We start from the raw sequence: 243793 nt of genomic DNA, 5'->3' as shown, positions 1-243793 counted from the left end.
ACCAGAACAGACAGAAAATTGAACTGTATGGAAGTTCAACAACCAAGCAGTTAAAGAAGAAACATTCATCCAGACCTGTAGGAGGGGCAGAGGTGGGCAGCCGGACGGAGAGGACTCATGGCAAAGTGGTGGCTGGTGAACCAGACGGTCCCACATTCGTGCGCAGATAAACCTGGAGGAACAACTCAGGAGCGAGACAGACCCACAACCCAGGGCTCCAGCTCAGGGAAATAAAGCCTCAAACCTCTGATTGAAAGCACCTGTGGGGGTTGAGGAGGTGGTGGGAGAAACTCCCAGCCTCACAGGAGAGTTCGTTGGAGAGACCCACAGGGTCCTAGAATGTATACAAGCCCACCCACATGGGAATAAGCACCAGAAAGGCCCACTTTGCTTGGGGAAAGCAGGAGAAGTGACTGAAAGCCAGCAGAGAGCTGAGCAAGTGCCATGGTTCCCTCTGGGACCCCTCCCCACACACCCAGGGACTAGGTTGCCCCATCCTGGTGAATACCTAAGGTTCTGCCCTTCATTATGTAACAGGTGTGTCAAGACAAAAAAAGTGGCCAAAATGAGAGAACAGATCAAAGCATCCGGAAAAATACAACTAAGCAACGAAGAGATAGCCAACCTATCAGATACACAGTTCAAAATACTGGTAATCAGGATGCTCACAGAATTGATAGAATTGGGTCTCAAATTAGATGAATAAATGAAGGCTATGCTAAGTGAAATAAAGGAAAATGTACAGGGAGCCAATAGTGATGGGAAGGAAACTGGGACTCAAATCAATGGAGTGGGCCAGAAGGAAGAAGGAAACATCCAACCAGAAAAGAATGAAGAAACAAGAAATCAAGAAAACAAATGAGGAGAGGACATCTTTTAACGTTCCAACATCTGAGTTACAGGGGTTCCATTAGGTGAAGAGGAAGAACAACAAGTGGAAAAGTTATTTGAACAAATAATGAAGGAGAACTTCCCTAATCTTGCAAAGGAAATAGACTTCTAGGAAGTCCAGGAAGCTCAGAGAGTCCCAAGGAAGGTGGATCCAAGGAGGAATACATCAAGGCACATCATAATTACATTACCCAAGATTAAAATGAAGGAGAGAATTCTAGAAGCAGCAAGAGAAAAGGAGGCAGTTACCTACAAAGGAGTTTCCATCAGACTGTCAGCTGATTTCTCCAAAGAGACCTTACAGGCAAGAAGGGTCTGGAAAGAAGTATTCCAAGTCATGAAAGGCAAGGACCTACATCTGAGATTGCTCTATCCAGCAAAGCTTTCATTTAGAATGGAAGGGCAGATAAAGTGCTTCCCAGATAAGGTCAAGTTCAAGGAGTTTATCATCACCCAGCCCTTATTATGTGAAATGTTAAAGGGATTTATCTAAGAAAAAGAAGATAAAAAAACATATACAATAAAATGACAGCAAACTCACAATCGTTAGCAACCACACCTAAAACAAAACCAAAAACAAAGTAAACAAACAACTAGAACAGGAACAGAACCACAGAAATGGAGATCACATGGAGGGTTATCAGTGGGGTAATGGGAGGAGGAGGGGGAAGATACAGAGTATAAGTAACATAGAGGGTAGGTAGAAAATAGACAGGGGAGGGTAAGAATAGTATAAAAATGTAGAAGCCAAAGAACTTAAATGTATGACCCATGGGCATGAACTAAAGGGGGCAAGTGTGGGTGGGAGGGGGTGTGCAGGGCAGAGGGGAGTGAAGGGGGAAAATGGGACAACTGTAGCAGCATAATCAATAAAACATATTTTTTACCCATCACAAGGGGAAAACATCTTCTTCTTTTCTCTCTCTATTTTTTGTTTTTTTTGGTGTCCATATGAGATCATGGATGTTAACTAAACTTGTGGTGATCATTTCTCAGTGTGTGCAGTGCAAGTCATTATGAACACCTTAAGTTTATACGTAAGTGCTATATGTCAATTATACCTCAATAAAACTGAAAGAAAAATTAAAGTTAAAAAAAGAGAAATGGGAAGCTCAGGTAGCTATAATAGAGTGAGTAACCTTTAAAAAATTTTATTGATTGATTTTTAGAGAGAAACAGAGAGAGAGAGAGAGAGTGCCCAAGAGAGAGAGAGAAATGTCAATTCTTTGTTGCACTTATTGATACATTACCATTGGTTGATTCTTTATGTGCCCTGACCAAGGATCATTGGTTGATTCTTTATGTGCCCTGCAAACTTGGCATTGAAAGAGGGACAAACAAAGGAAGCAATTGACTAAGTAACAGCAGTGGCAGCCCTAGGAAAGTTCATGTTAGTCAAATAGAGGAATGGAAAGGAAACACAGAACAAGAACAGTGGTTTTCAATAAGACCAAAGTCACAGATGTGCGGGATATTCTACTGTGCCATGAATGGTGCATTTGTAACTCGTAACTCAGTGGGGATGCACAGAACAAGTGGCCGACATTTTATGGAAGAGGAAACTATCAGAGGCCGTGGTCATCTGATGGAGGGCATGATCGGAGGTACTGAGCGCCAGTCGGGTCTGGACTCAGCCCTGTCTCACCTCTATTCCAGCGGCCTTTCCACCAACGCTTCCTCCACTACCCGCTGCTTCCTCCGATGCCTCTGCTCTGTGCTGCTGGTTCTCGGATGCTCAGTGATTAAGAAGCAGCAGGAAGTCACAACACGCTGGTGTGACATGCCCACAATGCTGCTCGGCTTGCTCGGGCTGTAGGGTTTCCACGGCTTCCCCATTTCAAAGATGCACCAGCTCTTCTGCCAGCAGGGTGGGAAGAAGATGCGGCCTGACCCCGGTTTCCTGAGTACGTCGCAGTCACTTTCTAACTAGAAATAACTACACCTCACAGGCTGATCGTTGTGTGTGGTCAGTGAAATCCGAGGCTGTGTGCTCGGGGGTCTGTGACCAGCTTCCCTGATAGGAAGGCAACATTTTCCTTGCATCTTGGGTGTAGGTTTTTACTTTTAAAAATACTAAAATACTACATACTAAACCTGGAAGTTAGTATTTATTTACTGCATGATTTTAATTGTGATTTATCCCGCAACATTATAAGGTTAAGGATAGTGCTATAGGGTCATTACAACAGACAGCTAGGACTGTCTGAGGCAAATGAAGATGGGGGGGTGGTCATTCTAGCTATAAAGCTCCCAAGTGTTGTCCCATAAAACAAAACTCCACCTGGGATGAACTGCTAGGACGGGGGTGTCAAACTCCTTTTCACCGGGGGCCACATCAGTCTTGGGGTTGCCTTCAAAGGGCTGAATGTAATTTTAGGACTGTAGAAATGTAACTACTCCTTAACAGTTAAGCGAGAGCTTGGCACTGCCACCAGATAGAAACAAGGTGCCAGGCCAGATAAAACAAGGTGGAGGAACAGATTCGGGCCACGGGCCTTGTGTTTGCCACCCCACCTGTGTGCTAGAAGAGTAGCAAGGTCACCTGCACTGTCATCAAATACTTCTGGTCCTCTTACCTTAGTCCCATGACCCTGTCCCTTGGTTGTCTTCTCTGCTCCGTGTCACCAGAAACCCCACCTCCAGTCACCTGTTTAAAAGTTCGAGGGTTGTGTGAATTCCTGGCAACTTCCTGACTCCCTGATTATCTGGTCTTTTTCCTTGGGCTCCACCATCTTACCGCTCCTGGAACTCTTTCTGCTGCTCTAAATTTTAATGTATATAATTCCATATTTGTCTCTATCGTTCTTCACCGCCCTCTTCTCCTTTTCAGCCTCTGGGCTCTGTTTGTTGGTTTGGTTTTGTGTTTATACCTCTCTCTCCTCCTGAGACTTAGATCCAAAGCTACCAGTTATTTATCATTCTGTTTCCCATTAGTTAATCTCTGACCCTTCATAAACTAGACTTGACGACGTCCTTGATTCAGGCAAAGGAAATGCACAAGTCACAGTAAAAGGGACACATGGAAGCCAAATACACTTGGAGATGTGTCTATTCATCACACCGATTCCATAAAGATCTGGGAGAAATGGGATAACTCTGGGGAAAATGAAAAGAAAAACAAAAACAAACAAAACGGCCACAGAGTTAAGAGAACGGTGGTCTAATGTTTCAAATCCAGGCTTGAACACGTTTCCTGTTAGAGGAACTAAAATTCAGATCACGAGAAACATCGGAGCCGCTCTTCCTAGAAAATGTTTCTCCGAGGTATTTTCCTTAGAAGAGAGAATCTTTTATGGTTTTTATGGTAAAAATCCTGGAGAAGCTTGGAAACAGCCAAGCAAACAGGAAATAGAGCTCCGCTGGACAGGAAGGCTCGGGGAAGAAAAGCCGGTCTCTGAAAATGTGGCTCTCGCTGAAGCCGCTGAAGCAGGGCCTGCAAAAGCAGTGATAATAACAAAGCTGGCGTGGAGACTGATTGATGAGGTACCGGGTGCCAGCGCCGCACCGGGTGCTGGCGGGTGTCCGGGCTTTAACTTTTCACGCTCATCCCCCCTAAAAGCAAACACTCTGTTTCATGCGCTTTCAAACAAGTTGAGAATCCAGTTTACAGACATTTACCAGAAGCTACTCTGCCTAGAATAGCCAAAGAATTTTGAGTTCTAGGACATTTTAGACACACGTGAAGAACTGGGACAAGCCTGGAGCAGAAAGAGGATAAACTTTAAAAAATATTTATCTCTTGGGTTAAATATATTTTTCAGAGTGGGGGCCTTTGTTGTGAACACATTCTGAGGCACACTGACTTCTCTGTAGTCCTGGATCTGAGAGGTGACCGGGCTGGTGGAACGACCCAGGTCCACTATACTGGGACCAGGAGTGGGACCTCCCCCTGGGAGACTTCAGAGCAGGCTGAGAAAAATGCCAGAGTCCCACTCGGCTGATGTGGCCGGCTGGGAACGGTAAGAGGCTTTCAGAATTGTGTGGTGGCTGCCGTGTGGCCAGGAACCTGAAGAACCTTAAGAGTCCTAAGTCCGGTGATGGGGACGAGCATCCACAGTTATCTGACCCAGGGTCACCTTGGTCACCTTCATTGCAGGGTCCAGGGGTGGTGGGTGGGAGAGGAGCCAGTGGGGGGTGGCCAGGAGGCAGGGAGGTCACGTGGGAATACTTGCCTATGCGGCTATAACCGCATCCCCCCTCCCCAAACATTCAAATGTTTTCTTGGAGCTACCCTGCTGCCTCACCCATCTCACCTGGCTCATTGCCCCCAACAGAGGCTGTAAATCACCTAAAGAAAAAAGCAGCAGGGAAGACCAGTCTCTTATAGCCCCTGCTTCCTGTATTTGGTGCGTGTCCCGTGGTCCTCCGGATCTTCAGCAGTTTATTGCCGGTTCTCCTCCATGTTCTCAGCGGAAAGTGGTGGAAGTTTGTGGGACTAAGCCACAGGGCCACCAAGAAGAGTCAAGGGGATGGCCTGGCTCTATTGCCCTGTCATGTTTCTGAAGTGGGGCTGAATCTGCCCCAAGGACAGAGCGGAGCCCCAGGGGGCTCATGCACCTGAGCCACCTGAGTCTGCTGCGGAGGCTTGAGACCCGCTGGCCAAGGGCGACCCCTCCCGCCTCCTGTCCCATCAGGGCCCCATGGAAAAGGACAGCGAGGGCACTTCCTCTGCCACACAGGAAAGATGGGAAGAGTGCTGGTCACTTACCCTGTTCTGTGGGGGTGAGATGCCCCCCTTTATTGACTAACACCAAGGTCAGCAAGCTGCTTGCTATTATTGTAATTTTCACCTAGTTTCTTTCAAATAGAGTATTAACCCTTCTCCTGAAAAAAGCTCTGCCCTTTGGCAACTTTCTCTGCAGAGAATTAATGAATTAGTCTACTGGTAAGGGTCCTCTGAGGTCCCGGTTAAGGCCCGAGGAAGACAGAAACCGGATCTGGGAGATGTACTGGGAGATGTAACAGGAGGTGTACTGGGCTTCCCCCATCCCTCCTGGTGGAACAGCAGCTGTGTCTCTGAGTGGAAACAAGAGGTTATTTTAGGGCGCAGAGCATCTCTGCTGGGCTGCACCCAAGTGATGATGGTGATTTTGAAGGTGCACTTTACCCAAAGAAAAGCCTTACTATCGGCAAGCTCAGGGCCACCATAAACACGAGGTGAGATGTTTAGGAAATTCTGACGGAAGTGGGGACAAAGAATCAGGTTCACAGTGGCAGAGTTTCCCCGCTAGTCCTCTTTTTCAAAGAGCTGTGTGTGAAGCACCCGAATAAAGCACAGTAGGGGGCACTGAAAAGTGAAGAGTTTCCTCCTCTTAACAAGTGGACTCTCTCATGAGTGACTGACCCCACGTCTCCCAAGGGCATTGCGGGGCATTCTTCACTAATGTCTGCTTGACGCAGGGAAGCCTGTCAGCTCCTGGTGCCCCTGTCTCTGAGCAGAGGGCAGAAAGGCCCTCAAGGGCAGTGGAAGTGTAACTTAGGGTTACAGTCACGTGTGACAGGGGGAAGTTCAAAGGCAGAGCACAGCATGGCTGTTGACTGAGTTTCTAGAAAAAAGCTTTTATTGCAGCTTTACAAGATGGACTCTTCTTCATCCCTAATGATCCGAAAAGCCAACATGTCCAGAAAGGACAACTTAGAAACTTCGAGGTGGAGCTGGGGGCTTGGGGGGAGGGTGTGTGTGGAGGCAGAGCATAGTGAGTTGGTGCTGGGCCAAGCCCGGCCTGGAAGTTACTTGTTTCTCCAAATTCTGAACTGGGAAGGCACAGACCTAGTATATATTTTTTATCCTCAACTGAGGGCATGCTAGTTAATTTTAGAGAGGGGAAGAGAGGGAGAGAGGGAGAGAAATATTGATCAGTAGCCTCTCACATGTGCCCCAACTGGGGATCAAAACCAAAACCCAGGCATGTGCCCTGACCGGGAACCCAACCCATGACTTTTGGTTTATGGGACTACACCCAGCCGACTGAGCCACACTGCACACTGGCCAGGGCCACGCCTAATTTTTAACAGAAGTGATCAAGGCTTCCTATTTGATCGAGAAAACAGGATGACTATTAAGAGGATTCTTGGAAATAATTTCCATTTATATATAGGAACTGTGTGAAAAGAACCATAATACATGTTCGACATTAACTAGTATTATTTAAAAGGACTGTTAGGGAGTTACTGTTACTATAAACCTTGTCTTACAGATGGGGAAACTGAACTTGAACCCAAGGCATTGGACTCCGAAGCTCGTTGCCAGAACAAACGTGTGCCTCTTTGAATGGTTGAGCTAAACCATTTGCATGGGAAGGTGTACTGGGCACACTTCTCCTGGATTTGTGGCTGTAGTTTATGTCTCAAGTCTCGTCTGCTACCAGCTCCTTGGGCAGGTGTGTCCCGTTGGGCTGCCTGTTACCCAGGGTTGTCTAGTTCCCAGGACTAGGCTTGTGCTTGACTCCTGTCTTCAGGGGGCCCCACCCTATGGAGCGAAATTGTGCTCAGTCCCTGTGTGGGGCCTGTGTCCCGTCTACTCCCGAACAGGCCTGGGTAACACCTCACTGGGAGTCTAATTCATCCCAGAGAACCGACGGGTACCTATTTGTCCCAACGTCATCACTACTGTCTAAGTCATGGGACTCTATCCGATGCTTTGTCCCTCCCCTGTGAGCCAGCCCAGGTCTCAGGACCCATTCTGCCTTATCTAATAGGGGGGCTAGAGTTGCAGCTGTTGCATTTATACTAACGGTACCATTGGTGTAAACATCTCACTACCACCTGTCTTCTCTGTAGGCACACACCTGTGCATTTACCTGGTGAGATGCATATTATTTGATTATAATTGACTTTCTTCATATAATTATATATATGGCTGTATACATTAGGGATGTGCTTTTAAATGATGTGCATAAATAAGTTTCTTTAACTGTGACTTTCATTTCAGAATAATAAAAGGTTGCTAAGAAATGTTTTTGATGAAAACCAGGTTGGGGTAAGGCTGAGACCCCTGGAGTGGTGGGAAGAGCAAAGCTTTTAGACAGACATCAGTACAGGTTCTGGTTCAAGGTCAGAAGTGTGACGGGGGTCAAATCACTTCCTTGGGTCTGAGTCTCAATTTCTTTATCTACAAAAAGGAGGTATTAGCTACAGCCTAATTTTGGCCTGAATTGTAACCGAATTCAGGGCTGTTAATGACTATTCAGTGTTAGTACGTGTACAGTTCTTCTGCCCCGCGCATAGAAAACTGTTAGCTATTGTGATGGTTATTAAAATGAGGACAATCTATATACCTCATAAGGTTGTAAATATTAAGCAAGATGCTATCCTAAGTACCTCGTTAACAGATATCCAGTAATTATATTGCACTGAATCCTAATTTCGGAAAAAAAATAATAGCAAAGAAGAAATTAAACATTCAAGACAAGTTTTTGGTTATTTTATTTCCCTCAGTTAATATCCCTCTGTGGACATTAACTGGGGTACTTAAAAGTCATTTCAATTAGGAATCTTTTCAGTCCCTCATCAATTACTTCAAGTGTTCTAGTCTCGAATACATTCCTTTCTTCTACAAACTTCTGAAAGAGATGAATACCTCCTCCTACACCGAAATAATGTGCTTTGCTGGCCAAAAGCACTCGCCCGTTTTTATGTAACAGCCTACGGAACGTCTGGTGCAAAGAACCATAGTAATCCGGATTGTAAATGGTTTCTGAGGTAAGAATGAGATCGTATCTGTCAAAGACTCTTCCCCTGGTTAGTACCAGCTCACAAAACTCAGACCACTCTCCGGAGAAGAATCGGCACTTACAGAGCCCTTGTGCTGCTCTTGATCTCTTGCACCTTTTCCCATCTGGTTGGTCTCCATCACTTTCTTCATCCTCCGAAGCGGAGTTAGCTGCTGCATTAGGTATGGTTACTTCATCGATCACCATACTGTTATAATCTTGAAAATGAACTTCTTTGGCCCCTCCCTTGAGGGCAGTTATACCCAGCAACCCTGAGCCACAGCCCAGATCCAACACTTTTTTCCCCGCAAATTTCACTTGGGCCTTTGTGAAATAAGCCAGGAGGTCAAAGGTACATTCCCAGATTTTTAAGCCCCCTTCGTAAACACCGGTGATCAGATCAGAGTCAGAAGAAAAGCTTTTTGAAACGATGTTTTCTCCAGGGAAGTTCTCTTTCAACAAGATGGTTTTCACCACCGACATGTTAACCTGCTGGAGACCTGGTAACGTTTCTAAGACTTTATTTTCTATCACTTCCTTTACATTTTCAGGCACGGCATGCTCTCTGGCAAGTCTCAAGCAAGGCTGTTTTCCGTGAGGCTCCAAGTTACCTGAGCTGTTGGCTGCATCGAGGGAGCTGTCTGGGTCCTGAGAGGGGGCTGCATTTCCTGCTGACTCAGGGGTCCCCAAGGGGTCCCGAGGGCAGTCCCACTGTTCTCTAGAACAGCCTGTGTCCCTGTGTTTGCCTTTCTGACTTTCTGAGACTGAAGCCTCTTTTGAGTTCAGGGTCAAAGCTCCATCTCCAAGGGCTGTTGATTCATTGTCCAGCAGGCCTTCTACAGTGAAATTAAATTGAAAAGTCATCCTCCAGCAATCCTTCAATTAGAAGGAAGACTCCTCAGCTTCTGCTTGGAAGTGAAGACAGGATCATAAGCCTGTCTCAGTTATGTATGCAGTTTCGTTTGGGTCCATTTCTCTTTAGCTGCTTATACCGTTACAAATATTTAGAGATGTTTCCAAATGACTTCTTTGAGGTCTCTGCTTAACTCTGGAGAAAAAAAGAAGAAATAAAATTGTTATTGAAAAGCAAAATGAAATAGTCCCTTATAATATTAAACAGTAACACCCCCCCCCGCCCCCGCCCCGCCCCAACCCAGCAGCTTTTTCTATAAAATTTGTGAGGGAGATACAAAGATTTGGAAGCACACCCACCCCTCAGGGATCGAAAGCTGGAGAAGAGAATTAAGAGTAAAAAGAAATAGCCCTGGCTGGTGTAGCTCAGTGGATTGAGCGTGGGCCTGCGAACCAGACAATTGCAGTTCGATTCCCAGTCAGGGCACATACCAGGGTTGCAGGCCGGTTCCCTGCAGGCCAGTTCCCAGCAGGGGATGCATGAAAGGCAACCATACATTGGTGTTTCTCTCCCTCTCTCCTTCCCTTCCCCTCTAAAGATAAATAAATAAAATATTTAAAAAAGAGTTAAAAAATAAAAGAACAAGAGCAGCAACAACAACTAGAAATAAAAATGTAAAGTCCAAAATTTTCAGGCAGGAAATGACAAGCCTAGCTACTTGGCGTCTGTCACCTGCCATGACGCAGCCCAAACACATCACCTGCTAAACTCCAGGTGAGTAAATTCCAGGATCACTGCAGTCTGCTCCTGTTGCAGGTAACAGGGGTCCAAGAGCTTTATCTTGGTAAATGGGTAGCTCTGTAAAAACTTGGGCGGCTCTGCTTTGGTGCAAGGTCACCCAGCTGACCTCACTGCACTTAGGGGAGACAAGCAGCCCCAAGTGGATGGGCCTGGGGTGCTTTTGGAGTAATCGCTAAGGGTCAGTTTGGTGGCAGAACAAACACAAAATAAGGGCAGAACGTTTGGAAGAGACCCGTGAACGTGGAAGCAACTTTACTGGGATTCTTCTCTGTATCTACGGTGCTAGATCCGCTTCAAAACGCACAGTTCTGGCAGGTGGGGTCTTTATTCCCAGTACACAAGAGGTACAAAGCAGGGCCACACGGCTCAGTGGGTAGGAACGTGCCCTTTTGCACCCGCTGCAGGTCCCGGACACACCCCGCCCCAGATGTGCAATTTCAAAGCCCCCTGGGACCAGGGGTGGCAATTGGGGACGTTGGGCCCTCACCTCCCCAAAGCGCCTAGATGTAACGTTGACAGCGATTCAGATCTCGGGATGCACACAGCCGGCCAGTTTCCAGCTCCAGGCGCAGGGTAGGTAGTCAGGCGGGACGCTTGGGTCGGAGAGGGCGCACCAGCGAGTCGAGTCCTCCGCGGGCCAGACAAGCCCGTTTTCCCGCCCCCAGCCACTTGGGGCCCGGGCTCAACAGGACCGCAGCCCGCTCCCTCTCTATGGTTCGGGTGCCCGCCGGGAGCTCGCAAGGCCTGCCGGGAGGGCGGCGCTTCCGTTCTCGGCTGTGGCGGGAGTGTTCGGATGTTGGCTCCCGGGAGAAAACATGTCTGAGGAGCGCGCCGTCCCCGCGAGCGCCGTTCCCCTGGAGGAACTGAGTAGCTGGCCGGAGGAGCTGTGCCGCCGGGAACTGCCGACTGTCTTGCCCCGGCTCCTCATATCCTTGGCTGTCGCCGGCGCCTGGTCAGGGGCGTAGGGCCGGAGTCGCACCTCTCCCCTCGGCTCGGTCACACCCGCCGCCGGGTCGCGTTGTGTTCCCGCGGCTCGAACCCTCTCGGCTCGTTGTGGGCGAGCGAGTTGGAGCGGAGAGGGGACGGAGGGCGAGCGGGGGCCGCTGCTGGCGTCGGGACTGGGGGGGGGCTCGCTCAGGCGCCCCGTCCCACGCTCGCGGCGGTGAAAGTGGCGTTTTCGCCCTTTCCTCTGCCTTTTTTCTGTACTCGTCTCGTGTAATTACGTGTAAATAACTTTTGCCTGGGAGAGCGGGGGAGGCAAGGACTCGAATCTGAGCCCTGGGTTTCAGCTGCGGGGGGTGGGGGGGTGGAGAGGCGCCCTGAGCTGCTGCGTCCGAGGCGGGTGGTGGCTGTGAACCACGCTGTCTCCCGAACCGTGGGACGCAGTTCTGCCGTGGTGCCGAGCGTGTAAACGGTGTTAAAAGGTCCTCCCCCTTCCCTTTTCCCCCTCTTTTTTTTGTTCATTGCTGGTTAGGAGTTGCTAATCGTCGTTATTGGTTTCATCTGCTGGGTTTGAGCGGCCAGTGCCTCGGTCGTCCAGGTGCAGACCGTTCTGTCGTCCTCTCGCGCCTTTGGGATTGGAAATGTGCCCGAGTCCAGCCTTTCATGTTAAAATGTAATATATTTTTTTAAAGCCTTGGCGCTTACCTTCAACGTAAAACTACACTTCAAGAAGGAAAAAAAAAAGACCTTCTCTTGAGGGACTCTCAACACTGCACAACTGATTTTTACAGTTCAAGCCAAACACGAATGTGACCGCGTGCGTCGACGGCATTCGGCATTAGCACAGTCCCGCGAGCTGCGGAAGCCCTTTGTTAGTCGTGCAGATACAGAATCCCCGTCCTCGTGCACTTTGACTTTGGAAGGAAAATAGCTGTCCTCCTCAAAAACATTTCCTGGGTCCCGAACATGTTTGTGTCAGGCAGGGTGGCAGGCTTTGGAGTTACAAAGATCAGGGGCGTGGCTCCTCTTCTTCCCCCCAAACTTACAGGGGGACTTTAATAATTGGAAGGCGTCGTTCTTGCCTGTGACATCAGTGAACCTGTGACATCAGGTTCTTTGCACCTCAGGTGTAACCTGCAGAAGCACCCAAACCAGTTCTTCCCCCAGTTTTCTTTATTGAAACACAGCAGGTTTCCCAAGAACATAATTTTGTTCCAGGTCGTTTCATTGTAAAATAGAAGCCTAACTCTTGTTTATATTAATTAGCCTGTGGAAAAATGGGTTTTGTTGTGCATCGTGTTGCTTTAGGTCTGAGAACCTGTGGACAACGTTAAGGGAGGACTTAACTGTTTGTGAATGGTCCACAAACCTCGAATCCTCACCTCCGGTCAGCAAGTTCTGTTGTATCGTGAATCCGTCCACTTACCTCCATGCTCCCATTCCTACAACTCGTCCAGACCCCATAGTTTCCTCATGTTCTCTTATATGGGGAGGGTCCCCCCCCCCCCCCCCCCCGCAACTCAGCATCATCTCCTGGATGGCAGGCCCCTTGTAGCACAGGCTTCCCCTGCTGGGTGAGTGTTCTAGGAGCCCATCTGTATCAGTGCACCAGTTGGCGTTGTTGTGAGAGGCTGCATTGGCTTCCATGAATTTTTTATGAAGACTCAACGCGTTTGCCAGCTGCATGGTGGGTGATTTAAGAGTGCACCTGCCCACACCTGACTGAGTGTTCAGCAGTTTTTGATCAAAAACAACATGACCCCTGCCCTACCCTCCCCATTCACTCAGTCTCACCCCAAGTGACTGAACGAAAAAGTCCTTCAAGGGAAACATTTTGTCCATATAAATGGAAGAGGTGAAACAAAAAACAGAAGAACCAAAAGGCATCAAAACTGATGAGTTCAAAACTATTTTGAGCAGGGGAAAAAACGCAATAGGTATATTGCATCAAACAGAGTACTTTGAAGGTGACTGACGTTTAACATGTAAGAATAAATATATGATTTTTTATAGATAAATTTGGGGGAGGTTTTTTGAGTCCCCTTTCGAATCCATTTCCTAAAAGTAGTCCAGAGTGAAAGACGGATCATGTCATTTTCTTTTTAAATCCGCCCCCCCCCCCCAGTGGCTTCTTAACAAATTAGAAATAAAACCCAGACTTGCCTTCACTACCCCCTGTGATCTAAGCCTCGCCCTTTTCCTGGCCTCGCTTGCTGCCTTCCATTTGCGGTCTTTGGTTGCTGACCCCTCAGCCTCGGGTGTCCCCCAGCCTTTTGCACTACTCACTGGAGTCCTGGCTCAGCGTCACCTCACTTGGCCCTTTTCAGAGCCCTCAGTTTTAGGTCGTTGCACCACATCCAGTTGGCAACACTTTGTGTGTTTTTCTGAAGAGGACTTTGTCACTGACAGACAAATCCTTTTGCTGGTTCTGTTGCTGTTCCATGTTCCCTCCCCACAGAGTAAAGGTCCCAAAGGCAGAAAGAGAGGTGCTTGCCCTGCATCGTCCCTGCACCTGGAGCAGGGCCTGGCACGTGCCAGGCATTGAGTACGGGCTCAAACTACTGTTTTTTAAATGCCTGCAAGTCTCGTTAGACCATATTTCTTTTCAACAAATTTGCATTAAAGTTTGCACTAAAGCCGCTGTTGCATCACTGAAACAGTCATTTTCATGTTTTGCATTTCACATATTATTTTCCGCATGTCTTCATAATTATAATGCACGTTTAATTTTTGAAGGGGCTAGGATTTTTTTGACCTTTGCTGAAATTTTTTCTTAAGGCAAATTATGTCCTACCAGACTCAAATAAGTTGATGCCTGTACCTTGTTTTGAATGCTGCTGCATAAATATACATGCACCGTTGAGATTTCAGAAGAAAAATCAGCCTTGGCTGGGTGGCTCAGTTGGAGCATTGTCCCATGCACCACGCGGTTGCAGGTTCAACCCCTGGTCAGGGCACATTACCTGGCTTGCGGGTTGGATCCCAGGTCAGGGTGCATACAGGAGGCAACCGATCGACGTTTCTGTCAATGACATCACTGAACATATCCTAGGGTGAGAATTTAAAAATCAGTTTTATTAGTGTGATGGGGCTTGGGGATATCTGTTTTTCTCATTGACACATTTAATAGTTCTCACATTGTTTTTACATTGTAACATTTCTAACAGTTTTCGATGGTATACAAGTATGTGTTTCATAATATGATTTCTGTTAGGATTTACTGCGACTTTTGGTAAGCTCATGCACAGCAGCGTTTCAGTCTGATGAGGCTGGTACAGAAAGGTGTGCAGATGGTGTGGAAGGAAGGGGGAAGTGGTGAGTGACTCAGGACAGGCACAGACAGGATGGTAGGGATGCCGAGGAGGCAGACGTGCCTTCCTGCACGAGAAGCCAGAACCCATGGTTTGTCGTAGCACCGCCTGCCGTCTGTCAAAAGTGTTTTATGGCCACACATAGCTTGAAAAGGCAATTTTGAAAATATTTCTGTAATATTGGTCGTTTACCTAATTAGCATTAACTTTATAAAAGTGAAATTATGCCAGTAATTTGAGTCTGATTTCAGTCTCTTTAGGATCGTAGCTTAAACTTCAGGAACGGCCCTTGTAACTTAATTCTCAGTGGTGAGCCTCCTATTTCTGTGGTTTTCCTTAATTATCTCACTCCATGTGTCAGCATGCTGGCAGCTGGACCGAGCACGGCCGTAAGCGAAACTGTCTGGACTGCACGCTTTATTTCCACGTCATTAAGCTCTGAGTCGTACTTCCCTCGATCCAGTTTTATGTTCCCTTCACAATAAATCTTTTCCCGTGGTGGCGTTACTGCTTCTCTAACCGTCAGCTGCTCACAGTGCCCACACTCCTCTAATTACAGGGCGGTGCTTAGTTTAAATTCCATTTTCAGCAGATAGCGAATGTGTTCTGTTTAATAATGTGTGTGTGAGCACAGTGTCCACTTCAGATGTTGTTATACCGTGGTTAGACCTGTATGGAACAGTTTTGCAGTCGACTGCTTCCAGCCGCTCTCGTGTTAAGTCGCATTTAGAAAATAGTTTCCAGGTTGCAGAAAGCTGGTTTTTTAGATGATGACACATTTGTCATTTGGAACATGTTGACTTTCTCATGTTCCTCTGTCTTTGATGCTCTCACTTGATATGATTTACTCAGCCAGGAGTGGAGAGTAAAGACTAGACTTGGAGTTTACATTTATTTTGAGTTAGAATGGTTGTGGAATATTTGTTTATGATTTTGAATCTGCGTTGCCTGTTGGGGTCTAATTTTTTATATAACAAGTATTTTTTTATCCTGAGTATGAATTATACATATTCGTCATAGGGAATTTGAAACATACAGAAAAACAGAAGATTATGAAACACCTATGGATCCGAAATGGCTAAGATGTTAATATAGAGCATTCTCTTTAGAGCGTTTCTGTACATTCCTGTCAGACTGTTATTCCTTGTATGCACATGTTTACATCTGTTAAAACTGGGATACTATTTGGGGGCCTTTTTAATTTTAAAATACTGTAAACACTTTTCATGGTTTTAAATAATCACTGGGAATCGTTTCACTGATCACAGATCCTGTTCAGTGCAGGTGCCCGTATCCATTAACTGGTCCTTAGTTGCCGGGCACAGTTTCCCCTTTTTTGCTATTATTTCGGTTGATTAATAGTTTCTCTGCATAGACTATGGCTTTTGGAATGACAGTGCTTTCTGTTGGTGGGGCTCACGTAGTCTCCCGTCTGCGAAGAGCAGGGATCTCTGTCGGCTGCCGTGACTGAACGTTCCTCCAGAGTGTGTTCTGTTTGGCTTTGTAGAGATTCTGAAAGTCGTCGTCGAGATGTTTCTGCCTCATATGAACCTCCTGGCACTGGAGCAGACTTTCTTTTCACAAGTGCTCCCCAAGGTACAGTTACCTGAGTCGGCATACGGGCCACAGAGGCGGTTGGAATCCAGCCTCTGCTTCAGAGTGTTCCCAGCTGCGGTTCTGTTTTTAATGTATGAGCCATACTTGTCATTCCAATAAAGTAGTAAAAAATGGATCTCGTGTGAGAATATGGTGGTGTTGGAGTAATTAGGTGATTAAAAAGTTTTACATTTTCAGATAGTAGGGATCCTTTACTCATTGAATTTAAATTATTTGTAGTTAATTTTAAGTGCTCTTATATTTTAATGCTATTAAGTGAAAATTTGGGTTGGTGATAAAGTTAGCAAGTCCCTTTCGTGTGTCTTTTTTGTACCATTTACTAGTAATTGTTATCTTTTTAAAGAGACTATATTGCATGCAGAATTACTATAAATATTGATAATATACAAGGTTGGGCAGAAGTAGGTTTACCGTATGGAAGATAATACAGTAATTAACAAGTAATGATACAAGAATAAGCTGTTTCACATATTCACAACTATAACCCTACTTTTATACCACCTTGTATGTTTTATATGTAACATTATATATTTTAAACTAAATTAGGTGTAATTGGTAAGCTAGACAAATAAAAATCATCTGATTTTTTAAAAAGTTATCTTTCCTTTTCTAGTGATTTCTGTTCCTACTAATAACCTCCTTTGTATTTACAGACTGTGAAATTATTTGATGACATGATGTTTGAGTTAACCAGTCAAGCCAGAGAACTGTCCAGCCAAAACTTGGAAGCCCAGAGCTGTCTGAGGAGCACTTTACAAGTGAGTCAGGTGTCGGGACAGGAGGGGCGGAGGCAGCACCGAGCGTGAGGATCTTTGTGCTGATGTCAGTTCGCCTGTTTCCGGTGCACGGTGGCCGGTGCCGGGAGGCTCACTTACAGAATTAAAGGTGTGAGTGCAGAAACCTGAATTCTGGATTTTTTGTACAACTTCATGCTGAGTACACACCCAGACTCTTTAAGGATGGCAAGGAGTGGAGAGCACATGCCCTGCCTGTGGTTCCTGAGCACGTGGGCAGGGTGCCAAGTGCAGTTTTTGACGTGTGGGTGAGGATCCCAGCTCTCTCCTCTTTCACCACGTGGCTGGCTGGTTGCTCTGCGACCTGAGTAACAGAGGGCCCGTTTCATTCACAGCTCCCATCTCCAGCACCCAGCCCGCCCACTTTCCGTGGTGCAGCAAACATGTTCTGAGTTACCTTCCTCTCCTGTTCTCAGACCATGGTGCAGGTCCTAGGAGCTCTTACAGGGTGTGTGCAGCGTGTCTGCGCCTTGCAGGGGTCCGTCGTTCTCAGCGACGTCCAGAGTCTGCCCTCCTCGGTCCTGCACGTGGTCAGAAGTACCTTTGTGCACTGCAAGGTGAGCATCGGGTCCGGGTACACTCTAAATGGCCTAGAACCCGAGGGCAGAGGGGCTGAGTACATGGTCTTGGTACGTAAGAGTATGCACTTGAGTCCACATTATTGGAATAGACTTTGCCACAGAACTAGAAGCATGCATGTGCATATTGTTAAAATAGTTATAAAGAAGTGATAAAAGCAGCCTCTTGTCTTTGGTTTGTCTTATCCTGTTTCCTCTCTACGAAGAAAGAAGTGATAGAATTTGTTTAGTCACAAGGATCCTGAAATAGTTCTGTGATGACGTTGGTGAAAGGGATGAATTCCTTAATGAGCGGGTTCCTGTGCAGGGTCAGGAACCCTTGTTTGGTTCCTTTCTCTGTCCCTGAGGCAGCTTGAAGGCACAAAAGCTGTGGGCCATTTTGATGCTGCCGTGTGTTAGCTGACACCCCTCTTTGGTGATGGGGACGCACTATCATGCACCTGACCCAAGGTCCTTCACCCCCGTTTCAGCGCTGCCCTTGCAGGGTCTGGGAAGTCACTTCCTTTGGTGCCAGCTTGCTTCTCTTGAAGGGCACTGTATTTAACGGGAGTTCTTGAAACCTTTGTTCCATGTACAAATATGTGATTCGGTGGAAAGCATGAATTTGTGATCTCTGGTGGTACAAGTGAGAGTGAATTTGGCTTTTGAGCTTTTCATGATTTTTCTTTCCTTCTCTCATTTGAGCAGAACAGTGAGTCTGTGTATTCTGGGCGCTTACACCTCGTTTCAGACCTTCTCCAGGCTCTTTTCAAGGAGGCCTATTCTCTTCAAAAGCAGCTGATGGAACTGCTGGACATGGTGCGCACGGACCCTGCTGGTGACGAGGAGGGTGGCGCTCTGGACATGGTGATCGGTGAGTGAGGAGGGTGCTGCATGCCAACGTGAATGGTTGTCGTTACACACCCAAGCCACCGTTGTTTGCAGTGACTTGGCGCCTCCGCGTGTAAGATAAACCCTGCTGTGTAAATGTTTGGCCTTTAAGTCTTAGAGTTTAAATTTGCTATTTGATGCCCAGCATTGGCGTTGTGCTTTCAGATGATGTTCATAGTAGGTAGTTGCCCTCCAGTGATCACAGAGAGAGGTCTGCTGCGTCATCACAGTCGCACATGGGCCGCAGGGGTTCCAGAGCCATGGCCCGCAGGGGAGGGCAGTGTGCAGGCCCCTCTCGGAACACACAGAATCACCTGTGCCTGTGTGTGTGTCCGTGTGTGCACAGCACGTCACTGACTGTACGTGATTACCCAGGGCAGACTCCGTGATGTTCTGTGTCATGTTTGAAGAGCTGACTTCCCTCAGGAGCGGGCCGCGGCCCCCAGATTGGGGAGCTGTGTCGGCACCCCTCACTTCACTGTGAGGGGAAGCTGGTTCGGTGCGGGGTATTAGGTGCCCTTGTCTCTGCAGCAAACCTTCTCCAAACCTGGGGATTAGAACAACCACTGCTTTACTGACCCGTGGTTCGGTGAGCCAGCAGCTGGGCTGGGCTCCACTGGGACGGTGGTCCCTGCTCCACATGGCAGGGGGCTCCCTCGTGTGTGGGGTCCGTGGCCTCACTCAGTCTGGCCGTGGGAAGATGCAGGAGCACCGAGCCCCCTGTTGCAGTGAGTCCTCCAGCAGGGGGACTGGCTGGGCTCCGCCGCCTGGTGTGGCCTCGGGGTTTCTGAGAGCAGCAAGGGAGGGCAAGCCCCACGGATGCGCACTCTCAGGTCTCTGCTTGCCTTCCAGTTGTCACTGTCCCCGTGGACCAGAGCAGGTCGTGCGGCTAAGCCTAGAGCCCAGGGTGTGGTGTGGAAGGGCACCGCCCGAGAGTGTGGGCCCAGAGGGGAAGCCGCCGTAGCCATTTCTCTCAGTGTTCCGCCGCAGACAGCGTAGACGCCTTGCATGAGAACTGTGCAGATTAGTGCTAATTTTTCCTCGTTATGTTCTCTTGCCTTAGGTTCTTTTTGTCATTTTTGAGTAGAATTCCGCAAAGAGAATATCTCAGTTAGAACAGGGTACGACTTTATGCCCCTCAACATTTTCATTTTATTTAGGTCATGGGGTATTTGCAAACTTCAGCTGTTCCATAATTTATAAAAACCTTTAAAAGTGGGACACTTATCCAATTATTTGGACACCACTTTTGCAAACTGCCTCACCTGCTTTAGCAAACGTCTGGCTGTTGGGTAGACACTCTAAGCACAGGTGAGACTGCGGACACCGGGAGGTTCTGAGTGTTCTGTCGTCTCTCTTCGCAGTCATTCACTCGCTGCTGGACATCTGCTCTGTCATTTCCAGTATGGACCATGCATTTCATGCCAACACTTGGAAATGTATAATTAAGTAAGTGTTTTGTTTTTACTTTTTGTAATTTTCTGTGTCTCAAATCTTAATTTTTCATGTCAGACTGCATTTAAAACCTCTTCTGTGGGTGTATGAACCGTTCACTGGCTCTGCTGTCTGGTAGCCCAGGTAACCCCACACGTAGCTTCCAGAGCAAACTGTACTTCACCCTGCTGCCTCCAAAATTAAAAGTTCTCCCCAGTGAGCTGGTAATTCCGAATGATTGGACCACGGTTGGGCTAGACTCGAACCACTTGCCTGCTGCCACTGCTGTTGAAGAGACTATTATGCATCCCATTTCCAGGCTTAGATAAATTAGTAATTACAGTTAGAGCTGAGTATAATCCCTTCATTATGAGCTTTTGAGTCATTCATCTCTCATTGCCTTTACAGAGTGGCTTTGACTGGAGCATTGTGAAGGGTCACTAGGGAGAGTGCCCTCAGTGTTCATCAGTTTCCGGGGGGGCGGGGGATACACAGTCAAGGTGCAGACATGGGCGGGCACCCCCAGTTCACACACACGCATGGCCCATGAAAGGTCAGTGTAGTAGCACTTCCGTAGCTCGCAAAGTCGCCACCAGGTAATGGTGTGGTGGTGGGGATTGTCAGCTCAGAGCCCCCCGGCATGTCGCTTGGTTTGTTCTGAAGTGACTGGCCCTCTCAGCACTCGGGTGGTTTGGGAAACTTCTCTGCACCTTAGTTTGCTCATCTGGAAATAGGAGCAGTGGCTATGGCACTTTTACGGTGGGTTCTAGTGAGAGTTCAGTTCCCCAAGGTGAGATGCTTTGAAGGGGCCATGGCACATAGTAAGTGCTCAGTGAATTAGTTGTGTTACCGTCACCATCATCCCTGTCACGTCACCACCTTCACCACCACCCACCACTGTCACCACCACCCACCATCCTCACTGTCACCGCCATCCTCACTGTCACATCACCACCATCCTCACCATCACCACCACCATCACCACTGTCACCACCATCTTCACTATTACCACCCACCATCACCATCACCATCAATATCTTCCACTCTCAACCCCTTCTTAAATCACTACTACCCAGCATTCAGACTATTGTTTTAAAATGTAACCAGATAACCACTCGGCTGCTTAGAGTCCACCACGTTTTACTACGAGTAATGACTTAATAATCCTCCCTGGGCCCTGCCTTCTTCAGCAGCCTGTCTCTGCTGCCCTCCCTTGCTCTCAGTGCAGGGTGTCAGAAGTCATTTTCACGGGGGGCACATGGGCCTCGAGGTTGCCTTCCAAGGGCCAAATAACTCCAGGACTGTGTAGACGTGACTGCTCCTTGACTGTCAGGGAGTTGAAACTACACTCGGCCTTTGCAGGCAACTGCGCGGCTGGTGTGCCCCCCGTGAAGGTGGGTCTGACACCCCCGACTGACTTCCCCAGCGCACCGAACGCTCCTGTCCCGGAGCCTTGTCACAGCTTCTCCCTCTGCCAGGATGCTCCTCTTCATGTGTACGCCTTGCCGACCCCTGCACGTCTTTCAGTGCCAGCTTAACCCTGAGAATCCTGGTTGTGACATCACGTTCTCCCTCACGCTGGCCCGCGTGCTCTGTGGACAGGGCAGAGGCTGTCTCCCTTCGCCTATGCTCCCAGAGCCCAGCAGAGACTGGCACCTTTTGCATGGAGGAATTTAAAAAAAACAGCAACTTAAACTAACGTAGCTGCTTCCCGGGTAAAGGTGACACATCTTAACAGTGGCATGTCTCATATGTGTGCGCTGAGATGTTTGTCATGCTCCTTCATCATGGTTTTACCGACCGAAGTTCCCCGATGTGCTGCTCGTGGTGACCGCTCTTTTCTCTGTGATCCTCAGGCAGAGCCTGAAGCACCAGGCGGGTGTCAAGAGCCAGCTGAGGCACAGAGACATCGTCACCAGCTTGTGCGAGGACACCCTGTGCTCCTTCCAGGCCTGCCTGCAGCTAGCGGAGCAGTCGGCCCAGGCAGGGGCGCAGGTACGGGCTCTGCCACAGCACTTGCTTCCCAGCTGCTGAGCCGCACCGGGCTCTGCGGGGCACTGCACTCGAAGGGTTTTACTGTGTTTCAGTCGTGTTTGCCTGTCTCCGTCTGTGAGGTGGGATTACGGCCCGTCATCACTTTAACCCAGAACGTGGCGGTAGATGCCTCTCTGCTCTCATTCCCCCGATAGTCTGCCCGTCTGTCCTCATTCTGGACTAACCGGTTGGCCCAGGCCTTCTCGCCATCCTTTCATTCTTCTCCCCCAAAACACAAGTCCGACGCTTCAGCCCTGTGCTTGTTTACGACCGTCTTGATGGGACCACACCCGGCCTTTCTTCACTGACCCAGTGCAGCCGCAGTGACGCAACATGCAACTCTGTGTGTGTGTCTGTGTGTGTGCGTGCGCACTTGTGTGTTTTCTAAGGTAGATGTGAACTTGCATTTACTTTGCAAAGAATTACAGTGTTGAATTGGCTTCCCATTTATGAATCATCATAGTCTAAAAATTTATTTCTAACATGCTTACAGGGAATTGTTCATTTTCCAATGACAGTGTTACACATGGTGCCTTTTGTTGTCAGACAAGCCCTTTAAACTTATTTAACTCATAAAGCCCTACGTTATAGAGCTAATAGTACTCAGGACAGAACAGTTGCATATCTCAGTGGGAAAGGAGTCAAAGACTTCTCTGAGTGTGACTGTAACACGCTCCTCCTGCTGGAGACCTGCCGGCTGCCAGGGGAGCCCTTTGTGTCCCTGTCCTCCTGCCAAAGCCTTGAGAGGGAAAGAGGAGGGAGGACTTGCTGCTGAGGAGGTGAGGGCTAGCTCAGGAAGGGACTGGACTTTCCCCTCCTGCCTCTTTTTTCTCTTACCTGTCCTCCCCTTACTCCCCATCTCTCTCTCCCCTTTTCCTTCTGTCCTCCGGTTTCCTCCCTGTGCACTTTGTGGTTCCCCTTGACCTTGCTGAAAGGAGGTGTTGGTTGGTTGGCCCACCTGCTGTGGCAGGAGGGTCGGCAGGAGGGTCGTTGGCTCCTGACCTCTCTGGCACATCTGTATCCTCGGCCCCGGCCCCGTCTCCCCAGCTCCTTCTCTCTTTCCCTGACACCACCTCGCCCAGCTAGTTCAGGTGGCAGAGTAGGGGGGGCGTGGAAAGCCCAGGTACCAGCACAGTCAGCCGTAGGAGGGAAAGAAGGCCAGAGGGTGCCTGGCAGGGTGGCAGTCTGTACTAGGTACACAAGTTCACTTCTTACCACCTGTTTGCAGGTGAAAATCAGAGAATTAACAAAGTGAACTATCCTAACTTCCAAGCCGATTTTCACGTTCTTCCTTATTTGTGAACGTTTGGGACTGACAGCTTGACCATCTCTACTCACTGTCCCTGGTGGAAATGGAGCTTTGCTGTGTTCTTTGCAGCGGCTCCATTCGTTAAATGCTGACCGGCAGCGCCCTCTGCTGTTCACTCTTGGTATTTCTTGAGGGATCAAAGTTTTCCAAGTGCCAGTGTTTTCATATCTAAATAAAACCACTAGGCTTAATTGGTTGTATGCTATTAACAGAAGGGTCATGGGTCCGTCAGCCCCTGTTTTTACTTACCGGGCTGCCACAGCAAACGACCTTGAACGCGGTGGCCGGGCCCAGGTGAAAAGGCAGACCTCTGCTCCCTCACTGCCCTGCAGGGTGGATGCCTTAGAGGCGTCAGCAGGGCCTTGCTCCTAGAGTCTGGGGTGGGTGTGCTCCGCACCCGCTGCTCAGCTTCCGGTGTGGCTGACGTTCTGGGTGACCCCGGCCTCCACTTCCCTCGTCACGCGTGGGGTCTCCCTGTGCCTTCCCATGGTCCTCGCTGGGGACCCAGCCGACTGGATCTGGGCCCGTCCCACTCCCCACCTTCACGCAGCAGCTCTGCGGTGCCCGAGCTTCCCCTCCAGCCACGTTCTGTGGTGTTGGGTGAGGACTTCCGCACATCTGGGGACGTCGTCAGTCCGTAACAGGAGACTGACACGGTTCTGCTGTCTGCTGAGTCCTGACAGTGCCTTCTGAATGGGGGTGTTGTGTCGGACTCAGCATCTGGCCTTTTTCCCGTTTGGTCCCTCCTCCCTCCAGCGTGTAGTCTTTCATCTACCAGCCGTTTCGTTTTTCTGTGGCCATAGGGAGATTCATTTGGAAGGCTCTTTGATACAAATTTTCACTGCAATTCTTACCTTTGTTTACAGATTGCTTTCAGAAATTTTATTCTGAGAGCGAACATGCTTTCGTGTTTGGTGCCTACCGGAGCTTCATGGCCTGCTGCGTGTTGTTCGCAGTGTTTCTCTTGTCTCGTGTACAGAAAGGGAGCACGGGTGCTCTGTCTCCTGAGACACTGCGTGATGACCTTCCTTGGCTGCGCCCCGGCTCTTCCGTGCTGGCCCTGGGGTGTCGCTCTCTGGTCACACAGCTCAGGGAGCCGTGGAGGGGCAGGGCTCGTGCCCTGCTCCCGCTTCTGGGAGAAGTCAGGATGAAAGCAGCCTGCTTCGCCCTGGGACTGCCGCCTCCCATTGCCGTTTCGCGGGTCATGCTTTTCCTGGGCTGCGAGGCTTCGCTGCCGCCCGTCCGCACGGCGCGTGGGGCGTCTTTGTCCCTGCCGTGTTCTGATCAACCCAGAAGGTTCACCTCTCGTGCCGTTACATATGAAAGTTCATTTTCAGTAACATAGAGTTTAGTTTTTTGAATCTCTGTCATCATTTGGCATTTGTATTGCTCCCAGCAATTCAGAATAGAATTATGTTTTCTTGGAAATGTTTATACTCTAAGGGTGTTTTAAGAGATCTTTATAGAAAATGTTCTCATTTACAAATTAAGCTAATTTTAGATATTTTTATTTATTATGCTTTCTTCCTTTTTTTGAAACAGGATAGTGCCGACTATAAATTATTTCAAAAAACACTCAAATTATGTCGTTTCTTTGTCAACTCTCTCCTGCACTATATTAAGGTAAGGCTGATTTTTTATAATGCGTAAATGTGAATAAACTGAATTATCATGTTTGTATCATTCCTGCTAAGAGCAGTCTTATGAAGTTATTTTGTCAAGAGTATATTTTTTGGGTACTTATTTATCTTTTTGTTTAGTATTGTCAATTGTTACATATTGAGCATCTGATACTATTTAAGTGGCTACCATCACTGTTAATTGTTCAGTTATCTGAAAAAGCTATTTAATATAAATGTAGATAAGATTTCTGTAAGCGCAAATCAGTTTTCAGAAGATAATTCTATTTGTCTTCAAATACTGTGTGGTGTTCAAATCTGTAAAACTGTGGAGTAACGTTAAGAAAACCTGCGTGTCGAGGGTCTCCCGGGGAGCAGGGATGGTTGAGGGTGTGCGAGGAGAGCGGCTGGTGGCTCTGGGAAAAGACGATTCGTATAGAGAGGTGAGCAGAGCGCTCGCGGCCGTCACTGAGAGGAGCATCCGAGAAGTGGGTGTTAGCGATTAAAAAACAGGACGGCCATCCACAAGAACCTGTCTTTGGTCCTGCCCTGCACTGTGAGGAGCAGGCAGGCTCTCCAGTGACTGCTGACCGTGGTCAGTGCGGTTGGTGGCCAGCTCACTGGCTGCTGCAGCAGCTCCGTCGGTGCACATGCTGCCTGCCGGGGGCCCTGGCAGCTGCTGTTCTCTCCAGTCGGCCGCTCTCACCAGTCACCGGGTGTGTTTAGGTGGCAGTGCCCAGCCTGGATGGCAGTGTGCGGGCAGTTACCCGCCTAAGGGTTCCTTGGTGTGTAGCAGGCGAAAGTGCTCTGAACGACGCCACTGTAAGAAAACACAAACCTGTTTTCCAATTACAGTTGACAGGGAATGTCATGGTGCATTGGCGTGGTGACCAGACACTCACACCCCTTACGCAGTGACCCCGCAGCGCAGCCCAGTCTGGTGCCACGTGGCTGGTCAGCAGGTGCTCCTGAGCGCACTCCCATCTGGGCCTTCCAGCCCGGTGGCTGCTTTTGTGAGTGCCAGTTTGCACTTACTGAATTCTTTGGACTGGAAGACGTACCAGACCACAAGACGCACCTAGGTTTTAGCGGAGGGAAGTATGGCAGAAAATTTTGAGGCAAAAATGTGGTAAAATATTTAATAACATAAATAACATAGGCTGCCACCCCCTGCCCCCATCCCTTACAGCGAGCCAGGTAAGCTACATTCGGACTATAAGATGCACCCCCATGTCCCTCCAAATCTGGGGGGAAAGTGTGTCTCATAGTCCGAAGACTGCGATAGTTCCTGCCTTCCTGCCCGTCCCACCAACCTCTCCCATCTGGCAGCCATCAAAATGTTTTTGGGGTCTGTGAGTCTGTTTCTGTTCAGATGGTTCATTTAGTTTGTTTTCTTAGATTTCACATGGAAGTTAAATTGGCATTTGTCTTCCTCTGTCTGATTCATTTCACTTTGCGCAGTTTGCTCTAAGGCATCTGTGTTGGCACGGATAGCAAGACCCCACTCACCTCTTGGCTGCGCAGCACTCGGGGCAGCTCTGTGCCATGGCCTCTTGTGCACTTGCCTGTCAGTGGGCCCTCGGGCTGCTCCCATCACTGTGCCATCGAGGGAAAGGAGCATCGATGTGAGGGAGAGACCTTGACCGGTTGCCCTTTTTATGCACCAAACCTGCAGCCTAGGCCTGTGCCCTGACTGGGAATGGGACCTGCCACCTTCTGGTTTGCGGGACGATACCCACCCAGCTGAGCCCCACCGGCCAGGCCTGTTATGTTTCATATGAACAACTATAAACCTGCTTCTGCCCCACCCAGTATTTGGCACCAGCTGCCTGCTCTGGCACTGTGGGCGAGACAAAGGAACACTGATGCCTGCCAGAGAGCCCCTGACCTCTCTCCCTGCCGTCGTGCTCTGAAGTGAGTCACTTCAGTTCCTCCCTGTCTGTCCCCGGCCCTGGCACCTGCTACTCGGCTGCTGCCTCTGCCCTGGCTTCCGGAGTGAGTGAGCCTGTGTTCGGGCGAGGGAGTCTTTCGGGGGGAATGCCTTGGCCCCCAGCAGCCTTCGTCTTACTTGGGTACAGTCCCCTCTGGTTTGTGTCCGGATGTTACAGGGACTCCTCTTTCTGGCATTGATGCCCTTGGGCAGGGAGCTGGGTGTGGAGCTGGGACCCTCCGCTCCTCAGGGGGGACCTTCGCAGCCGAGGTGTCCCTCCTGGTGCTCTCCCAGCACAGGTGGGTGCAGGACCTGGCGGTTGCGTCTCTGCCCCTACCAGTCTCTGCGTGGCTCTTCCTTAGATCCTTAGCTCTTGGAGACCAGCTCAGCTCGGCCCCAGGTGGTCCTTCCTGGCGGTGGCTTCATGATTTAGTTGTGATTTTGACCTGGTCCAGGGAGGAGGTGGCACAGCGCAGGTCACTTCTATGCCGCCATCCTGACCTGGAAACCCTCGTTATACCATTTTTTAAATCAGTTCTTTTCTACCCGGGAATTTTTAATTTTTAAAACTTCATCATCAACTTTTTTTCTATGTCCTAACAATAAAGACAGTTTCTTTTACTTTCTGAGAGACAGCCTACCGTAATGGGGGTGGGGGCGAGGCCCGGCCTTGCTGGTGCTCAGGTGTGCAACTGGACTGCGGTGCTGGACACCCTCCTGGCCCCGCTCTCTGTGCTCCAGCAGCATGGCTGGGGTGTGAGGGGCCGGGACCATGCGACCCAACGGCACGAAGGCTCTCGCAGTGTCGCCCGAGCACGAAGTGGGGGCCATGCACGGAGAGTTCTGGTGACACTTTTAACGGGACTTTCAGGTGCTTAGCTTCATCCTCCTCATTCTCATGCAAGATTTTTTAAAATGTGGCGCGTCCAGGGTAGTGTTTCATTGTTTGCATGCGTTTGTGAGAGGATGTGTGTTGGTACGCTGTGTCTGGAGAGTGAATAGAGCTGTTCTGTTTCAGGAGTTTCTTCCCTTCCTCTCGGACTCCTGCTCTGCGCTGCACCAGCTGTACCTGCAGACGCACAGGTAAGAAGAATGCCGCGTCGCCACGCGAGCCAGGCAGAGACTGAATGTGTGTCCTTGTAAAGTGACACATCAGAGTCACTTCTTCCGGTGTTTCAGTGAATTTTTTACCTGTTTGATGAACATAGGTGGAAATGACAGGTTTTGAAAATAGATTCTGTGTGCGTTTGACATCTCTGTGGTCCGAACTAGGACCTGGTACCGAGTGAGGACGGCCCAGACGGTGACGCACACCCAAGGCCCGCAGAGGGGTCTGCACGCGCGTGTGCTTTCTGCCGGTGCGTCGCTGCCGGTCTGGGTTCGTTTCCATCTCACTGCTGCGAGACAGAGTCAGGTAGTAGGTGGCTCTACCTCAGAACAGTGGAGTTCCAGGGGGTGTCGATTCGGATCGAGGCTGACATTTGAGGTTGACGGCTACTCAGAAGAGCCCTCAGCCTGACACCGAAATGGTCTGTCACCTCACTCACCAGGTCCACTCTCTTCTTCCTCATTCACCCAGCTCCCTGACAGGGTCTGTGCACCACTCCCTGTCACCCTTTCCCTGCCACGTGTCCCCTGCTCCAGCACCTGCAGCCCCATTCCTCCTGCTCCTGGTCAGCCCTGTCCTCACCGTGTGTGCCCCGGGGGGGAGGCACGTGAAGGACAGTCTCTGAGAGCACATCCCGAACCTCACTCTCCTGTGATGCGCACCCTCTTCCCCGCCGCCTTCTTCCCGCGGGCAGGCAGGCCCAGGCTGCTCTCTTCCTGTCTGCAGAGCCACACAAAACTGTCTCAAAGGAGTGTCCTGCTGAAGACCCCTTCCCATTTCTGCCTCTGTTCACACTGGGACTGGAGGCCTCGTCTGGGTCCCCATCCCCACAGCTGCCCCTCGAATGCCACAGGTCGGAGCTGCGCAGGGCCGCTCCCACATGGGCTTTTTCCAGCAGGTGCTGCGAACGTATCTTGCTCGTGGTTTTCTTAATAACAAGTTCTTTTCTGTAGCTCGCTCCATTGTAAGGCTGCTTTACATACCACGCACAGTGGGAAAATTGGCATTAATCTGCTGCTCGTGTGCTGTCAGGGCTTCCGGTCAGCAGCAGGCCGGTTGCAGAGAAGTTCTCAGGTGTCTGAAACTATGGACTGTCTGGGGGTGGGTGTCCCTGTCCCTAACCCCTTCACTGCTCAGGGGTCACCGTGCTGCCTTTTTAAACCTGTTCCAGTCCACCTCTGCGTCCACCACTTCCCCAGGACGGCCCCGGTCAGGGCTGGCCGAGACTCCGTGCTGCTGCGTCCGGTGGGCAGTGCAGGCCTCGCAGCGTCACCCTGTCGGGTGCTCAGCCCTTCCTTTAGAACTCTGTCCCCTGACTTCCGGGACCTCCCTCCCTCCCGGTTCTCTTCTGGTCTCACTGGTGGCTCCTCCCCAGCAGGTGCCTCCCCTTTTCCCAGTTCTTTAGGGTGGGTCCCTGGCCCTCAGTCCTTGGGCCCCTTCTCTGTGGTCATTTTGTCTCAGGACCTTGCATTTCTCTCTCCTTGGGTGGATCTGCCAATCAGGGCGCGCACACTTACACTGACCCAAGCCAAGCTCTTGTTTCCTGCCGTGTCATCTCCATCTCCCTACCCTTCTTCCCACAGCCCAGACCGGCTCCTCTGGGGCTCCCTCCTTTCAGTTTCAGTGGCGGCTTCCTGCTTCCGACTGATCTGGTTCCACAGCCTGCCACCATCTTTAACGTTTTCCTCTGTTTGCGTCCCCCACATCCAGTTAATTAGCAGACTCTCTCAGGATCACCCTCAGTGTCAGTGTGTGTGTCCCCTGTGCATGCACAGGACCCAGCCACTGCTCCCTGCCGTACCTGTCCCCGTCCAGCCCTGTCTGCTTCCACCCCCGCCTTGCTCTCCTCTGTTCTCCGAGCAGTAGCCAGAGGGAGCGGTGGAACTTACCGAGACCGTGTGACTTCTGTGCAAACCCTCAGGTGCCTCCCATTCGCATGGAGTTCGGCAGAGCTTCCTGACCACCTTCCCTGCTGTGTTCTCTATGGCACGTGGCGACCTCTGCTCTGCTGTGAATTTACTTGCCCTCCTGTGTCTTAGCTGCCTCCCTTCATTAGCACAGGCACTCTGTAACGGTGGTGACTTTGTTAACTGCTATGTCCTGGAACAGAGCATGGCATACATGCACAGGCATTTGGTAAACGCTTGTCAAGTAAATAAACTAAAAATACATCACTTGCCCTGGCTGGTGTGGCTCAGTGGATTGAGCGTGGGCCTGTGAACAAAAGGATCGCAGTTCGATTCCCAGTCAGGGCACATGCCTGGGTTGCAGGCCAGGTTCCCACTTGGGTGCACAAAAGGCAACCACACATTGATGTTTCTCTCTCTCTTTCTCCCTTCCCCGCTCTCTAAAAATAAAATCTTTAAAAAATTTAAAAAATATATAATTTGATTGAGACATGAACCCTTGGGTGCTTCATAGCTGTGCTTCAAACCTAGAGTTGTTACCTGCATTTTGTCTGTTCTGCACCTCCCGAGTCACCAAACCCTCGGCTCCAGGGTGCAGTGTCACCAGCCAGGCAGCCGAGAGGCTCGGGGGCGGATGCAGGAGCCAAAGCCCCGCAGCCAGTGGTCGGTCAGCAGCGGTGCCTTTCTGTCGCAGCGCCGAGGCCCCCAGTGTCCGCTTCAGTGCGTCCTTTCAGATGTCACCGTCCCTGCAGGACAGGGTTCCCCAAGCACTGTCACCTGTCACGTGGCACCGATGCCGAACACACACCCTAGGTGCCGTGGGTTTTGATGGAAGTTGAGCGTAGCCCAGTCACTGAGGTGTTTCTCCACGAGACAGTCGCCCTCCCCGAGCAGGGTCCTGGCACGTTTAGACAACCTCTCGTAGGAGCGGTTACACCAGAATTCACCAGGAATATGTTTTTACACACTGTGTTTTTATTAGTTACTTAACTTCATGTTTTTACAGTACTTTTAAAAGACACCACTGGCAAAATGGTTTCATTAAAACGCATCAAAATAATCCAGAGATTTCACTAACATTCTAAACTTTCAATTTTGTGTTGAGTCATGTTGTTGCTAATTCTGAGTTCTTTGTACGATTATGGTGTCAGCTCCGTAATCTGACTTGCGTTTTGTACAAGGCGTGCCACTTATTTTGTACGTTTTTTCATTGTTAGACGAACATTGGCGTGCAGTGCTCACTCCTCCTGAAGCCGCAAGTAGCTGTTAACATGCAAGTGTTTCCCTTTCCAGCAGGTGTCCCCCCAGCCTGTTCGCTGCCGGCCTCTCCAGCGCCCAGCAGGAGGAAGTGGTGGCTTCATTCCTGGTGACCCTGGACCCTCTCGTCACTCAGCTGCTTGCCTTCCAGCCTTTCGTGCACGTGGTTTTGGACAGTGAACCAGGTGGGCATCAAGGCCGAGTCAGTGTCTGAGCAGCTCCTACCGCCCATGACACGGTAGAGGCAGGGACACCTCCCTTATGTAGTCGTCCCTTTTTGAAGTTTCAGAATTTTTATTTAAAATGTCATGGATGTCTTTTTTCTTGGAACATATTTTTCATTTTGAAAACTGACACCTCTGACTTCTTTGGACATCACATCAGATCTCTGTGGAAAGCACGCCGTGTGTTGCTGCGTGGTGCCACGTGTTTCCACCGGCGGGCCGCGTGTGACGGGCGTGTCCTCCTTGCCCCGCAGAGCTGCCCTGCGAGCTGCAGTTCCCGCAGTGTCTGCTGCTGCTGGCCGTCGTGGACAAGCTGCCCTCTGAGCCCGAGCACGTGCAGGCGCTGTGGTGCGAGGGGAGCCGGGGCTCAGGAGCCGCGTCCAGGTAGCAGGCGTGCCGTTCACGTCCAGCTGTGTTACGGGTGGTTCGGAATGCCCCTTGTTTGGGAAGATGGTCAGATTAAGTGTTTTGTTGTGTCAGGTATTTTAGTTACTAACGGCGGTGCGCCTCGGGTGTGTGTTGCTGCTTTATCAAAGTGCACACATAGAAATGCATCTGTCTAGATGCTGAACGTACTTGGGCCTTGTTCACTGTCTCAGAACGTTTTCCCTCGCAGGGCTGTGCAGATCGAGCACACAGGTGGAGGCGGCTGGCAACGGGGGCAGGGAGGCAGGGGGGCTCTGGTGGGTGGGGGCCAGGCCCTGTCAGCTCCCTCCTGGGGTTGGGGAGCTCCCAGATCCAGCCTTCTCCCCTGGGTGATTGCCTCACTCTGACTGTCTCCTTCTTCTGGCCCCTTGTCTGGGCCACTGTCTCTTCGGCCTCCTGGAAGCCCAGCTCCAGCTTCCTGCTCTCCTGCCCGGGAAGGAAAGCTCTGACTCCGGCTCCTGGGCCAGGCCATGCTGTTCTGTCCCTGTGCCTCCTCCTCCATGGCCTCCTTTTGCTCCTTTCCCGCCAGACCTCTCGCTCACACGTGCCTTGTCCTCATGTGAACGCTGTCTTCTGTTTCTGAAGCTGATGTATTTTTAGTTGTTATTTAACTCCTCTGTGCCGATTTCCTTAACCACTTCGATCACAAAATAATCTCTCCCTGTCTGAGCTGATGTTCTATTTCATGTGTGCTCTCTAGCCCTTTAAATACCAAGTTTCTTGATGACTTTTGTCTTTGACTTTGAATAGCTTAGTACTATGTAAACACTTGGTAAATGATACCAAGTGTACCAGCAGATTCCTGTCCTTTAAGGAATTTCTCAAACAGTGAGAAAATTTCTCAAACAGTGCGTTTTATTTTTAGTACTCATGTCCGCATATTGGAAATGTGTACCCCTTGAGACACTTAGCTTTGCTAAGACAACCTGTAATATGTTGTATTATCGTTATTATACTTGCTCATTATTAACAGTGTTGGGTCCTTGTTCTCGATTTCCCCGCAGGACGTCTCTCCTCAGAGCGGTTTTCTGCAGTTTGGAGCAGTGTTCTGGGGAGCTCTCTTTGCCCGTTCGCTTACAGGGGGTGAAGGGCGAAGGGCGAGCCGAGGCTGCGGTCACCTTGTACCAGCATGTCTGTGTCCGCCTGTGCGCCTTTGTCGTTTCCCTGCACCCGTCACTGTTTCCTGAACTGGTAAGTGTGTTACTCGTGGGCTACGGGGGGGTCACTCGTTTGCCTCGCCCCCCACCCCCATCGACACTGATCTACACACAGAAGAAAGTGGGACCACGAACGCACGTGCTTTTTGACTGTCACTGCCCCGGCTCACACATCTGACCCTTGAACTCAGTTGAACTGCAGGAAGTGGTAATCCCAGCGTCTTACGCTGTCGACATGTAGTAGCTAGCTAAAATATTGGAGGACATATTTTGGGTGGGAAGGTATGGAAAGACTGTGAGGAGAGGAAAAATGAGAAGGTTTTACCTGAGTTTCATAAAGAAAAGAAGTAAACTGTAGTAGGCATGGCCAGGGCTCCTGTAGATCCTAGCTATAACACAGATTCTTTTTTTAATGGAATTGGATGAGAAAAGATGATGAGGAAATTCCAGGGGGAAAAACTGTTAGAAACTGCGTAAGTACCATTATGATTTAATACGTTGTACAGTGGGTAACTTCAGCCACGTGAAAAACTGGGCAGTTCAAGGCAGAGACAGGGTGGAGGCTCCTGTGTCACGGACGTCGTCGTAAAGACTTAGGGCTGCATACGGGGAGCGTCCTGGTAGCCCCAGTAATTGAGTGGCCACCGTGACCGCTGGCCCAGGGTCCCCACGGCCTGGCCCGGGGTTGGCCGTGGCCGGGGCTGAGCAGATGAGGAGGGGCTGGCGGGCAGCCCGGCTCGCTTGGGCTCTAGGAGGTGGAGCCTTTCCTCGGAGGGTCTCTGCTGCGCGTTCAGAAGCTGGTGTTGAGGGCAGCTGACCGTGGGCCCTGTGCCTCTCCCCAGGAAGTGGCCCTGCTGGACGCCGTGCTGAGTGCCAGCGTGATCGCCGCCCTGCTGGCTGTAGACGTGTGGTGCTTCCTGGCTCGGTACGACGTGCTTTTCTGGTCTGGGGGTGGGTTTGGGTTTGGAATGGCTGGCAGTGGAGGGTTTAGCTCTCATGGAGACATTCTGGCTGGGTAACCTGTTAGCAGGCCCCAGATGGGTTGGTTTCATGTCGGGATTGGGGCTGCCTCTCCTGGCTTTGGCTCATGCTGGTGAGCACTGTTTGTTCTGGATTGGGGTCTCCCTTGGCTGTGGAAACACCTGCAGTTTAGAATACTTAGTGCTTTATGGAAGTTCATCTTATTGCTTTCCGGAATACTTGTGTAAGTGATTGTGTCCTGACCGCCTCCCTTGCGTTGCAGGTATGGGACCGCTGAGCTCTGTGCACACCACGTCGCCCTGGTGGCTCGCCTGGTGAGTGGCACCCTAGGTCCAGCACGGCCCTGCCCCCACAGCTCCTCTGCAGGGAAGCTCACCTACACTGGTGAATGTCCAGCGCAGATATAGGTGGCGGCTGCAGCTTGGCAGGTGTGGATGTTGTTGAGAAAGATGTGCCAGAAACACTAAAATTGGGGAAATTGTCTCATGTTTTTAGGATTTTATAGAGCTTCGTTAGTTGATCTGGGAAAGGAAGGCTAGGTTCACTGAGCATAAATTTAGTCGGACGCAGAGCAGGACATCAGAGGAGAGTGAGCTGTGGTGTTGGTGGCCAAGGGCCTCCCTCCCTGCGACTCAGACCAGCTGCCCCTGGAGCTTCTGTGTCTCTCACTGCCCTTTGACCCCACCAGCCAGACCCCACCAGCTGCGTGAGGAAGAGTGTAACACCAAGTGACTGCCCCTCTGGCCGTCGGAAATGGAGATTCCAGAGTGGTGTTTTTAAGTATGATGACAGAGTTGTTTTCATTGTAACAAGAATCTGGTTCATGGAAGAAAAAAATTGAAATTAGGTTTACCTACAGTCTTAGCTTCCAGAAAGGGCTACTGTTGACACTTGGCATATAAAAGTTTGCTAAGGCTGCTCGTTGAGGCCAGCCAACCTCTCCCGTCTCTTCCTAGATAAAATCTTGCCCCGGCGACTGTTACCAGCTCACCAACCTGTCGATACTGCTGAGGCGCCTCTTCTTCTTCATGGCCCCATCCCATCAGGCAAGGACATCCTCACTGTCACTGTCTTCCATGGCTGCTCAGGAAGGGCCCCAACTCTGGTGAAGGCTCCCTCCGCCCCTGTGCATTCTGCATTTAAATGTTGGCAGGATCTGAGTAGATTTCATTGTGGCGATTGATTGCTTTGCTTGCTGCTTTTAGATGGGTTTAGATTTGGATGATGTTAAAGAAAAAACAGCTACACAGAGAAAGGAGACCTCAGCGTGTGCTGGCTCGGCGCTGCCTTCAGCTCGGACAGGTGCGGGCTCCGAGTCTCCCGGGGAGCAGGGACGGCAGTCTGGGGAGGGGCGGTGCTGGCTGAACCGATAGGGTAAGACCCCTGCTGCACGCAGACCGGAGGTCAGACGGAAGGTGAGGCATTGTTTCTAAACCACCTGCGAGGACTCCTGCTGGCCCAGCATGGGGGCGTAAGCCCAAGGTCAAGGCTCAGTGGAGCCAGACTCCAGTCCGTCGGTGTCTTTTCTGCAAGTTACAGATAATCATTCTGCTTCTGTCTCTCACCCCCTTTAACTGATTTGAAGAGCTGGGATATTACCTAAACCCTTAACGATGGCTCCCGTTTCACAGTAAACAAGGAGGGCGAAGATGGCTTTCGCAGTTTGTTGTGGGGAGACCGGTTCTGTGGTGCGGGTGGGTCGCAGCAGCTGGGCCTGGGAGCCTGGCAGCCCCTCGCCCGGGCCACTGGCGCTGCCTGTAGAAGGAGGAGCTCTCTGCACAGCCCGGGCCCCTGGGCCGCCCTCCGTGAGCAGAGTGGCTGTGGCGTGGGGGTGAAGTGAGGCTCGGCTCGTTTCTGTTGCACTGCTCGGTTCCTAGTGAATGTGACGTGGATGCGTGCCCGGGAGCAGCCCGGTTCGCCGAGGGGTCACAGACTGAGGCAGGGAGGCCAGGGGTCAGTGTGCAGGCCCTTGAAGTCCCGAGATAGGAGCCCAGACCTGCGCTAGTGACGCAGCGGGAACGTGAGAGAGCCGCGGTGCAGCAGTGTTTCACGTGGCGGGTGTCTGTGGCGGTAGTTCAGGGGACAGCGCCAGTGTGTCGGGAGATGACAGTGTGTTCACTGTTTCCGTGTGGAGAGCAGCGGTCGAACGCCTATTTCTTTCACTGTGTAACTGGGCACAGTGGCCCCGTTTTACAGAGACGAGCAAAGTACGAGGAGGTCACCCAAGGGGTGTGGGTTCAACCCACGGTGATGGCTGTGCTGCCACTTCAGTGGAAAGTAAGCGTCAAACGCGACTGTGTTTACTCGAGTTTCCAGCGCACAGGTGTGGTCTCGCCCTCAGTGCTGAGGAGGAAAGCCGGTTCCCGTGACGGCTGGGTCCCCAGGCCTGCGCCCGGCACCAGCTGCCTCGGTCTGCAGCGCGTGCGTGGCGCGACCAGAGCCTTCGAGCGCGGGGTGGTACGCGCATGAGTCGCTCTTTCTCTGTGACGTGTTTGGCCGCACATTCCCTTTTATGGTGTCCAAGGCATTGTTTTTATCGTTTCTATGCCGGGACTGGACACAGGCCTTTCGGCTTCCTGGACGCTGTTTGGTTTCGTGCGTGAGGCCGCTGGTGATGGCAGACATGCAGCTTGTGAGGTCGGGGCTCTGGCTCTTGCAGCTGCCCCAGAAAAGAGCCTCGTGACTTCCCCTCATTTTGACAGCTGCGTGTCTTCTGCAAACAAAGTAGGGTTCAAATACAAATGCAGAACATGGAGAAAGTTCTGTCCAATTAGTATGGCATGCTTTTTAAAGTTTTTGATGTAGGAGAATCATTCAACAGGCAGATTTTGGATACTGTAGTAAATTGGATGATTGTGCTTAAAAATGACATTAATGTACCCTAGTTGGATTACACTTAATTTAATTATTAAGTACACTGTTGTTTTTCCACCAGGAACTAATTTAACATTTTTAACTGCTTTTCAGAACTTTTGTTTTCCATTTTTTTGTCTGGTGTGTTGACTCATTTTAACAAGCAGCACCGGTTTCCCAGTGGCCTGTTGGGCACTGGGGACTGCTGCCTCGGCGACAGGAGGCCCTGGGTGACAGGATGCCCCCAGCTTCTTTAAGTTCTTGTCGCCATGTTTTAGAATATTACTTTTGACTTCACTGTGCAAGGTGACAAGTATGTAAAGTCCTAGCAAGTCGGTAGGTGTCCTGGGGCTCATACAACAGCCGACCTGGTTCACAGGATGCCCTTCCTGCGACCTGCTCAGTGTGTCCCTGTCATTCCCCTTCAGCTCTGGTGTTTCCTGGAGACAAACTCAACAACAGGAACAGTGTGCGCTCACTCCGGCTACTGTGGTCTGGTCCCTGTGACCACACCCTTGCCTGGAAGCTTCGGCAGCAGCAGTCGTGGGGGCCGCCGCGCTCTTCTCTGCAGCCACCCCCACTCTCGCAGGTCACTCACGTGTCCCTGACGATGTGTTTCAGGTGCAGTTTGTCCAGGAGTTTTCCCCGCAACGAGCAGAAAACCTGCCTCTCTGGCAGCACATTTCTTTCCAGGCCTTTCCCGCGGAGCTGAGGAAGCAGGCTGCTCAGGAGGTCGCCAGCGCCAGCGCCGCGCAGAGCAGGAGCTGGCTGGCTGGCAGTCGCACGGCCGAGGAGCGCGTGTCGCTGGCAAGTGATCTGCTCAATGGGTGGGGTTCTCTCGGTGGCGCTGGGCAGAGTCCCTACTGGGTCCCCGAGGGCCTGGGGGCTGCAGTGGTGAGGTGGGCACAGCCTCCGCCTCAGGCCTGGGCTCCCAGAGACCCCTGTGCTGCTCGAGTGGTGGCTGACGCTATGGGCGGGCGTCTGAGGCCCACCGTGGAGCACAGGGCGAACGCTCCATTTGCGGTGTTTTTGCTGACGTGCCGCTGGTCAGGCGCTGCCCTCTGCTTGGCAGGACACCACCCCTTGAGTGCAGACCCCCCGGGCCTTTGTGGGCCTTCCTGTTAGGGCACCCACCTCAGACAAGGGAGTACGAAAGAAGTCCGTCTGGCAGAAGCAGACGTGTGACTTTGAGAAACTGACCGACCACGGTCCATGGGGTTGGGGTTTCCACGTAGCGTTCATGTGCTCACTCGTTGGCCGACTGGGACACGCTGGGAGTGCTCGCCCTGTGCCGCCTGCCCTGCTCTGGCCCCAGCCCCTCGGGTGGCACCGGGCCCTGCTTGTGAGCACTTGCCTCCTGGCCAAGTCAGGCAGTGTAGTCGGTGAGGTGTGTGTGTCTGTCTGTCTGTTTGTCTGTGAGACACAGGCAGAAACCAGGCAGGGTGGGAGCAGGGCCTTCAAGGGCTCAGCGCACGGGTCCAGGGTTTTCACAGGGCAGACGTTTCGGTCCCGCACACAGATGCCCAGACGCTCGACTGTTGAATGGCACTTGACCACGGTTTTCTTAATTAAAACATTTACGTATATCCAAAGGAAATATTTGGGGCAACCATTAAATAGGAATAGGCTAAGTTGTTTAGCTTTTGCATTTTTTGGTGCACTAATTATTTAGTAAAGACAAAAAAATATGTGTTGGGCAAATAAAACCACCTAGTTTCTAAAATTGAATAAATCTTTGATGTATGACCAAAACTGTAGCTCAGCGGGTCCCTCACCCTGTCTGTCTGTAAAGGGACAGTGAGTGTGGTTGTTGGCATAGGATGGGGACAGGCCTGGTCACTGCCTTCCGGTTGCCCTCCTCCCCCGACTCCCCACCACCTTTCTGTTAGGGAAAATTCTTTTAATAAAAGTACACTTACATTAAAGCAACAGCTGAAAGTTGGCTTTGGGTCCATGTGGGGCTTGAGGAAGAGTCCTGAGTTCCTTGCAGCCGTAGGGACGTGGGCTCGGTGTCCGGGGCTGTGGCCACACTCGGTCCTCGCCTGTCCCCCAGGATGCGGCGCTGTCTGCCATGCTTGCCGTCTGCAGCTCTGCTGGCGACGCCCTGGAGGTCCGACAGCAGGCTGAGCTCGTGGAAGTCAGCAGTCAGCTCTGGGCTTCTCTGCACGGTCACCTGGTAAGGGGACCAGCGGTCGTCTCCCTGGGAACAGACACCGTATGGAACATGAGACTGGCACTGAAGCTGCCCTGCCGGGTGGGAGGGACCTCGTCTCCTCAGTGCCGGTCCAGCTGGTGGTGGCGCTGGTCTGTGCGTGCAGACAGTTCTCTTCGAAGTGGCTGCGTTGGGTCAGTGAAGTGGCAGCGGTCCAGCTGCCTGTGTCCATGACCAGTTGGACCCACTCACTGCCCCTGTTCTCTTCTCAGGGTCTTCGTATCTTTTGGGCTTGTAGGTGGAAGGGGCAGGTGTGGCCAGTTTGTGTCCTTTTCCCCAAAGACAAAGCCGGGGCTGGGCTAGAATTGGAGTGACAGGTGCCCCGCGGGCAACGGCAGTATGAAAACAGAGCTTAGGAATCTGAACGTGACGTTGGTTTGCTTTAACTAAGTAGAAATAAACGTCAGCCTCTGGCTGCCCTGCCGGCTGACACAGACCTGCTTTCAGGAAGTGCCGCCATGGCGTCGTGTGTGTTTCAGCCTGAGGAGCGTGTGCGTGTGTGTGGGTGGCAGGCCCCTGCGCTGCTGCTTCCCCAGCCCCACAGACCGCTCGCTCCGTGAGTGGCCACTTGAGCCTTGCTCTGCGGTGGCAGCGCGCCGGGCGTGAGAGGAAGGGTGGGGGAGAGGCGTGGGGTTTCACGACGACCCGGGGACACTCTGCTGCCTCCTGGCTGTGTGGTCGTGAGTGGTGTGCCCACCACCCTGTGCTCCTTATGCACCGCGCACTGGCTGCACCGGGGAGGCAGCAGACCCTGCCGCAGTGCGGGGTGCGTGCCTGTGCAAAGGTGCTGCGTGCGTGTGCCTGATAACTTGCACTGAAACTACTCTCTTTCTTATTCGAGGCATCGGGCCAACCCTCTGTTCAGCAGACTCTCAGCCTTTTACTTCCGCTGCTGGGGTTCTTCACCCAGAGTCTCGACCCTCAGCTGGTGAGTCAGGTAAGAGCAGCAGCAGGCTGGCCCTCCGTGGAGGAGGTTGTTGAACCGGTACCTAGACCTGAATTAACCCTCTAGAAACAGCCCTGACAATTCATTGTGCGGTTTGCTCGCTGCCCGCCTTGTTGAACTGCTCCGGGGATGTCTCCTCGTTCCCCCTTCTGGTAACGGGCTGCCCACTTGGCCCGTGCCTGCCCTTCCTCGCCTCCCTGGTGCGGAGTGGTCAGAGCTGGCTCCTTGCTGTTACTGCCCCGGGAGCCCCTGGGGTGGAGTCCCCGTTGAAGTGTGGTCCGCCCAAGGCCCAGCAGATAGGGAGAGATCCCACGGGGATGGAGGGCTTGTCCTTGTCATTTCTTTGTGGACGTTAAGTGACCCCGCCAAGTTTTCTCTCGGACCTCAGCCTGCATGGTGGGCCGGGCGGGACCAGGTCCCCTGTCAGGTGGCTGTGGGGCCTCGCTCCTCTGCCCCACTGGGGAGGTTCCAGGCTGATGGGGAAGAAGGGGAAAGGGCCTTTCTCCCGTCTGAAGTGTTTCGGAGGCTTCGGAAAGGTCAGACTGGACAGAGTGACCCCTGGAGCAAGGGCTGGCTTGTGTTTACGGTCACAGGAGTGACCCACAGGAAGCCAAGCTGCTTGGGGCTAAAACGGTTGCTATGTAGGAGGGCGGACGGAGTGGTAGGATGGGGCACGCTGGGTTTTAGTAGCTCTGGTGAGTGGTTGTGATGTGAAAAACTTAAATATTTGTTAAGTATTTTTTAATTGTATGTGTAACATTGATTATTAAATTACAGAGAATGAGAATATGGTAAAATAATTGACTCAATTTCTACAGATGTGACACTTTGAATTTGTTGATTTTGAAGGTTCGAGTATTTTTTATGAAAAATTAAATATTGATAATTTGACGTAATTGTGCCTGCCTTTAAAAAAGCCAAGTAACTATAAAGCTCTAGGTGTCAGCGTGAGCTGCCCATTCTCGGCCTGGCTCCCGGGATGGAGGGCGTTTTCTCCTCTCGCTCCTTCAAGTCAGGGCTGGAGCCCAAGGCCTCGTGGCTGGGTTCTGGCCCGTTGTCAGCACAGCCTCTGAGGGTGGTTTTTTCCCTAAAAGGCTTGTAAGGTGAAAAATAAAATAAAACAGGCAACAGGGAACATGTGGCCTGCCAGGCCTAAAACGTTGCCCCCGGCCCTTGGCCATTTACAGAGAACTTGCCGGTCCTGCTTGTGAGCACGAACTCGTCTCACTGGGACCTGGGACGCAGACGCGGGTCAGACTTCAGTGAAGGGCGCCCCGCGCCGTTTCCCACGCGCTGGGTTTGGTGGCCAGTGGGAGGATGCAGGGGACGACGCAGGTCACTTGCTTCGTTCGGGTCCCATGTCAGGACGCGGAGGGTTGGGCTCCTCTGGGGTTTGTTCTGCCTCCCTTCCCTGTCTCCAGCAAAACCCGAGAATAGTAACTGTCCCCTGGTCTGTGCTCTTCAGGTGGTGGCTTTGCAGGCCACGCTCCTCCAGCCAGAGCCCCCCGACCACGTGCGCCTGGCAGTCCTCGACTTTGTGGCGTCCCTGGGGACACTCCTGATCCCGCCAGCTCTCCAGGTGATGCTCCGAGTCCCGTGTTGTTCTTACCAAAGACTCCGTGAGGCCGCCGGGGGTTCTCGGGCGCCACGTTTCTTCAGTTCTGTGGATTGTCGACAGTGCGAATGGGGGCAGGGGGTTTTTTGAGAGCAGACGGTGACTTTGTCAAACCGGCACATTTTAAGTTATTTTCTTTTAGGAAAATGTTGACGTGCGGAGTTTGGCTGCAGCCTGGACTCTTGTTGGGCATCAGCACAAAACAAAGTGTGTGGTTAGAGGTTAGGTGACTCACCGAAGTTGCTCTTTTAGTTTTGTATGTGAACGGAGACTGGAAAGACACTAGTTTGAGAATGTGACCAAGGACACATGGTTGACAAATGGGTGCGTGTTCACACAACCCGCTGTGGGGGCCTGGCAGGCAGGTGCCTGTGTTGAGGGAGGCGCCGCCTGGAGCAGCCTGTGTACCTGCTGCTGTGGCCCCTGCGTCGACCGCAGAGTCAGCGCCCCCACCTCACGGGAGAGAGCTCTCTGTCGGGGGCCCTTGGGGTGAGGGGAGCAGAACCACGAGGCACGTTACAAGTTGATTAACACCTTTGCAACCCCCAGATTTACCTGGTTAGCTTCCAAAGGGCTTTATTTTTCACAGGTGAACGATATCAAACCATTATTTTCATCACGTGAAGTTGTTTTCATGAGATAAGGGTAGATGTTGAGTTTGTTTCAACTGTGTGTGCAAAACACCCACGGACGATGTGCATTTGAGCCCCAGTCACACCTCCGTTCTGGGCCCAGCTTACGGAGAACGTGCTCAGCCGTCTGACGGAAGCTCGGGTCTCAGTGGCTGCCCGACAGCCTGTCCCTGCCGACGCCTGTGGGGTCTGTCATGCGCCTCTCAGGTGACTGAGGAGATTCCGTTTTTGAATGGATTGCTTCTTAAACAGTTTTCCGGGATGGATTACGTTCAAGAACCAATGTTCCACTGTATTTTCTTTTAGCAAAGGAGTGTTTTCCAAATTGCTGCTGCTTTTGGACCCCATTGGGTCCAGAACCCTCAGAATAGATGTTTTTGTTAGCAGAAATGACCTCATATACTCCTAGGAATATACATATAGTCCCAGGAGTGAAGTCAAGTCCTGAAAAAATTTGGAGGATTCATCAGCAAATGAGAGGCATTTAAAACCATGCTGTAAGATTGAGTGGTGTGTTCATTTAGGAAGAAAAATTACTGAGTTTTCTGTATGTGTCAGGCACTGTTGCAATCACTGGGGATTCCGTAATGAACCCCCCCGCTCCCACCCCCCGCCCTGCTGAGAGGCCAGACCAGCAAGGTGGTGGCGTGCGGTCTGTGTCATGGCGGTGGGCACTGTGGCAAGCACGCGTGCACACGGGCACAGCTGAGTGGGAGGCGGCATGGCCCTTGGTGACGTGTGAGCGAGAAGTGGTCTGGGAACAGGCCACGCAGCATTTGGGACGGGCGTCTGCCACGCAGGGGGGAGGCCCGGACACAGGCTCCTTGTGGGGAGCTTGTCTGGTTCAGAGGGTGGAGGTGGTGGCCTGCCGGCCCGGGTGGGCCCGGTCCCTGGGCTTTCGCCGGGGGAGGTGGAAGGTGTGAGCAGAGGAGCTGGCGGCCAGCCTGCGTTGGAAAGGACGCTGCTCACGGGGACGGAATCACGGACCCCACGGGGGGGTGCTGCTGCCATGTCCTGCTGAGGTTTCCCCGGCTAAGGCCGGGTTCTCTCTGCAGGACCAGGTTCTGCCCACCTTGTCATCTGTGTTCGCCTTGCTGCTGGCCGACAGGAGCTGGCTGCTGGAGCAGCACGCCTTGGAGGCATTCATGCGGTTTGCCGAGGTAAGACCGTGGCCGGTGGAGTGTTTCAGTGTGCCGGTGTCCCCACCCCCCAGACACGGGTGACAAGCTGCTCCCGTACCAGAGCCAGAGAGTTTACTGCCGCAGGGAGTCCCTGAAAACAGGGCACCAAGAAGCGAGGCAACCTTGCATCGGGTCTGCTGACTCAGGTGGCCTCCCGACACTGTGCTGAGGTTGGGTGACAGTGTGTGTCGTCCTCAACCAGCCTGGGGTCAGGCTGCCAGACACAGCCCTGGTGGTCGGTGCCCTGGAGATGGTGGCCCTGCCGTGGGCCACGCCCTCCCTGTCACCCTGAGCTGTGCAGTTGCACCTCTGCTCCTGAGGGGGCCCAGGAACCTGGGGACAGCTGGGCAGTTGAGCTTAATAAGCTGTGTGCCCAGCCTAATGTGGTTTCTGTGCGGCACTGGAAAGTGCTGCAAGCTAATCATCCCGAGTATCTTGGAACCATTGTGTTTGAAAATGCACTTTTGATTAAGGTAGCTCTTAAAATGCAGGTATATGGCTTTGCAGCTTATTAAAGTACATTAAAATCAGTCATCAATTTTTAAACAGGGTACAAACCATGAAGAGATAGTCCCACAGTGCCTCAGTTCTGAAGAAGTGAAGAACAAAGTGGTATCTTTTTTGGAGAAGGTACTTATTTTATACAGAATCCGAAGAACGGTGTCACTCACTGATGTTTACGTTGCTACATTGTTAGCGACTGTGGTGCTGTAACCAGGCAGACTGTCTCTGCAGCCTGCGTTCGTGCTCACGCGTGCGGGTGGGAGCACACTGCGTGGCGTCCCGGGAGGCAGGCGCCTCTGGACTGACCACTCCTGGAGTCACGCTGCCTGGAGCAGCGAGGAGCCTCCTGAGGACGCTGACGAGAGTCTCGGGGAACTGGTGGGCCCGAGAGGCCCGTGTTTCCCACTGGGAGGCAGGTGTGACCCCGGTACGGCTCTGCTGCGCTGATAGAGACCAGGACCCACTTTTCCAAGTGTGGCCTTTGTCAGGCTGTTTTTACATTTGGAAGCCAGCCGTTAGAGCAAGGCTGCCACCCCCACACTCGTGCATCCTGGGACACTTCCACGGGGACAGGACGTAAGGTCAGGTGGAGTGAGACACGGGCAGAGGCGTGCGTGACGCCACCACGCGAGAACGTGCAGAGCGTGAATTCCAGCATCGTGCCCAGGAGAGGCCAGGCAGCCATACACGGGCCGATCGGCTTTGGGAGGGTCGCAGGCAGGTCCCGGGGGGCGTGACTGTGTTGACCTGGCCTCTGTGGTCTCTGGCAGACGGGGCTCGTCAGCGAGACGGCAGCTGCCAGAGTGGAGCGTGTGAAGCGGGAGAAGGGGGCTTTCCGGAAGTCCCTGGCGCAGGTCACGTTAGCAGGAGCCCCGTCGTCGCCTGCGCAGGTATGGACTGCGGGCACGGCCACGCCTTCAGAGGGGAGGCGCTGCCCTGTCACTCGAGAGAGAGCACTGCGAACTAGTGTCGTTCCTGAGCTCATTGAGTGTCAGGACAATCAGAGACTGAGACATGTAAAATTCTACCATTCTATAGTAGCTGCTGCTTTAAAAATCCTTTTCCTGAAAGGTTATGAACACAAAAAATAGGTGGACTATAGAAAAACAAGTTTCAGACACTGCATTACATGTGATGTGGACACGCCTGTTACGTGTAGTGACCTTGGCAGGCAGTGTGGCAGCCACCTGCGGCCACAGAAGAAAGTGGCCTAATCATTTTTGGCCGTGTCTAGAAATCACATCTGCCTATTAAAAGGCAGAAATCTGACACCATTAAGGGTATTTAAAATATTTTTTGGAGCACTGACAGTATATTTGGAATTGTAATCCCTAAGAACAATGTTGTAAGTTTTCCTAAGTTAATCTCTTGTCTTCAAGACTCTCAGCCTGAAGTCTGTGAGGTCAAACACTCCCTCAGTGGTGCCAGTCAGTCCTCGAGAATGTGGGATGTCCTTCCTCAGGGAGTTGGCCATCGGAAAGGGTGTCCTGGCCCTTTGCCCCCCACGTGGCGACGGCTTACTAACCTGGCTCCAAAAGCCCTGGAAGGGCCCTCCTCAGTTTTAGATGTAGCGTTGAAAAGTGAGACGCACTGAGAAACATTCACACTTGGGCTTTGGGGTAAGGTCGCCGTGTGTGTCCAAAGTCTCCTTGGCCCCTGGGCATGGAGGGCGCCAGGTCCCTGAATCACTGGGACAGATGAAAAATGCTTCCACCTTGTACTTTGTCAGGTGAGCCGGGATCGTGTGTGCTGTGCAGCTCCGCTCCGGTGCAGAAGGGGTGTACTCGGTCGGTTTGCAGACGGGTGTGGGGTGCCACTCTCTCCACTCATCAGCTCGCTCTCGCTCCACAGCCTCATGCAAAGAGAGCCCGCGGCGAGCCCCACCTGGAGGAGGAGTACCGGTCGGCACTGCGGGCTGCCACAGGGGCCCTGGAGGCCATCGAGTCCCTGCTGCGCAGGTCCCCGGCTCCACACTGGCTTCCCCGGGAGATGCAGCTGCTCCAGGAGAAGATGGGTGAGCTGAGGTGTCACGGGCTCGCAGGTGACCAGACTGAGCACATTGTGGCCTAGAGCCGCTGGGGAGGGTTGTGCCATTTCTACGTTTTGTAAATGAGAACATTGGTGTAATTACGTCTGTGCCTTTCTAGCCCAGAAAAAGACTTCTGCAGAGTTGAATCTAGAGAAAATAATCTTTATTGGACATTTACAGAGCAGGGTCACAGGGTCTGTCTCCGGGAAGGACTTGGGCGCACATAACACCACAGGTGGGAACGGTCACTACTGGCCCAGGTCCCTCAGGGAAACTGCAGATAAATAAGCTGCTTGAGGAGACTTCAGCAATTTAAAGTCACTTGTACCCTTTACAGCTACATTCTGTTCAGTATTCCTAGTAGAGTCAATTCTTTTCACTGCTACAGAAGTGGCACAGAGTTAATCAGCTCGAAGTTCTGCGTTTATGCTCTTCACTTCCAGGGTTGCCTGGCCTTAGAGGCACTGCCCCCTCCTTAGCGGAGGGCCCCCACCCGAGGCACCTCTGTTGGCACAGACGCAAAAGCCCTCGCCTTGAGAAAACAGGGTCCTGCGGGGTGTTCTTGTCTGCAGAGCCTGCTGTTGAGGTATTAGTTTGATTTCTCTTATAAAAAGGAACCCTTTTCCCTAGAGTTTCACTCACAGCCATTGTCACCAGCTGCCGTCTCCCCAGTTCAGCTCCCCTGCATCGCCCCAGCCTTCGGACTCCGCCTGCAACGACACAGCACAGCGTGGGCAGCCGAGGGGGCCGCGAGGCCAGGACACGCTTTCTAAGCTGCTTCTAATCCAGCAGAGCCAGAAATGACACCTTTTCCCTGGGTTAATGCACAAAGGTGGTCACTCTTGAGCGGCCTTGCTGAGCACTGGGCCCGCACAGCTGCTGCCTTTCCTGGGGAAGGAGTGGTGGCAATGAGAAGTGGCCCTGGCTCGCCTCTACTGTGCTGACCAGTTGTGCACCGTCGTCTAGCCTCTTGGCAGGAAGACGGCTGGGGATCTGTTAGGAAGGGGACAGGGCAGCTGGGACCCACCAGGCAGTCCTTACCTCAGCGGTGTCTGCCGCAGCGAACTTGGAGGAAAACTGCATCCCCGGGGAGGCGGCATCTTCAGGGGGGCCCACCGGTCCTGCCCTCAGCTCCGGTAGAATGAGAACAGTGGCTGAAGGCTTGATCTCGGGGGTCATGTCAGCAAACCAGTCCAACTCGGGGTCCTGCCCCGGCTTCTTTTTCACTTGAATGGTGAACTCCTCTCCTAATCCCCATTCTGAGGGGGCCTGGGGGTGCCTTTCCTGTGATGACCCCTTTGGTGGCTTGGCCTGCTCTGGGTGGTCCACGCTTGGGGCAGGGCTGGTCTTTGGGGGTCGGCTGGATGCCAGAAGCTCAGCCGCCTCTGTGAGCAGAGGCACCACTGTGGGCGGGGCCTGGAGCTCCCCCGGGGTGGCTGTAGTTCTGCCTCCTGGACTCTCTGCAGGGCCGGGGCTGCCACGTTCCAGGCCATTCTGGGTCCCTGCTGCCGCCTGCTCATCTTGGAGCAGGGACCTGGCAGCCTCCCCGGGCCCTGGAGGCCACGCCCGCGTGCTCGCAGTTCTGCTCTCCGGCTCCTCAGGCTCACTCCAGTCAGGCCACTCCTCAGATGCCTGGGGGCTTGGCGGGACGTCGCCACCACCCGTGGAGGTACTTTTTACGTCTGAAAGGCCATTCACAGGACAGTCTGTAGTCTGAGTAAACTGGTCACCTGCGGTGACATGCAAGAAAGGGAAATGGTTAGCACCAAGGAAGGCAATGTTTGGGAAGTGTCCTCGCACACTGAAGCTCAAACGTGACAAGCAGAGCGCCCTTCCCTGAGCACTTGGAGATCACTGCCGTTGGCTCAGTTGTAATGTGCTCTGCTCCCACGGCTCCCTTGCCACATCCGTGTGTGCACACGAGGGAGTCTGCTGGCGTCGCCCAGCCTCCACTCGGATTTGCTGTGTGTGCTCCAGATGCTGACACGGCTGCCTGCCAGCCTGTCCCCAGACTCGGCGAATGCCCCCTTTCCTCCTGGCACACCCGTGCCGTCTCCAGAACGATGGCTCTGGCACAGTTTGGACCACGCTGCACGGAGGCATGGAAAGTCCCAAAGTAAAGTCCCTGCCGCAGGAAGGGGTTCAGTGTGACGCCCCGCCCCCCAGCTGCGAAGAGGCGACAGTGACGCCCCTGTAACCCAGGGAGGCCAGATGACACCCAGGCCGCGTCTCCTATAAGACCAGCCTCTGGGCTCCGGAATTCCCTCGGTGCTCAGGAGTCTGTCCACCCGCCTGAGTGACGGATGAGCTATTTGCACTCGCTCTTGCTGCCTGCCTGGGGGAGGCTGTCGGGGGACCTCACTGTCTGTGCTGCCCGCTGTCGCTGGAAAAGAAAATCTGTAGGGACGGTGCTGGAGGGGTTCTCGGGGCCAGGTGGGGCCTGCTGCGTGGGCCGCAGACCACGTGCAACTGACAGTGAACAGGACAGTGGGGTAGGGGCGCTGAGCTGCCTGTTAAAGGGAATGGTGTGTTTAAAGCAAAGTGTATGGGAAGCAGCTTCAGGTACCTGAGCAAGCGTGTGCCTGGCATGAGAACAGAGCCCGTGTCCTGGCACAGGGCAGACGCTGCCCCTGGTGGGCTGCAGTAGGGAGGGTCCAGCACCAGGAAAGGGCGTGGGTTAGACGGCACCCTACCTCGATGGGAAAGTCACGTCTGAACCCATTTTAGTGCTGATTTGAAGCCAGAAAGCTCACTGCTCAAAAGGATTCCAAACAAAATTTTGGCCAAGTACTTCCTCTGCCCTGAAAATTCAAGGGGACAAGCCTGGGCTGAGCCACCACAACCAGGCCACATGTTCCCTGCCCTCCAGTATCTGGTGTCCTCCTCTCTGCAGCCCTACTAAGTTCCAACCTGACGGGTCCCCTATGTGGAGGAGTCTGAGAAGGCCCCACCCTCTGCCCACCAAAGGACCCCAGCCCTTCAGGAAAAGGGCTTCCAGTGTGTGTCCAGTGTGCGGCTGGAGAGGGAGGCCACTCCCGCACCGCGGGGGGCCGACCTCAGGCCGCAGACGCAGGAAGCCTGTGTCACTACAGACTGGTGGGAAGTGGAAAGGCCATGGCCCTGCTGACCCCTAGGTCAGGACATCCTGTCCTTGACTCAATGGCCCGTCTACGTCAGGAGTTGCTGCTCCCTCCAGGGAACACCTGACAGACACCCCAGAAATGGGGGTCTCCCGAACTGCCTGAACACCCACAGCTTTTTCACCCAACATGCCGACAGAATGGAGGGAACTTGACCAGCGAATGTTGAGCACCACCACCACCTTTCAGACTGACATCAACTGAATTGCAAACACATGCTTGACCCCATAGGTCCACTTCCAGGACTTGACCTACAGGGGCCAAGCCAGGAACCGTGGCAAGGACATCAACTGCGGCGTGTGTGCGATGCCACCGAGTGAGCACCACTCGGGGGCGCAGGGAGCAGCCGTCTGGGGGTGGGCCTGAGCTCGGGTTGACCCAGACCCTGGTCCCCAAGAAGCTGCTGCTCACAGGCTGCACAGCTGCGTGTTGTTTCCTCCTGGTTTTTACAGACAGTGTGACTGTTTCGTGGCTTAAAGAAAGGGATGGAAGGATTCCTGCTGAACTACTGCAGTCGGCTTCCTGCCCCCAGGAGGTGGAGAGGGACGTCCCCGACTTTTATCTTACACGTCTCTGTATCACCTGACCGAACACAGTCCGCCTGCACCGCTGGTACAATGTCGGGAATCAAGAGAACAGCACAGTGAAGAGCAAGACCTTTTAAATTATCCTTACCTTCTGGGGAAAGGTCGGTGGGTTTTGTGAAGCCGGGGGCAGTGCGTTTGAAGATCTTGGTTCTTTCTCCTCCCACAACCACCTCTGGTCCAAGCAGGGAGACCAGCACGGCCAGGCTGTGCAGGGTGACGGCCACGATGGAGGTGCTAGTGTCCCGTAGGCCCAGCAACACCTAGGGGAGACAGGGTGTGAGTGCACTGGCTCAGGTGACCCTCCTCCGTCCACCGTGGGCTCAGGGCCTTCAGGCTGTCTGTGCCCCTCCCGACCCTCCTCCTGTGACCGCATCCGAGTGGGAACTGGCGGAGCCACACCTGACGCTGGGCCAGGTCTGGGGCTAGGATGCACAGAAGCCCAGATGAGCTGGAGGGATGGGGAAATGGAGGGTATCTCTGCATGGAGGACCCCGTGAGAAGGGGTCTCAGCACCAGGGAGGAGTCCCCCTGATGTCTGGCTATGAAAACCGGTGGGGACTATGCCCGCAAAGCAGGGCTGCTGAGTCCCTGGTGTGCTTTCAAACACCCAGCTCCCTTGTTCACAGAGGGACTGGCTCTGAGCTCCAGCGTTAGGGCCAATGAGCACCAGGGGCCGGGGGGAGAGTGGGGAGTAGCACTGGAGGGCAGGGGACCCAGGTGACCCCCTCTGGGTATGGCAGCCTCACCTCCACCCCTGGAGGTTGAGAGCTGGCAGGTGCCAAGCCTGAGTCTCCATTAACCTTGCTAACACCTTTCACCGGCCTGGTGATTCCCCGAGACCCCACCCACCTGGGCCTGGAGACCCTCTTCCAGCAGCTCCTCCACACAAGCAGCCGTCCCTGTTCACACTGCAGACTTTTGGAAACCTTTCAAGGTCTAACAAGCCCCAAACCAGCAGGCGCTGTCCTCAGTGTGCCCTGTGCCTCTGCCACACTGCCCCCAGCCTGACGAGAGCCTGCAGTGTGGCTCCCCTGAGGTGGCCCTCAAGCCCGGCATGAGCGGCAGCCAGACAGGACTTGGAACACAGCTCAGACTACAGAGCCACATGCCCAGTGGTGGCCTGGTGTGCAGCACGGCCCCGCCCAGGCAGTGCCTAGCCCTGCGCCCGCCACAGCCCACTGTGGAGTGGACCCCTCTGTAGCTCCCACTAGGTGGCCCCAAATTGAGAACACTCGGCAGTGGCCTCGACCTGCAGCGGAGCCCCTCACGGTGAGACAGGACGGGGGAAAGCTAAGAAAATCCTTGGTAGCAGGGACAGGAAAACAGAGACAGACTGCCGGACACACTGGCCCAGCAACTGACAGCCAGGTGCAGATGGTCCCCAGGGCGGAAGGAAGGCCCGGCGGGGCAAACGGGAACACAGGACCTCACCCCCGGGGTGACCTCTCCCCTCTGCCCCCAGCCTCTTTCCTCCCTGGAGACATCTAGGCCCCAGTGGTGGTTCAGCTCCAGGCCCAGAAAAGCAGCAGAACCAGGAGGGCAAGGCCAGGACCAGCTGCAACGACTAAGGACCCCCTGCCGCTGACCAATCAGGGGAGCCCGTGACCCTGAAAGGACACACCTGGGGAACTGACGAACGTTCTGCGGAGACCCTCCCCTGAGACCTCCCCCAGGACCCCCGCCTGCAGGAGAGAGACCAAGGCCGCAGGCCCCAGTCCCTTCTCCCCCGCACTTCTCTCCCCCCAGGCAGGCACCTCCTGAACTCCGAGGCAGCTGGTCCCAGGCTGATCCCCCGAACCCGTCCCCAAAGCCCCCTTTTCTCCGACTTCCCAGTGAGCTCAGGCAGCCCAGCAGCTCCTGTGGCGGCTCCCTCTGTGCCGGGCCCCCCGTTTCACTGCCCCAGCCTCAGCGGACAGACCCTCGTGGTCACCTGGACTCCTGTTGTGAAACCTTCCTACCCAGGCCCAGGCCCCTGTCCAGTGACGAAGAGGCTCCAGAACAAAATGAGCTCCACTCTGTCAACTCTACAAACAGCACCTGAAGGCAGACACCGCTGGCCCTGTCCTGCTGGAGACCCACGGGCCACCACAAAGGAGGAGGGGTCAGGGACTTGAGGCAAGCGAAACTACCTGACTAAAGAGGCAGCTTCTCCAGGACAGCATCCTTGGCACCAGTGATGTTCTGTCGAGCCCTCCCCAAGCCCAGCCGGCCAGCGGCACTGAGTCTGAATCCCTCCAGCGCCTCTCGCCCCACCATGCAGATTCCGAAACCCCACTGGAGCCCTCACCTGGCCCTCCCCCTGTGGCTGTTCCTCACCAGCGGCTGGCCTGGGCTTGTGGTGCGGACTTCTGTCTAGGCTTCGGTGGGACGATTCCATAGTCTATCACCCGTATTGTAGCATGTGCACCACCCAAAGTCAGGTCTCCTCCCATCAGCACTCATCACCCTTTACCCTCTTCTGCCCCCCCCCAACCCCTTCCCCTCTGGTCCTCACCCTAAAACCTCTCAAAGGCCCGCAACTGCAAAGAGGCACCACTGCCTTTGGCATGTCCTGTTCCTCTTGCTAAGTGGCCGCAGCCCTAGGTAAGGCACTCACAGCTGAGCACCGAGAAAACAATGTGATTGAGGTGGGCAGAGCCCAAACACACGCTTCTCCAAAGGGGACATACAGATGGGCAGCGGGTGCTCTATGCAATCACTAATGCTCAGAGATACAAATGAAAACCACACTGCGACCACAGAGAGGTGCCGCCTCACACCTTTCAGTGGTTGTCAACAAATCAACAGTCGAATGCGGCGAGAACCTGGAGATGGGAGCCCCGGTGCGTGGCAGGTGGGGTGCAGACTGGTGTGTAGCTGCTGGGGGAGACGGTGTGGAGGTTCTTCAAAGTTACAAACAACTACCGTCTGACTCAGCAGTTACTCTACTGGTGTTTATCCAAAGAAATACAAAACCCTAATTCAAAAACACACATGCACCCTATGTTCACTGCAGCATTACTGACAACAGCCAGGACATGGAAGCAGCCCAGGTGCCCACCAGCAGGTGTGTGGCTAAAACGGCTGTGGTGCATCTGGACAGTGAAATGCCCAGCCACAAGAAAGAAAAACCTTTCCACTTGCAACAACGTGGACGGACCCAGAGGGCATTATGCCTTGTGGTGGAACTCAAAGACAAATGCCACATGACTGCTTCTGTGTGGAATCTCATGGATGGACAGAAATGCATAGATGCAGAGAACAGAGGGACGGGGGGTGGGGGCCGGGTGGGAAGGGTAAAGGGACTTGGAGGCATGGGCGGGTTGTGACAGGATGCTCACGGGGGTGAACAGGGCGGCACCGGGCTTATCAGGGTTTGCTTAAGTTACAGAAACGTGTGATCACTGCATTGCACAATCACAGTTAATATAATACTCTATGAACTGTGATTGGAAAATAGTTTTTGAAAATACGGTAATAAGACTTCCACCAAGATGGAGGCATAGGTGGATGTGCCGTGCCTTCTCACACAACCAAGATTAGAGAAAACTAAATAATAGCAACAGAAAACACAGCCAGAACACGGAAAATTGAACTTTTCGGAAGTCTGTTAACAAATTCTTCAGCCTGACCGGTAAGGGGCGAAACCAGCGGCTGGTGAAGTGGGGTTGCACAGGAGGTCTCCGTCAGACGGACTCAGGCGTGGAATCCAGACGCGCGGAATCCAGGCTGCAGAATCCAGGAGCAGGGTCAGACCTAGTGAGCGACCCAGCGAGCGACCAGGCGAGCGACCGCGGGGGAGACAGCGGGGCAGCGGGGCTGCGTGTTGACTGAGGTCGCGCATTTGTGCGAGGGTGGACAGGCGAGGGAGTGGGCGGTTGGACCGGGCCGGCAGGTCCCCACATCAAGCGGCAGTGGAGGGCGCCGCCATTTCCCTGCTCTGACCCCACCTCCACATACAGCGTCATAACCCAGCGACTCTGCGTGGCCCGGCCCAGGTGAACCACCTAAGGCACTGCTCCTCCGCACCCAGCTGTGAGAAGCAGCAGAGGGGGCCGCCATTTCCCCGCTCTGGCCACGCCCCCACATACAGCGTCACAACCCAGCGACCTGGGAGTCCAAGGCGCCGCTTCTCACACTTAAAGGGCCCAAACAGACCAAGAATGGCACAGAAGGATCTCAGAGCCCCAGAGCCAATAGATCTAAGCGATGAAGAAATAGCAAAACTCACAGACGCACAGTTTAAAACATTGGTGATCAGGATCCTCACAGAACTGGTTGATTATACGGACAAATTAGACAAATATATGAAGGTGAAACTAATTGAAATGAATGGAATTACACAGGACACCAATAGCAATGAAAAGGAAACTGGGACTCAAATCAATGGAGTGGACCAGAAGAAAGCAAATAATGGCCAAACAGAAAAGAGTCAAGAAGCAAGAATTCAGAAAAATGAGGAGAGGCATAGGAACCTCCAGGACATCTTTAAACGCTCCAACATCTGAATTATAGGGGTACCAGAAGGGGGAAAGGCACAGCCACCAGTGGAAAACTTATTTGAACAAATAATAAAGGAGAATTTCCCCAATCTGGCAAAGGAAATAGACTTCCAGGAAATCCAGGAAGCTCAGAGAGTCCCAAAGAAGTTGGACCCAAGAAGGAACACACCAAGGCACATCATAATTACATTAGCCAAGATTAAAATGAAGGAGAGAATCCTAGAAGCAGCAAGAGCTAAGGGGACAGTCACCTACAAAGGAGTCCCCCATCAGACTGTCAGCGGATTTCTCAAAAGAGACCTTACAGGCAAGAAGGGGCTGGAAAGAGGTATTCCAAGTCATGAAATCTAAAGACCTACAACCAAGATTGATCTATCCAGCAAAACTTTCATTTAGAATGGAAGGACAGATAAAGTGCTTCTCAGAGAAGGTCAAATTCAAGGAGTTCATCATCACCAAGCCCTTATTATATGAAATGTTAAAGGGACTTATCTAAGAAAAAGAAGTTAAAGAAACATGAACAGTGAAAGGACAACAAACTCACAGTTATTAACAACCACACCTAAAACGAAAGCAAACTAAAAGGACAGCTAGATCAGGAGTGGAAACATAGAAATGAAGATCTCAAGGAGGGTTAGCAACAGGGGAGTGGGAGGAGGAGAAGGGGGGAGAAGGTACAGAAAATAAGTAGCATAGACAGTAGATAGAAAATAGATGGGGGGGGCAAGAATAGCATGGGAAATATAGAACCGAAAGAACTTGAGGCACATGGTCATAAACTAAAGGGGGGTGATGGTGGGGATGGGGGGTAGGGTGAAGGGGAATAAAGGGGGAATAGAACAACTGTAACAGCATAATCAATAAAAAAAATTTTGTGGCAAAAAAAAAAGGTAATAAAACTAGACAAACATACTGGAAATAACATTGCCATGAAGGCTTCAGATGCCGAATCTCCGGCCCGTTCTCACGGCACTGCCGGAGCAGCACAGTGCGGGGGCGGCAGGCTCCGCAGAGCACAGGGGGCTCTGTCGGGAAGGCAGATGCCCCCCGTCCTTGCTCACTTTCCTCAGCTTCAGACATGCACCAGCTTCGACCCTGACTCATTATGTCTCATGTGTAGAGTACCTGCCCCAAATGGGCCAATATGGTGTCTTGCCAGTACAAACTGGAGCTGAGAGAACCTGGTGGTTGATCTCGGTGGTTTGCTCAAGCCGGGAGCCACCAGGACGACCCGGCCCAGGTGGGAGATGGGCAGAGGGAGGACCCTACCTGTGGATTCCGGCCCGCCACCCCTTGGGCTCCAGGGGAGCAGCCTGACATTCCTTCATCAAGGTCTCTGATTGGCCAGAAGGCTTCGCTGGGCCACAGCAGCCGTCAGGAGAGGTTCTGTTCTGAGTGGCAAAGCCGTGCAGGAGGACGGTGGCGTGCAGCACACAGGTAGCCCCGGCCGGACCCGAGGCCTGGACGTTGTGGGGGAGGCAGCAGGGCCTCGTGGAACCAGGAAGCCCGGGCTCCTGGCCCGGCTCTGCTAGGAATTCCCAATGTAACTAAGCCGTTTTATTTTCCTGGTTTCCTCCTTTAGCTGAGGTCAAGGTTGCCAACAGGGGCTTACGATAACTTCCAGGTCCAATGCTAACAGAGCTGTGCAAATAAACTCAAGCACATTTCTGCTGCATATGATTAGAGTTCTAGCCACTGAACGTGATAACCCTAAAATAACAAACAACCCGAGGCCAAGTTCCAAGTCACCCTCAAACCACCCCCATCTTGTGAGAAACCGAGTGAGTCCCTCCCCCATCGCCTGCCACCACAGTGCCCAGCACTCTGTGACCTCTTAGGGTTGGGCTGTCCTTAGAGCTGCCTGCTTTCCAAAGCCCAGCACTGCCACCAAAGTGACCTGGCCCAGAGGAACGGGCCGAGTGACTCCCCTGCAGGGCAGGCGGCTCCCATGAGCCATCACGACCCCAGGTGCCGACTGACTGGGGGGTCTCTCTTCCATCTGAGCGCTCAGTGCCAGATCTGAGACCTATGGCGACCCCCCCCACCAAGGCTGGAGTGCTGCGCCCCCACTGACGTTCAGACACAAGCAGCCGCACAGCAGCCCCGGTGGCCCGCATCTGCCAGATGAGTGTGACAGAAGTGGCCGTCGGCTCCCATCACGCGCTGTATAGGCCACTGGCACTTCTCACAGCACCAGCCGTGAGCCCCGTGGGGCATCGTGGGGGGAGGTCCGGCTGTGCCCACTCCCTGCTGTGCCCCGCGTTCCTGTCGGACCCTCCAGGGTGCCACGGCGCCATCTGCACGTGTCGGCCCCGTGAGGTCCAGGTGACAGCGGTCTCAGCTGACCCTGCGTGGGTGGCACAGAACCCCGGCTGCACCTGGGCCACCCAGAGAGCTGTGAGGACAGCATGGCTGGGGTGCGAAGGCACCGGGGTGTGCTCTGGGGTGTCTCCCGCAGCAGACAGACCGCTGTCTTCCCCGCTCCCAGCCCCACCGGCCCCGCCCTCAGCACAGCACTTGGCCCTTCCCCGGGCCTCACAGCTTTTCAATAAACTAAACCTCTAGCAGAACAAGTTATCCGAAGGACTGCACGTGCTAACGCAACCTTCTAAAATGGCATACTGACTTGAAGAGTCGTAAATTCCTGTCCACCTGGAACGTGACCTTAAAACGAGGCCACACTGGGGTAGAAAGGCCCCCACCCCACGACTGGCCGAGGCTGCCCGGAGCAGCGAGGGAGGGCTCACCCCCAGGGCGGTCAGGGAGCACGGCCCACCGCCCCTTGAGTCTGCACTGCTACTTCCAGAACCTTCTGCCAGCCGCAGGGGACCAACACAGACCTGAAGCCCTGACGGGGCCTAACGAGGCTCCGGGGGCCCTGATGAGGCTGGAAGTGTGGGTGCCGCTGCCTCCTTCCCTCTCTGGTTCGGCAGTTGCTTCTCAAACACCTCGGACCCAGGTCTGTGCTCACGCGGCCTCCGCCTGCCTCGCCCCGGGGGGGCGGGGCACCGACTGGGGTTTCTCTGCGGACTGGCCTTTGGGGGGGAGGAGCCCAGTCCTCTGCGGCCTCTCGTGCCCGCCCGGCCGCCCGTGCTGACCTGGGGCAGGATGATGGTGCGCAGCTGCTCACGCGTGAAGTGCGCGGCGTAGGCCTCCAGGTGGGTCAGCAGCACCAGGCGCACGTGCTCCTCGTGCACCTCGAACAGCCGCAGCAACACGGGCACCACGCGCGCCCGGAACAGGGCCGGCGACAGCAGGCACGGGGTCCCTCCGGGCGCCCCGTCTGCCCGAGGGTGCAGGCAGACAAGGGGAAAGAACAGGCACGTGTCAGTGCGGGGGCACCACTGGCATCCGCCGGCCCCCCCTGAGTCTCAGGCCCCAAACCCGAGGGCAGCTAAGCTCCCCGTGGACCCCAAACTCCTCTCGAGGCTGAGTCATAAACGCTCTCTGACTTACAGAAGTGTTTCAATGATACAGTATCATTCTTCGTGGTGTACAAGAAAAGCTTGCGTTTAAGTAGATCCCGAATCAGTAACTTTTTACACATTTGCGCTTAATCAGAGGAATCTTATGGGCCTTAGGCGGAGGCTGTTTCAACTTGATCTGCAGAACCAGGAGGTGCGGCGGCCACCACCAGACTTGCTGCTGGCCAGCCCTGCCTGCCCCGCGGTTGTGGGGACGGAGACCTTTACAGCAGACGACACTGCTGCCCGCGCTGTCCCGGGACCAGGGCCCCCGGTGCACAGGCAAAGCTTTAAAAGCCTCCCGGGTGACTCAGAGGTACACCCCACCTCAGGCCTCCCGAGGAGTAATCGGAGGAAGAGCTGCAGAGCCAAGTTCGTGGCTAAAGAGCCGAAGGGAGCTCTGGTGCAACAGTCCCCGGCTCGCTGCCTGGCTGGACTGAGACCGTCTCAGCACAGAAGTTCTAAAGCAGGACTGTCCCCACCTCGAACTCCAGTCACATTGTGCTGTGCTCTCTCACCCGAGGAGGTGACCGTCTGCAGCACTCAGACTCTCAGTTTCAAAGAAACAGCCTCATCTCACACTCAGAACCAAACCCAAGTCCCCAGAACGGTCTCAGTGCTTTTCCCTCTTTCCCCCGAAAACAAGCGACTGCTTCGGGGGTCAGCGGGCGCCGGCCTACGCGATTCACTGCCGGTGTCCAAGTTCCCGAAGACGCAGCCTCTCCGTGTGGCAGCCTCGTGCGCCCCACTGAATTCGGCAAGTCTGACCCCAGGACGCTGCCACGCCCACGCTGTGGGCTCCGGCACCCGGGTTGGAGCCCCCACAGGTTTCGGGGCCACGCAGCCATCTCACCCTGCTGCCACTCGGGCCGGTAACCCCAAACCCCACGACACATAACAATGCAAAACAAGGCACCTTGTTTGGGGCCGAGCAGGTGAGGAAGGAAACTCCGAACGGCCACCGGCTCTGCGAACACCAGCTGGTTGAGCAGCAGGGGCACCAGCCGGGCGGCGACCAGCTCCTCGGGCAGGCAGCTAACTCTGTCCAGCAGGAACCTGCGGGCGGGGGAGTCGGGAGCTGCCTGTGACGCCGGCCAGCCCGTGCGTGTGCTTCCGACACCCGTGGCCCGCCTCCCACTCCATCCGAATGACGATTCGTAAGGAAGCCGGGGAGGGGACCAGGCCGGCCCGGGGCAGGTAAGAAGGCAGGAGGTGGCGCGGTGCTTTGGCAACGGCGGCTGCGTCCCTCCCCCCACAGCCCGGGGTCTGCTGGTCAGTGAAGGGGCATCCCGTTCACTGTGAAAGACGCAGCTGCTGGATTGTTTGAACTTTCCACAGCAATCAGAACACAGGCTTTTGTCACTGAACTCAGCGAAAACGCTGCCCGTAAAACCGCCCAGTGACGAAGCCGCAGATGTGAGGTGTTAACTTTCTGAACTTACTTAAAGAATTCAGTCTTTTCCTCTTCACTCTTCAATGTTAAACTTTTCAGGAAATTCACGACTTCTAGAAAATCGTTCCTAAATGCCAAAAAGAAAGGACAGGCAGAATGGATCAGAGGAGCCCGCTGACTGCAGCCACGACCCTGACCTCGCCGCGGGCCCGTCGCCGCGGGGCTGCTCCCGCCGTGAGCAGGGTCTGCAGTGACCTAGGGGCCACAGCAAGTCCAAGGTTCAGGCCATCGCAGAGGCGTGTGAAGGGGGCGCATGGCAAGCACACACGGGTGTGCGCGGAGAGGCTGACAACTACGTCTGTGGTTTGCATAATCACAAGCGGTTCCGCTGTAAGGAGGTGTGGCCACACGAGGCACCGGGGAGAAATGGTTATCGTCACAAAACAGCTGTTGACTCTCAAGTCTCCTGTGGACGTAAAGACGACTGGAGAGCCACGGGGGCCTCGTCTCTCCTGCTCCACGTCGTGGCCCCCCTTCCCTTGGGCAGGGCAGAGGGGGAGGGTGGTGGACTTCCCGCTGGGCCCCGGGCCTGCCCCCTGCCCTCCGGGAGCCCAGGGAGCGAGGCTGGGCATGCAGCCTGGAGCCCCCGCAGCACAGCCCCCCTCCGGGGTCCAATCCTGGGCTCACCCCCATTTCCTGCTGCCCACGTCTTAACTCGGGTCCCACCAGACTGGCTCAGCTGCCCCACCCGCTCTCGGGCTGGGCTCTCCCCAGTATGGGGAACGCCGGCTGCGGGAAGGGGCGCCCGCGTGTGTTCCCAGCTGTCCTCCGCGCCTGAAGCACTCTCGTCACACCGTGACCAGGGCACCGAGTTACGGCAGAGGCAGTCTCCTGTTTACCGAGACCACCCACCCCGCCTCCAGGTGACACCAGCTTTCCCGTCTCCCCGTGTCTCTCAGGCTCTGCCCGCAAACAAGTTGCAGTTTCAAAACTGACACAGGACCGGCTCTGCCAACGACGGCCATGACCATGGTGTTAGCCTGACCAGACTGCACGGAAGTAAGGAACCTGGGGCCACGGAACTGAGACCGACCTCCAGAGGCTCAGGAGCGGCGGCTGTCTGTGCCCCCCGCCCAGGCCCACTGCTCGGCTGTCCCCGAGATCCCACTACACTGAGACCGGTCTTCTGCCTGAAGAAAAGGAAGCTCACTTCCACCCCCAGAAAGAAAATTCCAACAGCAGACTCATCCCGATGATGCAAAGGCGGCAGAAGGGAGAAGCCACGTGGACTGACTGCTCCACCTACACAGCGAGCCCCGGGCCGCCTCGCTGCTGCCCCCCGGAAGCCCTCAGGACCCTCCGAGGACGCGACGACCGGTTTCCAGAGCCTCCTGCCTGTGGCCGCACTGAGAGGCAGCCCACTTCCGTCTCCCGGGGGCACGACAGTCTCCCCCGATGGACAAGGACGGGGGCGGCGCCCCCCAGCCAGCCCCTCACCTGAAGAAGCCGTGGGACAGGAGGGTGCGGAGCGCGGGCCGGCGCTGGGGGGCGGGCTGCAGCAAGGCTGAGTGCAGGGTCTGTCGGAAGCTGCAGAGAGCGTCCGCTGAAACTGAAATCCAGAGCGACAGTTAGTTCCCAAGGCTCCGCCTGCTTTCGGGCCTCTAGCTGCAGACTGACGAGAGCAAAGCCAACCTGCAAAAGCCCAAACAGACAGAGCCCCGCGGTCGACACAGCGTCCAGCCCCGAGCCAGACTCCGGGGCACACGCGGGCACCTGCCTGCCGACCGCGCCCAGGGAGGGACCCACCCCGCGGGCCTCCCCTGCGAGGCCGTTTTCTGATTGTCACTTTACTCAGCGGGGACTGAAAAGGCCACACGGGCAGGTTGAAGGACGACTTTCCCCACGGAACCACCTCCGTTCTGGACACGTGGGGAACAGGGGCTCCCCGCCCGCGGCGCCTGCCCGGGGCCTCGGCTCACTCCGAGTACGGAGGCCGGGACACCTGACGGCAGACCCGAGTGTGCCTGTCACCTCAGGCTGTGGTGGGGGCCTGGCGGTGGAGACTGGGGCAGGGCCGTGTGCAGCTGCGGCAGTGGGGACACGGGCCCGCGAGGGGCTAACGGGCGTGGGCCGGGGACGCCTAGCGGGCAACACTGAAGCCCAAGTGGCTGCAGGACAGCGACACAGGTGGCTGAGGGGCAACTAGAGGACTCAGAGGACAAACAGCCTGGGCTCCGAGGGCGACAACAGGGGCGAGTGAGTCACAGCAGGAAGAAACAGTTCAGGGGCCTGGAAGCGTAAAGACAACAAAGGTCGAGTTTGATCTAGAAATGAGTGACAAGGCGCCTGACTGCCACAGGTGACAGCGTCCCTGGGCCCCTGCTCGCTCCCCGGCCGTCTTCCAACCATCACTCGCCGCACCAGCTACTAAGGTGGGGACGTGGTGCCGGAGGCGAGTTCAAGGGCTTCGCGGGGTCTGCAGGCCTCTGAGCGCCCCCCCCCCCCCAGGCCGTGGCCGTGGCGGTGTAACCCACTCACCGTGCTCGCCGAGGGCCCTGAGCAGCCTCTCCGCCAGCTTCCCGAACGCGTAGGCGTCCCGGGCATGTCCGTGGGCCTCCGGCAGCGCCGCGAACTCTGGAGCCTGGAAGCAGGAGAGGCCGTCAGTGCCGGGGCGCCTGGCCACAGCTCCCTCACTCCGACTCACGGGCGCGGGCCGTCGGTGGCCACCAAGCACGTCTGACAGCACCCGACTGAACGGCCCATCGTCCTCATCACACGTGTAGGCGCACACGGAACACAGACCGGAGCCTCACGGGGCAGCGCCGGACACCACCACCCACCAGGCCTGGGACGCTCTGTCGCTCGCTGCCCCGCGAGTGCTCGTCAGAACCTTTACGCTGACTCGAAACCCCTCATGTCGGGTGCACACGGTGCCGACATGGCGGACCCGCTGCACCGCCAGGCCCTGCCCCCCGCTGCACGTGGGCTCCCGCAGAGCGCGGGGCGTGTCCCTGGGCCCACGGTCCGCTCACGGCGCTGGGAGACACGTTTAAGCAGCGGCTGCCCTCGGCTTCCCAGGCACATCCAGCGCCTCTGCCAGCAGCACCACAGATGGGGCGTCACTCCCTCTGTGTGGGTCTCGGGGTCCCACTCACGCCCGGACTGGCAGAGCGCCCCAGCCCGGGTTCCAGCGCAGGGGGACACCACGAACTGGGGGCGGTGGGGGGAAGCACCCGCACTGTTCACAGGGACGTCCCGCTCCCTGTCTTGTCGCGCTTCCCTTTTGGCTGCAGTGACGCTCCACGTCCTCTGTGTCAGTGGCAGGCGCTCCCAGGCCCCGCCCACACGGACACCGAATGTGGTCATTCGCAGGACAGACTGTGTCCCTGTGTCCCTGCGCCCAGTCCCCGCCCCCGCCTCCCCCGCCCCCGCCCCCCTGGCTGTTCTCCGCCTCTGCTGCTGCTTCCTCTCTCCACCGACTGTTCTTTACGTTCCACGCAACCGAGGTCCCTCCATCTTTAAACGATGTCACGGGTGTCTACCTAACCAACTGTCAGCTGGATGTCAAGAAAAGGCTCCCTGCGGTGATGACTCTCAGAAGCCTCCAGGGCCGGAGGAAGTGGGGGGCCTCTCGGACGCAGCACAGGACGAGGGGCAGGAGGGCACTTTGGTCTCACGCTGGGGCACAGAGAAGGGTGTGTGCCATCTTACCGTCTCCTCGGGAGGGACACACGCCGGGTCTCTGACGGACTGGATGCTCCTCAGGAACTGGAGAGAAGGACACAGGGAGGGAAGGGCTCGCTCTGACGCTGGCTGGACTGACCTCTGCCAGCGGGCCGCAAGGGCGCCGGAGATGCCACCAGGAAGCATCCCGCCATGGCCATGTGCCCGCCACGGCCACGTGTCAAATGCACACATTTAAAACCTTCCTAACGCAAAGTAAAGGCAGGCCTGGCCAAGCGCAAGGCTTCAGAGGGAGGTTAAGTGTTGGTCCCCTCCCCTCTGTGCCTGGCCGGACAGACCCCTCGCTGCCCGCAGGCACTGGGGCGCCCGACTTCCCACGCCGCAGGGACGTGAAGCAGCGGAGGGCCCCTCTGGCAGGGGGCCGGTCCGCACCGACCTCGCCGCGCTGCTGCCACGAGCCGCCCAGCCCACGCCCACATCGCGACCCTCTGGCACGGAAATCGAGGCCGCCTTCCGGGAGCCTGCGCGTCCCAGCAGCACCGGGCACTGGGAGTATGAAGCGCGTGCAGCCACCCCCCGTCCTGCACGTGGGCGCAGCCCAGCTCGGAAACCCCAAGGGTCAGCACCGTGCGCCCAGGGCGTGGCAGGGGCGCGGGAGCCTTGTCGTGACTCGGGCTCCTCTGCCGTTTCCCAGCGACAGGGCCACACGGGGCGAAGGGACCCGGTCCACCCGAGGGCCTGCGAGCCGCGTGGAGCAGGACCACACGGTGGGGCCCAGCAAGTGTGAGCTGCTGGGGAGCCCAGGGAGGGCCGGGGAGGAGATGCCCACGGGCCTCAGGGGGGAGGGTGTGGCGTGTGACCCACAGGGAACCGCACGCTGAGAGCCTGAGGAGACACGAGGGGAGTGCGAAAGCCACAGTGGGAAGAGGCCATGTTGCCAAAGCACAGGCCACCCCGTGAGTGTGGGAGGGAGACGCGGGGGGCGGGGCTCCCGCAGCTGCAGGAGTGTTTGCTTCTCTCAGAGAGCGAGTCTCGTGGCAGTGGGCGCGGAGGGGACACGAGGAGCCACACGGGGCACAGAGGTGTCCCCAGTTCATTCCACAGAATTGCCGGAAGGGTCCCAGGTGGCAGACACACCGCCCACGGGGGCGGGGGGGGGAGGCACTTGAGATGCACCGGTCCTACTTCCAGGCCTTGGGGCAGAACGGGTGACTTCGGAGACTCGGGTGCCTGTGCAGCGGACACTTCCTGAGTCCCTAACGCGCGCCCAGCACATTCCGGGCGGAGCTCCAGGGGTAAACGGGAGGCGCTGCCACCCGGGTAAAGGAGCCAGACGCGCACAGGCCGTTCCAGTGCCCAGCGGGACGTGGCGTCGCCGGCACGGGAGCGGGGGAGGGGCTCTGGACTGACAAGCGGACGGACTGTCCACCTCTCAGTCTCGGCCTCCTCAGCCAGCAAACCAGGTAAAGGCCCCGCCGCCCTGGGGAGAACCGACCCCGCGGTTCCAGGAAGATGAGCACCGACAAGGGACTGCGTCTCCGAAGGCAGGACCGCCCGACACCACAGGGAGGCCCGTGAGCCCCACGGCTCACCTCCGGGGTGGCCTGGGGCACCCGGCAGACGGTCTCCATGGCTCCCAGCTTCCAGTGTCCGTCCTCGCTCACAAACACGGATGACACGCAGACGTTGTTGTGCGTCAGGTGTCCCTGGAAAAAAGGGACAAGGAGAAGTCTGCCACCCCAACTTTGAAAGGCGAGGTTTTAGAAAACCAAATGCTAATCACCAAACAAGAGGCCCGGCAGGTCCTCCCACGGTGGCACACGACACGGAAGTCCCACGTCAGGGAGGGACAAGCTGGAAGAGCCGAAGGCACTGCACGAGCCCTGTGCTTCGAAGGGGGAAAGACGCCACGGGAAGGCCACTGTCACCCCTGGCGAGCTGGTCACCGCGCACCCTGTGCCCTCGGGTCAGGTCCGTGAGCAGAAATTCACTGACCTTTGGAACCTGTCCATTTGCTTCCAGTCTTTAACCCTGTGGAGGGCACGGCTGATCTGAGACACAAGCAAACTCTTTTCTTAAACATCACTATGTATATCGAGTGCATATGTGTTTGCATGTGACTGTTGCACCATAACATTCAGCTGGTCATGACCTTGAACCTATGCACCCGGTACAGGTAACAACATTCCAGAAAAGAGCCTGCACCTCTCAGATCGGCCGCGACCTCCGCTGGGTTAGCGACCACGTTCCTCTTTGTTCCAGTTAGTTTTCTCCTCTGTTCTTTCTCACCCATGTTCCCTTGCGACCCCAGCCCATGTCACTGCAATCTTGGGACTGCAGGGACTGAAAAAACTCTGTCCGAACAAGAGGGATGGCAGGGGAGGGCGACCAGAAGTTTCACAGACCAGAGCGGCCGGACTGAAAACTGGAACAGCTCGGTCAGCGAGCAGAGAGGGAGGAGGCCAAGGAGAAGGAGGCGGAAGCGCAGGTTTCTTTTCCAAACCCGGAATCATCCCAGTGGCCAAGTGCATTTTCAGTTTTTTACCGGGAGAAGAAACGTGTGCCAGTTTCCACGCAGAACACGGCAGGGTGTGTCCGTGTTGAGGGAGGTGCGTCTGCACCGGAGGGACACAGCAGCAGGTCAGCACGCCACGGCCCAGCCTGCCGCACACGGACCCCTCTGGACCAGCGGCCGAGCCCCGGCCGAGCAGGGACAACTGCACCCGGTGCCGGCGGGGGCGCCGGCCCCTCTGTGTCTGCCACACTGTTCAGCTCCTCACTGCCTGCGTGCACTTTCTCCAGCAAAGGCAACGCCCCCCACAGTGAAGAAGCATCAACTCTCCCACCTGCACCCCAGACACACTCTTAAGAGAAGATAAATCCAGAGTGATGCTTAGAGCGTTTATCTCCCATTAACAGAAAAATCTTTACAAATGCACATTCGGTCGAGTCCAATGCCAGCGTTTCCAACCTCCCACTGGTGTTCCACTCTCGGGGTGCCACTGGACCCCTGCGGAGTGTGACCTCCTCTGAGCAACAGAGTGCCCTCACCTGCCCAGCCATGGCCCAGAGGGACACAGGAAGGGCCCCTTTGTCCCCAAGGGCAAGCGTCCACAGACTGAGAAGGGTTCTCAGTGGCACCACCTGCTCAAATGGGAAGAGATGTGTAGAACTGCCTCTTTCTAACAAACAGTAGTTCCTTCAAAATCGCAAATGGAACGAAACTACCGAAAAAGAAGAGGAACCTCGCCCCACAGCGGTGCCAATGCTCACCTCTGTCCCTGTGACAAGTGTCAGCTGCAGCTGCGTGCACCCGTCTTTACGTACAGATGCCCGCAGACTGCAGGCCGCCTAGTAAACTGAAATGAAGCCTCTAACGAGCTGCCCTGGCTCCTCAGACCACCCCTGCCCGGGGTGGGGGGCGCTTTGCAGGGAGAACAGGAATGTGCAACTTCTGTGCGCAGGAGAACGTACAGCCACCTACCCCCCCGCCCCCCGCCCCGGCTCCTGTGCCGGCACTCACCCGGTCGTGAAGGAAGACCAGGGCCAGCAGGATGTCGTAGATGCCGGCGCAGACCTCGGCGGGGGACAGCGCTGCCAGGACCACCTCCAGCGGCTGCACGCGCTCGGTGACCAGATGGATGCCGTCCGCCTCCACCGAGCAGGACAGGAACCTCAGCAGGCACGGGTGCCGGAGCGTCTTCAAGTGCTTCCAATGCAAACAGAAGAGCCCGAGTCGATGCCTCAAAACCACACCCACCGCAGTTTCCCCTGCGTCCCAGGGAAGGGCAGGACACGTACACTTGCACTCAAGGTCCCTTCCAGGGCCCCCTTCCCCAGCTGCCCCCCAAATTTCCAGTAAGGCAGAGGAGACTCTGACTGGCTGACGCAGCCGACAGTACAGGGCGGACCGGCTCCACCAGGGCGGGGGGAGCTCGGCAGCCGGAGCACCCGGTGGCCGCTCAGAACCCTGAACCTGATGCCCAAACCGCTACCCGCAAACCCGGCAACGTGAGCGGAAGCCTGCAGACTATGGAGCGGGGTTGACACTGGGGGACGAGACACCGGGGGAGGGGGTTCTCCTTCACTGCTGCCTCCAGAAGCCCTCACTCGGCTCTTCAGTCCCGGGGCCCCTCACTGTCCTGGGGCCTGCGCTCCTTCCAGAGCTCGGGGCCACACCAAAGTTGGGGGGAGGCCGCCTGGCCCCATGTGGGCGAGAAACACCGTCTGCCAGTGCCCACCCGATTAATGACAGAACTTCCTTTTCTGTGTTTATTTTTTAACCCTGTGTGCCCACTCAGCCTTGGTCCAAAGGGACTCCGGGTTTGTTTCCTGGGTGAAGGACGCGCTGCCGAGTCTGAGCCGGAACGTGCTTGTGGCTCCGCCCCGGCACAGCCACGCCCGAATTCTGCCCGTGGACTCGAGGTGGCAAAGCTGACGGCGGCCTTTCTCAGTTCAAGTTTCTGCCCCTGTGACACAGGGGCCTCCTCTGTGGGCGTCGACGGAAGCCACAGCTCTGGCTCTGGGGTAGACGGGGGCTAAGACTGAACGGTGGCACCTTGAAAGTGCCCGTCCCAAGGTCCTGAACACCTGTCACGTGCCCCAGCACCGTGCCTGGGGGTCTGCGGAGGAGGAGCCTGAGAAAGGCCCTCCCGGGGCTGCACTGCATGACCGGGCAGGACGTGGCCGGCCTGAGCTGAGCTGACCTGGTGCCGACCACAACCGAGGCCTGCTTCTCGGGGTCCTTACAACTGGGGCGTGTAGAGTTACACCGAGGGGCTCGACTGTTCGTGACTGCTCTCCCTGACTGGCTACTTCCCACTGAACATGACTCGGGGCGCGGCCCTTATCTGCACTGCGGATTCACCGGCAGGTTCTCAGCCGGGAAGACAGCCATCACTTCAGGCAGTTCAAGAAACAACACAAAACCAAGGGCCTCGGTCGGCGAGCAGGACATTAAAGGGAGAAGCGCGCTCCCTCCCAGGCCGCACACCGGAGACAGGTGGACACGCGTTCTCTCTGTACATGCCTGCTGCACCGAGAAGCCTCAGGAAAAGAAAAGCCAGGAGTTGTGGTCCCTAAACTGTGTCATTCCCAGGCCACTGTCCCCAGGGTACGAAGATGCTGCCACCACTGCAGCCCTCGGGCCAGGCGAAGTTTCCTTGTCCCCAGCCGCCACCCTCTCCGCCAAGTGGCAGCAGACAAGGAATGCCACCCCTCTGCGCTCCGTGACGTCACTGACTGTCCCTGTGGCCCTGGACCGGGTCAGGCCAGCTGGGGGTCCTCCCCGGATGTCAGGACGACTGGGTTTTCAAAGGCGGTGGATGAAAACACGGCCCCCGGTCCCCCTTCATTCACTCCGTGTTTTCCGCAGTAACCACCACCGGCTGTGCCGGGGCCGCCCCACAGACCTTGGCGGCCTTGTCCACCTTGTCCTCGTTCTCCCTCTTGTACACGAAGACCGACGCGACTCGGCCATCCTGCAGCTCGGCGGGGAACACGGCGAGGCCGGAGGGCAGGGTGACCGGGGGCCCCTTCAGCACACAGCTCTGCAGGGCGCTGCTCTCTGCGCCCATCCCTCGGGCGGGGGCGGGTGCAGCCCCTCCCCAAAGCCACGGACCTGAAAGAAAACGGAGAACACAGTCGGACTCCAAGTCTCTGAACACCAGGCGAGGCCCCAGGCGAGGCCGGGCCAACCGGCCAGGGTCTGCCACGACCGAGGACACCTGGCAGGGGACGGCAAACGCACAGCAGGGCGCCCGTGACGCTGCAGGTGAGCAGCGGAGAGCTCCAGTCTGCATGGCAACCACACCCTGCCCCGCCAACCCCCCGGACGATCAGGGAGGATGACAGGCACCTCGGACTTGGGTCCCTCACGTTCCCTAAGGCAGTCGCACAACTGCCTCACAGGGGACAGAAACTCCATCAGGACTGAAGCTTCTCCAAGTCCAAGTGTGACTTACAAAGACGACAACACAGACTGCAGACTGCTTCTAACGAGAAACGTGGTAACAGGTGGGAGCTCAGAGAGGCCAGGCAAAGCCCTGGGGAGAGCTGGGACAGGAGACAAGACAACTCACCGGGTAGGAGTGACAACAAGTGTAGCGAGAGGGTGGCCTCCAGCTCGTCCCTGTCCTGCTGACATGGGGCAAATGCACATCTGCACGATCTCAGTGCTAAAGACAAACCCCACACACGAGATTCTAGAAAGTGCAAACTACTCTCTGTGGCATGGGCTTCCTGGCACGGCCGTCCGCGGGTGGGGGAGGGGACAGGCGGGGAACGAGGAGGAGGGACCTCGGGGGAACAGCACACTCGCTTCTCGACCAGAACAGTCGGGGGCACGGGGCTACGCACGCTGAAACTTGTGAAACTGTCCATTAGTTATGTTCCGCTTTACTGCGCGTCAGTCATACTTCACTCAAGGTGTTTTAAAAAGAAGCCTAGATTGTATGGCTACCCTGTGTCCGCAGGCACGGACGCACGGACGGGCTGACAGAGCATTGCTCTGGGGGTCAGGCTGGGGTGACTCCCACGCACACAGACATGCACAGTGCACCTGCTCTGTCCGGACCTGACGAACAGGGACACGACTCGCCTGGTCACCCGGCGCCGCCCAGGCCAGCACGGGCCCGGCCCGGCCCCGCCCCGGACTGAAGGCCCCAAGGGGCCAGGTGGTACCCTGGGTCAGAAGGGCCAAGGGCCTCAATGCTTACATGCAAATGTCCCTGTGGGTTGGCTTAAAACATTTTTTAAGCCCACACAGGTCAAACAATACGCCTAAAAATAGGCGGCAGACTCCAGCTCCGGCTTCTCCGCAGCTCAGAGCACACGGGCTGTTTCAGTCTCTGCCGTAAAATCCGCACCCTCTGGGTGACCGCTGCACACAGGCCCTCTGCTGGGCCCTCCCCTCACGCGGGCCCAGAGCCCTGCAGCACCCCCCCACCCCCGAGCCATTGGAGCGTGTGATGCCGCTCCAGACGCACGTCCCAAACGGAGATGTCCCAGCACTGCGGGCACCGGCACACCACGGTCTCAGGACACAGGGACGAGGGCTGGCGCTGGCCACCACACGGCCGGTCTCTCAAAATCCAAGAGCGGTTCTGGAATAAGGAGGAAGTCAGCTGCATAACAAATCTGCCGGGCTCCTAACCACTTAGCAAGGTGCCTTTCTTAAGGACAGAAAAATCAAAAACCATTAAAAAGGCCATGTCTTGACGTGTGACGTTCACCTTTCTGAGGGGACCACAAAGAAAATGCAAGTGCCTGTGGGGCTGTGGAGACAAGAAACCACAGCGACTCCCCTGTTCCGAGCAGGCGCGGTGCCTGCCAGACTGTGACCACCCACCCCACTGCGCAGGGAGGGTCGGGGCCAGCGCTTGGATCTTGCTCTCTTCTTGGACACAGTGGACGAGTCGGTTGCCTACCCAGTGCCGAAGGGCGGCCTCTGCACATCAGGTGTCTCTGGGACCCGTGGCCTGGCTGTCTCCCCAGGATCTGGCCGGGAGGTATCTCTGACCACCGGCAGGTAAAGGGGTGCCACAGGGCTGGGTCAGGGCTGTGACCGGCCAAAGCTGGGTGGAGGCGGGCACTCGGCAAGCCCAGAGGAAGCCATCAGGAGCAGAGCTGCGGGCGTCCCCAGGGCGTCACTGCCCTCCAGCCCCACCAGCATCCCCCTGCTCCGGCAGCCCCGTCCACACAAGGAGACCTCAGGGACACTCGGGGAGCTCAGTGGGGCTGCGTTCTGTGAAACCGACGGCCATTTCAGAGGCACAAACCTCTGTTCCTCTCTCAGCGCCTCCAGTCTGCCAAACCAGTTGGACTAGAGGAATGAGTTTGCTAAGTGTTGTTTGGAAGTGTCTCTCTGAAGCTGGCCTAACTCTCCTAGCCACGAAGGATAGCGTTCTGAAAAGTCAACGGGAAAATGAAAACCAGCCTGGCAGAAAACTCAGGCTGTTTACTAGTTGTAATGAGTCCCCAAAGCAGGGAAGAGGGTCTCCCGGATTTGGAGGCAGTGCCCTGGCTGAGCCTTCCATCATCTCTGAACAGCGGAGTGCTTCCTGGTCGCGACACTGGGCCTTATGACATCCACGGACCTTCGACTTAAGGTTTTGAGTTCCCTCATGAGATAAGTAACAGCTCAGGGTTACGAAAGGTTTTTAGCAAGAGGTAAAACTGGTCGTTTTTCTTAGCAGTGTGCATTTTGGGTCTCAGGCCCTACAAGAACACAAGAAAGATGCTGTTTTTGGAAAGCTTGATTAATGCCCACAGAAAGGCTCTATCCTATGCCCAGAGCAAACTTTATTAGGGGGACCCAGGGATATGCTGCTGATTGCAACTTGAAAATGCCTTCAAAGCGGAAATTCTTGATTCTTCCCTTCACCCAACTGTATCCTAAAAGGCACTAAGTTTGCTATAAGCAGCGGTTTAAGTAATTGGGCTAAAATGGACTTACTGAAATGTAAGACCGATAAACGGTAACACCTGGAGTTATTTTGAGGCATACAGGGGAAAACCTGCAACCTTGTGGCTTTGAAACGAGTCACTAGAAGGTGGAACGGGACCCTGACACAGGGCTACAGGAGTGGGTGGGTTGCAGGACCTTCCTCACAATGAACATTCCAGAGTTTCTGACTTGAACACAGTCTGTGTTTAGAAATGTGTTCGCCCATGGCCCTCCATCCCTTGGCTTTCTTGGGCAGCACCCCAAGTTTCTGGGCCTGGTCTGGGTCACTGGGCAACTCCCTGAACTGAGACCCCTGCATCCTCGGGGAACAAACACCTCTCCCTCTGCTCCATCCACAGTAATTAGCCTCCGTGATCTTGGTCCCGATCATGGTTCCCGCGGGTTCCGCAGCTCTGAAGCGCCCAAGGTGAGCACGGTACATTCAAAGGTTGCCTGTAAGGCCTGGTGTCTCATCTGGCGATAACGCTCCTTGGGGTTCTTTGCTTTGGTTTGTTTCAGGTGTATGTCTCTGCATGGAGCTCGGTCTGGCCCTGCCAGAGGACCAGGACACATTATGGACCCAACAGAGTCTGACTTCAGCCGAGGGGCGCTACGTGGGCTGGCTGCACACGAGTGCCAAGACCAGCGGTGACAGGGGTTCCAGCATTCAGGGCGCTCCTGCGTTCACGCGGTTTCCTACAGGTGTTCCCTCTTTATTCTAAATACAAACCAAGTCGCAGACAGGCCGGCAGCTGTCTTCTGGATCCAGGCCTCGGTCTAGCGTCCAGGATGAAGGCGGTGTTCCGGGAGGCACGACGCCGGGTCCCCCGGCTCCGGAGACACCGCCCACGCTGTCCGGCCCAGGGGACCACAGACCACGGGGTCCTGCGGCAGCCGCTCAGGGGCACTCGGGGCGGGGGGCGGGGCAGCTGTGTGCTGGGCTGCCCCTCACCTGCGGCACCTGATCCCGAGGCCAGCTCCGCGAAGAGGGCGCCCCGCCGGTCCCGGGGGACTGTGCACAGGTGGCGGGCCGGGCTGGACTCGCGGGGGTGCCGCGCGCAGCTCGCCCCCCCCCCCCCCCGCGCGGACCTGTGAGCTGCACGTGCCCAGTGCCCACTCCCAGCCCCTCTCCACCCCTCCTGGCGCACGGACTGGGACGCGGCACCCTGTTACCTGCCGGAGGGCGGCGGGAGGTGGCCGAGGGTCTTGGCTCCAGTCCCCTCTTCGTCCCCTGTTGACACCAACCACTCCTCGCCTCCCCGAGGGGGTCCGGCCACTACACCCACAGTCTTCGGGGGTCCGGTTTCTCCGCCACCATAGAAACGAGTCCGGAAGCCGGACAGAATGCCAGCCTGCGGCCCTGTGATGCCACCACCGAGGCGCGCGAGCCCGGAACCGAGCTAGAGCGGCCGCCCTGGGGACTCTTCGGCCGGGGCCATCTTGAGTGCGGGCGCCGGTGCCCACCCTGCGGCCCAGGCCCCGCTCACAGCGGCCGGGTGGGTTCTGAAGAGGCCCCCTCTTTCACCGCCCCAGCAGAACGTGCAGCCTCCTCTGGACCCTAACGTTCAGGCTTTTAACCCCGGGTTTCCACTTGATTTCCGCCCGAATCCAAAATGGCCCCCCGGTGCGTCTGACAAACAGTAAAGGGGCGGGGCGTAGGTATGGCGTGTGGACCCGGACAGTGACGTCGCTCTCTCTGCAGCGCTGATTGGCTGAGCCGCGTGGTCCAAAGTCGTGCGTTCCACGGTGGCTGAACCCAGGAGGAAGTCTGAAGTTACACTTGTTTCAGCCAGGAGTCCAATCTGGCACTGTAGGACCCGTCCTTTACGCTAATGACTGCTACCTAATAGGCTGCTGTGAGAGTAAAGTGAATGTACGTAATAGTTTTAAAGCTGCATGACTCAAACAATGTTTTCTCCTTGCCTTCTGCGTGGTCGCGGTCGCGGTCGCCATCGCTCCTACTTAGTACGTCTACACCCTCACAGGTGACAGCTGACCGGAATCCTTCGATCATCTAAAACTTTTAGGTTCTTTATGGTCGATAACAGCAGCAGAAACTTTAGGATGGATAAGGGAGCCCACAATGTCCTCTCCAGGTTAAACGAAAGCAACGAGCAGACCCAATGGTGTCCCCTATTCAGAAATGTATCAAACACTTAGGAGGACGCAGACTCGCACAGCATTCGCTCTGTGCTAACAGCCCGACTACAGCAGCGCACTCAGTGCTGGGTCCTCTAGAAACAGAATTCGAGCCACATGATTAAATTTAAATTTCCTAGTAGCCACAGAATGAAGGCAATTTGAACACTGCTTTAACACAGTAGATCCAGAAGATGTTATTTACATATAAACTCAATATAAAAAATACTATTGAGATATTTTGGTACTGCCTTCAAAATCAGATGTTTAATGGACTGGCTATATTTTCACACTAGGTGGTCACACATGCAGTTTCAGGAGGTCTAACCACCACCTTGCACTATGAAGGGGAGAAGCAGAGGCGCCACTGCCCGAGGCTGGATTCTGTCGTCACTGTGGTCGCCCTCAGCACCAGCCTCTGGCGACCAGAAATCTCTCGGGCCAGTGACGGAGCCAGGATTGCTAAGGGACGAAGCCTCGGGTGGCATCTCCAAAGGTGGAGGTTTCCAGAATGTTTCGACCCTGTTTATTCAGGAGTAGAGAGCATTTTCTAAGTATTTTAGCCAAATTACCTATCTTGAGTTCTTCTTAGACTTCATTTCTAGTCTACATCATGATAATAAACTTATTTTGGCCAATAAATACACATTTGTGACACTACGCTGTTAGCAAGACACCTGGTGTTATCAGGGATCAAGGCGGTTAAAGGACTTGGAGCTCCATCCCTGGAATGTGGCCTTTCTGGAGTGCGCGTTCCTGGTTCCTGAAGGCTGGTTGCCTCCAGGGCCTACCTTGGGCCATGCGGGTGTCCGACCTGTAGCCCAGGATGGCTGTGAATGCGGCCAACACAAAATGGTAAATTTACTTAAAACACGATGAGATTTTTTTTGTGACTATGTGTCACAATGTATTTAATGTGTGGCCCAGAGATGCCAAGCAGCTGGACACCCTGCCTTGGACCGTTCAGCCCACACAGAGCCACACACTGTCTCTGCTGGAGGAATTCAAGGTGAATCAGAGACACTGTGACGCCTGTGTTGTGAGAAACACTGCCTGGCTGTGTAAACACGACACAAATGCTCTAGAACGTGTAACCTCACGTCACAGACTACATTCAGGTAATTCACACCCACCCCATCTGTCCCAGGCACTCTGCTGACCACTAGGAAATGAGGGAACCATCACTGCAGAACAGTGTGTTGTCTGGGGGACCCCAGGAAAGCCTTTTTTAAACAAAGGCGTTGAAGATGCGCTAGCCCCTCAGCGCCAGGAACGTCACTGTAGTTTGCCAAAGCGCCCGGCCTCACCTCCAGCAGGTAAGTGTCGCGCTGCTGCGTGTGAATCTGGACTTGAGCCTGACGGCCCTGAACTCTGCCTGCCACGAGCTCCTGGTCCTTAGCAAGGGCTCGCCGGGTGCCAGCCTCTGCTCCGGACTCGGGAGACACCTGCAAGTGGGACCGTTCCCTGCTCTCAACAGCCTTGCCCCTGAGGGGACAGAGGCACGAGGGGAGAGACAACACGCACGTCAGTGAACAAAGACAACCTCAGATCGTGAAGTGTGAAGAGAAGATAAAACACAGTAATGTGTTGAGTACTTACTATGTGTTAGGGACTTCATATGATGTTCTTCCTGAGTCGCTTCTAGTAGTCCCTGGGAAGTTAAGCTACAGAGTGTTTGCTTCGTCTATTAATGTCGCTTATTGTGTATATTATGTCTGTGATACTTTGTACATATGGCAGATAATGAGGCAAGAAGCTCAGCGCTGAGGCCCTGCATCGGAAGCAGGGAGGCAGGCTGTCACTGACCAAACCGATGAGCTTGGGCCACTCATTTCATCTCTCCTGGCCATGGAGTTTTCAATGGAAATAATCTGACGGGGTTGCTCCGGGGCCATTTCCAGCTGTAACATTCTATGGTTAAAACCGGAATTCAGACAGCCCTGGCCAGTGAGGCTCAGTTGGTTGGGCCTTGTCCTGCAAACTGAAAGGTCACAGGTTCGATTCCCAGTCAGGACACATGCCTGGGTTGTGGATTCAGTCCTCAGCTGGGGAGTGTGCAAGAGGCAACTGATCGAGCGAGATGTCTCTCTCGCTCTCCTTCTTGCTCCCTTCCCCTCTCTCTAAAATCAATAGAATTCAACAACAACAAAAAACTGACAAATGTATGTTTTCAGAAAGATCAATTAGGTTGTAAGTTCGAAGACACAAATCACATCTTCACATGTTCCCTCAGAAGCACCTTGTATTTCCTTATACATGGGAGGTAGTTTTAACAATCTGTTGATTATACTGAAAACTTTTATGTGATTGGTTTTTCAAAGAGGTGGATGGACAGTTATTTCAAAGGCTCTTTTCACTCTACTATTCTATGGTTAAAGTACAAATCGAGCCAATAGTGATCAAGGAAGCCCATAACCAAAGGTCAGCAGTTTTCTTTGATCCGTGTGTCCCTTGGAAGCCTCATGTAACTCCTTCCACAGTAAGTGCTCAAGAAAATATCTCTAGATCGTGGCTATTTTATTTGCTTTAAGTAAATTTTCAGCATTATAACATTGAGTTCTTTTCAAAACTCATTATTAATGATAATGTCTTTCCATTTCTTATTAACTAAATCTTTTAATAACAAGCATCTTAGTAAGCAAAATACTGTTTTCCAGTTTTCCTCAATGAGACTTATAATTAGATTTCACAATAATAAAATTTAAAGGCCTCAAACTCATCTAGTTTCATGTACTAATAGGTGTTCCAGGTTTTCTACATCAAAATCTGAAAGACACGGACTCGAGTGGCTGCACTCACACAAAACAACTTACTGTTGTTCCACTGTTCTCGGAAAACTCCCGGTTAACACCTCTGGGAAGCGACCTTCAGGCACATGCATGGAATTCAAATGGGGCGTCATTTATACATTTTCAGGGTAGCACATATCACGTGAAATACTCAAGTTTACAAGGGAAAGGGGGAGATGAAATTCTTATGCACCTACATAAGCATGGAATTCCTAACGAAACACATTAAATAGGGACGCGTGACCTTCTCCAATTCATTGGTACTTTATGCTTCTTTTTAATAGAAATTAAATTAGTCACCTAATATACATAATGTAGTGTTTTCCAGTCTAGTTGCTTTTCGAGGTTCGCTCTGAGTCCCGGGGAAATGCTCTCCAGCATCACGAGGCGGTGTGACGAGGGGCGGGCCAAGCATGCACTGCACTCAGCACAAGACCACAGGGGCGGAGTTAACCTGCAGCTACCACCACGAAAAAATAAGAGAAACACAGACCCGCGCTCGCATCAGCATGCATTATTAGCCCCAGATTCAAAGCCAACCCAACCCCCACAGGCTTCCTCTAAGCTAAGCGCGCACACGGGGAGAGAGGCCTTCATCGCGGCCCGAAGCCGTAGTAGTAGGGGTCATCCGGGCGGAAGCCGTACGCCGTGGCTGGGCGTCCCAGAAGGCCCACCGACGGGCCGAAGCCATCCATGCCGAGGCTAGAAAGAGAACAAAAAAAATGTGAGTTATAATTTTCATCAGACACCCACAATGCCTGGGACTTCACTCCTTCAAGATTCTCTTCCCAGCAGTGAGAGTGATTTATGTGGATGTTATTAATCCCTTAAAAAATTTAATTTGGCTGCAAAACGTGTATAAAAAATATTCCCTTCTAATAACGTGCATTAGAAGGGTGGGGAACCGGGTCACCAGGCAGCCACTCACGACGAGGAGGAGGGCGGATCGGAACACTCTCAGTGGGTCGCACTCACACGTGGTGTGTACGCCACAGGTGAGCGGTGGGAAAGACGATGCGAGGGGACGGCAGAAGGGGGGCGAGGGGTTTCGCTGCCTGTAAGCAGCTCTTCCACGTGCAGACGCAGGACCGAGCCACTGGTGGTGAGGCCGTGCAGTCTGGGTTTTAGCGGTGACCGCTCACTCAGGGCCAGATCATGCCGTGAGCTCGGCCGTACGGGGAGAAGACAGGAAAGGTTACAGGCTGTCAAAGTTGGCCAGATTTGATCTGCAATCCTCCTTCTGACTCCTCGGTGCCAAAGATTACTCAATAGCACATGTCTCTTTTGAGTAACAGCAAGTTAACCATAAATTTGGGTTCAATTTATCCTGTGGAAATAACAGACGCCCGAAGAGAACCTTTGGTTATAAAGAGAACTTGACAGTGGATGACCTTTGATTATTCCTTTTAAAAAAATGATTCTTTCCTCTGTTAGTAAGTTATCTCGGAGAGAATCTGCTCTGCAAAGCACTTAAGGGTCAGAGCTTGCCCGACACCCAGCAAAAGGACGGGGCCCTCGCCCTGCCAGGCAGACGTGGGGCTCGAACATGCTCATGCAGCGAACGCCGGCGCTGGTCTCCAGTCAAAGCAAATGGTATGTGATGCAGAGGTGTGAGCTCCCAAAGAATAAATCTGCCTAAATGACTGAAGATTGGGTGAGGTTACAGTGGATGGAAAACGCTTACCAGCAGAATCTCGGTATTCACATAGCCACTCACTTCCTTCTCAGGACTCCGACGGAAGCAATGTAAAATACTAAGGTTTTAAATAATTTGTGCGTGCGCGCGTGTACACTGGGACAGGACCCGATGCCACATGTGAGGAGTCACGATACACACGAGCGTAGTAGTTAATGTGACTCTACCTCGTAACGGAATGGGATTTCTGAAACGCGTTTTAGGCAGCATTTTTAGTGTGTGATCCTGGGTAAATCAAACTTTTGGGGGCTCCATCTACGATTTCTGGATGTTGGCTGAAATTTTTAAGTCTGAATTTTATCTTAAAATGGCAAAATATTAGCCCACCTTGGTCCCACAGGAAGACTAAATTTTATGAGCTTAGTCTCAACGTGGCTCTGAAGGCGTTTCAGAAGTTAATGGAGTCTGTGAGCTGAGACACACGTGTGAGTTTAAAATCAGAGCGAACATCGGCTGTTGGAAACTCCCCCCGAAGCACCACGGTGACCAGCACTCGTGTCCCTGAACAACTCTCTCTACCGTCCAGAGAGACCGTACAGCTTGTGCAGTTCAATGTCCGTTCTCGTCTTTCTGCTTATCTCTGGCCTTCTGCGACTCCGTACGTTTTTTAGCATCTCTTCCTGAGGCTGAGCAGCAGACGGCTGTGGTTAAACTCAAGTTAATTCTGTGTGTTTCTCAAGGTAGGGGCTATCGTGAGATCGCTCTCAAGAAGCTGGAAGTAAGAAGCACAGAGCAGATGGGTGAGTCAATGCACAAAGGCACCTTCCAAGCAGAACCTCGCACAGAGGGACGGTGGCGATGTGACTAATTCCACCTCCAAGAGGTGCTGGTAGAACCACACCAGGCAATTCCTTGGGGCGGCCTCCGGCCACACCGGCAGCATCTGATCACGTCGGCAGGCTGGTCCTCGCTGAGGAAGGGGCCTTGGTAGAGGCTCTGAGGGTCTGAGGCCACGATACAGTCAAACTGCAAAGCCTTCTGTGTGTCATTTGTACGACCAGCAGGCAAACTTCTGGTCTTTTTCTGTGCAGCTTGCCCACACGGTAAAGAATGAATCTAGACATTATCTGACTTGCCTGATGGCTTTACTTTTCCTTGTAACTTGACAAGTGGATATTATGTATTTTTAAGTGTCAGCCACACTGTTGGTAAGAATTTGTACCCAAGTCAGTGAAGGTAAGACAAAACCTTGACTGATGAGTTTCAGTTGCTGAGCCTGCAAGGGTCCTGTGGCTAAGTTCCCTTTACACAGAGACACCTGTGTGTAGTGCAATGTCAAGAACAGAAGGTCTTGAACTTCCACAGGAGGAGGAAAATTTGAAGCCCTCTTTATTCTTTTGGGACATGTGGACATTTATTTACTCTGCCTTTTCCCTTGGGATGAGCACGTAGACTCGTTAATGCGGAACCTGGTTCTAAACCAGGAGAGCCCAAGAGTAAGTGTTCCTTTAACCAGAACAGATTCTTTATGTAAGTCCTTCCGGAAAAGGTCAGAAACCGTGAACACAGCAGGAAAGTGCGGCAGCAGAAATCCTGCTTTCCGATCCACGGAGACTCGGAGCAAATGGTATGGAAGGCCCCGTGTGCCCCTGCTGGGGACCCTTCGGCCAAGGGTGTGTACACTCAGGCACAGCCGAGCCGCTTCCTGGAGGTTTGCACATCTGGCTGTTGATACGAGAACTGAGTCCCACACGGCACATGTGTCTCTGTGTATACATGTGTGTCTCTGTGTGTACACTCCTAACCTGCTCGAGAGAGCTGTGTGTCCCTCCGGATCAGAGCTGCCACTCGGCCACCTGTCCTTTCCAGGACTAGTCATGTTGTGTCATTTGACCCTCATCCTCAAAGTCCAGGTATCACATTTTGGGCCTTTAATTAGAACAGCACCAAAATGCAAGATCTCTTCCCGAAGATATATAATTCCGGTTCAATGACAATGGTCACTGTTTGGCGTGAGAAGACAAGGCGGGAAGTGCACCCAGAAAGGAAGATGATAAATTCTCCATAAATGCAAAATTTGTATCTGACACTCAACAGCAAACAGGAGACTACACCTAGGTTTTGTGTAACATTTAGATGTCGAATCAGCATTCAGCAAGCAGAAGACTGAGCTTTCTATAATATTTACAAGGCTTCAAACACATTTTTAACGGCATTCACGAGAATTCTAAACCTGAGATGACGGGGGTGGAGGAAGAAACCCAGGCATGACAAGCGACGCGTCACATGCAGCACAGGACAGGGGGACGGCAGCCAGCGGGGAGTCCCAGGCCCCCCGAGGTCCTCAGGGCCCCATGCCATGGCGGGCGCCTGCAGGGAGGGGAGGAGGAGCCACCTACCTCGGGCTGTTGGGGAGGCTTAACTAGTGCAAGTTTGTGAAGCACTTGGGGGTCCGCGGGTGGAAGGTGCTGCACAAGTGAAAACGTATCGTTATTTTATCAGAATCAGACAAGAGCCACGTAAGTCTTTTCCTCCTTTGAAATCCCCAAGCCAGCAAAATGAATACATTTACGGATGCTACAAAAAAAGGCAAAAAAAAGGGTAAATCCAAGCCCCATTCTCTCTCCGTAGGCTCAAAGGGTCTTCGGGTCTGTTCCCAGAAATCCTCTGTGTACGTGTCGCCCACACCCCCACCCTCGACAGGTCTCGCCCCACTTTCTGGGCAGTTCATGCCACTCACGGATGCGGCGACTGTCGGAAAGGTCTCTGTTACGGCAACCTGAGGTCTGGTGCTGTTAGTCTCAGCACCGCCCTCTGCAGCCGCACACGAAGTCTAATTCTCCTTTAGCATCTACTTCACAACTCTGGTTTAGTCATTCCTCACAAGGCGGTCTCTCAAACCTTCATGGTCTCATGTGATCTCTAAAATACGTTTACTTTTTTCACTGTTTTTGTGAAAATGAAGAAGCTGAAAGTGTCTTACTCGTAATGTGGTCTGAAACCGGCACAGAATCTAATGAGATTCTATTTCTCACTCTCCCAACGCAGGCCAACACTGAGCTGATCTTACGCAAGCTTCTCAAGGTGCCACTGCCACACGGGGGCTCACGCTGACTGTGTCTGGGTGTGCACAATTCTGTGTACACGCACACACAGACATGCGTGAAATTTTCACTCGTAACTACTGTGCTGAATTTCTTTTGACTTTGGGTCTTCCTTTAGAGACTGTACTCTACCTGAGACAAAACCCTTTATGACAATCAATTTATAACCAGGGAAGAGTGATTCTCATGAACTACCTATCTTCGTGACCCACAAAGATTAGTCACAGGCTGGAATTCTTTGAGATTGTGAAGTGAAAGCCCTTAACCTGGACTGACTTTCCTCAGGGCAAACTTCCCAGAATATTATACAATGGTATGAAATGGTAATAACTTTCTAGAAGAGTCTGCTCTTTCATCAGTTACTCCAATATATTGATCACAGAATCAAAGTCACTATGCTTATCTTTCTTTCTACATAGATTATAAGTTGATTGCCAGAGTAACTTCAGCTTAAGCATGATCTGCCGTGGAAAATTCAGGTCAATGTAATAGTGATCCTTAGTTCACCCACCCACCCACCCAGAGAGGACACGAGCTCCTACGACTTACTGAGTAAAGTGCTGAGGGTCAGTGTTTTCTTTTCTTTTTTTAAATTTTAGACACTGTGGTGCTGGGAAGGAGACAACAAATCAGACCTGGTCCCTGGCCACAGATTGGAGGCAACTAACAGGGAACAAAATTCTGATAATAATATGATGCTGTGTTATGCTAGGACATTTATAAATTGCTACAGAGGAATAGAAGAGGCCCTCACATTTAATAAAACGTGGGAGTATATTAGACATACGTACAAATTGTTACAGAAGAATCTTGGGGTCTGGAAAGGCTTCATGGAGAACACTTTTTAATGCATCGGTCACCGCCTGACATTCCGCGTCGGCCTTGTTTCCTGTGAGGACGCACGGCCAGCAGGGGAAGGAGCATCTTATTCGTTGTCACGTCACAAGCGTCTCTCACTGTGTCTGACACGGAGCGGTCATCCAAAGTGTGCCCGTCTGTGTGGACGGGTGGATCTCAAAGGACAGGTGGGCCTTCAGGAGTGGACAGGAGAGAGCGTGGGGGTCTGAGCAGGAGAGGAGGGCTGAGCAAAGCAGTGACAGGGTCAAAGCCTCGGTTTGTGATGGAAGCAAGTGGCAGGGGAAGAGCCTGGAAAGGGGCTGGAATTGGCCCAGAAAGTCCTTTGTGTGCCAGGGTAAGAATGACATGCTTTGGGAGCGTTGTCCTCGCGGTTTAGGAAGGCGGACAGCTTGCCTGTGTGCTCCGGAGGGCTGACCCGGCTGCCCGCTGTGGCGCGGCGGCCTGCAGAGGCACCGGCAGAAATGTGGGCCGGGTGTGCTCTCACCACCCAAAGTGGTATTTTTCTTTTAAAATGTGGTTTTTAGCCATACATTTACTATTTGGTAACTGGGAAGAAAGGGAAAAGACATAGAAATTGGCAGAAAATCTGTAAGTTATAGTTCATTGGGGTACAACAACTTTTGCTCTTTGATATGAGACTTTGCTCCATCCAGGCGCTAAGAGGCTGTGGTGCCCCAGGCAGACGAAGTCACGCTGCAGACACGGGCTGCCTCTGTGTTCAGGAGAGAGGGGGGACTATTCTGGGGGGAGAGACGATCTTTTTGTGCTGTTCTCACATGCGCATATGAGCACGAGAAGCGTGGACCGCATGAGATAATGCCTATAAAATTACACCTGACGTTCCCACGGTGGTGGATTGTGAAATGAGATCAAGTGGTTGTAATTTACGGATCAGCCACTAGATGGAGAGCTCGTCTTATCACCGAGCACGGCACTTTCACAAAATTTTAAAGCAAGCTGCATGGAACTTGAACCTTCTCAGCGCCTTCACCATCAACAGAATGTGGTTCCACTGCTTCCTCATATGACCGATGTCTTCATTTTACACATGGGAACAAACAGACTCGGAGCTACGCAGAAATCTGTACCCTGCACCGCAGAGCTCTGTGACCCCAGGGAATCTCAGGGCGAAGGCGCCTCCGTCCTGGACCTGAGGGGTGATGGGCGTGCGCGTTAAGGTGCCGCCGCCTCTGGAATGCTCGCCAGCCTGTTGCCAGCATCTCGCTCCCATCGATTTGCGTGGAATAAACACGCACGTAGGTGGCTCTGGACAGAGCCTCCGCAGCAGTGAGACAAGGAGCCGCGAAGCACCCCCCAGTGAGCGCCGCCCACCTGTGTCGGCCTCGGCGTCAGCTCCCCGGGGCTCTCCTTTACCCTTACATGCCTGACTAGCAGCTTTCCTTTTACTGGGATAAAACTAAATGGCTCAACCCTAGAGTCCTATTTTGGGTAAAATCAAAGTAACATTTCCCCCCGAATCAGGGACAAATGATATTAGGGGGAAGCTGTGTTTAAAAGTACTCATGTGGAATTTATTTGTAAAAAGCTTAGAAAAAGACATCTGTCCATTCTAAGGGGGGGGAATGTAGATCCTTTCAATTTAGTTACGATACTGAGATGCTTCCGATTAAAACTAGTTTGTACTAACGATGGGGGAAGCACGTGGAAAACAGTCACAAATTTACTACGAATGACAGAAAGTCCGTTGTACTGATGATCCTGCAATATTGTTCCATTGACATTTCTCTCATTACACATCCTAACCCGTTGGTTGACCACCTCCGGAGCCTATTTTAATTATATTTAACAAGGTGATGTTATGGTTGCCACTTTTTCACTTTATATCATATCATCATTGCATTAAGTTTTCTATCCTTTTGCTTTTTGTATATTTTATAGTCTCGCCGGGATTCTTCTGTTAACTCTAGTTCTTGGGCATCCTCACCCTTACTGCTGCCCCTGACAATCGTCCTTTGTGACAGTCCCGTCCTCGTGAGCTCTGTAATTTTTCACGGGTCCCAAGTTCCAGTTTCTCTCACCTGCTTCTCTAGCCTGTCTCCTGGCCCCTGAGCTGGGACGTATTTCTACAGAGAGGCTGCGATTCTCGTGCCATCTTTCCAGGCCCTGGGGATTTCACTGGCCTGAGGAGACAGCAATTTCTGCACTTGGGTTCCCCCGACTTGACTACAGTTTAAATTCTGGACCCACCCATGCACGCGGAGTAGGCTGGTGAATTAAACTCACAAGCTCTCTTCAGCCGGTGAGGAAAAGGCAGCCCTCTGAAGTCCCAGACCCTCCGTGGGGGATGCGGCCCCGCTCCCCAGTGCGCCCGCTCTGCCCAGGCCAGCGTTCTTGCGGGCGCCTCTTTTTTCCTGCATGCGTGTCACTGGGGGTGCTTCCTAGCTTTGTGAATTTTTGCGAATTTGGCCACAAATTACAAACTGTTGTCATATTTGGAGGGACCTTTCCAAGCCTGCTCAGTCCACCGTCTTGCTGGAGTCCCTTCCAGTTCCTCTTCCGCAGCCAGATGCGCAGAACACGCTCCGCACATTCAAGCGAAGGGTTTATAAGCTTTGTCTTCCTGTGACTCAAAATTGGCTTTCTGGAAGAGGACAAGGATTTGGAAGAAACAACCGAACCATGACAAGATATTTTCTTTCTCCTCATTTGCAGCAATTAATAGGGGGGGAAATACCTTGATAGGTGCCTGGTGGAAGCTGTCGGATGTGGTTATCAAGCAGATGTGAATATTTACTCAAATACTTAATGGTCTCAAACTGTTTCTAGCAATGTTTTAATGAAAGTATCTTTAAGTTACATTTCTTCATTTAAATCCAAGGACTTCTTGAAACGCGCAGGGAAGTTTCCTGAGCTGCTTCAGTAACCCCTGGGTCAATAAGCCGAGTCTTCAGCACCTCCTTTGAACAGCTGTTTGTCTGTCACTGCTTGGACATTTACATAATCTATCAGACACCTTGGTTTTTTAAGGGACAGCAGCTGCGGCTGCAGGCCCAGGACAGAGAGTGAGACGGAAGGAGCACTGTTTCTGCAGCAACGGCCTGACCGCGCTGTCTGGTGCCGAGCGAGTTAAGGCCCCTTCTCCCCAGCTAATTACTGTGTAATGCTAACCTTAGTTGCTGGTTCATGTTGAGACTCTTTAAAATATGAACTGTGTATTTTACCCCTATGCACTCTCTTAATGATTTGTTTTTTTAGACTGAAATCACTTCCAGCCATCAGTTATACTCTTGGTCTCTACATATGCACTTCTCTGAGCACAAATATTTCTTTTTCCTATTGGTCTGCCAGCCCTGTCAGAGCAAATTTCACTTTAAACTAAATGCTATGATACTTAAAACCTCTTGGATTACTCCGGCTGCTAGTGTGATCTATGACCCTCCGAGAATGACAGCTGAACTTTCCAATTTGCCTCCGCTGCTCGGGGAACGGGAAAGCACATGCCAGAGCGGAAAGGGCTCTGATGCTGAGCAGAGAGGAGCGGTCTGGTTGGAGGTGGGAGCGGGGGACTATTAAGTACTGAAAAATACTAATAAGAAGTGAAAAGAAACTAAACATGCTGTAAAGTCGAAGGCCTCGCGCATAATTCAAAAGTTAATGCTAGTTCTAGAAACTCTGTAGTCCAGTGAAAATGTGAGTAATGACCTCCAGGTACTGTAACATAGGCACCAACCAGAACTGTAAAGTGATAATGCGCTATCGGAATGAACCAGGTCCAGAGATGCCACGGGATCTAACGTCAGCAGGAGCACCGCACAACACAGGATGGATGACGCCCCCCTCCCTTTGTGGAATGCAGAACCTAGGCACAGACGCACTCACGGCAACACGCCCTCTAGCGGGCACGTGGCCCCTGCGAGGGACCCGCCTCCCGGAAACGGAAAGTCCCCGTTCAGCCTCTGTTGAAACCCTGTCTCCACAGTCCTTGAATAAACAACATGGTTTGGAAAGTTTCTGACATCGTTTTGAAACTTGTCACTTTCTCTTACTATCTCACGTAAGAGGTGGATAGGTGTCTATTGTAAAAAAAAATCTCAAAAGTCTTATTAAATATAAGAAGCTTAACATAAAGTTTCCAATTTATGTCATGTCTACTTAGTCACTTGTCTCAATTTTTTAGGCTAAATAATCTACAAATTACCTTTGGCTGACACAAATCAAATAATGGCTGATAAGTAAAGACCTGTCTGTAGCTAAATCAAACTAACGAATGCATTTTCCAAACTGAGGGCACTAGTATTTCTAATAGAAATAATATTTAAACAAATTAAAAGTGTACAATTTAAAGTAGCTAAGCAAGAAAAAGTTTGAAATTTTGACTCTGAGTAAGTTCATACTATCAAATTCACAACACAGGCACTTCCCCTGTGCTGGGCAGCGCTGTGCAAATACCGCAGCCACTAACTCCTGGCATTGGTCATCACACAGGTCACCACACAAGGACAGAGAGACACTTCAGAGTCACCCAGTGCCCTCCGCAGCACCTGAGACCCCACTGTGCCGTACAGGGCACCAACACTGCACACAGTGCCAGAACAGGAACCAAAGTAAGCCCACTCTTAAATTTTACAAGCTCTCTCGGTCCTTGAGAAAATATGTTATGTTCCGGATCTGTAAAAACAAAGAGAAAAACCCAAGGGAAGTCCATTTCCTACGGTGCCTGAGGCTGCCCCGAGATTGTCAGGATACGGACTGACTCAAGTCCTCCAGTCAACCGGACTGTGGTGTTTGATGCTGAAACAAGTTGTTTCCTCATCATTTCACACAGAACGGGGCTCGGCACGCTTTGGGCACAGTGCACTGGTACCACGCAAGTCGGTGCAGACTGGACGGTGGAAGTGTACAGTCCTAACACATTGTTTTTTGGCTTGTACCCTATTATCATATTTTAAATTAAAGTTATCTGCAAGGCAACATAAGGAAACTTTTAAAAAACTGAAGCATATATGCATTTGTCTCCCAATTTAAAGACTGGCAATTCTGTTTGTTAAATTCAGCAAAACCAGCTTCACTACGAACTTAACAAGTCCTGAATTCTCTTTAAGTCAGTGGGGTGCAATTACCTCCAAACCAGACTCCCCGGATGTCATTTCTGTCTCCGCTAACACGACTGGTTTAGCTCTGCATCTCTGACTGCCTGTCTCCGGATCACTTCTGTGAAATAAGAACAGCGGCTGTGCCTGTTTACCTCGCTCTGCCGTGAGATCAGTACATTTCCAAAGTGGCGCCTCTTCCACAGCCGGTGGTGGCATTGCTACGATCCACGGAAACACACGGAGCCTTCCCGCCAAACCCCGGCCAACTCCGGCCCCTGCCCCGGTCCAGACAGCGGAGAGCTCTCCACCGCCCCCGCCTGGCACGGCGCACTTCTCCCGCGCGTGGCCATCCGCCCTCCCAGGGCTCGCATGGAATCCGCAGAGGCAGTGCCTGCACCACCCAGGCGACAAACTGTGGTTGCATTGAGGTGATGCCCCTGCCGTCACACCCTCCTTCACCGCAGTGAGAGCGGCGGGCTGCCAGGATAAATGGCTCCTCAATCGCGCAGCCCTTCAGATGCTATGTCATGACTGACGCAATCGAGTCAACACCTTAGCGACGCTTTTCTTCTGGTTTTATACTCAGAGAGTTTGTATGAAAGGAGCAAATCAAGGTAAGGCTTTCCGGTGTTTCACGCAAACCATCCCCTCTCACGCGGCACATATCCCACGCGCAGGCTCACTGCTACCCTGGTGGCTCCCCTTTGAAAAGGGCACAGGTCACAGAAGGGTTCAGGGTGGGCTCTGATCATTCTGGGGTGTTCGCGGCCTTGGGGTTGGGCCACCCTGACAGTCTGGGCCCTGGAAGTGCAGCGGAGTGATTAGGAGATTTCTGCATGGAGGTGGGAATGCAGTGCGCACCTGGGGAGGCCACAGGCAGGACAGGGGCCGTTCTGGCCTCGAGCTCAGGTGAACAAAGTGGGCCCTGACTTCACTTTGTTCAAGTGGGTCGGTCTCACACGGTTTTCAATGGCCTGGCCCCGTGGGAACCACGCTGTTCAAGGGTAAACTCCCCGTGGGTGTCCTCCTGTGAGGAGGGCAGACTTCAGTTACACGCGGCTTTCTGATTGCCTGGCAGATGGGCACCGCCAACCCCTGCCTTGTCCAAGGGTCCGCTCTATGTCTCTGTTAGTTATTTCAGGTACCCAGGACAAGGAGAGATGACGAACCGGTTTGTTTTAAATGACTGCGGTGCCTCCTTGCTGATGGCAAACAGCTCCTCCCTCCCCCAGACTCAGGGAGAAAAAGGCAAGTTGCAACAGTAAGAAACTTGTGACAGTTTCTCTTCCCGCCTCTGTGCATACAGAGAACGAGTTAAATTATAATTTAATTCTTACAAAGTCCTTAAAACCCAGTAGCCCTCTTCAAAAATGTTTTAGAGACTTTTAAGAATTCCTGTTCACCACTTCAAAAGCTTTATCAGCATGAAGTTTTAATGTTCATGTAAATATAGCTTCATGGTTTTCTCATATTAATTTGAAAGGTGTAATTTTAAGTTACAGTTGCAACTTCAAAATGCTGTTGCCCAACCATGTTCCCAGGAGCCTCCTCCTCTCCTTCCTCATTTGAGGGGCTCTAAATCAGCCATTCCGTACTATCCACTCAAATCTGGATTCATTTTTAAGATTGCTTTGCCTTTTAATGTCTGACAGGCCAATGTGAAGGTGCTTTGATTGTGACTAGGAAAAACATGAAATGGAAAGAATTTCTGGAAAAGTAGGATGTGTCAACTTTAGATAAACAAAGAAAATAGGCTTAAAAATATGTATGTACATTACACGAGACAGGATGCCCACCAACTAAGGTCCACAAAAGAGAAGATATTCAGGAAATCATTGATTTTGCTCCTTTTATAGAAGTCTACTTAAAAGACTTTGACACTGACCTCTAACGTAAGCGAAGGGCATAAGAAAGCCCTCTCTAGTCCAAAACAAGACACGCAGCTTTGACATGAAAGCCAATGCCAACACAGAAAGGTTTTATGTTCTGCAATGGTTACTTCAAGAATAGAAGTACAGAGTTTAGAAGACCACTAATACTCCTCTCAAACATAAAAACAAACAGCACTGGTACTAGACTCATCTCTCTGAAACAGGTCTGAGCCCTGTTTCACTGACAGAGGCGCGACGTGGTGGAGAGACGACCAGGTGACTGGGCTGGACGACGTCCTGCCGGCCCACAGTCCCCCAGGTGAAGTCCGGGAACCACGGCGCAGACTGGATCCCTCAACTCCAGACGTCTCCTCTGTGTGCCAAGTAATCACCAATGAAGGTCTGTTGCCTTTTTAAAATGAGAAAACCTGATCCATGTTAACAAATCTTTGTGATCTAAAACTATTAGCTTTGAGAATTCATCAAGAGGTATGATTTTACCCTCCCTCCCTCCCTTCATAAAACACAAGGTGTCTATGCTCAGGAGATGCTCAGGAGATGGGAGGCATCCAAAAAAATCAACGTTTACAATAAACTCTTCAATAACAACAGCTTTCCTCAAATCTCACAATTATTCAACTTACGTTTTTTAGGACACAGACGTATTTCTAAAGACCCGTTATCTCTATCACAAAGCCAGGGCAAGCTTCCTTCTGGGCTAATTCTTCCAAAGAGCTTATTGTTACAATAAAGTGACTAAATTCTAGTGAATTACCAGATTATCAAAGTACAGCATTTTATTAAACATTCTATATAATTCAGGAAGTTATACTTCAGTAATAATGATTCTTTGTCAAAAATTGCACTGCTTCACATAAAATTTTAAAAAATCCTGAATTTAAAAATTTATATTTTTAAGAAAATTCATCATAGTATCTTTAAATTTTTTAATTTTATTTTTTTCTAGCTTTTATATATAATTCACATATAACATTCATCAGATTATCTGATTTTTTTTTTCTGTAAGAAAATACTGAAAGTATGGCCCTGGCCAGGGAGCTCAGTTGGTTAGAACATTTTCCTGATATGCCACGGTTGTGGGTTCGATCCCCAGTCAGGGCACATACAAGAAACAGCCAGTGAATGAATGAATAAGTTGAACAACAAATTGATGTTTCTGTTTCTCTCTCTCTTCCCCTTCTCTCTGTCTAAATTAATAAATTAAAAAAATACTAAAGGTATAATTGTTTGTAATAAAAGTTAATGACGGATAACACTCCAAATAGTATCATTTAAGAGAGTGGGGCATTCTTTTCCAAAGATGATTAATTCTGTGTTCTCTTAAGACCAAGGACAATCCAGAAGTGTCTGAGATGTGTTTAACACACACACACACACACACGCACACACACACACAGTGTGCAGTAACACAAAGGTAGATGGGAACACACTGAAGTCCACCGATGTCCCAAGAGGGACACGGTGCTCGTAGTAACTCTTCCATTCCTTTTCTAATAATATTATTACCCTTAAATATTTTCAAAAAGAGAAAAGTTGAAATAAAAAATATTGTGTTTTAAGTCATCTCAAAAAATTATATTTTAACCCTGTACTAACTATAAGCTTCTTAAAAGAAAAAGGATTGTTTCTTACTCATCTCTACACCCTTGGGGTCCATCCGAGTCCTTGTTGATTAAAAAGGTTACTAAATATAGAAAACGCTAAAGTTAAAAAGAAAACATTAAATGCACATCCTTACCTTGCTTACATCTTTATTTTATGCTCTATGAAGTTAATTCCCCATCACAGAAACATTAGAAATAACACTCTCCAACGGTATATATGCTGCACTTCTCATTCACTAGTTACTAAGAGGTCGTTAGTCAAGAGCCGCTAATAGGAAAGAAACAAGATTGAGTAGAACACGGAAAACGTTTCTACAGAGCACAGGCCATTTGATAAAGGTAATGCAACACTTGTTAATACTGGGACATTAAAAGTTTCTTTTTCCAGTAAGAAAAAAAATGTATGGCAGGGAATGCTTATATTCGGTACAGGTAAGCACCTCTCAGCACATCCAGTTAGGTCTGTGGTAACGTAACACAGGTGGACTGAGAACTTCTCACCTGGATCTTGATGATGAAGGCAGGCACCCTCATCTCCATCAAACACTGCAAGTTAAGAGACGGCTCTGTCCTACACAGCACAGGTTCCTTACACAACAGTGTCACAATGTGAGCCACAACACTGTGTGTGTGTGTACACAAAACCTCGATTCCGTGTGCACTGAATACAAACCCCACCCTGTACTATACGCACTGTGCCGGGTAGCGAGCAGGAAGGCCGGCTGGCGGCCAGGGGAGAGGGCTCAGAGACAGACACGTGCCGTGGGCAGCGCTGAAAGTCATGGGGTCCGAGTGAAATCCTCCGGCAGCGAGGAGCAGTTAGAGAAGAGGCCCCCAAACGGGGTGGACACAGAACAGGGCGACTACGCGGAGGGGTGCCCAGCAGAGAATGCCAGGGAGGCACGGAGAGGGGCGTGGGAGGCAAGCGGGACAATGGCGTCTCCGGAGAGCTGGAAGGGGCGCTTTGAGAAGGCAGGCCCGGGGTGCTGCTGGGAACTAGACGGGAGGAAGGCGCATCGGGTCTGGCCAGGTGAAGACTGCTGGCCGCTTCAACAGGACGGGAGGAAGTGAGGAGCGAGGAGGGTGTGTGGAGAAGCAAGTGTGAAGGGAAGTGAGAAGTGGGCTGTGGTCGGAAGGTGATGCGGGCCAGCGAGAGTCTAACTCTGGAGGTTCCGGAGGACGTTTACATGCCAATGCTTTCGGAAGGGCGAAGAGAGATGACAGCAAAGACGTCCTGCAGAAGGCAATGGGGGTGGGGGTCAGAGTGCAAGGGACCGACTGCACTTTGCACAAGGACACCTCCTTCCTGCAAGGGGAGAGGAGGAAAGGAAGGTGGGTGGAAATACGAGCAGGGAGTGGGTGGTGGGAAGAAAGCCGTGGGCGAGTTGTTTCCTGTGATGCGCTCCTGTTTCCACGCCACCGGTGGCTCCTGGCCGGAGACTGAGCGAGCAAGGGCTGTCACAAACAGCCCTCTGCCGTTTACACTGCCTGGCACTCAGGGTGCACGTATCTTAATAAACGCCATCACTATTACTCATCAACAGGCCTCAGACTGTAGGCAGATTTCAAACTGGTTTAGAGAATAACATTTCAAATAATTGAACTGGAGTAAAGATGAAATCTATATGCCATTGCAGCTTGAGTTGTTTCTAATTCTTGCCAGTAATTTCATTTAAAATTGGACTGGACTGTTCAGGCTCCAGAGTTAAACTTTTCTGAGTAATTTCACTGACTATTTTTCTTACTTTTTAAAAGAATAACTCTTTAAAATTAATGTTCATTTTGTGCAGAAGTTTTCCGTGGGCGTTCAAATCCAGAATACTGGATGGATTACGGACTAGTGGTCTGGGGCAGCCTAAAATGTGACAGAGAAAGAAAGATGTGACCTGCACAACAGCCACGCCCTCCACCCCCAGGGCCCGATATGAGAATCTAAATTCCGTGTTAGCCTCTTGTCTTTCTTCCACAGGAAAACTATGATGTTGTAAGGGATTACGCACACACAGACAGGCTTATTTCAGAGTTCGACACTGCTACGTTCTGTCTAACACCTTCGGGACGCCCAGTTTACTACGGCGCCCCTCTTTCTACAAGTTTGAAATCATCCTTTCTTATTGGGGAGACAACTGGCACTTTCCGACAGGTCCTCTACTTGTCAGGAAATCTGGCCTTGTTGCCCCTAATTTAGGAATATAATTCTGAGCTTCAATACAATTTTAGTTATTGTTTTATGATAGTTATCTAAGTCAAAAACTGGGTATTATGTACTATTGGTTTATACGCAACATTTTGATTTTTATGAGAATACAAATGATTTCTTTTGTGGAATCAGATGGCGGGGATACCAGCAAGTGGGACGCCAGTGGTGAGAAACTAGAAGCTGATTTCTTTCTTTCATATACTTTGCTTTATAATACTTCATACTTATATGTTATGACCTATATAAATGTATAATATTCATAAAGTATACTTATCGACGGCTATCATCTGAAATAGCTTTCTCAGAGTAAATTTCTTGACAGAGATAAGTTCCAGTTACTGACCACAAAATCAGACTGTAACAAAGATAAAAGGTATAAGCGAAAAATAAATTTAACAACATATATTAATTGAATCCAATAATGCCTCAACCAGAGGTTTTATTTGCTTTTTCATAGCAAAAAAGCAAATAAAAACATGAGATTTTATTGTAGTTCAGCATCAACATGCATGTTTAATGATGTATAAAATAGTTTGCTTAAGTGTGATTTTAAATTTTCTTTGGTTTATTTTACAAATATTTATAGTATTTCCAATAGGTATAAGGCCACATTTGATAAGATGTTTATAACGATGTTATTTTTACTTTAAGACTAGATCTTACAATGTAGAGATCAGAGTTTCTGAAATCCTTCCAATTCCACTAAATACTATGGAATCTTTCATCAAAAGCTAAACATAATGTTCTGACATTAAGTAAACACTCAGTGAAAATTTATGTTGAAACTGAGCATACTACATAATCGAGGAAATAACAAAGTGCTTTATTTAGGGAGAAAGAAAGGCTTGGTCTTTCAGGAACCGAAAGGAGACCCACGATGCATCTTAAACGGCTGTGCCATGAACGTGCTCGGGCCCCTCACCCACCTCCTCCGTACCCGCACATCTTTCTCCGTTTGTTAAAGTTCTAAAACTTTCTCCCCGGCTTGGCCTTGCAGCCACTTATTTGATAAAGTAGGTCACTTAAAAAGAAAGAAAGCCCAATAAAATGAATTACAAAGACAACAAGATTAAACTGATTGCACTGTTTTCATACATTGTAGCTGAAATTCTGCAAATACGCAGTTGGCTGTGGTTTGGCATTTAACAGCATGCATCAGTAAGGAGGAGGAAATTTTATTCTCATTAACTGTTGCAGATTTACTGCAGTGAAAAAGAGCTATGTAACCTGAGATGTGACAGTACAGAAAGATCAAAGCCGTGGACTGGAAACTAAATAAACCCTCTGGCTACTTCCTGCGAGGAAAATTCACTCTGGCAATGTAAAACAGAGCCCAGTTAAAAACTACTCTGTTTTATGAGCTGTCATAGCTGCTCAAGTGGTTTGGACCGGCTGAGTTTAGAACATTATATTTCCTTGTTTTTGTCTTAGATACTTCTGTAAGCAGTTTTATAGACCGTTTTTTCTTTTTTAACACAATAACCAAAAAAAAAATGAAACTCTTTTCTTTTGGCTGAAACTGAGAAGGGAACTGCTGAACTTATTAAAGCAGGCAGGTCTTTATTTGCACATTCCTTTCTCATTTACTGCAGTTTAATATTTTGCTCTTAGATTTATTTGGCAATACATTTACTTTAATAATTCATCAGCAATCTGTATAATCCCCATTCAAAATAAGTGCAAATCAGTTTACAGAGCCCGCATGGCCCACATCTGGGGGCGAGCTATCGGCAATAGCACATCTGGAAGGGCCATGGAGACTACGGGAATTAATTAGTATTACATTTTAAAACCCACAGGCTCTAGGTTTCATCTGTTTTTTCAAAAAATATTTAAGAAAAAGTATTTGGTTTAACATTTCTAACATAAAAAATTTTTAAATTGTTCATAAATACTTAAAGCACATTGTTAATTCAATCAAAACACAGTTGGGCTAGAATAAATCAACTTTAAATTAGAAAATAGCCCCGAGTTTAGGGTAAGCCCAGTATCATTGAATCCAGACTTCAAGGACGTAAAAGGTGACTTGCTGTGTTCCTCTCTTTTATTTTTGGGGGTGGGTGATGGTGCTTATCAGTCAGATTGCCTACATTTTTATTCTTATCACTGGGATATGACTAAGGAAGCCTTTATAATGGCAATTTGCATACTATTCCCTTAAAAAAATCACAATTTTTTGGAAAAATGAGTATTTCATTGGTCAAATATGTATAAAAGCAGTCATATTTGAAGGACTTTCAATTTTCTTTCCATGTAAATTTACAACTAATTTTTATATATCTGTACAGCCAAAATAAGGCAATTAATACATATAAAAACGTACTAACTTGAACACTAGATAATCACCCTTCCATGGCGGTGATATAATTAACTTCTCAGTCACAACTGGACTAGCCCCCATTTCTTCAGTGCAAAGCTGCAGCATAATTAATCTCTTAACATTTTTATAGGACCTAGTCATATTCAGATTACTTTTTTATTTATAGACTTAGCTATGCTACACTTCTTCCCCTAAATGAAGTCCTAATAAAGTGACAATAAATTTGATTTTAAATCTGGTTTTCTGTGGGGGCACCTTTGGACTTTATACACAGCTAACAACATGCATGTCTCTAAAAACTCTGCTCAGGTCACCAGATTGAAAATTAACACAAACTTAATGGGACAGTTCTGTCGCCAACTTCCTGCTAAATGTCAAAGGAAAGTAAACCACTTAAAATATTTCCCCAAGTCAGTAGTATAATTTCTCTAGGGCAACACATCTTCCCAAGTTTCCAGAATTCTAAGCCTTGATTTTTGGCTTGTATTTCTATATTTCAGTAAAGTTTACAATTTGCTAATGCTGATGTGTGATAATCTAATAAAATTTGGCCTTAAAAGTTATAGGCCCAATCTGCTAATAAAACCTAATTCAATTCTCCTTGGGAAATGCGAATCATTAGTGTCCAAGTGGTGGAACCGAATTTCCTTGCCTTTTCAAGACTAGAAGGAAACTGTCTCTATCAAGAGTCTAAACAAGTACGACAACATATAAGGGTTCATTTACAGGCATCAAACAACAGCATCATGTATATAAACACAGACACTGGCTCATTAGCTACAGAAGTGGTTTGCGTAAGACACTAACCCTCCTGACTGAGACTGCCCCACTGCTTCCGTCCTCATTTCTTTATACAACATGCTTGGTCTGTGAGGATGGAATTTAGGGACTGACTGTTGCCCTTCAGGCAATTTGATAATGGTGAAGTATTTAATGTGTTGATACGTTTGTAGCAACCTGCCTACAAGCAAAATCTAAAGTACCAGTTTGCAATAAATCATGTCAAATGTACTGAAGCAAAGTAGGCAAACAACCAGTTGTGCTGAAACCTACATATCAGGATGAGTGGTGATAACTCTCGCCCTACAGCTTTCTAAAGCACAGCTCTCCATGAGACAGACACACATCCTGCCATGTGGAGGCAGGCAGGGTGTGACACGGAGTAAGGCCCCTTACCAAGCTCAAAGGCTTTGTGGTTTACTAGCTGCCTGGTTTGAGGTTGGTCCCTCAAAAACCCCTTAGACTGAATTTCTACATTCGTTCAAACAGGGGCCATAGTGCTCTTTGCCGTATGGATCTCGTGCACTCGTTAAAATGAGATACGTGATAATACAAACGCCAGCTAATGCAAGTGTTCAGTCTCTCTAGACCTAGACATGGTCTAACAGAAGCCTTATCCATGTTATTCTTTGAAACCTTTAGAAGGCTCCTAAGACATTCCATCCTCTGAAGTAACAGAAAAATAGCCGGCAGAACTGCCATGGGAGTACAGAGGAAAATACAATCTAACGTAAGGGCTCAGTTAGAACGGGAGCCTTGCAGTGTGAGAGCCACTCCCGGGCCCTGGTCCCACTTCCTGCTCAGAACTGTGTTCTAGGCCTGCTGCCGTTCCTGCCCGCCCGCTTCCATGATCCCACAAACCTAAGAGTAAAATGACGTCTTCACTACTTTAGACATATTTTCCCTTAAATACAGAATTATTTCTTATGCATGGTTTTATTCACTTCAAGAAATTTTACCACTCATTTCTGATTGGTTAATACTGCTAAAGGTGGGAAGAACTTGAAATGATTCCTGTCGATTATATCTAGGTGCAGCACTCGTTACTGAACTTGAAATACATGTTTTACTTACATTAAAAACAATGCTGTTTGGATAACCAAATACAGTTGTAATAAATTTTGCAGATTTGGATGTTTTCAAATCAAAGAATGCACTCTAAAATAAAGCCACTTTTAAAAGTAACACAATGCGGTCTTATTACTGAGCCCCGCTGTTTCCACAGAGGAGCTGCCTCTGTGTGGTTCAATTGAGAGTGAACAGAACTCCTCTCAAACTGAGAAGCAAACACCCCAAACCGAGTACAGCTAAGAACAAGGACCAGGGACCTGTGCAAGTCTGTGAGTCAAGAGCAAAGAGTAAATGAAATGTGTAACAGTGCCTTGCGCAAACATTCAGTAAGATTTTGTTTTTTAATTTTATATATTATTTGATAATAGGCTTGTCTTAAAATAAAAATATATTTACATATTAGGATTAAATCAATGAACCTGTTGCCATAGTGTTTTAATACATGCAAATGAGCATAAATGGAATGACTAAATAGTCCAAACACAGTTGATTTCGTTACTAGAATTACAGATGGGGCAGTGATGTGTTCAGTTTTACATCATCAAGACATCACAGGAGAATAACATTTTTATCAAAAAAGAATTTTGAATAAGGAAGGAGCAAACTATAAGCTATCTGTGGTTAATTCTTTAAAAAGTGAGAATTTTATGTGAAGTAAATATCTATTGTTAAATATATCAGTTTTTACCTATTTTGACTTTCTTACTGACTTAAATTAGGTTAAATCAGAACACTGATATAACCCAATATGTAAACAAAATCATGTGGCATAAAAGTGCTGAAAGAATGTTTATTCCACAATTAGGTAAGTGTATCTCACTGTACTCAATGGATCTATTTTCTTTGATGTACATTTATTTTACTGAAATAATTTACTTCGTGGGATTTATCTCTGATTGCTTCATTAGACAGGTTCTTAGAGACGCAGTTACAGACTAGCAGGAAGTGAACAGGGTGGCCTGTCCCGCCGCCACACCCTCCCACGAAGGCTCTTCCGCCTTAGCCCCCACGGGAGGCGCGTCCCAGCACCTTGGCTCTGATGTGTGGGCACCAGCATCAAAAAATCGCTGGCCACTGACAGACAGAATGGACTCTGACTACTCTGTGCTGCAGCCACTGTGTCTGGAAAAATTCTAAAGTCAGGAATTTTGTTAAAGGTTCTGTGAGGGATGTTCTCTGCCGAGAAAAATAGATGTTAATGAATCACAAACAGACACTTCATTTCTGATGAGAACTTAATAGTGCACTAAACAAAGCTGCGATTTAGTTCACGATTATCTCTGAAAGACTTCATAACGTTTACCAATCTGTGTAGCTCCTACAACACTATGGAGCGAACAGTTGGTCGCAGTGTTTGTCAAAGGAAATATTCCCAAAGTTTCTTTCCTTTTTGGATCCTTTCACACAAGGTCTCTACTGCTGCCACAGTCATGAAGGCAACTAAAACTTAAACTACTAGAACAAATGGGGGAGTCTGGGTTATTGATTAAAAATCGATAAAGGACTCCTCAAAGAAGGGATTTTGTAAGCATATTTACTTTCTTCTCAATATAAAAGAAGTTTGGATTGGCCAAATTAAGGGTTGTAAGAGACAATAATTTCATTTCTTCTTTGAATAACTCCTCTGGAATAATCTCATCAAACAGAAGTCTAGGAATAATATGTAGTTTTTAATTCCTTTTTAAAAACATTGATCATGCTATTGCAGTTGCCCTGATTTCTGCCCCTGTGCTCTGCCCCACCCAGCACCCCCACTCCCTCAGGCAGCCCCCCCATTGCTCATGTCCACAGGTCATGCAGACGACCGGTTTATGAAAGTCCTTCGGCTGCTCCATTTCCTACACGGTCTTTTAGGTCCTCACGGCTACTCTGTGACCACCTGTTTGTACTTCTTAATCCCCTCACCTCCTCACCCGTTGTCCCCTGCCCCCTCCCATCCGACAACCAATATGTAGCTCTGTAAACACCACACAATGCATTTTAGACAGGGGATGTGTAATTTTGAGGGGTTTTTCTCAAGGGAAAAAACCCCCTGAATAAATAGCTGAGTATAATCAAGGTGTCCTAATAGCTAAAGTAATAGTCTAACTTTTACACATAGAGTCTTTGTCTGAGGAAAAATTACACATTTAAAAACTGAATAAAAGGCTATTTCTTATATATTAAGGAAATATGTAATTTGTTGGATCTACTCAGTATGATTTTTAAAAGTAAAACTAACACTTCGACTGTAATGTTTGAAACAATAAATTGAATGAACAAAATAAAAGGTGCATATTAGTAACATATAATTCACATCATGCACAGAAAAGTCCATGCCAAAGTGTGCTAAGGAAGAGAACAAACGAGGCAGGCCGTGTAAGAGACAGAAAACGAAAGTGTGAGCGTCGGAGGGCTTGGACAGCGGCCCCCCGCGCCCCTCAGCTCTGGGGGGATGGACGGCCAGTGGGCGGCAGCCTGCGTGGCCACGGAGAAGGGCCCCAGGCCCTCGGAAACACATTTCTCAAAGCCCCAAGGAAACCTAAGCAGCCTCTGTAATTTTTTTCCAGTTTATGAAAATTGGATTCCTATAAAAGAAAAATGGACCATTTTTACTGCAACAAAAACTGATTTGTAAAAGCTGGAAGCAGTTTAAAAATACTCAACATGAGGTTCTTGTTAGTCTTGAAAAGTAAGAGTTATAATAAAAAACGGTCCAAAAATATGGTGCGGATACATGGCAAAAAAAAGAAGTCAGGGGGAGAAGAAAGCTAGTCTTACTCCTATTATTTTTAATTAGCTTCAATAGCAAGTTCCACTTCACTTTTAACACCAGCTTGGGCGTGGGGAGGGGAAGATTTACATCTGACCCCCTGGGGGATTGGCAACTCCAGGACTGTGGCCTCAGAGCCCTGAGCATCCGCGTCACCTCCAACGCGTCGCCTCCAACACATCACCTCCAACACGTGGGGAGGTTCTGGCGCAGCCGACAGTGACATGGGTCTAAGCCCAGGAGTCGCTGTCCAGCGGCCGCGTCCACTTTGCCGCACACCTAGGCTCCTTTGCAGAGTAGGACAGGTAAGTTCCCACTTTGCAACAATTCCACTCAAACCGCCTTGCTATATCTCAGAAATGTAGGCATTCGGATTGGGAAGGACCCCTGCTGACTTGAATTTTAAGAAAAAGACTAATTTGAACTACTTAAACAATTCTCTAAATCCAGCTCAGTTCCCGCATTTTACAGGTATGTCCAGTTACTAGATTTTGCCATTTTAGGAAGAAAGTGAAGGATTTTACTTTGAACAATTAAAAAAACAACCTCTCATAATAACTAGAATTTATTCTTTATCTTGCAGGAACTCGGGACTATCTTCCCTGAGCCCAGTGACACTGACGTGTTAAAAACCCACAGCGACGGAAAGGACACGCATGCTGGCCGCAGGACACGCCACGGGCGCTGCCATGCTGTTTCACGTTAGACACAACGATGACAGTTCGTAATTCACATTTCGTACGTTCATTTCTTATTATTCTTTTTTCAGATAGCTTGACCATGCTTCCTTACCAAAGATACGTGATAATAAACAGGGAAAGAATTGGTAACTCAGCTGGGCAATTTCCCTGTTTAAAAAAATACTCAGAATAGATAGCAACCAGCTTTTTCAATATTCAAAATTCAACCAAGACTGATTTTTCATAGCTAACCCAAATTTTTCATGTTGTCCATTAGACTTACTTATTCTTATCTCCAGAGTGAAGATGAAGAATAAGACAAGTTCAACACCACTCTTTATATTTCTCGAAAAATATTTCTACTTTGCTTAAAATCAGTTAAAATAAAAAATTTCAATAGTAGTATTTTAAATCAACATTATTTGATCTAATAGGCTTTAAATTTACCTATTGGATGTCAAAAGCTGAAAGGCAGCCATTAGTTTAAGATTTCACATCTGGGACATTTTGTGGCAAAATTTTCATGCCAAAATATGTGAATAATTATGTAGCAATTTAAAATACTTAAATCTTAGCAGAGTTAAAAAATAATCCAGATAAGATCTATGGTTTGTTACTATCAAAGAAGAGCATAGAAATCCTATTAAAAGAGAATCCTAACCAATCAAAAATGATTGAATAAAAGCAAGAGTAAATGATTCCAGAGTGGAAAATGCAGAAAGAAGAACGGAGTTTGGGCCACACTTTAGACTTTCTCTGTATCTGTGTTGATTCAACAGAGAGTCCCTACTTATTTGATCTATTGCCTACAGAAGAAAAAAAAAACCCTAAGGAAATTCATTGTAAATTACTTCTTCTGGAAATAAAAAAAGAAAACGATACAGTCACATGATTTAAAGGCTGAAAAATTACAAAAGACAAGAGATGAAAGACTCAACTTTCTCAGGGGAAGTTTTTTTTAAAGGGCAAACAATTCTCAAATAAAAATGGTTACAATAAATAAGTATATCACTTTTTTATTTGAAGAGTCTATAGTAAGTTTTATTAACTAATCCTTTAAGCTAACATTACTGTGATGTGCTTTTTATGATATAAAAGATGTTACTTATTTTTACCTTTGTAAATGAACTGAGAGTACAAAGGTAAGAGAATTTTCCTAGTCATTTTTAAAGAGTTATTAACAAAGAGGGAAGCAAAAAACAATGAGACATTGAAATAAGGAACAAGCTGACAGTTACCAGAGAGGAGGGGGGAGAGGAATACCAGGGGACGGGCCATCGAGGCACACGTGTAAAGGACACACGGCGAAGCCAGAGGGGGCAGGTTCGAGGGTGGGAGGCAGGGATGAGGGTGGGGGTGTGTGAAAATGGAGACGACTGTACTTGAACAACAATAAAAAAATAATAAAAATAAGTAAATAATAAAAATGAAAATAAGCTAAGAAATAAAATAAAGCGTTATTAACAGAGTTAAGAAATAAAACCCTGAAATCTTTAGACAAAAGGCACAGCTTCGTCACTGAGCACAGGCCGCTCTCAGAACATGTTTGCTATTTCATAAAATGACCATTTCTGAAAGCCAGAAATGAGAAATTCTGCTGAAGTGAGCTTGCAAATTCAGTTTTGTATATTCAATTTTAATAAAAATGTTCAGATTCTTAAAAAATTGCATAACTATATAAAAATGAGGGTAAGTCTTTCTTAAGCAAGGACTGCATAGTTAGTATCAAGAGGCTTTCTTTGGACCAGCAGCGTCTGGTGGAGGCACACACATGCTTTGCTCCCAGTGAAACATAAATGGCAGAACAATTAACTTGTAAATGCCATCAGCAAAAATCTTCCATATAAATATGAGGCTTATAAACCCAAATCAGTTTTCCTTTTCCAATTATGTTTTAGAAAACACGCAGGGTACTGTCCCACGATGGAGCACAGAAGTTACACTGATTAAACAGTCTCCATTTAAATGACTGTAGCTAATACAGACAGAATCAGCAGAAGTGACCAAAGCCACATGCTTTCTGGTATGTAACCATGTTTAACTTTTATTTCCTACAGCAAGGAGTTTCTTACCATGACAATCCAGTACACCAGTAAAACTTTCTAAAGTGCTATTATAGATTTAAAGTCCACAACAGAACACTGAGCTACATATACGGTATCACATTTCATGCAGTAACTACATTTTCCACTGTGCTTTTAAACACTGAGTCCCGATACCAATGAGTTGTGAGACCAAGACAGTGGACTGCAACTGCATGTCGAAAATAACAGAGTAAACAGGAGGTGTTGCTGTGCGTTACAGGGAGTACGAGGCACTGCTGTTCTAAGAAATTTGGTTTACATATAGGTAGCACATACGTACATAAACAAGTGGGTACGTGGGCACTGGCTGGCGACAGGAAAAGTATTTCCTAATAAGGGACAAAGAAATGCTTAGAAGCCACTTCAGCAGGCTACCTTTCCTTCCCAACTAGGCATCACGCTTGAGGGAACGAGCTCTGGGGATCCACAGACCTGAGTTCACTGTCTTCTGTAACATCCTCCTAGTGTGAGTGGGGCACTTAAATGACTAGAGGCTTCGCTTCTCCATCTGTGAAATGGCTAGGACAATACCTGCCTTGAAACGTGGCCGTGCAGTTAAAACAAACACGACGAGCACTTGTAAAATAGGTTACATACAACAGAGGATCAGTAATGGTTGTAACAATCGCTGTGGGATCAAAATGGCTTATTACAAGTGATGCATACGAGTTATAAAATATTAATCACAATTGTATTCTTCTGTGTAAAAAATTCATAAGCACACCCTCCAAACAAAAACCAGTTTATGTGAATAAAAAGTTCCACTTTGGAAGAGGAAATTAAGTAAATATTTTTAAGTAATCTTAATGGCAAATAAGACTAAAGCTATTCATGAGAATAATTTAATGTGAAATTTCAACAGTCAGTTTGAATTCAAATATTCCACCTCCAGGAATAATATGGAGAAGAAAATACTTGTTTACACATTCTGGTAAAATATTATAAATCAATTATAGAACAATGCTGACATGTCAGACTTCTTTTCCTTAAGTATTTTATTTGCATGTCATCTAGGGAGAAAAAGTTTTTAATCAAAGCACTGACTTGTCAAAACACTGTCTAAGTAATTGTTAAAATGCATGTATTGTGTCCTGATTTTATACTATATTTGATTGGCTTTGGAAAACAATCTGAGCTTATTAATTTGGCAAAAGTACTGTGTCTTTCAACAGAAGCCTGTGTTTTCCAAAGTGATGAAGCATATATGTTTTTCAGATCTGTGATTCCAATCTTTGCATAGAAAACATGACTTCATAAATTAAAATTGAACAAGCGTGTCCTTGAAAATATTGAGCACTTTTCCTCTTTAATGAAATAAGATAGAAAAATGGGGAATGAAGAGAATTCTAGCTTTTCAAAAACAAGGGAAACATCGTGTATTAGACTTTTTTGGGAAGGAGTGTTTACCTGCCAGGAAATGAGTGCTGCCCGACCATATCTCCATTTTGAAGGTGATAATCACTGAAGAACTCCGGGCTTATGGCTCCTTCGGAGGTGATCAGTCCGTCTAGGAAGAAGGAGGGGGTCACCGGTGAGACGTATTTGCAGGGAACAACAAGGAAACATCTATCACAGAACACAGCATGAAACAACCTGCATATTTAACCTGGAGAGAACACGTTAGCATGACACGCTCCTCTCTGGGGAGTATGAACCGAAGACCACGGGTCTGCGGTTGTTCTTTAACAAGACTCCAGCGCAAGTGCATGGTCACTGAGCCCCCACTGCACGGCAGTGCTGCACGGGTACAGAGGGGAGTCAGACCACCGCTGCCTTCAGGGCTCGCAGCCTGGTGGAGAAGACAGAGGGGACGGGCGAGGCAGGGAGCGACGGACAGGGAGCAAGGTCCAGGCTAAGGAAGCAGAGTGAGTGCAGACAGGCTGACATGAAATGGCAGGCTGTCGGAAAAGTGCAAACTTCCGCGTGCCCACATCTCACACCCACACAGCTTCGTCTGTGCAACACAATTGGGGAATTAGAGATTTCAAGTAAGTGAGATTCTAAAGGAGCAATGCTTGACAGACCTTAAAACACACACACAAACTTGGGTCAGAAATCTCTGTAAATACGTTTCACAAGCCCTGTATTTTTAAAAGCGTGCGGGACACATCCAAACGCTTCTTGACGACTCTGTCTTCATCACACGTGTCAGTTACTACACAGCCCTAGCTCATCAGATGCACTTGACCACCCACACTGACAGCTCTGCACTGCTGTGCTCTTTGAGTTTCTGTTTGCCGAGGATACAGTGCTTCTTTTCCCAAGTCCAAGTTTTATATCACTTCTCACTGATTTTCAAACAACACCATTTTCTCATTGCTGCAGACTGAGAATCCAGACAGCCTACGATCAGCACGATTATGAACAAGTGAAGAATAATCTGAGGAGAAGGGCCTAACCGAGGACTTCGAGGCTGTCCTCTGCACTGACCAAGTGTAGCATAAGATACGGCTTCTGTAGTCGCTATCTGGAAAGTTCTGAGACCTCTCAAAGTTTCCTATTCTAAAAGCAAACTGGCCCTGGCTGTGCGGCTCCATTGCTCAGAGCGTCGTCCTGATGCACCGAGGTTGCGGGTTTGATCTCTGGTCAGGGCACATACAGGAGTCAACCAATGATGCACACATAAGTGAAACAACAAAAATCAAGGTTCCTCTCTCCTTCCCTCTCTAAAAGTCAATAAAAAACTAAGAGAAATAAATAAAAAGAACGTATTCTGGGGTGTTGGGTGACCTCTAGGCGCACACTGGCCAGGGCACACCCACCACCCCATAACAGCTCTGGGCGTGGTCAGTTGGCTGCCCAGTCACTGGATGGCCGCCCCGCACCGCCACACGCAGGGCAGCGCTCCCCTGGGTCCCGCGGGGGATGCAGGAGCTGCGACACCGGGTCTCTGTGTTCAAGAATCTTACGTTAAGTGCAATGTGAAACAAACATTTAAGATGTAACTAAATAACACATTTCATTAATAAATGACACACAACCAGAATGGATGTACAAGGCCTGTCCAGAAGGTGTCCAGCCATGTAATATGAAAAATAGAGACATTTACTGAAGAAGATACAAGATACATTGTACATAGGACAGTGACACCTCAGTCCCCTTTAAAGTAGGCACCTTGGGACCTCACACAGTTTTCCCAGTTGCTATCAGCTGCCCCACTGTACTTTCCTGAATCTCACCAACTATCTGAAATCTCCTCCCTTTCAAAGGTGATTTTACTTTTGGGGAAAAGCCAGAAGTCACAGGGCACCAAATCTGGGCTGTAGAAGGGCCGAGTCACCTGGGTGATCTGATGTTTTGCCAAAACCCTCTGTGCGAGATGTGATGCCTAAGCCGGCGTGTTTTGGTGATGAAGCTGCCAATCACCAGTTGCCCATCGCTGCAGCCTTCTGAATCATCCGAATAGTTCCCGCTGAACGAATGTTCAAGTTTAACACCAAATCTGATGCAGCTTTGTTGCTCTACTGCTCAGCCATTTAGAATGTGATGGCCACACAGTACACACGCTCACTCAATGTCTGCTGCCCCCACTGACTAGTACAGTGAAGTCGTCCTTGTTCACGCATGCGCATTCCAGTCCACTCTCCTTGGCTGCCAGGTTACACTGATGTCTTGCAAACTATTCTTGTTACATTAACAATGGCTGGACTTTTTTCCAGACAGACCTCGTGTGCACCAAATGAGCACAGAAGACGGAGGAGCTGGAGTGGGAACACCATGTGTACAGGACTTAGGAAACCCTCCCGGGGGGGGGGGGAGGCAGGGAGGCGGCGGTGTAACTGACGGGGTCCTGAGAGGCCGGTCAGCGTTGGAGGCACCAGCTGTTTCAGGAGAAAGCATACTAAAAACCGAGGGAACAGAAAAAACAACAGAGTTGGAAAATGAGGAAGTGAGGTTCCTTGTATTTCCATAAGACTCTTGCACTAGTTATTTGGTACATGTACCCATAAAGACATTATTTAATTGTTGAGTTGTTAATGAATAACTTGGGCATCTGTCTTATTACTTTAGTAAATTTAAAATACTTAGGAGGTAGCTTAAAAGTGTCTAATATTTAGACCAGTTTCTATGTTTTCTAAAAATTAAAGATTCCATAAGTAGAAGATCAGCTAAACAAAACAAAGTTACAAAAGAATGAAACTGTGGAAAATGCCAAGATATCATAGAGAATTGAGTGTCTAAAAAATTAACTTTATATGGATCTAACACTTTGTGAAACTGTGGTTAAAATTAATTAGTTTTAAGACCACAAAAGTCAATAAGGTCCTCTGTTAAATTAAAACCAAATAATTGAGGATCGGGGTTTAAGAAATCCAACAATTTTAGAGGGACAAAGCTAAATAAAGTGCCAAAATATGATGCATACCACACTGTGAAAATGAATACAAAGATATTCAGCATGACAGTAGAATGTTAGATTTGGCACTCAGAAAAACTTCAGATATAAATACAACTAAATAAAAATATACCTGAAGTATGTTTCTAAGCTTGTTACATGGAACATGACCCGGTGAAGTGAGCCAGACCAGACAGAAATTAAATTCAAAGGAGTCTGTCAGATTCTCAACACCCTCCTTTGCTTCGGAGCGCCCACCGTCTTCAAAGGCAAAGCGAGGGCAAGAGGCAGCAGGACACGGCGCGGCCTGCGGACTGGGAGCTCCTCGGGCAGATCAGACTAAGTGGGTGTGAGTTTACAGATTCGGCCAGGAGTTTCATACGCCCAGAAGACCCCTCGTTTAACGATATAATAAGCCTGCTATTATGTGAGTAAAAAAGAGAGAACGTACACGTCTGAACTTATTTTTTAACACCCCAGGACACTGCAGTTCACTCTGCACAGCCCAGCTCCCACCGAGCCCTCAACAGCTTGGCAAAATTTAGGCAACTCGAACAGATGAGCAATCTTTCTTCGCTAGACTTTATTTATAATTCCATAAAGTTAAGTTATACTTTAAATTAATCCTCCACTCAAGCACCTCAACTTCTTTAGAACTATCCATTTCTCAGCATTCTGCACCCCAAAGTAATTGTTCATAGGAATACTAAAGACGGATCATACACTCTTGATTACAAACTCCAGATAAACCTAGGAGTGCCCCTCTCAGGCCCCCACTCTAACCTCGTTGCTTCACAGACAGTAAAGAGTTCACATCCCACTGAAACAGCCAGGAACAAACAGAAGCCATGCGATACCCACCAGAGGCCTCTGTAAGCTGCAGGGCGTCACACGCACCGCGGTTGTTAAATTACAGGGAGCCTTCACACGGTGGCCGTCGCCAACACACCTTCCTGAGGTGTTCCAAGCAGTGACAGCAAACACGCCTCCGAACCAAAGGAGGACGTATCGGGGGAGGGTGAAATGCAAGCATATTCGCTGTCCGCAGAGCTAATGTATCAGCCTTCTGACTCCTGCAAGTCCGCTCAGAGACTCGCTTATACACATTGTGAGCGAAAGTAAAAATTACATTTTTGTAATTTGTAAAATTATAAAAATTACAATTTTTCTTAAAAAAATTTACAGAAAGTAAAAAGACAACAACATTATCTTTTTATATATCGTTCTGAGATAAAGTTATTTTTTTAAAAGCAAATGGACACGGGCCATGGGGCTCTTTGGTGCTGAAGCCAACAGTCACTGTTGTGACCGTTGTGGCTGTGGGAGAGAAATGGACGTCAGCCACGGAGACAATGAGAGAGAGGAGGCTAAAACAGACACATCACAACTCCTCTGGCTGTCTCCGATAGAACACACCACAGAAACACACGCAGGAATGAAAACCATAGTTTCCTGAGACAGAAAAAAGCCATTCCGAGCTTCATATTCAGAAGTATATTTCCATGTCACACGCTAAGAATAAGATCCAGCCCACAGATGAAGGGCGATGCCCAAGTGAGACATCACTCAGAAACCCGCAACAGCATTACAGCTTTAGCGCCAACCGCAATCTGCTTCTCCCTGTGGCGAGTGTGCTAACACAACAGTGTGCTTTTCACGGCAAAAAAGATTAATCTGTGATTACAATGGTCATAATCTTAGACTCTAAGGAAAAAATACTGTGACTAAAGGAAATGCTAGATTCCTATTCCAAATGACAACACTAAGATCCTTTAAAAAATAAATAAAAGCAGGAGAGAAACACATTTTAACAAATACAGTTGGAAAACATAGAAGGCAATCCTAATGACCAGGAAGCAGCAGATGATACTTGTTGCACTTGAGGGAAAGATAAGATCTGGGGAATCAGGGGCCACTTAGCTTAACCTCTGGCTAAAAAGCTCCTAAACCTGCTTTCATCGGAAGCTGCCTAAAGTTACACGGAGATCGGGCAACTTAGGTAACTGGCAGTATTACAAGTGTCTCTGAAGTTTCTGAAGACACGACTGCACACAGTGAAGACGAGGCGGGTGTTACCTGGATTTCTGGGACACACACCGAGAGGTGCCACGGAGATTCACTTGGCACAGCAGCTGTATTCGTGGACAACAAACTAGGGAAGAGAATTAACTGAATGACAAAATAGTTGGCTTGGTGTGAGAAGTGTACCTTTAAACGCACAGCGGGGTGGTCCCCACTGTCGAATGGCCTCATCATCGGGCCGCAGGTACTAAAAACGACCATGAATCTCTGTAGTGACAATATTTCACTCTTCAAATGCTTGTGTTTATTTTTCTAATGGCATTGGCTGTTCTGCAATTTTGATATATAAAAATATGTTTAATTTAGACTTCTCACAAAAGTCTAAGTTGTACACTTTAATGATAAAATATCTTACAGAAAAATATTATTTTCATTTAAGAGGTTAAATTAAACAAATTTATTTTGGAAATGTGCTTTAACTGTTTAAAAATCTGTTCTAAAATTCTAATTGTATTAAAACAACAAGGTGGAAAACTGTGATGGTTAAAAGCTTGATTCAGTTTTGAAAACTGTAACTGATTCACACTGAAAAAGTAGCTATCAATCTTCAAAGCAAGAAACCTGATTCCAAGAAATTCTGATTTCTATTAACAAGAAATTCATATCATATACATTTTACACCATCTTACTTCATGAATATCTGCATACGTGGGGAACAGCTGCTTGCCATTACTGAGCTGAGAAATTCTGGTTGGTTGCAATTAATGATCTACACCATCTGGTTTGAAACACAAAGCAGTATTTCATAACTACTGTAAAGTTCAGTTAGGAAGAAATCTATTTAATTTCTAAAATAAAGTATCAATTTTCCGGGATTCAAATATCAAACATAAAATACAATGCAGTGTGTATGGACAATTTGCACAACACACAACTTTGAAAACACACGAAGCAGCACACAGCAGGAAGAAGGGAACCATAATTTGGACATAATCACTTTCATGCTCCTTATTTCCAACCTGCTGCAGATATTAACTCGAAATCCTTTCCTTCCACTCCTAAATGAAATGACTTCCATGAAGTAATGTTAATACTGGCAACTGTAAAACACATTAAAAGCAAAAATATGCAAAATCTCTGTGCCAAACTCATCCTGGGAAAATGGCAGTATGGCAGAATCAACAAGGTCATAATATGCGTGGGATTTACGTGGAAATTAAATTTTACCTTGAAAGCACTAGCAGAGTTTAGAAGGAAAAACTATTGCTGCACAGTGTGGGCATCACCCTCACCAAAGAGAGTTAGTTACCAACAGTTTACCACTTTGAAACCAGAGTAACACCACGGCCATGTTAGACTGTTCAAATGAAATGCAGGGAAAACAAAACAGAAATTAGCGAGTGGAAATGAATTAAGAAAAGTAAACATTACATTTTTAAACAGAAATCTGAAATCCTGAAGATGTCATCTTAATTTATATATTCTAGAATGTAATACACTAAGAACAATTAATTTTCCTGGCCACCACCTTTTTTATGGAGATTACATCAAAGACTCACTTGGAAAAAAGTAACAGTGAGTTAACAGGCTCACTTGGCGTGTACCGACGTTACGTCCGAAGTCATTAGCAGGAGACATTCATATACTACAAGTGCTAACACGGCCTGGGGAGGAAGGGGCCAGGCTGGCAGGTCACAACCCCGGCGCCCGGCAGGCAGACCGCTGGCCATCCGCTCACCTGAGTTGTAGAAAAGGTCGGGTCTTTCGAGAATGTCTCCCTCGTGGATGTATGGCTCGATGCGGTCATCACCGTACACGTACTGCTCACTCTCATCCATTTGGCGGCTCTCCACCATCTCCAGCCACTGGGAGTTATGCCAGCGGAACTTCTCACTCTGAATTTTCTTGGCCCATTCTTCATCGTACTCCTATTGAAAACAAAGCGTCAACTATCACTAGGTGCGCTCAGGAACGAATGCTCTTGGCTCTCGGATAACCGTATTTTTATCTCGTGAGAATCTGGGGGGCCGTCACTTGGTTCAGAGGAAACATTAAAATTACTTGTTCAGAATGATTTTATACAGTAATCAATGACAATCAACTAAATACATATATTAAAGACATCTCTATTGGCTTACCAATTGCTAAAGGCAAAATCTGGAAAACTTTAAATTTCACAAATTCTTTCTTGCTGGAGTTGAGATTAGCAATCGGCCTTCACCTTCCACAGGGTTTGGTGGCTGTAATTATTCACGGCACTGATGGCAGGTGGCTAAGCATTAAGATGACATCTTTTGCTCTTTTTGTTCACATAACACTTTTCAGTAGGGGGAAAAAGCACTAACAAAGTACTTCTCCTAACTACTGAAAGTTACTATAGAAACCAAAATAATGACGTCTGTCTTCTTTTTTCATAATTACGTCTTTATATGTCTGCCTTAGGATTCAAATCTCCTAAGAAGCAAGACTGTGGCTTGTTCGCTGCTGCATCGGTGGTACCTGTTCACAGAGAGCATCCTTGGTGAATGGCTTTGAAGGACAAAAGGCGAGTGATGATACCATACGGTTGAACCTGTCCAGCTTCCTACTTTTCCCACAGGCTATGGCTACTTCTGACTGATGTACACACTCACTGATTAACAGACTGCGCCACAGATGAAAAAAAGGCTCTGGGCACTTCTTATCCTAACCCTGGGACCCTTAGTTTTAAAGTCCTCTGTCCTGGCTTTGCCACCTTCGTGCACAGTGATCTGGGCAGGAGGCGGAAGGGTGCAGCTGACGGCAGTGTCCTCCAACAGTCGGCTCGATCATGGTAATTAAGAGACGAACCAAATCTACATTTTGGTCAAATAGCTGAGCAACTTTTACCCAAACTGAGGTTCAACTGATATCAGTGGAGGTAGGAGATATTTTGGGGCTATGGTACTGCTAATGGCAATTTTGCCATTGAATTATTAAGTTTTCCTTCTTTCTAATAGTTATTCGTTAATGTTCCTGTGAGTTGTCAATATCTTAACATAATTATTTAAAATTAAATTATATAAAAGTAAAGCTATAATAAACATTAATTACTGCATTTCACTTTAAAAATAATAAACATTCATTAATTCAACTGTTATAATTTCAATATTTAAAGTACTGGCAGAGACTTTTTAGTCTAAGTTACATTTTCAATGCTAACTTATATTTGAAATTGACAATTTATAAATAAACAGCAAATCCTAATCCAAATGCCATGTCATGCTGGAAAAGTTAGTGATTAGATATGACAATTTAAACAATCATTCAATCACTGATTATACACAAACTGCTCTAATAAAATGAAAAAAATACAGATAAAGCACTCAGAAGACCTACAAACCTGTACTGCAAACACTCAGTGTTAGCTATCGCTGTCAGTCGACTGACGTAACGGCTCTCCAAATTAGGTGCTGTGATTATTGCCAAATGAGAAGATGAAGCCCAGAACACAGAAGTGACCTTGAGCAGCAACGTGGAGAAGGCGCTTAAACGGAGAATGAACGAACACTTAGCAACGTCACTGTGGAGAGGGTTCTCCAGTGAATGTGTGTAACAAATGACCTCTGAGGTCAACTTGCAGCTCTAAGACTCTAGGAAGGGGTCCAGCTGCTGACCAAGCAACAATATGGGAGGAAGTAGCTTCCGGCCTTGGAAGCGTATCACACATTGAATTCTCAACCATGTTCTTGCTGACCCAGCCACGCATGGGAAGGTGCTGGGGAAAAGGGAGTAAAAAATTAACAGCACAGAGATGTTGTCACAAAAAGCCTCACTGGCCACAGAGTCTAGTGGATCGCGTTGGGTCTCCCAAATTAAATAAAATACCGAGTGGTGCTAACTGTGCAACGTGGGCAGAGCGATCAGCTTCACAATAACTCAGTCTAAACGCTAAGTGGTCACTGAACCTCTCTGAAGTATCTGACTTCGGAAGCACAGCACACTTCTGGTTCCGCGTGTGCGCACTGCACATGCTCCAAGTCAGCTGCAAACACATTGCTGGCGTGCAGGAGGTGGCCGATGGTTTAAGAACGATCACACACATTTACAAAAGAAGAAGAAGAGGAACTTACTGTATCCACGGTGGTAAAGAATTTAGTGCATAAACAAAAAGAAAAGTGATTTTTTAGACAAGTAATCCTCCATACTAACTGGCTTTTTTTTCCAAGAGATAAGTTAGTTATAAGTCACCAAAACTCCCAGAATATGCCTTGTAATACCAGAAATACTATTAAATGTATACTAACTACTAGAACTACTTTAAGTGGTACTATTTCTATTATGAATGCTAGCTTAATTCATTTGGCAAGAGGTATAAAACTAACTTTTCATTTTGATAGAAAATTTTAAATATGATTATCTGAATGAAGAAGTATTCAAGGAAGATGACAGAAAAACATATGATCTGATTCTTTTATTACAATTTAAGTTAAAGCAGATTATTTCCTGTGTAAGAACAAGAGTTAAAACCCAATTGAGTGCCCAAAGCATATAAAATATAGGGTTTGCCTCTTCACTAATAACTGTGAAATGTCTCAGAGGTAGGTATAATTGAAAAAGTAAATCCTTAAACCACACAGCCATAAAATGTATTTAGCCTAGTAAGTGATGCTCTGCACGAAGAAAAACACTTATGTTTATTCTAGGAGCTGTATCACCTTACACCCTTCTCATAGGTTTTTCCTATTCTACTTGAACATTGCTCTCCCTCTTTCTCCCTCCGTTCTCCTCTCTGAAAATCAACAAATTAAAAAATAGATTTAATAAATGTAGAAATGTGTAACAAGGATGCTGTTTTCTTCTTCACCAATAGCCTTTCTAATTAAGCCCCCTTACCACCCTTGAACTTACAGCCACGTTCTTGTTAACAAACCTAAACGTGCATGCCTGCGTTTTTAAAGAGAGAGGACCCACACGCCGTTTGAGGGAATCCAAACACAGGAACCGACTGAAGCCATGAGTATCCATGGCTGACTCTGGACACCAAAGCCTGCCTTAGTGTCCGGGGCACAGACCTCGGACCAAGTGTGCTAAGACCAGCCTCCCGCCAATCTGAATTCCTCTCCAGTTTCTTCTTCTCTCTTGCATCAGTTTATGACCGAATAAACCCACAGAACCAAGGCACCTCTTGACAGTATAAGGCCAAGAAGTTATAGTAGCAATGCTTATAGATTGTACCGTCATTTTCCTTATTACAAATAATTTTAAATATTGCAGTACTACAAAACCATAGGCCTGATTCTCTGTGACTTGTGATGGTTCACATGTGTGTTACCGTTTACAGGGAAGCACAATGAAAACACTATGGTTGTCACCAGCTTTTCAGAAAAAAGTGAGACGAACAGAAAACGCAGCTCCCCTTCAGGAAGCATGACCCAGGACGTGTTATTCTGTACCAAGCTGCATAGTTGTGCAGGGGCGTCCAACCAACGGCCTGCGGGCCACACGCAGCCCAGACGGCTGTGAATATGGCCCAGCACAAAATCACAAATTCACTTAACACATCATGAGATTTTGCGATTCCATGTCATAGTGTATTTAACGTGTGGCCCGAGACAACTCTTCTTCCAGTGTGGCCCAGAGACGCCGAAAGGCTGGTCACCCCTGGTGACAGTACAGAAAGTTATGTTTTGCAAAGCAGCCAACAATGATTAGAGATCCATCCTACAACAAAGCCACTACAACGACAAGTGGAGCTTCCTGAAACGGGGCCTTGAGATTTCACAGGTACGTGTGGCTTTGCTCATAGATCACAGCGAACAGCGAACTGACCAAGCCGTATCAAGGCCTGCAAGTCTCCAGCAGTAAGAACACAACTTTTTAAAAATACTTGGAGTTTTATGTTATAAAACTACTGAAAGTTGAATACTATGGAAAAAAAATACCCATAGAGAGAACCACAGTAAAAAAAGAACCTGTTTGCAATGACTTCAATTCCAGTATTAATAGATACATTTGGGAAATACTTAAAAATATATGTATTTTAAATTTAGAGGATAAATATCAAACATTATTAAGATATTACACTTGGGCCAGAAAGGTCTGCTCTAGTTTGTGATAACATGGTCTCAGGTATTTGAATGTTTAGCAAACACAGCATCCTGGAATGAAGCACGTTTTTTTATGAGGAACATAAAATATATTTAAATCATTCATTTCTCCTTTTCCTTAGCATAAACACTGGTTAAAGTTTTGATCTTTGTTCCTGAAACACTGATTTTTGTGTTCCACATTTCTTGAAAATCAGATGTTTTAGCTGATGGCCACCGAACGTCCACTCAGCATCATTGTTTCTAGACCTAGACCGGGGCTGCAGGTTCGAGGGTTTTAGGCTTCGAGAGAGGCCTCAAAGCAAATGTCGGGGCACCGACAGTACATGGGAAGCACCTGCCACCTACTAGGATCATTTTTAGAAAAGAAAGGTCACTTTAACACTAAAAATGTAAGCCAGATAATCTGAAAATAGGTAAAATCAATACATACTTTCCCAAGACAAAACATGTTAAGAACCTTACATCTGCAATTCCTCCCCAGCCCTGGTCTCTCTGCGTGCATGCGTGTCTGTCTTGCTCTCTCTCTCTCACACACACACACACACACACACACACACGTGTTTTGTTTATCTCTCTTCCACCCCAGTGAAACGCAGTAGACGAGACTTTACCCCACCCCATGGCCAGCACTCTGGGCTCCGGGGCCTCAGCAACCTGCATCGTTCCCCTCCAGTGAGCAGTTTCACGGCCCCGGCAATGCCACGGCCTCTTTCTGCCTCTGAGTCTGAACCTCCGGAAGTGATAATACATACGGCATGGCGTCATGCCAGGAACACTGGGTTAGGAGCTAGGAGACCTGGGTTCTGGTTCTAGCTCTGATACGAAGAGAATATGCGACCTTTTAAAGGTATGTTGGTATCTCTCGTCTCTGGTTCTTCATTTCTAAAATGAAACAAATCTAAGATTGACCCAAGTCCTAACATTCTATAAATCAAAGCCCATGATTAATACCATTACTTCATAAAGCTGTTGAAATGATGATCCCCCCCACACTGAAGAATACTGGCAGTATAAGTTTATTTTTAAAAGTTAAATAGCAACTGTAAATGAATATCCAGTGTCAAAAATTTAATACATTCAGCACATATCAATTAAATCTATTCCCTCAAACCTCTGTGCCCCGATTCTCTGCTTCCCCCTGCCACCCCCACGGCTCATCCGCAGGAAGGATCTATGGACACTGAGGGATGGCACAGGCCGGCCACATCATAAACACCTATCGAGTGGCTGTGGAAATACCCCGGGATACAGCTGTTCTTTCCTCATTTTTGAAATGCCTCTTTTCACAAAGAGGGCACCCTGACAGCCTTCGGGACTTGAGTTTGTCTTATATTGCTTATATTGCACTCCTCTCTTCTCAGATCCTGATAGTATGATCTTGAGCATTCAGTTTCTATAGACTGTAAAGTGTCATGAAAAACTACAGCCTGCTTTCATTGGGGTGTGCCCCCCTTTTTGAAGTCCTCCATCACTGTCTACCACTTCACTGCTGAGACAGTGCAAAGCCTTAGCCAGCCTGTTATCAGAGCGTGCTCCCTCTCGGGGAAGCCCTTTATCACTGGCTTCCGCCACACCTTGTATGTGATTAACACAGCACAGGGAAACACCGCGTTACACAGATCTGCTTTGTGTTCTAAAGCTACTGACGGAAAGCAGACTCCCCTCTCTCCTTTAATGTGGCAGCCCCTAAGTGAGGATGTGATATGGTTTATTTAATACGACTCTTCATCCTAAATTAAAGCAGGCCTAGAGTAAGTTGGCTGTTCATTAAGGTTCAGCCAGTAGCTGCTAAAAAGATGCCTTTTATATCTCAGAAATCACTTCTCCCCATGATAGGTACACAATATGCATACTGAGAGGCAGGTCATCAAACTGGCCGTAACGAGATGCTGACTCTCATGCTCATCCTCCCTATTGTGCAGTAGTGCTCTTCCAGGTGTTGCCCTTGAGACTTGACTGTGACATTTCCTAACCAGACCTCACAGAGTTCTCTCTCAGTCTCTGTTTAGAGCGCCAAAGGGGCTCGTCTGTGCAGTATCACCTTAATTATCATGTCCAGTCATGCTGCAAAGTTAAAGATATAACTAGTTCAGCAAGAAGTCATGAGCTTTATCTTTCATTCTATACTTGAGTTCTTTTAAATGTTGCCAAATGGAAAAAAACAATGTAGATGCATAGGATGGTCAGAAACACACACATCAACACACACACAATACACACACACAATACACGGTAGGTCCTCACTGAGTGTCGTCTACGTGTTCTGTGACTATAAGCACAATGACACTCTAAACCAATTGTACTGTGGGCTAATTAATATAAACAACAGCTAAGTTCCTAGGGCATCCCCTCAGTCTTAAAAAGAAATGACTTTGAACAAAATGACATTATCTGAGGACCTGGGCTGTGGGTGAGTATATGTGTGCCAACGTGTGCGTCAGTTCTAAAAAGCTGCAAAAATCTCCTAAACGTCTGCCTTTCAGGTTTATGCAATGTAACATGAACTCCAAAAGAGAGCTAAGCAGGCTTACCTCACTAAGCCCAATTTGACTTTATGGAACAGCAACACAAAAATCAAATTTACAAATCTGAGACATGAACATTTACCAAGATTATAAAACAAGAAAGAACCAACTTCACCTACTTGAGAAAGAACATCTTAGAGTTCTGTCAACAACTTAGCAATCTCTGCTCTGTGTCCACACCCAGCCTGCAAGTCAACTGGAAGTGACCCTCCCCATTTCGCCCAGTTCCTACCCACTCCCTGCTTTTGAAAGCCTGTCCTGAAGTCACCTCACTTTTAAGGCTAACACTAATCCTAACCCCTGTGAAATTCCTCCCATAACTTCTCTTTTAAAGATGCAGGAGCCATTTTTAAAGTGCCCTTCCTTGCTGGCAGAACCATTAATAAACTCGGCGTTTTTGTCTGGCGTGGGCTTTCCCGGTAACGTCTGTGGAGATCATAACAACTGATGTCCTAGAGGCTCCGTGTAAACCTACATGGTTTCTCATTTCAGTGCACCAGCCTTAGTGAATACGATTTTGTTTATGCTGGAAAGAAGACACCAACTTGTTTCCCAAGCTTCAAATACTGGAGCTGGCTATGAATGCCAGATGGCTGAGACGCACACGATCTGCCCATGACCGTAGAGTTCTTAAAACAGAAAGGGCCGCCACCGGAAATGTCAGTGATGGAAGCCTGTGTAAGTACCAAACCACGTGGGCCTGTGGCCGGCCAGACAGAAAACAGGCAGCACCCTTCACCAGGGAACTTGGTACCTTCCTGTCTGGGGGAAACATCCGGTAGCTGCAGTGTGCCATTGGTACGGGATAGGCGTAGCCAGGGCCACACAGTGCCACTGCTCAGGCAAGGCCAGCTCACGTCTGGACGACGGGGTCCTGGTGTTCTCTAGGTTCTAGACTGGGAACTTGCACATTCTTAGGCACTTTGTGTTGTGGAGTTTGGTGTTCTCAGTGTCTGGAACACAGTCTGTGGAACATAGACATGCTTTATAAACACGTATTAAACATCTGAAAACCCAGTCATGTTGGGGGGGATTTGCTTGGCAATTGGAGAAGAATCTATGTGGTTCTCAACTACTTCACACAAAGATGAGGAAGCACCGAAGGCTAACACCCCATCTGGTTTTTCAGAAGCTCTGTCTGTACAGGGGTCTGTCCCTCCCTTCACAATTCCTGAGGTTTAGAAGAGAAAGGCAACGGTCAGCGGCCATAGCCTCCCCTGGGAAGATCAGGAAGCCACTAGGCTCCTCCCTCCCTGCCTCCCTGCTCCTCCCTGAACCTACCCTGCTCTCTGCCTCCTGAAAATACACGGAAGGCCCAGTCAGACAGGCGACAACTTGCTGATGAGGCCACAGAGACCGCATCGCCAGACATGTCATCCTGCACGGCACACAGAGTTACGACCGCCATACATCTGTTTCAGTTCACCAGCACAGGCTTGGGCCCAAATACACCAGACAAATCACCACCAGTGCGACATTCCCATAGTTCTGGGGACAAGCACTTTATTGAAGGAGGCATGCTTCCTTAACACTTGCAAGGCATCTCACTTTCCTTAGCATTATTCCATGCTGTCTGTCTTGAGTGAAAAAGAAGTTCCTTTTCTTAAAGATAAGTTGCATTAAGCTACAAATATTCCCACTCTCTTTTTTGGTGTTTTTGATAAAACACAGTTGCGCTGAGACACTAAGAAATCACAACCTAGAGCTGAAGAGAGTCTTGGGAGATCACCCACTTCCCCACTTGGGGGGCTTCTAACACGCTGCGTAGAAAGGGGGCTACTTCGCCACTGCTGATGTAACTGGATGGAGACTTCACATTCTCCCTTGACAGCCTGTCCTAGTGTATCGTCATCTTCGCTGTGCCTAATCAAAATTTCCCGTTTCACATTAAGTCAATTTCCTCTTTCTTACTCCTGAAAAAGACTCAGGACAAGCAAACAGAGCCCTGAGTCAGGGTCAGTAACAGAGTCTGGGCTCAAAGAACCGAAGGCTGGCAACCACGTCCCACGGGCCCTGAGCAGCTTTCTGCTCAGTGATGAGTGACACGCCCACTCCTCGGATTTCTCCCAAGTCAGGAGGCCCAGTGACCTAGGCACATAAGTGTGGTGGGAGGTTTGCTGACAAATTGGGTCCAAATCCCAGAAAGTGCCCCCCGCTGCAGGGCACTGCGACCGAGTGGCTGAGGCCCGTCTGTGCTGGGCAAGGTGGCTCCCCAGTCAGTGCGCCGTCCTGTGCAAGGCCTCTCGGTTAACTGCCCTAATTCAGCTGTTGTCCTGATGAGAAGTTTTAAAGTGCCAATTCAGCTATTTGCAGGATAATCCTACATTGTAAATAGTAATGTCTGCCTAAAATATATACGCCAAGTAACTTCCACGGTGAAAACCCAAAAGGTGATCGGGTGATCTTCCCACACCATTTTAAAAGTTAAAATGAATGGAGAATTATGTGTGCTAACGAAAAGGGAAGTGTTGATCCAGAGGTTTAATCTATATACAAACTTCTTAACGAGGTCGGTGTTGGGGTCCAGTTTGAACAGCACACACGGAATGACCATCCTATGGCGGATGCCCACAGATGTCCCCTCCGACCCTTCAGGGCTCTCCCCTCCTTGGGAGGGCCACTGAACCTTAGCAAAGGGAATCGCACAGCCCGAGGACACTCGGCAGGTGGGAGGACCTGAGTCTGCGGTGTTCTGGATGCAATGCCTGTAAGACCAAGCTGCCCCTCCGAAGAGGCCAAAAGCTTAATCAAAGACCAGTGCCTGACCTGACCGAGCAGAAAAATGTTTTGGTGAGAAGTTGCTGCCACGGGTGCCTGCTGGACTCTCAGGCTAAAACTGAACCTGGCCTTGAATCTTGCAGGTGTGTAGCAGCCAAAGGTCAAGAAATGCTCTTCCAGCAGAACACGTCTCCAGAGCTGGTGCCCTTCCGTCAGCCGCACTGGACACCTCTCTGCTCAAAGGCGCAGCTACGGAGGTGGCTCAGCGGGGTGGCCCCAAAGGACGTCCAAATGACACGAGTGATTAACATGTGGGCCTCCAGGCACTAGTCCCGATTTTCAGAACACCACTTCGAGCGAGCAGACAGCATTTCAGGAAGCCACGCTGGCCCATCAGCAGTTCCATTTTGCTGACCCTTCTTCTTCGAAGTCTTCACGAGGCTTTTTCCGAATGTAATCATTTAAAATAGCTTTCTTTGTGATTTATATTTTAACTCTGACCAGGATTTGTAAGTCCCCACAAGGAGGGCAGGATAAACAAAGTAAAATGAAGACTAAAAATTCGGATTGGATTTGAACAAATGAAGTCAGGGAGCAGCATCTCAGTGCAGCAACGGAGGCAAAAGCCAGCTTCGGCAAGGGTCACAGAAAGGGCGGGGGACGTAAAGAAACCAGGAAGCGCGGTCGACGCAGAACAGCACCGCGGTCTCGGTTGGGACCTGCAGACTCAGAGAGCCGACTGAGCGTGCCGCTCCAAGCCCTTTCGTGCACGGGAGACCTGAGCTTCGGCGGACTCTGGTGTCTGCCAGGCGTCCTGGACCAAGCCCTGTCGACACCGAGGGATGACTGGAGTTACGTTGTTGGGGAGTCAGAAGGTACATGTGGATTTTCAACTGCACGGCGGGGGTGGTGACGGGGTTCAGTTCCCCTAACCTCTATGTCGTGCAAGGTCACCTGTAACACGTAGACAATTTCCTGAGAACTTTGGTTCTAGAGAAAATGAGGGAGCTAGACTAGTATGTGGAAAAGAGAGTTAGACTCGGGGTGGGTGTGACTCCTGTTTAAGATGAGACACTCGAGCCCAGAGTTTAGAAATAATTAGGAAAATAAATTTTGATCTTATGATAAGTGTTCATATTTTATACTAAATATTGTCATAAGAAGAATGAGTTGGCCTTTGGAACTATCACTGACTTACATCTAAACCAAACATACCTAGTACATAAATCTGAACATATCACCTTGCATCCACCTTTTCTTAAAAGAAGGTGATTAAAAACATGCTAAAGGCCGAGCGTAACAGATGGACATCTCTGTCCTTTCCTCATTGCTGTGGTGAGGTAATCACGTACGGAACTTAAGGACTTCAGTATCCTTACGCCACACACTTCACATACCACACTGGCGCCGGGAGCTGCTGGAGAACATTGCATGGGTCACAGAATCACTCCCTGGGCATGTGAGTGCTCGGCACCCACGGGCCCTGTGACCGGGGGCCGGCACGGATGAAGCATCTCTGTGGAGCACGGCTTTAACAGGAAAGTTTCCCTGCCGTCACTCAGAAGTCATGGCTAAAACGGCACTGCACTCACTTAGTTTTAAACCAGTAATGATACAATCAGTCAAGTCCAAAGAGCAGATGACAGCGAATAAGATGAATTTCTGAAATGAAATGGAGAAAACTGACATAAGAAGTACCTGACCATGACTGTTTCATCTCATAGTGGGGTCGCTAGTATGAATGTCAGCCAAGAGGATGTGCAACGAAGTTGTTTGCTGATTCTTTAAAATGTTATTCTGATCCTTTTAAAACACTTGAGTTGAACTTTGACAACTTCTGGACCGGCTATTTGCAAGACACTTGTTACAGGGTGAGCCGAAATGATAAGTGCAAACCCAGTTCACAGGGGCAAGCGGGCAGGCTGTGCGCAACAGCGCCCGCCCTGTACAAGCAGCAGTGGCCCACCCTGGTCCCTGCACCCGGCCCTGCACCCCAGGGCAGGCAGAGGACCGTGGTGGGCGGCACGGTGTCTGAGACAGGTCTGCGTGGGGGGCAAGTCTCTACCCGGGACTCACGCCGCCCTCTGATCACATGTCTCCAGGGATACGTCCTTTAGACACTTCCAAAGTCACGAGTAACAGCAAAATTTTTGTGTGTTTCCCCATCCCAAAGCAACTTACAAAATAAGTCGATGTACAGGATGGGGCAGAAGTAGGTTTACAGTTGTGAGTATGCAAAACACAGTTCACTCCTGTGTTATTACTCATTAATTATGGTATTCTGTATTGGTATTGCAACTGCAAACCCATGCTTTTCCCACCCTGCATATAACAAAAACTATCAGAGTATTGAAAAAAGTTAATATTTGATTTATAAAAAATATTAACGGCCACACTGCAAGGTTCGCTGTGTTGACTTCTGGCAGAAATTGTCACCATATCTCCTGCCCCCACGCGGTAATTTCTCTGAAAAACAAGTGACTGAGAGACGGTGTAGAGAACAAACCAAAACTCTTGATGTGTATAAAACCTTTATGTGAGAGGCTTATACTTAAGAGCCAAAAATCCTAGTGCTGTTTAAAAAATGAATTTTGTATCACTGCTATTTTCTGAGCTTGACCAAAAGACAGATTTATAGCTACACCGAATGCAGGGTTCTAAACAGATTTGCGATGCCCTCTTTCTCCCAAAGTGAGGAAGAGTATAACCTGCAGGAAGATGCGCTACTCACCGCTATGATGTCCAGCGTGTTGTCACAGACCTTCCGGATCTCGTTATTCTTGTCGTGCATCAGGTCGATGAGGTACGCGGGGGCCTCTGAACACAAGCGGTCAAGGACACCGACGACATCTGAGGTCCGGGCTGTTCCATCCTCCTAAGCACACCCCCCATTTCTCTAAATTCAAGTGATAACTTGAAATTTAACTTCAAATTTTAGAATAAAATCATGAATACGACATGACCAGAAACATTTATTGTTTCATTTGTTTTGAGAACAAGGATGAGGAAGAAAAAAAAAAAACAGACAGAAATGGGTAAGAAAAACAGCCAGTAAATTTTAGAAAGTGCAAGGCTGTTACTTTTGAAAACATGGAAACTGCAAACAGAACTGGAGAGGGAGCTCTGCAGCCATGAAAGCTTTCTTGATCTGTTGGCCCCGCTGGATGTTCAGGAAAGTTAATTTCACACACAATGAACGGAAAAGAATCACAGTCAAATTCCATGTGTAATTGCTAAAGGAAAGAGGAAACCTAAGACACTTTCACATGAAAGGTAAAAACTGCGATCTAATATTTCAAAAAGAGGTAAGAGAATTCAGGAAAACAATAGTATATGAAAGGACATATAAGTCAGAATTAGAAAACTTTGAAATAGAATGATTCAGTAAATAAAATGATTTAATAAAAATAAAGTAAAAAATAATTTAAGATATATAAATCTAAATTTATAACACAAGAGTAAATGAAAATAAGATGAAATTTTAATTAAAATAGAAGGTAAAAACGGAAGAAAACTTTTTAAATCAAAGAATAAATGAAAGGAGATAAAAAGTTAGATACTAAAGATAGGCAAAGAAAATCCAATATAACATAAATCTCAAAGAAATCAACCAAAGCAATAGGACAGGACAAATACTAAAAACTATAATTCAAAAGAACTTTCCTGAAATTAAAACAACAACAAAAAAGACAAAACTACATACTGAAAGAGCACCTTTGCATACTTGAAAAAAATCAGGCAAGGATGTCAAATTCCAATGAAACCACTTGGCTTTAAAGAGACAGAAACATTCCCGTGGTCTTCCTGGCAGAAAGACTGACTCATTTATAAGGGGAAGAAAAGTAAGTTGTCATCAGACTTTACGACAGACACCAATAATGAGTGGACTACAGATTTCTCAGTGGCAGCAATTCAGGCCAGAAGACAGTGGAAAAATACCTTCCAGTTGCTGAGGAAAATACCTGGCAAGCTAGAACTCCATATTCGGTGAAATTATTCCTAAAGAGGGCAAACTGGCTACTACTCCTGCTGGGAAGGAGGGAGGCACAGGACCCGAAAGGCTAAACTCAAAGATGGCTCATCAATGCAGTGCTGCTGAGGCGGCGACTATCGGGGAGATGGAAGGAGAGCACCCCGTTTGAGGCGGACAGGGCACCTGGAGAGGCGGTCAGTTCTGACAAGGCGGGTCCTGTCCGGTGAATGATGAGATGTGGTGTGTAAGAGAAAACTGTTCGGAGGAAGGTTCAAGGGGGGCTTTGGGAAGTGAAGGTCAGGTTGTGAAGACCTACATATGCTAAGGCAAAGAATTTAGATGTTCACAATGAAGACTTCTACACAGTGGGTTTCTAAAGCAGATTTACGGGGGTGGGGGGAGGTACACAAACAAGCAGAGCACCACAACTTAATAAAAATAAGACAAAACAATCCAGCTCAAACACCACTCCCTCTGCCAGCCTCTCACGACATCCCCAGACGTAGCTAGATATCCTCTCATGTCCTCTGCACGTATCTTTTAGGATTCCGGTTACACCCCATCATTCCTGTGTGTTTCCAATCTACTTGTCTGACTCTCCAACAGACTATACAGTAACTCCTTGAGTACATCCAACACTCAAAGCAATGTTAGATGCTCAGCACTAGAGAATCATTTGCAGAGTAAGTGATTAACTGTGTGGTAAAAGAGACAGCAGACAAGAATCTGCAGTCATGGGACTGGCAGACAACGCTGCTATTATCCACTGTGACTGCAGAAGGGAGACTGTTTCCCAGGTGCAATAATGATAAACCACCACTCAGTGAGTAGCTCTCTGTGCTGGGAACTATCACAGCACTTCGAATCCACTGGTGCTTATAACAATCCTACCGGGGTGAGGTCTTCTTCTATGCAATAATACTATGGCCATTTCAGAGATGCAAGACTGCTCAAGCAGGCTGGTTGGCTTATCCAAGGTCCTGCAGCCAGTAAGTAGTAAAGGTCATTAAAAGTTACCTTCAGGGTTATGTGATCAAAGTGCTTCTCAGGCGACACCACACCGGGCCCCTCTTGGTAGGTGCAGGACATTCAGACCGCAGCTAGCCTGGCCCTCAAGAAAGAGGTTTAAAAAATACTGAATACTCTGCCTATAGTTGGTAGCTGAAGCCAAGAAAAAAGGTGTGTTTTCCCATGTAGAGTGAAAAAGGTAAGATTGAAAGAGAACTGAGGATAGTCCTAGGAACCTCTGGCAGTGCAGCTAATGTTAACAGAGAAGAGAGTGCTGACATGTCTGTCTGTTCAGTTTCTTAGTGATCACTGCCAACAAGTTAATAAAATTACCCCCAATGTATTCTACCTGCATAGTGATTTGGGGTAACAGCTTCCATGAAAAATACATTGCCCTCTAAATGTATTTCAAAGCTTAACATTTTCTACATTTTCTGAATGTTTGCAAAAAAATAACTAAAGCTTCATCTTTTCTACTGTGTGAATGTCATTAGGTATTGCAAACACTGAGAGGATACGTGTTTCCTTAATTATGACGTCTCTTGTGGCTTGGTGGAAGACCATCTGGTAGAAGACATAAATTATCTGGCAGACAAATTCATCATCTTCTTGTTGAGCTGAAAGGAAACAGAAAACTTTGAATAAAAAGAATACTATGCTTATCTACAAAATTTTTAAAACCTTGACAAAAAATCTAAAAATGACCAGGAGACAAATAAAAGGCAATTAGTTTACATTCTTTATAATACACAGGTGGTAGATGTCATTTATATCTTAGGTGTTTTTCCTACATTACATGATGACACAGTGAGGAAATTCTTAATATATTTTTAGAAGTTTTAGTCAATTTGGTTGCAGTTAGACTAAGTCCGTTAAGTTATTTTGGAGTACACGAAATAAAAAGAATTTGAAGAAGAAAGCTTCTACCATTATCTGAGTTTAAACCAGAGTACTTGAGATTACTCAAGTCCAAAGACCAGGCTTAAGGACTGAGGGACAAGATCGGTTGGAGAGAACAGTGACAGCGAAACTGTTCAACTCTGTGTCCCTGATGTGAGTGAGGCGGCAACTCTTATTTCCACTTGTTTTGATTTTTCTTATTCACAATAAGAATTCTTTAAACAACTGTACTTTGTGAAGTAAACTGGTTCTATTTTCCTCACCAGGAACTAAATGAGCTGATAACTATGCCCTGGGACTTCCCAGCCTCCAGAAATTTCTGTTGTTTCAGCCACCCAGCCTGTGGCACTTGGTTAATGGCAGCCCGAGCAGACTACGATCAGGTCCTGGAAAATTCAGTCCTGACAGAATAGCATTAGATTCAGATAAATTCCGTGTGCAACGTGGAGAACAGTGAACCCATTAAGAGCGTTACACGGGGGAGGGGAAGACTCTGCCCAGGCCTCCGCTGCCCATTACTGTAACCATAAGCCACTGTGGCTAATTAGATTAACATTTAAGTAAATGAAAACTCAGGTTCTCAGCATCAATAGCCACAGGTGGTGGACAGAGAGAGGACATTCTCTTCATTTCAGGAAGTTCTGAGGACAACACTACATCTGGTCCTAGGAGATACTATGACACTTAGAATTAACTTCCAAATAAACTTTCTTGATTAGACACCAAGATATTAAAAAAAGGGTTTGCGCAAGACTGGAGATCTAATACAAAGTTCGACTGGAGGAAGAAATGGCAGAACCCTAGGGGGTCAAGGCTGACGAGAGGAGGGCAGCATCTAAATTAGCCCCGAGTCGCTGTACAGCACGCTGTTTCTCTGTTCGAGCTAGAAAACTTTTAGCTCACCTGGTAGTAGCCGAGCATGTGAATAATATACAGAGGTTGAGCATATACCCACATAGGCTTGTATTTATACGACTGGACCAGGAATGTCAAAGGCAGAGCAACAAGACTATGGACTCTGGGGTTGGAGACTTGGACTTACTAGTGATGTGTTCGGGTTCAGAAAGCAAGACGTCAGCAGGTGAGTGCCCTAGATTAAGGTAAAACTCCACAGAGCAACACTCTCAGCTCTGATAATATTCCACCTAACCCCAGTGAGAGTTACACTTAATTCGTTTTCACAACCACATAATTTGTTATAAGAACATTAATGTAATAAGGTGACAATTCGTGATTCTAGACTCTATTTAATATTTAAAAACTTAAGTTCACAGCCGTTAGTTAATATAGCATAAAGGCAGAGTAAGAAGAGTTGTGCCTCACCATTCAGCAACTCGATGAGCGCAGGGATGATCCCAGACTTGGCCAGCAGGGCGGCGCATGAGTCGTCCATGGACACCGTTCCGATCATTATCACCACTTCCAAAACGAGGTCATCCTCAGCAGCACCTGACAGAGGCGAACCACAGAAAGTCTGCACCAAGTACCACCACAACGAAAAGATCCTGAAAGCTACGAAATCAGTTCTTATAAAGCCTTAACATGGTTATAGATTTGTCTTTTTCCAAATTTCTATGTTCACTGATGAGTTTGTGGTTGGCGGGGAGGGCAGTAGAGAAGTAGAAATTAAGTCTTTGGAAATACAAATGAATGACAATTTAAACACAGAAATTAAAGAACTCACTTGAATGCCCTAAAGAACACTGTGCGTGTTATGTATACGTGGGAGGGGGGACCCAAAAAATCCTGGAATTTATGTATAAGAAATTGTGTATTTATTCTTAGGTGTTTAAACTTCAGTCACTTGCGAAGCATTCTCCATTTGATGCAATGCACCTATTGAGACATTTTTCCCCTGCCCAAAATAGTTTCTGAACTAGTCGATTTTGATGCCTCTTAGTGCTTCAGCTGTTTCATCTCATACCATGTGGGCAAAACGTTTCCCTTTGAGAACTTTTTTCATCCAGGGAAACAAGTCACTCAGGGTGAGACTGGGTGAATAGGAAGGGTGGGGCATTGAGGTCTTGCGGTTTTTGGTCAAAAACTGCTGACCACTCAGCAAGGTGTGGGCAGGTGCATTTGTAAATCACCCACTAGGAAATGGGCAAGCATGTTGAAAGAGTCTTCAAAAAAATTCACCAAAGCCAAACACAGCCTCTCACAACAACACCAGCTGGTGCACTAATCCAGATGGTTCCTAGAACATTCACCCACGGAGGAAGCCTGGACTGCAAGGGGCCTGCCCTCCAGAAGATAATTTGGTTGTCTGGGGGTTCCTCTCATATGCATGTTCAGAAGGAGATGGCATTTGGTAATTTTTAAAAGGCAGGATTTGAAAAAATAAGAAGGAAGAACTGAAATAACTAATATTGTTAGGAAAAAAGAGTCCATACGTCTAAGAGGAGGACTATGACCACCTTTCTGGGAGGAAGAAGCTAGAACTGGAGGTGTAGGGGAAGATGTGCTACCCAGCACAATAAGGTTGAAAAATAGCCGCCTGCTCTAGTGGCCTTGCCTACAACGTAAAGAAATAATTTAATGACTAGACAAAATGGAGATGCTCAGCACAGACCTGGTTTTAGTTTGTCCTTGAGGTATGGAACCAGCTTGTACTCTTTAAGAACCAATTCCCAGTCTAAGTCTGGAATGGTCAAATTTGCAAGTGTTCCCAAACACTCAATCACAAACTCCTCCTCTTCGTCATTGGAGATCTGGGCTGCAAGGTCTCCAACATAATCCTGAATAAAAGAGAATTTCAATACAAATGTAAAGTATGATTTCTGCAGAAGAACCACTCTAATCATTTACCCCAAGGGAAGGAAAAATAAGTAGCAAACACGACTCTCTAGTTTTCATAACTTTGAGCTGATTGCTGAGGGAGCCCGTGGTGGACTGGTTTAAGGCACGAAAGCTGGAGTGAGGATGGAAGGGCAAGGGGTAGGGATCACACAACAAAGCAGCATTAAAACCCAGGTTGAAATTTCCAGGGGTTAATCCTATGTGGAAGTGGATGACAGAAAGCCAACCTGGGCCATGAGTTAATGTTGGACTCAGTGAAAGTTAAACCCCCAAGCGTTCCAGTGAAGATTCAGGCCTCAGGCCGCATCAAGAGGCAGCAGGTCAGAACACTAGACTCACAATAAACAAATTTTTAGTTGGTCCGTCGTGCTGGGAAATGTTCCTGATCATTTTCATCAGCAATGGGTCCTTGAACTTCAGAGCCCTCTTCATGAGCATCTTTAGTCCATTGCCTGAGAGAGAAACACCAAAGATTCCCCCAATAAAATGAAGGTGCACTTAAGTTCAATAATTTTTATTTGTAGTTTACAAAAAAGACAGTTTACATGCAGTAAGATGCATAACACCGAAGTGTCCAACAGATTCACTTTGACAACTGCTGCCCGGTGTCATTCGGACCGTTTGGGAGATACAGAATACTGCCCCTCACTCCCCGGTCCCCTCTGCCCCAGTCAGTCCTAGTCCCCAAATGCAACCGCTCTCCTGCTTTTCTCCTCCATTTCCTCTTCCTCCTCTTCTCTCTTCCCTCTCATTAAACACTGAGTAGTTTCGCCTGCTCTAGAACGTCACATACAGGGAATCACACAGTATGTGCTCTTTTTGTACAGAGTATGTGCCACAAATTTAAAAACTGTAAGTGCTCATTGACCCACAAAAATGGCACTTCTAAGAACTCATCCTAAGAACGTAACAATGGAAGAGTGGAGCAGCTCACAGAAAGGCACGTTACTGCATCGCTGTCTGCCACAGAAAAGTTGTGGCAACAAACCAAGTATCTAAATTAGCAGATCAAACTCCAGAAAATCCTTTAATGGATTATTTTGTAGCTAAGGGCAGTTGTGTTTATGAAAGCATTTAACTACATGGAACAGTATTCGATGCATTCAATACATTATTAACTTAAAAATGACATTAATACATAGAGAAAAGACCCCCATTTCAATTTAAAATATGCAGAAGTATTGCATCAAAATTTTATCTATGATTACCTCTGGATAGTGAGACTAAAGAGTTAATTTTTTTCCTATTTGCTCATGTGTACTTTTTGTAACAAACGTGTATACTCTTCAAATAAGAAAAAAACTATCAAGGAGACTCTACAATATCATAATGCATGACAGGCAATTTTTTGAGGACACCACAGGAAGAAATAAATACCTAACACATTTGTACTGTGCTATCCTACCATGTCACAGATGACTTTGCAAATTAAAAATTTTATTTCATCTAGGAAACATTTTTAAAAATCAAATTTCAAATAAGGTGTATAAAATGTTATGGGTGTCTTCTATTCATGATAAGAATATTCTGAGTCTGTCTGACCTTTAAGATTATAGCTATAGTTTAAAAAGGTCTTTTAAAATAGACTTTATACAGCTACCATAATTCTAAATTCCTTGTTATCTATTTTGAATGGCCATATGACAGAGGTCACCTACGAAGGCCGAAGGCACTGACCTTCACAGATAAGCTGTACATTCCTCTTGTTCGCAGCAAGATTAATGCAGAAAGAAATCAGTTCCAAGTCAATCCGCTCATCTGAACACTCAAAGAGCATCTTCATTAACTAGCAAGAAGCACAAGGAATATTTTACTCAAAGATACACACAAACACACCAGTGTCAGTAGTTTATTGCAATGTGTTCTCTTAGATTGTATGTTGGAAATAATATAACACAATTACATTTTCAACATAGAGCAGTGGTACCCTCTCACTACTGAATGATTAAATGAATAAATGGTTAATGAGCTACTAGATGTCTAGATTAAGTACAAACTTCCAAGTAAAGTGGAGAATACACGACAAATATCGAATAAAGCCCACGCGTTTAAGAAATATGAGGTTGTGCAGAAGCAGAGCATTGCAAGCACAGACAGCACCGTGGTCCAATTTGCCAGGCGGGCAAGAACGCGGTGCTGCTGAACACCTGAAAGGAGGCGGCTCGGCTGGAGTGGAGGAAACAGTGCTGAGAGACAGGATGGCAAAAGCCAGATCATGCAGCGGCCTGAAGTACATGCTGAGGATTTAGGACTTCGTCCTAAAGATAATGAAAAGCCATCAAAAGCTTCTAAATAAGGAACGTGTCAAAGGGAGATCCAGGTTTCAAACAGATCTGGCCAGTGCAGAAAACAGACTGAAAGAGGCGGAGAAAAGCCCAGGAAAACCCGCCAGGAGTGTGGAGGAAACACCGGGGTGGATGACGGTCCCCCCGTCCAGGGAGGGCAGTGGGGACGCAGGCGAGAGGAAGGACGGAGATACAGTCGGGAAGGAGACCCAGTGCCAGGTTCCATCACATCACTGACCGGGTGTGGGGGCTACGGGGGAGGAAGGAGGGAGGGTCGGCGGTGGCTCCCCATTTCTGCACCGACAGGGATGGTGGTGCCAACGTTTACCAAAAAAAGAGAGAAAAAGGAGAAAACTTTAAAGAGAAGACGGTGATTTGGGTTTTTCGTATGCTAGTTTAAGGAACCTCTTCAGTAGTCTACTGGCTACTCAGTACGAGTAATAGATGCAGGCCTGGGGTTAGAAGAAGTGTTTGAACTGGAGGGATACTTTCAGAAATTGTCACATCTAGCTGATACCTGAAGCTGTAGGCTGGATCCAACTCTCTGGGCGTGGGTAGAAAAGGAGGAGAGAATTTTATTTAGGATGGAGGGAAAGGGAAGGAGTCAGAGAAGCAGCAGGCAGAACAGTAGGAAGGAGAAGGCAGGCCGCCCACGCCCTTTAGCAGCCATTGAGAAAGTCGTGGTGAGAGAGAGGCCATCACAGAGGAGAAATGAACAAACTCCGAGCTACAGTTCTGAGAAGCTGCTCTTCTATTACTAGCAAATCAGCAAATTAACTTAGGGTGTATTTTATGTCAAGATATTTTTCTCTAAGTCAAATGGCTAACAACATATAGACTTTAATTTATAACCTAAAGAGTTCTGGTTTCTTTTCAGGGTAATACCTTTTCAGATCAACATGCCTTCCTGAATGAAACACAATGCCTTATACACAGAAAGCAAATAATAAGTATTTGTTGACTGGTTAGACCCTATTCTATTAAACCTGGTTTTGGTTATTCTCTATGTCAGTCCCAGATAACTTCCAAGTTTCAAGAAGGGCGGATACATGATCAACACAGAAAGTCAATCATGTTTGTATGTGCTCACAGGGAGTACCTGGAAACCAAAGTACTTAGGTATAATTCTAACAAGCAGACACACACACATATACATAAAATCTGCTATATGCTGAAAAGTACAAAATACTGGAGCAGGTTGGTGTGTATCACGCCTTTGGTGGCTCCTTAACCACAGATGTTGCTGCTAATGGAAACTTTGGGAAAGGAACCATTAACACTTAATGATGCTACAGGCCAAGAACTTCTGTGGCCGAAATACAGTACCTAAATTTGTTGGACATACATTTAACGGATATGTTACCTATCTATAAATCAACTGCCGACTCAAACAAATTACAAATTGATAAAGTTGTAGGTGACAATCCTCTAATTAATGTAATTAGTATGTTTTTCTTACTCATTAAAAACCTACTTCCAAACTTTCTTCCAGAAAGATTTCTTTCCAAACTTTCCTTGATACAAGAACTCTTTGTAATAACAAAAATATGTCACATAAAAGCAAAGCTTTAAGAAGGCAAAATATCTGCTGTTATTTACTCGAAATTAAACTTGTAGTAGAAAAATGGCCCTTAAAATCGGGGTTACAAGTCATTTGTTTAGAATCTAAGAGTTTTCATTTTTTGTGATATCCCTGTTACATCCTGTGGTAAAATAATCAGGAGCTAGATTTTTTAAAAATGATTTGTAATATTATCCAAACCCCACCCCCCAAAATCAAGAGAAATTAGAACTAAATGTGAATTAAATGTATCATGATATTGAATTAGTTTTTCATAATAAGAAAGAGAAACACTTCAGTTTTAATTAAAGCATTCACATTTTAAAATAATAGTTCAGTTCAAACTCCACGTGCCACATGATGTCTTTAATTTGATTGCTGCCCATTGCACTTCAAAAGTAAGCGTAATTGCTGACAACTAGGAAATATTAAAACTAGATTTGTTCTGCTTTAACTGTGTCCATTGTCATCTTTTACTAATTTAACAGGAAGGCCCTTAAAGGGCTTCAGCCTGTGCAATGAGGAGGCAATGGTGTTCAATCAGACAAGTCCCATATTGAGTATCAGATACCAAAGACCCACGACTGAAATCACTGTGTCTAGACTCTCTGGCACCTGACTTTACTTATTTACCAGTGACCAGGGGCCAACCCCCACAGCTCTCTGCATTCACATACACCTCTACCGCCCTTGCCCCCCGCCCGAACATCTTTGAATGATTATGGCAGAACCTCGCATGCCTCAGGAATCTCTTCTGACTGGCTACTCCCTAACTGTGCTGTTTGAAGTGATGCTCTGGTTTCTGAACTTCAGCAGATAATGGCAGGCAGGAGCAAAGGGGGCTGTCAGAAAGGACGTTTACCAGCATTCAGCTAAAAAGAAGCATGTAGATCAAAGAGGGGCCAAGCAGGACAACTGTGGTGGAAAACATGTGGATCACTAGGAAGATCCCTGCACACTGTTCCAGGGGAAAATATTAAATAACACTATGACATCATTACCTAAACATGCACTTTGATTGGCCACTCTATTACCAATAAATACTTTTATAAGCATCTGGATGGCATTTGCACCTATTTAAACAAAGCATGCATCTTAGAGGTCTAAATAACAATGAACTGTTAATGTGTACTTTTAACTATTATTAGAATACAACTATTAACTCCTGGCTATCCCCAAGTCTGCTTACCTAAAACGATTCACCCACTGAGGCCGTTAAGATCATACATAAAGGAAGACTTGCCCTGGCCCCCAAATTTTGCAGAATACTGACATAACAGAGAAAAATGAGAATATACTGGATAATTAGAGGCGATAAAACCCAAAAGAAGCAAAACAACATAATATTGGGACAGATTATAAGGCACGCTGAATATACACTCACTCCAAATGTTAAATAATTTTCAAATGTGAAATTTAATCTAATCATAGGTTTACCCTATAAAACATGTACAAAGAGATCAGTATTGAAACTGGACTGTAGATGGGCCCTGAATGATGGGGAAAAGATCTGACGTGTAACTAATAGCAGCATACTTCTGTACAGTGTTTCGCAGTTCAGAAACCCCCCCGACACACGCCTCTGATGCACTGAAAGAACATGAGCAAGACGGCACACGTTTTGATCACTGCGATGAATGTGAACCAGCCCTGCGCCATGGCCTCCGCACTTCCGCAGCGGCAGTCCTCCACGAGCTCTACTGAACAGAAACCTAACGTGCAGAGCCTCAAAGCGAACCGAGTACGGCATTGACTCTGAAGCATTCTGAACCCCTTGTATGTCCCCAACAGGTTCAGCAGTTGTGGTCACCTATGAGCTGAAGCTGCCTGGTGTTACAAGCATTACCTCAAAAGCCAATACCTCTAAAAGGAGTGTATTTTTAACTCCTGAAGGAAGCTTGGAAATATCCCTTTAATTCCAGAGTTGCCTTCAGTGACTCTTTCATTTTACAATGAACCTGAAACTTGGGAGCGATCAAACCCTGTCCACTTTTCCCTAAACACGAACATTTCAGAACCGAGCCCTAGAAAGTGTGAGTCCGAGGTCCCACAGCCCTTGTGGGACTCCGGAGAATGAGGATGCTCCAGAGAATCATTCAGTTTCTTGTAATGTGGCCTTACTCTAAAAAGCCTTACAACATTTATGACATAATTTGGTAATATAGCCTCACCTATTCCTATAAGGGTTGAACTCTTAAAAAGAAAAAGAAAACTAAGTGTTGACCACAAAATGAGTTTTAGAAGGTTCCGTTCATAAAGTGCACACCATACATGCTCTGAAAACCTCACTGCAGTCATGTGTGATGTCCGAAGACGATATGGCTGGAAAACATGCCTGAACGTTGTTTTTTTAAAAAAGCAGGAGGAAGTTTTCTACACATAACGTTGTCAACTGCAATAGATAATAACAATGTCTCAAAGGTAACCTAACCGGCCTCTCATTTCTGATTCTTTATTTAAAATAAAGTTTTATATTTTATATCTGAGCTATACATTCTAAAAGAGAAAAGTAACTCCGAATTCAACAAAGTTTTTTTACTCCCTTTTCAGTGTACATTTATCTTTTTAAATTTAATATTATTCTTTAAAAATCTAAACCGGATAAAAACAGTCCATCCAGGCCAGACTATTACTCGGTTTTGGCTGCCCCCCCATTCGCATCCGTGCTCACGGAAGCTGTGGCGCTGAGCAGGACTGAAGGAGGAGAGGGCTCTGAGACTGCACAGCCGCAGCCTGGGAACATGTGGCGTGAGACGGCAGTAAATCACCTGTGCTTTCCCTTTGACACGGCTGCTCTTTCATTGAGAACTTGTTTGACAAAAGGTTTGATTACACTTCGCATTGGCTGCAGCCTGACATGTGCTATCTCTATAAAAACCCTTGCCTTGTTAGATAAAATGTGCTGCATGTTCTTCCTAGGATGTCTAGTTCCTCTAAACAAGCACAGTTAGTTTACCTCCTGACATGAAAGGCTAAGAGATAATCCTTGAGGTTTTATCAGTTTTTTAATTGCATGTAAATAAAATTCTGAAATATAAAATTCAAGTTTTGAACTGTCTTACTGCTTTGGAATGAAGAAAAGGATGGTCAATTAATGAAAAGAGAAATTATGGTCTATTTTTTACTACTTACTAATTATTTTTCAAGTAATATAAATTTCATAACTTACATTAGGCTAACAAGAAATTATCTTTTAGGAGTCTTAAGAGCATTTACCTTTAATAAGTATAGCCTACTATTCATATTTTTCCAAAGTGTTTTTTTTAAAGTATAATTTCTGGTATATGTTATATATCCTGCAATTTTGCTCTCTTTTTAGAAAAACTTTTTATAGAAAATATTGTAGTATGAAAAATCAGCACAATCAGAGCTTGAATCATCAGATAATCAAATTACTAGAACTCAGTTTAATAAAGGTTAATGGCACACAAGTTATTCTATGAATGTAAATCTTATAAGAGTAAAATCATAATGTATAGAATCTAGGCCCTTGCAGTTCATGGAGGAAAAAACCATCGAACTCCTTCAAGACCAGCAGACCTAACATATAAAATACATCAAGCAACTGAGAACAGTGCTATACAAACAAAATAATTTTGATGAAGCATTTTCCCATCAGAGAACGCGAAGCACTCAAAACCATCAACTATAACAGAATCAAAGGGCAAGTGACAAAGCTGGGAAATGTCTGTAATATGGCAGGGTTAAAATATACATGTACATGTATCTTATTTATTAACCATGAAAATATCAACATGACAATGGAAAAACTGGCAGGGGACATGGATGAATAATTTATAACAGAACATGGAAAATAAACATGTAAAAATGTTCAAACTCACTAGTATTCACAGAAATGCAAATAAAAAGAAACAGACCCTCCACTTTTAGGGAAATGGTAACACCCGGTGTTGTTGACAGTGACATGCTAGTTGGAAATATCAAATATGTCTTTTTAAAAGGCTGCCTGGCCACAAAGCATCAAATACACAAGTGTTCCTGCCTTTTGACCTAGCAATTCTACTTTTAGAAATTTAAAAAGAGAAAACAGAGAAATGGATAAGCATTTGTATACAGTGATATTTACTCCACATTTTTTCATTTGCCTATATATGTTTACTTACATCTGTTTTTATGTAAGAAACTAGAAAAAAACTAAACATACAATTTAATAGTATGTACGTTATGGTACATTTATGCAATTGAATATTATACAACTATTAGACATTTCTGAAGAATGTTCAATGGCACGTGAAAATACTTATGGTCTATTCAGTGAATAAAGTGATCTACAGTTACGTAGAGCATATAATCCCGATATATTAATTTTCCCAATGTAAAGAGAAATGGGCTAAAATGTTGAACAAGTATCTCTGCGTTTTGGATAACCAAGTCATTTGCAGTTTATACTGTTCTGTATTTATAATATATCGGATTTTTTTAAACGATTTTTGTTTTTAGGGAAAGGATATCTGGCAAATGAAGAGAAAAAAGTGAAAGCTATGTATTTCTGAGCGCTCTTCGTGGTAAGCACAGGAAGCCACTCACCTGAGGGATGCAGTCAGTGTACGCGAACATGGACTTGAAGCGGTCGTCCATGCTGATGTGGTAGAGGACGCACATCGCGATCTGCTTGTAGTTTTCATTGCCTGCGGGAAAGAGACCATGGACATGGTCAATGGCCTTTATATGATTGAGTTTTTTGGTATAACACACTCAAATTGATGCGTTAAAAGTTACAAACTACTGAATCAAACTCTTATATGACCCTCACCTAGACAATATGCCAAGCTCCCTTTATCAATTCTGAAGTATAGAGCCAACTATCTGTGAAAAATCACTAATTTCTACAAGATAATGTATATTTTGCAAGGTATGTTTTTGGAAAAAAAATTAAGCCCAAACTTAAGAATTACTCATTTTCTGTAGCCCACTATAAAATTGGCCTCCCACCCTTACTTTTTAAATGAAAATATGAGATTAACATAGTTCATTAAAAGTGATAATGTATAAGAAATAGTAAACAAAAATATCCCCAGTTGGGGTGCGCTTGGGAGCCAACCAACCGATGTTTCTCTCTCTCTCTCTCCCCCCAGCCCCACTTCCCCCTCCAAAATCAATAAACATATCCTCAGGTGAGGATGAAAACATACATAATGATAAAATGCCAAAGGCTATAAATAAACCTGGCACACTCTACAGCGTAAGGACTGTCTCCGAACTGCTGAGGTAAAACAACCCTAGTTTCGTATACTTTGAAACGGAACAAAGAAGAGTGAGCGACCCTCACGGCCCTGGAAGACGAAACGAGGCTGCACTAGGCCTCGTGGTTCCTCTGCCCGCGTGCACACGGCCGTGGCCTGAGGCCCTGCGTGTGATTCCAAAGTCCTGACAGAACTAGAGCTGCTTAGCTAAAAAGCTTTATCCCCAAAGCGGTATTCTTTTTTGAAAATTGTGGGCTGTAAGAAATCCTTGAAAACATTTAGAGTGAAAAAATCAAACATATAAGTAAATTTAGTTGATAAACAATGTATCAAGAAGCTTATTAAATCTATTTTAACAGGGAGAATAAACTCAGCACCTTGATCCTTGTGTCTGCCATAGCATAAAATGGCCAAAATAGTGTTTTTAAAAATACTGTTTTATATTCTTACTGAATTTTTCATCTACTAGGCATATTCTAAGGTGGTTATAAATTCTTACAAGGTATAGTAAAGCACATGGAAGCTTCCCAATAAATATCTGTGGATTGATTCTGTTTTTAATTAACGTGATAACTGTAGTTAACACTACTGTACTATATATTTGAAATGTACTAATAGAGTGGACCTTAAAAGTTCTCACCACACACACACTGAGGAAGTGACTGTGAGGCTATGGGTGTGTTCACCAGCCATCCTGTGGGGATCATTTTGCCACACATACAGACATCAGATCGGTACGTTGTATACCTTAAACTTACATAATGTAATACGTCGCTTAGATCTCATAAAGCCGGAAAAAAGAGCAGTGTTAGCTGTAGCTGGTGTGGCTCAGTGGATGAGTGCTGGCCTGTGAACCAAAGGGCTGCTGGTTCAATTCCCAGCTAGGGCACACACCTGGGTTGTGGGCCAGGCCCCCCAGTAAGGGGAGCACCAGAGGCAACCACACATCGATGTTTCTCTTTCCCTCTACTTCTCCCTCCCCACCTTTCTCTAAAACAAATAAACAAAATGTTTTTTTAAAAGAAAGTGCAGTGTTAGATTTAAAAATCTCTCACTAAATTGGACAAGAACTGCCACGGCGCAGTGTTTGATTTTGGGAGACAACAAGGTCCTGGAAGCCTACAAGCCAGCAGACTGGGACACAGAGGCGGCAGCACCTGGGGAAGAGCGCAGGCTGCGGAGGCCAAGGGCGGGGTCCCAGCCGTGGCCCTGCCGGCTCTGCGGCCTTGAGAGCGCTGACCTCTGGGGGCTGCAGCTTCTTCGTCTGTGCGGTAGGGACAGCAACTGCACCTACCCACGGTTGCTCTGTGGGGACTGAGTGACAGAGCCCCGGTAAAGCATCAGTACGGCAGCATCTGACCCAGAATAAACCAATCTCAGTAAGTCTCACTTTTCACCAGCTGTATTATATTGAGGACAACATTTCTCTGCTTCACCGATACAGCAGGATGCTCCGGTGTCCAGTGCCCCTCGTATACACTTTGTGTCTTTCATCCTCGAGGTCTGACCGTGGTTAAGAGTCAAAGCAGGGCAGGGAGGCAGCCGAGTCCCCTGAGAGCCGCAGGACGGACGGCTCAGCCAGGCCAGCAGAGCCCGGCTGTGCTGGGAGCACGGGCCCAGGAGGGCAGGCGGCCCTGCTACAAGGCCGCACTCTCCTGTCCTCATCGGTTTACACAGTCCTTGACGGAAATTAACTGGAGAAAGGAAAACCGTCACAGTGCAGATCACTGTCACCAGCCTGTGTTCCTCCACCTCCACTGCCGCCACCACGAACACTGACTGTCTCCTCCTCCTTCTGACCTTCCCTGCCTGTCCCAGAACCGGACTCCCTGACAGGGTGGGGCATGGTCCCGGAGGGGGTGGGCTATGCAGAGGACGGGAGGACACAGAGACAAGCCAGAGAAAGCGAAGACAAACCTCCCAATGAGCTACCTGCCCGCCTCCACCGCTGAGCAGCATACACGAGGCAAACAAAACCCGAGGGTGTTTCCCTCCATGTCCAGGCCAAGCACGAGTGAACACGAGAAACCAGGATGTGACCTGCACTGCACGGGAGACTCTCCCAGAGCACAGTGTACAAGGAGGTGACAGCCATGGAAGAGCTGTGGTCCTGGACTTGGAGGCCTGTGGGCCTGGTGGCTGACAGTTTGCTAGGTTTCATCCAGGTAGAGGCTCCCTGGAATTCAACCAGTTGGTTTGCAAATATCTGTAAGACTGATTTTCATCCCTTATTAGGTTTAGGAGTGAACAAAGATATAAACCGACACTCACCCTGTTATTCAGAAGAAAGAGGTGAATATTTTCTCAATGGCCTTGTTACCCAGATGTCACCCGGGTTCTGATTCAGGTCCTGCTCCATGTCACGCACTCCTTCCCCCTCTAGACAACTGCAGTAGATGCACGAAGATGACGGTGCACAGACCACAGGGGACTTATGCACTGGTCGCCTGGTTTAATCACTGTATCAATGATTAACCTAATAAAATGCAGCCTATAACTTTATTATGACGTCCATTTGCAGATCATGTAGCAATAAACAGTCATTAAGAGAGATTAAATGGCCCAAGTAAAATAAGCTAATAATCTTCTTCATTGAAAGAAAGGATATCTTAGTTCTTAAAACATAAACCTAAAAAAAAAAAAACCCAAACCACCCAACAATCTTGTAGCTGCTGAATGAATCCGAGGGGCCGCAGGGCATGATTTTCTCCTCAGGATTCATGGCTAAAACCCCTAAGCTCCAGCTCACCAGCTACGACTCCTCCACATCCTACACGTTGGCAGGCATTTCGAAAGGGCTCCTTGAAGACTTACAGACATCAATCATTCCTGAGCAACACCCCAAGTCACAACAGGCTGCCAATTGTCGGCACACGGGCATGGCACCAAAGGCACTGGGGATTCTGAGCAGGGCAGTGCAAGGCTGGCTACTCTGAGAACTAGGCCTTAATGGCTAGAGGTAGATTAGTCAAATCTGTTCAAGTAATAAGGCCAGAGTGGAAAAAAAACGGCTGGGCATTATGATTCTTTTGGTATTTATGGTAATAAACATGAATCATGATGAACTCACTGGCTATTAAACGCAGAGGTCCTAAGTACTTCGATAGGATTTCCACAGGAATTCACCGTTAATTAGCTGGATCATTATTTGAAAGTGTTCCTGAATTATCTTAGCAGTTGTGCAGCCCCAGATTGGTCATTCCCAGCTGAGGGCAGTTAATGCCTTAACAAACTGGTCATTAACTCCAGTAACTGATTTTGTGGGAATTATTGCACTTATAAAATACATTCAAGGTTTGTTTTTTTTTCTTTCCCTTTTAAAGAAACCTGCAGCTGTAGTTCAGCTGGAATAGCTGAAGGAGGAAAAAAAATCAGCTCTCCAGGCTGCTCTCACGATCGATGTTCTGCCAATTAAAGGGCAAGCGTGTGCGGATGGGTTTGGAATTTTAAAATGTCTTCAGTGTTTTCATCTCTGAAGTGATTAGTAAAAGCACCATTTAGCTACTAATTTTGTAAGACACTTGGGATTTTCCGTTCGCAGTTCCATCTCGCAGAAATATGAGTTCTGAACAGGAGAACTCAAGGCCAAGTTTCCGCTTCTGCAGTAGACCCAGCCCAGCACTTGGTACGAACAGAGCGAGCGCGCCAGGCGTGGGCCACGCCATTAGCCAGACTCTCGCTCCCTCCCATCATACTCCACACCTTCGCTCAACCAAGGGAACTCCCTTCGGGGTCACCCAGGCTCCGTGAGAAGATGAGAGAAGTGGGTGAATAAGCCCCCCTCCGTCAGAATAAAGTAGCGTCAAGGCACTGCCGTACCCCAGAAGGTCTACATAAATACAACACAGTTCAAAAGTCACAAATGTCTTTAAGTTTCCTATAGAGTTAGAGCCCTTTATACGCTCTCAATCTGGTGAAAGCACCACAGGCAAACACACCACTTAGAAGACAACTGCAACTGTACTGAGCATATCACCGACCACACTGAAGGCCAACAGAACACCGCGGGTGCGTGCGGCCGCCGCGTAATCTCGCATTTAACTTCTCTGAGCAGACACTGCAGACGCCCGCCCGGCATGATTATACAGCCTCCGCTAGAACTTGAAATCGGAGAGGCCAATTTTTAAGAATGCAACCACACTGGACAGTCTCCTGTTTTTTAATGTATTTGTTCACAGCCAAATCTAGTAAAGATTAGAGATACACAGACAGAAACTCAGTTTTTTAACCACGACTTGAGGGGTGGGGAGGATAACTGCAGGTTACAACAACCCACATGAAAACAAGTGTAACAACAGTTTTGTGACGCAATGGTTTGTGAATAATGGCTTTTGTGTCCAACTATTTAATTTAAAAACTGTAAGAAACAGAAATTGCAAATCTATCGGTAAGCTCAATAGCTCTGTTACATTAAGGTGTTCACTAAATAAGTACTCTAAAACCTGGCATTTGGATGCATTTTCCTTCTTTCTTACTATGCACAACTGTACACTTCGCCATGTACCTTATTTTTCAAATATTTCAACATGTTTTCAGTTATCTTATTACCTTGTCTGTAGTATTCTTTTATTACATCCAGAGCATACCACGACAACTTTTTGTAATACACCCTACAAAATATGCGTATTTGTGGTACAAATGATAAGGACCAAAATAAAGCCCTTAACAAGGCCTGCTTTCTAGCTTACGGGTCCACATCACGGACTTAATGCGCTTTGGTCGGCTTTTAGCATCTAGAAATGGAGACGCCCCAGGCAAAATTCACACACAGGGTATTGGAACCAGCTGGTGACAGAAGAATCTTAAGAAAAAAGGCTTCTTGATTTAATTGGGAAAACAGGAGGAAGCATAAATTTTACTGCCATTAATAACTTCAAGCAATCTTGATAGGACTCTACCTTACCCTGACGGCTAGACATGTGCTTTCTGTTAAAGCGTTCGCCACATCTAACCCCCATTGTTTGCTCACTTGATCAGGTAAGAAAGCGTAGGTTTATTTATAGGATAATGAGCCCCATTAAAAGGGAGAAACAGTGCAGTAGTCTATGAGGAGCTGCGTTCCAAAACAGATGTGTGAAATTCCATAACAGTTTTGTAATAAACAGGCCAAATGAAGTTGTTAAAAAAATCTACTTTGAGTTTCTTAAAGAAACCTTCATAAAGGCAACCTAGTTTTTTTTTGAAGAAAATAAAAAACACCTCCTAATTGGAAAACATTATTCTGACCATTTCCAAACAGTTTTTAATAATCAAGTCAGAAAAGGTCATTTATAATATATTGCTCTCTTGAAAAAAAGACATGCTTTATTTCTTCATTTTATGATGCTTTGGATAAATTAAAAATGAAGTCATATTAATATGTAATGAAAAAAGTAAATTTCACATAATGGAGGAATTTCAAAGATGTTCAGAACTTAACTTTCCCCATTGTCTTTTAAGGACCTATGACAGGATGGTCAAAGAAAATAACCCTTAATCTCCAAGTGATCAAAGTTTGGAGTCCCACCGTATCTGCCCTGGCCATCTTCGACAACAAGGGAAATCAGGCCTGTCTCCACCGGAAGAACTCAAACATTTATCACTTAACTCTTGACCTGGTCTGACCCCCTTCATGCTGATAAAGCCTTTCCACAGCCTGGAAAGGTCCCGAAACCCAGATTACTTCATGCAGCGCAGATCAAGATGAATCGGGTGCCACACTCTTCCTCTCAAAACCCCTCGGGGTCCCTCACGGCACAGAGCTACACTTATGTGAATTCAGAAAACCTCAGAAATCCTACTTTCCAGTGAAGAGAATACGGTCCGACATTACTCCGACTAAAGTGCGGATCGTTTTGGAAACGATTCCCGGAACCGTGATCCAGGCACGACGGCGTGCTGTTGAACCCGGGAACCTGAATTTCCCTGCCATGACCGATCAAGTTAGTTTAGGCACAGACCAGCTATGAGATTAGCATGGGCTCATGCTCCTCAAATTTAGAGAATCGAAACATGCAGCTAGGGCTTGAATCAAGATGTGAACTTGGGATCACACTTTCGTACTAGTACAGAGTGACGCACACGGACAGGGACCCGCTGGGCTCTGTGGAGCAAAGGGCAACTTCAACAAAGACGTCTGAGATCGTTAACTTTTTAGTTACCTTGAACACAAATTCACAAATTATATGCTAGACTGCCAAGGTCAGTACTTGATGAATACTGATTATGAGTGTGACCTGTAGCGATTACAATTTCTGTAAGTACTGAATAGCTTAGCAATATCTCTAGGTAACACTACTAATTCCTCAATTTTTTAAAACATTCTCATCTCTGCTCATAAATGAATGAAGAAACCATGGCCAGGAGAGGTCATTGCGATGCTGGCTTCAACATTAGGTGGACTTCTGAGTTCTCCAAAAGAACAGTGTGCTTGTCTCCACAGTGCTTCTCGAACTGCCTGTGCTATAGGGCCAGGTTTTCACTTTCCCTCTCAATGTGTCAAAGATCAATGCTTTTGTAGAGTATAATAAAAATGAAATTACATAAAATAGATGCAAAATAGGAACTCAAAATTTGCACTATTATATTCAGAAGATACAACTTTATTTAATTAAGTTGCTATGCATGCAGAAAGGCTTATTCTCGATTTCTGGGTTTCCACGTTACAGACCAGCGGCAGCTCACATATGCGCAGGGGTCTGTGAGCGGTGCTCTGAGAACCCGCACAGGAGACCGCGCCCTGCGTTTGCGCAGTGCACTGAGGATGTCCACACGTAAGTGAAACTCCTGCAATGTCTCCAAACAAACCCCCGGCACCGTCAGAACTGTGCGGCGAGAAGATGTCGGCAGTGCCTGCTCCTGGCCCTTCTCCTTCAGCTGCCATCAGTCCCTAGAGCTGCCCCTCCCTTCGGTTCCTCCTCCTCCTGACGCCGGTGTAAGGCTCCCTGTGAATTCTCTCACCTGCTTGGCGCAACAGTCCTACCTAGGTCCCATTCTATTCTCGTATTCTCTGAGTAAGACGACAGGCTCAGTGAACGTTCACTGCCTTTCCCAACGTCACTCAGCTCAAGAGGGAAGGGAAAGACGAAGATTCCAGCTCGGCTCTTTGGAAGTTCATCCCTTTCACACACTGACCCACCCATCCACCCACCAGTATCCACCGAGAGCCCACAATGCGCCGGGCTCTGCTGTGGGCACCGGAGACACAGGGGTGAAAAGAGCTGATGCATTTCCATGGAGCTTGGGGTCTTTGGGGCCTGGGACATGGTGGCGATGGTGGGTGGACAGTGACACAAACAAGATAAACAGATGGAAGATAAATTATGTAGTGATTAAGTGCCATGGGGGACAATAAAAAGGAAGAAAGAGAGCACCAGGAGTCAGGGTTGAGATTTTTAACACAGTAACTTGAAAGCCAAACCTGAAGGAGGTGAGGAAGTGAACTATGCAAAGAACTAGGAAAGAACGTTCTGGGCAGTAGGAACACGAGGTGTCAAAGTGTGTCTACTGGGCTCAGGGAACAGTGAGGAGCCCGGCGGTGCCTTCAGCAGAAAGAACACGACAGAGAGAGAACTATGACAGGCCCTGATGAGGACTGTGGCCCTTCCTGAGATGGAAGGTCCCTGGAGAGGTCTGAGCAGAGAAATGACGTGCTTCAACTTAAATCTCACTAGGAGCACTCTGTGTGCTGTGTTCAGAGCAGACCAAGGCACGGGAAGACGCCGGGACCAGTTAGGGTGCCGCTGTGTTCAAGCAGGAAGGGGGTGGCGGTGGCTGCGACCAGGGCGGCGGCAGCTGCAGGCTGAAGACGGGTTGGTCTGACAGACTGCATGTGGGGGAGAAGGAGGAGTGAGGCCTCCGGGCCAGTGAACTTGAAAGAGGACGTTTCCACTAGTGGAGAGGAAAAAGATTATGAAAATAAAGGGTTTAGGAAGGATTAAAGGTGGAAGAGGGCCAGGAGCTTAATTTTTGAATGTGGTAAGTCTCAAGCACTTCCAAGACATCCAGGTGGTAATGCTGCAGTGAGAAAACAGAGAAGGGGCTGCAGTCACCTACCTTTCTGTTTCTGCAAGTAAAGGCAGGTGGCGAAACGGAATGGGTGAAGTCACCAAAAAAGTAAGTACGGACAGAGAAGAAGCCTAAGGACTACACTGCCACCCCACCCCCGGCAACCCAGGGCACAGAGATTGGGGAGATGAGGTGGAGGCAAGGGGAGACTGAGAAGGGTTGGTGACTTGGGAGGAAAACCAGAGTCCCGTGCCCTGGGAAATCAGCAAAAGGTTAAAAGAGGAGAGAACTGTTCCAAATGCTGTTCACAGGTGGAGCAAGGTGCGTGCTGGAAGCTGACCCCCGGGTTCAGCAACGTGGAGTTGCCAGGATGTGACAAGAGCGATGTGGCTGTGTGTGCGCTGGGGGACAGAGGCAGTGTAAAAGCCTGATGGGACGAGGAGATTGGAAAGATCACAGAACAGTGAGGGAGGGAACTGAGAGGGGACAGGAGACGGAGAGGAAGAGGAGCACGCACCGGAGAGGAAGTCAACATGTCTATGAAAGGAGAGACAAAGGGAAACAGGAAGTGGAGACAACTCTCCGGAGGCATTTTGCACTGATGGTAAGAAGGGAAGGGGGATGATGCTGAACAGTGAAAGAGTAATGTGAGAGTAAAGATGAATTTTTTTGAAGACAGAGGCAGAGCTTATTTGTACATGGATGGGAATGAGCCACCACAGAGGGAGAACTGATGATACGGGCAGGGAGGGGGGTTTCTGGAGAACGGAACCGCAGTAGGTGAGAGCGAGAGCAGCGGCAAGGAGTGCTGGCCTCTGCGAGGCGGGGGGAGCTCGTCCCCAGCAACGGGGAGGAGCAGGCAGAGCACAGACGGTGCAGGAAGGAGGGTCGGTGTGGCCCCAGGAGCTCCCAGACCTTCTCTGCGGACTGTCTCCACTCCGTGACAGAAGCGAACCAAGGTAGCGAACTGAGCTCAGCTGAGGGACAGGACGAAGATAAGGTTGGATTTTTGAGAAGACAGAGAAACAAAGTCCTCTTGGAGGCAAGTGGGGAGTGACCGCAGGAAACGCAGCACGACTGCCGGGCAGCACTGGACGTCCAGTACCGTTACTCAGCCGGAATGCACGGCACGCAGCCGCCCCCTGTGCTCAGGGCCTTCCCTCTCCGCCACCCTGCACCATGTCATAGTCCCTGCCCCCTTCACAAAGCACTGAAGACCTTGATAGAAGTGGCTCTAACAGGGGAGTGGTTCAATGCACCAATGTCCAAGGAGCAAGGCAAGGAACGTAACTAAAAGTCTAAGAGTAAGAGAAAATCAGGGCTATCCCAGGGGAATGGGCGGCTCTGGGCCATGCCCAGAAATCCAAATATAAGACTAAGAAAACACATGTTGGCAATATCAAACACGTCTCCTAACTTTATCTGAGCAGCCAGTTTGAGACTCCTGGTGAACAGTCACCACCAGGAATGCCCTCATTCATAGGAATTAACAGCTTTGACGGCTGCCCCGACTCAGTGCTCCGAGGACCCTAAGGGAGGCCTGCAAAGCCACACCGGCTTTAGTGCAATGTTAACGCAGCATTTTCCTTTTTAAAACCCTCCTTCTTTCCTATGGGCCCCTGACACATGACACGCAACACACATGACATATACTCACACGTGTGATGTGTGATGCCACAACGACTGTTGAGTGAGACACGAGACCCAGCTGCTGTCTATAAGGCCTGACTTTAAAGAGATTGCAAAGTGTAGAACTGTGCCATTCTTCTAAGTTTTTTGGGGGGAAAATTACTTTTCATAAAAATATTTATCTCAACATGTAGCAGGTTTGTTATTTTAAAATTAGTAAGTATTTAAAATTTTCCTCAGTTTTAATTTTGAATACTAGAAATATTCATAGATGTAACGGCTTGTAATTAAAAGCTCTGTGGGGATCCTCGGTAACTTTTCAGTGTGAAATGGGGTCCCGAGACCAACAGTTTGGAGATGGATGCTCTTCATCATCACGCTGAATTCCTGCAACCTCATGAGAAGCAGGAAAGACTTACAAAACAGCAAAGAAACTGTGGGAAGTGGCGACTGCCTATAATTTACGGGCAGCTGGCTAATCTGCCTAACTGTTACGCTGGCTGTGCCTATTCAATTTTTATGATAACAAATGCAAAAATTCACATATGTCTGATGAGACCAGTATATTTTATAAGGCCTAGTCCCTTGAGTTTCAATTCCTTTGAAAGTAAAGTTAAAAACTGAAAAGCTGAAATAAAAACTTAGAACATTATTCAATTTGAAGCACATATTAATATCACTCACAAAGGAGAAAAAAGTAAATAAACTGAAAATTGTTTGAAAGAGTTCCCCAGTGAAATCCAGTAGCTTTTAAAACAGAACCATTCAGTGCATGCCCTGTACTGAGCTCCTGCTGCCACGTCACCCTTAAACCTTCCGCAGAACCAGCGCTGCGAGGAGCCGGGCTCTCCCCACGGGCGCCCTTCCCCTGCGCACTCACGCTGGCCTCTGAGCGCAGCAAACAGCTCTCGGCTTAGGAAACTCAGTGCTAAGGCAGCTGAGAAGTGCAGAACCGTCATTTGCCCGGCTCATCAGACAAAAAGCTAGAAAGGCCCAGTTTTCCAAGTGGCTTTTGAAACCCCATCAGCACGTTCTCTGGGGAAGTGAAGAATACGCCATGACAGGAATTTCCTCACTGTCTCCCAGGCCAAGGTATTCTGACACAAGGAAGCACTCCCGAGGCACGTCAAGGTCAAATGGCTTAAGGACTTGTGACAAAGGAATACATGTTTTAATGACTGGATTCTTAGATGAGCCAAAAAATCTTCAAGCACTTCAAAAAAGTTAACTCAATACCATAAAAACCTGAACAAACTGCCTATCAACTGGATGAGTAAAGCCACGCTCCAGGCCCAACTCGAGTTGCACTTTTGCACACGTAGTCACATTTGCTGAAACCATTGGCTTTGACAGGCGTCCAGATGAAAACATAAAGTTACTCGGCAGAAGAAACTACAAGTACAGGGATGAAAGAAGCGAAAAGACTGATTACTGACACTGACCTAGGCAGAGATAACTGTAAGATCTTCATGAAGTCTTTGTAAAACGACATATCAAAAATAAAATAAAAATGAGCAATTTGGGTGGTATGCAAGGTAAAAAAGCAAAGGAATATTTAGATACAAGGATTTCCATAGACCAAAACAAAAATTCTGAAGCAGCTGAGACAGAATGCTATTCTCTATGCCTTGGAAAAGATCAACACTCCTGAATCAATTTCAAGGTTAAGTACAGAAAGAGAAATCTACATAATAATTTCTAAAATTCCTTATTGCTCTTTGTGTGTCCCTGTTGCCGAAGGCAAAAAATTCAATATTCTTAAATAAAATGCTTTATGTGATAAAACAATATTAAGATGAACTCTGGTAATACTGAATCACAGTTTGCTCAGGGCCTCACCTGGCAAGGTACTGAACTATATACACAACAAACTCTCCTCCACCTTTAACAATCATTTGGATCCTCTACACATTCAGTTCAGTTACTTAGCAATTCTCACAACAGCAGGGGTCGCAATATACCAGCTGAATGTTTCGGGACACAGGAGAAGGGGATTAAATGTTCACATAGCACAACTTTATTGGAATCTGAAAGATTCACGGAGCTCTAGTTAAAGTAATCTATTACTAAGCATAAAAAGACTTCTCGGTTACTGAGTCCCCGAATAGTAATAAAGAAACCTGCCTAAAACCCGATGGCACTTCCAGATGAAGCGGCATCTCTTAGAAACCGCATCTGAAAAGCTCCACCACGTGTGCAGACCCACAGAGGTGCTCGTGCACTTTTGCATCTTTTAAAAAATGAGTAATTTCTCCCTGTAAAATGAGTATGTCTTTAATTCAGTCATCTGTCACCCTGAACACGTGTGGAACAATGAATTTATTTCTAATGAAAGGGCAAACCGACCCCTCGTGGTCCGCTGCGCGCCCTTTGACCCCTTCTGCATGACTGCCAGGAAGGAGACGCAGCCCAGTTATTTTCTTTACATTTTACGTTGTTTAAATTTAGTCGTCACTGTGTTTCCCACTGCCGTCTAGTCCCCTGTCCCCTCTCCCCCCATGATCACTGCACTGCTGTCCGAGTCTGTGAGTCCTTGTTCCTTCTTGCTCGGTCCCTCCACCCCTTCCCTCGTCCCCACCAGCTCTCATCCTGATCCAAATCCTTCACATATCAGATTTACAGAAGGTTTTTTACCCATTTCAAAAAAATTTTCATTACCACATAATCACTCCAAGTCTGTGCTGAAGAATCACATAGAATAGCTTAGACTATCGACTGTTCGACACAGTGAAAGTCCAGCAGAGACAGCGACCTCTGAAGGTTTGAAGGGAAAGAGGCCTAATCACTCCCCTCCTTCACTAGTTTTCACCTGAACAGCAAAGTCACAGAACATAAAATCAGTGAGTCACAGCAAAATAAAAAATGGAAAAGTATAGCACATTACACACAGAAATGGTAAATCCTTCTTTGTGAACATTAAAAAAATTAGATATAAAAACAATGTATAATAGGTATCAAAAATAAAACGTATACACATGTATACACATACACACATGGATATACACACATACATACACACCTCACACATGTGAGTGCTGGACTGTAATGTAAAACGTATCTGACTATAGTTTGAGTTAAAGATGTTTGAAAGCTTCTGCTCGAGATGATTTATTTCCTATCCCTTTAAAATATGTTCTCTAAAATGCTTCCTTACTACAACTTGTAAATAAAAGTAATGGCCAAGATCAGAGATATTAAATATATTAAATACTATTAGATATTAATGATTTAATTTCCGCACAAGTAACATTCACATGAACAAATGTAAAGAGACCTTCCTAATAACCGCTTATCAGGAAACCACTTATGCATGGAATGCCTTTTTTTTAACACGGCAGGCAGCACAATCAAGCAAAATGGGTTTCTTCGCAGTCAGAAGAAACACCACAAAGTCCATGCAACCAACGCCACTAGGAAGGGAACCCTCAGGCACTCATTTGGAATGCACTTTTCACAAAACATCCACTTCAAATAAGGTCGGCCGTCAGTTTCCAAGCCCCCAGGAGATCAGAACGATGTCATCAGAGGAGAGGAAAGCTGGAGCCACAGAACTGCTGCTGGTGAAGAGGAAATGAGCAGTGACAGCCAAGGACAAGATGGGACACAGGAGAACTCTATGAAAACACTAAAAATGCATGCCATTCTGGGCCATTTTTTAAAAAGACTTTATTTATTCATTTTTAGAGAGAGGAGAGGGAGGGAGAAAGAGAAGGAGAGAAACACCAATGTGTAGTTGTCTCTCACACACCCCCTACTGGGGACCTGGCCTGTGGGGCACAGGCATGTGCCCCAACCGGGAATTGAACTGGAAACCCTTTGGTTCCCAGGCCGGTGCTCAATCCACTGAGCCACACCAGCGAGGGCCATTCAGAGGCCATTTAGAAAAGGCAAATACTCCAGCACAGTAATACCTGCAGCCTTGTGTGATAAATAGTCTCCAGACTCACAAACATGAATCAGTGATAACGAAAACAGTAACGGCTGGGACTCACAGAGTACCTGAAGCCAGGCCCTCTGGCCCCACAGTCTGTGGCTTTAACTACTTCACTACACTGCTCCTCAGGACAAATTTAAATTATCCTCGTATCATTGAGGCAAATTTAAGAATAAATTTAACAAAAGAAGAATGTAATTGATTTTAAAAACCTGAATACAAAATGATCAAATACCCCTAATAGTGTAAGCCTGGAAAACTTAGAAAAAGACCCATTTCTAGAGATCTACTGTCTCTATTCTATACATTTTCATCATCATTTCACATGTACATAATTCCCTAACATTTACTGCATTATCTCATTTAACCCTTCCCTGTTAATATGTACAATTACTGTCCACATGGCAGAGGTGAGAAAACTGATGGATGGGTTAAGCCACTTGTATCACTTGGCTGGTAACTGAGGAAGGCAACACGCGGTCACACCGTTGTATGATTCCAGCTGTTAATCGATGTGCTAGATACAGAACATACAGAAGTATTCGCTATAGTGTGTCAGGGTATACTTTTTAAGAGATTCAGTTTATCCTGGAAACCCAGCTAAAATTCAGAAAATCTGAAAAACAGCTTCCAGGATCGTTAGGCTGCTTGCTCGCCAAGGTTCCGATTCTAACCCTTCCAGGCACTTACACACCCCCTCATACGTGGCACGGCCATGTGACTTGTTTCCATCACTAGCAATGAAAATAAAAACACTATCACTTCAGTGGAAGCCTTTAAGAGAAGTTTGCCATTTTCCCGGCTCCTGCTCTACCGGCCTGTGCCCATGACTGATGCTACCAAGGGCCAGCACTTCCTACTCACCGGCGACGGACATAAAATGTGAGCAAGAAATAAACCGTTGCTCTTTTCTGAGCTACTGAGGTCTTAGGGTTGTTTATTAATAATCAGGGCCTTGTCCTCCTGACACATTTACCAGATAGGGTTTCCCTGGGAAGTGATAGATAAAAGGGCCATTTTGGGGACATGATAAAATAAAGTTTACAACATGGTTATATTCCAAAAGTTCACATGGAATCAGCTACTTAGAACCTGAAACCTGTTTTTCATTCATCGGCTCACCCCATAAAGCGCCTATGGAAGCTTATTAAAGCCCACACTTTAAATGAAAAAGAGTAGGAAGTAACAGTGCCATTACAATGATTAAATTAGGAGAATGTGAAATGAGCGGCAGATGCAAACCTGTGGGCACTCGGGAGCACTGCACAGAAACCCAAGGCACCACTTCTCCAGCGGACGCCAACCTGCCTTCAGTGGGGCGTCTCCCCCGCCCTGACCCGGGGACGTCGGCAGACGTTCTGTTTACTGTGGGTGATCGCCACTGCGTCTATGGTTTGTAAGTGGAATCAAAGTGAAGGGCCAGCGAAAGTTATTAAGCAAAAGGTACATGAACATTTGGGGAAAAAAGGAAATGCTTAAGTTAAAATTTAATGCTTCTGAGCAACAAAAGAGAGGGATGTTTGTTAACAAAATACAAAGTGAGTATCCTGTAATTTCCCAAAAATCCCTTTAAAATCATATTTCACAAAAGCAGGTGACTGGATACTGAACCAAATGGACTATGCTCTCCTTCAAGACCAGGACGGCAGTTTTTTCATCTTCCTACATTGAGAATCTGGCCTAATATTTGATATATAATTCTGTTAGATTTATGATAAATGGAGGGTCACAATCTTAATTCAAGACCCATCAATTTTACTTTAAAAATTTTTCTGTTTCTTCACAAAATGTTTGTATTACTTCGGTTTCCCAGAAACAATTTTCGAAATTCTCCTCGACAGTTTCTTCTTCTAAAATGTGCAATAGAAGGTCCTGTGCAATGTTTGTGGCCAATTAACCAGACATCCTTGAACTAATACACCAGGAGTTTTCCTATTCTTAGAAAAGAGTAAGGAATAAGTTAAAACCTTTTAAAAATATTTTATCTATTTATTGTTAAGCAGAGGGGAAGGGAGGAAGAAAGAGAGGGAGAGAAACATCCATGTGCGGTTGCCTCACACACACCCCCTACTGGGGACCTGGCCTGCAACCCAGGCCTGTGCCCTGAGTGGGAATCGAAACAGTGGTTTGCAGGCTGGTACTTAATCCACTGAGCCACACCTGCCAGGGCAGTTAAAACTTATTTTTTTCCCTTACACTTTTTAAAATTTATTTAATTGTTGTTCAAGTACAGTTTTCTGTCTTTTACTCCCATCGCAGCCCATGCCCCCCAGTGCTCCCCACCTCCCTCCCATTTCTACCCCCCCAGTCGTTGTCCATGTGTCCTTTATACTTGTTCCTGCAAACCCTTCCCTTTTCCCCCTGAAATTCCCTCCTCTCTCCCCTCTGGTCACTGTCTGCCTGTTCTCTATTTCAGTGTCCTTGGTTATATTTTGCTTGCTTGTTTGTTTTGTTGTTTAGCTTCCTTAAAACTTATTTTTAAGGAGACTTGGAGAAGTGGAGGTTTTACTGGAGCGCGGCCTACTCTACCGTAGCCCACTTCCTACCACTGTACATAGCAGTTTACTGGAGTGGTTAGTATATCCAACGTGGGCAGCTACAGCCCTGAGCTGGAAGTTGTCTGCTTTTTGCCAGCAGTGTAATCCTGAGTCCAGACCTCAGAGGGGGATTCCATGAGACGATGCAGTTGAAGCCCGGAGCTAACTGCCTGGCACAGTGAACGTTTAATAGATCTCAGTGCTAGTATTACAAAGGGAATAATGATGATGTCAATACGAGACTGGACCCATAGATACCAGACAGCAAAGAATACATTTAACTTTGAAATCATTCCACTCCCATCCCATTACCATTGGAAACTGTTACAAAACAAGAACGAAACTGCAGTACTGAAACAAACAGTCTTTAAAAGTAAGTAAGAATGTGCTTCCTGGTTAGTGAAGACACTGGCATTCCTGTAGAAGGCAAAAGTGGATGAGCAGGCGCTCGGCATAGAACGAGCTCATTCAGGGTCTTGTGAGGGCTCAGTGTGGACACGGTGCACAGTAAAGCACGTGGCAGAGAGCAGCAGGTGCCTCCGAGGGCAGACAGTGAACGGGTCACGGGTGCACGACACTGCTAAGAAGCTTTATGAGAGAGCACAGAAGAACTGGCCTTAGCACCCATCCTCACCATACAGGGATCCTGCTAACAGCTAAAAGAAATGATCTATAAACCGAATTCTCCAACACAGTATCTTCTAACTCACACTCTATAAAAACATCCTTTTCTACTCAATGACCAAAAGCCTCACCAAGTTTCTGCAGTTGTCAGCAGTATTTTAAAAGCATGGCAGCATGTAAGAACTGAAATCATATGTGCATTTTTAAAAACTGCTGAAGAGAAAATAATTTTCTCTTCTGGCTTCCCTGGTCGTCACTCAGAGCTGCGCTCTGGTTTCCCTTTCACGTGGGTGGATGAAGTCCGAGTTAACAGTCTCTACGCCGGTGCGCTCCACGGCACCACGGGAATCCCAGCACAGGCCATTTTGCATTCGTTCATTTTTAAGCTCCCAACAAAAAAAACACAGAACAATTTCTGTTCAGCCGACTTTCAACATGCAGCTCAATTTCCCAAGGATGTTGGACATTCCAAGCAACACTATCATTGCTTTTTAACAAACATACCTAGGAGTGCGGTGAGTTTGGGAAGGAGTCCAACTTGTACCATCTTATTCCTCAGTCCTGTGTCAAAGGACAGGTTCAGTAGCAGCCGGAGTGTGATATTCAGCAGGTCTTCATGCTCACAAGGGACCATTTTCACCAGCTTTTCAACAATATCCATCTCCACCTACGTATAATGACAACGCGGGTACAGTGAGGGTCTGCTGCACAGAGAGACAAAATGATTACAAATAATCGCCTTTTCACTGTCCCTGAAGTAACTGTGTTAACCCGAAGTCATTTTAATCTATACGCGTTTGAGGAGAAAATATACACTCCCACATCATCCTTCATTCCTTCGCAGAACAGCATCAACTGGAAGACAAACGACACCGGGTTCCTGAACACACAGTGAGTGCCACCGACTAAGTGCCAGCCCTGGGCCAGCGCGAACGACACCTTGTCTTGGCCTTCCGGGACTCCAGTCTGAAAAAAGAGCGGACGAACTGAACAAATACCACCATGCAATAAAAGTGGGGTGCACCAAGCGCTCTGGAAGAGCAGAAGAGACTTCAGTGGACAGACACTCGGGCATGAAAGCTTGGGTGGGGACTGCTGTGCTCTGGCTACTGTGTGACGTGTGTGTCAGGGGGTGGCAGGCACTCCCAAGGGCAGACACTGGGCAGACCGAGGTGAGCTGTGGAGGCTCTGCTAAGAGGTGGAACATTATTCTGAGGGCAGGGAGTGCCTGGAATGATTCTAAGCTCAGCGGTGACACGCTCAGACCAGTAACATGAAGTGCACCAGTGCATACACACCTGTGTGCACACATGACACACACCGACAAATGCACAGGGGGCGCTGCACAGGGGGAGGTGGAAGGTGAGCACTGACGAATAGGCTGCACTAGAATCAGGGTCTGGGTCAAACAAAGGGCGTCAAGACTGCCGAGGAGAGAGCATCCGGGAGCTGGTAGAGAGCACGGTCACACCCTATGCGTGAGGCACGAAGAGGAAGCACTGAAGAGGACTTAGGGTTGAGGGTCCTGAGACCGCCCGCAGGTCCAGCGACCTGCTAGGACTCACGAGACTGGCCTAGAGTCACGTTCAAGGCTCCGATCTATTACAGCAAAAGGACGGAGAATAAGATCAAACGGCCCCTGGAGGCAAAGTCCGGAGGAAACCCGGTGGAAGCTTCCGGAATGCTCTCTCCCAGAGTGGAGGGGAGACGGAGGCGGTGCCGAGGTGCTCATTGGGGGCAGGAACACTTGGCCCGCACGCACCAAAACACCAACAGGTGAGGTGAGGCACACACCGCGTCACTGGGCAGCAGTTCGGGCCACAGGAAACCAGGCTCACAGAGGGGAGAGTGGAAGCACTGCAGCCAGCCCACGGGCACGAGTGACGGGCCGCACTTGCGAGATGGCCCGTGTGGGGAGCGTGATCGCAGGCCCCTTTTGCACACGGCCAGTCGGGCAGACGTGGGCCCCAGGGACTGAGCTCGGCATGCTGAAAACAGGTGCAGGAGGAGGAGGGTGAGGACCGCGTTCACTCTGGTCACGTTTAACTTGAGGAGATAGTCCGAGGCTCCTGGGAGATCTGCTAACGCTCGGGAGAGAGCCTGGGCTGCGAGGAACAGGGGAAACTCCGGGTCGAGGGTCGCCAACTGTGCTTCATCACATTCCATACAACTCAAGAGCTAAAGACACTTTTTGATTCTTACATTTCTTTAATGGTTGGGAAAATTAAATGACAAGTGTTCGTGACACATGAAAATTACGTGCAATTCAAGCTGCAGTCCCCACACACCCCATCTGACCGGACCACAGCTGTGCTCACTGGCGTGCAGACTGCCTGCAGCGGCTGCGGAGCTCAGTGGCAGAGCTGGGGGTAGCAGCAGAGACCGTGGGAACCACAGCCCTGCAGTGCTGGCTACTGGCCCTTTGCATAGAAGTCTGCTGACCCTGCCAACTCCAGAAGACTGTAACGCTGCTCTCAGAGAGCCCGCCTTAGAGCATGGATCACAGGGGACAGAACTTATTTAGCAATATAAGCCCTGCATTCATATTTATGGTAGCAACCAGAAAAATTTGGTTAAAAAAATTTGTATCTTTGTTACAATGCAATGGCTAAAAAGGGAATTCTATATAACTATGTAACTTTTGATCATTACTAGAACGTTTATGAATAATCTTGCTCTAATTTTTCTTTTATTAGAAGTATAAAGCATTTCTTTATATCACCTTTTCCCTATCTCTCTGCAGTTGTTCACTGACCTTGGAAACGCCACACCAATAACTGAGCCCTAGATACACCTCCCCCCTTTCATCCCATGCCAGGAAGTGAACACAACTCTTTCAAAAGACTCTCTGACTTGTGTCTCCCTTTCTCCTGGTTTACCTTGTTAAATACTCATTCATTAACTTCCCACAACGAGATCCACAGGGGCCAGTGACAGAATGTGTCACGTTTACTCAGAACGGTAGCTCTGTCACTAGCTTCATTGATTACAATGAATAAATTCTTTTCCAGATTTGTTCGTTCATTCTACAAATATTTCTTAGCTAAGCCCTGCGAATATACTGGTGAGCAAGCAGGAAATGGTTCCAGACTTCGGTGGAGCCTGTGCACTGGGGGGGAGTGGAATACAGGGAGTAGACACCCCACGGTTACTTAACCGTGGTCACATGACTAATGCACGGGACAGGAGCGCGCCCGGAGAGAACATAAGGACCGAGCCTGACCCACCCTCAGCGTGCGGAGCTGTTAAGGACACCTTCTCTGAGGAAGGACGACCTTCCAGACAAACAGAAGTTACCCGAGGGCCATCAGCCCAGATTTCTGCACTTAGGGACAACATCTTCCAAGGATCACACATGGAACAAGAGCTGGTTCTTTGAAAATATCAGTAACAGTGATAAACCACTAAACTACTAAAAAAGACAGAGAACAAATGACCAATATCAATAACCAAACAGGGAAATCACTTTAGAACTCTGGAATTTAATGACATAAGAAAAAATGTTTGAAAAATTCCTTGAGAAACACATACTCCAAAGCTGCCACTCAAAAAGAAACAGAGAGCCCAAGCAGTCTCGCAGGTGCTCAAGAAACACAAAGAAAAAACTCCAGGCCCAGATGCCTTTTTCCTGGTGAATTCTATTAAACATTTAAGTACAAGTAATACCAATTCTACACAATCCTTCCTGAAATCTTGAAGAGAAACTGCTTCCCAGCTCATTCTATGAGGCCAGTTACCCTAACAGCAAAACCAGACCAAGATACAAAAAGAAAACTATAAACTAGTAAGCCCTCATAAACATAGGTACAAAATTTCTCCACACTACATTACCTAGCCAAATGTAGCAATGTATAAAAACACAATATATCACGATCAAGTGGTGTTTATTCCCTGAAAGTGACCGGCCCAACATATAAAAGTCAATCAATGTACCCTGGCTGGTGTAGCTCAGTGAACTGAGTGCCAGCCTGTGAATCAAAGAAGTGCCAGTTCAATTCCCAGTCAGGGCATATGCCTGGGTTGCAGGCTGGGTCCCCAGTGGGGGACATGTAAGAGGCAACCACAAATTGATGTTTCTCTCCCTCTCTTTCTCCCTCCCTCCATCTCTCTAAAATAAATAAATATTTAAAAAAAATTTTAAAAGTCAATCAATACAATTCCCTAATCAATAGTCCAAAGACTAAAAACCATAGGATCATCTCAATCAACACAGAAAAGGCATTTGACAAAATCCAACACCCATTCATAATAAGTCCAATGAGCTAGAAACAGAACAGAACTTAAACAGATGAAATATCTACAAAAACACCTAGATAACATTATGCTTGAGAGTAAAAGACATTGCTTTCCTCCTAAGGTCAGTAACAAGGCAGGGAAGCCCACTCACAGAATTCCTGTTCACCATCATATGAAAGGCCCCTCTCTAGTGTTCTGAAACCCCCCAAAACCCACAAAGAGCCACTACAACTGAAGAGTGAACTTAGCAAGACCCCAGGCACATGGTCACTACACAAAGATGAATTCTATTTCTATACATGTCAATCACGAAAGATGGCTACTGGACTTACTGTAGTGACCATGTTGTAATGCCTATAAATACTGAACTTCTATGATGTACGCCCGAAACTAACAGGATATTACACATTAATTACGCTTCAACAAAAATCAGTCATGGGAAACTAACCATTTCTTTTTACAAAAATCTAAGTTCATAATGGTAAAATATTTAGGTATAAATCTAACAAAATATATGCAAAGTATGCATGCTAGAACTGGAGATCATGGGAACGAATCAAGAAAGACCTAAACAGATGGAGAGCTGCATCGGGTGCATGGACTGGAGAATCCAGTGTGGTCACTAAGATGAGCACTGCCAAGAGAATCAACGCCATCCCAGTCAAGATTCCAGGTTCTGTTTTGCTCTGTTTTTTTTTTTAAGAAATAGACTGGTTGGTTCTAAGTAAAGAGTATGGAAAAGTAAAGAAACTGAAGTAGCCAGAAAGAATAAAAACCTTTGAGGCCTTATACAAACTGATTTCAAAGCCTACTATGAAGCTAGAGTAATGAAGCCCTGACCAGTGTGGCTCAGTTGGTTGGCACTGCTCTGCAAACCTAAAGGTCGCCAGTTCACTTCCTGGTCAGGGCACATGCCTGGGTTGCAGGTTCGGTCCCCAGTGAGGGTACATGCTGGAGGCAACCGATCGATGTTTCTCACATCAGTGTTTCTCCCCGTCTGTTTCTCTCCTTTCCCCTCTAAAAATAAATAAATAATTTTTGGGAAAAAGCTACAGTAATGAAGATAGAGACAGATTGGTGAAAGCGGTCACATGGTTCAATGGAACAGAAGAGAGTGAGCCCCAAACAGACCAGCACATACACAGGCAGCTGATTTTCTCTGAAGGTACAAAGGCAACTCCAAGGTGGCGCAGAGGCCAGTCAGTGCAGAAAGAACCGTCTTTTCAGCACCCGGTGCTGGGACAGCTGGACGCCCATCCCAGAACGTGAAGCTTAGTGCCACCTTGTAGCTTGCATAGAATTAATGGAAATGGATGGGTCACGAACCAAAGCAAAGCAGCACCAACACAAACCCTAGAGCACTCCTCGGAGAGAACACAGGAAGAAACCTTCGTGACCTGAGTTAGGTAAAAATTTCTAAAACATAACACCGAAATATGACCCATTATGGAATTCCTTGATATAATGGGCCTTCTTAATAATTTAAACGTTCTGCTCTTCACAGGAGAATGAAAAGACAAGCCACAGAAAAGGAGAAAATACCTACAAAACATGTAACTGATAAAGGACACATTCAAACTATAAAACGAACTCTCAAAACTTCACAAGCAAATAAGCAACCCAAGGGATATATACCTTCTTGGTTGTTACTCTTAAAATCATATTCTAATATGACTCGCTACCATTTTGTTTTATTGTATTAAAATTAAGAAATATAAAATATAATTTAAGTGACTAATTAAAAGATTTTTTAAAGTAAACTAAATTTCCTTTAAAATATGTAACTCTGAAAAGCAAGGTCAGTATTAGTTCACATCAACAGTAAAATGAACACATTATTTAAATATATAATACAGCCTCACAAACAGATTGGCCATCCTTCCCTGCCACCCTTTTTAAATAAAACTGCTACAGGCTTCATCTGTTACTAATTATATTAAGTAATATTTTTCCCTTGAAAAAGCAAGAGCATACACTGGTGTTATAGAAAGCTTAATCATTAGTAACCTGGAGAGTTTTATTAATTAATTTGTATTTCCATTGCACAGAATGGAATGTAAGACTGCCAGGTAGTCCATTCAGATCATAAACACTTGACACAGCCTTCCACTCATGTCTTTCAGGTTTATAAAAGCCCAATCCCAAAAGCCAAATTTAGTAATTGTCTCAACATGAAATGCCCTCTCAATTCTGTATCTATTAAATGGAATATATAGTTAGTACTTTATCAAATGTTCTATACAAAGTGTTGGCTTATCAACTATCAGTAAACTTATTTCAGCCTTTAAGTAATTCTTTTTAGCATTTCTGACAGCCATTTAAAAACTGCTTATACTTAATCTTGCTAATGTTTAAAAAAAACACATAAAATAAAGACAATCTTTTTTGCCCTGGATGCAGAAAGGAGTAGGGTACATGATACCTAGAGATCTTTCTTTGAGGGAATCACTTAACCTCTCTGACCCTCTACTACTTCATCTGCAAAGTCAGGAGGTAACTCACTAAACGAGGATATAAGGCCCGGTAAGCCGGAGTCCCACACACCGGTGTCAGAAATGCAGGAGAAAGCAATGCTTCAGGGGGAAAAATGCAAGGCCGGATGACTCTGAAGCACAGGCTTAAGTTTAAATTACTTTCTACACATGATGTTTAATATAAAAACACTCATTCTGTACAATATTAGAAAAAGGTTATCTTTTTCTATAAGCTTCAACTATCTGGAGTACTAAGTAATATGAAATACTCCAGTAATATGAAATGGTTTTCCTTAAAAAACCATTTGAGGGTGCACTGCTATTGTTTAATTTTCATTCAGAACTACCTCGGCAGGGGGACAGTGTGTTTCCTTTCTATCAAAACACTTTAACTTGAGAATGCAAATGCAGTTTCAATGTAAGTTACCATGTCATTTTTATTCTCCATGAAAATGCTGAGCTTCTTCAGGAAAGACACGACCAGTATGAGCAGCTCGAAGTTGTCGCGGTCCAGCGCCTTCACCAGCATGTGCACGATGTTCTTGTTCCGCATCTTCAGCTCCGTGCGTGTGTCCTCCGCCAGGTTCAGGAGCAAGTACAGGGCCACTGCAGAAGGGGCGCACAGCAGCGCGAAATGACTGGCAGGTCGAGTCAGTAATTTAGTACACCTTTCCTACTCACCAAAGTGGCAGGTGTAGTTCTTAGAAGAAAATATATTATTAAAAAAATTTAACTAGCTATTAATTCATTAGAAACCATTTATTGTTATTGAGTGACATGGCATATAAACTAAAAAATACGTTCTCAGGATAGTGAGGACACAATAACCAAAATAAGAGTGACTCCTACCTTCCTGCAGTTTGGAGCTTAATAGTAATCAAATAGCAGGTAAAAGTGTATGTTAGCAAATAATAAAATGGGCAGGCTGGGAAAAATAATTTGATACATGTAGAAAAGAAAGTAAAAGTTCAATAACTAGGGGCTGTTGTGTCAAAAAGAGCAACAATTCCAAAATGTATTGTACAATCAGGGCTGAATCTGAGGATACAAAAACATTTTTCATTTTCAAAAGCTTCAGAGTTAAGACTTGAAAGGCTTCTATCAGAATTATGTAGGCTATTTTGGTCAATATAATCTTTTTGCTCTCCTATGGCCTTGATTTTATTCATTAATTTAAAATTTCATTTCATATATTCTTACAAACCATCTCTAAACCCTTATGAATAGAAAAAAACAGATGCAAAATATTAAATATATTTAAATATACATAAATATTAAATGTAATCTACTTAACAAATATTTGAGGTGGAAAGGTAATTCACACTAATTAAGTACTTACTGTACGCTAGGCATTACACTAGTTGATATATAAATAGTAACCCACTTTTTTCTTAAAGTGGCGTCCAAATTGTATTTAGTTCATTTACATGCAATGTAATTACTGACATATTTGGGTTTATATCTAACATCTTGTCATGTGTTCTATTTTTTATTAAGTTTACTGGAATGACACTGGTTAGTAAAGTCATACAGGTTTCGATGGCACAATTCTGTAACACATGACCTATATGTTACACTGTGTGTTTATCGCCCCAAGTCAAATCTCCTTCCACTGCCATGAACTGGACCCCCTTTACTCTTTTCTGCCTCTCTCCCCTCCCCTTTCCCTCTGGTAACCATCATTTACACACACACACACACACACACACACACACACACACACACACACTGTAATGTTATTCATCTACAAAGAGAGGATATTCTGCCCTTTGCGGCAATACAGGTGGACCCTGAGGGCGTTATAAGTGAGTCAGAGAAAGACGGATACTGCAGGTTCCCGCTGTGCGCACAGTCTGGCACGGCTCAATTCGTGGAAACAGACAGCAGGTGGGTGGTTTCCGGGGGCGAAGGTCGGGGGAGGGGAGACACTGGCCAAATGGCGCGAACTTTCAGTTATGAGATGGTGCGTCCCAGGGACCTAACCTGCAGCGTGCGGCTGGAGCTAGCGCTGCTGCATCGTGCGGGTGACATCGTGCGGGTGACACCATGCGGGTGAGAGTGGCTGAGAGGACTTACTTGTCCTCCCCATAACAGCGACAAGGTGGTGATGACCTGAGGGGGGTGACGTGTTGGCTAACCTTACTGCGACAAACAGTTTGCAGTGTCTCCATGGATCGAACCATCCCACTGATACCTTCAACTTGTACAATGTTTTATGTCAATTCTATCTCATTAAAGCTGAAAAAATTAAGAGTGAGGCACGAAGCAGAAGCTGAAGGTCCATTCGAAAGCCCCCAATCGTTCCCGCTCATCTTCACAAGACTTTGCATCTTAGGAATGAGAAACCATACTAGTGAACATGTACATCTCTCAGTAAACCCCCAAAGAAGACTATCTTTTATTAAAGAGAATATTTCTAAAGCTTTTATATCTTCTATGAAAGCAACAAAAGAATTCACTATGTAGGTATATTAGGGTTTGAGAGACAAGAGCCTTATTATTGAAAAGGTCACACAATGGATTAAAAAATCATCTCTGAGTAAATAAATAACTAGTATCTATACATTTAAAAACTGAGTGGGCCTTTCGGTAGAACCAGTAGAGCAAAATTTAAAACATTACCACCCATGCTGAAGACAAAAGAATTTGTATCATATTAAAACGTATAAAACTCAATTATTCTGGTATTAGCTTTACTGATCTGACAAAAAAATGGAACAAACTAAATGCAGAGTAAGCACTTTGCTGTTTTTCTCAGTGTTTACGAATTCATACCTCGTAAGAGCTGTTCCTGTTTTACCACAAGCCCCTGGTACTTCTTAAAGGTTTTTTCGTATTCTTTCCTCAAGGTCTGGTTTTCAGGGTCTTCATCAAGTAAGCAAGTTAAGGATCATCCATGCTCACTGAAGCGAAGAAACCCTACGAAAACAGCCTCACATGCACACTGCTCGCGGCGCCACCCGAGTGCTTCCCCTCACCAACAGTGGGACTGGACTAGGTTCCCTGCACGGTAACTGTGTTCATGGTGTGGCAGCAGACTTCTCAACGAAGGGTTCAAGAGGATGTGTGGGGTCCTCGGGTAAATGCACGTTTGGACTTCACCAAATACACGAATCCCCAGAAATCACATGCAAATATTTTATGTATATCCACGAGCCTCTAACTTTCAACAGATGAGCAAACGGATCCATGGATCAAAAAGATTACTGCATTGGAGAATGATGTGGTCCATAAAAATACTGGAGTCCTCTTAACAGAGATGCCCAGAATAGTGAAGAGATGTGGGCTGGGTTTAAAGTGTTTTACCATCCTCTTCAGAACAGATGGCATAAAAGAAATATCCCATAATCAGGGATAAAGAAATATTCCAAAATAAAAAAGAAACATCCCCAAATACTTTAATTTTCTTTACCTCTGATTATGGCCCCAAACAGTGCCCTGGACACCTGCAGACATAACCAGTTACTTCTGTCTGGCTGCAGACCCCAAACACTCTCACACACAGTCACTACCGAATGCTCCCTGCATCAACACACAAGGAAACTTAAAAGACAATAAAAAGGCAATATTTTAGAAGAAATGGCCATAATTCTGATAGGTTATTTTTTATTTATTTTCTTATACCCTCGCCCAAGGACATGCTTACTGATTTTAGAGAGAGCGGGAGGGACAGAGAGAGGGAAACACTGATGTGAGAGAGAAACATCAATACGCTGCCTCTCACATGTGCTCAAACAGGGATCGAACCCCGAACCTAGGCATGCGCCCTGACTGGGAACTGAACCTGCCACCTCTCCATCTACAGGCGATGCTCCAACAACTGAGCCACACCAGCCAGGGCCTAAAAGGTCATTTCATATTCCTTTGATTAGTGCAATCCATTGATTCGAAGATACATTTTCTCACGTTGTAACATTTCCAGAATTTGGATATGTCTTATAATCCCTGAAGTGCCATAGTTTCACTGGAAGCGTTTTTTACTTCACTAGTGGTTCATAAATAAAGGTACGCCCTACAACCAATGGTGTCTCATAGTTACAGGAATACGGTGTGTCCTAAAATATGAGTTCTTATCATCAATTGCAATGTATAAGTAAGTGATTGTCAGAAGTTCTGTTAGTGGTCCTCTTTGTGCCCTCTGCAGTTTAAATGAATTTGGGGTACATTCAATAGACTTGGGACTCCAGAAATAATCTAAAATCTCCAGGACTTTAGAGTTGTCCGCGTAGTTTAAGGCAATACCTATCTAGATGTCAGAAGCTTATAACATGCACACAATTTAAACCATGAAAGGTCCCAGTTAAGTCAAGGTTTATGTGTGTGTGAGGATGCATTTTTATAGTGTCTTGGGGAATCCCATGAGGAAAAGGCAAAACACATGATACTCTGCACAAGAGGAACAATATTTTTACTGTTATTTAAAAGAAATCAATAGATTTGGGGTTCAGCAATAAAAAAAATTAAAAAAAAAGAAAGTTACTAGTATGCGTTGTTGATCTACAAAGCACGTCATATAAGGACAGACGAATAAGCCAGAACTTTAGAAGAATTAAGTTGTACAGGCAACATGACAAATAGCTTCAAATAGAAGAAATGTGATGTGGAAGAAAATACCCCTATTCTACATTGCTTCAGCAGGCAGGATTAGAACCAACACATAGAAGTTATTGGGAAGTGGACGTCGGCACACTGAGCAAAGAACACTACAGTAAATAGAATGCCACATCAAAAGTGAGCTAAATCCCAAAATCAGTGACATCGATAAACAAGAGACTAAGTAATCCATTTGTATGGAGAGTTGCAGAAAAGATGCCTGTACTGGAAAAAAGGTTAAAGTAGATCATTTTTAAGGCTCCTTTCACAGGTTCTATCATTCTGCATTCCTCTCAAATTTGTGTGTACTAAGAAAAGTATTTTTGTGCTTAAATGGAGAAACAGTCTAAAACTAGCTTTGTCACCAAGGCAACACCCACTCGGGTCAAAGCCCCTCCTGCAGAAAGATTGCTGCGCAAGCAGCAGCAGGGAGCCGGCCTCCCGCTAACCGAAGGGCCGGACACACGCACAGCCACGCAGAGACGCACCAGCCCAGGGCCCAGGCCCACTGCTTTCTGCCCTCTCTGTCGTATCAACTAGCAAAGTTGGGAAGAGATAAAAAGTGTACGCCAGACTACATTCCTCCTGACAGTGTCGATCTCTATCAACACCCCCGCATTCTTCACTTGCTGTGAATGAATAAAAGAAAAAATAAAAAACATCCCATCTAGCCAAAGCTCATGGCAACAGGCAGCAACAGTGGAGTGAAAGGCCACTCTGAAAGGATATCAGCTTTCTTCTTCTTAGAAAGTTCTTCTTGCCAAAGCTCGTGTCTTTTTAATTCATGATCAATGATATTCATGCACAAAGCTCCGATTTTATAGTGAGTGATAAGTCCGTGAAACTGAGAAAAGCTTTAAAGAAGAGATTTTAGTATTATTAAAAGGAGTACATTTTGTGGGTTCAGGAAATTTGTTTTGGGTAAACACTAGCATGGATAAATTTGATACACATATTTCAATAAATAAATACACCCACAGCATACTAGGAAAACTTGAAATGATGAGATTCCTTTAACTATATTTTAATATATTACCCTTACCTGAAATTAAATTATTTTTAAGTTAGAAAAAATAAAACACATTTATGATTAACAACCATTTTAACTACTCAGATACTGTCAAAATAAATTTTCAGACTACCATCTAACATAACTAATACTGTAACAATATTATTATGAAATAAAAATCGTACCAAAGAAAAAACTAGTGAAGTATTAGCAATTAGGTTTTGCATGTTTCCAAGATAATTCATTCATCCAAGTATTAATTCAGTAAATATTTATTTCCCAATGCTGACAGATTTTTAGAATAGAGACACTAAAAAATTTCTAGAGAAAGGCAATTCTCTAGAAATCAGCTAGAAACTTTTTGCAATGTCTCAATAAACTACTTTCTAAAGAATGCATGTGTAAAATAATATATATGAATGTACAACAGATATGTCTGCGCACACGTGTGTGTGTGTGTGTGTGTGTGTGTGTGTGTGTGTGAAACAACATTCACTGGACTTAATCTGGGTCAGGCTTCCTTCTGAAAACTATCTGAAAAGGGTGTTACTATCATTATCCACAGCTTGCAGGTGAGGAAACCGAGGCACAAGAAGTAATGTGGCCAAGACCACACACTTAATGAATAATCAACAGTAGGACTGACATTCAAACGGAGAGGGTCTGCGCCCAGAGCCCAGACCCTTCAACTCTAAAGGAGCACACCACCCTACCCTGTGTACGTGAGTGTGCGCAGACGTGCGTGCGTGGGTGTACACGAGGGTGAGTACAGACTGAATTAGCACCAGAACAGGAGAGGACAGGACTGGAAACAGAGTCAGAGTCCGGAGGCAGAGCACGGGCAGACACACAGAGGACTGAGCGAACCCGTGCTCTAAAATCTAAAGCAACGCCACGCGCAGAGAGCGATGCAGACGGACGAGGACTCTGCTTCCTGACGTCCGCACTCACTCACCTGGAGAAACAGAAGAAGATGTAGATTATGTTGGTGGCTAACTCCACACTGTGCTTCCAGTCTTCTCTCAGGACTCTGGCCAGTGCACCCAGGGCGGTTTCTAAGGGAAAGAGGACGCACAAAAATGATCACGCGCCTTGCCTCTGCTATAAAGGATGATTGGTTTTAGATGTCTACTTATGAATTAATAACACGGCTAAGGAGGAACTGGGACAAAAAAGTAGGATGCTTCTTTCCAACACAGAAAGCTATTTTTAAAACTGAAATCAAACTTTCACTTAAAAACTTGTAACGCACAGCTTTAAGTCTATTCCTGTAAACAGAAAAATAAAATATAATCTAGATAAAGTAACAGAAGTATATTTTGGGTGACAATAAAGTAATAAGACCATTTATTTCCTGAACTGAATTTCCACTTGTAATCTTGCTACAGCAGTACCAATTTTTTTCTTTATTAACATCTGATTTAAGGTGTTTGTGAATAAGTAAAAAAAACTAGAACAACACTAAAAAAATAATGAGCAGTTTAGCAGGCAAACACTAGCTCCATTAAAGCAAATTAATAACCAAATAAAACTTATGCATAGAAAAATGTTTAATATTTTAATAACATGTTAAGTTGATGCCAACAGACATAAGTAAAACAAAAAAATCTTTAACAAAATTAGCTTCAGGGTAGATTAATAAACATCCCTGCTAGATTTTTATCTAGAGAAAGGTAAAATTAATGAATCGATTAACAAGAATTACTACATATTAAGTAAACATAAAGTAATGAGACTTTTCAAAATAATGTTGCTATGTGGCTTACCAATTCTTGAAATAATTAAAAAATAAGGTAATATATGTGCGTTATATATAATTCAGAACTCAACTTGGCACTCAGGATCTATTATATTTCATGGACTGCATTATCAGTATTTATCACTGTAATAAAAGTGTTCAGTTCATTTGAGCTTTCAGGCTATTCAGATTACGTGACAATAAGAATTCACTATGATATTAATCCACTTAGTAAGAAATGTTTTAAAGCGAACTAAAAGAAATCCCATAATGGCATTCCATGTTACATTCACGATGCAGACAGACTGCATGTAATATACACTGGACTCCAAAGTCATTGCAGAGTCAAGTAAACAGACAGGCAACGTATATTTAGAGCAAAGACTCCAAAGTCTTTGCCCTGCCCGACAAAGGATCTGGGCCTTCTACCACTATAACCCAGAGGAAACAGTACTTCATAGACACTTTGGAAAGTGATGTACTATGTCATGAGTTTAGGCATAGGTTTAGTGACCCACTTTTCAAATTTTATTTCACTTTTCTCCTTTAGTATAGAGAAACACCTCAATGAAAATACAGCTATGGGAATTCTACATGGGTTATTCAAGAAATAGCCAAAAGAAAATTACAGGGTTTACGAAAGGTCAAAATACAAAATTAATTTACAAGTTGAATGCAATCCTAATTAAAATTCCATTATGATTTTTTAGAGAATATAATAAGGTGATCTCAAAATAACACAAAAATGGACAAAATATACAAGAAAATCACAACTATGGTATCTGCGAGATGCGGCGGGCCGGCAGCACCCGGAGAGAGCGGAGCCCTACTCCAGAGAACTGTCTCTCCCCGACCCATCTGGACACCTGCTGAAAGTCTCCATTCCAGGGTTTGCTTTCCTTGACCTGACTTAAAGTGTGCTCTTTGCAGCCTTACACCCAGGGCATCTGTTGAAAACTACTCATGGAGACATGGCAGTTATGAGCAGCAGCTTGTTGGACTTATTAAGAGGCTGACCACAAACTTTAAAAGAAATAACTGGAAAAAGATTTTCACAGAGTCTTTGAAAAGCTCTGAAATGTTCCCTGAATTCTAGAGGGCCATGCACGTGTGCTGGGAGGTGCACGTGCCAGAGAAAGACCAGAGAAGGACCTGATGTCTTTGACCAACCTGGAGGCAGACAATGCACAAGCCGGGAGTGAAGGGAAGGCTGTAACCTCCCTGCCTGAGCCCCGAAGTCGTGCCCCGACACATGCACAGAGTCCCTCGGCAGCAGCTGGGCCGCTCAGTGCCACGCATTTAGGGAAATGGCCATCCGACCATCAGCGACCATTAAGCTAACAGAGCGGAAAATTCAGTGGCTGCACAAAGATAACTTTATAGAAATAGTCTGGGAAACTCACTAAACAAACAAACAGGAGAAATAACAAGTCCTGGAAGGAATGGGAAGCAGATTTTCAGACTTCCCACAATATTATTTCAAAACAGTTAAAAATACAAACTATGCAAAGGAACAGGACAGTCTGCCCCATAGCCAGGAAACAGAGCAGTGGACAGAAACCGTCTCCGAGGAAGCTCAGACGCTGATCCTGTGAGACGGAGATTTAAAGTTGACTATTGTAAACACACCCGAAGAACTAAAGAAAACACACTGAAGGAATCAAAGAAAAGTGTGAGAAGGTAGGAGAATGCTGTCTCAACAGAGAATATCATGAAGAGATACACATTATTTAAAAAATGAACCATTTTCTGCAATTGCAAAACACAATATCTGAAAAAAAATTCATTAGAAATCATGTCAGCAGATGTACACTAGAAAAAAGAATCAACAAATATAAGGCACATCAATGAAAATTATCTTGTCTTAGGAACAGACTGAAAAATAAATAAACAGAGCCTCAAAGACCTGGGGGATATCAACAAGCACAGTAAAATAAACAAAATGGGAGTTCCAAGAGGAGAGAAGGAAAAAAGCAAAATGAACCTTTAACAAATAATGGCTAAAAACTTCCCGAGTTGGCTGAAGAACATTAACCTGCACATCCAAGAAGTTCTGTAAACTTCTAAGCAAGATAAATGCAAAGATATCAATGCCTAATCACATCATAGTCAAACTGGCAAAAGCCAAAAGCAAAGAAAATAAAAAGCAGCAAGAGAAAAGCAACTCGAGATGCACACAGGATCCTCAACAAGACTACCAGTGAATTTCACACCAGAAATCACAGACAGGAAGGGAGTGGCATGACTTTCAAAGTGCTGAAAGAAAAACACAATCAACACACAGTTCTCTACCCAGCAAAACTATCCTCCAAGCACCAAGGACCAGTTAAGCCATTCCCGAGAAAATAAGAACTCTGAGAACTTGTTGACAGCAGGCCTTCCCTATGAGACACATTAAAGGGGTTAGTCCTTCAGGCTAAATGCGACAGATGTCAAAAGCTTCACCGTGTATCTTAGTAGAAACACTAAAAAAGTGTCCCCAGGTAGAAGAAAAGATACGGCACCATTAATGCTTGACCCCCCCTTATTTAAATTGAAGGACTTGTGAATTCTCCAGAGAATATTTAAATACTATTCTCTCACGTGAAAAATTTGAAAAAGTACAAAGGTAATAAAGCGTCGGGAAATTACTGTATTTTTAAGTTTAGTACAAATCATTTTAGCTTACTCCTCTAATGTAATGAATTTAAAAATCACGTTTCACAATGATTTTCTAATTTTAGTGTTTATAAATATAAGTTACCATTTAATAGTAGCTCTTCCAGGTTATCAGGATTTCGAGCAAGTTGCAGGATCAAAGCAGAGCCCCGAACCTTGTCAGGAATATCTTCGTATAATAACTCAATGTATTCATCCATGTCGTTGATGTTAGCAACTTCGTCAATCTGAAACAAAGGAAGAGGAAGACGGTACTCCAAGAGAACAGCAGTGCTTCACAGAGCCACTGTCAAAAGGATGATGGTCTGTGATCGATACATTATACTTCACAGTAACAGACACGTGTTCAAAGGACTCACAGTCTTTTCGTAGGGGAGGAGACCAGACCCCTGGGAGCCAGGACTCCAGTACAGAATTACGAACCACAAGATAAAATGGGATCTTGGTCTATCAATTAAAAATTGCTTTAAATGTCATGCAAAGTAATTTGTATCAACAGATTAAATAACATTTCAAAACCCACCACAATAGGAATATTTAAAACACAACTTCCTTTTCTATTAAAATAAGTTGTCTAAAAACATACCAAGTATTTTCTGCTTTTATCAACTAGATACTTATTTTCTACCTTTTTCAGGTACTTCTAACTTCAATTACTTTTTAAAATTCCACATCTGTGTAATGCAACTGTATCAATTGTTGGTGGTAAAATACACGCCTTACAATCAGTTTTCTAGTAGATTGTAATACAGTCTTACCTCCATTCCTTCAAAAGGAGGTGGATCCTTAGGCTTGCTTGATTTTTCTTTTTTTTCTGTAAAAAAAATTTTTTTTAATGACTAGAAGTAGGAATTTAGCACTTCTGAGTAATTCTGATTTTCAGCAGTTGATTAACTCTAGCTAAGTAAGGGATCTTAAAACCCAATAGGTTATAAAATGATCTTTTTTTCAATGCATAGAAAAATGCTCATCTGTAATCCATCTGTTCTACCGAGGATAAACCAAGGAGCATATAAACAGATCAAATCAACAAATACCCCCAAGTAGCTCAGGCAGCGATTTTACCCCCCTCCTCAGTCGGCTTTTTGGGCAGATAAACAGCCAGACTCACCAACAAGAAGCAAAAGAGTCAACTTTTCTCTCTTTCTCCTTCTAATTCACAGTTAAGGTGGGAATAGGAAAATCAGTAAGGCAAAGAAAAAATAAACTGAGCAATATTAAAACTAACATAAAATTAACAAAGAAAAAGAAATGAGTACAGTTCAAAGATAAAATAAAGAATAGTTGCTAACATTGTTTTAAATAAGTAAAATTTGAATCATAAATTAAAAGGCAAATATTTAATATTTGGGTTAATTCTCACTGGCTTCCGAATACAGTGAAGAGGTAACCAAAGGTGCTGAAAACAGCTCTGAGCCCTTCGTTACACTCAGATTATTTGATTCATGGCAGAATTTCAATTTCTAATAAAAAAATTATCAAAAATAACTTCACTGATGTGGATTAACCTAAGCAATGCATGTACATTAAAATAAGTTCTAATAATATCATATTTTGATTCTGTAATTAGCAAACATTTAATGGAAATTAGCCTTGATTCTTTTCAGAGAATGTTGGCCATTCTATATAAGATTATGTTTTCTGAAAAGCTAGATTTTGCCTCAAATAGATAATTTACTTTGACAGTGTTTTTAATTAAGGAAAGAAAACAATCACTAAAGGTAAAGAATCTATAATCAAATACATATTATTGTTTTGTTTCAATCCCATTTAGGGCAATATTTCTGGTTTTGAGACAGTGAATACCAAGTAAAAATAGTCAAGAAAAAAGTTTAAGAAAATAAGTATATATTTAATATAGACATAATTTCATGTTTTCAAGTATTAATACCTATACAGAGAAATATATTGATTTGACTAATGTATTCACATAAGATGATATGAAAAATTTGCTCACATTCCCCTAATTTTTGAGGACAGCGGTGAGGAGACTGATTTACCCTGAAAACACTGAAAGGCTGTTCTTTAGTTTAAAGACATTTTATTATAAATGGCAGTGAAACTATATTAATTTCACATTAGTAAAGACCAATTTTAACTATTTTGTACTTCCCACAATAACTACACACATACCTGTAAAAAAGTACAGGACTTGCTTTGCTCACTCTTTTATCATTTACAGGCATCTCAGCAACAATACCGTAATATGAAATGTTTAATAAAAAGTCTCCTTGCTATTTTCCTTTTAATACTTATTATCAATAAGTAATAAGTGTACACTAAGTGTCAGCTATGTAGTTGGAAGCAATCAAGTTCAAAATGCTTCATTTTGCTTTTAAATAAGTTCACAGCCATCCAATTCACTCAACAAATACCTACTGATCATGTAATGTGAGTCAGTAACTCTATTTAATAAAAGTATAATGTATATTAGGCACAAGACATTTTATTTGCTATGAATGAAAGAGAAGACAAACTTGAAAAAAAGTTTAAACTAATTTTCTATTTAATTTTTTTTTACTTAGTACAGTCAAAACTGAGGCCTTTATACATTATTTCAGAGACACCATATTTTGGAATTCATCCATGGTGAAAGAAAGATATGTAAACAATACTATGACATGGAACAACCAGGCCTGGCTGGTGTAGCTCAGTGGATTGAGCACGGGCCTGCCAACCAGAGTAACGTGGTTCGATTCCCAGTCACCGGCACATGCCTGGGTTGCAGGCCAGTTCCCAGCAGGGTACCCACGAGAGGCAACCATACATTGATATTTCTCTCCTTCTCTCCTTCCCTTCCCCTCTAAAGATAAATAAAAATATTAAAATCTAAAAAAATTTGATAAAAAAAGAAATGGAACAACTAAGCAGTCAATAATCTGAGATGATGCTGCATTAAAATGTCTGTGTTTTGATTTTACTTCACTTTTGGTTTAGATTATCTGAAAATGTCTTCTATAAGTAATCAGTCGCTTAGCTCTACTATTTTAATGCGTAGTTCTTTAATGAGGGAATTAACGATAGGAATGTCGGCACAGAAATGTTCGGGAATGAAAGGGTAGTATTTTCTTAAGATTCATAAAACATACCTTTAGGGCAGTCTAAAGCACATAACATATATTTTAACATTGAAATACCTATTTATCCACTCAAATAATAAACCGTCAATAGAAAGTTCAGAAAACATAAGTCTAGTTGGAGTGGAGAAAATGGGCTTTCTGCCCCAAATTCTCTCCTTCCATTACCCTACAGTCCACATGACAGATACTTGCTTCTCTGCCGCTATTTCAACACATGTGTGCGCCCCCAGGAGAAACATGGAACGGAAACATCATTTGTGTGGAGCCATCTGATATAAAGCTCCACGTGGAGAAAACTAATACGTCTATTCGTTCGCTTACTCATTCACGGACCTGGCACAAACTAAAAACAAAAGCAAGCCCCCCACGTATCCCCACCACGCACCCCACAGTCCAACAAGCCTGTGCCTGCGCCCCCGCCCTGCGGAAGCGCGCCTCACCTTTCCCGGACAAGGAGTCGCGGCGGTTCTGCAGGTAGTACAGCAGCTGCTCCACCTCGCTCAGCTTCGAGGGGTGGATGAGCTTGCATTCTTCCACCACCTTCCGCGCCAGGGAGGCGATGTCTGTGTTGGCGTTGAGGCTCTTCAGACGGATGCTGCGGCAGACCAGAATTTTCCCACTCAGGTGTTTTTAAGGGAGGTGATGATTTAAGCAATCCTTCTTCAAAGAGATAACTTTCAAAGCATTTAAATGTACCTCACGTCCACTTTCAGTGAAATAGAATAGAACGTTAGATCTAACTGGGCTTGGAATGATGCGAGGCAATGATTTTTCTCTGAGCTGGACAAACAGGATAACCAAAGGAACATCAAGCCCGCACCTGACTCCTCCAAGCAGAGAGCACACTCAGAGCTCGTTCTGAAACAGCCTTCCGGTGGGATGCGTGCAGAGTCTGCAGTCACCAGACGTGAAGATGCCTACCGCCAGAGACCAGCCGCCTTCCTGCCTACGGCCCCAGTCACTGAAGTCTGCCAGTTAGGGACAGGACGCACTGACTACTGACTACCTCGGGATTCAGTGCTTCTCGTGGAAATCATGTAGAAAGAAGAAGAATGAAAGCGGGATACATTTTAAGAGCTATACGAGGAATCTTCAGGAATATTTCATGCTTGTTAGTACATAAAAAAATAAACCAGCTTGTTCCTCCTTTTTAATTTAGTCTAGGAGATTCACTGGGAGCTTAATTAAAAGAGATTGGTCAGAGTCTGCAAAAATTGCCCATTTATATGAATTTGTGGCACCAGGGAGAGCTATGAGAACATAAAATTAGATTCAGGGTGAAGACTCAAGCAGACGTTCTCATGCGAGGCTTAGATTCAAGAAGATAAACATGGGAAGGCAGCTACTGTATAGAATCATCTCTTGGTAAAGTGCCACTATCTGGGAAGACATCAAGGTGTCAGAGGCCTGGGGACAGAGACCTCGGAGAAAGGTCCTGCACTAAGCGTCTGGAGTCACTGTTCGGATGCAGGCGATCTCTCCTGAAGTGAGTCCAGTGGAGTGACTTAGGAATTATTCACAGCTACACGGCCATCCCCAAGTCTGGTCCTCCAAGGAGTCTACCTGACAGCCTTTAGTAAGTTCCCTTTGTGTTTAAATTTGCTACAGTGGCTTCCAATGTTTGCAGTGAAGAACCCTAGCAATACTCTGTCCCTTTATTTTACTTTTGGGGGGTTTATATTCCTACCTTTTCAGTCCTTTAAACTCTCCATTATATGTTTTATAATTTTACTCCACATCAAGAGACAGAGATAGAAAGGAGAATCCTTTCAGTCAAAAATTTTCACAAGACCTCTCATGTTTACTTTTAGCAAGGAACTTGGAAATCCTGACAGTTTCTATAAATCTGATCAAAAGAGACACAATAAAAATGCTATAAACACAATGTTACAATTTCTTACTAGTCTTTTTTAGAGCAGTTTTAGGCTCACAGAAAAACTGTGCATGAAGTACAGAGTTCCCATATATACCCCCACTACTCCCAACCAAGGTATTTTTTTTCTGTTACTACCATCCTGCATCAGTGTGGAGTCTTTGTTACAGCTGATGGACTGATGATGATACATTACTATAAATGCAAGCCCAGAGTTTACATCAGGATTTACTCTGTTGTACAGTTCTGTGGGCGCTGGCGAATGCATCATGCCGTGTATCCAGCATCACAGTTACCCTACAGAACCTTTCACCACCCTCAGCACGCTCTGGGCTCCATCCACTCTCTCCTCCCCCACCCCTTTATCCCCTGGCAACCTTCATCCTCTTTACTTTAGTTTTCCTTTTCTAGAATGTTCTATAGTTGGGATCATACAGAATGTAGCATTTCCAAGTCTGGCTTCTTTCACTTAGTAATATGTACCTAGGTCCGCACCCCCTGTCCCAATGTCTTTTCATAGCTTGGGAGCTGGTTTCTTTTAAGTGCTGAATAACACTGCAGTGTATGGATGCACCACTGCCCGCTTAACCATTTGCCAACTGAAGGGCAAGTTCACTGCTTCCAATTATTGACAATTATAAATAAAGCTCTTATAAACATTCATGTACAGGTTTTTGTGTGGACATAGCTTCCAGCTCATTTGGGTTAATATGTAGGAGCACAACTGCTGGTTTGTATGGTAAGTTTATGTTTAGCTTTGGAAGAAACTGCCAAATTGTCTTCCAAAGTGGCGACACCACTTCACACTTCCACTCGCAGTAAATGAGGTCCTGTCAGTGTTGGGATTTTACCAATTCTAATAGGTATGCAGTGGTATCTTGATTTAACAAAGCAGTTGTTTCTATTTCTTTTTAGGCTACCAGCATGGATATTAGCAATCTGATTCGTCTTCTTTTCCATTAAAAGTAACAGAGAGATTTTCTCCTTTTAGTGTGCAGGACTCTTAAATCCTTCCCTTATTATAAAATACAAAGAAAAAAAATAGGTGCAACTAGGATCCTCAGTGAGTGTTACCTGTATGTTTACTGATTATTCCTACAATGAGAAATTAGAATCTTCATTAGGCAGCCCATGCCTCTTAAGAACATCAAAAACTCGCAAGAAAAATATCCACATTATTTTTGGACTCTAAACACCAGTTTCTCATAAAGAAGTCTTCAGAAACTGGGACTCTCTTGAAGATGGGCTTATACCTTCCTTTTCCCAGTAAAGAGAAATGAAATACAAGCCTTCTCAACCTGGGTCTCAACCAAATGTAATGACAGTCTCACACCATGCCTGTCTTGGGCTATACGAGTGTCCCCCAGCTGCTGCCATTGACTAAACCTCCAAACTACCAAGCTACCACGTCCTCCTTGGGTCCCCCAGTGGGACCCCTCGCCAGCTCCTGTGTAGCCAGAGCATCCCAAACCTGAGGTCCTTAGGTTGTCCCTTGCTGATGTTTAAACCCACTTACTCCAGCCACAGAAGGTAGTAACTGGGAAGTAAATATATCTGTATTTATAGTTTCATGTTGTCTTTGCTTCACTAACGTGAAGTATGTCTAGAATAACACCATAAACATTTATCATCTATGTAGATTAAAAAAACAGCAGATTTCTATGAACTTTGCACAATGTTTGCTACTTTCAAAGTGTACACGAGTAAAGAACACTTACATTTTTTGGCATTCTTTTCGTTCTCCCAACATGGGATCCCCCATTTCCCCAAGAATGGTGGCTTCGACCTCATATTGAACAATGAGTGCTTTTTCTGATGGATGTACATCGATGTTTCCTCCCTTAACTTTCCTATAATGTAAAATAAAAATAAGCATAAGTAGATTAAGAACTCACAAAATGTCCACAGTTTTATCTAGGTTCTAGCTCCAAAAGCCTGTGGGCTGGATTAACATACGAATTTACATCAGATTTACAGTTAAGATGACAATATTCCTCAAAGTGACCTAATGATTCAATATAACCCCTATCAAATCCCCAAAGCCTATTTTGTGGAAATGGAAAAGAAATAATAAAATTCATGTGGAGATACCGGGGATCCTGAGTAGCCAAAACGATCTCGAAAAAGAACAACAAAGTTGAAAGGCTCACATTTCCTGATTTGAGCACATACGACAAAACTACAGTAATCAAAGCACTGAAGTACTAGCAGAAACACAGACCCCCAGAGTATTGGAATAGAACTGAGCCCAGGAGTAAACTCCTACATACATGGCCAATTGACTTCAACAAGGGTGGCAAGACCTTTCACTGGGGGAAAGAACAATATACAGAAACCTATTGTGTTTCTATATGCCAATAATGAATGATCAGAAGGAGGAATGAAGAAAACAATTCCATTCACAATTGCATCAAAAGCAAAAAATACCTAGTAGAAATAAATATAACCAAAGAGGTGAAAGGCCTGTATTCTGAAAACTGTAAGACCCAAAGAAAAGAAGTGAAGAAGATACAAATAAATGAAAGGTTATAACTTGCTCATTTATTTGAAGGATTATTATTGTTAAAATGTCCTTTCTACCTAAAGCAATATATAGAGATTCAATTCAATCCTTATGAAATAACAATGGCGTGCTTCTCAGAATTAGAACAAATGATTTAAAATATATATCAAGCTAGAAAGACCCCAAATAGCCAACGAAATCTTGAGACACAAAAAAATGGGTGTTATCATGCTCCCTGATATCAAACTATACTACAAAGCTATAAGAATTAAAACAGTGAGGTACTGGTACAAAAAAAGGTATATAGATCAATAGAATAGAGAGCCCAAAGAACAGAAAATCCTTACTTACACGGTCAATTAATCTATGACAAAGGAAGCAAGAATATACAATGGGGTAAAGACAGTCTCTTTAATAAGTGATATTGGAAAAACTAGACTGACACATGCAAAAAAATGAAATTGGACTACTTTCTCATACCTTATACAAAAGCAAATTCAAAATGGATTAAAGACTTAAATGTAAGACCTGACCCAAAAAATTCTTAGAGGAAAACATTGCCAATAAATTCTTCTACATCACTCTTAGTAATACTCTTTTGGATATGTCTCCTTGGGCAAGAACAACAACAAAAAATAAACAAATGGAACTATATTAAACTAAAAAGTTTTGTACAGTGATGGAAATTACTGACAAAATTAAAAGACAACCTACTAAATGGGAAAAGATATTTGCAAATAATACATCCAACAACGGGTTAACATCCAAAAAAATATAAGGACCTCATACAACAGAACACGGGGGGGGGGACAATTTAAAAAGTGGGCAGAGAACTAGAATAGACATTTCTCCAAAGAGGGCATACAGATGGCCAACAGACACATGAAAAGATGCTCAACATCACCAATCATCGGGGAAACACAAATCAAAACCACAACGAGATATCTCACACCTGTCAGAACGGCCATCAACAAGTACCAAGTGCTGACAAGGACGTTGGGGGAAAGGGAACCTCACAGACTGCTGGCGAGGCTGTAAATTAGAGCAGCTACGACGGAAGACAGGCTGGCGAGTCCTCATAAAGGTACGGACGGAACTGTCACGTGGTCCAGCAATTCCACTCCTGGGTGTTCAAGGGGAGGAAACACAAACACCAGATATGCACACCCCTGTGCTCGCCGCCACAGTGTGCACCACAGCCGAGATGTGGCAGCAGCCGGGGCGGCCCCCAACAGATGAATGGGTGGAGCTGTGGTGCACACGTACAAAGGAGTATCACTCAGCAACAAAGATCTAAAAATATGAAGCAAACACGTAAACAAAACAAAACAAAACAGAAACAGACCACAATACAGAGAGTAAGTTGACAGCTGACAAAGGGGAGGAAAGGATGGGAATTTTTAAAATCCATAGTTATTTCAACATTTTTTAAAAAGCAAAAACTAAACGAAATATAAATGTAAAACCTTTGCACATGAAAGGAGACTATGAAGAGAGTGAAAACACAATCTGCCGAATGAAACAAAATATTTGCAAAGCACTGATCTGATCGGGGTCCAGATCCAGAAAATATAAAGAACCCTTTTCTCCCAAGAATGCCAAGGCCAAGAAGCATATGAAAGGACGCTCAGTGTCACTAGAAGCTAGGGAAATGTAAATTAAAACTGTAAGACATCACTTCACATCCGTTAGAAGAGCCCTAATTTAAAAAAATAAATATATAACAAGTGTTGGCAAGGATGTGAAGAAATTGGAACTTGCATACGCTGCTGGTGGGAATGTAAAATGACGCAGTGAACGTGGAAAGCAAGTCAGTGGTTCCTCAATAAGATAAACATATAATTAGCATATGTTTGCTCTAGGACAAACTTGTATTTATTTAAAGTAGAAGAAAGAATGTATTTTCTTCTGTGACAAAATTTTCAATCAAGAAGATCAATGTAAGCAAAATTCAGTGAGGAGATAAATACTGACTATATGCCTGTTGGGATTATATGTCCCTTTGTAAAAAATTTACTGATACAGCCTGTTCATTCAGCAGTTTCAGATCTATTTATACAAGATGAGAAGGGCGGGCAAGACAGATGCCCCAGTCCTGCAAAGGCAGTGCAGTTCGCTGATTGGCTGGTTGATTATCTACTGTCTGAGCCCCTTTTATGAGTCTAGTAAAGATCAGAAGATCCTTCTGTGGAGATCAGGGCCCTGCCAAGCCAAGGGAAATATGTTCAGTAAAAGCACACTGTGACTTACGCTAATACCCCCACCTTACAAGCATGTTTTTATCTTTTCAAAGGATTTTCACATTTGGCCCTCGAATCTCTGGTAAGGCAATATTTGTCCTGTTTTTAGATAAGGAAACTGTTCAAAAGGATACATGTGCCTTCCCCAGGGTATTCACCCAATCAGAACGGGGCCTTTAAACACAGAGCATCCGAATGACGGTTTTCCCCTACTGGATGATTGCAAACTCTCTGTCCACTGAGAGGTGTCCTTTCTGTCAGGGATGGTCTTATCTTTGACAGGAGTCAAACAAACAATCCCGACAGACATACAGTTTTCTTTAAAGAGTAACTGACACAAGTGTTTCTAAACAAAGATAATGACGGCCTGTTCCACTGTCGAGCTCCTGCACAAACCTCTTGATCATTAAAATCCTACAAAAACGACACTGTACACATGGCAGTCGAACGCATGAAACTGAGAGGCAAGCAGAGGGACGCTGGGAAGCACCGTCCCAGCGCAGCCTCTAGTAAATGAAAAGCCATCACTTCTTTCCCGGGCATCTCTCCAGAACCTCTGGTCAGCGATCCCCAACCTGGAGACAGACAGCAGAGGTGCTGGGAGACTTCACTTCCAGGGCCCCACGGGTTTTACCTATTAGGGGAAATGCAGAATTGGGATGAGGAGGCAGAGGGGGTGGGCAAGAGGGGTTCCCCCGCCCCCCGCCCCCCTCCAGCCAACAAGGTGAGGCGGCCAGGAGCCACCTCCAGCGCTGTCAGCGCTCCGCCGAGCCAGGTGGGCGGCTGCAGAACCTCTTTACGCAGAGCACTGGCCCTTCCCTTTCCGCGACTTCTCCCCGTGTCCACCCCTCTTCATTGCCCAGTGACACCTCCAGGCCAAGCCCAAGATCCCCTGGGAGTATCTTCAGGGCTGCGGGCCAGGAGGGTGGAGCCGCGCCTCGGGGAGTCGTCACCTTTTGAGGTATCTGGCGTCCTCCCCTTGCATGGCGGCGGCGACGGCGTGGGAAGAGAGGCCGGAGGGACTGTCTCCGGAAATGATGGCCAAAGTCCCCCGACCCCAAAGGCAGTGACAGTCCTGAGGCCTGCAAGGCGGGGGCTGCGGTTACCAGGTTACCACAGTGAGACCGCGGACTCCTCCCACGGCTCCCAGGCCCCAAAACACAGCAGCCGCCCAGAGCGCTCAGCACCGCCTCTGCCGCCTCGCTGCAAGGCGCATGCGCCAGCCGCGACGCGCAGGCTCAGTAGAGGTGCCGCCCGGGCACCGCAGCGCCCAGGAGCCGAGCGTAGAGGGCTTTGCGGCGATTTGAGGGTCAGCGGTGGTGGCATCGTGGCCTAGTCACCGTGCAGTGCAGCTCTATCTTGTGCAGATAGGTCGACCTGGTGCAAAATTAGTAGCGACTTTGATTCCGTGACAAATCGTCAACTTCCTCCTTGGTATCGTAGATCTAGAACGCGCTGTATACACACACACACACACACATACACACAGAGCTAGTGAAACTCCACCTCCTCTTGTAATTATCCCTAAATCGGGGTACGTTTGGAATTGTTTCCTTTGAGGCAGGCAACGGTGGGCGGGCGGTGCAGGCCATGGGGAAGAAAGGATGTCCTTGAACCTTAGCAAGTAAAAGTCTGCTTTCACATCTCTGCAAAGGGCTCACGAACCTTTGTTCAATAAATATTGAGGGCCAGTTTTGTGCCGAACACCAAACCAGGCTCTGGGGTTACAAAGCAGGGCACCTCCACTTCCTCTCCTCGCCTGTAATCCCGTCGCTTACTCTCATCTAGTTGTATATATTCAGTCACTGAGGGCCATGTCTACTTAGTTCTTCACAGCCTTTTTCACATGCATAAGGTACTGCAGTGCGCTACACGGAATATTAAATACAGAGGGACAGACCACACCCGCTAAGAGATACCATCCTTATCTGCTCATCCATTCCCACGAGCAACACTATTTAAGCCAGTGTTGTGGTCATTTTTTTCAGTCTTCCAGGGAAGACTATTTGGAGCTAACTTCGACATCTTCCTCTGTATCACGCTTATCTCTAAACACAATTCTAGTATCACTGCTTTCAAATTTTCCTGCAATCCAGCTTTTCATTTCCCACTTCTACCTACTAGACTAACCATATCTTACTTAAAGTACTGCAGTTCTTTCTAACTGGCATTTCCTATTATATGTTTGTTTTCTCACCTATTTATTCTGGAAACTGATACAAAATTTAACAAATTAAAATTTAACATGGTTGGCTAGAATACCCTACAATACCCAAAGTTGAGAACACAATATCCATTAAACTGCACAGATCAGACAACAAGCATTCTTTGGGCTTACAAGCAATGTAAGCTCTCTGGGATCAGAGAGGTTGTTTTGTTCACTTCTGTGTGCTTAAAACAGCATCCATCCCACAGCTGGTACTGAGTAAATGTTGGAGTTAAAAAAAAAAACTGCATCCTGAGCTTGAAATAACAACAAAAGTCTAGAGGAAGTGCCCACAGCCAAAAAGAAAGAGCTGAAAACTAGAGCAACAAAGAGATAAACTGAAAATGGGACTGAACTAAAGAACCTGTCAGTCTGTAGCAAAGGGGTAAGAGATGTGGGTAAAATTTTTTTTTTGGTTTAAATAAATTGAATACATTTTTTAAAGATTTTGTTTATTTTTAGAGAGGGGAAGGGGGGGGGAGAAAAACATCCATGTGTGGTTGCCTCTCCCATACCCCCTGCTGGGGACCTGGCCCACAACCCAGACATGTGCCCTGACTGGTAATCAAGCCGTCCACCCTTTGGTTCACAGGCCAGCACTCAATCCACTGAGCCACACCAGCCAGGGTAGAATAAATTTTTTAAAAAACAATCTCCAATGAATCAAATAGAAAAAAGCAATAAGCCGAATGGGAAAATGGACAAAGAACAAAAAGTGGAAAAAGAAACCAGAAGAAATGGCATGAAAAGATACTCCACCTCAACAGTAACCAGGAAAATACCGATTAAGACCATAAAAAGATGCTATTTTACACTGACCAGGGTGAAAAAGTAGTCTGACAAAACCAAGCGCCGGTGAAAATGTGGACCCCTGGAAACTGTTTAGTAAACATTTCAGGTGTAAGTGTACATAGGGACGTCTTGCATTATGTTGCAAAGTTGAACAGGCATATACTCTAAACCTTTGCGTTCTACTCCTTGTTATGTGCCTTACAACATTCTAGCATGTGTGCACAGTGAGATTGGTTCTAGAATTATAATAGTGTTGTACATAATAGCAAAGGGGAAACTGGAAAACAACTCCAAAACATTGGTGCGGTCGTGTCTCTGTTGCTTTCCACGTGGCCTCCATTGACACCACGGCGTGAAAGGTCTTTTACCGCCGAATGGTTGCAAGAAAGCTCTGTTGGAGAAGGTGCCTTCTTTTAGCGGCTGAGCAGGGAAATGTAGGCTCTGCCCTTGGCTTTTGTTGAGAAGGGGGAGAGTGTTACCATAGTTTTTCCATAGTATTTGGATGGACTTAGGGAAGTTATGGATGAAACAATTTGTCTTCTTAGCTTGCCCCTTTCTTGTTCCTTGGGCAAGAGAAAGCTTTTCTTGGGGTGTTTTTGGTCTGCTCATATTTGCTTTTCTGAGTTGTTAGCTTCTCCGGCACCCAGCATGGAATGTATTAGGCAAAACAGAAACTCAGGGAACTTACTAGTGTGTCATTCCTTGGGTCTCTGGTTCGTCTGCTTTCTGCTCTTCAGCTTTCAGCATTCTAACAAATGTTGGTGACGGACGTAACATCCAGGAATTTTAGCTGTGCTTAGTGGAAATAAGAAGTGCCTATCTTTCATCATGGTCTCATAATGAAACTTGGTTCTATTAATTTTTGATAAAAGTGCCAAATTAATTCAATAGAAAAAATATAGATTTTTAACAAAAGGTTCTGGAAAACTGAATATACTATTGAAAATCAATGGGCCTCAATTCTTTCTTTGCACCACATACAAAACTGAGGATCAGTTTATAAGGATCATAGATACAAACCTCAGGTCTAGAACTATAAAACTCCTAACCGAGAACATAAGAAAAAAATATTTGAGTAAATATTTCTTAGACATGATACATAAAGAACCTTCATATAAAAAAATAAATTTAACTTGATGTCATCAAAATTTAAAATTTCTCTTTGAAAGATACCTTAAAAAATGAAAAGGCAAGTCATGGACTGAGAGAAGGTATATGCCATAAACAATCTGGCAAAGGAATTGTTTTCATGACATTAAAAGCACTATTGTAACTCAGTACTAAAAACCTAAACAGCCCAATTAAAAGTGAGTAAAAGCTCTGTACAAAGACTTCACAAAAGACTTTCCATATGCTTATATGGCTGGCCAATAAGCATATGATAATTTCATTAGTCATCAGGGAAATGGGAAAATATTCCATAATGAGATGTACTATAGACCCATATTGGTTTTCTATTCCTGCAGCAACCAATGACCTCAACCTGAATGACTGCAAACAACCCCAATGTATCGTCTTTCACTGCTGTAAGCTGGAAGTCTGAAGTGGGTCTCAGTGGGCCAAAATCAAAGTGGGCAGCAGGCCAAGAGGCCACCGGGAGGGTGTTTCCTTCCCTGTCTCAGCCTCTCGAGGCCGTCCAGCCACATTCCTGCCCTCATGGCCTCTGGCCTCCATCTTCCAAGCCAGCAGCAGTGGGTCAAGTCCTTCTGACACTGTCATCTGGCTGGTCCCCCTTCTCTTGTCACATCTTTCTGTGACCACCGCCAGGAATTCCACTTTTAAAGTTATGAAGGCCCTGCTGGATAATCCAGGATAATCTTTGTAGGTTAAGGTAGGTTCTTAACTTGAGTCACATCTCTCAAGTCCCTTTTGCCACGTAAGGTCATTCATTTACAGGTTTGAGGGATTAGGACGTGGGAATCATTAGGGGGGGTGTCGTTATTTTGCTTACCACAACACCCACTGTAATGATTACTGTGAAAACACCAGACAGTACCAAATGCTGGCAAGAATCTGGAGCAACAGCAGTCCTGCATTGCTAGTGAGAATGCAAATGGTACCACCACCTTGGAAGCCAGCTGGGCAGTTTCTGCAACGGCTAAGCATGCCTTTACCATATGACCCAGCAATCTCACTGCTAGAAATATTTACCTAAGAGAGATGAAAACATGTGTCCACAAACAGCGGTGTTCGCAAATGGCCGTGGCAGCTTTATGCATAATAATGCAAAACCGGAAACAAACCAAATGTCCATCAGTGTCAGCGGGTACAGATCGTGGGGTGTCCACACGATGGATACCACTCAGCATTAAAAAAGAAAATGCCAACTACTGATATATGCAACAACATGAATAAATCTAAAAAAAACATGATAAAAGAAACATGGTTTGATTCCTTATATACAGAATTCTTGAATATAAAAGAACAACTGACCTATTAGGACCAAAAGCAGCACTGGGGACTTGTTGCAGGCACAGCTAGGGGAAAGACTACCAGCAGGCTGGAGGGGACTGGGACCCATTTGTCACAACTGATTAGACTACTTGCAATGCTCTCCCTTTATTGTATGAAAATTCTTCCTCAACACGGTCATTTAAAAAAAATATAGCAAGGCAATCCATCCACTTAATGGATGGATTACGTATCAAGTTAAATACCACTGAAGAGAAAATTTGTGAATAATCTGAGGGAATAGCATGTAACACAGCACAAAGAGAGAGAAAAGGCTATAAAAAGAAGAGGTTAAGGGATAGGAAGGGTAACATGTAAGGGGCCATATGCCTTTGATTAGAGACAAAACAATACTTAAGGACCGAAAAATGTCCTGAGGTGACCAAAGATAGAAAGCAAGAGAAATAAGAGAAATTCATGCGGAGATATAATGGAATGAAATGAAATAATTCTAAAGGTAAACTGAAAAGCTCAGAAGCCATCGTTAATCCTGGGTAATTTTATAGGTATTAATTTAACATTTTCCTCTTGTTCCCATCCCCTCCCCAATGGATTATAGATTCTTTGAACGCAGCCATCCACCATTCCATACTTGGAACAGCTCGGCAGTGGTTAGGAGCAAACTCTGGAGTCAGACCTGTGTTAGAGTGCCTGACCCACCACTCATTTGCTCTCCGACCTTGAGCAAGCTTAACATTATAGGCCTCAGTTTTCTCATCCATAAAATAAGGATGATAGTCATTCATAGGTCTTAGAGTTATTGTAATGTTAAACGACAAGGCATATGTAAAATGATACCAATGCTAGTGATTGTTATCAGCTGAGTCAGGGGTTTGAAAACCATGCATTCATCATATGAGTCTGGACCAGTCAATTAAACTCTGTCTTCAGTCAGAAATGTTGAGGCACCTACTACAAAAGACTGAGTTGAGGAGAAAATGAGTTCATATTTTGTGACAGTCTTGTACACAGTAAGATTACATGAAAAAGCCAGAGGTTATTTTTATTTCAGCTTCATCCTTAACTTTGTCAACTTTTATTCTGAATACCAACAGCAATAGTGAGCAGTTTAAAAGTATGAAGAAAAAGCAATTACTGCCTCACCACTCGTAATTCAATGTGTGGAGGGGAGAAATGCGAAGTCCCACAAAACCACCCATGACAGAACTGTTTAAACTCAGACAACCCCAGGGCTGTCTTCTGAGGGTGGTTTGGAGCTGGAGGATTCAGGCTGCATTGCTTTGGGAAGCTTTCCTGCTGACATCACAGTCTGCTCCTTCTGCAAACCTCTGTCCCTCCCGGAAGCTTTCCCTAAGCTCCAGACTCAAATGGTCTTCTCTCATCTCCTACTGTATTCCCTCTACTTTACGGACATGACTTGTTTTTATAGCCCTATCGTCTCCAGACAGAGTGATGTGAAGGGTATAAAATTATAAATTGCCAATTACATTTCCAGTCTCAGCATCTGGCACACAGTAAGAACTAATAATCAGTAGCTGCTGCCACATTGGATGCAATGACAGACTTCGGGGTCAGCAAGCATGTAAACAAATAACTGTTGAATGTGCCAATGACTGTCAAAATGGCAGCATGGGACAAGCAGAATGTCGGCACAAAAAAGGGACTAACCCACTTATCGTGGCAGACAGAGGGTCGGAGGACTCCCAGGGGACAAGTAGCAATTTGCTTAGCAGGCAGCATAGCAGCGATAACCTAGGGAAAGGCAATAGCATATCCAAGGACACAAACGTACCATATCCAAGGACATGAACGCACCAAGCACCATTGCACCAACTGCAAGTAGTTGAGACAGTTAAAGAATTAGGTTCGAGTGGGAAAGCGATGAACAACAAGTTTGGAAAAGGCTAGAGGAGCACAATTGTGGGGGTCCTGGCAAAAGAAAGTGTAATGTCTGGGTATTCTCTTCAGGCATCAGGAGCCGTGCAAGTGTTCTGTACACAGTTATATGTTGAAATTCATCGCTTTTAGCAATATTGATTTTTCTGTATTTTACCCATACACCGATATAGAACAGAGCTGCAAGAACTGCATTTTTTTAATCCTGAGAGTACATTGCTTTGAAATTTTAGTCCTGGCGTGCTTCAAGAGGGCACAGGAAATCTTCTTACCTCATGACTGCCTTTGGGATGTCATCGAGTGGCCACAGTGGCCCGAAGAGTCCACACCCACTGGCTAGTAACGCGCTCATCTTCTCTCTTCTCGGGTTAGTTTTAGCTCACCTTGCACATCCTAATGCAAAGGAGACTTTGGTTAATAGGGCCTTTTAACATACAATCTCTTCCTGCTGGCGGTAACCTGTCTTTTCAACTAGTATAGCTACAGTGAGGACATTGTTGGGCTGGTCCATGGATCAGGACGGGGCGGCCCACAGGAAAATGAATGGTTAATCTCCGTGCTTTTCTCCTTCTGCAGTTTCTCTGAGGAGACAGCTGTGTGGCGGGTCAACCTGATGATCCTTAAAGACATGTAGTCAAGTGAATGTACCATCCAGTGTAAGTTAGGTCTGTGTATTTCATGTCTCACACACACACATTTATGAACCCAGAAAAAACACTTATGTTTGCAAACTTGTATATGTAGATACACATATACATGCTCAACTGGAAGTTCTCTGCTAGAAAGCATGGCTACTGCATGTTTTTACGGGTGTGCTTTCAGAGAGATGTACCTGGCATGGTGAGGGAGGAAGGGGACCTGAGTATATGCAGCCAGGTAAGCTCTTTACTATTTTCACTGAAATTTATGAGCAGGCACGGCTTTAGACATCAATGTGCAAAAAGGAATAGACGTGGTTTCTGACTTGAGGCATTCTACCTAAATCCAGTAGGCACACACACACACACACACACACACAAAGTGAATAAGTAAATAAAATGGAAAGCGATGCCTTCCAGGGCCGTGCTGTAACGCACCCCTGTGGAAACTGATGAGATGAATGTGGAATCGTTACACACGTCCTGCCTGTTCTGCCCAAGGCACTTGCTCATCCAAGAACTGAGGCTAAGGAATGAAATGAAACCCAGCCCCCCCCCTCGAGTATTTCAAGTCTGTAAACAGGCAGTGAGAGGACAAGTGGCTGGCATCTCAGCCACATTTCCACACAGCTGTATCCCAAGTCAAATGACTCTGTTATTCTGAACTGCTTACCTACCGATTGTGTCCTTATAAAGATGCCACACCCTGTCTTTTTAATTTATTGCATCAGTGCTGTAAGCTCTCACAATGATAGAAGTTTCATTTCTATTCAAGTTGGGATTATGGGGTGAGTCCAACCTCTTGTTCAACACACCTTTGTTTAGTGCGTGTGATGTGTCCCAGGCCCAATCCTGAAGAAGTGGTCCAGACGGGATGGATTCAGCAGTGACCAAATTAGCAACCAGGCGTTTCCTCTGAAGCCTTAGCAGCAGAATCCTAAAGTCTCCGGAGCTGGAAAGCACAGGACAACCTCTGCCACACACGCCTCGGCTGGAGTGAGTTGAAAGCTAGCTGGTCACCAAGGAGTGTCTCTCCTCTTTGCCTCTTCAAGAAAGGTAGTACCTAACATGAGTGTTTGTGACATACCCTCTGAGTCGTGAGGGACAGAACCAGAACTGCCAGCTCATTCCGGGCCAGTTCCCAGCAACTGCCACTTAGCAATAAGAACTTCAGGGGAGCCTGGCGGGGTAGTTCAGTTGTTCAGTGTCAGCCAAATACGCCAAGGTTGCTGGTTTGGTCCCTGATCAGGACACATAGGAGAATCAACCAACAAATGCATAAATAAATGGAACATCAAATTGATATTTCTCTCTCTTTTCCTTTCCCTCTCTCTAGAATCAATAAATAATAATAAAATAAGTAGTAACTTGGGAGTTGGGTGGGAAATGAATCCGTGCTCCCAGGGTTAATACATTATTTTCCAATGGATGATGTGATCCCAGCCTTATAAATACGGGGCAGAAATTAAATCCTTGTACTACAATAATGTATGTCTTCTGGCAAGTTCAAAGTTTCATACTTGTAAAAAAAAGCTTATTATTATTCCTGAGCAATAATATACCATATACCCTTTATATATCATCAATTTTATTCTATTGAAATTAAAAAAAAACTTCCGTAAATTTCTTTACTTCAAAAAAAAAGAAATTAAATCCTTGTTATTTGAGTTTAAAGCTTTTAACTTTTTCTTTCTTTCCTTTCTCATCCCCCATCTCTTCCTTCTGCCTCCCTTCCTTCCTCTTCTTGTTTTGTGTGTGTGTGTGTGTGTGTGTGTGTGTGTGTGTGTAGACAGCACTTATGTCATATAAGTAATTACATATCGGAAACAGAACTGTCCATGATTTTGGAAATTTCCCGCCAAGTCCATGTCTCTTCGATGCAGTCATTAGCACATCAGGAAAGGGACTGGACTAAAGACCCTGAGAAATGATTGAAATAAAGTCAGAATCTTTCCTGGGTATATTAGTGACAACATAGATTTAAAATTCATTTTGTTTTCATTCACACTTCAATACCCTGCCCGTATTACCTTTCTTTAAAGAGGGAGAGGTAAAAAATAAGATGCTGCTACTTCAAGCTGGGAAAATTGTAAACTACTTCTCTCAGAACCATCCTCTTCCTTCCGTGGCACACGAACTTGAACTTCTCCTTTCCAGCTGAGTCAGGTGGGAGGGTGTCAACATGGCTCTGAATGAAAGGTGCTAGGATGACTCGCCACAAACAAATGAAGTAAAAACAAAGTAAAAAAAACCACGGTGTGTCCGTTTACTACATCTTCAGGACATGGGGATGCACTTTTCCTTCAAATGTTGTCTTGACGGAAGGCCACCAGATAACTGCCACAGCCCGGAGGACGTGCTGGTGAAAATCCCTCCATCTGAGCTGAGGAAGCGTGAAGAGCTTCAATGTTTTTAGTGAGATTGGCTTTGTTTTACCTTATTAAACACCTTTATGGCTCCCAGAATACCCTTTGGTTTTAGACCTGGAGATGTTGGGCTGGGATGGATTCCAAGGCTACTCTGTTGCCAGTCCAGGGGAGTTTGCAATACCGTGAAAGTTGGACACACGTGAAAAGCCTGGGAAGTCAAAGATGAGCCACAGGGACACGTGCTCTGCTCTTTGCTTCTGCTGGTCCTTCACTCAGAGCAATGGAAAAGCAAAACGGGCCCCTGGAAGCTCTTCGTATCAGCTTATTTATGACTTTTCTACTTTGGACTTATGTTATTGTTTCATGTTTTATATCATTAATATAGGGGTGTGTGTGTTTGAAATAAGTTACAGTTTTGATCTCGTTCATTTCTTCCTGGTGTGACTTCATTGTGATTGTATGGGATTTGAGCTCAGTACATTTCTTGTTGTTCAGTTTTTATGACATTCGCTTTCCTGCACAGTTGGAAAGTAGTAGTGAGACAGTAGGCAGTTAGACGAGGCGGGGTATGGAATGTGACCGGCACAGGAAGTCTCGGGTGCCATGGGCAAAACCAGAGAAAACAACTGTTACAAGCCAGGACCTCACTCCCAGGGTTACCCTCCCTCCCCTAGCATTTCATTAGTTGTGCAGTTGGACCCCCTTATAAGGGGACAAGGGGACCAGAGAATGTCCTTCAGTGGTTCCCATACAGTCCCTTGTAGGGCCACTCCCTTCAGCTTTAAGCCCTCAGGACAGTAAGATTCTGACCAGCATCCAACAATCTCAGGAGCCAAGCCCTGGGTCTGTTAACCACAGAGACAGAGTTCTGGCCAAACTAGAGATACCATCTAGGCCTCGGCTATGTTCCAGACCCAGAAAAGCAGCAAACACAGATGATGCCATGGTTGACCTCAGGGCCAGCTGCAATGACCTATGACACCCTGGCCTAGTGCTGACCAATCAGTAGAGACCATGATCCTGGAAAGGCACCCCTGGCAAGTTAGTGAATATTCTATTGAGAGCCTCCCCTGAGACCTCCCCTAGAATTCCTGCCTTTAGAAAACGGATAAAAACCCTTAAGGCAAGGGACCCAGTTCCACTACTGCCCTCCACACACATGCCTGCACCTTCTTTCTCAGGAGTATATCTTTGTTTTCTCTCTCCTAAGCTCCAAGGGCCCTTCTTTTGCCTCTGTGACTTATGTCCTGAGTCCACGTGGCCCAGCTGGCTCACTTCTTCTACCTCTGTGACTTTCTCAATAAGCATCTTGCATTAGGCTTGTTGGCTCTGAATTCTTTCTTAACGGAACTCAAGAACTGAAGTCTAACTCTACCGTTAAGTCATGTTTCTAATGTCACTGTCATTTCTCTTCTGCTGTTCACCTACAGTGTTAAAGCTACAGCACCTTACATTCTGAGACCTCCTAGCCCTTTTCAGCTTCCTCGCTTTTATCTGCCCCTCCTTTCCTTGGCCTCTATTGTTGCATTCTGGCTACACATGGAGCCCTGTGCTGATGGGTCAGCTTTGGGAGTTCTCGGGCAGCAGACTGCCTCACCCGTGGGGCTGACAGCGGGTGCTTTACACTCACATGCTGCCGGGCAAACAGTGCCTTTCTCGGACTCAGCCCCTCTTCTCCAACGGACCTGCGGGAGTATTCAGACATTACCCCTCGGGTGCCTTTCGGTTCCCTTACCCTCAGGAGAACCCAGCGCCTTGTCATTCTCCCTGCTTTGTCCCTCACACAAGTGACAACAACACACAAGTCTTGTGGCTATCAGTACTTTGCCTCTGCCTGCTTGTATTTTGAGGTTGGTGTTGTACCTTGCTGCTCGGTTTTATTGGATTTTTACTTTTGCTATCTAAGTACTGTGTTTTTATTTTTAAAAAGTTTTTTTTTAATGTTAGTTATTTGGTACTGTCTTTTTATTGGGGTGATTTAGGAGAACTCAAAAAGCTATATTGCCACTACCATCTTCCTAGAATCCCACGATAGTTGGTTTTGTTTTCCATACCTAGATAAGAAACCTAAGGCCCAAGGAGGTAAGGTCAACTGCACGAGACCCCACACCAAGCAGCAGAAGGTAAGTATACATGAAAGCATCCTGGTAAGTGCCTGATACAGAGAAACTCTTTAATGTGTGCTCTTTCCCACCCTTCTTCCTTCCTTCCTTTCTCCGATCCTCCCTCATTTCCTCCAGAGCCTAGGTTTAAACCCACTTGTTTCTGATTGCAAAGCTCCGGTGAGCTCATTTAATATGCTTCCACCTGACAGTGTGAAGTCACTGGAGCTTATAATTCAGCAAAACTGTTTCAACAAAATTAGTTTCTTAAGACCTACACTCTTGCTCTAAGAACGTTTTCCTCAGTGTTTTAATGCTCACATGCTTTTCAAATGGGCTCCAGTAAACTGATGCCCTTATTTTAATGAATCTATTTATAGGCATTATATAATCCTTTAAAAGCCTTCTTTTCATCTTCCACTACCACCCAGGGAACGACATTCGATAAGGAGTAAGTGAAATCTGAACCTGAAAAACCCCGGTTTCACTTTCCAATTTAAAACCCACCAAACTTAAAGAGATTTTCAACTTGGCCAAAATAAAATATCCTGCTTTTGAAAAATCTTGTAAAAGCAGTGTTTTGATTAGAAAGCTGTACAGTTCTGAGACACAGGTCCATGAAATCCCAGGCTCCACTGGTGAGGGTGCTTGGCTCCCGATATTTGACATAAACTGATTCATTCAAAAATTCAATGTGCCGTGAAGGCCCCTAAAGAGTTTATACTGTACACTCATTATGTAAAAACTCCAATTTACTAATTCTTCATAATCCGCTATGTAAGGCCAATTAGTAATTAGATCACGGGGAGCAGAATTTTGCTGTAGGTATGAAATCACCATACAAGTCCTAGGGGATGCATAGCTCTATTTCAAGCCAGTGCCTTTATAAAATCCTGTTGCCGTTTTTGGCTCCATAATGGATTTCCCAGGTTGGTGATACACCACACAGAAAATGCCATTTCCTTATTTTTTTCCCCTCCCTGAACTTCCTGCTCTTACTGTGCAGGCTTAGTTCTCACTGTTTGAATTTACTTATTGTGGTTTGCATAAAATTATCCTTCACTCATCTACACACAGTAGATAATGATTATTTGCCTATAAATCTAACAGGTACTGAGTTTTATTTACCCTCCTTCTCTGTGGGCACTCTCTGAACAAACAGGCAGTTGTTCTTGAAACCTTTTCCACTTTTATGGGATTTGGAACTGGTTCTCCTTATTGCTCTGTGAGCTTTTTAGCAGCTTGAGGCTCCTTCTTTCATGGTGTTTCCTCTGGAGCTGGTGTGAACAGAGGCTCTTGGAAACAGCAGAGTGTTAATGTCCTGGAGTGTGTCTTGCTCTGTGTAAAAGATTGATTCTCCAGGCTGCTGGGAGCCGGGGCAGAAGCGGCCCTTTCCCAACACACACAAATATGTACTCGGTCATGAGCGGTCACCCACCTACGCTCACCGGCTCATGCTGTCTGATTTCACATGTGCAGAAACAAGCCAGGAAACCTGACCCGTGTTGATTGGAATGTTGCTTTGCATTCATTTCCAGAATATTTGGAGCCTCTCATATGTTTCTCATTAGCACTCATGTTTGATTATTCTATGTAATTTTTTAAAAATTAAATAAACCTGTATCAAAAATTGTCACTTTGCTTTAAAGAAGCACAATTAGCCCTCTTTGAAGGAGCTGACAGGAGAAAAAAAGAATGGGAATAAATATTTCTGCTCCTTTACACATATTTCCATAAATGAGAATGGCATTAAGACATAATGATACATTCAAGGTTCAAGGGATTTTCAATCGCTTTTAACCAAATCAAGCACAAAGTAGCATTAGTTAAACAAAGAAACTCATTGAAAACAGAGCCCATTAATAAAATGTGGTTTAAAAATCATGTCTGTTTTAAATATATGTTCAGAATTAAAAGTTACTGGACTAGAGATCGAAAGTTAAGTAAGTTGATACCTGGATATAATTATAAATTTGGAGGTACATTGTTTCAATCCACAAAGGGATGATTTGGTGAAGTTTGATACCCTGCTTAGGCCTGAAGGACTTCCCAAATTTCTGAACATACAGTTATTCGAATCTGCTCATAAATTTACATAACCGCCTATGGGCTGTCCTCAAACTTGGCTTGTTCATGCCGTGGTCCCTTTAAGACAAAAGGAAAAAAACCCCACAATGATCTATCTGTCTGTCTGTCTGTCTGAATCCAAGTGGCTAAATGGACCGTTTCAAGACCCAGCCATCAGGCTCACACTGCCTTGTAAGTGTTTACTTATTGTTTCAGTTTACTCTTCCATCCTACACATTTTGGACAGTATTTTGTGTACTAATCATATTTTTTATTTTCCACATTTGACATTTTGGGGGTCTTGAAGACTCAGGGAGAGGCTGCCCCTCCCAGGGGATCTCGTTCCTAGAGGTAGCAATGACTTGCCTGGGAACACACCTCTGATATGCAAACCAACCAACCAACCAAAGCCCTGACCTCTGACTGCTTTCTTTATCAAGTTCTCACACACTAAGCCAATAGTCCCCCTGCCCTAAGTCGCCCAGGGCCAGGGACCAGACAGCCCACCCCTGGGGCCCAGAGGCCACCGAAATTATTCCAGCCCCCTGATGCTGAGCTTACAGCGTACACAGACTACCCAATCCCTTTCTTTCCTCAAAAAGGCTCTGGCCTGTGGTTCCCCTTTTCTCCTGCTGCCTCCCGATTTACCCAAGGGCTTCCCCAGGGGGCCCTGCCAACTGTGGGGTGCCCCTCTCCTTGGGAAATGTGGGTGATCAAGTGTCTTCAGGGGCAGCCGTCTCTGGGTCTGCCGGCCTCACCACACCTGATGAGAACAAATCCTGGGTACGTTTTACGACACTGTGGCACGCATTCCCATTGTGGACGCCTGGCCTCTCTTTAGCCCTTTCTGCTTCCTAGTCCCTAAAGAGCTTCCTCACTCTGGGCCCTTGCATGGAGGTGCTTCTGGGAAAACTCTTATCCCAGAGGAGACCCCTGAATTAGGGGTGGCTGGGCATCATGCTCCCTGGCTTCTGAGGTAAAGGTGACCCGAGGTCCCCTGCTGCCCGGGGATGGAGGTGGTCCCACTGTGATGTGCTCTTCCTGCTGAGCCCACCTGGGCTCTGCTCTCATTATCTTGAGAATCTCACTTCAGATCCCAGACCTCCTGTGAAATATGAGAGCCTTCCACCCAAACTTGCAGATGCATTTCTGCTCTTTTTATACTATACTTTCTCTACCATTTCCACCCAACCTTCTCCTTACTATTTAGCCAAACTCGTACCAATCCTTAAATGCTCTATGAACTCTCCAATAATACCCCCTTCCTGGCATTTCATTCTATCTAGCCGAACACTTCATAATTTTTTGTCTTTCCCTCTCTATTTTATGTACATTTTCCTTATCTAGCCAGATTACTAGATTTTAAAATACCTGAAGGAAGCCACAGAAGTTGAGCCCATTCTATTCTAATTCTATTGCTTACGAGCTGTATTAGTCTGCTTGGACATTCATAGCAAAATACCAAAGGCTAGGTGGCTTAAACAACAGAAACATACTTTCTCAGAATTCTGAAGGTCCCAGTCCAGGCGAGCCGGGGTCAGCTCCCAGCGAGGACCCTCTTCCCCACTTGGAAACAGCCACCTCCCCACTGTTCATGTGGCCTTTCCAAGGCACATGCACGTGGAAAGAGAGAAGAAGAGGGAGCTCTCCGGTGCCTCTCCTTACAAGGACACTGGTCTCGCCAGAATACTACCTGGATTTCCGAATGCTAGCATGCTGTTGGAGAACATTTCCAGTCTGGCTCCTGGGTACCCTGTTGGTCTACCCACCACAACTTCTCTTTTCAAGTCATTCAAGACCGCTTCTGGAGCACCGCATCACCACACACATTCTACACGTTAGCTGTGCAGTCTGCTCTCTCTGGTTGTCTCTTCCCTGGCTCATGTCCCTGTCCAATTGTCACTCATCTTTCAGTGCCGCCTCCGGGAAAATAGTTATTGATTCTCCAAACAGAATGCACTTCTCCTCTTCCTTGGCCCCCCAGCACTGTTGTCTAGGTTGTAGACTGTGTTGCAGCGGTACAGCTTGCTGTGCCCACACAGTCATCACCCAGTAGAGTGTGAATTCTTTGAAACACAGAATATGGGACTTTCTCACACTTGTTTCTTCCTTCTCGGCCTATTTCAGTCCCGAGGAACCAGGAGCAGTTTGTCTTCCACTCCATGGAGGGTTGTGGTAATAAGTCGGTAAATCAAGTGAACTAGCACACAGTGGACACTAAAATAAAGTTACATGTTTAGAAGAAATGCTTCTTTCTGAGCTACAGGACTGCATTAACCTTGGGTTTTTTTATGTTAATGGCTTAGCCAAGTGGGCAATGCAGGATGGATGGACTCCATAGAGGAAGCCACAAGTGTGCCTCCACAGGGGTTGGGCAGTGCCACTGAGGACAGGACATCATGGGCATCACTCATTCACAGGGTCACTAGGAGTTGGAGCCAACTCCACGGCATGTAACACACACAAAGCAAACAGTATACAACTCACATATTACTATTACCATAGGATAATGCGGATCATTCAAACCAGAGTCAGGATGGAAGGAGAAAAAATTCAGGGATTACACGGATGGGTGAGTGGTTGACCTAAGGATACCCTAACCTCTGACATCAAGTGTTACCTGTGATACTCATTGTTAGCCTAGGCAGAAATTTAGGGGCAAAACAGATGCTGGCCGTGGTGCTGAAGACCGAGACTGCAGGTGGTGATGTCTTGGCCGTGTGGTCTTACACATCATCATAAAAATCAAATCAGTGCTAGTCTAGCACATCTTCAACTTATTTCATAGGTTATACTGTAACACGTACCCATCCATAATGCTGTTACTGCCCACGACACCTACACGTTCAAACTAGTGTTTCTCAGCACAGAGTAGACGAAAGAACATTGCTGCTGAATCATTTGATTTTTTTTCCCCTCAGGGACTTAAGATGTGAGTGTAACTATCTGTCATTCTCTTGTCACAACTCCTTGTGGAAGAACTATGGGTTATTTCATAAAATTAAGATGCTGTCAATCAAATCAAGATACAAGCACCAATAAGCATTCCTGAGAGGTAAGAACCTTCATGGAGGAAAATTGGATTTACTGTGTAGGCATTCATCCTCAAGACCACTTACTGCATAAGTTTTTCCTTCCAAACACAGTTTTAATACTTATAATAAGGAGTTAGGAAAGATGCTCAGAATATCAATTCAGAATTGATGTCAATTCTGAATTTTACAGAATTGATATTAATCTTGAGACTGATTGGGTATACAATATTTTTCCTATTCGTTTTTTTTTACTTATGTATGAACATTTTTACACATGTATGTAACTAAGGCTCAAGTGAAACCTCAGTGGGTAAGTTGTGAAATATCACCATGCACATTCCTTTCAAATTCTGTTTAGATGAAGGTCACTGGGTAATAGTATCTAAATACAGAGGAGAAGAAATAAAACAATAAATCTCTTGAGTGCTGTTACTAAAACATTTTCGAAGTCATTATCTTACCACACTGTGAGTTAGTTTTAAATCCACATTTCTGGCTTACTTATCTTACACAATTGTTGAAGGAGTGAATTGAGATATTGAACATACAGATGCTTCTTGACTTACAATGGGGTTCTGTCCTAATAAATTCTATCACAGGTTGAAAGTATCATAAGTCAAAAATGCATTCAATATACATAACTGACCGGGCATCATAGCTTCGCCTGGCCTGCCTTAAATGTGCTCAGGACACACCATTCAAAACCACGGGGAGCCCCACTCACTGGAAAGTGCCGGTTGTTGACTCCCAGGGGCTTCCTGGGAGCTGCAGCTCGCCCACTGCCCTGCAGCAGGAGAGCGCATCGCTAGCCTGAGAAAAAAGCAAAATTCAAATTGGGAAGCATGGCTTCTACTGAATGAGTATCACTTCTGTACCATCATAAGGTCAAAAAGTCAGACTGTCATAAGTCAGGAACTGTCTATAAACTCATTTCGTAAACCAACCCTTCCCTTGCAAGATTTCATTTTTAGTATTTCGAACTGGGCCTTGATTCCAAGACTTCTCACCTTTTCTCCTACTCGTATCTGTGCACGGGGCACCACCTGGACCAAGATTGCCTCATAGGCTTAAAAACTTGGTTACACATGAAGTGGTGTGGTCTGCCCCTTACCCTGCCTTGTCCCAAAGGTGCCCCGTTCCCCAAAGCTCCGTGGAAAGGGAGTAGAGGTAAGGCCACCAAGCACCTGTCCACCCTGCTCGGCTGGTCTCCTCCCCAGTCCGATGTGTCTTTGTTGCACTGGGAGCCGCGGAGCTGCCCTGTATCACCTCTAAGGCGCTGGCACCGTCTCCGACCCTGAGAGCCCACCTTCTCTGATGCTAGAGAGAATGGGGCTCACCAAAGGTCCAGGGGTCCCCTGCCCCCAACCCAATCACCCACTTCTGATTCCTGCTCTCCAGACACAACTCTTTTCACTGTTTCTTCTGCACTTGCCAGCTTATTTCTAAATACCATGCTTCTACGGCTTAATATTTTCAGTTATACATATTACCTACTGACATCCTTTTAGTGGAAAGTGAAGACTTAGGTTTGTTACACCCCTGCTTCCTATACCCACTTCACTTCTCTTATTTAAGGTGTTAAAGCACAGTTTTTGTTAATTTTCGATATTTGTGCTATTATGATTAGATGAATAATGTTCACAGTTGCATCATATAATGATTTAGATTATAATCCTTTTATACCATTTGGTTTTCTCTGGAATCAATAAATGCCTCCTTTTTTAAGTTGCCCAGAGTTTTACATACCTGTCACCAATTTCTCCCTACACTCTGTTAATCTGCTCCTACCACGTCCAACAATTCCGGAAATCTATTCGGTTCCTCCGGAGACCTCCATCCTCTTGCTCTGAGGTGGACCAGTGACTTTTCTAGAACAACTGCACACCTGCTGTTGGGAGGGTTTCTTTCCACTAGTATCTTGGGATTTTTTTTCTTTTCCCATGGATTCCCTACTTCCCTGGATCCTACAGATTGAAAAATACTTCATGCCTCTTAGTCCCCTTCTAAATAATCGCATTCTGCCCCTATAATTTTCATAATGTAAGCTTTGAGCTTCAAGGGCCTGCTGAATTTTTCCTTGGTGCTAATAGAAATCCAATTCTGAGCCTTAAATATTTCAGACCTTCCTGAAAGAAAAGAAAAGTCAGAAGGGGAAAGTGCCCATCATTCCTTACAGTTGTATGCAGGGTACCATTTTTTGTGTCATAAAACACTTGTGGATAAAATGATGGCTGGTAGAAGTTTACAAAGGTGTCAATTTTACACTCCCGTGCAGTCTCGAAATTTGTGTAAAAATATATGCACAAATATACATATATTTGTGTAAAAATATACATATATACATATATTTGTGTAAATATGTATCTAAAAACAGTTTAAAACTGCTCTTGCATGTATTATTTGTGCAAAGGAGGCTTTTAGACACCCAGACATTAGAATTGGTTGCTGTGTCCTATGAAATAGATTACTTCTAAAATCTGCAAATCTGACTGGTTGTATTGTTTAATAATTTGTTGCCTTGGCAATACTATTCAAACAAACATGTCTTTCCTTTGTGAAAAGTTATAAATCCTTCTGAGGTTTATTTCATGAACTAGAGTAGAATTATAAATGAGAAGAAGCCATGATGTGCAACCTGTACTCAAACAGAAATGTAAGAGTTTTGTCTCCTTTAGAACGAACAGCCCCTCGACTCCCTTGGGGTTCACACTCTCACTCTGGAGCCGCACACTCTCCAGTGTCTTCCTGTGAAATGTGCACGCGAGCTAATACTTGGTGCCTTCCGCCACATAAAAAAACCCCATAATTATTCTTCCTATACTTCACACTCAATAGCTTGGCTGAATATCAGTGTTTTAATATTAAAATATTTTGTCTCACTTCTGGCCAAGATGGAGCCGTAGGGAGATACACTGTGCCTCCTCCCACAACCAAAAGAAGGACAACAACAATTTAAAAACAGAAAACAATCAGAACTGACAGAAAACTGAACTGTATGGAAGTCCGACAACCAAGGAGTTAAAGGAGACACATTTACCCAGACCCTTAGGAGGGGTGGAGATGGGCAGTCGGGCAGAGAGGACTCGGATCGAGGCGGCGGCTGGCGGACCCAGTGATACAGTGGATAGTGGAGCGGGGTGTGCAAGGCTGCAGCTGACCGGAAAAGCAGCAGCAGACAGACCTGGTGAGGCGGTGGCTGGTGGAGCAGGCAGTCCCACATTTGCGTGCGGATAAACTGGGAGGAACAACCAGGGAGCAGGGCAGACCACACAACCCAGGGCTCCAGCTCAAGGAAATAAAGCCTCAAACCCCTGATTGAAAACACCTGTGGGGGTTGAGGCGGCAGTGGGAAAGACTCCCAGCCTCACAGGAGAGTTCACTGGAGAGACCCACAGGGTCCTAGAATGTACAGAAACCCACCCACGCAGGAACCAGCACCAGAAGGGCCCAGTTTGCTTAGGGGAAGCAGGGGAAGTGACTGAAATCTGGCAGAGAGTGGAGCAAGCACCACTGTTCCCTCTCAGACCCCTCCCCTACATAGAGCGTCACAACCCAGTGACTCCCCGGGTTGAACACTTAAGGCTCCACCCCTCACTACGTAACAGGTGCATCAAGACAAAAAAAATGGCCCAAATGAAAAAACAGATCAAAGCTCCAGAAAAGATACAACTAAGCTATGAAGAGATAGCCAACCTATCAGATGCACAGTTCAAAACACTGGCAATCAGGATGCTCACAGAATTGGTTGAATTTGGTCACAAATTAGATGAAAATATGAAGGCCATGCTAAGTGAAATAACGGAAAATGTACAGGGAATTAATAGTGATGGGAAGGAAACTGGGACTCAAATCAATGGTGTGGACCAGAAGGAAGAAAGAAACATCTAACCAGAAAAGAATGAAGAAACAAGAATTCAAAAAAAATGAGGAGAGGATTAGAAACATCCAGGACAACTTTAAATATTCCAACATGTGAATTATAGGGGTGCCAGAAGGAGAAGAGGAAGAGCAACGAGTGGAAAAGTTATTTGAACAAATAATAAAGGAGAACTTCCCCAATCTGGCAAAGGAAATAGACTTCCAGGAGGTCCAGGAAGCTCAGAGAGTCCCAAAGAACTTGGACCCAAGAAGGAACACACCAAGGCACATCATAATTACATTACCCAAGATTAAAATGGAGGAGAGAATCCTAGAAGCAGAAAGAGCTAAGGGGACAGTCACCTACAAAGGAGTTCCCATTAGACTGTCAGCTGATCTCTCAAAATAGACCTTATAGGCAAGAAGGGGCTGGAAAGAGGTATTCCAAGTCATGAAATCCAAAGACCTACATCCAAGATTGCTTTATCCAGCAAAGCTTGCATTTAGAATGGAAAGGCAGATAAAGTGCTTCCCAGATAAGATCAAATTCAAGGAGTTCATCATCACCAAGCCCTTATTATATGAAATGTTAAAGGGATTTATCTAAGAAAAAGAAGATAAAAAATATGAATAGTACAATGCCAGCAAACTCACAATCATTAACAACCATACTGAAAAACAAAAGCAAACAACTAGAACAGGAACAGAACCACAGAAATGGAGATCATGTGGAGGGTTAGCAATAGGTGAGTGGGAGGGGGAGAGAGGAGGAAAAGGTACAGAAAATAAGTAGCATAGATGGTAGGTAGAAAATAGACGGGGGGAGGGCAAGAATAGTATGGGAAATATAGAGGCCAAATGGACACATGGACATGAACTAAAGGGGGGAATGGTGGGGGAGGGGGTGAAGGGCGGAGGGGAGTGAAGGGGGGAAATGGGACAACTATAATAGCATAATCAATAAAATGTATTTCAAAAAGAAAAATAATAAAAGAAATTATTAATAAAAAATAAAATAAAATACTTTTTCTCGGATGTGTGCACATCTTCCTCTGTGTGCATCTTCCAGCTGCGGCTGCTGCCCTTCAGAGCTCAGTGACGATGGTCTGAACCTCAGCCACCTCCCACCTGGTTCACTGCAGAAACCCCACCCTGGTGGACCAGCCCATCTTGCCTTGCACAGTCCGTCTCGACACTGCAGCCCAGCGACTCTCTTAAAAAGGAAGACTCTTCACAGGCCACCTCTACTTACTGCCCACATGCCCGCAGGACCCTGCAGGCTCCGGCCCAGCGCCCTCTCTGTTTTCACCTCTGCTTTCCTCCCCCACCCCCCGCCTCGCCTCCACCCCAGGCACACACGGGCCTCCCAGCTGCGGCGCACACGTGCCAGACGTGCTCCCACCTGAGTGGCTCTGCACTGGCTGCTCCCAGCCAGGAAGGCTCTTCACCCAGGCCCCTGTCTGGGTAGACACGCCTACCTTCTTTCGAGTCTTTACTTAAAAGGCACCTTCTCAACGAGGACTCCCCTGATCACCCTGTCCAATTTATTCATTGTTATATATTGTCTACTATGCCAGCTCTAGAGGGCAAAGAACTTTATTTGGTCTCTGATCTAGCCCCAGTCCCAAATCAGTACATAGTTGGTGCACAATAAATGTCACTGGAATAAATAAATGGAGGAGTGACCATTATATCTTTTCCCCCATATATAATGTGAGAGAGAGGCCCCTCGTTTCAGTACTCACTCTGAGGCAAAGGCTGTGCCCAAAATCAAACTTCTCATCATTTTCCTCCTTCCACCTGTTTTCCGTATTGTGGATAGAATTGTCTTTTCAAAATGCAAACCCAGTGACATCAGACCTGTCTCTCACCTTCTTTACCTCTGCGTACGATGCCCTGGATGGCTTCTGTGTTTTGAGAATTAAGACAGAATTCTTTGATATGACCCATAAAACTCAGCATAGATTCCTTCTTGCCCAGGCCAGAGGGCCTTTGCACAGGCCGTTCCCTCTTCTCGGAATGCTCTTCCATCCTTGCTTTGCTTAATAAGCTTTCGGACCAAAGCCACAGCCCAACAGTGGGAGAGGGCCTGGAAACAGAACTCTGTAAAGGGGCTTGAGCCGAGCAGTTTCCTCTGGACTGAGGAGTGAGCAGGTGCCGTTTCAATGTCAGATTTGCAGGAGAACGAACTCTGCAGTGCTAACGCGGGGCAGGGGACTCTACTTAGTAACAGTGTAGCATGTGCTGGAAAGTTGTGAAGACCGTAGATCTGTTTCAGTGTCAGATTTGCAGGAGAACGAACTCTGCAGTGCTAACTCGGGGCAGGGGACTCTACTTAGTAACAGTGCAGCATGTGCTGGAAAGTTGTGAAGACCGTAGATCTTAACTATTCTCACCAAAAAGAACAGTAAGTGTGAGGTGATGAATATGTTAAAACTAGTAAACATTTCACAGTGTCTGCAAATATCGAAACGTCACACCCTGGCTTGCCTGGCGTGACTCAGTGGACTGAGTGCCAGCCTGTGAACCGAATTTGGGAAAAGTGCTTGAATATATGCAGAGCTTTCCTATAACCCGGGAACTGACCGAGACTTTCCGGCCTCAATAAAAATGTTCGGGATCCAGAGAAAAGAAGCAGGAGAGGAGGACGGGAGCAGGAAGTGAAGGATGGAGAAAAGAAAAAGCAAGGTGAGGACTCAGTGGATACGTGAATGGAAGCCAGGAATTTCTTCATGCCAGGTTTCTAATCCTTATTCTATAAAACATGTGGAAATAGAAAAAAAATATGTTGTTTTCTCATATTTGGCTTATGACACCTGGCTTCGAGATTTATTTTATTTTTGAGCGGGAGGGATTCTCTGAATAATATTCTCTAGACCCACTCAGGAAACCTAGGAGATGTTTTCCTACCAGAGGTGATGGATCTGCTGTGACTCAGCCAGGGCCTGTCCCTCCGTCCCATCGACCAGCAGGCGTCCCAGGCACGTTGAGAAGATGAGTCGGCGAGGTATCCGGCCTGCGGTTCTGAAGTGAAACCAAAGTTAGCAGGCTTCGCTTGGCTTCGGATACACATCTGTCTGCGTATTCTCCAGATACCCTGGATGTACACGCACAAATGTAAACAGGGAGCTACACTATGTTAAATTAGGTCCCCAAAGCTGTCCACGTTCGCAACTGTATGACACGTACATCCTGGCCAAAGAATTGTTAACATCAGCCTGGAAAAATGGCCCGAGGGAGCCGAGCAGTTTATCACTTTGGCCGTCACTAGATATTAATTCATCCAAAGTACCCTTCGTCCGTGGCATAGTGGGAACCTGCACGGGGGTCCCCGAGACCTTGATAGACGGACTGAGAGTAGAGGAGGGACACATTTTCAGCCTCGCTTCATCGTTGGCTTCCATCAGAGAGACAGAGCGGTGGGAGAGCCATCCCCGGGGTCCGTGCAGGGAAGGACCCGCCAGGGCAGGCCCAGCGGGGATGTTTCCCAAGGTTAAATGCTGATGTCTGGGATGCGTACAACTGTTCCTTAGGACGCATGGAGCTGAAGAAATAAAAATGCACCGACACAAATAGGCCCGACCCAGAGTACCAATCAGAAGGTAACTTCAGTGAAAAAAAACGAAAGGAAAAGCAAGACCTCCTTAGTCTGGTAAGTAACTGTGTGGAAAAAGAAGATCCTCCCAGACGTGAATCACAGCGCCTTCCCTCTGCAGAAAGCACTTTTCCCCCTGCCTTCAGAGTGATCATTTTATAATTGGAAAAGCCCTGGAGTTTAAAAGCCTGCCTCTTACAAATGTCACTTCCAAGCTCCAGCGCTAATCCAGAGGAAATATTATCTGAGTGGTCTCCGAGGCCCAATGTCGAGGTGTTGGATACATGATAAACTTACACCGAGCTTTCTTACTGAGATATAGTCCCCCCGGGGATTGAATTTTTCAAGGCTTAGTACAACCCGACCCTTTAAATAAGATTTAAGCTTCCCTTGTCAGGTTCTTTTAAGAGCTTTTTAAAATTTTTTTTATTTGCTGCTTTGACCAGGTTCTAATCCCTCGTCCCCGGTGACAACCTTCGGCCATTGCAACCATTTCATGTCTGGTTTCCCAGGGCCTGGTGTAGCTTGGAAGCTATGTGTATATTTTCCCTCTTTCGCAGGACAGCCCCACAGAGATAATTTGAGATGGAAAACTTGCAACAAGAAGACTTCCTTGCTCCTTTACTGATAATAGAGATTTTACAATATTTCCCCCTGTTTTCTAGGCAGCTCTCCAGCAATGGGAGATTAAGAGTGAGTCTACCAGTTTGCACCTTAACGGGGGGCTTCCCAGCCTGCAGAGCGCTGGGAAATAAATGTCTGTGTTTGAGCTACTCAGTCTGGTATGTTGTTAGAGCAGCCTGAGACACTAAGAGAACAATTGAAAAATTTAAATACTTTCTTGTGCTGGAAAATGATTTGGAAACTTCCAGGCACCAGAAACAAAAAGGAGTTTGGAGCCAGAATGAAAACTTAGATCCAACAACATGGCTTCCGATGGGACCGAGGCTCCAGGAACTGAAGCCTCGGTAGAAGCCTCGGTCCCATCGTGGCCTGACACCTGCTGGCAGGGGTTCCTCCGGCCTGGGTGCTGTGGGGCCCGGCCAGGTGACAGAAGGGACACTGGAGCTGGGCTACCTGGGTTCAAAACCCTGGCTGGACATCTTACAAACCATGTGAGCTCGGGAACATCACCCAGCTACTGATGCCTCTGTCTCCTTATCTACAGAGCAAGGGCTTTAAAAAGTAACTTCTCAGAGAGGGGCTGCCCACGGAATTATTAGATACAAAGGACAGAGAACAGTGTCTGGAACGAGGTAGCCACTGTAACAATATTTCCTTAGTGTTAGCTGTGGACACCTTTGTTAACACGAACACGTTAGCAAAACTGAAGAAGCACCGCACACTTTGGCCAGAAGGTGGGGGCGCTGAAACCCCCACGCCGCCGGTGGATACATTTGTGCATCCACAGTGGGCAGCAGCTCTGCCAGGTGCGGCCCGGTTCCAGGTGCACCTGCAGTTCCACTTCCAGGTGAGCCCTGGGAGCAGCTCCGCACACCTGCGCCAGGAGGCGGTGAGAGGCATGTTGGTAACAGTGAAAGCTGGGAAGTAACCCAGGTGTCTATTGACAGGGGAAGGTAAAAGGTGGTACAGTTGTACAGTGGAATTCTACGCTGGAGTTGAAATGGGCTCTGTGTGCGTGTGGGTGTGTGTGTGTGTGTGTCCTCACCCCCTCCCCATTGTGCACCGAACACCGAGCAACCAAGAGCACACCTTTGACTGAGTAAAGTGAACTGCAGAATGTCAACTTACATGCACTTAAAAAGTTAACGAGACAATTGGAATCTTGTTTATGGATAAGTGTTATACACTCACACTAAACATATACAAACTTAGATAAGGACACATACCTCAAATTGGTATGTATTTTCCAAGGAAGGCTGCAGGGTAAGGGAAGTGGGAAGAGTTTCCAGCTGTATTTGTGCAACTATTTAATTCTCAAAAAGGAAAAAAATCAGAAGCTTACACAGCATATCACATTTGTTAACACGGATATTCTGTAAGTCTAAAATATTTTATAGTTAAAAAACCCCAGTCAATTGGAAAACTAAAGAAATAGAAGTATGGCGAAGAAGAAAGCCTTTGTTCTTCCAGTTTTACCCAAGAAGGATTTGACGCTGGTCGTATAAGGTTCACACTCTGAGAAGCAGTGGCCTCGATGCTGGGTTACCCAGAGACCGTCTGGAATCCCTGGGTGGTGGGGGAATGAGGGAGAGGCACAGAGGGAGGGAGAGAGGGAGGGAAGGAGAGGGAGAGGGAGAGAGAGAGAGCAGGGGAGGGAGGGAGATTTGGGAGGCAAATTTCAAATAATAACACGTTCTTGTTTTGCATTTCATTTTGTGCTTGGGACGGCATATTCTTCGCAGTGCTCAGGGCTGCTGTGGTGTATCTGGTCCTGGTGTGTGCACTTTCAGGTGGACCTCAAAGCAGAGGCCAGCTGGCCCTGAATCTGCTTTGTTACGTGCACAGTGGGCAAGTGTGGGGCCTCATGTATTTAGGAAAATGTAGTTGAGCAGAAAGTGAGGGGCAAGCTGGTGAGAGCCAGGCTGTCTGTCTGGTAAAGGAGAAGCGAGATGAAGGGAGGGGGTGAGAGGAGAACACTGTTTTCCAGTGAAATTCTCAGGTAGGAAAATTCAAGTCTGCGCTTCTGGCCGACGTGAAGGCAGGAGGCCGGAGCCCACCTGTCTTTATGCCCTGCCCTGGCCTGTGGGGGACCTCAGTGCTGACAAGGTCAAGTCTCCTCACATTCAAACCCGCATTTCCCCTCCTTCCCCCAACTCGCCTCTCCAGTGTGACGGACACAAGGGTTGATACGAAGAAGGAGAAGATGAAATACGAGGAATTCAACCTGAGACTTGATCCTATTATATCTTTACGTGAGACACAAAGGAAGGATAATTTCATTTTCATTCTTCATCATCTAACGACATTTGGTCAGAGAGAATGTGCAAGGATGAATTTGCATAGATAGCGTCCTATGTGCTTTCAGCAACCTGAAGTCACATTGAAATATTTACCGTATTTTTTCTGACCATAAGATGCACCTAGGTTTTAGAGGAGGAAAATAGGGGAAAAAATTTTGAAGCAAAAAATGTAGTAAAATATTTAATAACATCAATAACATAATATCTCACCAGTGTAAATGCAAACAGAACTCAACAGCAGCATTAACAAACATTATTCCTCCCAAATTTGTGGGGGGAGAGGAGTGTGTCTTATAGTCTGAAAAATACGGTAATTATGTAACATCAAGCATGGTTGTATTTTTAAAGGAGAAAGTTTGATATGAACTTGAATATTTTATGATTTCCTCAATTCACATAAATGAGGAAAATGAGAAAATTACCCCCCCCATCCCAAATAGATGTTTGAGGCAGCGGCATTATCCCCCTAATTAAAGATGTGACTGTATTATTTTGATTTAATGCCTGGGTGTTAAAGCCCCTGTGAGAGCCGGGCAGTCCCGCCCAGCCCCTCCCTCCTCAGGGAGACAGGAAAGCGCCCCCCAAGGGTCGCTCCGACCTTTCTGCCTGGGAAAGCGAATGACTTAACCTCAAAATTATGGCTTTAAATATTTCTCCAGCTGCAAAGGGTCATTCATCTCGAGCACCATTTTCACTCAGTAATGGTTGTGAAGCTGAGGCCTGACTGCCGACCTTGAATCTGACTGGTGCAGACGCCCAGCGAACAGGCTTTCTGCGATCCCTCCACCAAGCAGTCCGAGCAAGTGGGGACAGTCACCCCATCCTCCTCTTGTGCTCCGCGTGTCTGGAATGATATAGGCTGTAGGTAAGCAGGGGCCTACCCAGGGGCTTCTGGAGCTCGGTTCACGGACTATGAAGTGCTCATTCGATGGGTATTTTATATTGAGTGGATCTTCCCGCACAGCTGGCCCACCACACCACTGAACATGAGTGCTCTCTGTGGGGCTTTTGTGCTTCTGTTTTCACTCTTACTTCTGAGCCTCTCTCCACGCTCATTTATTTTTAACAGTAGTTTACTCCTCACCGAAGGATCCCACGTGCGAAGACGAGACAACCTGGATAAACTCAGAGTTTCCACCTTCTCTCGCTGAGGCCAAATTTCTTTCCTCTGCATTTAGTGTTTTTTCCTTTCCTGCCTTGAAGTTGGAGGCCCGGGCCGACTTGGGATCCATACCACAACCACACTCAGTATGGATATAGTCAAGAGGGCTGCGGGGTGGTAACCAATGGGGCATTTCAGCTGCGAGAGAAAAATTACTCACAGAAGGAAGCAAGTGCCATGAGCCAGAAACCAATGCAAGCTACGCCGGAGTGAGACACAGTCACAAAATCTAAGGTGCCTCGGAGACAAACACAAGCAGACAAAGGCATGTTGTATAAACCAATCTGTCTTTCATCCCCACGCAGAAACTATGGCTCCGAAATATAGAAATCTTGGATCACTTAATAATCCATCTCCAAACAAGTCATTAATGTCCATCGTAGAGTGGAAGAAAATTAGTTCTATAAAAACTGAGATGCTTGCCAATATCAATTGCAGGATAAGGACCACTGAGTAGCTGGAGTCAGTGACTTCCGGCGTCTCTCCTAGGGCCTGACACCCTGACCTCTGCAGCACACGAGAGGTTATCCAAACATGACTACAATGTTGGGGTTAAGGACCTGCCTCCCATTAGACGTACTGACGGATACAAGCAAAATATCCCTTAGTACCTCTTCTGTTGCTTCGTTTTCCCTACAACAACAGAAAGTTCTGAAGGACAGATGAATGGGCCCTAAGAGTGCATTTAACCTGAATTTCTTTTCCCTTCAACTCTTAAATGCACCAAGTACAAACAATCTCCTAAATATGTGGTGAAATTGCCTAAGAGACAATATCACATTGAATCTGGCCCGACACATCTCAGAGACGCATGACATATTTTCAAGACCTGTAACTTATCAACTATTTTTTTTCAAAGATTGCAGTGCTCACAGATAGCATGCATTCTGTATGTACTGTGTGCTGGGTACCGTGGTAGTGTATGTGGAACGCATTTAGTTCTCACGCCAGTCATGAGGTATACACTATTGTCATCAGAGAGACTGGGAATTTGTCAAAGTTGTTCATCGTGTGAGTGGTGGAAATGAGTTTCTCAGTCAAATCTTTTAAGTCCTAGTTAAGGGCCTTCCTTTTTAATCTGGTTAAACATTCTCACTTAATTTCCTCTTCTGTTTGACCCAACAGGGGGGACCCCCAAAAAACAGATTTATCTTCTGGAGGGGGGGCCTCTTGTAGTACAGATTTCCCCTGCTAAGTTGAGTGTTTTAGGAACTCATCTGTATCACTGCACCAGCTGGCGTTGTTGTGAGAGGCTGCGTTCGACTTCAGTGATTTTTTTAAGACCCTTTCAATGCATTTGCACATTTTATGATGGGTGATTTACGAGTGCACCTGCCCTCACCGTGCTGAGTGTTCAGCAGTTTTTGACTAAAAAACGGCATGACCCCTGTGCCCCCATCCTCCCTATTCACCCCATCTCACCCCAAGCAAATTTTTTGTTAGTTCGTTTCCCTAGATGAAAAAATTCCTCAGAGGGAAACATTTTGCTGACATGGAGGAAGTAAAACAAAAAAAATGCCAGGAGCACTAAAAGGCATCAAAATTGATGAGTTCAAAAACTGTTTAGAGCAGTGGAAAAAAACGTCTCAATGGGTATATTGCATCAGATACAGAGTACTTGGAAAGCGAAGTTTAAACACGTAAGAGTAAATACACAAATTTTTAATAAATAAATTCTGGGTTTTTGGGGGTCCTCCCTCTTATCACCTACTTTATCTCCACTCTTATGAGAATTTGTTTAGCAACAACTAAAGAGGCAAGATGGAATATTTGTGTTAGATGAGACTCCATGCTGCTGGCACAGAAAACCAAACTCAGCTGGCACAGGTGATAACTGGATGAGGTGCCCGCTCTCCGATGGCCCCTGGAGCTGGAGACGCACCGCGTACTGACTGGCTCGAGACCGGATGAGGCGCTCACCTGTCAACCACTCGCTTTGGCGAGGGGAACGTGGATAGCTCAGATTGCAATCTGGGCGCTCCTGAAACCTTGGGTACAAACAACCCCCCCACCCCCAATTAAATACCCCCCCTTGAGGTGGTTGGAGGGGAAATGGGAAAATAGAAGCATAGGAAAATAAGCCAAGAGTCCAGCAAACAGAATCCTTGAGTCCTGTCCTAGTAAAAGGTTAACACACAAAGTAAACCTAAAGAAAGATCGTGGCAGAAATTATTTCAACATTTAGCTGCGTGAAGGAACATACATTAATGTCCGTGGGTCAGTGACCACCTGGGTGTGGCTCAGCTGACTCAAGGTCCTCTCTAGGTGGCTGAGGAAGGCCCTTCTTCCCACTCACCCCTGGCTGTTGGTAGAGCTCGGCTCCTCCTGGGGGGCTGCACTAAGGGCTCCGTTCCTCGGCGCATGGGCTGCTCCGTAGGGCAGCTCTCGCAGGCAGGTGGCTTTCCTCAGAGCAAGCGGGCAAGAGAGCAGAAGATGGCCAGGGCAGTCCTTCCATGACCTCATCTCGGAAGTGACGCCTATCACTCCTGCCACATTTTATTGCTGAGAAGTGAGTCCGTGAGGTTAGCCCACATTCAGGAGAGGAGAGTATTTGAGTGTGAACATCAGGCAGGGCGTGGGGATTTTTTAAGGGTCCCCTTAGAACCGTCTACTGTGATGCATGCGTTTGCATGTGTGGGTGTGTTTGGGGGCGTGGGGTGGTCAGTGGTGACGCAAGGGGTGGGACTGATAGAATACTGAGCTCTTACGGACTTTCTGGTTAGGAACATTAAACAGGTGATATGGTAGTATCATCCTTACAGGTAACAGATGGCATTCACAAATTGAGACTATGAGCCGGTTTAACAGAGGGGCACTTTACAAAGTGCGGACAAGTGTAAGGAAATGCAAGGAGTAGTGGATTTCTCTAAGGGTTGCAACAGCCTGGTGCCTCACTGTCCCGAAGCTGGAGCGGTCAGTTATCAGAGCCAGAAGAGAAGACACCCCCGCCTCCCCCCGACAGGAGCTCTGACTTTCCACCTATGAAGCAGTTAGCCTCTGGAGTCTCCACAGCGAAGGTGTCAAGAATAAATGGCTGACTGGCTCACCCCCCAGGTGCCTGCAGGCACTACCCATGGGATGACCCAGAGGGCAAGAGAGTCCCCTGATACTGTAAGTGCGGCTCAGCCTCCAGGTCACACAGTGACTGGGGGTGCACCTGGAGGGACCCCCCAGTCAGAAGATACCCAGCCCAGAAACAGAATGAGCACTTAGGAGGAAAGTCACATCACAATGGGCAGAGAGGAAGGAGCAGGCTTCCCTGACGAGGTGTTGTTTAGAGCAAGCTACATGGGAGAGTTTGCTAACAGAAGGATATTTAACACCAGGACAGGCTTTCATATAATTGTGTCTCATGAAGACCCTTCAAAATGGAAAACACATACCCATCTCTAAGAGATAATTTGGGTGAAATCGTCCTGATGAAAGGAGGGTGGGTAGCTAAGAAGACTTTGAAGGGTCCTTGTAACTTGAGGACTCAGTGCTCCAGGAGGAAGGGATGAAAATCAGGGAACAGGATCTCTTGCAAAATATTCGCGACTCTTTGAAATGGAAATGAGGCTGCTCCAATTTAGGGATCGGAGGAGAGCAGAGGGTGAGCGTGTGAGCAGCGGGAGGTGCTCTCTTCCCTGGGGGAGGCAGGCTCTGCTCAGCCTGTCCTCATCTTTACTTAGCACCTGCTGGCCTGGAATGGTGTCACCCAGGCAATCAGACAGTTGGGGGTGCCAAGAGCGTGACCTCTGGTGCCAGCTACACCCTCCCCCAACACCTCATGACAGCCTGTCCTGATATAGAGGGACAGGGCACTGGTTTAAAATGACAGTCTCAAGTTCATGTGGGAAGAGAAAGCTAATTCAAAGAAGCAGCCAGGCAAGCTTCCTTTCTCTTGGAATAATATTATCCCCCTTCCCCATGGCCCACCTGGGAGCCCATTTTGCCTTTAGATCCCGCTGGCAGAAGACGGACGATGAACTCTGTCGACATAGCATGTCCTTTATCCTTCACAAAGCCATTCGCGATGACTTCTTTCAGAGCTATCTCTACCTGCTGGAAAAAATCCCCCTGGGTAAGTGAGTCACAGACACTAGATAGGGAAGGGGGCAGGACTGCAGGGGCTGTGTGAGGTTGCGGGACTTCCGGAAGGGCACTTAGAACAAGGACACCTCTAACGCGGGCACGCAAAGAACCCACCAAGGTGTCAGTGTGCTTAAATGTGTCAATGACATTCCTTGTGGAGAGTGCAAAGGCCAAGTGCTGTCAGGCGACTCGGGTCTCTATTCCGGGACTTCCACGCACCCTCAGGCGCAGTAATTTGCTTTTCTGGATGTTGGCGAGCTGAGTATCAGGCTTACAGACACTCAATTCCGTGTTTAAGAGAAAGGTGGGAACATGGGGTAACTCAAGGGCGAGAGTACTAACGCGGTAATCACGTCAACGAGGAGTTAAAAAGCGAGACTAACTAGTAGTAATAGATCACTGTGTCCTTGTGTGTGTGCACACGTGTGTACATGCTTACACATGCCACACGATCCTTTAACAGACAGTTTACAGGGAGCAGATTTTTAGTTTGGTCTTTGAACATGAGGAAAAGAAACTGGGGCAGCCGTGTGTCTCCTTTTCGGTTCTTTCCTCTGGTTTTCAGGGAGTTAGACAATAGGGCAATAAAAAGCTTATCTGGTTTGTCTGCACCACTTTCCTTGGTCTCTGTGAAAGTGGTCACTTCGGGGCACTCTTAACAGCACTGGAAAGGAAATAACTTCCAATTAGGGAGTGAAGTATCCGCCTTTGATTTATGCCTCCCCCGGCGAGAGCAGAAACAGTGGGTATCAGTCCCGGGCTGTTTCCTTAAGGTAGCCTGAAAGCCTCATTGTGCACGTGGGGTGGCCGGGGCTCCAGAGGGGAAAGGCACCACCTAGCCTTGGAATTCCACTCCAGAAACTACATGCTAGCCGTCCGCCAAAGCCTCCTTTTATTTAAAAAAAATCGCCATTTCTGAGGCGATTTTCACTTCTAGGCATACAAATACTGTCCTCCCACGTGTATATATTTCTCATAGACCCTCGCAGCCGCACTAGGGGAGTGTGGGGCGTCATTATCTGTTTCCTCTGCTCCCCCGGCCCCTTCCTATTTTTTCAAACGAGGAAGAGGAAATGCCCAGGTGACAAGATCTCGCCAAATGCCCAAACCCCAGGGCTCCTTCGGGTACATTGATCGCACTGCTGGTAAATAATTCTCTTAAAACACGAACTATGATAGTGGATAAGGGGCAGATGACTGCCACATTTTAAAAACAATGACTAGAGAGAAAAGGAACTCGTCTCTGCAAGTAGTTAAGAATGAATTAAAGAGTAAGAGTAAAACAGCCTTTCCTGAAAATTATTTGGGACAAATAGAGAATAATTCCCATTCGGCCTCGATCCTCTTTTCGCTGCCTAGAATAGTCATTTTGACTTTATACCCTTTGTAAACGTGCTGGTGGCTTATCAATGATTTCCAGCCCTTTAGAAACAACACTTACTATTCAAATTAAACCTCCAGGCAAAGTCTTCCCTGGAAGCCGAGAGTAAAACGCAGGAAGAGTGAGGTTTTTCCGTGATCTCGCTCTAGCCTCCCGGCCTCCCCAGTGACCCCGGGGCATCTGGGTGGCAGCTCCAGGGCTCCATAAACACAGCGGGAAAACCAGGAATTGACTCTAAGCCAAAGATGACTCCGTTTACCAAGCTGCTTTCCCACAAGCCGGTCCTGCTCCTTTTCTCTTACCCAGTGACTCAGCCCAGACAGTGGCCCCGGAGACTAAGGGCTCTAGCCCCATCCCAAGTACCCCTTTGATTTTAACCACCCAGGGCTATTTTAATCAGTATGGACCAGCCTCGTCTGCAATAATAAATTAGCCCTGAAATCTCAATGGCTGAAGATATAAAAGTTTGTTTTTTCACTTTACTACCTCATTCCAACGGGCATCGCTGGGGATGCAGGGGCTACGCTCCACGTAGGCATCCAGGGATCCAGGATGATAAAGGCCCCGCCACCTGAAATATCACTAGTCACCATGGCAGGGGAAGGCAAGAGCTAAGGTTTGTCCACCAGCGCTGACATATTTTGTCCCAGAAAGACATAATTGCGTCTGTTTAGAGGTTATTTCCCAGAATAACCTCGTCCTGTACCCCTAAGAGCAAGGGTGCTGGGCTGTGAGAGGGGTGCATGCATTCCTGGTTGCTAGTAACTGTTTATGCTGCAGGGGGAACCCTGGCTTTTTAGAGATAGAAACATCAGACATTTCCTCTTCTGGATCAACTCAGTTATAATCAGTGCAACAGGCCATACGGAGCTCTGAGTGTTCCGTGCCCTGGAGAAGATTCGAACATGGACAAGACACAGTCTATGTTCTTCAGGATTTTATAGTCTGGTAACGAAGACAAATCTACAAGTAACTTTTTGTTAATCCTCGAAAGCCTTAAATTGAGGGTGAAGGGTAGGCAGACTCCCAGCTCTAAGAACACTCAGAATTTTTGCAGCTTTTCCTCTTCTCGTGGCAAAAACGGAAGCACCTCTGAAGTAGCCAGGTCCATAAGCTCTGAATGGCACAGAAAGGAGACAGCACACAGCCCTCGTCTGCCAGTGTGACTGTGCCCAGTGGCGAGGCTTCCCGGAACCCCGGGTTAATGTCCCCAGCCCTTGGCTTTTCTCCCCGGAGATTCTACCGTGTATTCAGGGAATGCATTCACACGTCATTTCCCCTCCTGGACTCTGGTTCCCGTGAGAGTTGAGACTCACCGATTTTGTCCTCCTCTGTACCTGCGTGCTTACCATTCACCATGGTTCCTGGCACATAGAAAGAACTCAGTCAATCTCTGTTACACTGATTAAATGCCCCTTACTAATAACGAATGGCAGGCCACCAAAGTCCTGAGTTCAGACTCTGACAATGGTGTTGAGAGAGAATTCCCCTCTGTAAGTGACTGGAATCTCTGAGCATCATTTTGCTCAAAACTGCAGGTCCGTCGGAAGGATCAATTGCAACCAATTAGATATGTGAAAGTACTCAGTGCTCAGTACCATTAGTTTTTTCCCTTCCCTTCCTTGGAGACAGGCCCCTCAAAGTCACTGCACAGGCTTCCTCGGGACAGGCTGCACAGAGACGAGGAGCTGAGCTCACTAGGGGGAGTTTCAGGCTGCAGCCCGATTTGAGCTTTTCCATGTGGAAATACAACTCGGCCAGTGGAAGTGCTCCCGCCCTCGCTGCGCTGGGGCGTTTTAGACCTGCCTTCCCCTCCTTTTGATGGTTTCAAGGCTCCATAGAAGTGAAAATAAAGCCCTTCTTTTAAAAGGTCGGGGAGCCTCTGCTCTGGAGCCTGCACAGAGGGCTTGTTGTTCGGGGCGATTAGGGGAACAGCGGTGGCTGGCCGGACTCTTTGATTCCTCCTTTCCTTCCTTCCTCCTTCTGACGGCCCGTGTGCGATAGGCAGCCAGTCTCACAGCAGCACCCGCCGCAGCGACCTTGGGTCATGAGGACGCTCACTGAAACAGCCCCGGCTCCAGTCTCCAGTGGAAGACCTACGGGCCCCAGGTCTTCAGAAAGGAATGGGAACAAGCCCGTCACTGTTCTCAGCATTTTGCATACGTGATCCCAATTACTCCCTACAACGTCCCTATTAGGTGCTGCTGCTACTCCCCATCCCACCTCGTATCTGAGGAAGGTTGCACAGAGGTGCGAAGCAACTTGCAGGAGGTCGGTCACTTGGGGGGGGGCAGGATCAGAATCTGGGCCGTCTACCCCCCAGAGTCTGTCTTTTTTAACCACACAATCAAGCCGCCACCTCCCAATGTAACGGGCAGTGTGACTCCTGGGGGCAGTGACACAAGTCTTACCACATTTTTTGATGGGACAGGAACAGTCTAGGGAGAGCATTGACTTTCTACTGAGATCAGCAATGAGACAGGCCAGTGAGGAGGGTCTTAAGTTATACCAGCCTACACTCAGTTAGAGGCTTGGAGTGAATGCATTTTCTAAAGCTGGCTGTTTGCGAACGGATGGGAAGGCAATTTATATAAATCTCCAGTCTGTGTACCGGTGCTGGAAGGAGCCTGTCTACAGACAGCCCCGTCAGAGATGGTCATGCACGTTACTCCTCAATAACTCTTCTAGCACTAGCCACGGCACACTTCTGAATACGCAGAAGTCATTGACTATGTACAAATTAAAAACTGAGCAGGAGTCTACTCCTCCTGGGCATTGTTAAAGGCTTAGTCTAACATCGCCTTTGGAGTAGTGGCCCCATGAAATTTAACAGAAGGAGCCAAGGCTTTGTGTTTAAATAGGGACGGGTCAGGACATGGCTACACTTACTTCCATGGGATACTTTTGTATCTCCACTCCCCCTTTGGTAGCATCGCTGTGTGGAGCATCAAAGGAGACAGCGTGTGAGATGATATGAAAGTGCCCAGCACAGCGCCCGGCACGTAGATGGTACCCAGTGGTTAGCAACCCCTTCCATTCTTACCCCTTTTTAGAAGAATCAGTCACCGAGGGGAGATTAAAAACAAGGGTCACCCACCTGCCATCACAATTCAAAGCCAGAGTTGACAGAAAATATGTCCCATGAGACACTTGGAACTTCCCGAGGAAACCCAGCATGCAGCCCCTGGCATTCTGCAAACTGAGTTCATCCTCCACAACTCGAGGTGCAGTTGATGCTGTTTCAAATGCTTCCTCTCACCTCCACAGTGCAAATGCTGCCAGGTCCTTTTCTTTCTCTTCGAAGAAATGGAGAAGCAGATAATTCCCCCTTTCACTTCGCAGACTTTCAGACAGTGTGAGATGGATGAGATGTGGGTTTGGAGTTCAGCAGACCGGGGTTGAAATCCCCACTGGGTCACTCCCTGGCTACTCAGTCCTGGGTGAGTCCGTTGATCCCTCAATGTCTTGCTCTCTTGTGTAGATACAGCGTTTATAAGACAGACTCAATTAGCTATGCATGTTTAGCATTTGTAGTGCCTGTTTGATCCATTATAGTCACCGATTTTTAATTATTTGGGTATGCCTAATGAGGACGATGGAGATTTCATAAACTGTCTGAGTTGGGAGTCCTGTGTGCTTTTGCCAGCTGTCCCCTACAGCCACTCGCTGCTTTGCCGAAGCGTGAGACACACTGGACACTGCCCGTTTACTCAGTGAACGTGCGAAGGAGGCTACTGTGTGTCAAGCCTAATAGCAAGTGCTGGGGTGACAAACGGGAGACGCGCCCATCATTCCAGTGGAACGTGCAGTGACAGACGTCACTACGGGGTGTGGTTGAGAGAGGCACAGTGCAGGCAGGGCGGCTGCCGAATCAGAAGCGGACTCTTCCCACATAGAAGCTCCCCAGGAAAAGTCTCCGGGACCCCTGCCTGACAGCAGCCTTTCACACTTCGACGACGGTAGATCAGGCGGGGAAGAAGCAGGGAGTCAGGAAGGCGCTCTGCCGGGGGGCGGCGGTGAGACCCGTGGCGGGGCTGCAGGAGACCCTGGCTGCGGGGGCGAATTTTCCCTCCCTTCCCACCTTCGTTCACCTCATTTGTGTCGAAGCCTGAAAAGAATTTAGGAAACACTGAAGTAGCCCTCACTTGAAAAGGAAAAAGCGTTCTACAACGTTGAGGGTAGGCGGTGTGTTATCTTAGAGACAAGAAGCACCACACACCTAAAGCACATGGGGAACAAATGAAACCTCAGGACTCATTTGGGACTCTCGGGACAGTCCTGCGACCCCACAGTGGCAACTCTAGCATTCTGGCTCACCCAGACCTCCGGATTTCACCAGAAACACTGATGAAGTCCCCTTTCCACCCTCCCCTGTGGGTGCAAAAATACATACGAAGGGTTTTTTTAAGATTCCACATATTTGTAAGATCTCACATTATCTGTCTTTCTGTGGCTGACTTATTTCACTTAGCATGATGCCCTCACGGTCCATCATACTGTTGCAAATGGCAGGATTCCCTTCTTTTTAACGGCTAAATAATATTCCACGGTATCTCGATCCTTCCTCCCTTCCTTCCTCCCTCCCTCCTTCCCTCCCTTCCTTCCTTCCTTCTTCCCTCTGTTTTAACCACTATTTCTTTAATGATGAAACTGAGAAATGCTCACCAGCAAATCTCTTTTATGGAAGGCTTTACCTTTCATAAGGGCAGTTCCTAATTGGACTTTTCTTGGAAATAAAAGGCTCACTTGATGCAATATTCTCTCTCAAATCATTTCCAACTCACTGTTTCAGCCTCGCCTGTCTACCCTCTGGAGATGCTGAGATCGATTTCCAGTTGGCAACCAGGTCTAACACCTGAAATAAAGCCCAAAATAGCTACTATATCCAACCATTAAAAAATAAAGAAGATACTCAGCAATGATAGACACATAGCTATTAACACCATTTTTCTTAGAGAACTCATGGATCTTTATTCTTACTGGGGGCGAATGAACTTGTACTCTGCTCTCCTTTCTGGAATAAGTGAACCATTGGAAGGCCTCTGGGAGCCTGGTACATAAAGCCGGTCGAGAAGTAAGTAGTACAGAAAGTCAAGAACTAAGATAGCTAGTCTCTGTCCCAGGCTACCCCAAGTTGCCGAGACTTCGCAGTCCTATAGGAAGAGCCACTCAATGCATTTCCATGACAAAGAGGAGAGAGTGGATGGCTGGTGACCTTACCTGAGCCCACCGACACTGCGACAGGGACTATCAGGAGGGAGCACCGGGGGCTGGCCACGATGTCTATCTTTTTAGTGAAACGCTCCTGTCAATTAGGTGAAAATGGGAACTCAAGCCCATAACCATAAAAATGTGCCTATTGAGTCTGACCCCTGCTGAGGCTGGCACTCGCTTGTGGACTAAACATTGCTGGTATAATGGCCCGCTCCCATTTCCAGATTAAGGGTTTTCGTGGACTCCACCGACGAACTGACTTAAGCAGGTGATGATGAGCGTGGCGGCTGCGCCACTCTGGGTGGATCAGAAGAGCACCAAGCTGCGGCCTGTCTGTGATCCAAGCCCGCATCCCCTCTGGGAAGACTCCTTTAACTGTGACTTCCTAGCCTGGGTTTCTGAGACATACGGAGGAATTCGGAACAGCCCTGTTACTGGGCTGGTGACACTTGGTTTTTGTCATCCCTGTGGAATTTATAAGCCTTTATTGAGCCACCTGCTGTGTACACAACACTTTACCAAGTACGAGGGAAGAAGTGTTGGTGTGGTCAGCGCTTCCCAATGCTTTTGAACTTGAGGACTTTCCTCTTAATTCCGTGTTTTCTCAACCAATAGCTAACTTGTGTATAAGATGGCAAAAATCATCCATATATTTATTAATGCCTTAAAAAGATTTGTATTTTTAAAATAGTAATCTGTGTACAATAGGTTAATGCATGTGGGAACTTCAGTAAATACTTTTAGCCTCTAGAAAATGACGTGCGTGGGGATCAATCCTTATATCCCTTTCAGCAAATTTATGACCATTCAAGGACCCAAACATCGGCTCCAATGGCTCGAAAAGTTGGGAACTACCGATGTAACCCCACAGATGGAAATTACAATAGAACATTTCCATATAAGTGGTGTTTATTGGATTTTTAACTTTTAGAATCGAAATTTGGGCCTATGTAATTGTTGTTCCATTCAGAGCCAAGCACAACCTCACGATCTTGGTGTTACCTGAAGAAAGATGTTCCTAGTTAAGGTTAAATAGATTCTCTTTTCTTAAATTCCTGCTACTCAAACGTATGTCATATTTTGGTTTGCTTCATATCCTGATCATAACATTTCTGTGCTGTTGCATATTTTGCTTGGAGCTTTCAACAGTCTTTCATTTTTCATGGTTGAGATTAAAAATGCATCTTCTGTAGGGTATCACTGTCTCTTCTTACCTGTCCTGTCTTATTGTCCAGAATCCAGTTCATTATACTTCTTGAAGATATTGTTTTTGAAGCCTATGTTTTCTGTTGTAATATAAACTGATTTCTTTCTAGATCTGATAAATATCTGTGATTTTGGTATTTCTTTTCATTGGACTCCTGGCTTAATTTCATCTTTTGCCAAATATCTTCTCTTTATTTTAACCTTCACTGGGCTGAAATATAGCTTCAAGGAACTTCTGAGGAACAAATCCACAGCAGGTAAATATTCTTCCACATTTGACTGGGGATTCAATTCTAGCTTCAAAATAATTTTCCCAGAGAATATTAATGACACTGCTCCATTATTTTCCAGGGTTTCTGATGAGATACGTGTTACAAACCTGATTCTAGTCCTTTGGCCACAGGGTTGCCAGATAAAATAAGATGCCAGCTAAACTAGAATTTGATATAATCAACTAATAAGTTTTTAGTACAAGTATTCCCCATGCAATGTGTGATATTTTGAGCATGCTTATATTAATAAATTATTCATTATTTATCTGAACTTAAAAACTAATTTTGTTCTGCTCCTGATCTAGCTATCTTCTTAGTTTGCTTTTGTTTTAGGTGTGGTTGTTAATAACTGTGAGTTTGCTGTCCTTTCACTGTTCATCTTTTTATCTTCTTTTTCTTAGGTAAGTCCCTTTAACATTTCATATAATAAGGGGGGAATAGAACAACTGTAATGGCATAATCAATAAAATATATTAAAAAAACACAAAAAACTAATTTTGTATCCTGTATTTTTATTTGCTAAATCTGGCAACCCTACTCTAAGGTCAACTACTATTTTTCCTTTAAATATCTTTAGAATCTTCTCATTACTCTCTGCATTTTGAAATTTCCTAAAGATATGTATAAATGTGGCTTTTACTTAATTATTGTTATTTTTAGTCCATGCTGTTCAGTACTTGTGGATCTTACAATCTCAGCTCTAGGAAGTTTTCTTCTGTTAGTTCTTTAATAATTTTCTTCCCTCCGTTTTCTCTGTTTTTGAGAATCCTAATCACCTTGATGTTGGGCCTCCTGAATTAAGTTATTATAGCTCTACTCTTTTTATTTCTGTTTTCCATATCATTTTTGGTGTTTATGTCCTGATAAATGTACTCAATATTATATTCCTAAATTTCTGGTAATCAAAACTTTAATTTCTAAGAAGTCTTTGTTATTCTTTGAATGATCATTTTCTTGGCATCTTGTCTTTGACCTATGGATGTACCATTTCTCATATCTCTCCAAGGATATACGAGTTTTTTGTTTAGCTTTGGTTTAAATTCACATCCCTTTCCTGGGTTATTTCTATTTCCTTTGGGCTCAGGTCTATGTTTTCGTTCAGGTTGCCAAGTTACCCCATGTTTTTGGAAATCACTGTTTATTCACAGGACTAAAGGTCAGGGTCTGTGATTCTAGGTAATGAAGACTGTTTCCCTGATTTTTTAAAAAATAGAAGAGACCTTCCCAACCCCCACCTCCAGGATCACAGCTGTAATGCCTGTTGCTTTTGGGAGGGGGCATTTGTCCCCTCACTGGTTGGTATGCAGGCAGATTTTTTTTTATCAGCTTTTACTTCCTTTTGCAGCTGTGCTGAGTGGCAAGTTCTTTAGCATCACTCCGTGTGCCCTTTGTCTTCCAGGAGTTTAGTTTGTTAAAATCATGAGTCCATCAGTGGTCCCTTCTCATTTTCTTCACTGTTATGGGCGAGATTTATTAAAGCAATTCTGGGGTGGGTATTGGGAAGGAGGGGGAGACAAATGTATTCAGCCTACAGTCTTGAACCAGAAATTCCTCCCTTTCATTCAATCTCTATTATTTCCTCCTGAATGTGCCGTAATGAAAATATTTTTATCTTCAAGGATGCATTTTGGTTTATAAAACACACTGAAATATTTACCCTTCAGAAATTGGAACCCACATTTTTCTAGAAAAATAAATGTCTTAAAATAATATATCATACGGTTTCTGAAATCATGAAATGACATAGTGTATCATAGTATAACATACCTAGTCCACTACCTAGAACAAAATAGTTGCTCAACAAATATTATATCTCTTTTTATTATTTTGTTTTCAAAAGATAGAGCTTAAGCACATTTTCTATAATATTGGTACTAAGAAGCGTTTGGGTATGAGTTGCTTGAAGAAGAGGTGAAAAAATAGCTCCCCATAATCTACCTTGTGATTAGAAGTGGGAATTAATGATTAGACTCTCATAAAATGTTTGGAGCTCTAAGATAAAACTCACTGTAAAACTTGTGGCATTGTGTATTCTACGATAGCAAACGGTACTAAGCTTTTTTTAGTATAGCGATAAGCTATAGTTGTATTAAACCATAGGATATTAAATCATGAAAAATGTCACACGATTACAATGTATACATGTATAACAGAAGTTCAGAGAGGTTAAGAAATTTCTCCAAGGCTACACAGGAAGTGAGTCATTGAACCAAACTCAGATGCAGGTCTTCTGACTTCAGACCAGTATCTGTTCCATTGGAGCATGACGTGCAGGCTTTTAGGAGGAAACCAATGTGTGGTAAGATTGAATTTGCTCTGTCATATGAATATTAATAATATTAATATTATTTCATTTGCAGTGAAATTGTATGCATTAACAAGTCAAGTCATCAATGGTGAGATGCAGTTCTACGCCAGAGCTAAACTTTTCTACCGAGAGGTTCCAGCTACAGAAGAGGGGATGATGGGAAATTTCATTGAACTGTCCAACCCAGATATCCAGGCCTCTCAGGAATTTCTTAGGAAATTCGTTGGGGTGAGTTATCCAACTTACAGCTTGATGAAGAGGCAAAGTCCTCGCAAACATTGAGCTCACGTGCTTCTGTGTGGTTAAGCTGTGTTGAAGCCCGGGGGGTGGCACAGCCAAGAGTGTAGCTGAAAAGCCTGCTTGAAGATGTTCAGAAACCCCACTCAGCATTTCACCCTCCTGAGCACCATCTAATCGCTCGTGCTTCAGGGAAAGGTGAGCCAGCAGAGATGAGAATACATTTTGGAGGTTAAGAAGACATCTATTTTAGAGTCTCAGAGGAAAGGGTTGACAAGCAGGTAACTGATGGGAGATCATGGCATTTAGGATCTTGGGGTGATTTAGTGATTCTCTCCAATAAAAGTTTGATGTGGTGAGGGAATGCATGCTTATGTTTGGTTTAAAAATGGTAAGTATGGTAGAATCCCTTAATAGTACTCTATACATACTTTCAGACCTTGTCTTGAAAGAATGTGATCCTTTTGTAGTCCAGTGTTGCGTGAAACTCCATTTTCTTACTCCAGGTCATATGGAGACAGTAGAGAGCAGGGGCCAAAATCTTGGGCTCTAGAATCACAGGGTCTTTTTACTTACTGTATAAGCAACCTCGGGCTTGTTACTTAAATGCTCTGAGTCTCAGTTTTCTTACCTCCAACCAGAGCAAAACCATGGAACCTGCCTCAATGGATACATGATGATCAAATGAGATCATATGTGCCAAGAGCTTGCCTGAGTGCACATAATTGTTACCCAATAGGTCTAATTCATTGCAACTAATGACAGTAACAGTCTTACATAAAACATACTCATTATATTTTAAGGAGCTTCACTTTGTTGTTAGAACGATATTGCTGCTGTTAGTCCCACTGACGACGTCAAGTCCTAATTGGCAAACAGGTTTTGTTTCAATTCATGATGAAGTCGTTTGTTTGAAATTTGGAGCTGACTTTATCCTGATAAAGGAAATATTGTAAATATTACAAATATTTGGGGTTAGGCTGTCGGCCTACTTAGAAGTATAAGAAGAAGAAAACCCTCAGCGTTGAGGTGAGGCTCACTTTACAGCCAATCTCCCCGGAGCACGGGGTGCCTGTGTGGAGAAGACAGGGTCAGGAGGGAGTGCTGGCCAGGACCAAAGTGTCTGGACATCAGCTGCAGTTGTAGGGACTGTGGAGCTGGGGGTGACGGCCAAGGCTGTTTATGGGTCAGCTTAACTGGAGTATTTGTAGACCTGTCAGTGACGGATTCCACGGGGTGCTTTTCCGGAGACGGTCGTTCGCTTTGCCAAGCCCTTTAGAACTACCTTGCATTTACTCTTTACCGTTCCGGGAGGCAGGTCCTAGTATTATCCTCTTTTTCACAGCTGTGGAAACTGAGGCCAGGGGAGGTTAAGTAAGTTGTCAAGGTTATACAGCTGGGAAGAGACAGAGCTGGAACTGAAGCCCAGACAGGTCTGTCTGGCACCAAACTGCCTGCTCTTAACCATGACACATTTTCTTCCATTTGCCTCATGAAGCAAAAGAAAAACATCCCTGCTTTTTCATTTTTTTTTAAGTGAACCACAGACTCTCCTCCAGTCTGGCAGAGAGCAATGCCTCCTGCTCGCCTAGTGGTGAGGCTGACTTTGATCCCACAGCATTTCAGAGGCTTAGTAAGTTAGTAATCCGGCTGTCTTGTCACTCTGTGGAATGCCAAGCTGACCGCAGGGATGCTGGTCAGACAGAGCCCGTCCCCACGCCCACGGGCTGGGAAAGGAAACGGCCTCGTGTTTGCATGTTTATGTTGGAAAACACAAGCTGCTCTTTTCAAACCAATACGATGAGTCCTTCTTAGTAGACAAAACTCATTGTGAAGCTGTGACCTCTAAGTGCAAACATGGTCTTTGTGAAAGAATGATATTTCGGAACTCTGACTGTAATAATCTGCTGAATGAGCATCCAGGTCAAGATTCAAGGGGCAAGAGAATAGGAGGACCATGCCTTATTTTTGTGTCAGCAGGAAAGGGCAGATGGTTTAATTTAAAGTTTGGCTTCAACACCTAGTGACCTGGGATGGTGGGAAACGGTGTTTAAAATTGTTACAAATAGGTTTACTTTTGCAAATTAATGGTATAGAGATGACGATGCCCATGGCACAGCTGATAACTTTCCTCCGTTTTAGCTTTCTGGTGGGGAGGGGTAACGATTTGTAAAAGTTACCAGTATTTGATGGCATTTCTCTTTTGCTCTTTCTCAGAGATTGTACAACTAAGAACTTTGGGTCTGGCTTGTTATACTTTATGATTTTTGTACAGTAGCCTTTAATACTTCCATTTTAGTTTTACACTCCGCTGGGTGAACTTGAAATAATGTTCTTCCAAACAAAATAAGTGGCAGAATCAAAACTAAAATGAAAGTATTTTAATGGGCACAATCAACAAGGATGGAAATAACAGAACCTCTTGCTTTGAAGTCACTCGGTGTATGTAGTTCTGGCACATGCGTTGAAGGGCCTCGGGTCCCGATGCAATCACAGCTCTGGACGGTCACTGTGTCCAAGAGGAGCTGTGTGAAGATGAGAGACAGAGAGAGAGAGACATAGCACCAGTAGACGGAGGCAGTTCCAGCACGGAATGAAGAGAACTAGGTGGTAGTGGCGAGAGGCTAGAGGTACACTGGATCTAAGTGAGAGGCATCTTCTTCCATTTGTAAACAGCCATCGTTTCGAGAATCAGTGGAGTCAAATATCACACGTCTAAACTGGTGAAAAATAGAAATCAGAGTAAGGGATTTTTTCCAGGGAGTTCTGTTTCAAACACCTCATTTGTCTGGGCATCGGGTTTCTTTGCCCAGATAAGTAGGAGAATTAGACAAGAGTGTTAAAAAACTCCAGGGTTGTGCGGAGACCCTTCGAGGGCTTATCAGGAGAACAACAGGGAGGCTGAGCATGGGGGGCCCTTCCTCACTTCGACCAGAGAAGCTTCAGACGTATCTGTCCGTTGGGAAGAAGGAGCACAGCTGCTCGAGTCTAATGAAAGCCTCTGGCGTATTGTTCCCAGGTCTCTCTGCCTCACTGGTCCATAGTTCCGCATCCAAGACCACTCGCTGCAATCATGTGAGCCGCATGAGCCATAGAGCCTGCTGGGCTGGTCACGATAAGGAAAATCTGTAATGATCTCTAAGTGAGCACACGAATTTCTTCTAGTTCTTTTCAGTAGTTCACAATAACGTCCCTGTTCTGCCTCCATCCTGTTTGTTATGAATTTACTTGGAAGATGCTTCTTTTACAGCCTTCCCAACATAACCTTGGGCCTAGGCCTCTTTTCTGAATTGGTTTAGTTGAAGTTAGAATATCCGAACGAGGGAGGTGGTACAATATAAGTAGGAATGACAAATGGCTTGTGTATTACCATGTCCCCTTCCCATACTCAAGGCAGACATCACTAATCAATCTCCCTCTTTCCTGTTGAGTTTGAATGCAGCCTTAGAATTCCTTGCAACCCAGCATGAGACAGACACCCCCTATGAAACCAGAGCTGGTACTGCAGATGACAACTCCCAGAATGAACTGGCTGGCCTTTGAGTCACACAGTTCCCTGTTCAGATTTAAGTTCCGCCATTAACTGTGGGGCATTAGAAATCCAAGTTTCCTCACCTCCATATTGGGAAATAATCATTGTCTTGTGGGACTGTTTTGATCATTGTAGTTATTATGGATGCAAAAAGCTTGCTATATATAAGCACTCAATAAATCATGCATATTACCATCCCTTTTGTAAAGAAGCTACAATTGCTTCACTTTTTCTTCCTCATCACACTTTTCTCGCTATGAGGAAGTCCTTCCGGGTGGACTGAAAAGCACATTTTTGAACGTGCCTTCTGCTCATACTTTACCTTTTGATTCTTAGCCAAATGCTTTTAGTTTCTGAGAAATCAAGAGTAGGCCTTTTCCTTAAGATCTTTACTGGCAACTTCAAGTATCTTGTTACTAAAATTTCTAGGACAAAACCTATTCAACAGCCATCCCGATTATAACCAAATCGATCAGACCAGTGGAATCTTTGAGACATGGATAGATTTGTATAGATATTTGAGAGATTCAGCTGGTCATATATATGTACATATTTGTATATATTACTTTTTTTAAAAAAACACCCAGATTTTATTTATTTATTTTAGACAGAGGAGAACGGAGGGAGAAAGAGAGGGAAAGAAACATTAATGTGTGGTTGCCTCTCACATGCCCCCTACTGGGGACCTGGCCTGCAACCCAGGTACATGCCCTGACTGGGAATTGAACCAGTGACCCTTTGTTTCTCAGGAGGGTGCTTAATCCACTGACCCCCACCAGCCAGGGCTGTATATGTCACTTTATAGAAGCAAATTGCAGAAAGTTTATATTTGTTGATTTCCTCTTCTTTCACCATCTATCCATCCTTCACCCTCAGCAAATTTAATGTATAGACATACTTTAAAAATGTAGAGGCTTTTGTGCCCAGTGGATCATGCAGTTTCTGGCACAAATGCAGAAAATGATTTCTAGCATGAAAAGATGCAGTAGATTTTGCTGCAACCACCTTTCACCCACCTGAGTGTGCGGTGCACCACCAGGGCGGGGTCTGCAGGGGAACCCTGGCCCGAGAACGAGATGGTTAGTGTCCCCTCAGCTCAGGTCCCAGGAATCGCCCTCCATACTGGGAGAGTAGGTGATGTAGGGAACCCCAAGATCCATTTTGAAAAAACTAAAGTTTCAAGTACACCAAATGAACTGAAATGTGTTCACGGAATGAATTTTAAAAGCACGTCTGAAACTCAGAAGGGCTGTGAGTGCTTCGCTGTGTAAAATAAAGTAATAAGCTGCAGGGTAGGTCTATTTAGTTGGGGGTTTGGCCCAAAAGGACAGTTCACAAAGTTCTATTTTCATAGGGCTTTCGATGATCTATTTCCTAGGAGGAAATTACCAAGTTTTTAAACCTAAAACGTGATTTCCTAAAATCCTATTTTGAAATTCTTTTAAAGACCTGTGCTTGGAGAATATAAAGAAAGTGAACACTGGAAATGTCTGTGTACTTTCCGAAAAGGTGCTTGAATGTTCTATAACATGGTTATGGTACTTTGTGCCTATACACGCTTGTCCCGACTCATTGAATAAATACTCTGAACATAGTGCATCTGAATACATGAAATTGGTCTAAATAAAGTTGACTTGGAGAGGTAATTGGAGTGTCCAAGACTCAGAGTGGGTGTCTGTGCCTTTGCGTAGGGGCCCGGGAGAGCTGGGACGGACTGCGCCCTGGACTGCGGCTCTGGGATAGGCAGGGTCAGCAAGCATGTCTTGTTGCCGGTTTTCAACAGCGTGGAGCTGGTGGACATGATGGAATCTTTCCTCCTCGAAGCCCAGAACTACCTGCGGGTCCACGGGGACAAGGTGGAAAACTACCACTGCTGCAGCCTGCAGGAATTCACACCCCCGCCGGGGAGATACGATGTCATCTGGATTCAGTGGGTCTCTGGTTAGTCCTGCAAGGCCTCCTCTCTCCCCACAAAAAAGGCAACATTTGAGGTTTGGAGGAGAGGGAGTGAGGTTGCAGCTGTAGCTGTGCCTAGAGGGGTTCAGCTAACCCTTAGGGACTGCTAAAGAGCTCTGCTCCTTCTGACTCTGCCCCTAGTATCCTTTTTATAGCCTGACAATTCCCATCCATAGGGAAGGAGTGCCTGGGACCACCCTGAATCTTAGAAGAAACCTAAATACTTGCAAAACTTTAAAAAGTAGGGCCAAAAAAGTTTATTCCCATTTATTGACAAAACCAGACTTTCTTAGATTTAAATTCTTAGGAAGTGAGACAACGGTGAATTAGATTTTTGTCCTTTGCGTGTGTCAGAGATACAGATGAGTGACAGAGTTGGGTTGGAGAGGACCCATGGGGTGGGCAATAGTTTAGCTCATGCCCAGGAGGTAGAGAGACCAGGTAGTATAATATCTATTTTATAAGCAGGGCACTGGGCCCCTCAAAGAGGATAACTGTCCTCTAAATTCTCAAAGCCTCTTGTGGCAAAAACAATCCAGGCCATTAGAAAATGCATGAACGGGTGAAATGGTCTCCTCCTCCTTCCCTACTCACCTTCTCTCCCACCCACCACTTCCTCCCGTTTTCCCCTCAACTCGGCCTCATCTGTAGGGTACCTGACTGATAAGGACCTTGTTGCGTTTCTCTCCCGGTGCCGAGAGGGCCTGAAAGAGCACGGCGTCGTCGTACTGAAGGACAACGTGGCTCGGGAGGGCTGCGTGCTAGACGTCTCGGACAGCAGCGTGACCCGGGACACGCACATCCTCTGCAGCCTGATTCGGGAGAGCGGGCTGGTGGTGCTGGGCCAGGAGAAGCAGGATGGCTTTCCGGAGCAGTGCGTGCCCGTGTGGATGTTCGCACTGCGCGGCGACACGTGCCGCTGACCAGCGGTGGAGGCGGGGGCTAAAGTGCACAGTGATGCTCTGGGACGCAGGGGCTCCCCTCTGGGGCGCACAGTCACTCACGGAGGGATGGCGAGAAGGGACACAATACGTGTCTGGAAACAACTGGTGGTGTCCTATGTACAACCGCCACTAATTAAAGAAGTTCATGCAAACACTCTGGATTTTCCGAAAGATAAATGAAGCGAAACATCCGGGAAAATGCCTGCTGCATACCTGAACTGTACACGTGTGTACACGGGCACAGGAAAGGAAGCAATGCGCACGAGTGCCACACGGCCTCGGCCCCTGAAGACTCGCACTGGAGAGGCCGGAGTGAGGTCTGACCCCCTTTCCCTGCCCTCGGCCAGGTGCGCTACACTTCCTTCCTCTTTGGGACCCCACTTCTCCCCCAGTTAAGAAGATACCAGTCAAAACGTTCTTATGAAAACGAGCCCATTACTTAATTTTGTCTTTAGTCCTTCTCTTGACAGGAAAAGTACATGGTTTCCCTTTGTGTTTTGGGTCAGTTCACCACCCAGTGACGTCATTCATATGCATGTGATCTGATGGCCGAAGGCTGCATTTCCGTGATGGGGAAGGGTCTCCTTTCAGGAGAAAGTGTCGTTCCCTTGAACTTGCAGCTGTGACCATACAAGTCAGTGTCACTGGTAATGTAGTTTTAGCCAGCGGCTCCCAGTGCTGCGTGCTTCCTTGCAGTGCTCCTGGTTCCCTGACTGATACGGATGCACATGGGAAAGAAAAGGGAAATGATAAACTTGAAACGTGAACTGACTGGATTAATTTAAGGCACTGGTTAGCTAAAAGCTTTCACAACCAGGTGTAATTCAATGTATTATCTTTAAAACACACCCACTATCTTCGTGTTGAAGCATACACACTTGTATTCCGATCTATACATATGTTTGCTATTTTGATGTATAATGAGTCTTCTATGGAATACAAAGGATCTGTTTACATGAAGAAGGTGTATTGCATGGACGTGCTACCACCATAAAACCCCCATCGGCGCGGCCTAGCTCTAACTCAGAGGGAAAACAAGCGTCCTAAAACATTCACTACTTCTTTACAGCGCTACCTCAGTAGCTTCATTCTTGCCCTGGAAAACTGTGTCACTTACTCCGTCCCTGGCACCCGTGGTCTGCACTCACCACCCTCCAGGGAAACAGAACAGAATGCGAGGTAGAACCTTCAGTGAACAAGCCAGAGCAGAACTAAGTCAAATGTGAACCACACCAAACAGACTGAGTGTGGCCAACAAGGGCACACACTAGTTTTCATCCGCTGTGTATTGGAGCAACTTAGACAAATCCTTTTAGGCCCGCTCAAGAATTTTCTTTTTCTTTACAACAGCGCCCTCAATTCTCATACCTCTTGACTTTCTTCTTTGCCAATACTCAGATACCGATTGATACAATTATCAATTTCCTCGCTCCTGGGCTCCTGAGCTTGTGGAAGAAGTAACCTAATTGTCCTGCGGATATGGATATACGACCTTCAACTTGGTTGACTCTTTGAGGTTGACCAGCAGTCCCTTTTCTCATCCTACGGGACATCACTTTCATTCTCCTTAGACATTTTCCATATTTTTATTGCTTCTCCCAATTTCCCGACTTTATATCTATTCTTAATTTAATTGAGAAAGTAGATGTTGGAGAGTAAATTGCATCAACATCTGCCTTTTATACTTTTTTTCTTTTACAACAAAATTTTTAATTAATTAATTAATTAATTAATTTTTAGAGAGAGGAAGGGAGGGAGAAAGAGAGAGAGAGAGAAACATCAGTGTGTGGTTGTCTCTTGTGTGGTCCCCACTGGTGACCTGGCCTACAACCTAGGCATGTGCCCTGACTGGGAATCGAACCTGTGACACTTTGGTTCGCAGCCCACATTCAATCCACTGAGCTATGCCAGCCAGGGCACAAAAACTTTTTTTATTGTTGTTCAAGTACAGTTGTCTCCATTTTCCCCCACCGTCCTCCCCTGCTCTACCCCCTTCTCCCACAATCAACCCCTCCCCACATTGTCCTTGTCCATCAGTCCTTTATACAGGCTCTTTATACTCTAAATTACAAGATAAAGGAGAGAGTGACTTGAGAGGAAAGGCCCTTGGAGCTGATCATGCTGCCTAATAGGTCATGTTAAAGTTTGGGCATGTTAGTCAAAAAATAAGAGAAAGTTCTTCAGGGTTCAAAGGTGGGACTGATTTTTCTGGTCCTGGGGGAAGAGTCAGAGATACTATAGAAGGAAGACATCCAAGTGAGACCTGCTCCAGCCATCTCCAGTGCAGTTCAGTAAGCCAAACCCTGCTGATGCTATCGACACATCTGTGTGGCTGTTGTAGGTCACAGTCGACATTAGATACAGATTCTGTGCATAGGACGGCTGTCCCAGAACCGTTTGGGAAACCTTTATAACAGGGAGATTCACTCACAGGCTCTCTCCCCATGAGAGTCTAGTTCTGTGATGTGGGCTCAGACAATCTGCATTGTTTAGAAGCTTTCAAAGTCATCCTGAGCACTCGTTTTGTTTGAGGATACTAACAGAGAAAGGGGCATGGAGCCGGGCTCTTCAGAGCCACGGAAAGATTAGGTAGGGTGGGCAAGAGTGTGGGCCAGGTTCAGGAAAAGAGCTTACATGGTAAAATCCATCCTCCACACTGATGCTGGTCTTTCTAAAACACAAATATGACCGTGTCACTTATAAAGTCTCAGTGACCCCCTATCACTAAGGGAAAATTCCCACTCCTTAGGATGACTGCAAAGCCTTTCCTGACCTAGCCCAGGCTTTCCCTGTCCATCCTTGGTTTTTCCACACCCCACTGCAGTGATACTTAACTACATGTGGTTCCGTGAAGGAGCTACCATTTACGGCTCAAGCATTTACAGGCATTACTTCCTTAGAATTGAATGTCTCTCCTTCTTTTATATCTGCCCCAGACTATTTAGATGGTGCCGACTTTGGGAAGCTTCCTTCCCTCACCAACCTCCCACCTCAGGTGCTGTTGAACACCCCCACTGTGTGCTACCATAACACCTTCTGCTTAACATATCACAGCACTTACACGGCACTAATTACCTGCTTACGTGCTATTTCCTCTATTAAACTCTGAGATCCTCAGTGGCGCATTCATAGTTAGAATTTGCCTTTGTCATGGGCCCTCCTAGTCAGGAGGGACTCAGGAGCTCAGGCTTTGGTTGAAGGTATAAAAGGCAATGTTACGTATGAGCAATGGAAAGACTCAGGAGACAGGCTAAGTTTCTGTGAAGGATCAAACGGGAATCAGAGCAAAGTAGTAGGAAAAGCCAAGGGCTTCTGAAGTCCCATGAGCATTGGGTTGTGTAAGGCTGGTCCAGACAGTGACCAGACAATGCAAGCTGGCCAGACAGGAAATGCATGGAAACAAGAAGGAGTGAGTTCAGAGATTGGACACAAGCATTCGAGAGGAGATTGGAGCAAGAAAATTAGGTCTTGCCTAGTAAGAAAACATCTATCTCTATCTCTATCTCTATCTCTATCTCTATCATCTCTATCTCTCTCATATATGAGTCAACCCAAGCATATGGCCAACCTAAAGCCCAGAGTTTCATCCTGTGAGAGGTTACACCTCGTAAGAAAGATGCATTGCAATTGTGAGTAGGTCATAACGAAGCAACCCCTAATCCTCACCTGTTTCTGGCTAAGTGACAAGTCCAAAGAACCAACCAGATTATAGATGAAGTCAGTCCTTCGGTGAGTGTTGAATGTAGGAAGAGGGTGCTCACCTGCATCTCAGAGACGAACTGATTGCAAACATGCCTGCCATTCCAGATGAACTCTGGAGGACCCCTTGCCTTATACAAGGATTCATGAATGGGTATAATCTTCGCCCACCTCCTCTTCGGAGAACCTGGGCCACCACTTCTAAGCACCAGCTTAGAAGCTTGCCAAGTCTTAAGGGGTCGGCAGTTTTATGGATTCAGGACCATCATAAAAATATAAAACAAAATGAAAAAGGTCATCCATGTGAAAGATGATCTGCTTTGTATTATGGACACATTTTGGCCTTACTCTGTTGTGTTTTTTTCCCCTCTGCACCATTTCCTGTGACTGGTCTGTTTTGAGTGATGTATCGGGGAGAAGACCTGTGGCAGATACATTCAGCTGCCTGTCAGGAGTAATTAAAACCAGTTGTGTTATTGCTTTCCTTCGTCCCAGCTGACGCTTTGATGCTTTGGTGTCCATGCCAGAGAACTACCTCTTATAATCATCAGAGGCCAGTGTTTTTGCAGAGGTCACTGCAAGCTAATTAAGTAAATATGTGAAAAATGGTTTTAAATTATCTCAATTAGTAGAGTGTGTATACACGGATCTTAGAGTAGGATTGAGGAGAGACTTTGTCAATGATAACTGACTTGCAGAGTGAGTGACTCGGGGCCAGGGAAGTACGCATATACGACACCTCCATGCGTTCCTGAAGCTGGCATACTTTGACCTCCTAGTGCACCACAGCCTGGGTTACTTTCTGAAAATAAACGTATAGAAAAGGTCTGGGAGATCATGGCTTGGTAATGAGAAAGAAAGACACTTAAATATTAATAAATCAGAACGGAAGGCTGAAAAAGTGGCAGTACCAAGAGTTAAAGTGACACAGAGAACAGGGTGACTCACCGTACTTCTGGAGGCTATGCAGTCTCATTCATTCAACATGTTTCTGAATGCCTACTATGTGCCATGCATTGCTCTAGGGTCTCAGGATACACCGGGGGGGAAATCTAATGATCTTTGGCCTTGTGTAGCTTGTATTTTAGAAGACATAGGGATGCAACAAATATAGAATAGTAAATTATCTCATTATGTTAGAAAGTGGTAAGTTTAGGGGAAAGAGGAAAGTAAAGTATGGGAGTTAGGGGTCATGGAGGAAGGCTGTAGTTTCAAATAGTGGTTAGTGTTGGCTTCACTGAAGAGGTGACATTTGGGCAAAGGAGTGAAGTGAGGCCACGGACCACTGGATGTCTAGGGGAAGAGGGAGCAGCCCATACAAATGCTCTGTCTCCAGTGACCTTGGTCTATTTGAGAAACAGCAAGGGGGTCAGCACGGCTGCTGCAAAGTAAGGGGTGGGGAGAGTGTAGTAAGATATAAGGTTTAGGGATAGGAGTGGGGCCAGATCATGTAGGGTCTTGTAGGTTTGGGAAGGGCCTTTTACTTTTATCCTGATTGAACAGGGACGCCCCTGCAGACTTTTGAGAAGAGAAATGATGTCTGGCTTGTTTAAAAGAATTCCTTGGGTGTGATGTTGAGAAAAGAGAACAGTGGAGTAAGGACGGACAGGAGGAGATCAGCTGGGATAGGAGCCGACAGCTATGACTCATGGTGCAGATCCAGCTGGGTGCTTTTTTGCAAATAAACGTTTATTAGAACATGGCTGTGCCCATTTTGCCTACCATGGTAGAGGGGAGTAGTTGTCATAACGACTGTACAGCCCGTAAAGCAGAAACATTTACTACACAACCTTTTACAAGAAAACATCGCTGACCCCTAATTATCATACTGTAGTGATTTGGAAGAGGGGTCATGGGGGCCCCCAGCAGGGAGTGTACTGAAAGTGGGGGATGTACTTGGATTTCAGGTACATTCGGATTTCAGGTATATTTGCAGTGGAAGCTGGTTGGATTTTCTTGTGTGGGGAAGTGCAATAAAGAGAGAAGCCAAAGATGAGTCTAAAGTTTTGGGCCTGAATCACCGGAAGATCATCGTTTCTATCCTTTGAAATAAAGTCGGTAGTGAAACACCCATGGAAGATCAGGAATTAGAACAGCTGAGACTCAACATCCGTGAGTTTTTAGGAGATACACACCAAGTAAAGATGTTGAGGAGCCAATTGAATGCACGAGTCTGAAGCTCAGAAGAGACACCAGGGCTGGAGATGGAACATTAGCATAGAGACGGTATTCAGAGTCGGGACTGTGGATGAGATCACCGAAAGAATGAATGAAACTAGTGCAGAGGACAAAGGGTGAGCACTAGAGCACTTAAACTTTGAGAGTTTGGGAAGAAAAGCAAGAGCAGTAAAGGAGACTAAGAGGTGATCAATAAAGTAAACTAAGAGTGGGGTGTTCTGAAAGCTGAGTATATCAAGGAGGAAAGAGGGGATCAACTATGTTGTCTTTCTGATGAGTTCAGTGAGAGGGGAACTGAGAATGGACCGATGCAGTTTTGGTAGAGAAGGTTGCAACAGAAGCTGGGTTGGAGTAGCTGTAAGTATGGGAGGAAGAGAATTACAGAGAATGAACGTAGACAACTCTCTCAGAGAGTTTGGCTGCAAAGGGAAACACTTGCAAACAAATAAAGTGGTATCAGGCAAGGGAAGTAGGGTTAAGAGAAGGATTATACGTTTCTGTTTTTAAGATGAGAGAATCATCTGATTGTATGTTTGTATACCGATAGGAGAGATGTGGTAGAGATGGAAAAGTTCCTCATTCAAGAAAGAAAATGGGAGAAGTGCAGAGCAATGCCCTTGAGTTAGAAAAGGTCAGGTCTCATCTGTAAGTAGAAGGACCGGCTTCTGATAGGAGCATGCTCACATCCTCCCAGGTAGCCAGTGGGGGAGTCACGGTTTATGTGTGTGCGCCGTAGTCACGGCGGTAGATGGTGGTGGTGATGGGAGCCTGTGGAAGGCCCTTTTTCTTTGCCTAAATTTTCTCAGTGAAGTAGGAAAAAAGGTCCTGCTTTGGGAGTGAAGGCTGAGCAGTGTGCTGTATGTTTGAGGAAAGAAGGGCATATACAAAATATCCATCACACACGTGACTGGAAAAGTCTAATAGGATCATCAAGCAGTGTACACATTCATTTGAGGTTCATAATCAAGATTTGTCTTCAGTTCATTCTTTTGCATGAGTGATACCACAAATTAGCTAAAAGGATAAATTTAACCAGGGCTGTGGTTTTGTCAAGTGAGTACAACCAAGAATTGAGGGTATATACAAATAAATGATTATAGTGGTTGATGATGGAATTTAAGATAAGTAGAGTGGAGAGGATATTAAGATGGCTAGAGAGAGTGGAAAGATCAAGGAATTGAGGCAGCAGAGGGAATGAATGAAAGGATAAATGAAGGTATGGTCAGGGAATGGAATCAATTAAGTTGAGATTATTGGTAATGAAAAGGTCTCAGGTTATGACTGTGCACATACACGGCTGAGGTAGTGGGGAGGGCCAGGTCACTGGAGGAGAGAAGGTCAAGAAACTGAAAAAAAATGAGTGTTTGATGGAATCATCTACTATATATATGACAATCTTCCAAGCAAGAAGACATTGGCTGTACTGAAGAGATTAAAAGTGAATGAGGAACTGAAATCTGTGGGTTGGTTGGTGACATCAACAATGAGAAATAATGGGTAATAAGACTTAACTCTCTGAGATTCGGTCCCCAGAATGTCTAGGGAGGAGATGGAGAAGAATGTTAACGGTTTGGAAATAGCAATGAGGAGCCTCAAGGGCATCTACTTCATATGTGATTTAAATTTTAGCTGAAATTCCCAGGATAAAAGGTTGTTCTCGAGGTAGAGAAGCTGGGGAAGAACATTTCAGGCACAGTAAACTGTTGGACATTTATTGGCACCTAACAAGATATAGAATAGAAGAAATGGTGAGTATAGGAATCTGGCTGGGACAATGGGCTGGGGCATGGTGGCTGTAGATGTAGAGAGTCTGGGACGTGATAAAGGAGGATGGAAGAAGATGAAGTTGCTTAACTTTGTATGTTTGGGCAGACTGTGATACACAGCTGTGTGTATTCCATCGACTTCACCCCATCTGTGGGCTGGAGTTGAGGGACACAGCTGTAAGAAGAGGCGAGCTGGGAAGAAGCTCCAAAATTGTATTCGAAGTGTCTGAGTGTCTTCAGTGACTGACATGAGGAAATACTAGGAGAATTTAAAGGCATGTAACACGTTCACGCTATGCAGGAGAGACACAGTTAGATGGTTTCTTGATAGAAACTCTTAAAAAGAGTGTCTTGGGAAGGCAGCCAACACCTGCACTTGAGACCTTAGCAAGAACAAGAAGGCCGCAATTAGCTGGCACCACTGGATTAAACATGTGTATAGAAAGGATTTTGGTTGTTGCAAAAAGAACAAAAGGATGTCATGGATGAATGTCTGGTTCTCAGCCCCTCTAGGAATATTTGTCAAGAAGGAAAAAGGAATGTGGCAGTCAGGCCCCCTATGTCTAGCAGATGTTCTCTGACAATACGTATTGTTAAAGCCCAAATTTAAATGATGAGAACCAGGCCCACCCAACAATGGAATATCCAGGGGCATTTGAGTTCATTCATTAGGCCTTTCTGAGTGTTGCTCTGGGTCAAGCTACCACTTCTTGATGTGAAGTGTTAGCCTGTCTCCAGAACGTTAGCCTTGGGTGCTTTCTCTGGCTCAGAAGGACCCTCCTGCACACCTTCTGGAGTGACGGGTGATGGCTCAGTAGCGAGAGCATTGTCATGGCCTCTCTGACTTGCCGTGCTGTCTGTCTCTGGGACAGGTGGGAGGTCAGGGACAGCTGGTCTCAGAAAGGCAGCCATTCATCGGCTAAACGTCGTGTGCGCCAGGCCCGCCCCTCCTCCTCACCAGGGTTGCATTTCACTGGTTGCTAATCTGAGGACGGGTCCAGACAGAGGTGAATAAGAAACCCTAACCGTCTCTGGAATGAGGGCCGGTCCTGGGGCCATAAGGCCCGGCTCCAGAAGAAAGGGTTTAAGGATCCAGGAGCCCAAACTGCCAAATCATCTAATGTGGAGTATGAGGCCCTTGGCTGAGGACAGAGGAGCACTATTAACAGAGGCGCCGGGCTGGGCTGGTGCAGACACCCACATCCCTCTTCCCTTGTAGGCTCTGTCCGGTGACAATCAGAAGAGGAGCAAGGCCAGCTGACACTGTGTACAAACGGGCATGTGTGAATTTCAATTTCTACAGGAAATTACAGTGGATTGCTTTTAATCAGAAATGACCCCTCATTCAGTGACATAGGCAAGACAAGTTTCCAAACTTTTGGAATGAATAGGAAGGACTTGATTCATTTGTTCGACTGTTCACTTATGCACTAAGCTGGCATGTATTCATTTGGTGCCTAATACATGCCAAGCATCCTGTTAGGCACTGGAGACACCATGGCGAGCAAAATGGCTCTAGATTATTTGAAATTTGGTGAAGGGCAGACATGAAACAAACAATAATTTTAACTGTGGTAAAAGTCATGCAGGGAACATACTAGAAAGAGGATAATGGAGATGGGATGTCTCGTTTACATCCGAGGGTCCAGGAAGGCCTTTATCCTTGGTTAAGGAATCCTGGATTCTGTGCAGTCCCACTCAGAGGCAGCTTATGCAATTAGGGCTTCAGTGAAAATCAGGGAATGAGGGTGGATTTGGGAGGGGAATAAATCTCCTTCCTTCTGCACACTGCCCCACACCACACACACTAGGTCACACCTGTATTGCCCACAATTTCATTCCCAGCCTCTAGGCACAACGACTAACATGTTAGTTGACATTCAATGAATGTTAGTTGAATAAACAGATCATTAAAAAGCTGGCATCTCTCTGCTCCTCTGTTTCTGTTTGGACGGATCAGGGCAAAGCTGAATATAAGGAGGCAGATCAAACTTTGGGAGTTACGACCTACAGAACATGTGAACAACGTGTAGGCAATGCCAGAAAAAGATCCCACAGACAGACGTCCAAGACCAGGTGGAAGGGAGAAGAGTCATCCCATGATTGAGGGTGAGGCAGGAGGCGGGGGCCAGGAAAGCCTCTCACTGCAGCCTCACTAGCATTGCTCTGCGCCTTCACACCAGGCGGCTGAGACCACCCTCTCTCCCCTTCGGCACCCTTCAGCACTGCTTTGGAGAATGAAATGGCACCTCTCCATCTCTGGAGAGGCCAGTGAGGCAGGATGAGGGAGAGAGAGAAGTGAGAACATCAAGTAAAAGGACGTTTCCAGTTTCTGTCCTTAATAGCAAACTTTCTAGGAAACAGAAAGTTTATTCCTGTGGAACTTTGATAACCCTATTGATAATACCAAGTTTCATATGAAACTTAACACCTGTGCAGCCTCTGAAGTAGCCACGGCCTTGGACAGGGCCTCACGAAACACTTGCCTAGTCATCAATCCAAAAGTGGCTGCCTCCACTGGTTTCCCGGCAAAGATCTCCTTTCTCCCCTCGCTCTGGGGAGTCCCCACTAACCACACAGCACCCTCTGCGAGCCCTTGCTCAGGAACAGGGGAAGCAGGTTAATTGTGGAATCTTTACTTCAATTTCTCCTTTTAATTAATAACAGGAACCTCAGTTCTGTCCCGTTCCACTTCCACTCCTTATCTTGAACTTTAGGAAGTGCTGAGCGCAGGAGAGCTCTTCTCAGGTCCTGCAATGGCTGCGCACGCGCACAGCTCTGGGCCTCCTCCGCACTGGCTGTTTCTGTGTGCGGTGCCCGCGGCTTACCTTGGCTCTTCCTTCAGGTCTCTGCTGAAAAGTTGTCTGATAAAAGAGGCCCTTCCAAAATGCTGCCCTGGCCTCCCTTCTCTCTGCATTTCTCTCCAAAGCGTTACCCGGGTCAGGACATACTCTGAACATATCTGTTTCTCTCTAGAATCCACAGGCTCTGGAAGGCACTGCCTTTGCTTCTATAACGTCCCATCCTCAGCATTCAGGACAGTGCTGCCACACAGAGACTCAATAAATATTTACTGCATGAGCAAATGAAATGCAACCGTCAAAACAAAACAAAAATAATAACGCCAAACAAAACAAAAGCCCAAACCTTCCCCGTGAGAACAAAGACACCAGCACCACGCCTGCACACATTTCCCGTCTTTTGCTTGTGTTTTACTTATGCCAGGCTCCCACATGGAAGTCTTTATTCTCACAGTTCTAAGGCCCAGCTGGCCTGCCTCCATTTCCACACGTCCGCCCAGTGCCGGGGAGCCTTGCCTAGTGTTCCAATGGCAGGAAAGACTGACATGGCAGTACATCTGGTGACCCCCTTACAATGGGCCACACTTAGAGCTGCTGTGTCGGAGGGGACGGTTCTGTTTAAATGGACCACCCTGGGTGTGACAGCACATGGCGCCGTTCTGCTCAGAAGAGTTTTACAAATAAAAAAACGATGAAGAAAAGAGTGCTCCTTGTCTTTCTGTCTCTCTCTTTTCCCCCTTTTAATTCACACGGAGAATTTTACTGTAGTAAGCAATTCAGCCCAGGGACACGATTCTTTTGGTTCAAGATCTGCCCATTATGATTTGATTATAAGTCGAGTTTCTATTTTGGGGTAAACTAGGGAAGACTAGATTCCACAGAAACAATCCTTCTGGGTCCCTGAAAGAAACTTCAAGTTCAAGAGGAGAAAAGGAAGGACAGGCTAATTTATAGCTGTCCCAATGTAGTTGCCATATATCTTTTGACAGGGTGTTCTATTGTGCTTTGAAGAATAACATGAAAATTGAAGCTCAGAATGAGCTTCTGTAATATGAAAATTAAAACCCCACCCGAACCTCACCTGTGTCTGGAGCCAAGAGCTTTTGGGTGTGGCGGAGGGGTCTGGTTTCTTTTTATTAGTGAGCGCCAGGGGTTCCTGGGGATCTGAGGGGCTGTTGTCTCTCAGGGCAGACGTGGGTGTTCTTGGCAAAAACAGAGGCCAGAAAGACTGGAAACCTTATTTTGCAACATTTTCTGACTGGTTTTTAAAGTCAAAGAAGACAAATGATTCTGACACATGCTGCAATACCTTTGAATTTGCATTGTGTTATTGCCTTGAGCTGAAGGTTAAAAACCAAAGCAACCAAAACAAAATATAAAACCAAAAAACTAAAAGTAACACAGCATGCAAACCTGGCCCTTTCTCAGCAAGCACGTTGGACCAGGAGAAGGTAGCTGTCCAGTCCCTGAGGTCACCGAGAAGCCAAACACAAGCCCTCCCCACTGCTTGCTAACTGGGCCCTGGTGGTGGGTGGGCTGGGCCAGGGCTCAGCAGTCATTAGACGGTTTCAGTCCCCTCTTATTTTGCTGTCACCATGCCCACTCTTGCCTTCTCACGATTCTTTGGTGGTTTCCCTTTAACAAGCAAGGCATCCTGATTTCTTCCCATCTCACCAAATTCTCCCAGGGAAGCCCCTCAAGCAGGGGGGCCTTAAGTATTCCGCTTCACTGTGATCTTATCTCTCAACCTGCACAACCATTTTCCAGGGCCCTGAGTGCTCTGCTGCTGGAATTGGGTATTTTGTCATCCTACCTCGACAATGAAGTCAAGTAAACTCTTCTCGGCCACTTTCTGACCTTCCTGAGCTACAAGGTCACCCCTGCATGCTCTACCCAGGAGCCCAGACCCTTGAATTTCAGCAGCCAGTAGGCTTCTTGGTTCAACCACAGCCCCACCAGGGGCTCCTCTTTCTCCTCCCACTGTCTTTCAAATGCCTGCCCCGCACACCCTTTTCCCCTGCACTTCACACCCATCCACCAGTGTCTAATCCTCTCCTCGTTCATGTTTCCCAGTCTCCAGCCCTCCCAGTGCCGACGTGGCCCCCTTGTTGAGTGGTCCTGTCGGGAAGCCCCGGCTCACTGCAACTCGAGTGTGCCCTAACCCCACACTCCCACATGGCCTCTCGGTGTTCTCGTAATTGCATTCCTCGTCTACAGGAGGCGACATGAAACACATGCTGTGAAAGGGGGCATGTTTTAGGTTCCCATGCAGATTTGCAGATTTGGTTCCCAAAGAAGATTTTAACAGAAAATGAGCGAGGTCTCCTTTGGGACCTTTTCCACGTGTTTTCCCTAGAATGGAACTTCCTGACAGTTAGTATTTCTCAGTCAGATAATGCAAAATGCCTGCTTCTGGATCTTGCTTTTAGGTCCTCAGACCACATCGATGGTGATTCTAAGTGGGAAGTAGGATAAAACCTCAACAGTGTGCTTGATGTTCCTGAAGGAAATTGAGGGTGAGGGCAGGGGAATAAGTCAAGGTGGTTTTACGTAATAATTATACAGCCATCATTTATTGAGGAACGACTTTGGGCCAGGCACTAACTAGTTATTTTATACACGTTCTCTTAATGAAATGCAGCCAGAGGTTCAGAACTGTCACTGAAACCCACCTTCCAGTTTACTGCCTGGGTTGCTATTTTCTGTACATGGTACTTGGAGCACGAAGCTAAGAAGACGAGAAGTCTGGGTTCACTCTTTCCTCTTTT

General features: G+C 46.9%; 5 protein-coding genes across 11 annotated transcripts; 2 read left to right on the top strand and 3 right to left on the bottom strand.

Annotated features, from left to right (window-relative positions):
- Positions 1 to 8292: 8292 nt before the first annotated feature.
- On the bottom strand, positions 8293 to 10969 carry METTL18 (methyltransferase like 18). Of its 2 annotated transcripts, none has more exons than XM_037167376.2 (2): positions 10745 to 10969; positions 8293 to 9651 (listed from the first exon to the last, which is right to left on the bottom strand). In XM_037167376.2, exon 2 carries the CDS (start codon positions 9465 to 9467, stop codon positions 8349 to 8351), a length of 1119 nt encoding a protein of 372 aa, XP_037023271.2. In that variant the 5' UTR covers positions 9468 to 9651; positions 10745 to 10969; the 3' UTR covers positions 8293 to 8348. The 2 variants fall into 2 exon arrangements, with proteins under 2 accessions (XP_037023271.2, XP_037023272.2); XM_037167377.2 differs by lacking the exon at positions 10745 to 10969 and adding an exon at positions 9948 to 10040.
- Positions 10970 to 10997: 28 nt separating this feature from the next.
- FIRRM (FIGNL1 interacting regulator of recombination and mitosis) lies at positions 10998 to 45770 on the top strand. Of its 3 annotated transcripts, none has more exons than XM_037167372.2 (24): positions 10998 to 11183; positions 14860 to 14899; positions 16018 to 16106; positions 16781 to 16885; positions 17338 to 17478; positions 18187 to 18352; positions 19734 to 19818; positions 21660 to 21798; positions 24689 to 24769; positions 27714 to 27778; positions 31007 to 31152; positions 31446 to 31575; positions 32622 to 32808; positions 33617 to 33699; positions 34018 to 34069; positions 34712 to 34801; positions 37230 to 37415; positions 38662 to 38784; positions 39662 to 39757; positions 41232 to 41345; positions 43069 to 43173; positions 43744 to 43824; positions 44469 to 44588; positions 45550 to 45770. In XM_037167372.2, the coding sequence occupies exons 1-24, from the start codon at positions 11073 to 11075 to the stop codon at positions 45766 to 45768; spliced, it is 2754 nt and encodes a 917-aa protein (XP_037023267.2). In that variant the 5' UTR covers positions 10998 to 11072; the 3' UTR covers positions 45769 to 45770. The 3 variants fall into 3 exon arrangements, with proteins under 3 accessions (XP_037023267.2, XP_037023269.2, XP_037023265.2); XM_037167370.2 differs by having other exon boundaries at positions 10999 to 11183; positions 31004 to 31152; XM_037167374.2 differs by lacking the exons at positions 19734 to 19818; positions 21660 to 21798; positions 24689 to 24769; ... (13 more) ...; positions 44469 to 44588; positions 45550 to 45770 and having other exon boundaries at positions 17338 to 17477; positions 18223 to 18280.
- Positions 45771 to 45873: 103 nt separating this feature from the next.
- SCYL3 (SCY1 like pseudokinase 3) lies at positions 45874 to 72178 on the bottom strand. Of its 2 annotated transcripts, XM_037167375.2 has the most exons (13): positions 72096 to 72178; positions 67888 to 68096; positions 66000 to 66185; positions 64069 to 64182; positions 62504 to 62560; positions 61331 to 61433; positions 60290 to 60401; positions 58842 to 58919; positions 58316 to 58455; positions 57034 to 57218; positions 49543 to 49714; positions 46769 to 47457; positions 45874 to 46437 (listed from the first exon to the last, which is right to left on the bottom strand). In XM_037167375.2, exons 2-13 carry the CDS (start codon positions 68050 to 68052, stop codon positions 46378 to 46380), a joined length of 2061 nt encoding a protein of 686 aa, XP_037023270.2. In that variant the 5' UTR covers positions 68053 to 68096; positions 72096 to 72178; the 3' UTR covers positions 45874 to 46377. The 2 variants fall into 2 exon arrangements, with proteins under 2 accessions (XP_037023270.2, XP_053515309.1); XM_053659334.1 differs by lacking the exons at positions 67888 to 68096; positions 72096 to 72178 and adding an exon at positions 67344 to 67834.
- Positions 72179 to 75559: 3381 nt separating this feature from the next.
- Positions 75560 to 189387, bottom strand: KIFAP3 (kinesin associated protein 3). 3 transcript variants are annotated; one of them, XM_053659376.1, is made up of 22 exons: positions 189161 to 189387; positions 187980 to 188100; positions 177377 to 177508; positions 174226 to 174380; positions 171464 to 171519; positions 170791 to 170932; positions 167265 to 167364; positions 166030 to 166154; positions 163483 to 163581; positions 161135 to 161313; positions 154502 to 154664; positions 136632 to 136732; positions 129915 to 130023; positions 128577 to 128689; positions 128011 to 128176; positions 126762 to 126887; positions 125057 to 125155; positions 122289 to 122374; positions 109982 to 110171; positions 103293 to 103392; positions 79886 to 79954; positions 76495 to 76552 (listed from the first exon to the last, which is right to left on the bottom strand). In XM_053659376.1, the coding sequence occupies exons 2-21, from the start codon at positions 188057 to 188059 to the stop codon at positions 79909 to 79911; spliced, it is 2367 nt and encodes a 788-aa protein (XP_053515351.1). In that variant the 5' UTR covers positions 188060 to 188100; positions 189161 to 189387; the 3' UTR covers positions 76495 to 76552; positions 79886 to 79908. The 3 variants fall into 3 exon arrangements, with proteins under 3 accessions (XP_053515350.1, XP_037023314.1, XP_053515351.1); XM_053659375.1 differs by lacking the exon at positions 79886 to 79954 and having other exon boundaries at positions 75560 to 76552; positions 189161 to 189386; XM_037167419.2 differs by lacking the exons at positions 79886 to 79954; positions 187980 to 188100; positions 189161 to 189387 and adding an exon at positions 181355 to 181601 and having other exon boundaries at positions 75560 to 76552.
- Positions 189388 to 213262: 23875 nt separating this feature from the next.
- Positions 213263 to 230604, top strand: NTMT2 (N-terminal Xaa-Pro-Lys N-methyltransferase 2). The gene is made up of 4 exons (XM_037167416.2): positions 213263 to 213520; positions 223965 to 224140; positions 229373 to 229622; positions 230289 to 230604. Exons 1-4 carry the CDS (start codon positions 213271 to 213273, stop codon positions 230558 to 230560), a joined length of 948 nt encoding a protein of 315 aa, XP_037023311.2. The 5' UTR covers positions 213263 to 213270; the 3' UTR covers positions 230561 to 230604.
- The last annotated feature ends 13189 nt before the right edge of the window (positions 230605 to 243793 follow it).

This window comes from Artibeus jamaicensis, unplaced genomic scaffold (assembly GCF_021234435.1).
Source record: "Artibeus jamaicensis isolate MK-2021 breed Jamaican fruit bat unplaced genomic scaffold, CSHL_Jam_final scaffold_625, whole genome shotgun sequence".
In the NCBI taxonomy this organism is placed as follows: Eukaryota; Metazoa; Chordata; class Mammalia; order Chiroptera; family Phyllostomidae; genus Artibeus; species Artibeus jamaicensis.
Note: the sequence above shows the minus strand (reverse complement) of the source record. Positions and strands in the feature narration are given on the sequence as shown.

What these genes read in the sequence shown, in the direction of transcription:
- METTL18 (XM_037167376.2), bottom strand. Translation starts at nt 9,467, where the DNA reads ATGACTTTTCAATTTAATTTCACTGTAGAAGGCCTGCTGGACAATGAA.
- FIRRM (XM_037167370.2), top strand. Translation starts at nt 11,073, where the DNA reads ATGTCTGAGGAGCGCGCCGTCCCCGCGAGCGCCGTTCCCCTGGAGGAA. An exon ending in CGGCCCAGGCAGGGGCGCAG is followed by an intron (nt 21,799 to 24,688) that starts GTACGGGCTCTG and finishes TTTTTGAAACAG; the next exon opens with GATAGTGCCGACTATAAATT. An exon ending in CGTCACTGTTTCCTGAACTG is followed by an intron (nt 32,809 to 33,616) that starts GTAAGTGTGTTA and finishes GCCTCTCCCCAG; the next exon opens with GAAGTGGCCCTGCTGGACGC.
- SCYL3 (XM_037167375.2), bottom strand. Translation starts at nt 68,052, where the DNA reads ATGGGCGCAGAGAGCAGCGCCCTGCAGAGCTGTGTGCTGAAGGGGCCC. An exon ending in GTGTCCCTCCCGAGGAGACG is followed by an intron (nt 61,434 to 62,503) that starts GTAAGATGGCAC and finishes TCCTGCTTCCAG; the next exon opens with GCTCCAGAGTTCGCGGCGCT. An exon ending in CTGCGGCAGACACCGCTGAG is followed by an intron (nt 46,438 to 46,768) that starts GTAAGGACTGCC and finishes GTGTCGTTGCAG; the next exon opens with GCGGAGTCCGAAGGCTGGGG.
- KIFAP3 (XM_053659375.1), bottom strand. Translation starts at nt 188,059, where the DNA reads ATGAGCGCGTTACTAGCCAGTGGGTGTGGACTCTTCGGGCCACTGTGG. An exon ending in TGTACAGCTTATCTGTGAAG is followed by an intron (nt 128,690 to 129,914) that starts GTCAGTGCCTTC and finishes TTTCTCTCTCAG; the next exon opens with GCAATGGACTAAAGATGCTC. An exon ending in CAACTAAAAATTTGTTTATT is followed by an intron (nt 128,177 to 128,576) that starts GTGAGTCTAGTG and finishes TCTTTTATTCAG; the next exon opens with GATTATGTTGGAGACCTTGC.
- NTMT2 (XM_037167416.2), top strand. Translation starts at nt 213,271, where the DNA reads ATGACAGTCTCAAGTTCATGTGGGAAGAGAAAGCTAATTCAAAGAAGC. An exon ending in GCTGGAAAAAATCCCCCTGG is followed by an intron (nt 213,521 to 223,964) that starts GTAAGTGAGTCA and finishes TTTCATTTGCAG; the next exon opens with TGAAATTGTATGCATTAACA. An exon ending in CTGGATTCAGTGGGTCTCTG is followed by an intron (nt 229,623 to 230,288) that starts GTTAGTCCTGCA and finishes CCTCATCTGTAG; the next exon opens with GGTACCTGACTGATAAGGAC.